General features: G+C 52.5%; 7 protein-coding genes and 1 long non-coding RNA gene across 14 annotated transcripts; 4 read left to right on the top strand and 4 right to left on the bottom strand.

Annotated features, from left to right (window-relative positions):
- Window positions 1-40,883: 40,883 nt before the first annotated feature.
- ZNF683 (zinc finger protein 683) lies at window positions 40,884-53,325 on the top strand (the record flags this gene model as incomplete). Its single annotated transcript, XM_084609677.1, has 6 exons — window positions 40,884-41,054; window positions 44,808-44,927; window positions 47,456-47,696; window positions 49,066-50,069; window positions 51,143-51,271; window positions 51,747-53,325. The coding sequence occupies 6 exons, from the start codon at window positions 40,884-40,886 to the stop codon at window positions 52,251-52,253; spliced, it is 2,172 nt and encodes a 723-aa protein (XP_084465803.1). The 3' UTR covers window positions 52,254-53,325.
- A 10,057-nt stretch (window positions 53,326-63,382) lies between these two features.
- On the top strand, window positions 63,383-96,135 carry CRYBG2 (crystallin beta-gamma domain containing 2; the record flags this gene model as incomplete). Its single annotated transcript, XM_084652264.1, has 22 exons — window positions 63,383-63,627; window positions 64,871-64,958; window positions 69,799-70,991; window positions 78,706-81,160; window positions 83,466-83,513; window positions 83,610-83,728; window positions 85,029-85,185; window positions 85,790-85,929; window positions 86,154-86,280; window positions 86,809-86,844; window positions 87,253-87,389; window positions 87,644-87,770; window positions 88,277-88,419; window positions 88,752-88,878; window positions 89,391-89,423; window positions 89,766-89,878; window positions 90,490-90,619; window positions 90,761-90,900; window positions 92,546-92,669; window positions 93,499-93,657; window positions 94,266-94,425; window positions 94,876-96,135. 22 exons carry the CDS (start codon window positions 63,383-63,385, stop codon window positions 94,962-94,964), a joined length of 6,090 nt encoding a protein of 2,029 aa, XP_084508390.1. The 3' UTR covers window positions 94,965-96,135.
- Window positions 96,136-110,831: 14,696 nt separating this feature from the next.
- UBXN11 (UBX domain protein 11) lies at window positions 110,832-136,406 on the top strand. Of its 3 annotated transcripts, XM_084652197.1 has the most exons (15): window positions 110,832-110,895; window positions 112,097-112,182; window positions 113,965-114,002; window positions 114,729-114,839; window positions 115,265-115,365; window positions 116,222-116,276; window positions 117,860-117,936; window positions 119,427-119,541; window positions 122,516-122,733; window positions 123,027-123,104; window positions 130,680-130,800; window positions 131,854-131,957; window positions 133,020-133,090; window positions 134,305-134,451; window positions 135,272-136,406. In XM_084652197.1, the coding sequence occupies exons 2-15, from the start codon at window positions 112,124-112,126 to the stop codon at window positions 135,429-135,431; spliced, it is 1,455 nt and encodes a 484-aa protein (XP_084508323.1). In that variant the 5' UTR covers window positions 110,832-110,895; window positions 112,097-112,123; the 3' UTR covers window positions 135,432-136,406. The 3 variants fall into 3 exon arrangements, with proteins under 3 accessions (XP_084508323.1, XP_084508324.1, XP_084508325.1); XM_084652199.1 differs by lacking the exons at window positions 110,832-110,895; window positions 112,097-112,182 and adding an exon at window positions 112,955-113,016; XM_084652198.1 differs by lacking the exons at window positions 130,680-130,800; window positions 131,854-131,957; window positions 133,020-133,090; window positions 134,305-134,451; window positions 135,272-136,406 and adding an exon at window positions 124,477-125,998.
- LOC311533090 lies at window positions 126,036-135,208 on the bottom strand. 3 transcript variants are annotated; one of them, XR_014714501.1, is made up of 3 exons: window positions 134,772-135,208; window positions 127,125-128,389; window positions 126,036-126,625 (listed from the first exon to the last, which is right to left on the bottom strand). It is a non-coding gene; the product is annotated as an uncharacterized lncRNA (long non-coding RNA). The 3 variants fall into 3 exon arrangements; XR_014714502.1 differs by lacking the exon at window positions 134,772-135,208 and adding an exon at window positions 130,079-130,686; XR_014714503.1 differs by lacking the exon at window positions 134,772-135,208 and adding an exon at window positions 130,598-130,686.
- Window positions 136,407-138,389: 1,983 nt separating the features above from the next.
- Window positions 138,390-142,468, bottom strand: SH3BGRL3 (SH3 domain binding glutamate rich protein like 3). Its single transcript, XM_084652169.1, has 3 exons — window positions 142,309-142,468; window positions 140,077-140,244; window positions 138,390-139,329 (listed from the first exon to the last, which is right to left on the bottom strand). The coding sequence occupies exons 1-3, from the start codon at window positions 142,354-142,356 to the stop codon at window positions 139,264-139,266; spliced, it is 282 nt and encodes a 93-aa protein (XP_084508295.1). The 5' UTR covers window positions 142,357-142,468; the 3' UTR covers window positions 138,390-139,263.
- A 5,743-nt stretch (window positions 142,469-148,211) lies between these two features.
- On the bottom strand, window positions 148,212-167,484 carry CEP85 (centrosomal protein 85). Of its 3 annotated transcripts, none has more exons than XM_084652551.1 (14): window positions 167,394-167,484; window positions 165,335-165,407; window positions 163,712-163,864; window positions 159,950-160,677; window positions 158,293-158,426; window positions 157,322-157,439; window positions 156,708-156,893; window positions 155,161-155,313; window positions 154,751-154,905; window positions 154,008-154,128; window positions 153,469-153,519; window positions 153,271-153,378; window positions 151,719-151,944; window positions 148,212-151,113 (listed from the first exon to the last, which is right to left on the bottom strand). In XM_084652551.1, the coding sequence occupies exons 2-14, from the start codon at window positions 165,387-165,389 to the stop codon at window positions 150,950-150,952; spliced, it is 2,352 nt and encodes a 783-aa protein (XP_084508677.1). In that variant the 5' UTR covers window positions 165,390-165,407; window positions 167,394-167,484; the 3' UTR covers window positions 148,212-150,949. The 3 variants fall into 3 exon arrangements, with proteins under 3 accessions (XP_084508677.1, XP_084508678.1, XP_084508679.1); XM_084652552.1 differs by lacking the exon at window positions 167,394-167,484 and adding an exon at window positions 166,323-166,342; XM_084652553.1 differs by lacking the exon at window positions 153,271-153,378.
- A 3,663-nt stretch (window positions 167,485-171,147) lies between these two features.
- Window positions 171,148-171,747, top strand: LOC311510242 (claudin-23-like; the record flags this gene model as incomplete). The annotated part of the gene is made up of 1 exon (XM_084609767.1): window positions 171,148-171,747. One exon carries the CDS (start codon window positions 171,148-171,150, stop codon window positions 171,745-171,747), a length of 600 nt encoding a protein of 199 aa, XP_084465893.1.
- A 2,160-nt stretch (window positions 171,748-173,907) lies between these two features.
- On the bottom strand, window positions 173,908-196,519 carry CNKSR1 (connector enhancer of kinase suppressor of Ras 1). Its single transcript, XM_084652340.1, has 21 exons — window positions 196,422-196,519; window positions 195,201-195,358; window positions 194,716-194,918; window positions 193,830-193,914; window positions 189,707-189,748; window positions 189,453-189,572; window positions 189,315-189,374; window positions 188,442-188,510; window positions 186,257-186,385; window positions 185,725-185,810; window positions 183,501-183,628; window positions 182,145-182,326; window positions 181,431-181,461; window positions 179,595-179,767; window positions 178,746-178,819; window positions 178,279-178,350; window positions 177,658-177,731; window positions 176,399-176,463; window positions 176,034-176,163; window positions 175,170-175,351; window positions 173,908-175,081 (listed from the first exon to the last, which is right to left on the bottom strand). The coding sequence occupies exons 1-21, from the start codon at window positions 196,471-196,473 to the stop codon at window positions 174,872-174,874; spliced, it is 2,325 nt and encodes a 774-aa protein (XP_084508466.1). The 5' UTR covers window positions 196,474-196,519; the 3' UTR covers window positions 173,908-174,871.
- Window positions 196,520-202,113: the final 5,594 nt, after the last annotated feature.

Raw genomic sequence — 202,113 nt, 5'->3', positions numbered from 1 at the left:
GCCCCACACCTACCCTGCAGCAATGGCTCCTGTCCCGCACAGCTAGGCCTGGCTCCCTGCTGCGGGCGTTGCAGCCTGGCGTGCCGGGTTTCAGTGTCACTTGGGTTTGGCCTTGCTGCCCCTCTGTCCGGCTCACGATGGAGGGGCTGCGGGACAAATTTCAGTGAGTGGTGTCGCAGTGCCACTCAGGTTTGGGGGCTCTCTCAAATGGGGGGCCCAGGGAAAACTGTTCCCTGGGCTCCCCTCCCCAGGTGGCCCTGATGAGCGCCATATAAGAACGTAGTTAGATAGATTAGATGGCTAGAGAGGGAGGTTTGCATTGACAGTGCCCGTGATGAGCAAGTTGGTTTCTTTCACCAGATTTCACTGAACAGTGGCTGGCAGTGGGTCATGGCCGACTGGGACAGGTGTCTAACTGTAGCTAACAGCGGGGCAGGTCCCGAAAAGTAGCAAGTAGCAGGGGCTGGATCCCAGCAGGATCAGTGGCCAGGCTGTTGTCGAGCAGCGTGTAACAATAGCGTGTGTGGCTGGTGAAAAATCCCAGGTTTTGCCAAAATTGTGACTACTGTTGCTTTCACTGAAAGGTTCATTGGTAAAAAATGTGATTTTGTGTCTTTACCATCTTGCTCTGGGCCGGCCAGTGGAAAACAGCCACAAAAATGCACTCACAAACACAATGGTACATCCACAAAACCACAGATGTCTCTCAATCCATATATAAGATCAAGCAGCGTACTAATAAACAACGGCATGCCCCCTTTCAGACTCAGACACGGGTCAGAATAATATGTGATGCTTAGATCACACTTTTTATCCATATAGATCTCAAGGTCTGTATCATTAGCTGCATTTTACAGATGGGGAAACTGAGGCACAAGGTAAGGACGTGGCTTGCCCGAGGTCACCCAGCATGTGAGCGGCAGAGCTCCTGACTCCAAGGCCAGTGCACTGGACCATGCTGTCTACCGAAGACACAGCTGCCTGGTGTAGGCAGGGGTCTAAGCTGAAAAAAGCTGGGGAGGAGGCTGACAGGCAGTGGCTTGTCCTGGTTTCTCTGATGTGCCGCTCTGGTTAATTCATCTATATTCTAACCAGCCCTGCCCTCAAAAGCTGTGCATTCATGCACAAACGCTGGATTGCTCCATCCTCCCCGCCAGGTAGTTCCTGATGTTGTTCCCTTCATTACCTCCCCTGATCCCCATGCCCACTGATGACCTTTGGCTGCCAGGAGATCAATATCCGAGGCCATGGTCTCACTTCCCCATCCCATGGGAGGCCCTGAGTGACCAGTGCGCTGGTCAGTGTCTCTAATGAGCCTCGGCAGTGATTGAGGAACTGTCAGGTGGACACCTCCTCCCACCATCAGGGGAAATGGTTTGGAGTTGATGTATCGATCCGCCAGAGACACAGGTGTGTCCCCATACGGTCCTCTGGATGTGACACTCAGCCAGGAGCCCATTGCTTTACTCCCCACACCCGCCGGCTCCCAACTCAAATTCCACTTCCGCCACCTTGCAAACACTTCCTTTCTCTTCTGGTTGGCCCAAGGACCTGTTCCCACTCCGCTGATTCACCTAGGCCAGAGGCTCTCAAACTGTGGGTCACGACCCCTTTTAATAGGGTCGCCAGGGCTTGCTTAGAGTTGCTGGGGCCTGGAGCCAAAGCCGAAGCCCGAGCCCCATCACCTGGGGATGAAGCCCAAGGGCTTCAACCCTGGGCAGCAGGGCTAGATTACAGGCCCCCTGCCTGGGGCTGAAGCCCCTGGGCTTTGGTTTTGCCCCCTCCCTGGGATGGCAGGGCTCAGGCTTCGGTTCCCCCCTTCTGGAGTCGTGTGGTAATTTTTGTTGTCAGAAGGGGGTCGCAGTGCAATGAAGTTTGAGAACCCCTGACCGAGACAAGAAAAGGAGGACTTGTGGCACCTTAGAGACTAACAAATTTATTTGAGCATAAACTTATGCTCAGATAAATTGGTTAGTCTCTAAGGTGCCACAAGTCCTCCTTTTCTTTCTGCGAACACAGACTAACACGGCTGCTACTCTGACCGAGACAGCGGTTTCCTGTGGCTGTTATGAATTTTCCCTCATTCATTTGGTTTTGGAGATTCTACAGCTCCACCCCTGGCCCCGGCCGACCAGCCAGGCACGTCCTATCCTGCCGTGATCACCAGTGACCCTTCCTGGGAGACAGACTCGTTGCGATCGAAGGCAGTGTTGGTGGAGAGGGGTAGGGATGGGGGTGGGGCAGTGGCCCAAGTGGGGCCGAGAACCTGGCAACGTGGTGTAGAAATGTTACCTCTTTTCCCTTTCTTCATACCACTTCTTCATGGGTGGGACAGGCTGGGGAGGAACAAACCACACAGCCCGGATGCAGGGCCGCTCCTGACTGCGGTGCGCGCCCGTGGAATCCCACGCCTCTTGGCCAGCGAAGGAGGATTGATTGGGAGACGAGCAGGGATCGATCAGGATTTCTGTCCCAAGCGTAGCCCTGCTAACTGATAAAGGCGATCAATAGCTGGAGGAGGGATTCCTGGCAGCCCAACCTCTGCATTGGCCGCAGCAGTCCCAGGGCCTGGCTGCAAGTTCCCTGCCATTTACTCAGGCAGCTCACAGGCGCGGCTCGCAATCTTTCCTTCACCGCCCCCACCCGCGTACTCCAGCCCCCTCACAGTGACCGTGAAACCCAGGCACCGCAGAAGGGAAAATTGCTTGCAGGAGGCTTGGTGGGGGAAGCCATGTTGGAGCCGTAGGATTTCTGGTGCAGAAGCTTGAGGAACATTCAACATGGCCGCCTGCGTCAGCTCGATGGCCAGCAAAATGGTGATCCTAGCACGTGGGGGTGGGTATCCTTTCTCCTGGAGGGAGGGGAGGGGAGGGGGTACCAAGGTAGGGTGACCATATTTCCCAAAGGAAAACGGGACACCATGTGGGGCTAGCCCAAGCTCCCATTCTCCCCGCATGGGGCTGGCCCCAGCCCAGCCTCCCCGACCCCTGGCTGCCCCCCTGTGTGGGGCTGGGGCTGGCGTCGCTGCTGCTCGCCCAAACCCTGCCTCCCACCCTGCGCAGGGCTGGCATCGCCGCTCACCCCCCTGCATGTTCCTCCGCACCCCACTCTTTTGACAAAACGGGGCATTTGTCCCGTTTCCTCTTGCCCATGCCCACTTTTGCCAAAAACGTTGGGACGGCCGGGACAGGGCTTAAAAAAGGGACTGTCCCTGCCAAAAAAGGTCATATGGCCACCCTATATCTAGGTGGGAAAGCCCAGCAGGGATGGAGCATAATCATAATCCCTATTCCTCCTTGTATTATAAATACAGAATCAAGCTCCTTAGCTGGTGCAGATTGAGACCAGCCCTGCTGGGTGCACGCACATCCGTGCTTGAATCATGTCACGCAGCAAGCACTGCCTTTATTGCAGGTGCTGAGTGTCGCAGGATCAGCCTCCGGACTAGCCCTTCTGGCCTGGGATGTCCCTGCCTCACTTTCCCCATGCTAAGGGCTTCACAAGAATGTCCCCAGCCGCACTGGGCTGCTGCTGGGACTTGGTCCTCTGGCTAACTCATCGGATTAACAAAAGGTCCGTCCCTGCGTGGGGGCAGCTAAGTCCAAAACAAAATATCAAACAAAGAGTCCTCGGCTCAGTCTCCGCCCAGCCCGGCCTGGCCTGGCCCAGCGCCTCCTCCCTGAAGTTATGTCTTCCTGCTCTCTATCCAGCAGCAACTCCCAGGCTCCTTGCCTGGAGTCTGGCCTCCCTTGGCTCCTCCACAGGCCTCTGTCCTTATCTCTGTCCCAGAATGCCCAATTTAGGCACATGACCCACCTGTCTTGAGACATGACCTGTTATCACTCATCCTGCGGCCCGGGAAGGTGAGCTAAACTTGCCATGGGCTGGAGCCCACCCCTCTGGCTGCACTCTTCACCCCCAGCCTCTTGAACACAAGTGTCGTCTCATGCAAGATGACTGCCCTCCGTTTACTGCACCGCTCGGCACAACCCTGTGAGGAGGGGGATTAGCTGGCTGACAAATCTGGATGATGCTTAGTGAGGAAGTTGGTGGAGAAGGTCTGTTAGGACCATTCATGACCCCAACCAGTCCTTGCAGGTTCCCATTCATGTGACTTTTTATTATGATGATTTTATTTGTACTACAGCAGCGGCAAGAGGCCCCAATCAGGAATCAGAGCCCCATTATGCTAGGCGCTGTACAAACACATATCAGAGACAATCCTTACCCCGAAGACGTTACAATCTAGACTTGCTGTCACCAAACAAGCATAGGACTACTCCGTCTGTAACAGGCTGCCTGAAGACCCTACCTTGTCCGCACAGGATGATCCTGCTGAAAATTGTTACATATATTCTTCTGACTCACCATTGCAGATGGCTCATTGCCCCACCTGGGTATAAGAAGGTTTCTCTGGGAAGAGAGGATCTAGGGTGTGGGCTGAGCAGTCCTGAGGGAGGATCAACCCAGCCTGGAGAGTAGCTGTGCATTGTTTTATTTTGAGCTCCTTTTATGAGTAAGTCCAAACCCAAAGAAGGGATAAGTTCTGACCTGCTACTATCTGGTGATCATGTTGGAGCAGAGGGAGAAGGCCACCTGCTCACATGAGTCTACTCTGTCCAGCCTGAGATCAAAGGCACATTCTTAATACATCACCCAAGAACAGGCAATACCTTTTTGACAGAAGAAAGAGGAGTGGGGAAAGGAAAAGGTCTGCAAGGAGAAGAAATCGGGAGGAAGGCTAGTGGAGGGAGGGTGAAGTAAAGAGGGGGGGAAGAGGGAACAGAATGAACTGGGGATGCAGACCGTGTTTTGAACTGAATTCCCTCTTCTGTTCTTCCAGTCTGGATCTGCAAGTCTTTGTGTTTGTACAGGGAGCACAGGGCTGTTGTCTGAGCTGACGCTAGCGGAGGGTGTGAGTCAGGCTGCACACTAGGCCAATCCCTCTGCACTGAACGGGAGCTTTTTAGCAAGTGTGTAGGTTCTTTTGTTGCTTTAAAGCTGTTCTCTCTGTAATGCTTTCACCTTAAGAATAAAGGTGCTTGCTTAGAAAGAGCTGTGTGCTATCCTATACCTGGGGCAATGCAGTCTGGCTTGTTGGGGATATTACAGTGTAGGCAGGCAACTGTGTAGCTTAGAAAAACCTTGGTCTGGTGGGAGAGAGATGCGGGTCTCCTCCCAAGAGAGGTGATGGCTGGGAGCTGGAAATCTTTAAGTAAGTGCCCTTGGTGGGGGAAGACAGGTGCAGTTGCTCTGAATTGTGACATGTGGGCTCATCTATTCAGCTTCCACGTATGCACCCCCTTCTTGAGCCAGATATAACCCCCTCTGCGTGTTCCACTATGCAGTATACTTCCCGGGGTCTAGTACTGTAGAGCCCCCTCCCTATACAGCCAGCTGGTGAACAGATCTCTCTCCATGCAATGTCCCTCTCTAGTGAGCTGCCGTCTCCGTTCTCCCTTGGCTCGGTGGAGCAAAGTTGACATGCCTTAAATTAGAGGAACCCGAGGCCTTAAAGCTGCCCTGGCTGATGGCTGCAGAGCCAGCAGGAAAGTGGGTGTGTAGGCCGTTTGGAGGAGGAGAATTAGCACTTTGCTGCTTGGTGACTTCCACGCAGGCAGTGTTGCTGTAGCTGTGTCGGTCCCAGGATATTAGAGAGACCAGGCGGGGGAGGGAACATCTTCTATTGGGCCGACTTCTGTGGGTGAGAGAGACGAGCGGGAGACCGCTGTGTAAGCCCGACAGCTCGTCTCTCTCACCAAAAGTAGCTGGTCCAGTAAAAGATATTCCCGCCCCCACCGTGACTTCCAAGTGGCACTTTAAAGAGAGAGTGAAAGGGCCAGGGTGGAGTTTTGTTTATGTGCGGGTGGATTCTGTTTGTCCAGCAGTCCCTCTGGCCCTTGGAGGGGATTGAAATATTTCCTCTTGACCCGCTGATGCCTGCCAAGGAGATGCTAAATATCCCCTTCCTCCTATTAACTAGCTGGGATCAAACCCCGCCCTCCCCATGGCATTCCAGCTGCTGACAAGGGCAAGTGTCTGGGACAAGGTCTGTCACCTCCTTGGGATTCTGCTTTCCTCACACCCTGTGTAGCTGCAGGGAGGGAGCCAGCCCACTGCCACCCTCTTTTTAGTAACAATAACCGCAACGAGGTGGCTCATCTGTGTCGTCTCCCAGAGCCAGTCAGAAGCATTAGTACATTCCTGCAGCGCCCCTGGCAGGTGGGTTGGCACCACTAACCCTCATTATACAGCAGAGGAACCAGAGACACGGGAAAGGGAAAGTGTCTTACCCAAGGTCCCGCAGCAGGTCAGTAGCAGAGCCAGGAAGAAACCCTTGGCCTCCTGAGTCCCACACCTGTGTCTTAACAGCTGGCCCAGCCTGCTTGTTACAGCTCCCAGTCTGTGCAGCTGCTCTCCCGAGCTGAGGAAATGGAGAGCGAGGGGTTTGGGATGAGCTGCCTCGGGAGCCTCAGATTAAGGAAAGGTTTAAGGGCCCCTCATGATCTGTCTGCGAGTCAGGACTGGACAACTATACCAGAGCAAGCCAGCAGGATATTAACTCTAATTTGGACTGAGCCATAGACTTGCCATAGGCCTCAGTGCACCTGTGGCTAGCTTGCCCCGGGGCACCCGGCAGCACTCCAGCATGGCCTATTGTTTGGTTTTATTTGTATTTATATTTCTCGCGGCTCTGAGGGGCTTTGAAACAGTTTGATGGGCTTGTCCCGGGAGGCTGTTTTAACACTGGAATCCGCAGCTAGTGCGTTGGGTTTGACTGCGCGCTTTGTTTTTTACCAGCAGGGGGCACCGCTTCCCTGTAATATCACAGGGTACCCACCGCCTCCAACCAAAGGCCCTTTCTCAAGGCAGTGTAAGTGTTTCAACCTTTTTGGTTTTTGTCCTTGGCTGCTCCCACAGTGGCCAAATCCCTTCCGCTAGGTGGGGAAGACCCATTTCAGTCATCTCTAAACCATCTCTCCACCGGCGCGGGATGGCTCCCTGCCATGTACTGACCGTCCTACAGGCAGGAGGATTCAGCCCGGCAGCTATTCCTGACTCCCCACAAGAGTGGGCGGCCAGGTGCTGCTTGGGGTGGGCCAGGCTATGAGAGTAGAGGCAGGCCGAGGGGATACTGTTCAGATCTGGGTCCAGATTAGATGGAGACAAACTCTCCTGAGATGTTGGCCTCATAATGCCAGAAATCTTATCAGCGCAGTCATTCTTGTGAGATTCCCACCATCCTGAGTGGCAGCTGGGCCTGGCTGAGGGGAGATAGGCCCTTTCTGGGTTAGGGTCCAGTTCAGAGCCAGGACTGTAGGAGATGGCTTGGCTTCTTCAGGGGCCTGAATCTGCATCCCTGGAAATCCCAGGGTGGCTGAATTTGAAGCTCTGGTTCAGTCCCATATCTAGCACAGAGCGTCCCTTTGTCCCACATTCATTCTGCTCCAGGGTTAGTATGTCTCCTTTGACCAGCTACACCGTGTCCATCTTTCTTTTCTTCTGCATCAGCCAGGCCTCCCCCAAGAAATATCAAGGCCTTGAAACGCCAGAGGGAAAGGGCCTTTTATATTGACAGAGCTATTGGCAGTAAGGGAGGCAGCAAGGCCTAGTGGATAGTGCACTGGAATGGGACTTGAGTCGGGAGCCCACGTGTCTATTCCCAATTCTGCAACTGGCCTGCTGAGTGGCCTCGGGCAAGTCACTTCTCCTCTCTGTGCCTCAGTCTCCCCATCTGTAAAATGGGGATAGTGATAGTGACATGTTTTGTAAAGTGCTTTAGATCTATTGGTGGATCTGCTGTTTGTGTGTACTGCAGTAGCAACCAGTCACAGACCATGACCCCACTGTGCTAGGCACTGTACAAACACAGAATGGAAAGACGGTCCCAGTGCCAAAGAGCTTATGAGCTAAGTAAAGGTAGCCTCCCTCGGCAAACTCTGCTCTCAGATACGCTGGTGTAACCCCAAATGGACATTCCAGATTTCCATCCGTATAGCTGACGGCACCAGGGGGCTGGGTGGGAGCTGCTGCTGAGATCAGTCCTGAGTTTGGTTTGCACTTCAGCTATGTTAATAATAATAATCATGCCACCCCCATGGAGACAGCGTCTGGGGACCGGGGGGGTCTCTGTGCCCCCAGAGCAGGCCTGTACCGTGGGCTGATCTCCCAACAGCACCACACTGAGAAATTCCAGGGTCACTAGCGTTTCTCTCTTGTGCACGTGGCTGATGAGTGGTTGGGCCCAGGAGCCTTTTCTTAGAAACCCCATGGTTTTATTTTTAAACTGCTGGGGCCCTTCCTGGAAACCCCAAGAAAGAGAGAATTGAGAAAGCTTAGGGAAGGGCTGGGGGCGTTTCTGAAAGGCACCCTCGCACATCACCGCTCGCCTCGCTGGCTGCAGAGACAGTCTCACTTTCAAAGGTAACATGTTCTTTTCCTCTCCTTCCCCCCCTCGACCTGCCCTGCAGTCACTGGGGTGGGATGATGCACTTGTGTCAGCAAGAGAAACCCCGGTGAGAGAAACCACATGACCTCAGGGTGCGCTGGGCCTGAAGTGAAAGTTGAGGCTGTGTGCAAAGCCAGGCGTGCAGCCTTCTCCACACTCAGCTCTTCGCGTGGTAGGAAGCGCAACCAGAACAGAGAGCCTGTGTGACAGCAAAGGTCTTGGGGGCTCATGAAAGCACCAAGGGCTCTGGCTTTTCTGATTAAGCGTTTTGATGAACTAGTTACATGGCCCAGGGCGGGGAGCCCGAGTCCCCAATTCATCAAAGCATGCTGCACGGGTTCCCCCTTGACCTGACTTCAGCACCTGCTTAATTTAAGCCCCTGCTTAAGTGCTCCAGCTGGTTCGGCGGCCTGCCCACCGCAGCAGCCAGCGCTGGTGCTTCTAGGAAGCTGTGCCACCTCTGCGTCCCAGCGGATTGCGGAGGGCTCCGCTGCATGGCTTTCCCTCTCAGGGAGCCAGGAGCCCTGACTACGAATGGGTAACAGCCCAGGCCCCAGCCCTGCATGCTCCTCCATGCAGCAGGTGGTTCCATGGCCGGCCTGGAGCCACATCCCAACAGTGCGAGTGGATCCTGTGTCTCTAATGGGTGGGAACGAGACTTGGAGGCCAAGTTCTGAGAGGTAGGGAGAGACGGCCTGTAAGGAATCTCTGTCCGGCACCCTGACCGTATCTGATCTCTGCTGGCCCAAAGAGCAGGGCTGGGGAAGGGGCGAAGCTCCAGCTGGAAGCCCTGTATGAATAACCCAAGCTGGCTTGGAAGGTGGGGTGGGACTGGCGGTGGCCCCTGAGTCAGAATTGATACGTCTCCAGACCCTTGAAAGAACTGACCAGGGCAGGAGATGGGCTGCAAGACTATGTACCTGCCCCACCCCATGCGTTGGCTGGACAGCATCGCTATAGAGTAAGGTCATGCCTCCCCCTGCACAGGGCATGTTGCTAGGCCCTGCTGGCCTGGGAATGAGCTGCTTGGGATTTGAGCTCCTTCCTCCTAAGTGGGGACCTTCCAGGATGTGGCTGGGGCTGTCCATCTCATGCGTGAGCACCCTCTGGAAACGACTGAGAGTTTGTATTGACCCACGTGCAGCGGCCGTCAAAAAAGCGAACAGAATGTTGGGAATCATTAAGAAAGGGAGAGATAAGAAGACAGAAAATACCATATTGCCTCTATCTGAATCCAGTGTACGCCCACATCTTGAATACTGCCTGCAGATGTGGTCACCCCATCTCAAAAAAGATATATTGGAACTGGAAAAGGTTCAGAAAAGGGCAACAAAAATGATTAGAGGTATGGAATGGCTGCCGTATGAGGAGAGATTAATAAGACTGGGACTTTTCAGCTTGGAAAAGAGATGACTAAGGGGGGATATGATGGAGGTCTATAAAATCATGACTGGTGTGGAGAAAGTAAATAAGGAAGTGCATCTGAAGAAGTGGTTTTTTTTACCCACAAAAGCTTATGCCCAAATAAATCTGTTAGTCTTTAAGGTGCTACCGGACTCCTCGTTGTTTTTGTGGATATGGACTAACACAGCTACATCACTGATAAATAAGGAAGGGTTATTTACTCCTTGTCATAACACAAGAACTAGGGGTCACCAAATGAAATTAATAGGCAGCAGGTTTAAAACAAACAAAAGGAAGTATTTCTTCACACAGTCGACCTGTGGAACTCTTTGCCAGAGGATGTTGTGAAGGCCAAGACTATAAGAGGGTTCAAAAAAGAACTAGATAAATTCCAGGGGAATAGGTCCATCAGTGGCCATTAGCCAGAATGGGCAGGGATGGTGTCCCTTTCCTCTGTTTGCCAGGAGCTGGGAATGGGCGACAGGGGATGGATCACTTGATGATTACCTGTTCTGTTCATTCCCTCTGGGGCACCTGGCATGGGCCACTGTCAGAAGACAGGATACTGGGCTAGATGGACCTTTGGTCTGACCCAGTATGGCCGTTCTGATGTTCTTATGACTTGCTCCCAATTAGAGGGTAACTAATGATGCAGTTAGGCCGAAAGGCAGCACACTTCTCCTCTGGGGGAAGGCATGTTCCAGTCAGCTTGCTCCCCAATGGACTGGAGGTGGCAAGTAATGTCACTCTGATGATTAACAAACACCAGCTAATCCCCACTCAGCTGGGCCCCTCTGCCTGTGCTTTCCGGCATCTCCTTGGTTTTATTGGGTGGACTCTACTGTCAAAGTGGGACACTGCTCTGTTTTGGAACACCTGCTAGATCAGAACCCTCGCCCACCCAGCCTGTTATCCTGCCTCTGATGGTGGCCAATACCTGAACTGTGCTTGCTCAACCCCTCTGAAAATCAGGCCATTAACCAATTGTACAATGATAAACATATGGGGGCGAATTCCTTCCTGACCATTGCAGGTGCTCGAGATACACCCTGAAACATGAGAGTGGCTTGGCCTTAGCATGTGCAATTACAAATGGTCCTATCGATTTTAAGGGACCCTGATGATCATAGTCTGACCTCCTGCATCGCGCAGGCCAAAGAATTTCATTCAGTGCTTCCTGCATTGAGCCCAATAACTTGCGGTTGAATTAGAGCAGATTGGAAGAGAACCCAGTTCGATTTAAAGATGTCAGATAATGGGGAATCCACCATATCCTTGGGTAAGGTGTTGTAGCTTTGTCCTAAATTTCTCTGTAGCTTTTTAGATCCAGCTATGTTACTTGACACCATTTCTCTTTGATGAGGGACACTGTGCTTCTCACTCTGTTGTTCTTTTGCGGCTTGCACCTTATGAAGCTCTCGAGCTGCTGCCGTGGAGGGCATCCTCCTATCTTGAGCTATCTCGTTCTGGTAGGGTAGGCGTGAAATTTTGGAGAGGAGACGCTGAGGCTCTCTGCCATTTGGTTTGTCTCTCTGGAGAAAGCATCTTCTTTACCTCCTGACTTTGGTTTCTCTTCTCTACCACCTCTTGCAGCCTGACGGGGCAGGAGGAGAGATAAAAGAGTGAATGCAGGTTGCACTGAAGGTGTGAACCACAGACCAGGTAGTGCTGGAGGGCTCCGTGCAGGTTGGGCTAGGAGCTCTTTCTGCAGCTGCTGTAGCTCTCTCTAACTCACTGGGGAGCAATGTAACCCCTTCACCACTGGATGCCTGCACAGTAAGACTTGGGGATCCTCCTGCACTGTGAAAGGGAACAGGGAACGGCTGGAGGACGCAGCCACCTGCCCAGGACCCAGCAGGCCTTTATTTCAGAGACACGCACCGTGTGCCTCGGGTGCGAATGCGTGCACGAACTAGACGAGGCCTCTGCGAGTTGGTAGTGGCCAGGGTCAGTGCGTTGGAGCTCTGTGGTTGGTCCTTAGGTGTGAGAGGGACAGTCCTGGGGGAGCCAGGCCCAGGGTGTGCGGAGAGGAGCACGCAGGATTCCAATCCCCGGCGCGTTGCCAACGCAGGACGGGCGCCAGGGGCAGCGGGGGCAGTAGGAACGCCTGGCCCTGCCAAAGGCTCCAGCAGGCTCCTTGCAGCTGCTGAAAGGCTTCTGATGGGACGGTTGCCCAAAGTCAGATGCGAGCCGTCCTTCCGGTGCTCGAGCAAAGCGCTGAGTCTGTTCTCTGGCCGCGTGGGGAGCGCGGGCGGGGGAAGCACACCCGCCGCTCTCCTTTTGAAGTGGAGGAAGTGGTGAGTTCCCACTGTGGTTCAGTGCGTTTGCCTTTCTCACTGATCTCCTCGGCCCTGCTCCCCCGCCACATCCATCCCTCTCTCTGCCTCCAGCTCTTGCTTTCCCCATTAGCTCCCCAGCTTTCTCCTTGCCCTCTCGAGGTCCCGTTCCCTTTGGTGGAGAGCCCCGTGCTCTTCTCATGTAGGCATTGTCTGCACTGGTGCAACTACCAGGCTCGGCAGCTCCTTGCCTCCGCACACAGAACTGTTCCCACCCCTCCACGGCACGCCTGCACTCCTCCATTTGCTCAGAGCATATCACTCCCCAGCACAGCGCCGACACTGGCAGAAAGCGCAGGCATAAAGGCCCCAGCCTTCAGTTACTCCTCCCCCAGTGCAGCCGTCACTTCTCCCACAATTCACCTGGGCTTCCAGAAGGTCTCCCACCAGCCACTGCTTCGGGGAGCGGTGGAATTGGCACCCAGAAGGCCGTGCAACAAAGGGGAAGGGGGTGTTCTGACACTGAATGCTTTCAGATAGTGACAGTTTTCAGGCCCTACCAACCCACGCTGGATTTGAACCAGCGACTTCGAGGTGAAAAAGACACTCCAGCATTACCCAGTCCCTTGCATGGCAACAGCCTGAGCCATGTCCAAGAAAAAAGGGGAAGAACAAACCCTGTTGTTGACTCAGCAGTGTCTAAGTGAACAGTTTCCCACGAGGCACCGGCAGGTCCCATGAGACATGGCAGACCCTGTTCCTGTTTCATGCAGATAACCAAGGGAAAGGCACATGAGAAGACAAAGGTTGCAGAAGTGCCAGGCGGTTTCCATGAGATGCCTGAAGCCCTTCACTGTCCAACCTCCCTCTCACCCCTCCCCGCCCCCAGTTGCCTCTGCTAGCTCGTTTTCTCTCTTGTAGTCGTTTCCTTTCTCTTCAAATTTTCTCCTTCCTTCCTTCCTTTTTTATCGTTCCGTTGATGGCAGAGACAGAGCCCAGTTCGATCCGGGGATTTGGGATCTGGATTCGAACTTCAGCACTGACCAACATCCCCAAATCCCTCAGCCACTATCTTTAGGAACGAAAATCCCGGCTCTGAATGCCACCCAGGCTTTGGCTCTCGTTGCATCTGGCTCTCGCGTCCATAGTGGGTTGAGGTCCACTCCAAAGAGCCATGGGTTTGGGCAGAATTCAGACCCAAACTTGGTGCCGCCGGCCTTGTCTGTAGGAGAAAAGTTGTGTCTGGTTTAGATAGATTTGAAACGGATGCAACCCCCAGTTGGAGACGCATTTAGCCTGGCTTAAATCAGTCATTTACTGACATAAGCTTTAAGAGAGACTCGTAGCTAGTTTATCTTCCATCTTCCTCTACCCATCCCCCTGGCCCGTTCCTGAGCAGCAGTTGTCCCTCACTTAGTCCCGTGGCCCAGACTCTCCCAGCAGCTCCTAGAAGAGGGAGACGCTTGGTAACTATTTCAAGGGTTGAATGCCGTGTAGTGCTGGCAGAGGGTGCTGGAGTGACCCTGGGGCCCGGAGTCCTCTGCTGTACTCAGGGAAGGCAGCTGCAGAGCCAGTCTACCCTGCAGGAATGGAGCACAGAAACAGATGCCCAGAATATAAGGGCTCCATCAGGGAACCGCAAGTCCATTGCCAGCAGCTGGGACACTGTTCTGAAGGAAACGGTGGGCGGGAGTCGTTGCTGTACCGGAGATGAGCTCCGCACAGGACCGGAGAGGGGGTCCCCTGTTCTGGGACTGATGGAGGGGAGGGACTGCTTTGGTCCCTGGATCAGTGTAGAGGGGTCTTGGGGCTGCCCTAACTTGTGCCCAGCTGCCTGTGGCCCTGAGAAGCCACCCCAGCAAGTGAGAGTAGTTGATTCTCCCTTGCTTGGCACCTTGTGTCGTGATTCGCACCTGTGTTAATGTTACCTGATCAGGTAACATTTAATGCTCACTGTGCGCATGATGGCACAAAGTCCATGGCTCTGGGCTGGATCCTCAGCCGGAGGAAGCTGCATTGACTCCAAGTGACTACACCAGCTGAGGATCTGGCCCCCGGCGTCTCTTATTTGCTCTGCCCAGTGCTGACTAAATCACAAACAATAGCGACAATCGAGAGCGAGGAGCGCGGCAGGGAAGCTCTCGGTTCCTTGAAGCAGAAGCACTGAGTTTACCCTACCAGTTTCACATGTGCACACAAACAGCCGTGCAGAGCTGGGCTCCCGTCACGTCCTCAGCCTCCCCCTCAAGGAGATTCAGTGTCGTGAGGCTGTCGGGGAGGGAAAAAGCGAAGGGCTTGGCCACTGAGCTGACGTGTGTCGAAAAGCCCCTTTCTGTTTATTTTGGGCTGCACACGACCTGTTCGTCGAGGGTCTGGTTTTAACACTCCTGAAAAGGCAGCGATGGTCAGAAAAGTGAGTGGGTAAGAAAGTGGCACCTCGTTCCTCCGCAGGTCTGTTCTCTGGGTGTGTTTGAGTCACAGGCTCTCAGCTTCTCTGACACAAACAAGTTCTCGCTCCTGTTCAGGGGGGCTGGAACCATGATTACAGCGGCGGTGTTATGAGCCATTGAGTCAAACTGTAAATCCTGTATATAATGGAAACCACTTCAAGTCAGGGAGTGCTGCACCGCCCCCCATGCCCCTAGTTCCAGCACCTATGCTCCTGCTAATCCTTCAGAACCGGCACTGCTCCAGGAGTCTAGTCTGCCTTGTGCGTCAGCAGCTCCCAGCGACATTCGTACGGTGGGACCTTGATTGCCGGTGGTGACACAAGGGGGAATTAGGAGGTACCCTTATTAAACCTAGACGAGAGCAGGGGCTCTGAACTAGCCACCCCGCCTTTCCTGTACTGCTTATTGGGAGGGGGTCCTGGCTGGGTCCCCGCTAGCTGGGGTGGGGGGTGGGATGGGTGTCCTGGCTGGCTGGATCTTGCAGTGGAGCGGGGGTGGCAGTTTGGGAGCAGTTGAGAAGCCCTGCCCTAGTGTGCTCTGCAGGACTGGCCTCGTGCGCTGGGCCTGCAGCGAAGTGGTGGGCTTGGCTCAAGGTGGGGCCCCGTTTCTGTGCGCAGGAGCATGGGAAAGGAACACGAAAGAGGGAACAGCACCTGTCTCACCCCTCGGCCCTGGCAGATTGCTCCTCAGCTCCACCTGCCCCTTTCTCTCCCTCCATTTCTTTATTTCTCTCTCTCTCTGCCTCGTGAGGGCCCTCCAGGGTGTCACAGGCCGCTGCACCCTTACCATCCCCTTGGGTGCACTGCAGCACATGGGACCAAAGCAGGGATGGATTAACTCACAGCTCAGATGGCCATGGCCTGGGCCAGTGCCCATCTGTACGTTCCCCGAGATTGAAGGCGGCCCTGTGTCCCTGATCACCTGGGGCCTGATGCAAAGCCCATATGGGAGTCCTTCTGCTTTGGATCAGGCCCTTGGGTACGGTGTCCAGTGGACTAAGTTCAGTGCCTTCTGGCACAGCCCCGAGATTGAAGGCGGCCCTGTGTCCCTGATCACCTGGGGCCTGATGCAAAGCCCATATGGGAGTCCTTCTGCTTTGGATCAGGCCCTTGGGTACGGTGTCCAGTGGACTAAGTTCAGTGCCTTCTGGCACAGCCTCATTTATAGCGTGTCTCCACTGTACACCCCTTTGGGCGGCGTGTCGGGTACGTTCACTGCACCCTCACCCCCCAGCAGTGTAGATGGGGAGCCACTGCTTCAGTGAGTAGGGTAAAGACACGCCTGAACCCTTGGCTGTGTACCCTACAGAGCTCTCTACGTGCCTGTGAACCTTGTGGCCCCGACGGGCGGTCTGATCTCTGAATCCCTGCTCATGCGACCGGGGTGCTATAAACTCAGGGGCATGACTCACCCTTTGGGGAAGTTTGGCTCCAAACTGAACATTTTCTCTGGCTTCTGGGTGTGGAAAGAGCAGACTGCAAACCCAGAGTCCAATCACCCTAGGATCTGAGGGCGTTTGAAGTCAAGATGCCACTGCTATGGCTTGGGCCCACTTTTAGTTATGAATGAGCCCTGAGGAGACCTTTAGCTCTTCAGTGTAGACAGTACACTCTCTTCCATTCCTGATGGCCTGCCAAGGAAATTGGGCTTATGACCTTTTTTGTTTGGTTGTTTTTTGCTATGATGGATAAAGAAAGCCAGACAGGGGTTTTTTTTCTCCTGTTTGTCTTTGCCTTCTCTGTTTTTGCAAACACTCTCCATTGGCAGACCAGAGAAGTAGACTGGGAACTTGCACTGTTCTTAATTGTAGACACAGGTGTCCTCACATTGTCACAAGGAGAATTTTCCTCCCCGCAATTTGGCCGGTGTATTGAGTTAGATAGGTAGTAACCAAACCGATGAGAACAGAGGCTTTTAAATGGTCTGTCTGAAATCTCCTCCCTCTCAGTTGTCAGGGTTTTTCTGTTTGTGACTTCAGAACACTACCAGTCCTCTAGAGAGTCTTCCACGAAAAACATGGCAGACAAGACTTGAATGGTTAAGGTAAAAAACAAGTGGTGGGCAGGCAGGCGGGGGGAACCTTTCAAGGAGGAAAAGGGCACAACTCTTGTTTGTTTTCCTGTGCAGATCACCTTTAAGGATAAGTTGCGGGGTGAAAACTAGGGATGGATGTATCCGTTTGGGTATCATAGCTGCGATTTATCAGCTGGGGTAAATCAGTGTAGAAACAGAGCGGGCCAATTTAAATCAGCTGGTCCAACGTGCCTCCCGATTCACTTTTGCCTAATACCAACCCTGAATCAAAGCAACTCTGAGGTTAACAAATGTAAAGTTTGCTGACCAGGTGTCACCCAGTTGAGAAGGGTGTCGTTTCCGAGCTAAAGGGGATTACGGCAGACAATGCCTCCTGTCTTCACAGATTCTTTTGCTTTGGCGGTTGTGGGATTCGCAGCCAGCAGGAACACGGTGGCGGCTATCAAAATTGCTCTCCATGAATCCCGGCTTCCCAATTCAAGTTCCTGCTGCAGATTAACATGGCCTAATCAGAGCGCAAAGAGCAGGGCGCTGGCCTCCAATGGAATCGAGGGGCATGCCACCTTTGCTGGGGATTTGGATAATGAAACGGGGGCCCTAACGAGATCTACAAGGACCCCACATGGCCTGGATAACCCAGAAACCTGCTCAGCCATGAAATCGGCAGCTGTTGTTTTCAATTCAGAGGGTTTATGTAACCTTTAGACCAGAGCCAGGCTGACTCCAAGCTCCGCTCGCTCCCCGTTGACCCTCTCCTGTTCATTGTCAGAGTGCTCTGCTGTCTGTCGGTCGCATTCTGGGGAGCGAGGGCTCAGTGGGGAGGGGTAGTTCAGCAGGTGCCAAATGTTTTAATGATGCATTTAAAAAAAATCCAGATAAAAACTCCCCCCCCCCACCGACAGAACTGGGAACGTGTCCTGCAGAGAATCAGAAAGGCCTGTCAGATGTCACCCCAAAAGCGGGGAAAGCAAGACAGCGGGCGAGTCAAACTATGGCCTCATCAGCCTTCAGATTGTACAAACCTGCCTCCCTTCCCATCGTTCCCCTGGGCATTGCTCAGTGCATAGGAAGCCGAGATCGGTCAGGATCTCTGTTGGCTTCGTTAGCACCTTATTGCTGGGAGAGCCTGGCTAAGGGCAAAGTATCATACATTCGCCCATGCTAAAAGTTAATGGAGTCTGTCTCTGCAACTCCTGGCCTTGGATTCCCCCCACCCTCCCATCTCCCCTTGAACCTTGCACCCCCAGAGGGATAACAGCATTGCCCTACCTCCCTGGGGGTTGAGAGAATACATATATCAAGGACTAAGAGGCAGTGAGAGACTACAGTGGTGGAGGCCAGATGAGTACCAGAGCTAGGCAGAAAGAAGGGGCAGGGAAGGATAGCTCAGTGGTTTGAGCCTTGGCCTACTAAATCCAGGGTTGTGAGTTCAATCCTTGAGGGGGCCATTTAGGGATCTGGGGAAAAAATTGCAGATTGGCCCTGCTTTGAGCAGGGGGTGGACTTGATGACCTCCTGAGGTCCCTTCCAACCCTGATATTCTATGATTCAAACCTTAAACGAAGCTCAGTTTGCATTTTGTTCTCGGTTTGGGGCGAAGTGCTGGGTTGGTTCCTATTTGATGCAAATCAGTTTGTCCATACCCAGCAGAGACCTGGCTTCCAAAAAGGGCTGATTTCTTGCTACTTGCTGGGTTTTCCTCTTGCAGCCCTGGCAGGCCAGTCCGTCAAAGCCGCACATTTAGCTTGAACCTGTTCAGAGAAAGGAAGTGGCCTCACATCAAAAGCAGCTGATTAAAAATAATCAGGAGGGAGTAGGTTAGAAAGTTGACCACAGGGTGACAGCAGCGGGGGACACACGCTTCTTCTGTGAATTTAAGTTTGGAGCAGGAAGTGTCAGGCCGAGGAAGGGAGCTGGGGTGGTGAGCTCTGTCCACCCCTTCCAAAGGGACATCCCACGTGCCCTTTGCCATCGCTCTGTTGGTCTCTCAAGGGTCGCTCAGTGGTACAAAGCAGGTCTCCTTGTGACATCAGAAACAAGTTCCTGAGCCCCAAGTTGTTCTCCTGGTTTTGGAGGAAAGGAACTTGCCAGGTGCTCAGGGGGCTCTAGGACGGGTAAGTGGCAATTGAGAAATGTGAGGCACGGTGTTATGGCACAAATCTAACTGTCCAAAGAGATGTCTCTAGAGCCTCGATTCCTTGTAAATGTGGGCTCCCCAGCATTCACTGAAAGAGCTCGTAAACAGCCCTTTGATTTTTGATTACGGAGAGAGGGTCTCGACGCTCCCCACTCAGTAGCTGACTCGACAATAATGGCTGCAAGGCTATGTCAGAGTGAAATCTTTTACTAATGTCCCTGGACAATCGCAAAGTGATCAGTTTCAGCTTCTGATTCATTTCTGGCAGAGTTGTCCTAGGCATCTCCATGGTGTGTTCCATTGTGAGGATCTCAAAGCACTGATGTATTCAGCTGCACATCTCCCCTTCCCTGTGACATAGGCCGGGGTTGAGTTGGATCAGTTCAGTGAGCTGTTGACTTTTTCCTGGAAGCTGGCATCTTGTGCCCCAGAGGCTGGCACTCTCTTCACACCCACACACACACCCATCTTGTGTGGCTCAGCAATAAGGGCAGAATTTTCCCTTTTGTGATTTGTTCTCTGAGAAAGGGGGATTTTTTTGCAAGCTCAGTTGTGTGTCTGACTGGATGTGCAATTGCAAAAGAGGCCTTTAAACCCACCTCATTTGCATGTGAAAAATAACATCAGCCTCTCGTGGATGTTAGGGATGGTGTTGCGCATGCAGTTGAATATAGCTCAACAATACCCCCTTGTCTGTTTGTGCTATTTAACAGGATCTAGCAGCTGCTGTACCTAAGAAGAAAATCAATAGCAGGCAAAAGCCCTAATTGCACTGATGCTGAGACCAAAATGTTAATTACAGTGAGAGAAACAGTTTCCCCCACCTCCAGTTCCCCCCCTTAACTCCTCACAGCTGTTAAGAACAGTGGGCCTGACTCTGCTCTCATATATGCTGGTATGAATCAGGAGTAATACTACTAGAGGTACTGGGGTTGCAATGGTGTAAAAGAGCCAGACCCCTCCATTGCCTTGCACTTCACACCTCTGCAAAGGGGGTGCATGACGCTGCCCTTGTGACCTGCACTTTGCACGCCCTTTGCACTGGTATAAATGACAATGCAGGGCAAAAGGCAGGTAGTGGTCAGACCTGGTGTTTTGTGTCTTGGATGACACAAAGATTGAGGAAGGGGTAAATAATGAAGAGGACCGGTCCTGATACAGAGCGATCTGGATTGCTTGGCAAACCGGATACAAGAAAACAATATGCGCTTTAATACAGGTAAATGTATACATTGAGGAACAGATGTCAGCCATATGTACAGAATGGGGTACTGTATCCTGGGAAGCAGTGACTGAATAAGATTTGGGGGGCAGCTGACCATGAGTTCCCAGTGTGACGCTGTGTCCAAAAGGGCTAATGCAGTCATTGGATCCATAAACTGAGGAATCTTGAACAGGTTGGAGAGGTGATTTTATCAAGGAGCTCAATCTATTTAGCTTAACCAAGAGAAGGTTAAGGGGTGACTTGATCACAGTTTGTAATCAAGGGGTGACTTGATCACAATACCTGCACGGGGAACAAATATTTGATAATGGCTCTTCAGTCTAGCAGAGAAAGATCTAACAGGATCCAATGGCTGGAAGTTGACTTTAGACAGATCCAGACTGGAAATGAGGCGTAAAATTTTAACTATGAGGGTAATTAACCATTGGAACAACTCACCCAGGGTCGTGGGGGATTCTCCATCACCGATCATTTTAAAATCCAGATTGGATGTTTTTCTAAAAGATCCGCTGTAGGAATTATTGTGGCACAGGTCTATGGCCCGTGTTACACAGGGGTAGGGGGGGTCAGATTAGTCATCCTGTCTGGCCTTGGAATTCATGGAGTTATGCCGGGGATCAGAATGGGGCCCGGTGTCATTTGTCAGGCGTACACCTGGGAGGCACTTGCTCCAGTGGAAGAATTTGAGGGCCACCAGGAAGCCCAAAGTCATATTGATTCATTTTAAATGCCCTTCCCTGCCATTCTAATGATACCTGGGATCATGGAAAGGGAGAGAGTTTCAAAGTGTCAATGTACTTTTCATCATCTCTTCTGTTTATTTGCATCATGCTCTTCACTTGGTCGGAGAGTGAAACTAGACCCGCTTAAGTCGGGTTTGTGGCTGCTTTGTTTTGCTGGAGCTGTGCAAATCCCCCGTGGAGGAACTAGTGACTCTGATCTAGTTCCAAGTCAGATTCCCTCTCTGGGTTGAGTGGCCCTGCCCTAGGGCGGTTGTGCTTGGGTTGTCAGCATTACATGGGGTCAGTGAGAACCCAGCCCCGCTGCCAAATAGCTTTAATTGCTGTTGAAATCCTGAGGTTATTTCTCTCCATTGAAGCTTTGTGCAGCCGCCGAGCAAGGTGGGTGGTGCAAATCTAGCACCAGTGAGTGACTGAAACCAACCATCCTCTCGGGAGGCCTGTGTGAAATGGTCTCCACACTGGACAGGTGCTTGCATCACAATGCCGCGTTGCTGCCCCCTCCCGGCTGTCTCAGGAGGGTGGCCAGGGGCTGACTGGGCTGTAGAAGAAAAACGACCTTCTCTCGTAGAGGTGCTCAGAAGTGGGACGCGCTGGTGGGGCAGAGGGTGGGGCTGCCCTGTTCTGTGGCCCACGCAGCGCCTGGGATTTTCAGAAATGTTTAGTGGACGTAGGCCCAGAGCCTCAGAGGTGTTTAGACTTGTACCTTCCATTGAAATCAATGGGACTTAGGTGCCTCAATGCCTTGGAGGATCGGGGTCATAGGCACCCAACCCCCATTGACATTCAACCCCCCTCGATTCCTTTTAAAATCCCAGCCAGAATGCTGCAAATTGAGGAAATACGGAGTCTCCTGATCCTGTTGCTTACCTGGCAGAGCTCCATGCAGCTGTGTGGATGGCCACCAGCTGGGGGTCTGGCCCTGCTTTGTCAACCCAGTCTGCTAGAATGGATCCCTCTGCAACATGGATCCGGCAGGCAAGGGGGCAGCAGCCTTTGAGCCGCGTAAAAATAAACCTGGCTTCCTCTTTCGCTGACGTTCAGTACATGCGATGAGAACTTTTGCAGGATGATTTCCAAACCTCGGCCCTTCGGGAGGAGACCAGAGCCTGGCTTGCTGCTCTTCGGTGAATCAGAGTCAGTTAGGCACATGAAGGCAGTGAGTAAGCGAGGCCTTGCACAGCTCGCACGCTGGGCTGGGTTGAAAATGCAATTGTGCTCTCCAGGGGCTCGTCTTGGCCTTCAGGCCCTCTGGTTTAGGGGAGAAACGACTGGGTGCTAGGAAAAATGCAAGTGCGGCCGGGCCCCCAGCTAGATGTGCCCGGGCTGCTGTTCTGCATGTGCAAGGATGGGCATGTCATCACCGCCTGCGCTTACCCTGAGGCGGGGGCAGCAGGCAGCGCCGTGCATAAATATTTCCTTTCCCCACCGCTGAGCCTCAGTGCACAAGCAAAATGGCTGCTATGGCTTAGGGACTGGGCTGAGGTGACTGGACAACCCCAGCGAAGACTCAGTAATATCTAGCAAACGTCTCGCACTCTTACTTCCCTTCCCGTCGCTGAAATGCAGCCACTTCTGGGGTGGGGAGAGGTCGATCCTGTTTTGATGCCACTGCAGCTGATGGGGCCAGAAGCCCCCTGCCTTGGCACACCCTAGGAGGATCCCTGTTCTCATGCCTTGAGGCCTCCCCAGCTAGTGGGATTCCCCCCCTCATCCCCCATCACCACACCTCCGGCTGTGGGGCAGCTGGAGTGTGGAGGATCTGCAATGTCAGGCTTGAGAGGGTTCTCCCCCTCTCCCCAGTGCTGCCTGGTGTCAGTCATTCTGATCCCAGAGGGGCTGCAGGGTGAGGCAGTTCCATGGTATTAAAGGTGCAGGGAATTATAAGATGTTCAGAATACTTAAGAAATCATTTTAAATGTGGGATAAGCCCAGTCCCTGATTGAAATCCCTGCTTAACAGAGGGTGGCAGGCTCTGTTTGGTAGCAGCAAGTTTGGCAAAGCTCAGGGAAAGAGAAGCATAATGAGCCAGCTGCTTGGCTAATGGGCCGAGTGGGAGATTTATCCAGGGCTAGAGGCCAAATCCCAACATGTCCATCTCATGCAGGTGCCAGCTACTAAATGCTCCCCTGGGAGCAGCAGGTAAATGCCTGGGGCCGGATCCTGCCATCTGTGCTTGGAGAACACCCCTGCACTGCTGCGTACAGTACGATGATGATGATCTCACAGCATCCTAGGTGCTTCCCAGATCCTGATCCCAGGAGCTTGCAGCCGAAGTATAGGACAAGCCGCAGTTGGCTAGTGCAACAAACCAGAGGGAGGGTGGGGGGAAGGACAGGAAGAGGATTTCCAAGGCGCTCAGCTCCCATTGGGTCGGACTGGTGCACCTGGCTCCTGGCTCCCTTAGGCTGCTTTGGAAATCCCATCGTGCGGAGGCCATGTGGTCTGGTGGATCAGCTGTGTGTGCTCCCAGGGAATGAGAACTTGTCCTTTAAACCGCACGTCCCTACCCCATTTCCAGTTGTCAATGCTCTTGGAAGCTGGGGTGTCCCCCCCATGTGTTTCTATAGTGCCTAGTGCGATGGGGCCCCGATCCTGAGTGGGGCCCATGGGTGTTGCTACTATAATATACAAGATAAATGGTAATATGAAAAAAGAGAAGATCCTTCTGTAGCTCTCAGCTATTGACTGGGTTTTAACATTGACCCAGACCTTGTCCCTAAACCCATATGGCTTTATTTATCTTTAAACACCCCCCTAAAGTGCTAGCCAAATGACCCCCTTTCCGGGACCACCTAATGCCTTCTCTCCTCATCTCCCTCTGCCCAGGGAATGACAGCCCCATTCATTCTGGGGGGGGAGTTGCTGGAGTGAGGATTACATGGTAGTGCCCTTGGTGGGTAAGACTGGTCCTGGAGTATAGAAGAGTCACCATCTCTAGCCTCCATCTAGAGGGACTGATCCTGCAAGGTGCTGAGCACCTTCAGCTCCCATTAAAATCAATGGGAATTTTGCCAGTGGGAGCAGATGCAAGGAATTTCCCCAAGCATTCAAAAGCCTTGGGGACCTGTAATGAGAAGAAGGTCTCTCTTTATTATTATTCTACTCTGACGGGCCCAAATCCACCTGGAAAATGCTCCCTCCAGGAACTCCTCCCCACGACCCCTTTTCCATTGTTCATTCCGCCCCTTCGCTCATACAGTGCAATTAAACCCATTAGCATAACCAGCCCTAATAAGAGTGCGGTGGTGGGGCACTGCCAGACAGCCTCTCCCTGCATGGCCGCACCTGCCAGCAATCCAGGATGCGGATTACAACCAGTGAGGAATGTGTGTAAATGCCCAGCCTCTCTCCCAGCTCAGCCAGAGGCCGTGACCCTGGTGCCAGCTGCACTGGCTTAATATTTCCATCCCTCTGGGGTTGGCACATGTGGCGGTTTTGAATCCGGGCTCATCTGGCGAAGGCCCTTAGCTGACCGGGGAAATTCCTGAATGGGGAAACTAAGCCAAATCCTTCCACATCTCTGTATGTGGAGACTCTGAGGCTGCCTGTTTAATCTACTGTGCCCAGCAGCAAGGGATCTAAGCAATGCTATGTACCAGGGGCACGTCAATGTGCATCCAGACAGGAGGTGCTCAGCTCTGCAGCAAGGCTCCCTCGTCCGGCACCAGCTGCATTTCCATTAACATTGGGAGGTTTCTCTTGAATTAGGGGTCAGAAAGAATAATCCAAGCAGCACAGCAGCTCCCTGTTCTTTATTCTGATGGGAAATTCCATCCAGGCCTGAGCCACACACAGATTTTGTACAAGCATAACGACGTCAGTTACTGGTGAGCTTTTTTGCTGACCAAGTTTTACCAGTGCAGCCCTAGTCTGGAGGCAGTTATGCTGGTATGAAGTGCCTTGTGGTGGTACAGCTTAGTTCTGTTACTGATGTAGACACCTTCAGATCAGTTAACTACATCCACGCTTAAGGGGTTGTTTTGCTTTAACTATACCAGTGTAGGAAAATGTTTTTGTAAACAAGGCCTTCCTTTATGCTGCCCCCACATTTTCCATTTGCTGCATATTTTGCATTGACAGGGTCTAACTGAATTGCAGCTGTCGGGGAGGGCAGCTCGGTACGGAATAGTGGGGGGTGGGCTTTGCATCAGGAAAGGCATGGAAGGCAGTTTGGGATTGTAGGATAGACATATTAGCTGGAATTTCACATCCAGCATTGAAATAGTTAACCATATTGCCATTTCAATGGCCATCTTTAGGTTTCAGAGTTGACGTTCCGTTGAGCTGAATGGGGCGGTTCATAGCAGACCTGTTGTTTCAGGCTGTCAGCAGACTTGTGCAGCTGCAGCAATTGCAGCCAGGTCACTTTTTCAGGTTATCTTTACAGGCTTCTGGGCCAGACACTTCATTTTTACTGAGGTGAAAGCTGAGATTCTGGAGCACAAACGTGTCCCCAGGGGTGGCTTCCACAGCAAGTCTCGGGTAAACTCTACCTGCATCCTCAAATGGCATGTACCTGGCATACTCCTCGAATTCCCCCCCACGGTGCACGTGCACCCCCCTGTATTGTGAGGGAGTGATGAGAAAGGATGACTTTAAGGCTCAGAGGCCCCCAAAATTCTGACTGCCACCCTCCTTGTAGATACTTCTCTCTCTCTCTCCACATGCCCTACAACTGGAAATAATTAAAGTCTGCAAACCCTGGGATGAGAGTCATTATATATGTGCAAAGCAAGTGCCATTAAGCCTCACAACATCCCTGGGAGAGGGGATTAAGTATTAGGGGGAAACTGAGGCAGAGAGGGGCAAAATGACTCCGCCACAGCCACACAGGGAGCCAGCAGAGATGGGAATAGATCCCAGGAGTCTTTATGCCCGGTCATCTCCGCTAGTCCCTCCCTCTTTATGGCCCATGTGCTCTGGGAGAAAAAGCAGCTCTAGTGGGGAGCAGTGATCTGGGTACAGCCTGGGATGGGGCAACCCGCTCTGGCTCAGCCTGCACCCATGCTTCCTGCGTCCCCAGTGACTCACCCTGGGCACTCTGCGTCTCGCCCCATGGATACATCTCCTCTCTGGAGCCATCAAGCCTCCGAGCTCTCACTTGCTCTGTTTTGCTGAGGAATTATGCTAGAGAAGCAGCCCCAGCAGGGGGGAAGAGCACGTCTGAGTCGCTGCCCCCCACTCTTGTCCCGCTGCCCGGATTGATTCCTTCTTTGTTCCTGATACAAAGCGGCTAATTGGTTTTAATGTGGCATTAGCAGAGATACTGTATTCTCCTTCTCCAGGGGCGTCTGTTTCACTGGGGGCAGGAAGGGGGTGAGCTCCAGCTGGATTAGTGCCTGATGGCATAAATGGAAGGTGATTACGGGGGAAGGATTGGGTTATGGATTATCGAGGATTAAGGTCAGTGGACCGAGGGTAAAATTATAGGTGAAGAATCTAATCTGCAGGTCCCCAGGAGGAAGAGGGAGTAGGATGGGGAAGGGAGCGACACAGACGATAGGAGGGGAAAGGAGAAGGGTGATCGTAAGGACCTTTCCCAGGCCAGCCTGGCTATTGTCCCGTCCCACAAGAGCAGAGCCTTGGGGAGCCAAACTGCCCCCTGGATAGGTGCCCCTCACGTTGCCCCGCCCTGAGGAGCCAGGCTGGGGTGAATGCAGAAGAGGTTCCAAACTTCTTCCCCCAGAAAAATAAAATCCGTTTCCCCTAATCCCAGGTCTCAAGAGGCTCCTGGCAGCCACTTTCATGCACCCCTAGCCACGTGCTTTGGGGGTGACGTGTGCTTTCAGCAATCGGAGAGAGACTCAGCTGCCAGGCCAGTGAACATGCCCCGGCCTCTCCCTCTCTAGCCCTGGGCTGCCAGGGGAAGCAGGAGTTGCACACACAAGCTGCTCTGATGCTGTGGCTTCTGCCCTAGTCATTCCCATGTGCCCTCTGGTACCGCGGTGCTTCCGACTGCCATCTGTAGTGTAAACTGAATAAGGACGGCGGTGGCTTTGGGTGGAAACCACATGGATGAGCCCCTGCTTCGAGATCCCAGCTCTGCCGAGCGTCAGGCATGGCGTGTGACACTCACACACACACACACCCCCGCCCGCCCCGTGCCTCACGCACTCCCGCTGCCCAGCCAGAATGTGGCACATTCAGCTATGCTCCGGGCAAGCAGGAGAGTTTGGGCTGCCACTCAGTTTGGCTACTGCCCGGGGGCTGCTCTCCGCTCCCCGAGCGGTTCCTCGCCATGCGGCACAGCAGCAAGGCGGAGGTCAGTGCCCCAGGTGGGGTGGGGTAGGGCTATTGTGGGGGAAGAGGGACCCTGGAGCTATTGGGATGGATCTCTTGGAGGAATAGGGGGCAGGGCCCAGACAAACTCTTGTCGGGGCAGGGAGACAGGAGCCATTGGAGAAGAAACATTTTAAAATGAATCCTGAGATGCTCTGGCTTGTGTTATGCTGGCGGTCAGACAAGGGGGGTCGCACGAATTCACGTGACTCCAGGCACTGGGACTCTAAGAAAAACACCAAATCTCATGAGACTTGCGATCCCATTGTGAGATTTGGCCACACGTTCTATGGATCTGGGCCTGGCAGAGGGGTAGTCCAGGGCTGCTGCTGGCAGAGGAAATGTGGATCTCCAGTGACTTCTGCATTTTGCCTGACTGGAAAGAAGAACCTGCCTGTTACTGTGTCACTGAGGCAGCTGGTGTTAGTCACCTTCCGAAATTAACCACGGGTCCATGTGAGCTGCTGCCCAGCTTTGCATTTCCCATCACAACCGCTCTGTCACTGGACGCTGAGTGTGCCTAGCAATGGGAAAATACAAACCTCAACTCCCGAGGGCAGGGCAGGGGGTACCACGGCTCCGGAATGAATCAGAATGTTTCTGCTCGCTGCTGTGACGCAGAGCAGGTAACGTGGGGAGGGGGGCAGGGTGAGTATGTGTGCGTGGGGGGGGGGTGAGCGTGCATGTGATCCTGTGCTGGTAAGGTGGGGAGTGTGATTGTGATGGGATGAGCGTGCAACGCGGGTGTGGAGGAGCTGCGGCTTTTCTCATCTCTCCAGCTGGGAATTTCCTGCCTGTCCCGGTGACACTGGGCAGCTCAGGGCAAGGCTGAAGTGGCGCATCATTAACTGTGCGGCGACACAGACTCCTGAGGCTTAGAATGACCCCCCCACCCCGCCCCCTTTCCATCGTATTTGGACCCAGGCCGCTGGGCCCAGAACTCTCTGATTCACTCGCTGTCCCAGCTCTCTGAAGCGTCGAGGGGGGAAGATCGCTCCCCCATCCTCCCTGGCCAAGATACCGAGGGCTTTGGTTAAGACAGGCCCCGTACAGCCTTAATTTGCCCCTGTTTCTCTTCCAGTTTGTCTGGGGCCAGGAGGGGCCCATGGGGCTGGAGGCAGAGAGGGAAGGAGTGAAAGGGGGTTCTCATCAAAATGAGTCGGGGCGGGGAGGGGTATAGAACAGGGGAACTGCCAGACTGACTCCAAGCCGGGGGCCAGAGACCGTTCTGCTCCCAGGCAGTATTTCCTCCTGGCCCCGAAAAGTTAGGCCTGGCCTTGGCTAAGGTTTCGAGGCAGGATGCTAGAGCCAACACTTCGTAAAGCTTAGGCTTCAGCCATACCAGCTTTGTACCCCTTAAAGTGAAACTCGTCTTGCCTTGCCTAGGGGCTTGGCAGTTTTTAACACCATCTAACACCATGCCTTGAAATAAACTCTAGTTCAGACAAGGGATGTTTCATCAGAAGGAAACCTGCCCGGGGGGGTGGGGTGGGGGCTCTTTCTTCCAGAACTGCCCTCTGTACAGCTTCTTCTACCTTCCTCTGGAGCAGCCGGGACTGGCGCATTTGGAGACAGGACACCGGACAGGTGCACTTGGGAGAGAGAGCTGCGCTGGGGAACCACACCATCAAACTCCCTGAAATACAGGTCTGCAGAGCACTGAATCCCACCTCTCTGAGTATCAGGGCTAAGAGCCCCCCAGCGATCCATGGATGGGCTGGAACATTCTGAAGAGGTGAAGGGACTTTCCAAGAACAGACAACAAGCCCCATAAGTCACTTGTGCCCAGAACTAGTGCCACATCCTCTCTTCCCCTGAAGTCTCTGGAGTCATTTCCTGAACCACACTGCATCCTTCCTTCCCTTGAGCCCTCCCTCCCCGCCCTGGGGTAGTTGCCCAGAATCAGCCACACCCTCTCTGTTCTAGGCAGCAGCTTCTTTAGTTTCTGTCCAGAGTTCCTTGGAATTGTGCCTTTCTCCCATCTGCCCAGGGTTCCCTGGCCTCCGGGAACAGCCTTCCCCAGAGAATGTGTCTCACTCATTGGTACAAGGCTGGTTCTTCTGAGGCTTCCCATGGGATGATGATAACCTAGGGGCAAGTTCTTCCTTTCTAAATGGCTCTGGGTGTTGGACAAGCCAAACCGGTGATGTTATTCAGGGCCAAGTCCTCAGTTGGTGTAAATCAGGCATGCACCATTGGCTTCAGTGCTGATATACACCATTTGAGGATCTGGTCCTTAATGTGGAGTCATAGAATCGTAGGACTGCAAGGGACCTCGAGAGGTCATCTAGTCCAGTCCCCTGCATGCAAGGCAGGAGTATTAGACCATCCCTGACAGGTGTTTGTCCAACCTTCTCTTAAAAATCTCCAATGATGGAGACTCCGCAACCTCCCTAGGCAATTTATTCCAGTGCTTAACCACCCTGACGATTAGGACATTTTTCCTTATGTCCAACCTAACCTGCCCTCCCCGGCGTCCGGCTGCAGGATTCCAGAGTGGTAGGCAGCTTGGAGGAAGCAGAGTTAAGAAGGGGGTTAGACACAGATCCCATGGGTGTTAACGCATGCGTCCCAGTCTCCTTTATGCTGTGATGGATCATTGGTGTCTCATGCTCTGTTGCCCGCTTTAGCCCAGTCCTTTGGCTTTGGCGAGAGTTATTGGACCCATTTGTCAGATGTGGGTGCTGAAGCACAGAGCGGTTGAGGCCTACAAATGTCCAAGTTGGGTGCCTAAAGCTAGGCCCATAAATCCACTTTCAGCTACCAAAATAAGTGATTTCTAGAGAAGAGGCGTACTCGATATTCCCACTGAAGCCAATGGGAGCTAGAGCTGCTTAAGATCTGTGATGTTCAGGCCAGCCAGGTATGACACCGAGACCCCTTGGCAAAGGTCCCCTGTTCTTTGTTCGTCTCCGACCTGACAAACTCACTTCATCACATACATTGCTCCCAGGCTGTTTAGCCATAAAGGGTAACATGTGAGGTCTCTATTGAAAGCTGGTAACTTATCAAGGTTCATAATCGTGGTGTGATATTAAGGCATAAAGTGACTATACTGAAGTTGATGCCCTTATGCTCTTAAAGTTAAGAGGAGTCACCAGGGAGAACTACAACTTGGTGATGCCCTCTTCATGCAGGAGGGAGTGGCCACCTCTCCCTCGTTAGCCAGTGATGTCATGCAAGGTTCAATTGTTTACTGTTGCCCCATTGCAGAAAAGTCAATGCAAAACCAACAACTGCAAACAATAGAAACCAAGTGGAGGTCAAAAGGAAGAAATATTACAACAGACAGGGTCCCCCGGTCGATGAGTAAAGACTGTTTCAGTAGAACACACAGTGGGGAGCGGCCCTCTGCAGCCATTCCCTGAGGAGACATCTCATGGAAGGGGGGCTGTTTTCATGACAGTTTGGATCCTGGTTCCCGTGAAGCCAGCCAGCTTTGCAACAGACTGAATGCCGGCGGGGGTGGAGGGTGGGAGAGGACTCCCACTTTATTAGCTAGGAAAGGGAACTTTTAATCAATGTCAGCCTTAGTTTGGGTTGCACGACTTTGTTTTGTATTGGAACCGTTTGTTTCCATCACTCTCTCCTGTTTCTAATTAAATCTTTATTCTGAAATAAGCCTATTATTGGTTTGTTATAAATGCTCACCTGTGTGAGGCAGGAGCAGGGGTTTAAAGTAAAACGGGGGTACCCGGCTCCTTTGGGGGCACAGGATTTCTGTGAGTAGCCAGTGTCGGGGGCTGGATGTCACAGGGGAGCGCTTCCAAGGGACTCGGGGATTGGGGTGCTCCTCTTGCTCACCTGCAAGGCAAAGAGAGGGCTGGCTGAGCCTGGAGGGGAGCGCTCGAGGGGCTGACGGGCTGGTGGCATTAGGGAGAGGAGCCCAGCACAGAATGGACTAGGGAGAAGTGATTCCTAGCTGGTGGTCCTTTCCCCCACTGGGTGAGGAAGGTTCCCAAGCGCAGGCTAGATTGTGGGTGCAGTAGGAAAGAGCGGAGATCCTTTCCCTGGGCTTTGTTTATCAGAGAACCCAGTTGTCACCTCCTCCTCCCTTGTGGTGCAGCTGATGCAGAGGTTGCTTTGACTCGCCTCTCCAAATTTAGCAAGAGCCCCTGAACGAGAGACACTTCCTGTCAATGAACTCGCTTCAAGCAAAGCCGCTGAATCATAACATTAAAGAGAATCCCCAGAGGCTGGGGCACTCTCGCCTTCTCTCATCCTCTGGAATCCGGGTTAAGGAGCAGCTGCCCAGGCCAGGTAGGCAATGGCCCTTCTCCTGGGGTCTCTCTTGCTCTTTTCTCTGCCCACCTTGCTTTCCTTCCTTCACTCTCTGCCTCTGTTTCCCTTGCCAAATCCCCTGTTGAGAGCCTCCTCTCCTGGTGCTGTTACCTGCTTCTTGTCCAAACCGCCCCAAGGCAGAGCAGCCTTGGGATGCTCACCTTTGGCATTGATTATTCGGGATGCAAAGTTCGGATCTGGATCAGAACTTTCCCAAAGCCTAGGGGCTGTGCAGATTCAGGATTTTGAACTGGCCAGTTAAAAAAAGAAGAAGAAGGACCAGGTGCACAATTCAGCCTTGGGTCAGAGCTGCCTTGAAGTTTGAGGGTGTTACCATCCCTCTGGCTGTTTGTTCAGACCCATCCCTATACGAAGCCAAAATACCTTTCTCCTAGAAACCAGAGAAGGTTGCTAAGAGACACCCGTGTGATTTCCTAGCATATCACTTAAAAACTCAAGCTCTTCAAAGCAAGGAAACAAACAGCTAAGGACATCATAAATCTTAACTCTTGCCTCATAATAGCTGAAGATACGATCATTTTCTCACGTATAAAGACATGCGTATTTCACTGCAACACAACAACCTTATCTCTGATCTGTGAATTGTTTGTGGATTTTATATGTATTATTCTTGTTATCTAGAGTTCAGTAAATAAGTGTTTTCTTTTACAAGATACTGTTACATGGGAAATATTGTCAACTCATAAGTGTATCCACTGACAGAAGAATGTTTTGGTCAATTACATATAATTGATGACTCTTGAGACTGCAGTTATCCAATAGATGCTCTTAAAAATGTTCATTCCAGTTCTAGAGATGTTACCATTTCTATCTGTAAAAAGAAAAGGAGTACTTGTGGCACCTTAGAGACTAACAAATTTATTTGAGCATAAGCTTCCGTGAGCTACAGCTCACTTCATCGGATGCAATGTGTTCCTCATGTTCAGCATAGGGAATATTGCTGGAACTGAGAATATAGTTAAACCCAGAACGACCTTTTTAAGTGTACTCTATTACATAGGGTAATAGGAAAGTATAGAACATTATCCATTTTGGATATTTGTGGGGTTGCATCTGGGGCTGATCAATATGTATTGTTTATGTATCCATATTGGGATGTCATTTTGATGTTTCGTTTTCAGAAATATTTTGTGTCGTGTTAAGTTTGGGATTACTTGTGAAAGAGCTGTATTTATGCTGGACCAGAGTTGAAACTCATGAGTTGTGATGAAATATGCATTAATTTATATTTGTTTTATTTGTTACATGGGCAGGGGAAGATTTCTTATGCCCCTGACTATTTATTTCCTTTCCCTTTAAACGCTTAGATTTTGTAAATGTGCACCAATGGGATCGGTAACGACGTTGCTGTCACTTGGCAACCTGGCCTGGATTTTGAAACAAAGTTTTTGGTTTTGGAATTTCTTAAGTTTTTCAATTTTTTTTACTACATCTTCCATTTTTGGTGAGCGTGGAGGTGAATGAAGACAGAATTTGAAACATTTGTAATTAATAACACCCAGGGTTCACCAGATTAAAGGGAGGGAGTGGTCCTGGCTAAATTAAGAATGGCTCCCACCTGGATCATTCCATGCACGCTTGATACAATACGCACATTCCCTGCATAGCAGAAGAACTTGTTGCAGGATTGGGACCTATCTCAACCACAGATATGTATTGAGCACAACCTGCCTTCACTCCCAGGCTAGGTCCTAAATTAAAACACTTACCGGTCCAGTGATGTCAGTTAGGGGGGTGATGTTTTTATACTGGCAAAAGCCCTTGTATAGACACAATTTCATCAAAAGAGTGCTTTTGCCAGGATAAGCTGTGTCTCCACTTGGAGGATTTGTCAGTATAATGGTATCAGCATAATATACTGGTGTAGACCAGGCCTTCATGTTGTAAAGAAGTGCTCACCTGTTATGGCAAATTCAGCTCCAACCCAAGCCTAGACCCTATATTCTGAAGCCAATGCCCAACTCACCAGGCTTCAATGTGTCTCAGCAAGCCGAGAAGGGTGGCCATTAAGAATGCTGAGCATGGCCCTGCTGCTTCCAGACTGCGCGTGAGCCGATAACATCGGCTCTGCTGCCTGCAGGACCAGAGTTCTGCTCCCAGGTTTGCTGTATACTCTCTATATGACCTTTAGGAAGTCGCTTACTCTCTGTTCATCAAATACCCCCCATGGACCCATGCTCACCCCCTCCCTAGGCTCAGGGGTGTTTGGCAGATCGAGGGACACAAGAAAATATCGGTCACCACCTTCAACAAAGGCCATTCCAAGTCATTTTGTCCACAAATTATTAGTCGAATGAATAAAAAAATTCAGAAAACATTGTAGTTCCCATGAGTCTCAGCCCTCACTGTTTGCAAGGCTGAAGGAATTTCTGGGTCTGGGGAATTACAAGGATTCCTGGGCTCTATTCCTGGATCCAATCTAATCTAATCTGTATATCTAAGAGGGCATTTATTTGCCCCTCATCACCACAGTATCCCAATGACTGACTGTGTGGCCTTGGATATGTCACATCACCTCTCTGTGCCTCAGTTGACCCACCAGTGAAATGGCTCTAACGATCCTTTCCAAGCTTGCAGTGTTGATGTGAAGCTTAACCAACTCATTTAGGTAAAGTGCTTTGGGATGCTTAGATGGAAGCAGCCCAGCGTTGCTTTTATTCACTGTCACAGCCACTGGGCAGGAACTCTGGGCTCACATCCGTCTATGGCCCAGTTTTCCCAGTGCATTTTCCATCTTCCCCAGGCAGCTTGTGTATCTGTTTAATGTCCGAGCTCCCTTGGCACAGCTGTGGCTCTGTGTGGCATGAACATCAGGGCATGAGATCCTGCCCCTTGGCCTCACCTGGGCCTGGTTTCCTTTGCTCCTGGTATTGCAGATGAGACTCTCCACCTTCCTAGCCCAGGAGGAACCAATCCCAAATAGGAGCAGAGCTGACAAACCAACCAGCTACGTCACAGCTTCTGAGGCCTCTTGCTACAGCTGGCAGCTCAGAGGAAACTGTTCTTTCAAAGTGATGCTCTGAACTTCAGAGACTGCCCCATGGCGGAGGGAATTTCCTGTTCTGTAGCAGCAGCTGTTGGGTGGGGTGGGGGACCTGGGAGGAGACCCTTCTGCCAACCTTTTTGAAGGTGGGTGCTTCAACTAGGCGCCAGTGGCTTGATCTGAAGAGGTGCTGAGCGCCCACGACTCCCACCGACTTCACTGGAGTCAGTTTGGATTGAGACCCCTCGGATGCACCTCCTTGGATGCTGGCCCTGGTGGACTCCTCTCCTTCCTTGGCATTTAGACCCGTGAGATACACGTGGGCGTCCTCGGCCGTCTTCTAGCAGAGCGACATCCATTCAGCGTCTCTAATCTCCCCGTAGAAGGCAAACTTCCCAGCTCCCTGCTACTTGTCACTCGAGGCACTGGAGGAGAAGAGAAAAGGAGCCCAGCCCAGCCTTCCCCAGGACGGTGAGGTCTGCCGGCTTGAGCCTGCTGGTGTGAAGTGCCCCCCAGCTCCCCCCCGTCCCTACCGTGCTGGAGTTTGCTCCTTCTTGACAAGCAGCTGGGGAAATATTTCCTCCCAGTCCCCGCCCCACACCAAATCTTTGGAAATCTTCCTGCAGGGGGTGTCCAAAGCAGCCAGAGCCGCTCAGGGCTAAATCCTGTGCAGTGTCATGGCACGCTCTTCTCTGGGCACCGGGCCACTGAGGCCTCAGCATTGTGCATGCTCCAGCCCTTGTACAAAAGGCCATTGAATGAAATTCTGCCATGTCCTTTGCTCATCTATGCATTGCAAATAGCCGGCTGCTTCCTCATAGCTTGTGCTCCCAACACACTACCCTTCAGTGACCCCTGCTGGCAGAAGCTGGGTTTGCACTAGCTGCGAACTGCCCTCTAGCCAGTGCTCCTGTCCCAGTCCCTGCAGTGACTCCTGCTGGCAGAGGCTAGAATTGCACTTCCTTTGAGCTTCCAAACAGCTGTTGCTCATGCACCCCACACAGGGCCAGAGCCTTGGTGTGTGTAAAGCAGCACAGAAGTTGCTCCATTGACTTACACCCACCAAAGCCTGGCCCATATTTGTAGTGTTTGTGAAATGCATGAAAACAAATTCAATACCCTAGTGACGTGAAACGACTGAAAGGCTCTGAATGACTCTGGTGTTGGCCACATCAAAGGAGTGGGGTCGATGGCGGTTTGCTGAAGTCCTGGGGTGAGGTGTGTCTCTCTCTCTTGCACACAAACAGCGATGTTCTATGGGTTGTTACAAAGGCTGTTTGCAGGAGCGTTAGTGACCTGCTGTCCTTAGTGGGTGTGCGCCAGGGCTGGGCTGGCTGTTTGTGGTTTGGTGAAGAACTGTGACAGGAAGCTGCCTGCCAAACAAATCAATGGACTTTCTTTCACTGTATTGATGGGCTCTTCCAAACCTGCATGGACGGGCCAGCTGCTGGGTTGTGCTGTCGAATGAGTCTGGAGGTGCAGGTTCACTTCTGTGCTCCAGTCCTGGGTCGCTGTTTGCAGCTTTCTGTGGAGGTGGTTGACTTCTGGAATACCCCTGTTCTAGATCTCAGTGGTCACTTTGTCATGGAGGTGCTTGCCTACTGGGTTACCTGGATCTCTGCACTCAGACTGTTAGGGAGATGTTTGTATACGGGGTAGCCCAGTGCTGGATCTCAGCAGCTGAATTGCTGGGGAGGCTTGCTGGGGTACCTGGATCGCTGCACTCAGCTTGCCATGGAGGTGCATGCATGCTGGGTATTGTCATATTGCTGGGTTGCACTTTGGAAAATTTCACTGCAGAACCCAGCCGAGATCATGAAAAGTGATGGCTAATTCAATCAATCAATCAACCAAACCAAGAAACCTAATAAACCCCAGCATTTCACCATGGCAGCCGTGTGAGACCCTGTTGTGTGGTATCTATGGGGAGATCCGGCCAGGTGGAATCTCTTTTGCCATGATAACGGGGACTCGTGAAGACCTCCCTCACACTCACAAACTCACCCTCATGGATGTAACTACAGCCTTGGGAAAAGACTTGCATCTTTCACAGCTTGGAGCCAGTTCATTGATAGGAAAGGCCAAATCTGAGGTCCCACAGAGCAGGCCAGGTGCCCCCTCAGCATGGATCTTTCCTGATCCCCTCCCCCTGCTGCCCCCATCCACTAAACTGGTCCATGCAGAGGTCAAGGCCACCTCGGCGCCCCCCCCCCCCCTTTTTGGGACTCCTCCTGGTACTTTTTGCATCCTAACAGGAGGGCTACCAAATCCTCCATCTGGACTCTCTTTTTTTGGCAGGGGTGAAAGAAGGGCCATCTCCCTGCATGCTATTGGCTAATCCCCTGTAATCCCCATCACGTGACGCCCCGGGATAGCTTGTGTTCCACAGGCAGGTTGTCAGAATGAGGGCTGCTGTCTGTGATCTTGCTGAAGGAGCTGCTCACCCCAATGCTGGGGGTCTGAGAGCAGAGTGCACCAGCCAGGGCCCAAAGAGATGGGGAAGGACCTCTGAGGCGGGAGGCTGGGGGGCATGGCAAGGTCGGCGAGGGCTGCCCGCAGCTGTGCTGGGTGGAGGAGGAGGTGATCCCAGGTAAGTGCCACTTTCCAGCCTGGGTCTGAGACTTGGAGCCAGCTCTGCAGTCAGGCATCCCAGCCAAGTGAGCAGCAGGACCGAAGTCCTGAGTTCCCATCTCTGCCTTCCTGCTGGGATGCTGGATCTGACAGTCCTTGGCGTGCAGGGCCAGGACACGCTTGGAGGTGCGCCCTTGGCTCGGCAGACCTCTTGGTCTGACAGAGGTGCTTTGCTCCTTGAGGGCGTGCTCCCAGCGAGGCTGATTGGGAAGGGGATGCGGGAGGGACGAGGGCACTCTGGGCTGTGAGTCCACCTCAGTTTGAGAGATGAATCCTGTTGTGACTCTGCCTCGAGGCTGGCGACAGGCATGTCCTAGAAATGAATTAAACCCGACTTTCAGCAGCATTTCCTGGGGGCTCTTGCTGCCCATCTGTCTGTTTGGCTGCAGCCCTCTAGTGCCCGCTGTCCTCTATGAGATTCAGTTGTTGAGGCATGCCAACCGGCTACTGTACCTCCTCCCGTCAATGGGACTCCGTCACGTGCCAGCCAGCATGGAGGGTTCCCAGGGAGACACAGGCACTGGTGGGGAAGTCAGGGCCAGGCTAGCAAAGCTGTATGTGCATCAAAGACAGCCACGTTGTGGAAGAAACGCAGCCTTCCCTCTTAGGTTGGCTGCAGCAAGTCAGAGACAGTCTTTATTCTCAAGCAATTGCAAGGAGGAGAGAGTGCACATTGAAAGGGATTAAGTCCCCGGTACTGCTCTGCATCTGATCATGCCGCACAGGAACCTTATCGGGGGTGGCAAACTAAGTCCCCAGTACCACTCTGCATCTGATCATGCCGCACAGTCAACAAGTGGGATGGCGTAAGCCCAAAGGGACAGATGGCAACACGAGCAGTCCTCCTCCGATACCCCAATACAGATTTCAAAAGGTCTCTTACCTCTATTGTGGCGCCATGGGGTTGGAAGGGGAACGGTCCGCAGCAGCCACCGCTGTCTCAGCAGGCGTTGCCATCCGCGTCACGGCACCAAATTGTGGAAGTAGGAAGAGGCAAAAAGAGGCTTTGAGGGCAGCCCTCTTAGTTTGTTAGAGACAGAGCAACAGTCAGGCTAACACAGAACCATAATAAAGCGAGATTTGTAGAGACAGGACTGGTGAAATGTATGGGAAACTGCAAGCAAAGCTGTTTTTTAACCTTGCCTTGAGATAACAATGGAATGTAATTGTTAGGAGAAATGCTGAAAACAAATAAGATATCAGAAAGAAAAATGTATAAACAAGGCACAGCTTTGTTTACTGAAAAGGTAAAAATTTTGCTGTATATTGTTTTGTATTTTGAAGATTTGCATAAGGACAGACACCCTGTCCAAAACTGTTGCCTTCCTTCTTGCAATTGCCAGAAAGTAAAATTGTCTCTGACTTGTTGCAAACAACCTAAGAGTGAAGACTGAGTTTTCTTCCACAGGGTGAAAGGAGACCCAGCTAGCCCCATCCCCACTCCCTAATGCCCTGGGATCCTGCCGGGGACAAAGATTTGGGATCATTGTAAGAGCACAGCTAGGATTCCACATCCAGCTCCGGGCACATTGGGATAGGAAAGAGGCCGGTAAAATGAACCAGCTTCGGAGAAGAGGCACAAAAGTGACAAAGGGGGAGGAGAGGTTAATTTATCTGGAAAGATTAAATGAGCTAAAGGCTCAGTTCTGCTCCCGGTTACAATCAATTGACTTTGGCAGCCCCAGGATCTGTTAGAGACAATGGGCTTGCCCCAAAGGTGTGGATCGACACTGATCTGGCTGTTTCGGAGCAACTTTCCTTAGGAATTTTCCCCATCTGCCCCTTATTCTGAGTACTCCACTTAGCTTGGTACAGCAAGTTTGGACACGCTTATTTTGGCCTAGAAGGGATCCAGGTTGACCTAGTCTAATGCAGTTTGTCACTTGGCATTGCCTGAATTGACGTGAGATGCTTTTACCTGCAATAAGAGCGTCCACTTCCAAACTCACTCCAAAATAATGAAATCAGTTTTATTTCCCCCTGGGGTTATTTCAAAGGCCTGGCAAGAAGATAGATCGCCTGGAAAGCGCAGAGCTAGTTCCAAGTTCCCAACACTGATGCCTGGGCCGGATTTTCAGAAGAGCCCAGCCTCAGTGGGCCTTCTTTTGGTGCCTAAACCTGGCCCTTGCATGTGCATGATGTGAGAGACAATCACCGTCTCGGATCTGAGCCCGGAGAACAAGGAGGTATAACTGGGAGAATTGAGGTGGACTGTCAGACAGGACTTCCCGATAGTGTGTGGAATAGCCGCCCAAGGGAAGCGGGGAAGCCTCAGAGCTGCAGACAATTATAACCAGACTGGATACAGCAGAAGAAAATTCACTGTATGGACCAGTCCTGCCCTGGCTGGAGGGATGGATCTGAGGAGTTCATTTTTATGAGAAAATACTCCCCCTCCCTCCTGCCCTGCCGGAGACTCCACTCCTCTGGCCCCGCTCCCTTTTTTGAAAAAAATTTTTTTTTTAAATTTGCCCAGTGCAGAACTGACGATGTTCTGCGCGCTTGGTGTAAGCTGGACAGCTAGAAAAGCAGACATGGCAGCTGTGTCATGCCAACCCCGGGACGGGTTCTGCGCCCGTCGGTGGTTAACCTGTCATTGGTGCTCCCTGCCACTGCTTCTGTTTTCAGACCCCCTAGTCCTGGGGGCTAATGCTCCTGTCCAGTGTCTGCCTGTCACGTGGTGTGTTAGCCATGCAGGCCGTCAGCTGTGAGACCTCCTGGTGGGTCAGTGACCCGCTGGCACTGGGGTACTTTCAAGTGTCCTTTGCAACCTTTTTAGGCCAAGACTTGTGACAGTGCAGGGGACAAAAGCATCAGTCCAAGCAAATTTGTCTCCAGGGATGGACACGGGATAGAGAGAGGGATGGATGACGGACTGTGCCCAAGTCCTGGAACTGCCGTTGCAGATTCTTTGGGCCTGATTCTCCGTTGCCTATGCAGTCATACCCCCGGGGCAAAAAGAGCGCAGAGGGGCTGGAAAAAGTCTGCCAGCTCAGAGTGGGATCAGGTCTTTTGTGTTTTCTTCCTGCTGCACTAGGGTGACCAGATGTCCCAAATTTATAGGGACAGTCCTGATTTTGGGGTATTTTTCTTATATAGGCTCCTATTACCCCCCACCCCCTGTCCCGATTTTTCACATTTGCTGTCTGGTCACCGTATGCTGCACAGCACAAACTGCCCTTCCTGGGCAGATCTGCTTTAAGTTCCAGTGACTACTGCAGACCGCCCCTAGCTGGCGCTAACGAGCCCCTGGCTGGAGATCTCAGTTCGTGTTTCCTTTGTGACCATCGGCCCTAGGAGTGAAGGGGAAGATCTAAAAAGAAGGGAACACACAGGGGTGTAGAGCTCCTTAGGGGCAGGGATGTTGGAGGTGGAAAAATCCATCCTATGTTACCATAGATCACTGAGCTGGTTCCCTTCGGCTGCATCTGCCCTTAAGCGACCACACTTGGCCTGAGCCACAAAGACCCATCCAGTAGCAACAGTCCCACCCCGGTTAATTTAGCAGTGGGTGAGGATCCTGCATAGCCCAGCAGCCTCTCCATCGCAGACCCCTGTGTGGTCCCTGGGGATCCCTGAGCTTGGTTCCTTGGAGATGACTCGGTCACTGGCAGGTTAGGCTGGTTAAGTGTGTAATTTGGATGGAGAACTTGATTCTGATCTGACCTCCACTAGATTTACACCCGTGTATCTCCTTTGCTGTTAGGGGAGTTACTCCTGACTTACACCCAGAGATTCCGGCTTTTTGCATTCGGGTCCAGATGTAGGGTGTGACGTGTGAGCTCCCTGTCTAGCTTCCTGATGAGTCTGATCCGAGCCCCCAGGGACAGTGACCCCCCCCCCCCCAGCCAGTTACTGCATGGCCCCAGCCCCTGTGCCAGGTGCTGTGAGTGAGCAGTTTGCTCTTGTCCTCCTTGTGCCAGGCTCCCCCATGCTGCGGCCAGACTGAGAGGGAAGCGAGCGAGCGGCGATGAAGGGGGAGCGCCGAGCCATGCTGCACTGGCGGGAGGCAGATTTCCAGGAACGATGCACCTACATCGTGAAGGACCAGCCGTGTGAAATGCTCACGCGCCCTGACTTCCCTCGCGCACAAGCCTCCTTACCCCGAAACTTGGCCTTCCAGCACAACAGCAGCCACAAGGTGAGTTGCAGACACCAAGGGCTCGGCTTTTCCTGGGAGCCCTGGCCAAGGCAAGAGGCAATGGGACAAAAGGAGGGGCTTTGAGGTGCCCCCTCACCAACCCCAGGGAGGGGGCGTCAGACCATTGCTCTAGGCCAGTGGTTCCTAAACTTGTTCCCCCACTTGTGCGGGGAAAGCCCCTGGCGGGCCGGGCCAGTTTGTTTACCTGCCGCGTCCGCAGGTTCGGCTGATTGCGGCTCCCAATGGCCGTGGTTCAGGCCAATGGGAGCTGCTGGAAGCGGCGTGGGCCGAGGGACGTGCAAGACACTTGTGCACATTCTCACATACGTACGCACCCCTCCGTGAATGTACACGTGGATCTGTTAGTGAACACGCGACTGTGCAAACACACCTGCTCGTGCTCATATACATGCATGTGAACATACTAATATGCGCACATGCTAACGTGCAGACACAAGCGTGTGCATGCTCACATGTATACACCCCTGTGCTCATGCTCACACGCATGCACATACCTGTGTGCACACCTAACACCGACAGACTACAGTCACCAGCGGGCGGGATCGAACACGCTCCTCACTTGCAATCTGCCACTCATGCTTATCGCACACCATCAGCGGGGGCACACCAGCAGGCCTGCACACAGACGGGGCCGGCGTTCACGCTCCCGTCTTGCTGCTTCCTGCGGGGTGAAATGAAAGCAGCCGGGGCTGGGCGGGTGCGGTGACAGCCAAAGGAGCCTGAGCCTCCAGGGTGTGACTGCAAGGGAGGAAGCTCCCAGGCAGGCCCCGCGAGGGCTGTATCTGCCTGTGGTATTCACCAAGTGACAGCCTCTGGGCTCGGCTTCCTCCCATCAAAGCAGGAGAGCGAGACACGCAGCCACGAAGGCATTAACCTTCCCCTCCCTCCCAGCCCTCTCCTCCCTGCAGCCTGGCCTTGTCGGGGCAGGTGCCCAGCTGGTGGAGTGAGGGTGGAGGGCACATTCCCTTCTGACAGGGAGCCCTGCCTGGCTGCGGCCTGTGCCCAGAGCCCTAGGCCTGTCGCCGCTGGCTGTGTACCACACGTCGTGGTGGGGTGGCATGCCATGGCGGTGGGCAGCCTGGTGATGTCTCACAGGCTCCCTGGCTCTGACTCTCAGCGTTAACCTTCTGCCTTCACCCAGGAAGTGCCCTGAGAACTTGCCTCCTTGTCTTTCTCTGTCCCCACAAAGGCCCAGGGGCAAGTGGAGGCCCTGGCAGCTAGCAAACCAGGGGCGCCCTGATTGCATCCCCCGCCCCCAGGGTGTGAGCACTAGACCCTGCTGCCATTCCGAGGGAGCCGGAGGTGGCAGATTTCCAGGTGCCGAGCACCAGCCCAGTGGCTAGGCCATGCCCAGAGCTAGGGACAGCCAGAGTAGGGGCTGGGGGTGGGGAGGGGCTTCTCCTGACTTGTGTGCAGGTGGGAACATGGGCTGGGTGGCTGCTCTTGGGGCGGGGGTGGGGGTGAGCACAGAGCAAACCCTTCGCTGGGATTCCCGCTCCCCGCACCGTGCCAAGCTTTCCACCCTCCTGTAGAGGGGATGCTTTCTAGCCCCATCTACCAGCAGGAAATGTGAGTGTGTGTGAGGGGGCAGTGGCGAGGCGGGGGCTGCTGTTGGGAAGGAAGGAAATGCAGAGGAGGAACGGTGAGTCGAGGGGGGAGCAAGGCGTTCAGAGGGGCTGGGAAGGGCAACAAGCAAAGGAAGTGGAAGCGAGGGAGCAGGGACATTCCCAGCAGCTGGGTCAGGCTGGGGTTTTCCTGCGGTGTCAGGCTGTCCCGGGTGGAAGGGGTGAGCTAACCCTGCCTGGCACGGGGATCCGAGCAAGGAAAGGCTGGGGTTTTCCTGGGCCTCCCGCGGGAGAAAGGCCCCGGTGTATTACACCAGACTTGCTGTCGCAGCTGGAACAGGAGGTGCATTGATGTGCCTGGCTGGGAGAGGTTCTGGGGGGCCCCTCCCCTGGGCCGGAGTTCCTCTGCCACCTGGTGATAGCCCTGGGCATGCCAAGCCAAGCCGAGGGGAGCCTCACGCAACTTGGTCCCAATCCAGTCAAGGGCAAAATTACCCTGGAGTGAACTGGGGCAGGCCCAGCATCAGCCTCTTCTGGGACCCTCCCTCCTGCCTGGGCAGGTGCCCCTCCCTCCTTGCAACCCTGCTCACCCTGTGCAGATGAGCAAAGCCCACATGGGCTGTGGGCGCTGCTGGCTGCCCAGCTAAATGGAGGTGCCTGACCAAGCTTGGCCGTCCCATTGTGCAGAGAGCACGTGGCGGGAGGGGGAGGGAGCTGAGGGGTGGGTAGGGAAAGAAGGGGCAATGAGCCACGGTGGCAAGCGGGGGTAAAATATTAGCCAGACCCCTGCTGGTCCCCCACCCCATGCCTGCCCCCACTCCTCTCCTGCCTCCAGCCGCCGGCTCAGCCTGCTCCGTGGGAACCCGCCAGGGGAGCGCTCTGATTAACACATATGCCTGCTCCCCTTCCCAGCTCTCGTGTGTTGGGAGGGTTGCGGGGGGGTGGGGGAGGGACAGAGTCCTGCAGGATCGGGAGGAGGAGGAGGAGGAGGAGGAAGGGGCGGGATGGGGGATGGGGGATGGGGAAGCAGAGCAGAAGACGCACTTCCCTCCTGTACAATTTCCCTCCAGTGTAGAGGAAATCCCCCCAGTTCTGTGCACCCAAGGGCAGCCCAGGAGAGGGCGGAGGGAACAGGGCTGAGGATGAGGGGTGCCAGGCAGGGATGAGCGAGAGGGAGGGTGCGGCAGAGGCAGGGGATTCGACTCCCACGCTGCCCCTTTGCTAGGGTGGAGGGGCGGCTTTCCCCACCCCAGCTGCCTTTGCAGGCTCCACGTGCAAGGACGCTGCGTTTGCTGGCAGCTGATGCTGAGGCCACGAGCGCCTGCCCTCATCCAGTGGGAGGAGGCAGAGAAGGGTGCCAAGCGGCCAGATCCCAGTCCAAACCCCTCGCAGTGCGGGCCTGCGGGCAGCTGGAATTTCTCCTCGCCCCTTCGCACCGGCAGAGTTTGCATCCAGCCCTGCAGGTCACCAGCCTTTGGGCCAGGGGGAGGCCAGACCCGGCGTGTTCCAGCCCAGGCCCGTCTCTGGGTCTGCTGGAAGAGACACGCTGCTCCGTGTGCAGCGTCTGTCCTTGTGGCAGGACTGAAGGTATCTCTGGGTGTGGCAAGGCTGGAGTGTTTTGGGGAGGCTCCGGGGTTCTTTGAGAGGCTCCGGCCCCAGGAAGGGGCAGCAGGAGCCAGTTCCTAACACTCTGATGGGAATCGGAAAAACTTTCATTCACAGTCTAACTCGGTTTATCTGTGCTGCTCTCCCCCTCAATGAAGGGTCTGCCTAATCCCGTTTAGGGATTAGCGTGTCAGGGGCCTGGGCTAATTAACGCCAGACTGATCCCACGGACAGTGCTGTCCATCACCTGTTTGCTCCGCCACCAAAATCTGGTCTCCCCAGCTGGGTTGCATTGACGGTGACAGCGAGGCCTGCCACAGGGGAGCGGGGAGGTGGCGGGGGGCCTTGGGCTGCAGTGGTGGGAGGGTGCATGGGGCGTACGGCATGGAGGAAGGGGAATGGCTGTGTGTGCAGGGGGGGCGTAGTTTTGGGGTATATGTGTGTGTCAGGAGTGCTGTCAAGATTCGGGATCCAAGGAGGCTGCTGGGATGTTCCCTGGAGCCTGTTCCCAGGCGTGGGAGGAGGGCTGGCCGGTGCTGACTGCATGCTCGTGCCCCTGCAGGTGGTGGCGGTGCTGAGCCGAGAGTACATCCCGGCGGGCACGTGCTTCGGGCCGCTGGTCGGGGAGGTCTACACCAAAGAGAACGTGCCAAAGAACGCAGACAGGAAGCACTTCTGGAGAGTGAGTAACGGCTCCCTCCTAGGCCAGCTGGGAGGGTGACGGGATTGGTGTGTTCTCCCCAGCCCCAGGGGCCGTCCCCTCCCGAGGGCTTTCACCCATTGCGCAGGGCTATCTGTGCAGCCTTCCTCCCAGACATATCTCTGCTCCTGGCAGCCAGCCAGAGCGGGCGGCTTCCTGCGGGGGTGGAAGGCTGCTCTAACAGCCAGCTACCAAGGGTGCCCGGGGCGGAGACAAGCAGCACCTTCCCTAGAAGGCTTGGGTCACCAGCACTATGAGACAACCTGCTTCTGCCAGGCCCTCTGCTCCTCCTGAGCCCTGCTCAGCTCCACTGGCCCCAACCTGCCCCATTGACCAAGTTGTCTGGCAGCAGGCGAGCTCAGTGGGCACGAGGCCATCAGGGTGCCAGTACCTGGGAGACAGTCACTGGCATCTTCCCAGAGCTGGACGCAGCATGGGCCGGCCTCTGGCGCAGTCTTTGGAGGACACTTGAATCAGGGAATCTCCTTGTGGGAAGGTTTTGCTGTCTCCAGAGCACTCTGCCTCCATCCCCAGTCTGGTCCCCCAGCGCCATAGCCGGACCTTTGGGGGCACTGCCTTCCACTCGTGTAGCCATATAGGGTTTGGGTGGCTGGGGTCGCACGGGATCTCATGGCTGCCAGGGAGGAGTCCAGGGACTCTCCGGCATTGCCAGAAGCAGTGTCTCCGCGAGTGGGTGCTGTATCGATGCCCCAGCATGCCGATGGGCAGATGGTGTGGCTGGGGAGAGAGTCCTAATGGGAGAATGCGTCACATCTGAGTGTCCTGACCAGAGCCCCTCACCTGTCCAGGGCCTGGAGTCCACCCGGGGGCTGCCGGTTAAGGATGTGTCTGCAGCTCCAGCCCCCACACCCGAGCTAGCTTTAATGTAGCTACCTCTGGTTTCGGAGCGTGGAGCCGCTGCCGGGTGGGCTTCAGCGGCAGTACAAGCCCCGGGTGGTTGCTTGCGGGGCCAGCCTGTGCTGACGTACATGCTGCCGTAGCTTCACCGCTCCAGCCCCTGAGCTAGCTAGGTTAAAGCTAGCTCGGGAATGTCTGCCCGACCTGCGGTCATGCCCTGGGCCCACAACAGCGACGTACTTGGAATGATCATTTGCTCTTTTATTGCACCTTCCTCCAAAGCACTTTACATACGTCAGAGAATTAAGTCTCTCAGCCCCCTGTGCAAGGTGGCTCAGTATGGCTACCCCTCCTTTACAGATGGGGAAACTGAGGCATGGAGCAAGAAAGTGAGGCAACTCTGGCAGGTACAGCAACAGAACTCAGGAAGGGAGGCCCGCCCCTGCTCCCTGTCCTGTGCTCTCACCATTAGACAACCCTGCCCTGGGTTATTTACACAGAGTAACCCGTGCCCGGGGAAGGGGGAGAGGAGGGGAACTTCTGCTGGTCGAACTGCAAGTGAAAGCCCCTTTCTGCATTCCCCGTTTGTGCTGGGAATTTCAGGTGGCCGACAGCATGCCCCAGTGCTTGCTGGGGAGTGTTTTGGTTTGGGGGCTTTTTTTTTGCTTTTTTTTTGCTTTGGTTCATTTTTCTTGTTTCTTAAAAGGAAATAATCCCATGGCTGCTCGCCAGCCAGTGTTTAGCCCTCCGGCCTTTGTCAGCTCTTCCTGCTCTTCAAAGCACCGGGCGGCTCTGAGCTGTTTGCCTCCCGGAGCGACAAGGGGAATGGACCAGCCCTTTCTGGGCCCCTGTCCAGTTCCTCCTGCCGGGAGGCAGAACCAAGTTAGGGGCCAAAAAACACCGCAGAGGCGAAGGTCGCGGCTGCTGAGTTTGAAACCAAAACTCTCCCCGCGTGGGGTGATGTCAGCAGGGGCTGGGATAAAGCTCCTCTTGTGCCCAGTGCTCTGGTAGTGACTCATGAGAACCCCACAGGGTGAGTGTGACAGGCAGAGAGAGAGAGATCACAGACGGGCTGTAAGTGTCGCAGGTACTTGGGACCTCGTCGCTCTCAGCAGCTGCTCACGGCGCAGACGCTCCATGGCTGAGGTGCTCAGAACATTGGTTCTTCCAGCCTTTTCGAGCTGGACCCATTTGGACGGAGGGTAACATTGCCTCTGGGGCTGACCCCTGGCAGGGAGCGGTTGGCTTTGTGAAAGCGAAAGGAACAGCTGTGTGCCGGTGCATGGAACTCGTGGATGGGGAGAGTCCGGACTCCTGGGTTCTATTCCTGACTCTGGGAGAGAGCTCGCTCCGGTGGACTCAACTTGCAGCTGAGAGCCAGGACTCCTGGGTTCTCTTCCATGCGGACCCGACACGGGGCAAGTCACTTCCCTCCTCTCTACCTCAGCATCCCGTGTCTGTTAAAGGGGGATAACAAAACTGGGTGACCAAGTACCCATCACCATCAGTGACCAACCTAGTGGGCACAACCCTGGAGGCCCCAGAGGCAGCGTAAACCTCCTGCCAGATGCACCGGCAGGGGATGCTCGTTTTGCTAAGCGCCCCCAGCTCTGTGGCTAACCAGACTGTCTCTTCCCTTCTGCCTCCTACAGATTTACGCCCCGTGGGGCGAGCTTCACCATTTCATCGACGCCCATGACCCACGCCGCAGTAACTGGATGCGCTACGTCAACCCCACCCCTGACGCCCCGGCCCAGAACCTGGTGGCCTGCCAGAACGGTCTGGAGATTTACTTCTACACCCTGAAGCCCATCGTGACGGGGGCCGAGCTCCTGGTGTGGTACAGCCACGAGTTTGCTGAGTGCTTGCAGTGCCCGCTGCCGGGGGAGCTCGGTGAGGAGCGTCTGGGGCGGGGTCTGAGGGTGGCTGGCGTGCCTCCATGTCTGAGATGTTACAGCGGACCCAGAGAGAGTCTGGCTGTAATGGGGAGAGAGGGGGAGTCATGCCAGGGGGCTGTGCCCCGAAGGAGGGGGTGGCATGTGGGGTTGTGCACGTGTGTCTGCCATCCTGCACGTGTCTGGGTTTGCACAGAACGCCTGCCAGTTGAGCCAGGCCCATGGATCGCGGATACTCTGCTCTGGAGCTCAGCTGATCACAGGCTGCCTGGCCCGTCCCCAGAAGCAGTAGCTCACTGGGGCAGTGACTGGGTGCCAGCCCAACCCTGAGCCTTGAGTGTGGGTGGCTGTGGAGGTGAGCTCCAGGTGCCAGCTGATCCCCTGTGAAATAGGGGAGGGACATCAAGTGCAGGTGAGTTTCCTGCAAAGTGGCAGGGAGTAGGGGCAGGTCTGGTCCCCCAGGTGATGGAGTGGCTCTGAGGCAGGGGAGCAGGCCAGATTGAAGGGCACAGGCTCCCAGCCCGGCTTTCCTCTCCGTGCGTGAGCACAGCTGCTTCCAGGGAAACGGACAACCTTCGCTGAACTGACGTGGATCTTCCAATTGGGGTTCATGGTTCAGCCTGAGTCTGGGCCAGTTCAATCCTTATTTCACGCAAACTGACCCGTCCATCTCTAGTAATCTAGAAAAGGAGGACTTGTGGCACCTTAGAGACTAACCAATTTATTTGAGCATAAGCTTTTGTGAGCTACAGCTTCATCAGATGCAAGTGAGCTGTAGCTCACGAAAGCTTATGCTCAAATAAATTGGCTAGTCTCTAAGGTGCCACAAGTCCTCCTTTTCTTTTTGCGAATACAGACTAACATGGCTGTTACTCTGAAATCTAGGAATCTAGTAATCTCTGTCCATCTCTAGTCATCGGCCTCGCTCCAGGCCAGATGAGGAGCTGTCCCGAAAAGTGAATTTAGCGCTGGTGAAAGGCATGGGGGTGCAGCTGGTCCCACGAGGGTGGAAATCTCACCCACAACCCGAGGTCTTGCGAGATCACCCTTGGTGATGATGGGATTTCCACCAGATGGACACAACCACCTGAGAACAGGACCTGTGTTCTGTCTACTATACGGCAGGCCTGGCTGCAGGGCCCTGCGGGCTTGTCTGCATTTAACGTGTCTTAGGTGCTTGGAGCCTGGGATGGGAGCCTAGGACAGGATATGAATAAACAGCCAGGTGAATCACTAGTCACTCACAGTGCCTGGATGGAACACCCGGGGTAGGGTGGGGGTGGGATTACCCTGCCAATGACACTTCCTGGTAAAGCCGGGACCCGGAACGTGCGTGGTAACACGTGTGCTTGCTTCTTTCTCTCCAGAGCACGATGGTCTCTGGAAATCCACCACAGAGGCCCCCGCCATGCCAGGGCCTCAGCCACCACAGGGGGGCTCTGCCGCCAATCCAAACCCCACAGCGAAGCACTCACAGAGCAAGGAGGCGGAAGAGGGCGATGAAGATGAGAGCGTTGACGTGGAAGCGCTGGACAGGGGCGTGCCGCCGAGCCCAGCAGGATGCCGACCCGTGGTGCTGAGCGGGCAGCTCCCCCAGGAAGTCAAGCCGTGGCCCCTGGGGCGTAGCCCTTTCCCCAGTGCCCCTGGCAAGGAAGGGGCACCCGAGAAGCCCAGCCAAAGAGCCACAAGCCTCAGGAACCAGGCAGTCCTCGGCTTCTGCCCGTACGGCCCAACTACCTCGCTGTGCAAGGAGCTGCAGGGCTGCCTTCGCAGCCTCTACCCCTCCTGCCCCCTGTATCTGCCGACGGGCCACCTGCCCCAGCCGTATCTTCACGCCTGCAGCACCATCCCTGCCCACTCCCCCCGGTTTGTGCTGCCCCCCCAAGCCATGCCTTTCCTGCCAGCGCTGCCCCTGAGCAGGGCCGGGGTGGTCCCTCCCTTGGGGTTGCTGTCGCAGGATCCGCAGGTCTACGCCCATGCCCGGGGAGATGGGACATCTCCATACCCAGGCCTCTACGCAACTGTCTTGCCTCATGAAAAACAGGAAGCCCATGAGCTCCGGAAGCCACAGGATGTTTTAATCGCCCTCCAAAGCGGGGCTTTCTCCTTTCCAGGCTTGGACAATGGACCAAAGCAGTATTTGTCCCCTGCCGGGGACACCTCATATACCTCTGAAGTTCAGCAACAGAAACCTACCTCCCTGCTTGCCCACCCACTGGAGGCCATCAATCTCAGCATGCCAAAGTTCTGCCCGCCATCCGGCCGCTTGGGTACCACGCCCGTGCCCTACCCTCTGAAGAAGCAGAACGGCAAGATCAAATACGAGTGCAACATCTGCGCCAAGAGCTTCGGGCAGCTCTCCAACCTCAAGGTACCAAAAAGCCACCTTGGGCCAGTCTCTCACCTTCCTCCATCAGCAGCAGCCTTGCCCCTCCCAGCCCACATCAGTGTGGTCCTGCTAGCTTCTTCCGAGGCAGCATGGTCTAGTGGCTAGGGCACTGGGCTGAGAGTCTGGAGACCCAGGTTGTATTCCTGACTCTACCCACTGTGCGACCTTGGGCCAGTCATGTCCCTGCTCTGTGCCTCAGTTTTCTCCATCTGTCAAATGGGTATAATGATACCGACTCACCTCTGCTTTGAGCACTATGGATGAAAAGTATCTCCTCATTTGGTAAATACCCTCCCGTGCCTCTTCCTTAATCAGTCAGTCTCCATCCTTCTCAGCAGCCTTCAATGTCACGTCTCACCCACCTCCTAGGTCTCCCAGTCACAAATCATTATGGCTGAAGATGTTCCATTATGTTAATAGCCGGACACTGGGCTACCCGGGATTGTGCTTCGTGGGTGGGCTTTGGTCGCAAGCTGATCAGGGGTGGGATCTGGGAGGACATCACTAGAGTCCCCTCTGACATCTTTGCTCTTCCTCTGTATTATCTCAGCAGCTTGGGGCATGTCCCCTGTCCTGGATCCAGCACATGGATCACATTGCAGGAGGATTTTCCCAGCCTCTCTCTCTCATTAGCACTGCACAGCCCAGATGGGGAAAGCCAGGATGTTCCCCGTCTAGCCCCAAAGGTTCCAGGCAGGAGGGAAGAGCCAGCCCAGGAGAGGGCCCCCATCCTGGCCAGCAAGAGACATGCAGGCTCCCCCATTATCCCTGCTCATCCATCCCTCAGATGAGGAGAGCCCAACTCAGAGGGACAATCGCCTCTCGGAGCAAGTGGCTCCATCGCCTAATGGAAATGTCTCTCGCTTCTCTCCCTCAATCCCTCGCTTTTCTCAAACCCCTGACCTCCGACCATGCTCTTACTCCTGCACTTTCCCATCTTTCTTTCTTTCTTTCTTTCTTTCTTTCTTTCTTTCTTTCTTTCTTTCTTTCTTTCTTTCTTTCTTTCTTTCTTTCTTTCTTTCCCCACCCTGCCCCGCCCCCTGTGCTCCCTGCAGGTCCATCTGAGGGTGCACAGCGGCGAGAGACCCTTCCAGTGCCACATCTGCAAGAAGTGTTTCACGCAGCTGGCTCACCTGCAGAAGCACCACCTGGTGCATACGGGCGAGAAACCTCACAAATGCCTGGTAGGTGACGCTCCCTCCTTCCCCCTGCTAAAGGCTGCGGTGCTGGGAAAGGGGCCTCAGGGCCCATCTGAGCCCATGCCGGCGTGGGGGCGGTTGACTCTGAGGTCTGAGAGTGTGGGGCATTGTCCATTGGGCAGCCTGTTGGAATGGTGTTGAAGGCGGGGCAATGGCATCAATATGGGGGGCAGAGACCCAGCGAGGCCTCGGTTGCTGGGCAGCAGGAGGGTGGATAACGGTTGCCGGGGGGACGAGGAATCAGCTGGACACTGAGCCCAAGGCACAGGGACAGGAGGGCCCTGAGTAGGCACAGGACCAAATTCTGCCCTGGGCTGAGTGAGCCCAGCTCCACGGACGGGCCTGGAGTCGCCCCCCGCGAGGCTGATCCTCGCCGCAGGCCCGGGGGCAGGCCGGGGGGGGCGGGGGGCTGAGCCGGGGGGCCGGCCGGCAGGTCTGAGACGCGTCCGCCCCTACGCAGGTCTGCCACAAGCGCTTCAGCAGCACCAGCAACCTCAAGACCCACCTGCGGCTGCACTCGGGCGAGCGGCCCTACCGGTGCCCCCGGTGCCAGGGCCGCTTCACCCAGCACGCCCACCTCAAGCTGCACAAGCGGCTGCACGCGCGTGAGCGCCCGCACCGCTGCCCCGGCTGCCCCGAGGCCTACACCCACCCCTTCGGCCTGGCGCTGCACCGCCGCGGCTGCTGCCCGCCGGCCCCCGGCGCGGCCGGCCCCCCCGCCCAGCTCGGCCGCTTCGACGCCCTGATCGGCCGCCTCGACTTCAGCCTGGACGCCGAGCGCCTGCAGGGGCAAAGGGCTCCCGGGCCCCTGGAGGATCTCACCCGCAGGGAGATGGAGACCGGCAGGCCTGGGCAGCCCCCCAGGGACAAGGGCCCCTGCTCGCCGGGCCTCCGCAAACAGCTGCCGCCCCTGCCCCACTGCAGTGTCTCCGTCAAGCAGGAAGACTTCCCGTTGCAGCCGGCCTGAGCCGCTCGCTCGGCTGGGACTGGGCCGGACCCCATGCCCACTGCGGGGCCTTGGCTAGCTGTGGTCAGGGCTAGCTCAGCGGTTTGAGCGTTGGCTGGCTAAACCCAGGGTTGTGAGTTCAATCCTTGAGGGGGCCATGTAGGGATCTGGGCCAAAAAAAAAAAAAATTGGGGATCGGTCCTGCTTTGAGCAGAGGGGTTGGACTAGGTGACCTCCTGAGGGCCCTTCCAACTCTGATATTCTGATTCTGTGGCCCCTCTGGGCAAGGGCTAGGCAAAAGACCAAGCCCTTACAGACCCCTATGGGCTCTGTATCTTCCCCTCTGGGTCCCACACCAGCCCTGGGTGCCAGGGGCTGGGCTGGGGTACAGCAGCCTGGGATTTTGATTGGGGCCATGGATGTGTCCGCAGGGTGAAGCGGGTGCCAGGGAGCTGTGGGTATCGCCTCCCGCTCTGCAGACAGGGCTAGGAGGGGGCTTTGTTTCTCGCACTGGCCTCCCCAGTCTCAGGACTGAGCGGGGGGGCTGACACCTGGGCTTTACATGAGCTCCAGCCCCGTAGCAGCGCCCTCAGCCTAGGGGCCTGCAGGGATCCAGGGAAAGCCCTTCCTTGGGTTCCCTCTCCAGGCCGCAGGTAAGGTGCAGGTCAAGACCCACAACCTGTCCCAGAACTCCGGGAGCTGCCTGGTCTGTGTTATCTCTGTGAATGGCCCAAACCTCCCCTTTAAAAGTGATGCCACCCTGCTCACCAGGAGGCTAGGCCAGGGTGGCAGGAACCCCGGGCTGGCCAAGAACCAGCTGCGGTCAGCTCCGCCATCCCATTGGGACCTGATTTCCTTCAGCACCACAGTGACTTCCGGGCCCCAGGCCCTGTAGAGAGATACCAAAAACTGGGATCTGCCAAGCCCTTCCCAGCTCCTGCAGCCTCCTCTCCTGACCTCCAGTGTCACATCACGGGAATCTGTGATGAACCCTCGAAGTGCCACATCTGGTCCTGCTCACAGCCCCTGAGGGCACCATCCAAGCCACACGAAGGTACAAAACCAAGGGACTCCTTTCTCTGGGGTCTATGGAATGAGCTTTAACCTCTCGGGGGGGGGGGGGAGGGGGGAGGACGTGGTATAGGAGCAAGACTTCGTCCCTGTCTATACAAAGCTTTAATCTCTCCAGTGCCCCTCGTGTGGGGTCAGGGAGCTGCACTCAGTACAAGCCAGGGGCCCCAGCCTGGCCTATGGAAAGAGCTTTAACTTCTCCTGTTGCCCCCCCCGCCCCGCAATCTCGGGCTGTGCCACCCTCCCTAGTCTGTGACCTTCTCAGGTATCCCCGCTGGGGCCGCCGCCCTCACATTCGACTTGCCCTTCCTTTTTTATTTATTTCTCGGCTGGCTGCAGCCCTGGCCAGGGCCTTTGTGTATTCCTTGGGCACTTTGCTGGCGTAGAGCGCTGAAATGGAGGGAGTGAGAAAGTGGGGCCAGCGGGGGCTGATCCTGGTGGCAGGAAGACGGCCCCTGGGGCGGGGGGACATTTAGGCCATGCCCAACCTTCTACCCCCGTTAGCTGCTCGATCTCTGTCTAGGGCAGTGCCCCTGGGACATCTGCCCAGCCCTAGGGAAACGCTTAGTGGTAGGATGGCCCCGCCAGCCCAGAACACCCCATGGGACACCCCACTGCTTTCCTGCTCCCCACTTACCGGTCTGTCCCCTCACCCTATAGCTCCTTCACATCCTTTCCCCAGCATCCTCGATGGCCGGCAGCCTGCCTGCCTGCTTCACGTTAGACCCCCCCCTACTCTTCACTCCTGTATCCCCTTTGCGTTCTGCCCTCTGCCTCTGCACCTCCTTGCACCCTTTGTCCTCTATATCCCTCCTAGCTGCAGGCCCAGCCCTCCACTCCTTGGCTCCTCGTACCCACTGAGCTCCCTCCATACCCTGCAAGCCAGGGCGAGTCACATAACACTCTGGAGCCGGCAGACAGACCCCCACCGACCCCCACCTCAGGTGCCACAGCGGAAACGTCTGCTGATCGGAAAAGCCTGGTAACATGGAAGGGGCCAGGGCCGGGGGTTGTGATTCCAATGTGTATAGTCAATAAAACTTTCTGCCTTTGTACTTTGACAAATTTCTCTGAGGAACAAACCTGTTTTCTGGGGCCTTTTGGTTTCCATGTGTCTGTTTAGAGGCCTCGGTTACCGAAGGAGGAGGCTCTGGGGAGCTGTATTTCCACAGGGGATGCCTGAGCTCTCTTCAGGCCAGCGGTCCCCTCCTCCAACATCCCCAACCACTCAATAGATCAATAGATTCTTCACAGCCCCGGGTGCTCAAGGCACAGCCACTGGGCAATAATACAGCCCATCAGGCTATATATGGTCCGTGGGCACCCCTTCAATTTCAATACAGACGTGTGGCCTGCATGGATGACAGCCTCCAGCATGCCACGTGGCATGGCAGGCTAACAGCAATCAAACATCCTTCAGAGTACCAGCTGTTTTCTGCAGGGGTCAGGAAGGAATCTACTTTTAGCTGGCATACAGCATTGCCTGGTTACCAGGTGCATTCTGGTTTATATTCCACCCCCTTCCTCTAAAGAACTGGATTGTGGCTGCTGCCAGGGACAGGATACTGGTTAAGGTGGACCGATGTTCTGACCTGCTATAGCAAGCAGTCCATGATGGAGGGGTTGGAAGAGGGACCTGGGTTGGGACCCAGATCTCCTGGGTTCCTTTCTTGGTTATGCCATTGAGTGACCTTGGGCCAGTCTCTTTACCTCTCTGTGCCTTGATTTTTCCACCAGTAATATGGGCATAATGTAATAGACTGGTTAGTGTCCCTGTGCACGACTGCCCTTTGCTGGCTGGGGTCAAACCTGCTCAACTGTGTATCATAGACCCTATACTGCTGACAACTACTGGGGATTCTTCTTTAGCTCCAATGACTGGGGCTTGTGCTTTTAGAGCAGGAGGATCTGGATTCTGACCTCAGAGCTGATGTGAATTTCCTGGTTGCCCATGGATTAGTTACAATGCTCACCTGCGTCAAAAGGGTGGGGTTAATCAATGGGTATCTGTTTGTGAAGGGCTTTTGGGGCCTGAGATGGGGGGCCTTGTGAACAGCTCTCGGAAGTGTTTCCAGAACCAGTGAGCAAACCAAGTGGGGAGGCGAGGGGTCTTGCGTGCGGTTGTGACGAGGGAGGTTGCCACTCAAGTCCAAGGGGAAGTGCTCTGCGCATGACCTGGCTTCCTGTTTCCTCATCAAGCCTGGGAAACAGCAGGGTTCCCCATTGCGGCCCAGGGAAGAGAGTTCTTCCTGCCCAGCTGGTACGAGCACATCACCTGCGAGATGGTGCCAAGGAATCAGCCATGTGACTGGCTGCTCCTGGGCTGGGCAGGGAGCTGGCTGTGAACCCCAGAGCCAAGCCTCATGCTCACCCCTAGGACCTGCAACAAAGCTGTCACCATGACACCAGCTCCCACATACTTGTCTATCCCAGGGGGCTCTGTAGGGAGCAGGGCAAAAAGCTCTGGTTGTGTGTGCGGGACGTGTCGCAGCAGGGGACGCTGTAGGGAATGGGGCGGAAGAGGTGGCTTTGGGGGAGCTCACACCTATTCTAGTCCCAGCCTCAGGCTCCAACCAAAGCAGGAGGTTCCTAATGGGGGATGAAACGTTTTTTCCCGTGGGTCCCCCTGTGAAGTGGAGGTGGCTTCCTGCACGGTCTGCACCCCTTTGTAGAAAGACACGTCCCCCTACTGGCATCTCTCTCCTGGAGGCAGCTCTCGCCATCCGGCAGCTGTTGTCGAAAGAGTCTTGTGAGTGTGTGACTCATGCTTCGCTGACTTCCCCCCCACGACCCACCCCAGACCCGGCTGAGGGGGAAGATGCCGCGTGCAGGGCTGGGCTGGTCTCTCAGCCCCTCTGCCTGTCACTTCAACAGGAAGAGCTGAAGGAAGCTGCAGGCTCGAGCGCTCGCCTTTGCTACGCTCTGAGAAATCCCCTCATTTACCAGCAGGCCTGGTGACTAATCCCCACCGCATGGCGCACAGGGTGGGCGGGCAGGCAGGTACCCAGCTGTGTAAGGACAGGGCCTGGGCCTTCCTAGAACTCACTCAAGGCGGCTTTGATTAACCCATCGTTCCCCAGTGACAGTACGAAGTGCTCAGGGTAGTGGCCATATTATGGGCCCGATCCTGCCCTTTTGAAACCAACAGGAGTTTTGCCGTGGACTTCGACAGGAGCAGGATCCAGGCCTGTGTCCTCTCTTGTGGCCCAGTCCTGTGGGGTGAAGAGCCTTTTCCGGAAGGTGCTGGCGTACCCTCAGATTTCCTTGGGAGCTGAGGTTGCTCAGCACCTTTCAGGATCAGGCCCAAAGGAAGGGTGGTCTTGTGGTTAAGCCAGAGGCCTCAGAGACAGGACATCTGGGTTTAGTTCCTGTGTCGCCTTGGGCAAGTCATGTCACTGCCCCATGCCTCAGTTTCCCCACCTCTAAAATGGGGATAGTGAGAGGTAGACAAGCCATTTATTTACCTTTGGTCTAGCCAGAAGCTGGTCTGGAGGGATTGGTCCAACTTCAGTGTCAGAGACCTGAGAGAGGTCACTACTGTCCTCTCAGGTTAAGAAGAGTGTGACTTCCCTACCTGATATACCCCTCCCTGTGTCACAGAGCTGGGGCTGGAAGTGGGGACTGCAGGCCAGGCTGGTGGGGCTCCTTCCCTAGCTGAGCCACAGAGCTGGGCTCATGAGGCTCCTCCAAGCTGCCTGTTCAGTGGGGAAAGGCCCCTGATTCCCCCTCCTGCCCGGGGCGGGGTGCGGGGGGGTGACTTTCGGGTGCAGCGTGCTGAGAGATTTGCCTGCTCGGCCAGCTGCCCGCCAGCTGCTTATGTGAAAACTCCGCAGAGAGCTGAGCAGAGTCTTTCGAGGAACAAGCTTCCTCCTGAGATGAAGAAGAAACCAGCGAGGCTGGGAGAAGGGAAAGGCACCTGGCCAGGCTCCATGCATCCTCAGCTCAGCTTCAGCAGCAGCTGAGATGTGTCGGCCCAGGGGAGCTAGCATCTCAAACACGAGGGGGGGTTTGCCTCCTAAAAACGGCTCTCAGGAAAGAGCACAAGGGATGGGGCTGAAATGGAAGCCGTACTTCAGTTTAACGCTTTACCTTTCAAAGGCTTGAACTGTTTTTTCTCCTTTTCGGTATCTTTAATCAAAGGTTAGAAGGATTGTTCATGCTGTGGAGGAAAGAGCCTTCACTCTCAGGTTGGAAGCAACAAAATCAAAGACAGCTTTATTTGACAGGGTTCAGAGTAGCAGCCGTGTTAGTCTGTATCCGCACAAAGAAAAGGAGGACTTGTGGCACTTTAGAGGCTAACCAATTTATTTGAGCATAAGCTTTCCTGAGCTACAGCCCACTTCATCGAGCGATTGCAAGGGAAGAATACAGCTGACAGAGAGCATCGCTGCCTCAGTTTCTCCGAAATACAAGCAGTATCACACAAGCATTTACACTCTTTTGTGGCCTGCATTAATTGAAAACATCTACATTTTGTTTATATTATGTCCTGTCTAATCCAGCATTTTCTCACTTTCACTTCTTAAAACATCATTATCTCAAGGCTAGGTCACACTGACTGTGCGCTGCTGTTTTCCCACTCGCTTCTGACGTGAGTCCTGCTTCTACAGGTCCCGTGATATTAGGCTAAGACGTGGCATAACCGTTGCTCTGTTTCTAACAAATTAAAAATGGCGGCACTTAAACCCTCTCTTTCTTTCCTGTTTCCACAATGCCGTGTCTGCCGGGGGGCTGAGCAGGCAAAGGGCTCTGTCTACCGAGCCCCGGACCTTGTTTAACGGGTAATGTTGGATGGTGACTGGGTTAGGTGGACAGCTTTAGCCCGTTTATTTCATCTAAATTAATACATCATCCTGCAACTCCCCTTCCTTCAGCCCGCAGCTGGAGTGCCCCCTGGTGGGTGAACTTCAGACATGATCTGGTGGAGCAGAGTTCAGCTTTGAGTTCCCAGGCCCCCTGGATTAGTCAGGGTGGCAGCATGGGGATTGAAGCGGGGAGCCCACAGTCAGCACATAGCTCATTGCTTAGCATTTCACGACAAGACTGGGCTTGAAGGACATTCCCCTGGTGCCTCCTTGTGGTTCACGTGAGAACCTCTGGGTCCAGCCTTTGGGGTGTATCCGCAAGGCTTGGGACCTGGGGGCAGTGCGGTTCAGATTCAGAACCAGGGCTGGCATTAGGGGGTAGCAAGCAGGGCAATTGCCTGGGGCCCCACGCCGTAGGGGCCCTCTCAAAGCTACATTGCTCAGGCTTCGGCTGCAGCCCTGGGGGTTTCAGTGGAGTTGCCAGGCGTCTGGTTTTTGACCGGAACGCCCGGTCGAAAAGGGACCCTGGTGGCTCTAGTCGGGTCAGTCTGGTCAGCAGTGGCCCAGGGCTAAGGCCCCAGAGCCAGCTCTGCAGCTCCCATTGGCTGGGAACCACGGCCAATGGGAGCAGCGGGAGTGGCACCTGCGGGTGCGAGGGCAGCGCATGGAGTCTCCCTGGCTGCCCATGCGCCTAGGGGCCACAGGGACCTGGCGACCACTTCCTGGGAGCCGTGGTAAGCACCGCCGGGATCCTGCACTCCCTCCCACACCCCAACCCTCTGCCCCAGCCCGGAGTCCCCTCCTGTACCCAAACTTCCTCCTGGAGCCCGCACTCTTCACCCCCTCCTGCACCCCAACCTCCTGCCCCAGCCCTGAGCCCCCTCCTGCACCCCAAACCCCTTATCCCCGGCCCCACCCCAGAGCCAGCACCCCCAGCTGGAGCCCCCACCCCTCCTGCACCCCAACCCCCAGTCCCCTCCTGCACCCCAAACCCCTCATCCTTGGCCCCACCCCAGAGCCCACACCCCCAGCCAGAGCCCTCACTCCCCCTCCCTCACCCAACCCCCCCTCGTCCCAGCCCAGTGAAAGTGAGTGAGGGTGGGGGAGATCAAGTGACAGAGGGAGGGGAGATGGAGTGAGCGGGGGTGGGGCCTCAGAGCAGGGGCAGGGCAGGATGTTCAGTTTTGTGCCATTAGAAAGTTGGCAACCCTAGGTTTCAGCCCCATGAGGTGGGGCTTCAGCTTTCTGTCCTGAGCCCCAGCCAGTCTAACGCTTGCCCTGCTTGGCGGCCCCCTGAAACCTGCTTGCAGCCCCCCGGGGGAGCCCCGGACCTCTGGTTGAGAGCCACTGGTCTGGAGAGAGAGGTTGCCAGCCTCCAGGTAGAGCCGCTGGAATAAAGTGAGACCACAGGACAAAGCTCACTTCAGAGCCCAGCCAGCACTGGTGATAGCCCATGCCAATGTGCCCATAGTCAAGTGGGGGTTAACTGGGTTAATCACAGTATTATGGGTTGGAGCCATGTCCGCCTCTCCCTTACTTCCCGTTTGGTTAGCAGGGTTTCCCACTCCCACGCTCTGTTGGGTTGGAGTCCAGAGCAGCGGCGAGTTCCCAGCCTGCAGTCCTGGGAGCGTCTCTGTCCCTTTAGAAAGCTGCTCGGTCTGGTGGGCGTCACATCTGCCCCCAGCACACACTGGCTCCCATTTTACAATCCCTGCACTGGCCCTGATTCACTTCCCATTATTTCACGTGGCTTTGGGTGCCCGCACCCTGCTGGCCGGCCCCATCCCCAGGGACTTCTCATGCCTGATTTCCCCAGGCTCGGGGGAAGGCGATCCCCCCCGCTGGTCCTTCACTTTTACCCTCGGCCCAGCTCTGAGAGCTTTGGGCTGGCACTGGCCACCCCATCTGTGCTGGTGCGGGGAAGGGTTTTCTAAAGCACCCTGGTCGCTCTCCGTTGCAGAAGCTCCGGGGATTTTCAGTGCTTTAGAAAACGCTGCCCGTTGTGCTTGTCTCATGTGGCTCTAGTGACCTGACTGCAAACACTGCGATGCCCTTGTACTGCCCCCGGGTACAGCAGAGCCCCGGGGGGATCTGGCTCTGAGGGGCAGGAGGCAGCCTGGTTTTGAAAGTCCCAAGCAGTAGCGCTCCCAGCGCCTCCCTCAGGGGCCCGTCCCCAGCCTAATTCAGCCCCTGTTGAGTCCTGCCTTTGGGGTGTATCTCCCAGCCCCTGCCTGGCCTCCTGATGTTTCCTGGCTCCCTCCCGCTCTCCGCTGGACTCTCAGACCCCCTTTTCAGGCTGCTGGGACAGAATTCAGGGACCCCGAGAGGGACTCAGTGACAGACTGAGGCTGCGGCTCACAAGCCCCACCCCAGGACTTGCAGCAGGGATGAGTCCGGATAGGTTAGCAAGGCTCTGGGTGGGTCAGCGGACCGGCACTGACCTACAGGGTCTTTCCCATCTGAAGGTTGCTGAAGGTGACTCGGGTCAATAGTGCCAGGCCAGCCTGGTGGCTGCGGTGACAGGCCAATGGCCTGTGTGAAATGTTTGGGGCGTCTCACACCAGGTGTCCACATCTCAAATCCCCACCCCCATTCTCAACTGGCACTGACTGGCCCCCTTGTGGGCAGACCCACTGAGTGGGTCTCGGAGACTGAGCTCCCCTCTAGGTCCTAGATGGGGTCCCTCTAATGCAGGGCTGAAGCACACTGGCCAAGAGAGGAGGCAGTTTTTTGGTGCAGGGACCATGTGTCTCTTGGTTCTGTGTTTGTACAGCACCTATCCCAATGGAGTCCTGGGGCAGGAGCGGGGCTCTTGGGCATGACTGCAGTACACATCAGACATCATAATATTAATACCCAGAGGATTCAGGTTTCCAGGACTCTCAGCCTGGTGCATTCATTCCCTGGTGCTGCCTCTGCGAGGGGATGTTGGGATGCTTTGGCATGAAAGACATGACCAGCATTCAGGGCTGGATTAAGCCATGGGCCCCATAGGCCTCTGCCTGGGACTAAAGTCACTGCTGCTGCCCAAAGCTCAGCTTTCATTTGTAAAAGAATTACGTTTCCGGCCCTCGTGGGGGCCAAGAAAAACTTGAAGCTGCACCATGAATACAACCAGTGCAGTGGCGGCTTCCTGAGTCTGCAGAGAGCCTGAACCAAGAGCTCTGAGAAGGCTGAGCTGCACCAGCCATCTCAATGGGCTGTTTGCTACCAGACCCACTGCTCTGGGAGGGGGCCCTCACTGTTGTCACCCTGCAGGGGTGAAGATGGCAGGGCCCCGGTGTGCTATGCAGAGTCTTCAGCTCCGGTGGGTGGGAGCTTAAACCTCCACCTTTAGGGCAGACCCCAGCCTGCCGGAATGCAGGGAGCAAGAGGGCAGGGGTGGGAAAGCCCAGCCTACCCACATGGAGTGGTAATAAATTCCCCACCAGCTCGGCCAGTGGCCCTTGTGTGGGGTGTCCCTAGGGGGACCCATGTGATAGGGCTCAAAGTAACAGCCCTGGTAACGGGTCCCTCTGCTTGGGCTCCACAGACTTTCCAGGGCCTTGCTCCCACTCTCACTGGGGCAGAGCTATGGCAATGGGGTGGGGTCCACTAGAGGGGCCACCTGGGCCTGTTAGCTTTCATTTTCTGGGGCGCCCGTGCTGCCAGTCCCCCCCTGTTTTTGAGATCCAATGGTTGGGACCCATGGGGTAAGTTCCACATAGTAGTGCCCTCCATACAACAGCATCACCTTGGGGTGCGACCTTCTCCAGTGCCATGTGCTAAGGAGGCCTGGGCTGGGTTTCAGCCCCTGGATGGGAGACCCACCTGGCAGCAGACACTGAAGTTGGTGAGTCTGTTTCCAGTGAGTCAGTGCTGAGCCAGCACCCCGTCTTCCATGAGTGGGAGTGGTGCTGCTGGGGGAGCCATCTTTCAACTGAGAGCCCTGGCCTTGGGTTTGCATAGCTATGGTCATTAAAGATCCCAGGCACTTTTTGCCTGCGTGGAGATATTAACCCCATTGTTGTGGCTAAATTCCAACTCAGGGAACTGCAATCTGCAGCCCGAAATCCCCCTAGGATTTGCAAAGGATACAGCATTCCTCCTCACTTCCTGTCCTAAACTGTTGTGCAGTGTTGCTGTATGTAGCAAAACAGCTGCTGTGCTCCACCCCAGAGGTGGCTGCATTACAACGTTGGATGAAGTGATCCGTATATAAAGTGCTTTAGGATCCTTTAGGTAAATATATCAATGTAAGTTATTAATTATTATTAACAATGCCCAAAAGACCCCTTCCCAGACTTTTATCTAGGGCACAACCTCCCCATGAGGGGGAATATGGAGAGACAGTGGACTGAAGATTTGTTATAAGGCTCTGCCACTTCATAACAGATAGGCTCTTTGGAGGATACGGCTAGTGGGGCTGGGAGCCAGGAGCGCCAGGGTTCCCTTGCCCCCACTCAGGTACTGCGTCTCAGACTAGACTTGGGAAGTCACCCCAAAATCTGGGAAATGGGGGTAATGATCAAATTTAGCCCCCTTCCCCTCCTGATAACGCAGGGGAAGGGGGCTCCTTAGAGGGGTCTCCTCTACCCAAGTGAGGGATGTAAAAGATCCATGAGAGCACCCACTCGATCTCCCCTGGCCTGCTTAGTAGAGATGGGCCTGATCCAGCCCCTCAGCCTTTGGAGAGGCTGGATCGGCCTCCGAAAGGTGGAAGCCTGCCTCACTGTTTGTTGTTTTCTGAGTCAGTGCCTAGGTGAGACTTTCCCCTCGGACCCGGGCTGCTGAGATCTGCCTTGTTTGTTCTCTAAACAAACACACAGCAGGTAGGATCCTTTCCCGGAGCTACTGAGTCTCAAATCCCAGCCCCACACCTGCCACACACCGTCTGAGGCCTGGGCTGGGCACTTTCCCACTTTCCCTGGGCGGTTACGCTGAACACCTGTCTCCAGGCTGCGGTCGCGCTCATGTGACCGGGCTCGAGTTCCCAATGCCAGGTAACAGCCCCGGTAACCAGGCCCTCCGCCTGGGCCCCACAGTCCTCCCGGGGCCGCTCTAGCCGTGCTCCCAGCTGGGCACGGCTGGATCTGTCAGCACTGCCGCAGCAGGAGTTACTCCCCGCTCCCTCCCCAGCACACACACCCGGATTCTCCCAGGTGGGTCGCATGCCGGCTCCTGGCTAAGAAAAGGAGGGAGCAAGAGGAGGCTTGTCTGTCCCTGCCGGCTGGGTGCGTGGGGAGCGGTGCTCCCAGCTCCACCCTCCACTGGCCTCTAGCCCTCCGGTTGCTAATGTCTCTCAGGGCCGAGGACCAGGCGGGCTCCCCGCAGCGGGACCCCCCCAGAGCCAAGAAAGGGGGCATCAGGAGGCGGCTCGCCCAGCTCTTCTCCAGAAGTGAGATCAGCCTGACAGAGCTGCAGAGGAAGGAGGGCAGCTGGGATGGCCCCAGCGCCCCAGGAGCTGCCAGCCACCAGGATGGGAAAGGGAAGGGCAGGAGGAAAGAGAAGAGGAGCACGTTGCAGGGGTCCTTGCAGAGGTGAGCCCCCCCGGAGGCGGGCAATGGGTGAGCTGCAGCTTCTGGCTGCGGGAGAAGGGGTGTGCTAGCTTGGGCCTGGGGACGACTGCACGCCCCTCAGTGCGACGGGTGGGTTTGTGTGTGCACGTGAGTGACTGTAACAGGCATGTGTGTATAGGTGTGTTTTCACATGTGCCTGACAAGGCGTGTTGCATCTGGTGGGCACGTCTCTCCATGTGCATGTTGTGATTGTGGCGGGCACAGGGCTAGGCGTGTGTGCGGACTAGGGGCATGTTCCGCGTTCAGCTGTGAACGTTTATCCCCCTCACACGCTCCCCACCCAGGGATGTGCTGAGCTGTGGCCGTACAGATTGGGCCTCCTTTGCTCTTGGGGTGTTTATAGGAGCCCTTTTGGGAAGCAGTCCCGCTGCTGAGTCAGCCTGGGGAGGTTTGATAGGAGACTAGGATCTGGGTCTGTCTTTCATTCCCAGCCCATAAGGAAGCGGGAGCAGCCCCTAGGCTGGCACGCTTGAGGAAGGGGGCTGAATTCTTGTCCGTGTCGCCTTTGTGTGAACAGGTCGCTATCTGGCCTGCTAGGCCCTTTCCTAATGGGTCCAAGCTTGTAGTCACCGTGTCCAGACCACATACAACCTGGTGGTTTCAGAATCTAATCAGTGCTTGGAGTAACGTAACCCATCCAGTCAATACACACCCCAGCAGTCAATACATCCTGTCCACGTGCATCTCACAGTCAGGGTATCTGGTCCATACACAAGGGATACAGTCCCGCTGCCTGGTCCATATACACCTTCATTCAGCATGATCTTTTTTGCAGTATCTGGTCTGTACATAGCTTGAATCCATGGTGCTTGGTCCATGTGAACCTCAAAGTCAAGGTGTCCAGCCTATACCCCTCAGAATGGGCTGTAGATTCAGGAGGCCAACACCCAGGCCAAACAAGATGCATTCCTGTCCTACCCGATGGGATGGGGAAGTGGGCAGCAAAGTCCCTCCAGATAGAGTCGAGGGAGCCTGTGCTCATAGACTGGAGGGTTCTGCCTTCTGAGAGAAACGTTGGTTCTTCTCATGATGGTCTGAGATCGTTGGGAGACAACTGAAAAGCCCAGGTACTCCCCTTTTTCCACCTGGAGCGGGGTCTGAGCCAGGCAGTTTGGATTCAGCGCTTTCCCCGAGGTCAGGCAGGTTGGGCTCTGGGCCCATCACTAGCACCACTGTCTCCCATGGACTTTGCGCTTCACTCTAGGATGGCCGAGGAGGACAAGATCTCCGCTGGGGGAAGACGCAGCGAGGAGCACCCCCATCCCAGCGGGCCCCGGAAGTCATCCTCGAAGGTGAGGCCTCTCTGGCGTGAATGGCTGTGGAAAGGATAAGTGTCTGGCCTGGGGCGTGTGGGATGGCTCAGCTCCTGGGGCAGAAGGCGCTGTGGAGAGGCCTGTGAGCTTCCCCTGGGCAGAGCCAGCGGGTCACTCTCCTTCCTTTGGTAACGGATACCCAGAGGCCTGCCCGATTCTCCAACACGTGACCCCGGGGTCGCTCGGCCCTTTGTGCTGCTGGCAGCAGGGGCACTGGGCCGCTCAGAGCGCAAGGCCGTGGCCAGTCTGCTCCACTGCACATGCCTGAGGCTGGCCCGGCTGTTGAGGCTGGCCGCCCTGGCACATGTGAGGTTTAAGGAGACAGGTTCTCCAGCTGGGATGGAGTGTGGTCTAGTGGTTGAAGAGGGGACCCAGGGACTTGGGTTCTCTTCCTGGCTCTGCCACTCACCTGCTCTGGGACTTTGGACAAGTTGCTGAATCATTGTGTGCCTCAGTTTCCCCACCTGTAAATGGGGATAATTGTACTTGAAATCCCCAGAAGGAGGGATCCTGCTTTCAGAACTGCAGCCTTCTGTGCCTCTCCCATCAGAGGCCTCCTCCATCCAGGGAGGGGAGTATCCCAGAGGCTTGTCTGGCTGCTTTCCGCGGGCAAGGGTCTGTGCTGGTACAGTGAGGCTTGTGGGCGTGGGGCATCACTGATTAATGATATTTTGCACTTCAAGAGAGACAGATGCTCCAGGCTCGCAAAGCGCATCACAAACGTTAATGAGTGATGCCCCAGACCCGTCCCCATGGAGGTGGGGCAGTCTCGTTTCCCCGGTGACAGATGGGGAAACTAAAGCACAGGGATGGGAAATTGCCAGGATCAGTGACCCTGGGGGACAGATTCTCTCCAGCCTCGAGGTGTCAGTTATTGTTATTGGGTGGTGTTTCACACTCGCTCTCCACAGGAGCAAATTGGTGACACAAGGCGCAAAGCAGGGGAGAATCAGGAACAGAACCCAGCAGTCCTGGCTCCCCAACCATCCCTTACTCTAGTTACCAAACCCCCTGGGGATTCACCATAGCTTTGCTGTGGGTGCCTTTCTCCCTTCCTGCTGATCTCACTGACTTCTGCAGAAGCAGCAGGCTGAGGGCCATTTCCTGTGGGGCGAGGGTTCCCTCTCTTGGGAGCTCAGGAGTACTACAGGACAATCAGAGCAATGCCTTGGAATTTCCTGAGGGGCAGCCGTGTTAGTCTGTATCAGCAAAAAAAAACAAGGAGTCCTTGTGGCACCTTGGGGACTAACACATTTATTTGGGCATAAGCTTTCATGGGCTAAATCCCACTTCATCGGATGCATGCAGTGGAAAATACAGGAGGAAGATATATATATATATATATATATATATACAGACCTAAAAGTCACAATTCTTCAACAAAAAAACTTCAAAAACAGACTCCAACGAGAAACTGCAGAACTGGAATTAATTTGCAAACTGGACACCATTAAATTAGGCTTGAATAAAGACTGGGAGTGGATGGGTCATTACACAAAGTAAAACTATTTCCCCATGCTAATTTTCTCCCTACCGTTACTCACACCTTCTTGTCAACTGTTGGAAATGGGCCATCCTGGTTATCACTACAAACGTTTTTTTTCTCCTGCTGATAATAGCCCACCTTAATTGATTAGTCTCATTAGAGTTGGTATGGCAACACCCATTTTTCATCTTCTCTGTGTATATATATCTTCCTACTGTATTTTCCACTGCATGCATCTGATGAAGTGGGTTTTAGCCCACGAAAGCTTATGCCCAAATAAATTTGTTAGTCTCCAAGGTGCCACAAGTACTCCTCGTTCTTTTTGGAATTTCCTGTTTCCCATGTAATTCTGTCCATGCTTTGACCCGGCTAGCATTTTAAAGCCATAAACAGGGAGGTCTGGGGGGAAACACATGGGCCCATCACTAAACCCCACTGAAAGCCATTGGGCTGGGACAGCTTTGGGGAGGGACGAGCTCCCCTAATTGGGGAAAGCATATGCGCATCTATATATTTTCTCCAGCTCTCTCTGTCTGTGTTTCCCTCTGTCTCTCACCTGTCTGTCCATCCATCATGGTAAATAATATCTGCAAGACACCTAGCCTGGCGCCGCGGCAGGAACTGAGCATGTGCGATCTAGGCTGTGCTTTGCAGGGACATGGCTGTAAGAGGATGGGATTTTTCCCATCATTTAATGGGGCCCCCAAATCCCCCACCATGATGTTCCTTCTGTGGGTGTTTGTGATGCTAGGGCAAGCAGATGAGCAGAAACCATCAGGGGAAGATTTGAATTGGAAGTAGTTTGGTAACTGAGGCTGGTTTGGAGTACAGTTAGAGAGTGGAGCCAGTACTGCTAATCACAAGTGGCCAAAAACCATAAGTCAGCCCCGCAGAATCATGAGATGGGCTTAAACTCTCATGAGATTTTTAAAAACCAATAAATGATGGGTTCTTTTTATGGGCCTTCTGTCTGTGCTTAAGGGCTTTTCTCAGCAATCATGAGGGCTAGGCACTTACTTTCGTTTTAATGGAAGTTGAGAGTCTCGTGTGATCACCTGACTCCAGGAACTGGGGCTTTAAGAAAACCACGAAATGTCACAAGCTTCATGATAAAATTGTGAGAGTGGGCAACACTCTATGGCAGTCATTGATTGTATCTACAACCTGGTCTGTTCCCATGGCAAACATCCTGAGGCCTCCTCTAGAAACACACCCGCTCTGGGGTTCCTGCACGTTTCTCCTCCGCTCCCTGCGTTCCGTCAGAGCAGGGATCTGCGACTCCAGAGAAGAATTTGCTCAGGGACGGTGCAGGGATCCCCAAACTTCAGCAGAGACGCTGCTACCCCAGCCCGTTCATCAGAGCTGAGGGGCGTTGGTGGGGAGTTTGCGCAGAGCCTGGCTCTAGAGCCCATCAGCCCAGTGAACGCCTAGGAACGTTACAGGGCAGAAAACAACCCAGTATCTATTAAAGGAGAGAAACCTGCCCCAATCCCGGTCCCTGCTCTGGGCTGCGCGAGTCACTCCTGGTGTTAGCACCATTCTCGTTGGAAGCTGTCCATGGGGTGGGTGAGGGAACGTGTGAAAGTGGGGGATCTAATCTCCCCAGGTGTCTGTGGAACAGGTGTGCTCCACTGGCCTGTGTCTAATAGCTTCAGCTCCTTCCTGCTGCACCAGTGACTCCGGAGGGTGGAGCCCCTTTGGCTGTTTGCTCAGCGCCTTGCCCCAGGGGAAGGCTGGAGCTACGTCCTAGCCTGGCTCAGCTGGGGCAAGTGGGACCACTAGCTGCTTGGTACGGTGTAGGGGCCAATGGGGATTATGTAAGGCTGGTGCTCGCTCTGCTGCTACATGTCAGATCCCTTCTGCTGCCAGCCTGCACGTCCCCAGAGACAGGGACACAGGGGCTACCTCCTATCTGCTGGATCAGGAGCCCAGGCCTCCCGCATTAGCCCAGGGACTGAGATCTCCTCTAGTGAGCAGGATTTACTATAATCCAGCGACACAGAGACTTGGACCTGGTCCAGTGACACAGGGACCAGCGCCTTAGTTGCTGAGTCAGAGGTTAGGACTTTCCCTGTGAGTTGGGCTGGGATCTCGTTCAGTGACTAGGAGCTCCCATAGTCCAGGGACATGGAGTCCCTGACCTAACCCAGTGGGACAGGGGACAGGCCTTGTTGAGTGACAGGAGCACAAAGATCTCCTAGAGCGTGGGGTCTACTCCACTCCCCCAGCAACTGGGAGAAGGGCTTTCTCTTAGGAACCCTCCCACCTCTTGTGCGGCACCGCTGATCTGCACGGGAGCTGCCGAAACTGACAGCCAGAGACAAAATGAGGGGCGCTGGCCAACCTCCTGGATCCCCTCCCCTGCGGGGCCTGAGTTCTTGTTCATTTCTTGGAGTTGCCTTGATTCTGTGGGAGCAAGGGAAGGACACTCTGATCCTGCCCCTGCTGGACCAGCTGTCTCCTGGGCTCACACTTTCCACTTCCCTCCTTTACCAGCTGGAGAATCTGGCTGAGATGCAGGTCTGCCCGCCTGCCCCTGTTAACAGAGATCCCCATGTGGGAGCCGTCTCTGCACAGGGATCACGATGCACTGTTGAAGAAGACCCACAGGCAGGAGCTGGCAAGCCCCAGGCACTGTGGAAATGCAGTTATCTGGGAGAAGGTGGCTCAGGAGATGGGTTCTGGGTTCTGGATCTTCTCTCACTTGCCGGTTCCAGGCCAGCCAGAAACCAGATCTCATCCCCATAGATGTGAAGCAAATGGGAAGGCAGCGGGAGTGTGAGTCCAGTGCGCTGTGACAAAGCGACATCACAACTAGCTCTTGTGTTGTTGACTCAGCAGAGGCTAAGGGTTGAACGAGCCGTGGAGACGGGGCAGGCCTGCCTGGATCAGCGCTAAGTTGCCCAGGCAGGGCCGGGTGAGGTCTACTCCACTCCCCCACTGCCCTGCCGATGCCCGTGCTGCCCCTGTCCGGCGGATAGGCGCCCTGCAGGGCTGGGATGCCAGCACTAGGATGCTGGAGCGTATCTGGAGTTTCCCCCATTGCTCCGATCAAACCCAGCAGCGTGGACGTGAATCAGTTCTAGAACCAGGGGCGCTTGGGCGACACCAAGCGTTTGCAAGGGGTGCGGGGACACACGCAGAATTCCAGCCTCCAGGCCAGTCGTGTGCAGGATCCTGCCCTTGTGAGCCTTGGCGCAGGGCAGGGGCTCTCGCTGGTGCTCCTGCTAGCCAGCACCTCCGTGCTGCTGTGTGGGGATGGAGCACACTAGTGGCTGCTTACTGCCTCCTGCCTGTGCACCCGCTCCTGATTCCCTCTCCTTCCCCCCACAGCTGCATGCTCTCAGCTACTCGGAGTCCGACCTCTGGAGGAACGGCCTCCTGCGGACGTTTGGGACCCTGCCCTGGCGGAGGCGGCAAAGCAGCCATCTGGAGCTCTCAGGCACCGGCGCTGGTGGTACGGGACACCTGGGGAGCTCACTGGGCAAGCCCTGGCCTTTCGGGCGGCTACAGAGACCAGCGGTCGGCAGTGATTTGGATATGGCAGGCCGGCTTGACCTGTGCTCTGCTGGGAACCTGGCCAGAGAGCAAGAGACTGCAGAGCCATCTGCTTGGCCCAGGGACACAGGGAACTCGAAGCCAGCCATACCCAGCCAGGTGGAAATCTTCACATCCTTTGACTCTCTGCTGGGCAAAGAAGATGGGAGTTCCTGGGGAGGGTCTGTTTCCATCAGCAGCTCCTCTCTGGACTTCCCCACCAGCCCTGAGACGCAGGAGGAAGACTACAAGCTTCCAGCTGCCCAGGAGGAACCCAGCAGAGCCTCAGAGCTTCTGACAGAGTGGGCTGAAAGAGTTTTCCAAGAGTATTTAGACTCAGGGACCTTCCGCCCTAAGGTGGCGGGACAGCCAGACCATGTGAGCCATGGCCACAGAGAATCCATCTCTGAACCAGAGACTTGTCCATTCACCAGCCCTGCCTATAATCGGATCAGCAGGACAGAGGACCCTGCAATAGGCAGGGAGAACCCGGAATGGCCTCTGGAGAATATCCGTGGGGTTGAACCCGCCCCTGCCAAGAGGCCTGCGAAGATCCGCTACGAGGTAATGATCACTCTGACCAAGGAGCAGGAAGAGGGTGCGAAGAGCGGAGCAGAGGATCGGCCTAGGGTCTGTGGGAATGGACCGGGTTCTCACGGAGCTGCGAAGTCACCTGGGGAGGCAGGAGTTTCTCAGGGGATTGCTGAGTTGCAGAAAATGGATGAGCAATGTCATGGGGAACCAGCCAGACCGGCTCTCCAGCTGGCAGCACACAAGGAATTCCAAACCTTCACGCGGCAAAGGGAGGGTACTGTTGGGGTGACCGGGCAGGTCCGCCCAGTCCCAGGGTGCCTGGTGACACCTCTGCAAGGATCAGAGCCCAGCCCCAGGCAGAGACGGGACGGGCAGGAACAGAGCCTGTGCCACGGCAGGGACCTCTCGGCAGCAGAGGGGAGAGCCGTCCGCGTGGCAGGAGCCCCGGCCAGCAGGTACGTGAGGAAACAGGTTTTGAAAGGAACCTGGGCCAGCCCAGGTCGGCAAGAACTGGGGAGGGAGGCATGTCTCCGCAGAATGGAGCCAGAGTGTCTCTGTGCCCCACACTGGGAGCTGTATCCATCCTTGGCACCTGAGCTCTCTCCACCTCTGCCTAACTCATTTTCCCTGAGCAGCTGGGAAGGGACCCAACAAGAGGAACCTCTGGCCGGGTTCGCAGAGGGCCGGTGTGCCCACTGACGTAATGCGGGGGATGGGGACTCAGCCCTGCTGAGAACCAAGCCACTCATTCATAAAAACAGTGAAAAGGGCTCCCCGAGTTCTGGGCCTGTATAAATCCTGGTGGGATGGGGGTCGGATCTGGGGGCCTCAGCTCTAAAAATGCAGGGCCAGATTCAGCTCCCAGTTCCATGGGTGTCAATGCAGAGTGAGCGCGAAGGCAGTGGAGTTACACTAGATTGACTCCTGGGGCTGGAGAGCAGAATTCAACCTGCCTGAGGCATCAAGAAACAACCTGGATTACAAATATATATATAGATATATATATGGCTACATTCCAACCCGGGGATCCAGCCCCCCGTTCAGCTGATGAACCCTCCTGTCCCAGTCATGCTCCTTTTGGGAGGGGGGCTTTCCCCAGGGGTTTGCAAGCCTGTTCACCCCAAATGCTTTTAACAGCCGGGAGTGTTGGCATCCGGGATGAGTCTGGGTCACGCTGCCGGAGGGTTTCGGTCCGAGTCTGAGGCTATTTTAAATATTGTCGTGACTTTGTGGCTGAGATGGAATCAACCAGCCAGCACTTCTGCCAAGCAGGAGGGGGGGAAAAATTGGAGCCAGTTATTGAGATTAACCAGCCTTGCCCGAATTCTTAATGCAGTCTCTCTGGCAGCAAACCCTCTGGCCCAAGTCCTTTCAGGCAGCATGGATCATGACCTTTTTTTTTGCATTAAAGACCACAGGGCGCTGGCTGCAGATTGGATTTCCATTAGGCTCCACTGGGCAGCCAGCCCATCATTGTGTGTCCAGATGTCTGGGGTTGTTACCTGAGCAGCTCAGTCTTTCTGCGTGCAGACGTGTATTTTGTAGGAACAAGGGAGTCACAGGAGTTTGCTGTTGTTGAAAACATGGCTCCATCAATGGACTATTGGGGTTCAGGCCAGGGGAAGCCCCCAAAGGTAGACAACAAAGTCATGAAATGTCAGCTGACCAGAAACAGGCAGAAGACAGCTGGGGCTCTTCCTCGAGGTCACCGGTTCAAAGCCAGCCCCAGTAAGTGGTGGCTGGAACTTGTTACCTCTGATGCCTGTCCAGTGGCCTGGGTGACATGAGTCTGCAGGTCCATTTCAACTGATGCTGATTGGCACAGCTGAAGTCGCGATTTATTGTTGTGTGTGTCCAGTGGCTTTGGAACAGTTTGTACAGTGGGGGGTGCTGAGAGCCACTGACCAAAACTGTAAACCCTGGATATGATGGAAACTACTTCAAGCCAGGGGGCGCTGCTACACCCCAGCAGCCCTAGTTCTAGCACCCTTGGGTGCAGCTCTAGGGTGCATGGTATTTCGGGGCCCTTTACACAGTTTGGATTAGGAGCATTTAACTATCCACATTGGGAATCATAACGATAAGGCCAGAATTAAGGCCAGAAGGAACCATCATGGTCATAGTCTGACTTCCTGGACATCACAGGACACAGACCCTCACCCACCCACTCCTGTAATAGACCCCTAACCTCTGACTGACTTACCAAAGTCCTCAAATTATGGTTTAAAGACTTCAATACCTAGCTCGTATGTAGCACTTTTCATCAGTGGACTTCAAAGCCCTTTATGAAGGAGGTCAGTAAATGCATCTCATGGTACTGCAGCTTTAAAGGGTAGACTCGGAGAAACTAAGTCAGTCGGTTAAATGCCAGGGCTCTCAGTCGGTCCAGTAAAAGCTACTACCTCACCCACCAGGGTTCTTCGTGATCACAGTCAGCAGGAGGGCTGGACACAAAGATGCACCTTGCAACCTCTTCTAAATGTCACCAGGTCCGGGATGAGCCATATTTCTGGCGGGAATGAATTCCAGAAGCCAGAGGCTGCTGCTGAGAATTCCCAACCTCTGACTCCTTCCTGGGACAGACAGCCCGAGTTTTCCAATGGTGGGGTGAGTCAGGGGGGAGAGTCAGTTTCTTAGGTAACCTGGGCTTGTGTCATTTTGGGCCCTGTAACCAGCACCTTCCCTTTCACCAGGAAGTGGAGCACCGCTGTGATGCGCTCACGCCAGCTCATTTTGCTCGGCAGGTGGCAAGACGTTTTCTGCAGTAGCCAAAGCTTCCAGGTGGCCTTTGAGGTAGAGCTGGTGGTCCGTTCTGAAGGGGACCATGATGAGGCCTGCATCCCGAAGGAAGCAATGTGCCAGCCCTTGACCAACTGTGGGGGAAAGAAAGTGTCTCTGGCCACTGAAGCAATCTGGGCATCTAGGGGCAGTGGCAGGCACCTGCCAAACCCCAGAGATTGGGAGCCACCTCAGCAATAGACAGGGAGATGCCTGCATCTGAGGGAGTGGCCACAGGCTTAACCAGCTGCTCAGTGCTTCCTTTGCAAGCCAGCATCAGCTCCATCTTATCTGTTTGATGCTTGCCTCCAGGGACCCATCTCAGCCAGACTCTGGGCGAGCAGACAGAGAGCTCCGTCGGGGGCCAGCTGGAGATCAGTGCGCCATCAGCACGGTGATGGCTCTGTAGCCCATCCTGCCTCACGATTGCCCCAAGCAGTTTTCTGTAATCACTAAACAAAGACTACAGGACTCCAGAGCTGGGAGTCCCTTTGAGATGGGACAATCTGGCGGTGCCACACTTTGGGTCCCTGTGGACAGGAGTGAATGGAACTGGTTTAAAGTGATACTGTCCAGACCTGCCAGGTCCCCTACTGGAGTTTTCAGAAGTGGAAGGCTTGTCTAGTGGTTAAGGCACTAGTGTAGGGCTCGGGAAACCAGTGTTCAGTTCTCTGCCACAGTCTTCCTGTGTGTGACCCTGGGCAAGTCACTTAGCCTATGTGTGCCTCAGTTCCCCATCTATACATTGGGGATAATAGCACTGCCCTGCTTCACAGGGGTGAGTGAAGATAAATACATTAAAGATTGTGAGGTGCTCAGATACTAGAAGAATAGGGGCCTTAGGCAAAGTTAGCAGCACCTCATGGGTGACGTGGTCGAAGGTCACTGCTCTACTGGTATGAGCCAGGCCACATGGCTTCTGTCCATTGCTGTGAGGAGATTAACCCCATTCCCATGCCTTAGTCTGGGCTGGAGGCTGATTGCCCAGGGTCCAAAGAATCTGATGATGCCAGCCTCAGCTGCGGGTTGTGGGTGGCAATCTGGCCCTGAGATCTTTTGGAAATCTGGCACAGGGAACTGAGATTTGTCTGTAGCTTTCTACTGAGGCAGCCCAGCAGACAAGGATTGTTCTGGGTTGAAAAGCCATCCAAATAGTTAAAGAGCTCAGGCTAAAACTGTGTTTGCTTAGAGCAGGGAAGGAACACCTTAAAGTCACCTGCCAACATGCAGGTGCTGCGTAGTTAGGGGGTCACCCAAACTGCATTTGGTCAGGTTACTGTAACTTCAGTATTCAGATGCTAATGGCCTGGGATCTCCTATGTGAATCGCAGGAGCTTCATTAAGAATCTTTATTAAAAACCTAATTGCAGCAGCAAATTCAAGTGCTCCGGCTTCTCGGGACGTGACTCACGCCCACACTCCAGTACGTGTCTGTCTGAATGCTGGACTTGCACCGATACAAATTACCCCCTCCGAAAGAGGAGGCTGGGGGAGGTGCTACATGTTAGTATGGCTTAGTGGACAGAGCATTGGAATGGCACTCTGCCACCAACTGACTTGGGTGACCTTGAGGAAGTCACTTTGCTGCCTTGTGCCTCAGTTTCCGCATCTGTAAAATGAGGATAGTGACACTGAGCTCCTTTGCCAAGTGCTTCGAAATCTACAGATGAAAAGTGCAAGATACAAGCTAGGTTTTATTATTAGTTCTTTTTACACACAACATTGAAACTCAGTCAGACTCCCATATCAATTTAGCTTCAATTGATTGCTTAGGCCTGATCTACAGACCGGTTTTGTACGGTTACGGGGGTGAATTTTTACTGATACACTGGTACAACTGGTTTCAGAGTAACAGCCGTGTTAGTCTGTATTCGCAAAAAGAACAGGAGGACTTGTGGCACCTTAGAGACTAACCAATTTATTTGAGCATAAGCTTTCGTGAGCTACAGCTCACTTCATCGGATGCATACTGTGGAAAATACAGAAGATGTTCTTATACATACAAACCATGAAAAAATGGGTGTTTACCACTACAAAAGGTTTTCTCTCCCCCCACAAACCCACTCTCCTGCTGGTAATAGCTTATCTAAAGTGATCACTCTCCTTACAATGTGTATGATAATCAAGATGGGCCATTTCCAGCACAAATCCAGGGTTTAACAAGAATGTCTGAGGAAGGGGGGGGGGGAGGAAAAAACAAGGGGAAATAGGTTACCTTGCATAATGACTTAGCCACTCCCAGTCTCTATTCAAGCCTAAGTTAATTGTATCCAATTTGCAAATGAATTCCAATTCAACAGTTTTCTCGCTGGAGTCTGGTTTTGAAGTTTTTCTGTTGTAATATCGCAACTTTCATATCTTTAATTGTGTGACCAGAGAGATTGAAGTGTTCTCCGACTGGTTTATCAATGTTATCATTCTTGACATCTGATTTGTGTCCATTTATTCTTAAAGCTGGTGGCTGAACTTTGTGACTTTGTCCTTACTCATAACTATTTCACATTTGGGGACAATGTATACCTTCAAACCAGCAGCACTGCTATGGGTACCCGCATGGCCCCACAGTATGCCAACATTTTTATGGCTGACTTAGAACAACGCTTCCTCAGCTCTCATCCCCTAACGCCCCTACTCTACTTGTGCTATATTGATGACATCTTCATCATCTGGACCCATAGAAAAGAAGCCCTTGAGGAATTCCACCATGATTTCAACAATTTCCATCCCACCATCAACCTCAGCCTGGTCCAGTCCACACAAGAGATCCACTTCCTGGACACTACAGTGCTAATAAACGATGGTCACATAAACACCACCCTATACCGGAAACCTACTGGCTGCTATTCCTACCTACATGCCTCCAGCTTTCACCCTGACCACACCACACGATCCATTGTCTACAGCCAAGCTCTGCGATACAACCGCATTTGCTCCAACCCCTCAGACCGAGACAAACACCTACAAGATCTCTATCAAGCATTCTTACAACTACAATACCCACCTGCGGAAGGGAAGAAACAGATTGATAAAGCCAGAAGAGTTCCCAGGAGTCACCTACTACAGGATAGGCCTAACAAAGAAAATAACAGAACGCCACTAGCCGTCACCTTCAGCCCCCAACTAAAACCCCTCCAACGCATTATTAAGGATCTACAACCTATCCTGAAGGATGACCCAACACTCTCACAAATCTTGGGAGACAGGCCAGTCTTTGCCTACAGACAGCCCCGCAACCTGAAGCGAATGCTCACCAGCAACCACACACCACACAACAGAACCACTAACCCAGGAACCTATCCTTGCAACAAAGCCCGTTGCCAACTGTGCCCACATATCTATTCAGGGGACACCATCACAGGGCCTAATCACATCAGCCACACTATCAGAGGCTCGTTCACCTGCACATCTACCAATGTGATATATGCCATCATGTGCCAGCAATGCCCCTCTGCCATGAACATTGGTCAAACTGGACAGTCTCTACGTAAAAGAATAAATGGACACAAATCAGATGTCAAGAATTATAACATTCATAAACCAGTCGGAGAACACTTCAATCTCTCTGGTCACGCGATTACAGACATGAAAGTTGCGATATTACAACAGAAAAACTTCAAAACCAGTACTCCTTGTGGTATAACTAGGACAATTATAAGCCCCTTTATATCTGTGTCCAGTCTAGGGGACAGTTGTAGCTCTTTAACGATCCCAGTGTTGCTAAAGCAGTACAATTTGTATGTGTGGACAAGGCCGTACGGACTTATATTAACAGATATCAGGGCCTCTTCGACCGATTTTACAGCATCAGTTTCTAAGCGACTTAGGTAAATCAGCGCAAGTGCGGGGCGTAGACAAGGCCTTGGAGAAGGGTGAATATGAAAAGGAGACCTGCCTAGAAGGTAAACCAAAGTGGTAGTAAGCCAGAGCTGATCAGAGAGCCACAGAGTCTGAGATCCTAATGAGGAGGGGCTGTCAGAAGGGGGGCGGGGACAGGCACATGCTGATTGTCAGACAGTAGGACTTTGCTGTGTGGGCCCTGTCCCGCGCTGAGTCATGCAGGAGGTTCCTGATTGGGATGCCTTGTCAGCTGCTTATTTGTAAACTGAACCATGTAATACAACTATTCTGGGGGAGCTACGCTCCATAAGAACAGAGTCTCCCCAACAGATGACAGCGCTTAGCTAGGAGGACGTTGTCTTTGCAATGGGCAGGCGGGAGGAACGTCTAATCTTGTCGTTCACTCTTCCTGCACGTCCATAAAGTGCCATGGACTTAACGGGGCCGAGAGCTTAGCAAGATTCAATGTGGGATCAGCTATTTATGTGGCTAGCCGTGCAAATGACAGCAAATGTTTTGGAAGAGATGGGCGTACACCAATCTCTGAGTATTAGAGAACGGGGTTAGACAGAATGTGTGTGTTACTGTGGGGTTCTTCTTACACCTTTCTCGGAAACATCTGGTGCCACCACTGTCAGAGACAGGACCATGGGCTAGCTAGACCTCGGGTCTGATCCAGTCTGGCGATGCCTATGTAAAGAGATCCCTCTGCTGCCAAGGAATACTAGCAAAGGGACTCACCTGTCGACTTCCTCAGGAGTTTGCCGTGAATAAATGCTGAGTTTGGCCCAATATTAATGAAAATGTTTCCCTTCCTCTTGAGGAATCTACAGCTGGAACTCCCAGGAAGCCAGTCCTTTCCCAGGGGAGATAAGAGAACAGAGGAAAGGCAGCTCCACTCCTGCTTCCTCAGGGGGAGGGGAGTATCCTGGCTGGTTGGTTTCTGGCTCCTTTGTTTGCAGAGTTGCTGGCTTGGCTTGGCCCAGACACCCAGGTGACTCATCCTGAAAACTTCAGGCACCAGGTAGGGCAGGCCAGGCTGGCTCTGTTCCACCCTCCCACAGGAAATGCTGGTTGAATGTTTTCCAGCTGGTTTTTACAGGTGTCACTCAGCACCTTGGTTCTGGAACAACATGACTGGTCTGATGTTTGGCTGGCTCCTAGGGCGACTGCTCCTCCAGTGGGAGGCAGTGATGTCTGATGGACCCCACCTGATTTCCACTGTGGCCCAGCCTGATGTACAAACTCTCACTGCATAACAGGCTATGACCCAGGTTCTGGGGTGTGATCCATCCCCCAGAGCCGGAGGGGTTGGTGGGGGAAGCCGCGGTAGCCTCTTACTACAGGCTCATTGGGGGGGGCGGGGGGGCGGGGCTGATCTGAGGTTAGTTAATTAAAGGGGGAGGAACTCGGTTCGGGTTGTGATTTCTACAAGATGGTAGCTGCTCAGTGCAGGTGCAGTGCCAGTGAGTGAGAACAGAGCCAAAGCAGAGAGCTCTGGGCCTTGCCCAAGCACTGACAGCTTCTTGTGTCTCTTCTCTCCTCCCCTTGTAGCTCCCCCAGCTCCTCTGGGCCGTGCAGAGATCGCCCGGGGGCGGCAGGCGAGGAGGCTCAATCAGAGGGAGGCCGTGACGCTGGGACGGGCCTAGACGAGATGAAGAAGGTTGGCGGTAGCTCCCACGCCCATCACCCCAAGCCAGGAGAGTCCACCCGGAGCACCTGGTTCAGCTGGAAGAAAGCACCTGCTGATCAGCCCGAGGAAGAGGCCAAGCCCGGCTTCCGCAAGGTCTCTTTGCTGTCACGGAGGTTAGAGGCTGCTGCCAGCCCCTCCCGGGTGTCGATGCTGCTGGAGGCCTGGGAGAAGGGAACAATAGGCAGGGAATCTTCAGACTTGCCTTCTCCAACAGACGGCAGCTGCTCCCCATCTCCCGGCCTGCGGCAGGATTTCTCTGAACACACGCCCGTGTTCTCACAAATCTATTCTCCAGTTCAAAGGGAGACGAGGCCGACTGAAAGGGGAAAGCAGGCTGCTGATAGCACTGCACTCACTGAATCCCAGAGAGATGGCCACCTGCCCGGCGCTGTCAGCACCACTGCATCCACTGGACCTCCAAGAGAAAGCCACTTGCCCGGTGCAAATGGCATCACTACACTTATTGGGTCCCCAAAAGAAAGCCACATGCCCAGTGCAGGTGGTTTCACTACACCTGTTGGGTCCCCGAGAGAAAGCCACGGGCCCAGTGCTGTTGGCACCAATACGCCCATTGGGTCCCCAAGAGAAAGCCACGAGCCCAGTGAAATTGGCACCAATACGCCCATTGGGTCCCCAGGAGAAAGCCACGGGCCCCGTGCTGTTGGCATCACTACTGTAACCAGTTCCCAAAAGCAATGGCACATCCCAAATGCTGGCAGCATTACTGTATTTAGATCCGAAAGGGAAATCCTCATGCTCAAAGCTGGAAGCACTGTTGAGTTTAGATCTGGAAGAGAAGTCACTGGGCCTAACGTGGAGAGCACCAGCATAAGCGAATTCGCACGAGGGAGCAGGCAGTGTGCTGGTGGAAGCCAGATGGCCCTTGGTGAGGCTGCTGGTAGCTCTGCAGCTGGCTTGCAGGGAGAAAGCCGCATGACTCAAGCCGGCGGCGCCGATGTGACTGAATCCAAAGGAGACAGGGGCATGCTGGGCGCCTTTAGCACCAGCATAAATGCACCCCAGAGGCAGAACAGTCCCTTCGCTGTGAGCGGATCTGAAACGGACGGCAGCCTGCCAGGTCCGGGCGGCGCGGCCTCAGCTGGGTCAGCAATGGAAAGCGGCATGCCAAGCACTGCGGATGCCGTGTTAGCTGCACCCGGGACAGAGAGCACGTCTAATGCTGCTGGCTCGCCTGGACATAGCGCCCAAGGAGACAGTGGCAATCCAGAACCTTTAGCTGGCGTGCAGCTGTTGGCCTCCCAGGCTAAGGTCAGGGGTGAGGGGGATGAACCAGCATGGAGCTCCGAGGGATCTGCACAAGAGTCCAACATTTCATCTGAAGAGACCAAGGCCTCCCCTGAAGCCTTGAGCCACGCCCAGCCAACGGGGAGTCCCCAGGAGACAGCAGAAGAGGACCCCGACCTGTCTGTGGACATGGAACTTTTGGTGGACACCCTCCGTAGCATGGAGCCCTCCGAAATCCGAAAGCCTCCCAAGATCTCCCGGCCATCGCGCTCTTCCTCGCGTGGAAAATACGTTACCCTGCCGCCCATTGACGAGCATCACATTGCTCCCAAGTCCCAGGTTCCCCTCCCGGAGGCCCTCAGCAAGCTCTTTGGTCGGACAGAACAGAAGCATCTGGAGGAGAATGGACCAAAATGGGAGAACGTGGATCCCGAGGAGGAGGAGGAGATAGAGAACCCGTATCTCAGTAAGGTTGATAAGCCACAGGCCGAAGAGGAGACCAGGAAAGTTTACCCCTGGGAAAACATGTCAACTGAAATAGAGGAGAAGACGCTGTCCCTCCTGGGGAAGTTGAGGCAGCCCCCAGGGGACGAGAAGGCTTCCAGGAATCAAAGCATCCTTTTCAATGCTAACATCCTCAAAGGCGCCTCCCTGCTGACAGATCTCCGGGAGCAGAAGGCCATCCCCACGGAAGACAAGCCCTACTCCCGCTTGGACAGCAGCCTCCTCTACAGGCGGTACATCTCCTCCGTGACGCCCCCGCTCAAAGCTCTGGAGAAGGAGCGAGAAGGAAGGAGCTCACCCACGCCAATTGACCTGGCTCTGCTAAATGCCAGAGAGCAGGGCTGGATGCCACCCAATGGACCACAGTTGAAACCCTGTGAACAGCTGACCTCTGAGCCTTCCCCCGCTGGAGTCCAAGTCTCTCTGGACCCTCAGAAGGCACCAGGCATAGACAAAAGCACTGGCCAGATTCCTTTGCTCTTCATGGAGGCTGAGCAGAAAAATACTCCTCCCCTGTTGCTGGGTCACCCTGCAGCTGGGGTGAGTAAATCCACACTACGCAGTCAGGTGAGTCTCAAGAGCTCTGAGCAGGAAGCCAGCTCAGCTTGTCCTCACCCCCGTCCCAATAATGCCATGCCCTTGAGTGCCTCGTCTGGTGGTAGGGGAATCAAAACTCACCGGGGGTTCTGCACCCTAGAAACTCCCTCAGTCCCACTGTGCTGCTCTGACCCTGCAGCTTGTGCTCCACCGCTGATGGGGAAAAGCTACAAAGAAACTGGTGGGACCTGCATTCCCAAAGCAGAGCATTGATAATCATTGTGAACAGTGCCAATAACATCATCAGTTATGGGTCAGCTCAGGAGGTCCTTACTCAGGCAAAACTCCCCGTGAGTAAGGACAGCAGGGTTTGGCCTTTGTAATATTTGTGATTGGTGTGAAGTCGGTCTTTGGAGGGAGGGGGGAAGCTTTGTGGTGTTGGTGGGGGTGGGGTTAGCTGACGTGAGCTGGGTGAGGGAGGGGGGAGGTTCCACTCTGGCAGACCCCAGGACCTGCACCCCTCTGGAGCCCTGGGGAGAACGCAGAGCAACGGGGAGAATGGGAGGCAGGGGTGCAGACACCCATCAGGATGAGGCTCTGAGGCGTGGGCAGAACTGACGCTGTCGTCATGACGCACACAGGGTCACCCAGCTGGGTATGAGCCACTCTGGGACGGACAGAAGGGCCGATTCTGATACCCCCTCCTCAAACTGTGCAGCACCTTGCTCCACGAGTAGCTCCATTGCCTTCTGCTCGTGGAGTAAGGTAAGTCGTGGAATCTGGAGTGTCCCGGAGAGAGACTGGTACAGCAGCTGGTATAGGGGCAAGTGAGAGATGATCTGATATGATTGGATGATAGATCTGGAGAGCTGGATTATATTGGATGAGAGATCGATGGGAGTGTTTGGGATTAGGTAGATAGATTAGATAGATGGCTATGCACAGGGAATGCATACATAGGGACTAGATAGATGAGAATGGGGATGTTTAGATAGAGGGCTGTGTATAAGGGATAGACAGACCGAGGTGTATGGGGTTGGATAGACAGAGGGCTGTGTATAAGGGATAGACAGACAGAGGTGTATGGGGTTGGATAGACAGAGGGCTGTGTATAAGGGATAGACAGACAGAGGTCTATGGGGTTGGATAGATAGAGGGCTGTGTATAAGGGATAGACAGACAGAGGTGTATGGGGTTGGATAGACAGAGGGCTGTGTATAAGGGATAGACAGACAGAGGTGTATGGGGTTGGATAGACAGAGGGCTGTGTATAAGGGATAGACAGACAGAGGTGTATGGGGTTGGATAGACAGAGGGCTGTGTATAAGGGATAGACAGACCGAGGTGTATGGGGTTGGATAGACAGAGGGCTGTGTATAAGGGATAGACAGACAGAGGTGTATGGGGTTGGATAGACAGAGGGCTGTGTATAAGGGATAGACAGACCGAGGTGTATGGGGTTGGATAGACAGAGGGCTGTGTATAAGGGATAGACAGACAGAGGTGTATGGGGTTGGATAGACAGAGGGCTGTGTATAAGGGATAGACAGACAGAGGTGTATGGGGTTGGATAGACAGAGGGCTGTGTATAAGGGATAGACAGACAGAGGTGTATGGGGTTGGATAGACAGAGGGCTGTGTATAAGGGATAGACAGACAGAGGTGTATGGGGTTGGATAGACAGAGGGCTGTGTATAAGGGATAGACAGACAGAGGTGTATGGGGTTGGATAGACAGAGGGCTGTGTATAAGGGATAGACAGACAGAGGTGTATGGGGTTGGATAGACAGAGGGCTGTGTATAAGGGATAGACAGACAGAGGTGTATGGGGTTGGATAGACAGAGGGCTGTGTATAAGGGATAGACAGACAGAGGTGTATGGGGTTGGATAGACAGAGGGCTGTGTATAAGGGATAGACAGACAGAGGTGTATGGGGTTGGATAGACAGAGGGCTGTGTATAAGGGATAGACAGACAGAGGTCTATGGGGTTGGATAGATAGAGGGTTGAGTATAAAGGAAAAACAGACAGAGGTGTATGGGGTTGGATAGATGGAAAGCTCTGTATGAGAGAGAGAGCTAGCTAGCTGGATGTGTCTGAGGATAGCTAGAGAGACCGCCATGTAGGACAGGGGCTGGATAGCTGGAGAGAAGTGGGTGAGGTAACTGATGAACAGAGATGATGGGATGCCAGGTGTGTGGAAGGAAGGAATCTTGGGGCAGACGAGAGAAGACGAGATGGGACCGAGGGAGCCTTCTCGAAGTGCGCGGCTCTTTCCAGAGGACGTGCCATTTGCTTCCGCTTCTTATCCTGTTATCCTTTTCTTTTTTTCCAGGAAGAGGCAAAGAACCCCCCCACGAAGCTCAACGGGAGACCTGGGAAGGTACTGATGCTGTAGGCAGGGCTGGGGTGGGGGCGTCGGCCCGGCGCAGGGGCAGGGCAGGCAGTTGAGGCTAGCGGTGGTGTCATTTCTCTCCAGATCATTCTGTTCTCCGAGTCGGGCTTCGCGGGCCAGAAGAGGGAGATCTGGGGCGATGTCGCTGACGCTACGTCCTGGGAGCTCTCCCACACCATCTCCATCCGGGTGGTCCGAGGGGGGTAAGCGTACCGCCGGCTGCTCTGCTACCGTAAGGTTGCCTGCAATGGCACGTGGCCCATCTGCGACTGCTAGTAGCAAACACCTCGAATGGCCAGAGATGGGACGCTAGATGGGGAGGGCTCTGAGTTACTACACAGAATTCTTTCCCAGGTGTCTGGCTGGTGGGGGGGTCGGGATCAAACTGGTTGCCGTCTTTGGGATCAAGAAGGAATTTTCTCCCAGATCAGATTGGCTGAGACCCCTGGGGGTTTTCACCTTCCTCTGCAGCATGGGCCATGGGTCGCTTGCTGGTTTGAACTCGAGTAACTGGTGGATTCTCAGTAACTTGAATCAAGCTCTGAGGACTTCAGGAACTCGACCAGCGGCTAGGGACCTACTACAGGAATGGGTGGGGGAGGTTCTGTTGCCTGCCATAAGCAGGTCAGACTAGATGATCCCGATGGTGCCCCCAGCCTTAGCGTCTATGAGTCTGTGACCCGTAGGAAGCTGCCCAGCTCAGCTTGCATGAGAACCCCAATCCCCACATTCGGGCAACTCTCCAGCACTGGAGAGGGAGGTTAAGGCACTGAGCTGGGACTCAGGAGATGAGGGCTCCATTCCCGGCTCCGCCACTGGTTCCCAGTGAGGTCTTGGGCAAGAAATCTCTATGCCTTGTTTCACCAGTGCGGAGAATAATCCTTCCTGTCTCCTACCTTTGTTGGCTGGGTCTATTTAGATTGTGAGCTCCTTGGGGCAGGGAGCGCACAGCACTGAACATGTCTCGGCCCTAATCTTGGTGGTTAGAAACTAGTGCCCTGGTCACTGATAAAATGCCCTCGCAGCCAAAGACTAAATCCAGGGCTCTGGTCACTCTCTGGAAACCCCATGACGGGGGGACTTTAAACAGTGGCTCAGCTTGGGCTTGCACTGATCCCTCTGATTATTATCCAGGTTCTACTATTCTGCTGGGAATTTAACAGTCTCTTGATTATCAGCTCACTGTTTAATCGGGTCTCCTTGGTTATTCCCCTGGTTTGCTCCCCGCTGTGTGTTGACCCCGGCTTACTGTCCAAGGCCCTGATGCTGCAAAGTCATCCTCATGGGTAAGACCCTTTATCCTACACAGAGACCCACTGACACCGCTGGGACACCACATGAGCACTAGGGTTCCCTTTGCCCGGTCGGGGTCCCAGTGGGCAGGCAAGCGGTGCTGGACTCCCAAGTCGGGCACAGGGTCAGAGGCTCTGCTGGCAGGCAGCACGGTTACCCTGCAGTGCTCTCAGTGCAAGACCCCCCTCCCATGCGCTTTGCTCCCTCCAGCTGGGTGATGTACGAGAAGCCGCGATTCCACGGGCGGAAGTGTGTGCTGGCCGAGGGGGATGTGGAGATCAATAATCCATGGACAGCCTATCGGAAAGACGGGGAGGTGCCTGAGAACGCGCCCTTCCGCATCGGCTCCTTCAAGAGGGTGGTGAGGGTAAGTGCGGGACCCCATTGAGGCTGCTCTCCGGGTGGGTTTGATCCTCTTGGAAAACGCTTCCCCTCCTCCAAAGCAATGGGATGTTCAGTAGAGTTGGGCCCAAACCGTAGACCCAACGCCCGTGAAGTTTGTGGCGCAGGCCCAGCAGAAGGGCATGCATGGCAGCTGGAGTGGGAGCAGAGTGCGAGGGAGGGCTATGCACTAGGGCAGTGCCAATGGAAGTGGAATGATGAGATCGTTGGCCATGGAAGCGTTTGTTGGAGGAGGTCAACATAGACAATGATGAGGCCAATAATAAGAGTAACGTCAGAGATGGAGCCCTGGATTTTTTTACAAGGCAGATTCTTGGAATCTCTAGGGCTTTTGGGTCCATTTGGAAGAGAATCTAAAATGTCATCGAACTCCTTCTCCACAACCTGAGAAAAAGCCCTTGATGGAAGTTGATCTTAACTTGTTTTTTGGGATCTAAATTAGTGAAGCAGCTGGCATTTGATTGGAGGCCGGGATAGGTTTCCCTGGGGTGGTTCTTAGCACAAGCTCGGGGAGAGATGAAGAGTACTTTAGTCCCTGCTGGCTAGCAGGCTGCTGTCTCCTGTTGCAGGATTATCGGATCCCCGAGATCAGTTTGTTTACTGAGGAGAATGGAGAAGGCACAAAAGTGAGGTTCACGGATTCCTCAGAAGACACCCGGATCTGTGGCCAGCCCTTGAAGGCCTCTTCCATCATTGTCCACTCTGGCCTGTAAGACATGCATACTGTGATGCTGGGATCTGGGGGTGGGGGTTCCTCTCTTCCTGCTTTGGCTTCCCAGTGCGACACAGGGAATTGCAGGGGAGACGTAAACCAGAGAAGGAGCCCGATCCAATGACCTTTGAAGTCAGTGGAAAGACTCACATTTTGTTCATAGAGCAATGGGTCAGGCCCATGGCTTGTCCATATCTAATTGTTTTCTCGCTGTCCTCCAGGTGGCTGATTTACTCCAGACCCTTCTTTGATGACGACCCCTATGTTTTGGAACCTGGCGGGTATCCCAATTTAAAAGCCTGGGGTGCGAAGGACCCTTCCGTCTGCTCTATGCATCCTATTAAACTGGTGAGTGCTTGGCACTGGTGCCTCCCACCCTCCCATTGGGGGGTGCTACCAGCTAATCACTCTGTCCCTTCTCAGATAGAATGGTGCAAAAGTAGTGACTGGTTTCTCACAAAATGTTAGACAGCCTTGTATCAGGATCAAGCATATCTTATAAAAGATGGCGACCACCGTTGGCATTTGAACCTCCCCTGACGGAGATGGTTTGTCCTGAGCTGCGTTTTTGGAAAGGTGTCTGGGACCTAGTGAAATGGCCAGTGCACTGTGGAGACTGGAACGAAGCAGGAACACTCTGAATCCCCAGGGCTGCACATGGCAGGTGTCTCATCAAGCCAGAAGACAAGCTGAAGCTCACACACAGCCCCATCCTTCCTTACAAGACTATAAATCAGCCTGATTTGACTTCAGTAGCTTTTGAGCCCCAAGCCCTTAGCTTGTCTGGTTTGAGCCTTGCATCTGTGGCCTGCTTCACTCTCTTGCTCTCTGCCGGGCAATTCTCTGAGCTCTCATTCTGGTTTCCTCTTGTTTCAGGGCTGCCCTGCTGTAGAGAAACCTGGGGAGCCCAAGGTAAGAGAGGAAGGGACTTGCTGAGCCAGGGCCCTAAAACTGATCAGGTGAAAGGATCAGTTCGCAAAGGGAAGGGTGTCCAGAGTGCTCACAGCTGCTGTGGAACCAGCCACTCCCATCAGGAGGTGCTGTTGGGGATCACTCCAAGAGATGGGCTGAGGGACTGCTCACAACCCACTCCCAGCTGTTGCTAGGAGGAGTGACTATAGAGCATGGTGTCAGAAGACTGGCTGTGGCAGTGCTCCCGCAACTCCAGCCTCTTCCAGTAGGGGGCGCTGTAGGGAATGGGGCAGGAGCACTGGCTGTGGGGGAGTTCCCAGCTACTCCAGTCCCGACCTACCCCTGCAGGAGTCACTAGGTCTGGATCTGAGGTTCCACAATCGCCATGTGATTCCTGTGTCTCTCCAGGCAGTGATCTATGAGAAGGCATGTTTCCAGGGCCACAGCTGCGAAGTGAACCGAGACATCTATGCTCTGAAGAAGCAGGAGAACAGCCAGGGCCCTGTGATGTCCACAATGGGGTCTCTGCGCATCCTGGGGGGCTGGTGAGTGTATGGAGGAACTGCAGAGACCAGAGGGTGAGATTGTCGTCATTGCAAAGTGCTCTGGTGGCCAAAGTCCAAGGTGAAGGAGACCGGGGTCTCCAAGCCCAGGAGCTGTTCTGGGTGAGGTGCCCCCATACACAAAGGGGAAAGGAGTGCCCCTAGCAATAGGAGAAGCATCTCAATAGCCTGGGGGTGAATGTGGGCCCAGAAGGTGCGTGACGGAACTGACTGCTTGTCTGTCTCCGTTCCCTCAGCTGGGTCGGCTACGAGAAGGAGGGGTTCCGGGGCCACCAGTATCTGCTGGAGGAAGGCGAATACCATGACTGGACACAGTGGGGCGGCTACAACGACGAGCTGGTGTCCTTACGGCTGATCCGGACGGTGAGAGGAGCAAGCTGCGGGGCCGGCAGGGTGTTTGACAGCAGACGGCTGGATTGCCACCTCCTTTACCCACGCCAGCCTGGGCAGGGCCGGCTCTCCCACACTGCCCGCCCACATGCCTCAGCCGAAGTCAGAGTGCCAGGGGAGTTCAGCGCCTTTATCTATCCAGCCCTTGCCCTCTCTGAGACCACTGTCCAGAAGGGTGCCAAGCAGTGCCAGTAGCTTTTGTGCTGTGGACACCTGTCCCAGTGGGACTCAGAAGACCCACCAAACTCATTACACACACGGCACCAGCCGGTAACAACGGTTCAGGCTGGATTTGAACCGGTGACTTAGTGGTTATCCTATTCTCCATCACCTGCCGCATCCAGCACCACTAGGGACCCAGGTTGTGTTTGTGGAGGGAGCCTGCCGTGGCCCAGTGGCACCCACCGCCAAGCAGTGACACACCGAGGAGGGAGTCAGGCAGACAGACAGACTGAGAGAGAGTTCCCCTCTTCCCACAGGACTTCTCAGACCCGGCGCTGGTGCTCTTTGAGGCCAAGGACTTCCAGGATGGGCCCAGTGTGGAGCTAAGCGAAGCGCTGCCCGACGTGGAGCTGGCCAGCTATGGAATCACAACCCAGTCCATCCACGTGCTGAGTGGAGTGTGAGAGCCCTGGGGAAGGGCGGGGTGAGGCTGCACTGTGGGCTGCGGGTGCGGGGGCGGCGGGGACAGTGCTGTATCAGGGAACAAGGGAGACAGCTTCAATATAGAAGAGGGGAAAGGAGTTTAGGGTCTTGGCAAATCCAGTGCTGGGTAACTTAGTGACCAGCAGGAACATTTGTGCTAAGGACTGGGGTAGGAATCCACATGCTTCAGGGCTGATCACCACTGGGGTAAGGAAGTAATACTCCCCCACGTGCAACACTGCATGATTGGCAGGGTGCATTGAGAGCTGGATGGGTGTCTAAGTCACCCTGTTCCATTTCTCTGGCCAGGTGGGTGGCCTATGAGAACACGAACTTCTCAGGCGAGCAGTACATCCTGGAGAAAGGAGTGTATCGGAACTGCGAAGACTGGGGAGCCAGTGACAGCCGGATCTCCTCAGTGCAACCTGTCCTCCAGGTGAGGGAGCCCTGTGTCTCCCCATACACCTGCCCCCTGTGAGGGAGCCCACATCACCCCAATTGCCTGCCCCTCTGGGCAAAAGAGTCGCACCCTGCCTTGCCCTTGCCCTTGCCCTGTGGCCAAGGGGTGTTAAAAAAAGAAGTCCTTCAATCGGTGTTCTTTGGGCTTGATTCTCTGTTGCCATCCGCCTTCCTGCTGTACAGGGAGTGCCAGCCAGGGGAGATGGCCCCGGGGCAATACACCCAGTGCAGGGAGTATTGACCCTCCCGTGCTTGGTGTGGGGACAAAGTTGCTCCAAATCGGGGCCCTTTGCTCTGCAGCACACCATGGGAAGCCCCCTTGGGGCGTGAAGGGAACTGGTGTGGGGCATGTGCTCCTGGTGCAGGTGGTGGGAGATGTTAATGGGCGTTGCTGAGGCCCCATCTGAGTGCAGTGCTCACCGCTGTGGGGTATTAGCCCCTGGCGCAGGCGGGGTGAGACAGTAACAGGTGTGGCTTGTTTTCTTCCAGGTCAGGGAGCACAGTCTGCATATTGTCTCCAGGGTAAGAGGTGGGATCCTGTGGAGTGGGGTTGTAATTTGTCTCTCTCCTTTCTGACAGGCCCATCCCCTGGGGTCTGGGTGCCTCTGGTAATGGGATGTCATTGGGAGCGGATGCTGGTTTGGTGGGGGTGTTAAGATCACTGTGGCCTCTGCCAGCTCGGTGCTGGGTTGGACGCACAAGCTTGAGCTGCTGGGGGATGCTGCCTCGCGAGGTGCCACGAGCTGCCTGCTGGAGAAGTCGCATGTATCCGTCCCTGGGTCCCATCTCCATTAACACTCCCCCAGCCCCGACCCCGTGCCCTGCTGGCCCAGTTCATTCAGTTTCACTCCTGGGTTTCTCCAGATCCAGCTGTTCTCAGATCCCAATTACCTCAGTGATCACATCTCCTTTGAGGACGATCAGGTGTCCCTGCCGGAGGCCTTCACTCCCCAGTCCTGCAGGGTCCACGGAGGCAGGTAACGCGTCCATCAGGCCAGCCAGAGCTGCCGCACATGCTCTGAGCCACGTGCCATATTTACTAAGCAGGGGCTGCTGAGCTGGCGTTGAAATGCTGGCAGCCGCACGAACCTCCCAGAGCTCTGACGGGGTGATTGGGAACATGGGAGATCATGCCAGGAACCCCTAGGGGCTGTGCCCCAGCAGGCTCTTTGGGGAGTTGAAGAGCAGGGTCTTCAGTTCTGGATTTGTGGGGATGGGCCCTGTGTGTTTGGCAAGTGGGCTGGGAAGCACATGAGCTCTTGAGGGTTGGGGTGGGGAGGATCTGGACGGGAGTTGCAGGGGACTGCCAGGTCCCAGGAGGAAGGACCTGGGGGCTGGTAGGTTCAGGAGGAAGGCAGGTGTCTTGCAGGTTTGATAGAGGCATGGCAGGGCTGTGTGCTGGGGAAGAGGTGGGGAGGAGGGGGTGAGGTTCCCTGTGTTTGGAGGGGGCTGCAGGGAGTTCCTCTCACTGGTACATAAGTGTGGAGGAGGGTTTGGGAAGAGCCCAGGGAGCCTGCACCCCAGTCCCCTGCCTGCCCCAAAGGCCCCTGGGGTCAGAATCATTCCTGTGGGTGCATCTCACTTCCAGCTGGATTCTCTATGACGGCTGGGAGTTCAAGGGGGAACAGCACGTTCTATCGGACGGCGAGTATCCGACGCTCACCGCCATGGGCTGCGTCTCATCCACGGTCACCCGGTCGCTGAAGAAGGTCCCAATTGTAAGTATTTCAAATCCCAATGCTGCCTCCTCATCCCCCTTAGCAGTTTCTTGGCTTTGCCTGTGTATCGCCATGTGTATCCTCCCTGCCTGCCCCATCCTGCCCCTTCGCTGCTTCCATCTCTTTCCCCTTTTCCTGCAGTTTTTCTCGGAGCCCTCGATCTTCCTGCATGGGCTGGAGCGTTTCGAAGGGAAGGAGATAGAGCTGACCAGCGAAGTGCGGAGCCTGCAGGCTGAGGGCTTCAATAACCACGTGCTGTCTGTGCGCGTGAAAGGCGGGATGTAAGTGAACGAACTTCCCCCGGCATACACCAAGAATAGGGGCCAGCGACCTCCCAGGGGCCCCCTCTGACATCCAGAAATAGTGATCCATCTGGATAAACCAGGAAGAGTGCCCAGCAGTGACCTTCTGCCCACTGGGTGTGCATCCATCACAACCAGCAGTACCGTACCCCACAACACGTCCTGAGTACTGCTCAGTCGTGACCCACCTCGGATTTCCGTCACCCCACAGCAATAGGGAACGGTAGCCACCTTTCTGTGATGCCTGACACGTACCCAGGACAGTGACCGATAGTGATTCTCTTTGGACCCGTGTCACATAGAGGGAAGTATCCAGATGCTGAGGGAACCACTCCACACGACGCTCAGAGCCGCGGGGAAAGCCCTGCCTCCCTCCTGACGGCTGTGACCAGCTCCTGAGCCCTGGACAGTCAGACCCAACCTGTGCCAGAGCCCAGCCCACAGCTGACACTATGAGCCTGGTCACCGCTGCCCCAGGCCAGCCAGGCTGGGGAAGCCTCTCCCAGGTCTCCCCTTCACAATGTGCTGTGGGAAAGGACTCAGCACCCCCTCTGTGGCTCCTCCCCAGAGCCAGAACCCGCACAGACCCGTTCTGTTTGCTTCTCCCCATCTGACCCCACTGGGATGCCAGCCAATCAGACCGTCAGCTACGCAGGTGTGTTTTGGCTCTGCCCCCGGGCTGGCAGGAAGCCAGGCTGTGCAGCTTCCAGGCCCAAATAACAGGTTGACAAACACTCCCAGGTGGCTCAGCCCTGCCCCAGTTGTGGAAGAACATGAAGGTTAAAGAATAACTTGAAACACACAAGCCTGGACATTTCCCCAGGTAACACCCTCTGGGTGTTAACTCAGAGCAGGCTGGCCTTGAATTAAAGGTGGGATGAAATATTCCTGGAGACCCCTTTTCAAACAAGCTTAGCTCCCAGAGGCCGGGTGCTGAGTGCAGATTTTGCTGCTGTCAATCCGTGCATTTAGTTATAGAAAAATAGCTCGTAATAGGGAAGTTGAGCTTCTTGCCCCAGGTCACACACCGATCTCGTAATTGGACCCAGGAGCCCTGATTTCTAATCCCCTCCTGTAACAGTTAGACCGTGCTCCCTCTAAGAGCTGGGGAGAAAAACCAAGAGTCCTGACTCCGAGTCCCTTGCTATCCACGCTGCTTCCCAATCGAGCATAGAGTTTGGTGGGGTCTCTAGAGCAGTGGTTCTCAAACTGTGGGTCGGGACCCCAAAGTGGGTCGCAACTCTGTTTTAATGGGGTCGCCAGGGCTGGCTTAGACTTGCTGGGGCCTGGGGCTGAAGCTGAAGCCTGAGCCCCACCGCCCAGGGCTGAGCCTGAGCCCGAGGGCACCCTGGGTGTCAGGGCTCAGGATACAGGCTCCTTGCCCAGAGCTGAAGCCCTTGGGCTTCGGCTTTGGCACCCCTGCTCGGGGTAGCAGGGCTCAGGCTTCGGCCCCCTCTCCTGGGGTGGTGCAGTCATTTCTGTTGTCAGAAGGGGATCGTGGTTCAATTAAGTTTGAGAACCCCTGCACTAGGGCGACACCCCTCCGGGCCTGTGCACTCTTTGGAGCATTCTTCCGCACGGGGAAGGTAACAGAATGTCTTTGCTCCCTCTCCCCTCCCCCCAGATGGGTGCTGTGTGAACACAGCAACTTCCGAGGCCGCCAGTGGCTGCTGGACTCTACAGAGATCACCAACTGGCTGACCTACAGCGGGCTTCAGCACATAGGCTCCCTCTACCCCATCAGGCAGGTGAGTGCTGGGCACCAAACTTCCCTTACTGCTATACGTGCTGGAAGCAGGGGAAAACTGACAGGGAGTCCCCTGCTCTTTCCTAGCCCACCTTCTCAACGGGGGAGTAACAGAAGTGATGCTAACAGCCATGTGTCACCAGCACAACCCACCCTGTTCCTACTGAGCTGACAACTTTGCCAGAGGGCTGTTCCCTCTCTGTTTGGGCCAGGAGCCCAGGGGACTGAAAGCATGTGCTTAGATTACTGGGAGTGCATGAAGATGTCCTGGGATTTACTGGGACACAGTGGGAATTCAGTGGGGTTTGCTGGAGATTCCGAGTTACACTCAGTGGATAGAGCTGGTATAGGAAGGCTTGGCCAAGGGTACATCTACACTCGAGCTGGAGTAGACGGATGTGCACTAGTCTGGGGATTTGATCAGCTGGTGCTGAGGACATCTGGAGCTGCAAGAGGAAGGGACGGGGCAATACACTTATTCTATATGGTGTATGCCATGGTCAGAACTTCATAGCAACTGCAGGAATAAAACTCAGCTCTTCCTGCTCCTAAAGCCGAGCACTTTCCCCCTCGATCTAAAGGAGGATTTCCATTAGCTGTTAGTAGTATGGAGCTTATGACACATTTTGGAGCAGTTCTGATTCAATCCAGTAGAGGGCAGTGGTGCACAGGGCCACTAGCCGGCTTCTCCTTACACTAGCCAGCTCTTTATACTCACTTATGAACAGACCCAAGCCATGTAATTGCTGCTCTGTACCAGAAGGAGGGTGGCCATTGTGAGTGATGCTGTGAAATGGGGCAGCAGAAGCTCATGGTTTGTCTCCTTCCAGAGACGGATCTACTTCCGGATAAAAAACGCGGAGCTGCAGTTCTTCCTCTCTGTCCCAGATGACGTTGAGGACATGAAAGCAGGACGCGTGGTGGTCTCGGACCTGAGTGACCAGAGCAGCTCCATCTGGTACTACGAGGAGGGGCTCATCAAAAACCAGGTCAGGACTGGCCCCTGCGTGTGGGTGACTGGAGACTCGGGGGGGGACTCATGGGGATGTCACCAGCCCTGGATTGCATGGGTCATAGGCTGCTTGAGATGGGCCCAAAGCAGAACCCCAGATCCACACCCCACGACCCAGGTTCAATCTCCAGGTTCAATCCCTGCTGCATGCGCATACAGCTGTGAGTGGTTACCGTGGCAACCTTGTTAATTTCTCAACTATTCCCCCACCCGAACCGCCAGAGCTGGAGGGATTGTTTGGGGCTGGTCCCCCTGGATCATGGCTCCCCAGGGAGGTGTGTTGCAATGGATCCATGCCAGGCAGGACTCACACCTGCGTACTCAGTTTCTGGGGTTACTCCCCAGCCCATTGGGGTGTGGGGCAGCCAGCAGAGAGCAGTGTGTGCCACTGGAAAAAGGCTCCCCCAGCACTGACGTCCCCCCTTCATCGGTTCCTCACTTGATATCGCAGGGAGGAATGTCCCTGGCACTTTGCACTGGACTTTACCTGTCCCTTACGGCCATGGCAAGTCTGAGCTTGGAAGGCCTGAGCTGGGCATGGGAGGTAGCAGAGGGGCTGACTGGTTTGGCTGTTGCCGGTTTCAGGTTGCCCCCACCATGAGCCTGCAGGTGATTGGTCTGGCCGGGAAAGGCGCCAAGGTGGTGCTGTGGGCTGAGAGCCGAGTTCCCCGCCAGACCTGGAGAATCGATTCTTTTGGGCGGATCTGTAGCCAGATGTTTGAGGACATGATCCTGGATGTGAAAGGTGAGGCTTGGGCCTGCCCACCGTCTGAATTCAGGGGGGGAAGGAGGGCACTTTCTCAGGTCCTCAATTCCACTCCCAAAATCTCTGGGCTTTGGCTGTGGCAGAGACAGCCCTGCCCAATGGGGATGGATCATTTCAGTGCCACGAAGGTTTTTGGGTGGAAAATTGTTTCTTCGAAAGGCGGGGCAGAGCGGGAAAACCCGTGGCTTTTTACTTCCCCATTGGAGACTGGTCAGAGGAGAGGCTACATGGCCGAGTGGCAGAGCCCAAGGGGCAAAATAAGGGCACTAAGCTACCAAAGAGGCGATTTCTCAGCTCCTGTAAATAGTGACTAAAAGCACTGGGTCCTAGCTGGGAGATTGGCAGGGGGTGGAGGAGAGGGCGGGGAAGAGGGAGAGAGAAAATACCTCCTATCTTTTCCCCATCAGACTCTCCCCTCTCTCCATGCAGGGGGCAGATTGTATGACCGAGATCACGCCATCCTCTGGGACGTGGCTGAGGAAAGATCCACGCAGATCTGGGACATACAAGTGCTCTAAGAGCTTACATTCAGGCCTGGATCCTGTTGGAGGTGCCACCAAGTGCCCCCAGCTCTTCCCACGGTCTTTCTGGGTTATCAGGGTTCCTTGCAAACTGGTTCAGGGGTGCTGCTACCAGAAAGTATCCCCTGCCCTGGAATGGAGCCTGGACAGGCACATGTCTCTGCAGCCTCTCCTCTGCCCGCTGGCCATTCTAGGGTTGTGACTACTCCAGTTCAACCCTTCGTCAATTCCAGGGATTGCCTGGGAGTGGAGGTGGCACTGGCTGTCCTGTTTCAGCATTCAGGGGCTCATCAGGACCTACCTGAACTATAGTGAATCACCTGTGAAGTGCCATGTGGTACCCGTGTGCACACGTGAGTGCCGTGCAATGGGCCATTTGGTGCCGAACCGGTTCTGGTGTGGCTGATTTGGGCTGTACGCCAAAGACTGAAACACAGACTCCTGCCCTGTCATGGCTTCCTAAGCCCCTGTATTTATGTGTGTGTCAGATACGATCCCTTTTCTAACACCAGCTCTCCGACTGGGTGCTCGGTTTGTATCACCAGTCGCACGCTAACACACTCGTTGAGCTGGTCTCTGAGATGCTGCTCAATGGATGGACGTGAGACACTACGGCAGGGGTTCTCAAACTGGGGGTTATTACTTGGGGGGGTCGCGAGCTGTCAGCCTCCATCCCAAACCCCGCTTCGCCTTCAGCATTTATAATAGTGTTAAATATAAAAAGATGTGTTTTTTAATTTATAAGGGGGGTTGCACTCAGATGCTAGCTGTGTGAAAGGGGTCACCAATACAAAAGTTTGAGAACCACTGCACTTGGGCCTTTCACACAAGGGAGGGATCACTGCACACACAACCAGCTGCACACCTTAACAACATGGGAGCAGCCGCCGCGCACGCCCTCTTGTGTCCAGAGTGGCAATTGCAGGGTACATCATTTGTTGCATTTCCAGCTAGCATCCATCACTGGGGAGTATTTCCTAGCTGAGCATCTTAAAGCACTTTATAAACATTAATGAACTAAGCCTCACCATCCCCTATGGGGTTAGTAGCTCCCAATTTACATTTGGGGCAACTGAGCTGTACAGAGGTGAAATGTCTTCCCCAAGGTCCCACAACAGACAGAGCTAGGAATAAAAATCTGCTTTCCTGCTCCTATGCTGAGCACTAACCAGTGCTTCCAGGGTGCTGTTTATTAGCCTGCATGTGCTCTCCTCTGAACACTGTTTATTAAGTGTAGAGAATAAGCCCACCTGTCAATAAGGCGTCTGTGTGTCATATGAAGCTCTGAGGAAGTCTCAGATTTTGCTCAGGGTGACGCCTCTCTGTCCCATTCAGTAGTTCTGGCCGAGCTCCTTGAATGACCCTAGTCTCTTCAGTGACTTGGCTGTTGCCCGGCACTTGTTTAGTTGCCGTCCCCACATCAGGTGATATTGATTCGCCCTCTAGCATGTCACGTAGTAGAACCTCACAGCAGATCTCTGATGAAGCTTCGACCTCCAACCCACAACAGGCTGCAGTGCAGTCTCCTTCACCGTCATTGGAGTAGCATCTTCATTCAGCTGGTCTGCACCGAAACCTGCATCACCAGCCTTAGACATTGAGCCTGACTGCTACAACCTTCACTGACTCCAACTTCAGTCTCCCTGGACCTGTGCAATTCCTGAATGTACTGTCCCAACTTCAGGTGCGGATCTGTGGCTTTCGCTGCTCAAGACTGCACTTGTATTATACAAACACACACTCTCTCTTTCATATACATTCATGCTCTGGGCCACACAAAGCACTAGAAAAGGCCCGCAGAGCACAATCCTGCAGTAACCAGGAGAGAGATGGACTGCATGGGGTGGGGGAGGGTCTTTTCCACCTTTAATTTCTATGCTTGTATAAAATTTCACTTTATCTATAACAATAATACTGATACCTAGCTCTTCTATAGTGCTTTTCATCAGTAGATCTCAAAGCACTTTATAAAGGAGGGCAGTAGCAGTATCCCCATTTTACTTTACGATCAGAAACAGAGCAGACAAGCACGGTGGAAGGGAAAGTATTACACGCAGTCGCATGAGTACGTTTCCCCCCTGCCCCCAGAGATGGGTAGAGTTTATTCTTAGGGCAATGGATGCTTGTTGAGTTAATAAATAAACGCTCATTCTTGGGTTAGAAGAACACCGAAAAGAAAGCAGCAGCTTTTAAGACAAAGTGTAGGGCTACAATCCTGGATGGGCTGGGTTGTAGAATAATCCTCTCCTGCCCTGTTTTATTGTATTAATGCAGAATTCTCACCTCCATCATCAGCATTATTACCACTAGAGGTGAGCCAAATCCACCCTTCCTGACTCCTATTGGAGCTGGAGCTCTGGGCTGTTCCACATCTGGACCCAGATCTGAATTTTGGGGCTGAATTCTGCTCTAGCTACACTCGTACATTTCCTGATCACTCTCCAAGCTAACCCGTTCTAGGACAGGTCTATTTGCAGAGTTGCACCAGTCTAAGTAAAGATGTGATTTTTAAACTGACTTCGTTCAAAGGCTGTGTGGACACTCATTTCGTTTTAACCAGGCCTCCTTTGGTTTAGCTTAAATCGATCAGGGTGAGATCAAAATAAGCCACTTGCCAACTGAAATAAGAGTGTCTACACAGCCTTTTGCACCAGCTTCACAGTATCGGGGTAAAATCACAGCTGAAGTTAAAAGAAAAGGAGGACTTGTGGCACCTTAGAGACTAACAAATTTAGCTGAAGTTAAGGCACCTGGCTCGTGGAGACAAGCCCTTGATGTGTAGTTTCTTTATGGCTGCTGTACTCCCTCGTGACCTCTAGAGGCCACTCTTTGTTCACTAAGCATGTTGTGCAATAGTGCTGTGGATCTGGGGGGCGACAGGAAAGAGGTGTGCACAGCACAGTGTGGGTGCTATGGGGCTGGGAAGGGAGTTTCATTTGTTAGCTGCAATATTGCCCCTGTGCAGTCCCTACGAGCCAGACCCTCAGCTGGTGTAAATCAGCGTAGCTCAGTACAGCTGTGCTGATTTACACCAGTCGAAGGTCTGGCCCTAAACTCTGAGGCATGTGAATGGACTTGAGTGCACAGCCCAGCACCAAGCTGAACAGCAGAAGCCATTTAAATCCCTGAGATGATGAGCTAACAGGTTCTTAAATGCCGGCTTCCCTGTTTCGCTGTAGATGGGTGGCCTCATCTTGCGAGGAGCTCGGACTCTCAACGGTCAGTGAGGTGATCCTGGGTCACTGTTCAGTCCCTAGCTTATGCTAGATTTCAAGTGAGCTGTGAATTGATTTTAATAGTTTGGAGACTCAACGGGTCATCAAGCTTCTCTCTGGTGTGCGGGCCTCAGCCCATCCTCTGCAAGTGCAAACACAGCGCCCCAGACACCTGGCATATGGTGAGGGGGGGCCTCTCCTAACCACACGCCATATGCTAATACCAGAGGGATCCACATGATAGGAGGACCTAGGCAGATACAGCGTCAGCCCAAACGCAGTGCTCCGGGCTCCTAGGGCAGGGATCTTGGCCTCCTTGTGCACCCAAACCCGCAGCAACTAAACTGGGTGTGTGTGTGTGTGTGTGGAAATACTTTTAAAACGCCCATGGTTGGTGTGGGGTAAAGTTGGCCTTGATGAATGGCTTGAGAACATTACCCCCCCCCTCGCCCCCCAGTGTGCTGAGCCCTGGGATGAGAGAGCCATTGTTACACTTTGCAGCCAGGAAACCCCAGTCTATTTTAGTGGCCTGAGGCCGCTCAAGCTGTGTTGCAACTTTTCACACACTGCTTGTATGCAGTCCTTACATAGGAAACGCTGTATTTAGGAGGGCAGTGGGTGTCAGCACCATCCTCTTGCAAACTAAAGATGAGCCCACGCTGCAGACGGCTGATGGAAAGCCAGGGCTGAACTGTTCTCACAGACAGGGGTGTTTGGAGCTGGGTTTGTTTCGGGCCCGCCTGTAAGGCAGGCAGCGTCCCATTCCATGTTTCTGCAGTCCAGGCAGGGATTTAGAGATGTTTTACGTACAAAACTTATACTGCTTTAATTAAACTACTGTACCTTGAAAGGCTCTCTTTTGGCCACGTCTAGGTGAGAAAGTTGTGCTGGTTTCCCTAAAGGTATGGGTTGAAACCGATTCGCTGAACTGGGACAGCCCCTGGGCGGACACACTTCTTCCACTGAAAAGTGTGGCTTGTTTTGGCTTAGCGTACATTGATTTGGAATCAAATTTAAGCTAAACCACAATAAGTCATTCTTAAACCAGTTTAGCGAGGTACACACAGGGATGGAGGGAAGCAGATGAACTAAACATTAGGCAGAGTTGCCTAACAGATGAAAGCACGGGCCTTGGACAGAGGAGCTAGGGAGTATTAATGTGATACAGGTTGTGTGTAGACAAGCTTTGAATGTTTCCTTAGCCCACCGGTCCAACGTCCCTTTCCCCTCTCATGTGATCTTCAGTCTAAGTTGCTTTTTCAGTGTTCTCTATTCCAAAGGGCCGGGAGAGGAGCAACAATGTGCCGAGCCCTGGTCTTCACACAAGGGCACACAAGTTTAACTAAAGGTGTGATTTTAAACCAGTTTAGTTACATGAGTACAAGCCCTGTGTGGATAATTCATTTAAGTCTGGCTTGTATTGCTCTAGCATGCACCAGTAAAGGTACAGGTGTAACTAAGCCGCTCTACCCAGCTTTAAACTGATATGTGTGGCCGTATAAGGGGTTGTCTGTGCTTAACTAGCTTGGTTTTGAAACTGATTTTAAGTAGATTGGCGCAAGGTTATGTGTAGATAAGGTTTTAGCCTCTCTGTCTGGGTTTGCACTGTCACCATGTCCAGAGGGTATTTATGTGAGGGTGAAATGGGCAACTGAAGAACGCTCAGGCCAAATTCATACCTGCTGTAATTTCACTGAACTCAGAGTGACCTCAGCTACATCTCTGGCCCTGTGTGTCTAGAGCAGTGGTTTTCAAACTGGGGTACGCAGACTCCTAGGGGTACACGAGTTCTCGTCAGGGGGTATGTGAGAAAAATCCTGTAATGGTGGACAATGCATTTTATTTCGTAAGATTTAGCAATCTAACCATAGGAATAGTACGACCCTATCTCAGGTAGGGGTATGTGGGGTATGACATTATTTGGAAAGGGGAACTCAGCCTAAAAGTTTAAAAACAACTGGTCTAGAGGAATTTGATTCAGCTTTGATTCAAAAGAAGATGATGACACACACTCGGCATTAAAAAGCTTGTCTTTCATTTTATTAGGTTGAGCTGGCTGCCACTCTGCAGGGATCAGAAAGACCTCAAAGCATTTATATTGACATTAATTTCTCAAAGCATCAGAACATGTCTTCATGGAATGGGGATTGCTGCCCACTGCTGGGTGGGATGTCTCAGCACCAGGAGTTGATCTCTGTCTTCCAGTGGCTAGTCCTCGGGAACTTCAGATTAGTGCAATACATACACAAGCATGCAACAAAACACTCTTGTTGCAATCTCTGTCTCTTTGGAGAGGCCCATTCTGCACAGGAGCTGGTCAATCAATGGCAAGGCTCCTCAGGTGTTGCGGTGAGACATGCATCTGCCTATCCAATGCGATTCTAATGGGAAGCTCCATGCAAAGCTGGACTCTGCTGCCGGGATTCCATCGCAGTTGGTGGAATGAATGGCTCTGATGGGAAACAAGGAAAGAAGCCGATGGCTGCGAAGAAAAGGGCGCAGTGGGTGTGTTGCGGGAAGACTTCAGCTGGAGCCATAATGCTGGCTGGGTTACGCGGATTGGCAGGCTGCAGCAGGGTTGGCAGGCTCAGCATAGATTGGCAGGCTCAGCAGAGAGGCTGAGATGGTGGCAGGCAGAAGGCAGCGTTGACATCTCTCTGGGGAGTGAAGTGCAGGGGGCTCATTTTGCTTGGAGGAGGTAAACTGCTGCCAAGGCAGACACCAGCAAAAGAGAAGGTGGCACACAGCAGGGTGTGCCCAGGCTCTGTCTGGGATTTTCCTGGTTCGGTTTACTTGTCACAGTGGGTGTTCCCTGGAAGAGCAATCAGAAAGGCTATTAGAGTAAGGCAGTGGCCCTGTGTCATTCCCAGGCAGTCCCATGCTGAATAGCTGTGAGGATACTGGGCCTTCCTCATTCAGATCAAGATATTGTGACAAAGCTCTGTCCTTGCCTCCATGGGTCCCGTGTTTCCTGGAGGATTTTGCTAGCCTCAGAGGCTCACTGTGACCCTCCACGTAGCCCTTCTCTCTCTAGAGACAAGGGCCACAGTCTACTGAGCCATTTTCATCATAAGCCAGCGAGGGAGGTGAGGAGAAGTTATCCTTCCTTGCACAGTTTCTGTTGTCTCCCAGTCTCAGTGATTAATCAGGGGGCAAAGGTCGGAGGGGGAGCCCGGGCCCACCCTCTACTCCGGGCTCCAGCCCAGGGACCCTAATAGCATCAACTATGGTAGCTGACCTTTTAGAAACATGACATGTACAATTCCCCCACAGCAGCCCTCACTTTCTCAAGCTCCACTTCACCCTTACCTCAGGGTCTCCTTCCTTGTGCCTGATATGGTGTGTACTACTCAGCCTCTCCAACAGCACAACTTCCTCCCACAGCTCCTGACATGCACACCCACCTGACTAACTGGGAGGCTTTTAACTAGTTTCAGCCAGCCCCTGATTGGCTTCAGGTGTCCCAATCAACGTAGCCTTCTCCCTGCCTTCTGGAAAGTTCTTCATTGGCCCCAGGTGTCTTAATTGACCTGGAGCAGCTGCCATTTCACTTATCCTGGTACCATGGATTTGTTTAGCCTGGAGCTAATATATCTATCTCCCACTACTTTTCCATAGCCATCTGGCCTTGCCCCGTCACAATATGAATGTGGGATTTGCCATAATGGCTCTAACCGATTGGTCCTCATAACCCAGTATCCCGCCTCTGGCCCTGAGCAGTGCCTGACACTTCAGAGAAAGGGATAAAGAACCTTAACAAACCTGAGCAATTGTGCAATGCTGCATAGGCAGTGGTGGGAGCTCCTTCCTGACCCCACCGGGCAACCAGCTTACGTCTTGAAGCATGAGTCTCGTTTATCCTGATCTCACCTTGCACGTGTTATTAATGGTCATAACAGCATCCGTACCATTTTAAAAGCCAGCCTCAGGTTGTGACTCTGGGACATCATGTAGCAGAGACATACAGTTCCCTTGGTGAGGGATGTAGTCTGAGGCTGCGGGCAGAGTACCACCGTTCTCAGGTCCCACCCTTCCCTAAGGGACAGTGTTAAAGAATCCTCAGTATCTCCCTCTCCTCATTCTGCTGCTTTACAATCTGTAAGCAATCAGTCCTCACCATAGGTACATAAGTGTCATTATCCCTGTTTCACAGAGGATGGAATTAAGGCACACAGGGGAAGTGACGTTCTCAATGCTACCAAGTGTCTGTGAGGGGCTCAGAACTCCCCCCATTCTAGCCATGTGCTCAGTCTAAGTCATGCTGCCTAGACCCACCCTGCTCTCTCTGCGGCTAGAACGTGTCCCAGCAGAATTCTAGTTGGGCCAGTTTGGCTCGAGAAGCGTCCTCTGTCCCAACCAGCAGAGCAGATATCTTGTTGAGGACCTGCAAGCCTCCAACACTGTGCAGCCAAGACCTCAAGGCTGTGGTTTCCAGTGCATAAAACAATTCCAGCCCTGAAACCAGCTTCCTGTTATGTAGCAGTTCTCCTTTTGCACACCCACAGTGCGCCTGACTGCAGAGGAAATCCAGAGAGAAGCAAGAGAGGTCATCAACAGACAGAGAAGAGCAAACTAGAGAAAGGAGAAATAGGAGAGACCTGCTGGATCACTCAGGAGCTTTGCCCCATCTACTCTGCAGCGATTCGGTTGTAGGAACTTCTACCACTTCCCTGTCAGACCAGCCCACTACATGGGAGCCTCGCTTATCTTTTCTGAGACAGTTTCTCCTTTTTGTTACGTTGTTGTAAACCTGGAGCAAGTCATTGGGCACCCTCTCTGGAGCCCCTCTAGATTTTCACCAATGCAACTGGAAAATAATTTAGTTCTTTCTTCATTTTGTCCCATTATTTGTATGTATTATTCTCTGTAGGTTCTTATTCCATGCATGCCTGAGCGCCTCCTAGCAGTACAGTGAGTGACATGATTACCATCTGTCACGTGGTGTTTGTTCTCGTATCTCGTCTAGCGAAACACTCTTGGAAAGTGGGGGAGGCGGTGGACGAGGAACCCATGTACCTGCCACCCAGAGGTCAGGGGGAACTCCGGCAACAGCAATGGCTGTGGAACTAGACCATGACATGGGAAGAGACCCAGTGATCATAAAAAAGCAGGGCTGGAAGAGACCTTAGGAGGCCATCTAGTTCAGCTCCCCCTGCTCCCACCTCACTGAGGCAGGCTGGGAATGATGAGCTCAGCTGCAGGGAAAATATCACACCGAGAGGAACCCGAGCACGGGGAAAACAGTGGGAAAGGAAGGGCCTGCTTTTTCCAAGGAGGAACATCAAAACTACCTGACTCTATCAGACTAGGGGCAATTTAGCCAAGGCTCTAACAGTGGCCAGTCCCAGCTGCTTCAGAGGAAGGTGCAAGAAACCCTGCCGTAGGCAGGTCGTCCATAGAGAAAGTTTCTTCTGAACCCCCATTAGTTAATGGCTGACTTATGTCCTGGAGTATGAACTCTATTTCTCTTAGGTACTCATCTGGTCCCACTACTGGAGAGCCTAGCATAGGGGTGGGCAAACTTTTTGGCCCGAGGGCCACATCGGGGAATAGAAATTGTGTGGCAGGCCATGAATGCTCACAAAATTGGGGTTGAGATGCGGGAGGGAGTATGGGCTCTGGGGTGAGGCTGGGGATGAGGAGTTTGGGGTGTAGGAGGGTGCTCCGGGCTGGGACTGAGGGGTTCGGAGGACGGGAGGGAGATCATGGCTGAGGCAGGGGTGCAGGAAGGGGTGCAGGTTCCGGCTGGGGGTTTGGAGAGCGGGAGGGGGATCACAGCTGGGGCAGGGGGTTGGGGAGAGGCTCGAGGGTTGCAGGCTCCGAGCAGCGCTTAGCTCACGCGGCTCCCGGAATCAGTGCCATGTCCCTTCTCTGGCTACCATTGGAGTGCACAGGAGCCGGAGCGGGACCATTCCGCGGCTTCCAGGAGCCACGTGCGGCCCCCGACCCAGTGCCCCGGCTGGAGTGGGACTGAGCTGCATGATGCAGCCCCTGACCCAGCGCCCCGACCAGAGTGGGGCAGAGCCGCGTGGTCCGGCCCCCAACCCAACTGTCACGAAGTCCCCGGGCGATGCTCTGGAACTGCTCCCCAGGAAGCCAGTCAGGACTCTGGGGAAGTCTCCTTTCTGTGAGCACCCTGTCTTCAGGACACACAGCTCACACAGCTTCCACCTTCCTGGGTCTGACCTCGGAGCATTCGGCATCCTCTGCCCCTCCGTGTGCTTCCCACAGCGAGTCCGCCCAGGCGGGCTCCTGGGGAAGCTAGAAGATCCTGCCTCCCAACTCCGCAGTCAGACGTGACTCTCAGCCAGCCAGTAAAACAGAAGGTTTATTAGACGACAGGAACATGGTCTAAAACAGAGCTTGTAGGTGCAGAGAACAGGACCCCTCAGCTGGGTCCATTTTGGGGGGCAGTGAGCCAGACAACCACGTCTGCACTTCACTCCATGTCCCCAGCCAGCCCCAAACTGACTCACTCTCCAGCCCCCACTCCTCTGGGCTTTGTCCCTTTCCCGGGCCAGGAGGGCACCTGATTCCTTTGTTCCCCAACCCTTTAGCTCTCACCTTGCAGGAGGAAAGAGCCAGGCCATCAGTTGCCAGGAAACAGGGTGTTGGCCATTCTCTGTGTCCAGATCCCTGCACAAACCTGCCCTCTAGGGCTCTGCAACGATCATACACCCTTATCCCACCACCTAGATACTTAAGAACTGCATAGGGGAAACTGAGGCACCCCTACACTATTCAGAGGAAACATTAAGAACAGTCCCGCTTCGTCACACCAGCGCCCCAGCTGGAGTGCTGGAGCAGGGCCGAGCCGCATGCTGTGGCTTGCGAGCTGTAGTTTGCCCTCCCCGACCTACTTGCATAGACAATAAGACTCCAATCCCGCAATTTACAAAGGGTGGGTGGAGGCTTGCACCCGCACGGAGGGATGGCTCAGTGGTTTGAGCATTGGCCTGCTAAACCCAGGGTTATGAGTTCAATCCTTGCGGGGGCCATGTAGGGATCTGAGGCAAAAATTGAGGATTGGTCCTGCTTTGAGCAGGGGGTTGGACAAGATGATCTCCTGAGGTCCCTTCCAACTCTGATATTCCATGAAGTCAGCGGGGCTCTGGGAGGCTGCAGGGATCTGTCAACGTGCAAAAAATTACAGGATTGGGGGGGCCTTAGACGAAATGAGCAGCTGAGCCCAAATCTGTATTATTATTTTTGATTAGTCACTGTCTACACCTGCAAATACAGGGATTTGCATTGCAGCCTGTTGATTTATTCAGTTTATCCACTGCCTAGTCACCCCTCTAGGCACCTCTCAGCATTTTAAACTGATCGTTAAATATCTCACATGGAGCCATACAGTATTTCATTTGAAATTTCCACTAATTCAAATACCATTGAAAGATTCTCCCACCAAAGAAAAACACCGATCCTTTTATTCAGCTGTAACATGAGCCCCTGCTCAGCCCCTCTGCCTATAAACCCCCAACCTCCTTAACAGCCTACCAGAAGACATGGGCTTCACGGCATGCCTGAAAAATTAATAGATCCGGGCTCTGGGAGGTCACAGTTTAACTTAGTTACGAATGATCTGGAGAAGGGGTTGAGCAAGGAGGTGGCAAAATTGATGGGTGACATGGAGGGTGGGCCACCCTATCTCTAGAAAGATACGTGAACAGAGTGGGTCTAGAGACCGGAGACAAAAATTACTTAGATAGCTGGAAAGACCTCCCTCCTTGTGAGGAGAGATTGAAAGGCCTGGGATTGTTTAGTTTACAGATGCAGGGGGCCGGCAAAGGGAGAGATTGGGGATTGATATGGGGATAAAAGCACCTCACTGGGGTGTTGTGAGGATAAATACGTTAAAGATGGTGACAGGTTTCAGAGTAGCAGCCGTGTTAGTCTGTATTCGCAAAAAGAAAAGGAGGACTTGTGGCACCTTAGAGACTAACAAATTTATCTGAGCATAAGCTTTTGTGAGCTACAGCTCATTTCATCGGATGATTCATCAGATGATTCACTTCAAAGATGATGAGACACTCAGATGCTACGGTAATGAGGGACAGAGACATACCATAGATAAATGATTATTTGTACCGCACCTAGCACAATGGGCAAAGCATTAAGTGCTATGGTAAGACAAATAATAAGTAACATCTATGGGTGGGGTTGGAAGGAGAGAAATTAAGATATAAACAATACTGGTAAATAAAATGTCTTTTTAAAACTCATGTGATGCTCATATACTATGGGGGTGAGCATGGTGTAAAAACCAGATTGAATTAGATTAAGGTAAAACATAGATTAAAAAGATAAAATAAAATAGGATGACAGAGACAAATGGACACGGGTCAGTTGCCCCAGCACCCAGCCCCATTTAGCTGATCAGGGCTCAGCTGACCCAATTATGGTTTTGGTGGAATTTGGTCTCCACCTGAACCATTTGGGCTGGTCTTACCGTTTCAGCAGAGGTTAAAGTCATCAAGAGAAGAGCAGTGACAAGCAGGACAGTCTTCATGTTAAACCTCTATGAGTGAGATGCAACGTGTGCAAGGAAGCGTCCTCTTCTGCCCACACCAGAACAGAAACAGAAGCTTTAAGTTTGCCTGTTGAGAAGCAGAGAGCTCTCACCAATCAAACCCCTTGCAGCCTCCCTGACATGCCTTACTTGGGCTGCTGTTCAGAGTGGATTTACCGTTACAATGTTTAAAATTTAAAACATTTATTTTCTGATCATGACACCCCCAATATCCCCCCCTTCCCAAAACCAGGATAGTAGCATTAATAAAATCACAGCTTCTCAGCATGGGCAATTCATCAACCAAAATTAAAACTAGCCATGGGGTTCATGTACCAGTGGCTCAAGCGGACATTCCGAACTTGCACATCTGGATTTGGAGAGGTGACTGGCAGCTAGTTGGGTTTGTTTCTGTGGAGCGTGGTGGTGGTGCTTATCAGGGGGCTGGTTAAGAGGCTTTGGGCATCTGGAGGGCTTGGGTTGACTCTCTTGCAGATATGCCAAACCCTTGAAAAAACCGCAGAAATTGGGCTAGTTTTCGGTTTGTAGCTTTTTGCTTGTTTGGCCTGTAGCTTGTTGTAGCTTGTTGCTTCTTTTTTCTGATCGGCTCCCAGCAAGCAGAGGCAAGGGACGGCAAGCCAGGGATAAGGGGGGAAGAGAGTTGGGGTGCACAGTGGGCCTACCACAGTCCCAGATTGCACGCTGTGGGGATCTAGACACATAGAGTGTTGGGGTTCTTAGGGATTGGCTTGTTTTGGCCTTGTTTTGAAATGGGATTAGCTTGATTTTTGGCTTATTATGAAAGTCAGGGTGCTTATTTACTGCGTGAAAGTTGGTAACTGTGCTCTCTTGATACTGCAAGAAGGAGCAACAGAAGAGTTTCGCATCTGGGACGGGGGTTCTGCAGGGATCCCAGATCACAAGGCTCTTCAGGCCAGTTTGTCAGTCTTTTCTTTTCCCTACATTTCAGGAAGTGCATGGTTCCCAAAGCACAGGGCCACATGGGGCTGACAATGGCTTGGAGAGGATGGGGGTGAATCTACACTTAAGTGTTGATTCCCCCACTCTCATGCTCAAATTTTTCTAGAAACCTCAAAACCTTCAAAACTGCCACCTATCTCCTAGGCCTCAGGTGACAAAATGAGAGTTTTGCCGTTTTCTCCTAAAATCATAAATCAGCTCAGGCTCACTGGGATGTTTGCAAACATCAGCCAAACTTTCAGCTAAACTGGCCTGAATTTCCGGTTTGTTAACTAAGCCTCTTATTTTTCAACCGAAAAGTAGAAATAGATTCAACTGGAAAATTCAGATCCAAACTGCGACCCCACAACGTTCAGTGGTGCTTTGATCTGGGGTGAGGGATAGTTCAGCCCCATCTCTCTTAAAAACATTTAAAAGTATATTTTGAAGCTTGCTCATGACGAAAAGCATTTCCTAACTCATGAATTTGGACTGTTGTACTGAGCTACAGGTACCACGGGAAGGAGCATCATTATCTAGAAAGATGACAGATGAGATTAGACAGAGCATAATAACATTTCCTTTTAAATGTCAGTAATATCTATTCAAAGCCAATAAGCTTCATCCTGAGTTTACACCAGTTTCACCAGTTTTACACCAGGGTAACTCCACTGACTTAGGTGGATTTACTCCCGAGTCACACTTGTCCAAGAAAGAAGAATTAGGCCCAGCCTGTTTTGTGCCTTTTTAAGGCAGCTTGAAAAAAGTAACTGACCAAAATATTTCAGATAAAACGCACCCACTGGATTTCTTTGTGCGTATGGCAGGTTTCAGAGTAGCAGCCGTGTTAGTCTGTATTCGCAAAAAGAAAAGGAGGACTTGTGGCACCTTAGAGACTAACCAATTTATTAGAGCATAAGCTTTCGTGAGCTACAGCTCACTTCATCAGATGCATATCGTGGAAACTGCAGCAGACTTTATATATACACAGAGAATATGAACCAATACCTCCTCCCACCCCACTGTCCTGCTGGTGGGGTTTGGGGGGGTGGAGGGTGAGAAAACCTGGATTTGTGCTGGAAATGGCCCACCTGATGATCACTTTAGATAAGCTATTACCAGCAGGACAGTGGGGTGGGAGGAGGTATTGGTTCATATTCTCTGTGTATATATAAAGTCTGCTGCAGTTTCCACGATATGCATCTGATGAAGTGAGCTGTAGCTCACGAAAGCTTATGCTCTAATAAATTGGTTAGTCTCTAAGGTGCCACAAGTCCTCCTTTTCTTTTTGTGCGTATGAAATGTATCAGATTCTGGAAAGGGAAAGATTTAACATACAATATCTGAAAGAAACAGAAAATGCAGAAGCTAGTGCTTTAGCTGTTTTAGATCTTTGTTGACGGTTTCCGTCAGCAGAAGAGTTGAAATGAAAGTCTGTTGGTGGAGGTTACCAGACCGTGAAAGGGTAATTCTCAGCACATGTTTCAAATTCAGCAGGCCAGATCCTGAGCTGTTGTCAGTTGTTGGCATAGCTTCAATGGAAGATCTTTTCCCAAAAAATACGTCAGAGAAGGGTTCCCCAGAAATGGCATGATGACAACCAAACAGCTGTCTTGGATATTTCAAAGATTTTGTTTATAGAAAAAAGAAAAGGAGCACTTGTGGCACCTTAGAGACTAACAAATTTATTTGAGCATAAGCTTTCGTGAGCTACAGCTCACTTCATCGGATGCATCCCTTTTCTTTTTGTGAATACAGACGAACACGGCTGCTACTCTGAAACCTTTGTTTATAGAGTTTTTCAAATGTTACACAGACAAAACAAGCTGTGTGGATCAGAGAAGGAACACAGGAAGAAAGAAACAGTCAAAAAAAAAAAAGTGAGAGGGAGAAAAAACTATGAAAATACAACTAAAAAGGTATCTTCATGACCCTCACGGATCTGTTTGTGGATAAGGGAGGGAGTGCAAATCCATTGACATAAACCTTGAATGATCAGTTCATAAAGTTGAAAACTGTCAGCAGTGGGGTTTTTTTAACAGATTCTAAAAAAGAATAATTTCTAAGTTAAAGCTCATGAGTAAAATCTGACACTTACTGGTGGGAGATGTGGGGAAATGGAACAATAGCAACAAAAAAGCATTGCCAACCCCTACATTCATAAATCATGAGTCAGGCCACCCAAAATCATGAGACTGACTTAAAAATCATGGGAGTTTTAGAACAATAAATTTTGCATCCTTTTTATTTGCATTCTGGTTTTGTAGCTTTTTAGGGTTCATCTTTTCTCCACAATCACGAGGGCTGGAATCTCTGTATTTTGTTTAACAAAATTGTGAGACTTTCAAGAACACTGCAAGAGTTGGCAATTCTTAATGCTTAAAGCACAGGACCAGACCAGAGGTGATCTGGGTTCTGGTGTGCGGCATGACCTTGGGCAAGTTGCTTTCCCTCTGTGTGCCTCAGAGTTATCATCTGTACTGTGGGGAAAGTATTGCTTCCCTGGGGTGGGTTGTGAAGATTAACCCTCTGACATACCTGAGGCTCAGAAAAGCCTATACACAGAACAGCATGCAGCTGTCCCATGAGCCATCCTGTGGGCACAGGGTGAGTGTCGAGCTGGGGAGGAATGCCTGCTGGAGCAGTGCGTCTCCTAGGATGGCACACAGACTCATAGGACCTCAGGGTTGGAAGAGACCTCAGGAGGTCATCTCGTCCAACCCCCTGCTCAAAGCAGGGCCAATCCCCAATTTTTGCCCCCGATCCCTAAACGGCCCCCTCAAGGATTGAGCTCACAACCCTGGGTTTAGCAGGCCAATGCTCAAACCACTGAGCTATCCCTCCCCCCCCCCTGCAGTACACAGGGCGACGAGGGAATTAGCCAGGAGCCCGGGGCCGGCTGTGGGGGGGTCACAGCAGGCTCACAAGTGGGGGCCCTGCCACAGTCCTTGGGCATGGGGATCCCTGGGCTTGGCCCCATTAACATGGGCGGGGGGGGGGGGTTAATGCCTCCTCCATGCCCCTATATCCCATCAGGGGGAGGCGTCAATGCCCTGCCCCTCTCCCCAGCTCAGACCCATGAGCATGGCCGGGGGGGTTTGCAGGACACCCGAGCGTTGCATGCTGGGACTAGTGGTCGACCCACGGGACTTTCGCGGAGCCAATCATCTGGCCCGGCCGTAACCGGGGCAACCGCGGCAAACAAGATGGCGTCGCGTGGGCCGAGCCCGACGGGGGGAGAGTGAGTCCGTTAAAAGCCCGCGCCCCTCGGGGCTGGGAGCCGCGGGGGGGAGGCTCCTCAGGCCGGGCTGGGCCGACCACGGCGGCTCCGCGGGGCCCTCAGTGCGGGGGGGCCGCGACGACGGGCCCAGGGATGCCCAAAGCCGTTGGGTTGCGTGGTGACGCCTTATGAGGCCATTGGGTGGCACGTTGTGAGGTCACCGTGTTGCGCGGGGACGCCGCCTGAAGTCATCGCCTTGCACGGTGGCCGTTGGTGATGTCATAGTGATGTCATAGCCTTGCATGAGGATCTCCCCCTCCCCCTCCCCCCCCCCCGGCCGGGCATTGCGCTGTGGTGACTTGTGAAGTTGTCGCGGTGTGCACTGATGACGTGCGGGGGGCTTGACCCGGTGAGCTGACTTATTGAGGCACAATCAGTACGCCCGCGCTGGTGCGGTGACGGAAGGTCACGATGCTTGAGTTGGTCCCTCCACAGCAACCCCAGGGAAAGTGGCAGCCTTCGCCTGAGGGCTGCACCCAGCTGGCATGAAATGGAGCAGATTGTGGGGCAGATTGTGAAGCAGATTGTGGTTTTTCACCTGGAGGCTGCAGCCGGTGTGAAGACCACAGGGCCCACAATGAAGTGCTTGACGTCATTTCTATGGGTCTGTCTAAGCAGCAAAGAAAAACCTGCCACTGGCCAGCCAACTTGGGCTTGCAGGGCTGTTTCATTGCTGTGTAGATTTCTGGACTTGGGCTGGAGCCTGGGCTGTACGACCCTGCGGGGCGGGAGGGTCCCAGAGCTCGGCCTCCAGCCTGAGGTCATAAGTCTACACAGCAATGAAAAAGCCCCGCAGCCCCATCTTCATGAGCCAGAGTCAACTGGTACAGGCCAGCAGCGGGTTTTTCTTTGCTGTGTAGACATATCCTATGGGACCCCACAGGCAAAAGAGACCCCAGCATGAAATGCACCTTTTGCTCCAAGCAGCATGGCTGGACCTGAATCCTCTGCGAGGCTCCCTGCTCTGTATGAAAGACGAAGGGTCAGGCTTTTAACTCCGTGGTCTGCCCTAAGACCAACCTGCTCTGAGGGAAACCTCTACAATGTGTGATGATAAAATACATCCTGGGGTCATCAGTGTGCCTCAATCTTGTGTTCCAAGGCATTTCACTCTCAGTTTCATCTTGCAGCCTGGAATTGTAACACTGTCTTTGTTCCCTAGGATCTAGAGCTGTCTAAGGTATAAACCATGAGTTCTCCTCTTTCCTCCCTGGGGAAGCACCGCAGAGTCCCGCTGCAGAGTCCAGGGTAAATGAGACATGAGGACTCTTCCTTGCGTTGTCTTGTTGCCATCTTTGCTTATTTGTGAAATTTTGATATCAGCTGCTTCTCCTAACACTATAATCAAGGCATAAATGACAAATGCCTCAAGACCAGCAAACTCTCACCCCACACTATATACTTCACAGCTGTGTATGCTGCCTGGTATAAACTGGGAGGGTTCTTCTTTGGTCTTGATCTTTCAAGATGCTGGGTCCCTTCAGCTCCCATTGAAGTCAGTAGGATTTAAGGGTGGTCAGAACCACATTCTGCAGTCACTCAGCACCTTGCAGAATTGGGCCCTAAAAACCAGTATTTTGCCATCCCAAATCCAGCTGTGAGCCACCGTTCCATGGTAGGGCCCTATATGAATCAGAATAGTCTGTGCAGTTATACTAGCAAGAATAACCTTGCTGGAGCTCTTGGTTCTATGGCAGGGGTGGGCAAACTATGGCCCATGGGATTGCCAGCCCTGGCTAAGGCAGGCTCCCTGCCTGCCCTGGCCCTGTGCTGCTCCCAAAAGCGGCCAGCACCATGTCCCTGCAGCCCCTGGGAGAGGGGAGTGGGAGCAGAGGGCTCTCTGTGCTGCCCTCGCTTGCAGGCACCGCCCTCCACAGCTCCCATTGGCCAAGAACGGGGAACTGCAACCAATGAGAGCTTTGGGGGAGGTTCGCACAGGCAGGGGCCGCGTGTGGAGCCCCCCGCGCCCAGGGGCCGCTGGGACGTGGTGCCGGCCGCTTCCAGGAGTGGCGCGGGGCCAGGGCAGGCAGGGAACCTGCCTTAGCCCTGCTGTGCACCACTGCCTCCACAGAGCCGCTCAAGGTAAGTGGCGCCGGGCTGGAGCCCGCACTCAGAACCCCTCCTGCACCCCTGCCCTGAGCCCCCTCCTGCAGCCATCCTGCACCCCAACCCCTTGCCCTGAGCCTCCTCCTGCACACTGCACCCCCTCCCATACCCCACACTTCCTCCCACATCCCAAACCCCTGACTTGAGCCCCATGCCACACCCCTCCTGCACCGCAACCCCCTGCCCTGAGCCCCCTGTTGTGCCCTGAGCCCCCTCCTGCATCGCAACCCCCTGTCCAGAGCCCCCTCCTGCACTCCGCACCCCCTCCTGCACCCCAATCCCCTGCCCGGAGCCCCCTCTCCCACCCCTCCTGCACCCCAACCCCCTGCCCTGAGCCCTCTCCCGCACTCCACACCCCTCCCTGCACCCCAACCCCCTGCTCTGAGCTCCCTTCCGCACTCTGCACCCCCTCCTGCAGACCGCACTCCTTCCCACACCTCAACCCCCTGCCCCAGCCCTACATTCATGGCCCTGCATGCAATTTCCCCACCCAGATGTGGCCCTTGGGCCAAAAAGTTTGCCCACCCCTGTTCTATGGCCTTGTGGTGCAAGCTGATCCCTAGCTGGGATCAGGAGGAATATTGTACAATTCTGCATAGCACGGTTGACCAGGTTTGTTGTTTGTCTTTCTTTTGCTTGTCCCTGGTGCAAAGCAGCTAAAGTTAGTTGTGGCTTCCTGTGATCTCAATTGCTGCTAGGCTGCTCTGAATTTGTTGTTTGTGTGTGAGCTCACTCAGCACACAAAGGAAGAGGGGGCTTGTTTGATTTGTTTCTGTGTAGTGAACTGGTGAGAAAGTATAGGTGGTTGCATTTTAAGAACATTTTTGATGTAATTTAGAAGTCTGTTATCCCTCAAACAAATTACCCAGCCGATAATTAATCTGTCTGCTGTTTGTTTTCTGTATTCCCTATTCTTATGTGCAGGAAAAGGACAGTGCCATTTAAACTGAGTGCTTACAATGGTGAGTAAGGCCTTTCTCTTCCCTTTATGCGTCTTTTGCATTAAAGTGTTATGTGCTTAGTTCATTTTCTTGTCCTTGGTTTCTCTCTCCTTCCCACATCTGTCTTATATCAGATTAGTAGAAATTAGTTTTCCCATCCCCAGGATTCGTTGGAACATGGTTAACTCTCTAAAATAATTTACAGTTCCAAATCAAGCTGCTTCCCTCATTTGTCCATGCTGTCACCTACGCTCAGAACACCCTCCCTAATGCAGAGCAAATTGCGTCTTCCAAATCCCTCTTTGAAACTCCCTTCTTCTGTGAGGCTCACAGACACTAATCCTGGACAGTATTATGCTGTCGTCACCATTGTTCTAATGCGCAAACAGTCCCACCACTCACCTCTCTCACCCTCAGAAAAACATACTCTAAATTAGCACCATGGTCTGCTTCCCAGTATAGTTGTGTGTCCGATCATTGTCTGTCTGTTTAAAGTGTAAGCTCCTCAAGTTATGGACTGTATTGTCCTTTGAGTGTCATACTGTGCCGAGCACGCTCTTGAAGCTTAGTAATCATCACTTCGGAAGCCTTTGCGTGGGCGAGTGGGATTGTGCAACACCCTTTCCCCAACCCTCTCCTTCCCTGATGATACACCCCAGCATTATCCTCACAAGATTTTGGTGAGGCATCATCTAAAATGTGGACCTGGCCCAGTCTCTAATGCTTCTTTGCCTCTTTGATTCACAGAGGATGAAGCTGCGCTACTGAATGACATCCTGTCTCCTAGAACAAAGTTTCCAGTGCAAGACATTTCCCCTTCCTGCTCAAAGGGAACAGCAACAAAAACAAGTACCCATGGTAATGTCTCTGAAAGGACATTTGCTGCTGAGCCAGACACAGTGCTGGCATCAGGGTCGATAACCTTAATGGTCCATAGATGGTGCTTGATAAGTGAATCCAGCTACAGAGTCTGGTGCTCATTTCACATCCCTGAACACTTACTTACCCAGTGTGCCAGTTGGTGATCGAGGGATGCATGCACAGTGTCTGCTGCAAGGTCCATATCTACCTCTGTTACTTTGGCCAGGGACTTGCAGGATTTATACATGGTGCCCACAGGACATCCATTCATGCTGTCTGCGAGGGCTAATCCAGGATTCCTGCACTATGCTTTCAGCCCATGTAATGTGGCACTGGATGATCATAAGGGTTCCCCTTGGTCAATTTAAAATTATAATTCTGAAGGTGCTTTTTTGGGTGATGTGTTGTACTTGTGCTTATAGGGGCAGCTCCGACTGACATGGAGCTCATGTCCTCCATGATGCAAAAAATTGCTTTGTTGGAACAAAAAGCAAAGAGCCAAGCACAAGAAATCCAGCTGAAGGTAAAAATGCCAGCCTCATTTGGGCCCTGTCTGAACAGTTCTAGTTTGGGCTAAAATGGTGTAATTATTCTTTAGACAAGGCAACTGCTAGGCCTGTATCTTACTAATTACAGAAACCACCCACTATAGAGGCCCAGTTGCTGTTACCACACTGCAGTAAGGAACAGTCCCTGTAGTGATCCTAGGAAAAAATGAGCCCTAACACCTAATGTCATTGACTCTTCTGCTTTGGATGTTTCTTTTCTTCCTTCCATTTTATAATGTTTGAGTTGATAAGGCCAGAGGTCTCACTGAAGCAGACACACCCGATAGAAATGGGAATGGATAGTACCCTGTTGGTGTTATAGACACTTTAGGGTAAATAGTGTTTCTAGTGGCTAGAAGATCAGGACTCCTGAGTTCTAACCCCAGATTTGCCATGTACTTACTACTGACTTAACTTTGAGCCACACCCTCAGTGGGGGTAAGAAAGCATGAGCGCAACCTGCATAACTGGCCTGTGTGCGAGAGGAGGAGCAACGATCATGGGGTCACTACTCCCATCTCATGCAGGTGGGCAATGGATGGGCAGGCAGGGTGACTTGGTCCCTAGCCTACTTCTGGGACTGCGCAGTTATGTGCTATTCCCTTACTCGGGGCCTGTGGTAACTCCACAGTCCAGCCCTATGTGATCTTGGGACAGGCCGCACCCTTTCTAGACCTTACTTTGCCCATCCATAAAACAAGTGTAGTTAACCTACCTGGCTTCTGGGAGCAGAGTGGCTAAATCAGTCGGTATGTGAAAAGTGCTTTGAGATCCTCAGAGGAAAGGAACCAAGTGCAATCATTATTTTTGCCTTTTTTCTTGGATCTTCAGGCTAGAAAGGTTGCTGAACTTGAGAAGCAGGTGAAGATCCTTCAGAAAGGAAAAGGTAAGTTGTTCTGTTCTTGGCAACCTCCTGTTTCCTGTGTGTGGCTTACATTCTCTTCAGGTGCGTTTACACTACCCACGTTATAGTGAGGCTGCTGCAGCGCCAAACGAGGGGTGGTAGCTTTTTCACTGTGCGTGCGGCTCCTGGCGATAAAGCACTGTCTCTACTGGCACTTTTAAGCCTAAAACTTTTGTCACTCGGGAGGGGGGTGTTTTTTCACACCCCTGAACGACTGAAGTTTTAGAACTGAAAGTGGCAGTGTAGACACAGCCTTAGGCTCAGACCGTGCTCTTTTCCAATACTGGGAGGTGCTGCTGTGGACCTCAATACAGTCCTTTCCTTGGGGAAGCCCAGTTCCAGTACCCCGCCAAGGACAACTGTGAATTACAAACTCACTGCTTCATTTGCCAGCAGGTTTTCAGTTCATGCATACACCTGCTGACTTTTAAGCTGCTGGTTTCTGGTGCAGCGCTCAGATGCCACAGTGACCTGCTTTCACTATGGTAAAGTGTTCCCACAAGACTGAGAACCTGAGCAGAAGATGGCCACGTAACCACTTGGTGTGTAGTAGTGGTCAGAAGAAACAAGGCTGGGAAGAGAGCAAACAAACCAGCGTTCAGATTTAAGCCGATTGAAGAAATAGGCCTTTTCCCAGCTAAATAAATCAAAAAGGCCTCTTACAGCCAAGGTTTACTGTGTGACTCAAAGGACTCTCACAGCCAAAGTTTCCCCTTGTCCCACATGTGATCTAGTTCCAAATTTCATCCAGCCTTGAGTGAATCTCTCCCTACAGTTGACTTCCCTCAAAGTCCCTTGGAATTCAGTAGTTCCCTCAAGCTGAGCCCTGACACATTGGGTGGGATCAACAAAGGTACTTAGGTGCTTAAACTCCAGATGTGGGTGCCTTCATTTGGGGTTTATGTGCCTAAGTCATGGTTTTGCTCCACTGTAATTCACAAAATTCCTGATGAACCCTGTAGGGGCCTAAACTCACTCGGCACCTAAGTTTTTCAGAGTAAAAGTTCCCTAGGCGTCTGTGTTCCTGCCTATGGGCATGTGTACTGCTGCCTTCCCCCAGTCACTTTGATGATTTCTTTACTCAGGGAGTAGGGTGTATCCACCTTGTCAAACTACAGACAGGGTTCATATACCCCATCATGTGGTGGTCACTCTATTCAGCACAGCAGAGTAGATCCAAATTCACCGGGTTGCTGACTTTTGAATAGATTCATAGATATGAACTGGGTAAGTCAAGTCACGCCCACTGTATTACTGCAAACAGCACCATTTACACATGAGCTCCTTCTGTGCAGCATAGAAGCTCACCAGTGTTGCCCATAAATAACTGCCAAATGTGTCTTTTCATCCATCCACATCTTTTTGGAGGTGATCCTGGTTGAACAGTCAGGGGACAGTGGGCAAAGAGTTGTGTTTTCAGCTTCTGTGCCTTGCCGACTCAAGTGCAGTTATTTATAGACGGGGCTGAGGATCCTTGTACTCCCTGACACTGATTATCTCAGCTCTTGTCTGAAGCTTTTTAGAGCAAAAATAAAACACCTCAGGTCTCTGTCTTTCCTCTGCAGATTCCCCAAAGTCAAGCGGAATAGAGGAACTGGAGGTGAAGTGTCTTCAGCTGCAGAATCAGGTCTGGGAAATGGAGGTGAGATTCATGGATGGACCCCCCTGGCCTCACCCTGTGCTCCCCTGGAATTGGCTTCCTGTTCCTTCAGTCCATAAATGTTTGGTTCTTACTAAGCTGCCAGTTTCAATATCACTGCCTGTTATTACAGCCTCTGTACAGAAGGAACAGGTTAAATGGAAGATGAGGGACATTCCCTAATCCCCTTCCCACTCCTTTTCCTTTCTCCCCTTTTGAATCTGTTTTGATATATGATGTAACACTCAATAATAATTAGCAGCTTGCTAATCGTAGCACCGCTCATTCTGAAGAAGCCCAGGGAATTGTACATAGATTCTTAGACTGTAAGGCCAGAAGGGACCATTAGATCATCTACTCTTTCTGACCTCCTGTAAACCATCAGCCATTACATTTTACCCAGTTATTCGTGTAAGGAGCTCAATAATTTGTTTAGCTAAAGCATATCTTGCAGAAAGATATCTAGTCTTGATCTGAAGACATCAAGAGTTGGAGAATCCATCACCCTGGGGAGCACTTCACTCACCTGTGATATGCAGTCATCTCTAGGGTGGAACACAGTAGCCTTTGAACAGCTCACAGCAACACTACACAAGATTGTAGGACAGAAAGTGAAGAATTATTTATCCAAATTGCAGTGTGGGGAACATTTATTAATACTATTACTACTTTGCATTTTAACTCATTTCATCCAAAAATCCCAAATCTGCTCTATTACTATCCCCATTTTACAGACAGGAAAGCTGTGTCACAGAGAGTCAGTGGCTCTTGATACATGCTCAGCTGTTTGATATGGAACCACAAGACTTTTCTCTATAATACAAAATTGATGTCTGACTGAAACTTTAACCTGGTGATTAGAGCAGAGAACTGGGAGTCAGGACTTCTGGGTTCTTCTTCCAGTGCTGCCACTAATTTCACTGTGTGGCCTTGAACAAGTTTTCTAACCTCTCTGTCGTTCAGTTTTCCAGTGTGTAAAATGCGGGTAGTTGTCCTGACTTAACTCACATTTAGTTGTGGGGTTTAAAAAATTAATGTTTGTGATGTACTTTGAGATCCTTGGGAGATAGTGCTAAGTAAATATAGCACATCATTATTATTGACACCTGGCTAGATTGCATGCATTTTTAATAGTGTTTATATGCAAACACTTATGCCTCCTCCTTTTGATCTGTATGGCTTTAGTTTTGTTTCAGTCCCTTCTTTTGCTGTTCCAAGTTAACTGGCTGACTCAGTAGAACTGAAAACTCTTTGCAGTGATCAAAGACATGATAGACTGAGTACTGAATGATTGATCACTGTGGATAGATTCATACAACTTTTGGAGTCCATGACATGCTACTCTTCCTGCCCAGTGAGTTTTCTCACCCCCGCACCTTATAACAAGGTCAAACTTGTTCAAGGCAACACTCATTTTACAGCTCCCATTCCTGGCCTTTGATAGTCCCATGCTTCTCAAGCTAGTTCATCCTCTTCTCATCTTCCCCATGCAGCGGTTTCTGAATGATTATGGATTGATTTGGGTTGGAGAGAGGAATGAACAGCTGGAAGAGTTGAAATCATTGAAGAAGCAGGAAAATCTGCCATCAAGGGGTCTCTGGAAACCAGGTAAAGCAGCAATGCCCTTTGCTGAGGCAGACAGCCTGCCCCTCATGGGGTATTTAAAAAAGGCATAATATTCTCCAGATTGGAAAAACAGATAATTTGGGATTTATTAATCAATCAGATTCATGGCACGATAGGCCTTTGTGACTCCCCTTGAACTGCTTCATCGTGCCAAGACTTGTGCAGAGAGCTCTTAGCCCGTAGGTCATTCATTCAATTCTTATTATTTACGTAACATCTTAGCTGGGTGTGACCCTGGAAAGATGCACCTTTCTATCTGAAATGCCTGGTCCAAAAACCTGTTCGATTCATGTGTTTGACTTTTTAGTTTGTGTTTAGAGATGAATTTTTAGTGCCCTTTATATAAACTTTATTAACATCTCTGGACACAACGGAGGAGGTTTTCAAAGGCGCTAATGAGAGATAGGTACCTAACACCCTTTGACTTCAGTCACCTAACTGCCCTTTGAAAACCTCCCCTCTATTATCTGTAGAACAGGCACTATGTGGGCAGTAGCAGGTCAGGCTTCCCCCTTACTGCACTCCCCTCCCAATATGCTTCAACTCTAACCCGGAGAGACCTCCCCTAGGTCTAAGAGGGGAGGTTGGTGTCAATGACATCCAGCCTTTGGCTTCTCTGCTGAGGCTGTTGAGAAGGGGGCATGGGCGGTGGGTATCATAGGCTGGAGGAGGCTGAGCCTCCCCAAACAGCCAGGAGTGTCCCCACCCATGCTCTGCCCCCAGGCCCCCTCCTGCCAGTTCCTCTGTCCCGGTGCTGTAGCCCTGGCTCAGGTTGGGGCTGGGGCTGTGCTTCCCACATGGTGCTCCAGGGCTGGGGACACTAGCCTGGGACAGGGGCCGGGGGCTGCAGTGGGGGGAGGAGGGGCTCTGGTGGGGGGCACAAGAGGGGACTTCGGCCGGAAGGGGCAGAGCTGAGGGCTAGCCAACCTTAGCCAGCGGTTCACACGCTGCCCATGGAAGGGGGCCTATTAGGAATGATGGCTTCTGGGATCTGAACCCCCAAATCAACCCCTTTGCTTTAGGGAAAGACAAAAAACGGTCGTGTGGGATTTTCCAAAGCTTGTAAGTGTCGTAGGTGCACAGGTATCATTGCAAATCAGTGGGACTGGAAAATCCTACCCTTAAATGACAGAAAATGCAGTGAGGGGAAGGATTTTGTATGGCCAGAGCACAGTGTGGAAACAGCTTACAGCAGAGGTGAAGATACCCAGTGAAAATTAGTACAGCTTGATGCGGGGATGAAAGGGTCTAATGTTTTACAGATAGCTCTGGATGCAGGTTGGGTACAGGGCCGTCCTTACCCATATGCAAAGTACACAGCTGCGTAGGGCACCAGGAAATTTTGGGCAGGAAGTGGAGCGACTCGGCCCCAACCTGCTCCGCGCCGCCAGCAAGTGCTGGGAGGCGGTTCCCCCCTGGCCCCCAAGCCTGCTCCTCCCCCCAGTCTGGAGGCCCCGTCTGGAGGCCACATGCACACACACCCTGTGGGGGGCTGTGTAGGGCACCAAAATGGCTAGGGATGGCCCTGGTTGGGTATGATAGGTCCCACAGACTTTCAAATGCTAAGGTTCTTCCCTGTTATGATTTCCTCATGATGATCCTGGGGTCTACATCCTAACCCATTTCAGTAGAAAGAAGACTTGCAATATAACACAAGCAGCACCAGGAACATAGTTTAGTAACTGCGGATATTTTATAAAGCCCATTTCTTTTGTGGAGCTAATGGGTCAGCTATCAGGAAGAAAATCTTCAGAAGCAGTCCCCACACTTTGAATGTTTGGAGCCTGATTCCAGTCTGAGGCAACGCAGACATGAAATGGGTGTGAGATCAAAATCTGGCCCTTTCTGTATGTATTAGGTGCATTGATTTGCCCCGATTGCCTGACCCCATCAAAGCACACTATTGTTCTCTTCCTCCAGCAGCCACGTGAGTGGTTTTGTTGGGAGCAGGTTGCATTGTGTTGAATCCTATAGTATTTAGTGATGGCTTTCTGATAAGTGGCAAGAGAGAATTATGAGAATATACTTGGGACTTGTAGCAGCCTCACCTTCAGAGTGCTGTGAAAAGCCCCCGCTACTTAACTTTCATAACTCCTTGAAGTAGGTAAGGGAGATGATCTCTGAATAGCAGTGGGCGTAAAGCACAGAGGCTAGCGTGTCAGTTCACTTGGCCTTACTTGCAGATTGATGCATTTACAGAGATTGTTTCCGCTTATTGATGCCATTTTTATCCTTTGAAGGATGTGTCAAAAGCAGAATTGAAAATATCAGAGGCCTCATCCCAGTCAACATCTCTGCGCTCACTTCCTCTTCTCATATACTTCTCCCACTGTCATCTGCACATCTCTCCTGCTCTACCCCATAAACCTGGCATCCCTTTCTGAAGCACCCAAAAGACCTCCCTCTCCCCAATAATCCACCAGCAGGAGAAGGGATTGTCTAGAAAGAGCAATTTGCCTGAGATCAGTCAGTCAGCTGGTGTCCCATCTGTGTTCCCTGCAGCAGCCTGTGCTGAAGTTAACTGCTGGTCTAACCTAGGTTGTAAGCTCTTTGGGACAGGCACCTCACCTCCCTCTTTGTATTGTACAGCACCAAGCAAGGAACGATGCTAAGTACATTATAACCATCAAAATAATCAGGGCCTCCAAGGAGTGCAGGCTGTGGTATTGGCTGATGATGCAGTTTCATAAGTTGATAACAAGGGGACTGGTTCTCCACTGTGGTGTTATATACACCTGTGCAGTGTGGAAGCGAAACACTGCCATTCTGATGTGATAGCATTTCACACTCCCTTCCCAAAGGAGTAAATGACACAAAGTGGAGGCAGGCGGGAGCCAGGCCCAAAATGGTAGGGTTTGGGCAGCACCTTTAACATGCCCATGCAGGGAGACGTGTGGATTCAACACTCCTGTCTGCAGGCTCCTCCCTGACGATAACTCTGTTTTCCTTGCTGCAGGTCACTCAACTGTTTCCAACTACCCAATCGATTTTGATTTAATTTTTGAAAACCTGAAAGATTTAAACGTGCTGGCTGGGGAAGGTGTGTCTCAAATCGAACGTACAGCAGGAGGTGCGAGACTGAGGCAGCCCCAATCGATATCCCTCACTTTTTATCAGAATGGGATAGTCATGTTCAACGGACCCTTCCGGTCGTATGAGGAGCCGTCCACGCAGGTATGGACCAATTCCTGGAGGAAGTCAAGTTATTGCCATCTAACTATTCCCTCAGCAAAGGCTGAGGGTGGGAGTGGGGAAAGGCTGAGGCTTGTGGGGGTCACTCTAGTCCCATCTGCCCCCCACAGGGCTTCGTGAGGAATGATGGTTGTTAGAGGATCTGCCAGTCTTTCCCAGTCAGAGATCCTGTGGTGCCTTTGTAGGTCTCCAGGTCTGATGCAGGTGGAATGTATCAGCAGCAAGGTACTATGGAGTCTGAGGCCTGATTTTTAAGCATTCATGCTTTGTTTCAGCAATGTCTTCAGGATATCATGGATGGCTATTTTCCCTCAGAGCTACAGACGCGCTACCCGGATGGTGTTCCTTTTCAGGTAAGCAATGCAAAGCCCCTGCCATCTTCCTTTTAGGAGAAATCCCTCTCTCCATGCAAACTGCTTCTATCGTATTGTTTGCACCACTCTGCAGGCCTTTCTCAACACGAAAAGCAGTTTGATGTTTCTAAACCCAGCCCACGTGCAGCTAGACTTTTGAGGTGGGGCATGCACCTGCTACAGCCGTTACAGGAAAGGGCTAGGCCTTTGTGCACTAGAACTGAACGGTTTGTCTGCTTCAATTAATCATGGGTTAGAAAGAGACAGTGAGGGCAAAATTTCTGAGTCACTAGAAAGCAGTCAAAGGCGGGAGGTGTGACGGGTTGAACCCCCTGGGGTGTCACTTGGTGTGCTGGGACACCACTGAGTCAAACTATTCTGCCAGCCTGGGCCCCTTTTTACCTGGTCTTGCTGGACTGGGCTCCCCAGCCTTTTCCAGCCAAGCGCACAGGCAGGGCCACACCCAGCTGCACAGAAAGACAGAGATCTGCACTGAGAAGGCTCAGCTTACGGGGCTTGCCACAGCACCCACATGTCTACCCCCACTCCTTTTGGAGTACAAACCGAAAATTATATAAAATTCACCTCTTCCCTCAATGTGGAGGAGGGTGTATACAACTTCTTGCCCCCCCCCAGTTATTAGTCACATAAACTGGGTTGTATTATAAACCAGAAATAAATGTATTAGCTATAAAAGGTGTATTTTAAGTAGTTAAGGAGGTAGCAGACAGAACAAGGCAGATTACTAAGAAAATAAAACACAGCACACAAACTAAGCTTAATACACTAAAGAAACTGGTTATATGTAAGTTCTCACCCTAAATGTGGTTCTAATAATCTTCACAGGTCAGACACCCTTGCAACCAGGGTCCAGTTCTTTCCCCCAGTTCAGTCTTAGGGTACATCTACAGTACGAAATTATTTCGAAATTATTCTGTTCGAATGTTTGGAAGCTATTTTTATACGTTCGCTCTTCTGTGTCCCCACTAAAGTGCGTGAATTCGGTGGAGTGCGTCCACAGTACCAAGGCTAGCATCGAATGTTGGAGCGGTGCATTGTGGGTAGCTATCCCACAGTTCCCGCAGTCCCCGCCGCCCATTGGAATTCTGGGTTAAGCTCCCAGTGCATGATGGGGCAAAAACATTCTTGTGGGTGTTTCTGGGTTTGTGTCGTCAGTCGCTCCTCCCTTCGTGAAAGCTACGGCAGACAATCGTTTCACCCCTTTTTGGTGTGCAGACGCCATACTGCTTTCAGCAGACGGTGCACCGCTGCTTTCCTGCTACTATGAATCCACCTCTCATTTTCTCTCATCTTCCTATGTAATCTCTACTATCTACTCTTTCTCTTCCTCATCGAACGCTTCCGCCGCCAGCTCTGCTCTCCCACTATTGTCGCGCTTCCGAGCTTCTCCATGTTGTCTGTCCTGGCCCCCGGCTCCGTAAAAGCTACAGAAGACAACCATTTCCTGCCTTTTTTCGGCTGCCGTGAACGGAACAGCACCTCTTCCGCTGCCACTCTGCTCTCCTACGTTTCGCGCCCTTTTTCCAGGATTACCCGTGCAGGCGCCATAGCCATGGAGCTTGATCAGATCTCTGCTGCAGTTTTGACCATTGTAAATACCTCGCACATTATCCATCAGTATGTGCAGTACTTGCAAAACCGGGCAAGGAAGCAACGACAGCGCGATTATGGTAGTGATGAGGACATGGACACAGACGTTCCTAGAAGCACGGCATGTGGCAATTGGAAGATCATGGTGGTATTGGGCCAGGTGCATGCCATGGAATGCTGATTCTGGGCACGGGAAACGAGCACAGACTGGTGGGACCGCATAGTGTTGCAGGTATGGGATGATTCCCAGGGGCTGAGAAACTTTCGTATGCGTAGGGCCACTTTTGTGGAACTTTGTGACTTGCTGTCCTCTGCCCTGAAGCGCAAAGACACCAAAATGAGAGCAGCCCTCACAGTTGAGAAGCGAGTGGCCATAGCTCTGTGGAAGCTTGCAATGCCTGACAGCTACCGGTCAGTCAGGAATCGGTTTGGAGTGGGCAAATCTACTGTGGGGGCTGCTGTGCTGCAAGTAGCCAATGCAGTCATTGACCAGCTGCTATCAAGGGTAGTGACTTTGGGAAATGTGCAGACCATTGTGGATGGCTTTAATGCGCTGGGGTTCTCTAACTGCAGCGGGGCGACAGATGGAACGCATATCGCTATCTTGGCCCCGGAACACCGGGGCGGCCAGTACATAAAGCTCAGGGGGTACTTTTCCATGATGCTGCAAGCAGTGGTGGATCACAAGGGACGTTTCACTGACATCAATGTGGGATGGCCGGGAAAGGTGCATGACACTCGCATCTTTAGGAACTCTGGTCTGTTTGAACAGCTGCAGGAAGGAACTTACTTCCCAGACCAGAAAATTACTGTTGGAGATGTTGAAATGCCTACAGTTATCCTCGGGGACCCAGCCTACCCCTTAATGCCAGCCTCATGAAGCCATACACAAGCACCCTGGACAGTAGTTAGGAGCAGTTCAACTATAGGCTAAGCAAGTGCAGAATGGTGGTAGAATGTGCATTTGGACGTTTGAAAGTGCACTGGTGCAGTTTACTGACTCGGTTAGATCTCAGCACAACCAATATTCCAATTGTAATTGCTGCTTGTTGTGTGCTCCACAGTATCTGTGAGAGTAAGGGGGAGACATTTATGGCGGGGTTGGAGGTTGAGGCCACTCGTCTGGTGGCCAGTTTCTCACAGCCAGACAACAGGGCGATTAGAAGAGAGCAGCAGGGCGCGCTGTCCATCAGAGAAGCTTTGAAAGCCAGTTTCATGACTGGCCAGGGCACAGGGAGACAGTTGTGTTTGTTTCTCTTAGTTACCCGCCCCCTATATATATGAAAGGAAATAAAGTCACAATTGTTTAAAAAACATTCTTTATTATTTGTTGCACAAAACATTGAGAGAAATCAGAAGCTAGACAGGGGAGGGGTGGGATATTGGGTTAGGGGGATGGAGGAGGAGGAGGAGGGAAGGACAAGTCCAGAAACCAAATAAAAATGTAGGATATGCCCGCTTTCTGCTGCTTGTGCAATCCTCTGGGGTTGACGGTGCGGGTCCCCGTAGCCTCCCCACCGGTGTTCTTGGGCGTCTGGGTGAGGAGGCTATAGAACTTGGGGAGGAGGGAGGGCGGTTATACAGGGGCTGCAGCGGCAGTCTGTAGTCTTTCTGTCTTTCCCGCATTAGATCCACCAGACAGCGGAGCATGTCAGTTTGCTCCACCATGAGCTTGACCATAGCATCCTGCCTGCTCTCATCGCGCACGTCCCTCCTCTCTTCGTATTCACGTAACACTCTACGCGACTCCACAATTGTTTGCCTCCATGCATTCAGCTGGGCCCTATCAGTGCGGGAGGACTGCATGAGCTCCGCAAACATGTCGTCCCGAATTCGTTTTTTCCACCTTCTAATCTGGAACAGCCTCTGGGATGGAGTAGATAGGGGCCACGTTGAAACATTTGCATCTGCTGCGGGAGGAGAAAAAGGGAGGGTAGTATTTTAAAAGAGACATTTTAGAGAACAAAGGGGACACTCTTTCTCAGTGAAACAGGCAATTCATAGTACACAGCACATGTTCTTTCTGTACAAGGTCTCATTTTGCCTCTTATACCGAAGTGCCTGCCGCTTTGGTGTGAATAAGCCCCCACATGCAGCCGGGCAACAGAATTCAGCTTGCAGGCAGCCATGGTAAGCCCTAGGGGCACGTGGGGTTCTGCTTCTTCCGCATTCATTTCAGTGTTTTCAAACTGCTGGGCCCCCTTTACCCTAGCAAGCAATGCCTGGTGGGTTTGCATATAAAAGGAGGGCCTGCAGGCTCTCTGGGATGATCGCTTCACACAACCCTCTCCCCCCCACACCGCGTGGCTCTGAGCAGGGATGAGCCCTTTAAACTAAATGCAAACAGCCCAGTGCAGCTGGGTTTCCCCCTACCCCTCACTGTGTGGCTCTGATCAAGCTCTCACTCACCAGAAGTGCCTTCTCCCGGATCACGGTCCGGGAGCATGCCTTGGGAATGGGGGGAGGCTATTGGCTCCAGCATTAAGAACAGTTCCTGGCTAGGGGGGGAAACAGATTCCCCATTTGCCGTCTGTGCACTGTCCTCCTCTTCCTCCAAAAACTCATCCTCCTCGCTCCGTGCTACTCCCCCCTTGCAAGTGTCCACGGTCAGTGGTGGGGTAGTGGTGGCATCCCCCCCATAACTGCATGCAGCTCATGGTAGAAGCGGCATGTATGGGGCTGTGACCCAGAGCGTCCTTTCGCCTCCAGGCTTTTTGGTATACTTGCCTGAGCTCCTTGATTTTTGTACGACACTGCTCTGTGTCCCTGGAGTAGCCTCTTTCCGTTATGGCCCTGGAGACTTTAGCGTACGTATTTGCGTTTCTTTTTTTGGAACGTAGTTCTGCCATAACAGATTCATCTCCCCAAAATGCAATGAGATCCAGTACCTCCCGTTCGGACCATGCTGGAGCTCGTCTGCGAATCCAGGACTGCATCGTCGCCTGTGATGGTGGACTGTGCTGATGGTCGCCTGAGATGGTGGACTGTGCTGATGGTCGCCTGTGCTGATGGTGACCAAACAGGAAATTCAAAAGTTCCTGGGGCTTTTACTGCCTACCTGGCTAGTGCATCAGAGTTGAGAGTGTTGTCCAGAGCGGTCACAAGGGAGCATTCTGGGATAGCTCCCGGAAGCCAATAATGTAGAATTGCATCCACAGTACCTGTAACCCGGAACTGCGATCTCGATTTTAGCGCTACTCCACTTGCCGAGGTTGAGTACAGAAATCGGATTAAAGAGCCCTTTAAATCGAAAAAACTGGTTTGGTCGTGTGGATGGATTCAGTTTTATTTCGAAGTAACTTGGCTAATTGTGAAATAACCGCGTACTGTAGACCAGGCCTAAGTTGTTTCCAGCAGTCATCTTGGGTGGGATAGCAGGGGAGAACTGAGGACCTGGATTACCTCACTCCCCACCCTTAAATAGGATTTGCATAAAGCAGGAATCCTTTGTTTCCTAGTTTGACACTCCTCCCACACACCAGCTTCTTGTGGAAAAGTACAGAATTCAAGATGGGTTCCAGTATCAGGTGACATGGTCACATGCCTCTGTAGGGCTCTTGTAGCCATTCTTCACAGGCTGACCCACAGATTCACAGGAAGGCCATCCGCCCGGTTTGGCTTTTCCATTGTTCTACCTGAAGTGTTAGCAGTGGGCGTCACTCAAAGTAGCTTAGCTGAAATACAGATACATAGTCAAAATTCCTAATTTCAGATACAGAAATGATGTATGCCTACAAATAGGATAATCGCTGTTAGGGGGCTTATTCCTTCACCCACTTACTTCCCTGGTCCTTCTCGCATGAACAGAGAGCAACAATACCCGAAGTCCAAAGGTGCAAACAATTCGATGTTTATTGGGGTGAACTTCCAGCAAGCATGATTCCAGTTTCCTTCCTTAGTATCCTCCTTCCCAGCTCTGACACCACAGAGCCTTACACCTGTGTCCCTGTTCCCATTCCTACCCTTAGCCAAACATGATTCCAACTTCCTTACTCCCATTCCCTGTTCCCATTTCCCCCTTTAGCAAAACATGATTCCAATTTTCTTACCCCCATTCCCTGTTCCCATCTCCCTCACCCGCATGCCCACCCCCACCCCCCTACTTCCTGATTGACTGCAGACTATATAGTAAAACTTGAGTTCTGCTTTGCTATACCTTAACCAATCATTTTCCTGAAATTTAACTAACCAATCCTAACATATTGTAACATGATTATGTAACCAATTATATCCCACCACCTCAATTAGTTTACACCCAGCAAAATTAATTATACAGCAGACAGAAACAATCACAGAACCAGACAGAGATTATACAGACAAACAAAGCAAAGTGGGAACTATAATGTCAAAACAATACAGAAGTGAGGATTCCACATCGCAGCTATTGATAAGTGAGTTCTTGCCAGACAGGATGCTATCAAACTAAGTTTCCTTTTACATTTTCTAGGCACTTCCCTTTCTCTGGAGGTGATAGGCACTATCGGGACAGGATTGTATTCCTAACAGCCCAATAGCACCTTATTTCAATGTGACTAGTTTGGAATGTGAGGATGTGACCATTCACTTCCCAGTTTATGGCTGCCTCTGTTGCTTAGCCAAAGGCCTTAGCCTAAGAACTGGGCCTCAGACTGTCACAGTAAGAGAAGGCCCTTACACTGGCAGACAGTGGTTTTGATTCTTTCTTTTATACCTCTATAACTAGCCAAGTGATAAGAATACACCTAAATTCTTAGAGTATAGGCCTTTACAGACAGACCTGAATATCTATATCCTAACAATCGCATTCAGTAAATCGTAACCTTTCCAATGATACCTCACATGAGCCATCTTGCATAACGTATATCTCAGCTATGTCATATTCATATCATAAGCATATTTTCATAAAGAATATGGAATGACACGTCAGCGGAGGCAGCTGCAGAGGATATTATAATCCAGACCTTCACATATAAAATTAGGAACACACATCCCATGGAGCTGTATGTGCTCAGCCCCCCTGGGAAATCAGGCCACTTCCGTGTAGGTGCCTAACTTTAGACACCCGCTTTGAAAATGTTGGGCCTGCCACTGTGGGGGTTAGAGAGTCATGGGGGAATGGAAGATGCCCAGTGGGGACTTAGAGTACATCTACGCTGCAGTAAAACACCTGCGGCTGGCCTGTGTCCGCTCACTTGGGCTCGCAGGCCTCGGGTTGTGGTGCAGACATTCAGGCTTGGGCTGAAGCCTTAGCTCTGGGACCCTCCCCCCTCACATGGTCCTAGAGCCTGGGCCCCAGGCCAAGTCCAAACAGCTACACAGCAATTGTATAGCCCTGCAGCCTGAGGCCGATGAGCCACAGGGGTTTTATTGCAGTGTGGACGTACCCAAAGTGGCCTTGTGCTTCTCTGACAGTTATGTTTTGCTGAACTGGGTGGAACTGGGGACCATGGGGGGGCTGAATATGGTGCTTTTGCTTCTTTGGGTTCAGAGAGACATCTGGTGGTCCTGGCTGCTTGCACATCCCTTCTTCTGTTAGCACAGATCAAGGCAAACGCCTGGGTGAGCCTATCGATAAAAAATAATACTTTACAATTTCACATCACCTTTTATCTGAGGATCAATTTTCATAGATGGGAAAACTGAGGCACAAAGCAGAATCAAATCACTGTACAAATGTATGCAAGGCTGGAGTGATCATCTGTCTTAGGGTCTGGATGTGATATTGAACTGCTAACTAGAAGGGTTTTAGACTTGAAGGGACACAGGTGTGGGTTTATTTTTCTGGAGGGTCTAAAAGGATCTGCAGACAGCTTCCTTTATAGGGGTTCTATGTTAGAACCACCCTCAGGAGGAATTAACTGTCTCTGTTAGTTGTTTGTTCTTGTTTTGTTCTTGCTGCTTACCCTTTAGTGTGCTCTGATGCAGTGAGAGCTGGGTCCTGGAGGCAGACAGGCTTGCTAATGACAGCTAGAGTTAATTTAACAGGTAACTGACAGAAGAGACGTTTTCTTTCGGGAGAGGCAGCTACCAGAGAACTTTCCTGGCCAGGGGCAGGTAGTTGGCCATTTGAAGTCAACTGAGGTAAAGGAAACCAGTGAGATCCCAGGTGAGTCTTTTGCCATTCCCACTAATCCCTGGAGATCCCCTACTTAGCCCCAAAAGAGAGAATAAATAAAGCCCTGGTGAAGCCTGGCAACAGGCATCCAGTTACTCAGGAGTTAATTCTGAGAGTCTCTGAGTTGCATGGTGACGTTCTGAGAGGAGTGTTATGTGTGTGCTTCCACGTACTGCTGCAGGAGCTGAGAGCTGCCCCAACAGTCAGTTTCACGGAGATCACAGCAGCAAACAGTCCTGAGACTTGCCATTCATAAAATACCACAGTTTGGGCAGTTTTCCCAGACTGTGCATGAAACCCACCCACTTTCTGCATGAAACCCAGAGCTCATTCTCAGCAGAGGTCTTTCCAACATCGCCCACTTGAGACATTCAGAAGAATAGCGTGGGTGACGGCCTTCAGGGACTGGGCCTTCAAACAAACAATTGTTCTATTGCAAGTTACTTATTTAAGTGGACATCTTCCCCCCTCAAGATGCCAACCTCGTCTTCTCCATCTCCGATATGTCACAGCACATCTCCAAGCCCTGGGGGAAAGACATATTATTTAGGACGATCTCACAGGTCCCTTGTTTTCCTTCTGCATTCCAGAAATCTGCTCCAACAGTTGCCAAAAATGACTCTCTCAGACTGAAAATTAAACTGCTCTAGCTAGATCTTGGAAGATCTGGTGACATATGTTCTGACATGTAGTTGTATAGTGGGAGTAGTCATGGTTATGGTTATGTATGTTCCTGGACAGCCATATATGGCAATATATAATAATCTATGCATATGCATTTCCCATCAGCAATTGTATATCGCCCTGTTATTTATTAGCTGTGAAGAGCTGCTCATATACTGTGGAATTTGGATCACATGCCTTATGGGTGATTCTAATAACACATTCCCAAAAGGGAACTGTCCAAAGTGTAATTCTGATGAGCCCAAGACGTGGAACATTTTAGTATTCGTTTAATTGCTTGGTGTGATGTGATACATATAGGATTCCCCTTCCTGCTTCCCCTCCCTGTCTCTCCCCCCTGTTCCCCCCCTCTCGTGGCAGGTCCCAAGCTCTCACCGGAGCAGTTTCTGAACAAACTTCCAAAATCCTTGATCCGGGAGGGACAAGTGATTGATATCCGAGGGCCAATCAAAGAAACTCTGCAGGTATGACAGAGCCCCTGCATGCACTGAGTCTTAATGGCTAGGTTATGCTTAAAATTAAGGTTGACCTAACTATATCTCTTAGGGGTGTGAAAAACACCTCTGAGCTCAGAAGTTAAGCTGATCTCACCCCTGGCGTAGACACAGTTTGGTCAATGGAAGAACACGGCTTGGGCAGTGGATTACCTACAGTGATGGGGAAAACTCTTTCCGTCGCTGTAGGAAGGGTCTACACTATGATGCTACGAGTGGAATAGCTACAGTGCTGTAGTGGAGCTGCTGGTAGTATAGACGTTTTCTGAGTCTGCAGTTACGCTGGCGTGAATCAACAGTAACTCTACGGAAGCTAACAACCTTACGTAGGTGCAAATAGAATCAGAACTGGGCCCTTTCTCTTGAAAAATCTTCAACCTCCTGAAAAGACTCCAGCAGAAAGCATGAGATGTATTTTCACCAGGCCCTTTCATCCCTTTCTGGAACTGTATCGTTTCTACCTGAGGGGGGGGGGGGGGAATCATTCGTAACCCATGTGATGATTGAGTAAACATTTCAGTGAAGTTACTGTCTCGGGTGTTCGATCTAGATCCTGTCATTTTGCTTGAAGGGGAGCAAGTAGTTTCCTCAGATCAGTGTAATTATGATAATTAAACTTGGTGTCCATACAGAACATTTAGAAGGAAATAGACCAATCTAGCTTTATTGGATTAAAACGGACGAATCAATTAATGGGGGAGTTAGTTGTTAGATTAGAAGAAGCCCCAGCCAGCACCAGGACCAGGCCAGGCAGATTTTTTAAAAATAAATAGTTTAACTAGGTACAAAGTGTAGAAGCCATATTGACCATTTGCTGGAGAAACCTGCCTGCCTGGTGCTGTGCAAGCCTGCTGCATCCTGTTGGGAGCAGCAGGGGAGAGGGAGCATGGAGAAGCCATTGGCCTTGTAGCTGGTGGGCTCAGGAGGAGGGCACATTCTCCACCTGTGGTCAGAAAACAGGGGACTAGCCCCCATGTATTAATCCAGGAAAGCTGGGCCAATAGTATCTGAGGTTTCCCTGGTTGGTTTCAGGGCTCTGATGGGACAAGTAGCAATGAAGTGATCCTAGTGGAGACGCCCAGCCTTGCAGCAATGAAGGAGAGGTAAAGGGCAGTGGTTCCCTCAGCAAATGCACGGTCAGTCTCTCCTGTCCATCCACTAGCCATCAGAGGCAACCTGCAAAGATTTGTTTTAATGGTTTTTCCCATTTTTGCTGCTTTCTGATGGATAAAGAGGGCCTGGAAAGGGAGGGTTCGTTTGTGTGGTTTAAAGCAAAAATTCAAGAGTTTTTTCTGCTTGGTTTTTACTTCAGAAATAGCAGGAAGGCCAGGTTTGATCTTTCCTAGTTTTGGGAGGTGTCTGAGATTTTTATGATGAATCCCGACATCGTCAGCAAAGGCTTCCTTTATTCAAAATGTTAGCTAGCCCTTGGTATTAAAAGGGTGTTCACAAGAACAAGCAAAACCCAAGGAGTTTGAACCAGTCTGGCTATAAATTCTTCCTTCTCTCAATTTTCACCCTCTGAATGGGAAAGTGCCTCCAGAGAAGAGATGAGCAAATGGGGTCACCATTTCACTAGTTCTCCCATAGTCAGCGAGTCTTCCAGGCTAGACAAGACTTAATTTCTAATGTCACCATAAACCAAGCAGAACTTTGTATTTAAAAAGGCAAATAAACAACCCTACCAAGCAGCCTTGATCCAGAATAAGGAACAAAAAAAGAGCACCAGCTTATCTCAGAAAGTGAAAGAGCAGCCTTGCATGATCAGATAGGCTACAACCTCTCCCTCAGGCAAAGGGGTAGGCGGTTGGGGCTGTTTTTCTACATTCAGCTATTTCAAAGGCATGTAGCACTTTGTAAGCCATTTTGGCCTATTTGCCCACAAGCAATCAGGGTTCAGGGAACTGCTAAGGGTATGTCTACACTGCAGAGCTGAAGCTGCAGCGCTGTAAGGTCTCCCGTATAGCCGCTCTATGCCGACAGGAGGGAGCTCTCCCATCCGTATAATTAAACCACCCCCAACATGCGGCGGGAGAGCGTCTCCCACCACCACCATAGCACTGTCCACACCAGCGCTTCTGTCTGTGACACTTACATCAGTCAGGGGGATTTTTTTTTCACACCCCAGACCGACAGTAGTTTTACCAGCTAGTGTAGACATTTCCGTAGATTTTTAAGGTACCGTTCTCTATTCCAGCACCTCCCTTTTCCCTTTGGCTCTCTCCTGATGCCCTATCCAGCCTAGGCCACTTAGCATTGCCTGATCAGTCTCTGTAAAATTGCTGTTTCTTGTCTAACCGGCTTTTATGGCTGTCAGGTTGCAGGCAGACGAACAGGACCAGCCTCCAGCCCCCAACATCTCCACTCTCCGAATAAAATCTGAGAATGGGGAGCAGACATACATTGTAAAAATGCTCTTCACAGAGACCATAGGAGACCTGCGCCGGCACCTCACCCAGAGCAGGTAGGTATAGGGAGAGGAAAGAGGGGTTTTTGCAAGCCAGGTCAACAACTCCACCCCACTGAGTCAGGCCACAGCAAAAACTGGGCCAGTGGCATTTCCAGATCCTGCTTGATCCCTGGAATTGAGCCGCCTGAAGAATACTCTACAGTGTAAGTCCAGCAGGTACAGGATCACAGGGCCTCTGCCTGCCAGATGCTGAGCCCCCTCAGCATACAGTGATGTTAGTGGGGGTTGAAGGTGCTTGTCACACTCAGCACCTCCAAAGCGGAATCAGGATCAGGCCCATGGTTTGGGAATTGTGTAGAGATTTCAAATCCTACCTCCTGCAGGGAGCGGACATCTCCATAGTCTTCCATGTTTCTGGCTCTTCTATTTCAGTAGGTCCCAACTCATCCTTACCTCCTGCAGTGTCGTTGTTGCCTCTGCTCCCCACGCCCACTCCTCAGCAACCCTCACCTTGACTGTTGCCATGCCCTTCTCACAATCCACTTCAAAACTGCCCTGGTTCTTAACATCCTGGAAGCAACTCTGGCCTACCAGAGGCACCTTCCGTCTTCTGTCCCTGCTCCCTTTACAGGACGTAGCCCTGCCTGGCCTAAGCTTTGTGTGCCTGGTGATCTGTAAGAGCTTTCCCCGCTGTAGCTGTTGCTGTCTGGAACAGCCTTCTACGGGCTGGGCTTTCCATCTCAGCTGGAAACACCTCTGTTCCTCATTCAATGCTCTAGCCTTCTGCTCTTGTGTAACCCTGCAACTAGCTTATTCCCAGCTGCTTTGTGGAAGGAACATGGCTCACAGGAAAGATTGTACTGTTCTTTCCTAGGGGTGGAGAATCACAGCTGTATGAGATCATCAGCACCTTTCCCCAGAGAGTGTATGCTGACAACTTCATGACCCTGCAGGAGTGTGGACTGATTCCCAACGCCTCCCTTCTGCTACGGGAAAAGATCCCTTCAGCCAAGGAGGGACAGGGCCACAGATAGTTTAACAGCTTCAGATGAGCCAGCTGGCCTTGCAACTGCTACTTCACATGAAGCAATTTGCTTTCCTCCACCAACATCTCCTTCTCCATCAGGCTCTGTGCTAAGGCAAGAGGACAATCAGATAAGCTACAACCTCTCCCTTACTCAAGGGGGACGGAGGGTGCGGTTATCTTTCCAGATTCAGTTGAACTTCATTGTTACCTGGGCCTACCACCTCCTGTAGGCAAAGCAAGTGGGAGAAATAGCCCTGGAGATCTAGCTCCTCTCTGCACTATGGGTGAGAGAACTGTAGTGACTCAAGGCTACACACCCTGCCAGTCTGGATCCTACTAGCCTCTGGGGGCTGCCTTTAGAGGCCTGCTGGGCCTGTGGCCTCATCACATGGCAGCCTACCTGTGTAAATATTATCCTGGGGGACTTGTATCCAAGCTAGGTTTCTCACCACCGTTGCTGAAGGTCACATGATCTTTTTGCCCCTGAGAGGCTGCAGTGAGTTCACTTCAACACCTGTGCCTTCATCTGCAGGTCCCTTATGTCTACACTGCAATAAAAAAACTGGCACCACTCTCAGAGCCCACATCTGTTGAGCTGGGCTCAGGATGGGGGGCTACAACTAGCAGCATAGATGATCAAGTGTAGTCTGGAGCTGGAGCACTGAGACCCACCCTGCTTGCAGAGTTTCAGAGCCCAGACTCCAGCCCAAGCCTGAATGTCTACACTGCAATCTTTAGCCGGTGAGCCTGAGTCTGCTGAGCCAGGCCAGACATGGCCATACCATGGTCTTTTATTACAGAGTAGACAGAGCCTTCAAGAACTAAGTTTATATATAGTATAGGTGAAATGCTGTGAGGGCCCTCCCAGCTAGGTTACAGTCCCGTTTCCACATGCATCTGCGCTCTTCATTAGGGCTAGATTCCAATCTCACACTGTTGTACAAATGGGCTTAACTATTAAAGTCAATAGGGTTAAACTGGACTGAGTGGAATCAGGCTGAGTCCTTTGCAGGGCTGAGACACAGCCAGAGCCACTCCAGCGAGGAGGTGCCAATACTTTCATTTCCTCTACATGAAACATTTCTTCCTTTAAACAGACCCCAAGTGTCCAGTGTTAACAGCCTCCCAGTCTGTATGGCTGAGCCTGGTCACCATAGTGCCAACCATCTCTGCCTTCCCATGAGAGACATACTCCCCCCATTTCTGTCCTGTGCGAGGGCCCAGTTCTCAGGCTTTGTACCGTGTTGTCATTTATCCCCTGGGCAAAGTACTATCAAATCAGCTGAGTGGTGCTGTGCTTTCCACTTTGCACACGTGGAAATGATCTGGCAAGTACAAGATGGGAGGATTCCAGGCCTTGAGAGTTAAGGACCCAAGCCCCCTTCTGCATCAGCCTATTTCACTGCAGGACAGAGTACGATCTCTGTGACTAGCTTAGGCACATAGGATTCAGCTAATAAAGAACATACCTCATCTTTTCCTATGAAGGGCTATGAAGGGAGGGAGCCTTAAGCCATGTTCCTATTCCAGCCTCACCCCCTCCTGTCCCGCAAAGCCTTCAACCCAGTCACTGTGAGAACATGACAAATCTCCAGCTTATTTGTGGCTGAAGATGCTGCACCCTTTGTGCAATGCAGAGAGCCCTTGGGCACCTTCCCCTTTTACTAGGCTCTCCCGAGCACTCTCCTGTGTTCAAACACTTTTAAGCTGTGCAGTTCTTTAGCCACAGTTTCTCATCCGTCAACTTTCACTTGAGTGTTTAGGGAAGTGCTAAGCTGGGGCGGACAAACGTTTTGACCCGAGGGCCACATTGGGTTTCCAAAATTGTATGGAAAGCCAGTTAGGGGAGGCTGTGCCTCCCCAAACAGCCAGGCGTAGCCCAGCCCCTGCCCCCGCCCCCATCCCCTGACAGCCCCCCCAGGACCCCTGCCCCATCCACCCCTCCCTATCCCCTGACTTTCCCCAGACTCCCACCCCTGACTGCCCCCCACCACCCCATCCAACCCCTTCTCTCATTCCTGACTGCCCCCCACCCCAGACCCCTGTCCCATCCAACCACCCCTGCTCCTGACTGCCCTCTGCTGTCCCATTCAACCCCCCGTTCCCCGCCCTGACCCTTATCCACACCCCCACCCCCGACCACCACCCTGAACTCCCCTGCCCCATTGCTGCGCTGTCTGGAGCGCCAGCTGTGCGACCCAGAGCACCAGGGCAGGCAGCCGTGCCGGCTGGCTGGAGCCAGTCATGCCCCCGTGCAGCACAGAGCATCAGGTCAGACCGCAGCTCTGCAGCCGCACTGCCTGGCAAGAGCTCACTGCCAGAGCATCGCGCCGATGGCGCAGTGAGCTGAGGCTGTGGGGGAGGGGGAACAGCAGAGGAGGGGCCAGGGGCTAGCCTCAGGGGCCGGGCAGGACGGTCCCACAGGCCAGATGTGGCCCGTGGGCCATAGTTTGCTCACCTCTGTGCTAAGCCTTGGTCAGACAACAATGCATTAGAAAGGTAAAAGGATGGCGCCAGAGAATCCTGCATCAAAACCCCTCCTCTCAGATGCACTCATCCCAGCTCACCAGCTGATTTCTTGCATGGTCCTGACCTACAGGAAGTTCAGTGAGTGGATGGAAACAGGTCTTCTCCCCGCTGCATAGATAGGAAGGATCCCCTTTTAAGGTCTTTGCTCATCTACTTAGACAAGTGTTCTCCTCACTAGCAGCTTGCCACCCTCCATGCCATGTACATTTCACTTGTGTTTAGAGGGGGACTGGGACCAATTCTGGAATAGACTCCAGAATTGTAAAGGCATTCATGTAAGTTCTTTAAGCTGGCGTTCTAGAGTCAAGATCTTTGTGCCAGGCCATAGCAATGAGCATAACTGACTAAGCTCCTCTGAATTGGTAAGGAGGATGATGCCCAATCTAGCATCAAAATACAGAAACCAATTTAAAAAAACCACACCAAAGCCAGCAAGAAAGGCTTAGTAGCATTTAATAGCATCTCAGAAGACAATAGTGGTTAGAAAGATGCTTTTTGGCAGGAAAACAAAATGCACTTGGTCCAGGTTGCAGAAAGGCAGCTCAAAAAGGAAAGACAGGAAGGCTGGAGCGTCAGACATTCTGGAACAACCCCTGAGCCCTAGGGGCTCCTAAAGGGAGCTTTCACATCACATCAGTACAGGAATGTGCTAATGGAACTGTATGGGTCCCCTAATAGCAGATCTGCCCTCACCACCCACCCCCTCCGAGCCTCTTCCAGAGAGCTCTGCACTCTACTGAAGTCGTTTTATTTGTTTCATCCTCCCCACTCTGGCTGATGAGGGAATTCAAACCCTATCCTTGTGCAATGCTTCTGCACTGAGTTTAAACAGCAAACCGCCCTCAGGTGCCAGCATTTCTACGCTCAGAATGAGGAAGAAAGCACAAGCTGCTGTGTTTACACAGCCCCGCAGCTGGTGATAGGGTGAAAGAGGAAGCACACACCCTTCCCTTCTAAAGCACAAGACTCATTCAGAGGAGAGGGGCGCAGGAATAGCTAGGCTTTCCAACGGCCTTACTTCAGGTGACCTCCTTTCTATAGAGGCACTGGCAGCTGCATTGTGAGCACGGCCCGGCTGGGTTGGAAGAAATGTGCAGTGACATCAGAGCTGCGTTGGACCCCTGTCAGACAATATCGGGGTGAGGGAGGAAGCAGGCAGCTGCAAAGGGGAGAGGTTTTGGTCATGGGGTTCCCTGCGGCAGGAGATAGATCATGAGGCCGGGATGGCACTGAGGGCCTAGGAGTTAAGGTGATCAGAGAGGCAGTTGGTGGGGAATGCAGAGTTAAAGTCCAGGGTGGGAAAGGAATGCTCAGGCTAACTTCAGGAACTCCTGCAGGGTGTTCTGTTCCACAGCCTCCACAAACAACTCGTAGTCCTGCAGGTAGAAAATGCAACAAAACTAGCTCAGAACAGGGACGGAAACAAAACCAGGGGCACACAGCTCAGGCGGGGACCCCTGCTCCACAGCAGCCAGGTGCACAAACAGAACAAGTGCTGGGAGGGAGAAAGTCACAGCTCAGTGGCCTTTCCCGTCAGGTTCAGGGCAAGCAAATATAGTGGCTTCCACTCGGTACCCAGCAGAACCAGCTTCACCTCACAAACTCCTATAGAATTTGTTGCGCAATCGCAAATGCATTGGCAGTTTTCAGAACGGACAACTGCAGCCAAAGGTGCGATGACAGGGCAATACGTAGAAGGCTTCCACAATGCAGTGGTAAGGTTCAGCAATCATAGAATATCAGGGTTGGAAGGGACCTCAGGAGGTCATCTAGTCCAACCCCCTGCTCAAAGCAGGACCGATCCCCAACTAAATCATCCCAGCCAGGGGTTTGCCAAGCCTGACCTTAAAAACTTCTAAGGAAGGAGATTCTCCCACCTAATGCCAGGTCCCCTTAGGACAGTCGCACAATGCCGTTTGCGTGTTAGCCTTCTCTCCTGCTCCATGTGGCCTTTAAACTTAAAGGACAAGGGCCTGTAGCGCCATGTCCAGACACCTCTCCCCAGAGAAAGCCTTTCAAATGCCCTTCGTCATTTGCACACCCGGGCTGGGAGATCAAGGTCAATACCAAACCCCTGGGTTCTGAGGTCCCGAGAGCCCAGCCACCTGGATTCTGAGCCTTACCCCACAGTAATGGTCTCCGTTGAATATCTGGGGTGGAATGGCTTTAGGATTGCCTGACCTGGTCCTCATTTCCTCCCTCAGGGCATTATCCTGGGAGATATCCACCAGTTCATACTTGATATTTTTCCCATCCAGGATCCTGGTCACTTCACTCTGCTGGGACTTGATCTGAAACACAGATTGAGAAGGCAGGTTACACTTTCCCCTGTGGCTGAATTTGGGATTCGGCCACTGTCAGGCTAAAGGTTCGAAGAGTTTTAAGTTTCCAGAAACACATACACAAACCAGGTGTGTGCAGAACAGGGACTCGGGACAGGAATCACGAGTCACAGCTGGGTATGGACCAAGTCCCACAGGAAATAGGGCGTGTTGGGGAGAAGTCAGTCACCGCTGGACAGGAATGGCGAAGACAGAGCCCTATTGGGAGTGGCGGGGGCGGGGGTGTGTGAATGAATCCCAGCTGGAGAGACACCTGGCCCAGGGCGAATTAGTGAGTTTGGGAGGAGAGAAGCACAGCTGTGTCAGGGAGAAGGACCCAGCCCCAGGAGGAATTAGTGCATATAATGGGGTTGCAGAGATCACAGCTGGATCAGGTAAAAGGACCCAGCCCCATGGGGAACCACAGCAGAATATGGGGGAGGGAACCAGCCCCATAAGGTGTATAATGGGGTGAGGTGGGGTGCAGCATTTATAGCAGGATCCAGGAGATGGACATGGCCCCATGGGAAGTTTGGGTGCATAATGGGGGGTGCAGTGATCATCACAGGATGTGGAAGGAAAGGGGGGATTAGGGTGTATAATAGAGAAGGACAGCGATCACAGCAGGATTTGGGACAGGTGCAAGGATCATGGCAGGATCTGGGAGATGGACCCGGCCCCAGAGGGAATTAGGATGCGGGGTGTGGCAATCACAGCAGAATGTGGGAAGGGGGTTAGGGTGTACAATGGGAGGGTGCAGAGTTGGGATTGTATTATGGGGGATGCAGATATCACAGGGGGATGGGGGGGGTTAGGGTGTACAATGGGAGGGGTGCAGCCATTACAGGGGGATGGGGGGGTTAGGGTGTACAATGGGGAGTGTGCAGAGTTGGGGTGTATTATGGGGGGGAGTTAGGCTGTATGATGGGTGGGTGTGGCAATTACAGTGGGATGTGGGGAGGGGGTTTCGGTTTACAATGGGGGGTGCGGAGTTAGGGTGTATGACGGGGGATGCAGACATCATAGCAGGATGGGGGGGTTGCAATGGGGGGGTGTAGAGTTGGGGTGTATGATGGGGGATGCAGATATCCCAGTGGGGTGTGCACGGGTTGAGTTTACAATGGGAGGGTGCAGAGTTGGGGGTCTATGATGGGGGGTGCAGATATCACAGTGTGGGGGCGCTAGGGTGTACAATGTGGGGTGTAGAGTTGGGGTCTATGATGGAAGGTGCAGATATCACAGCGGGATGGGGGGTTGGGTTTACAATGGGGGGGTGCAGAGTTGGGGTCTATGATGGGGGTGCAGATATCACAGCGAGATGGGGGGTTGGGTTTATAATGGGGGGGTGCAGAGTTGGGGTCTATGGTGGGGGGTGCAGATATCACAGCGGGATGGGGGGTTGGGTTTACAATGGGGGGGTGCAGAATTGGGGTCTATGATGGGGGTGCAGATATCACAGCGGGATGGGGGGTTGGGTTTATAATGGAGGGGTGCAGAGTTGGGGTCTATGGTGGGGGGTGCAGATATCACAGCGGGATGGGGGGTTGGGTTTACAATGGGGGGTGCGGAGTTGGGGTCTATGATGGGGGTGCAGATATCACAGCAGGATGGGGGGTTGGGTTTACAATGGGGGGGTGCAGAGTTGGGGTCTATGATGGGGGTACAGATATCACAGCGGGGGGCGCTAGGGTGTACAATGGGGGGTGCAGAGATGGGGTCTATGGTGGGGGGTGCAGATATCACAGCGGGGGGCGCTAGGGTGTACAATGGGGGGTGCGGAGTTGGGGTCTATGATGGGGGTGCAGATATCACAGCGGGATGGGGGGTTGGGTTTACAATGGGGGGGTGCAGAGTTGGGGTCTATGATGGGGGGCGGGAGGAGAGCGGAGCGGTCCCGTCCCCCGGAACAAAAGCAGGACCGTGGCCGCTCCAGGGGAAGGGGAAGGTGCCGCAGCCCCGCCCCGCGAGCCCGTCGAGCCGAGGGGCCGGGCAGCCCGTGGGGAGGCGGCGCCGCCGGCCCCGGGCCCCGCTCACCTCCCTGGAGCCGGTCACCGAGGTGCTGTAGACTCGAAGGCCGGACATGGTGCCGGACGCGCGGCCGCTCCCTCCCCGCGTCTCCGCTCCGCCGCTGGAAGCTGCCTCCGCCCAGCGTGTGACTGCGGGGCGCCGATGGGGCGGGCGGCGGCTTTTCCCCGCCCCCGGGCGGCCGGCCCCCGCCCCGGCGCAGGATCCAGCGGAGGGGCCCCGCGGGGCCGGGCCGGGGTGGGCAGAGGCCCCCGCCCCGGCGCAGGATCCAGCGGAGGGGCCCCGCGGGGCCGGGCCGGGGTGGGCAGAGGCCCCCGCCCCGGCGCAGGATCCAGCGGAGGGGCCCCGCGGGGCCGGGCCGGGGTGGGCAGAGGCCCCCGCCCCGGCGCAGGATCCAGCGGAGGGGCCCCGCGGGGCCGGGCCGGGGTGGGCAGAGGCCCCCGCCCCGGCGCAGGATCCAGCGGAGGGGCCCCGCGGGGCCGGGCCGGGGTGGGCAGAGGCCCCCGCCCTCCCGAGGCTGGTGTGGGTTCCCTGTGCGCGGCGCCCAGTTCCAGCGTCCCGAGCCAAAATCCTGTAGGCGGGGGTCTGTGTCGGGTGCAAATGTTTACAGCCAGGGGTGTCAGCCACTGAATGGGACCGACTGGGGTCCACGTCTAAAGGACTTGCTCCCTGTGAGTGGGGTTCTGAGTGTGGACATGGCAAAGTAAGCCCTCCTTCCCCCCGGGTGCTGCGTCCCTGTGACCATCCCCTTTCTGAAGACTCACAGAAAGGAGGGTCTGGCAAGGACTTGAGGGGTCATCTAATCCATCTCCCCCCTGCTGAGACGGGAGCAAGCCCACCTAGACCATCCCAGACAGGTCTTGGTCTAACCTGTTCTTAAAAACCTCCAATGGCAGAGATTCCACAACCTCCTGGTAACCTAGTCCAGTACTTAACTCGCCTTTCAAAAGTATTTTCTAATATTTAACCGCGAGCTCCCTTGCTGTAGATGGAGCTGGTTACTTCTCATCCTTGTGCTCACCATCCTCTTTCTAACAGCCCTTAATGTATCTGAAGATGTAGCAGGTCCCTGCCCAGTTTTTTTAACCTGTCCTCGTAGATCAGGTTTACTGAACCTTTTATCATGTTTGTTACTCTCCTCTGGACTCTCTCCCATTTGTCCCCAGCTTTCTTAAAGTGCAGCACCCCGAACTGGACACAGTACGCTAGACGAGGCTTCACCCATGCCCCGTGGCAAGTGATAATTATCTCCTATGGCTGACATGCAACACTCCTGTTAATACACCCCAGAACGCTATTTGCCTTTTCTGTAACTGTATCACCTTGTTGGCTCATAATAATTTGTGATCCACTGTAATCCCAGATCCTTTTCTGCGCTAGCACGAGCTAGCTAGAAAACTCCCCGTTTTCTAGTTGTGCATTTGGTTTTTCCTTTGTAAGTAACATACTTTGCGCTTGTCTTTACTGAATTTTATCTTGTGAAATCCAGACCAATTCTCCAATCTGTCAAGGTCATTTTTGAATGTCCTTCAAAAGTACTTGCAACACCTCCCGGTTTGGCCTCATCTGCAAATTTTATGTATGTGCTCTCCACTCCATTAGCCAAGTCATTAATGAAGCGGACCAGCCTCTGAACACGAGCTCCCAGGGCGATCCTGCGGCAACAAGAGCTAACGTAATCCTAGGGGGTATAAACAAGAAAAATGAATAGGAGCAGGGAGGTGATTTTGCCTCTGTTTAAGGCCCTGGTGAGGTGGATTCTGCATCTAGTTCTGGTGTCTAGGTTTTAAAAAGGATGTTGAAACATTAGAGAGGGCACAGAGAAGAGCTCCAAAAATGAGTCAAAGGCTGACAAAAATGCCTTCCCCGTGAAGAGCTCAAGCTGTTTAGCTTATCAAAAAGAACGCCGAGATGGGACTTGACTACGGTGTACAGATACCTTCAAGGGGAGAAACTAGTGGGCATTAAAGGGCTCTTTAAGCTAGTTGAGAAAGGCAGACCAAGAACCAATGGCTGGAATTCAAATTTTGTAAAAAGTGCCTAATGTTTTAACAGTGAAGTTGATTAACCATTGGCCAAGGGAAGTGGCGGATGCTGCTCCTTGTACTGTCTTCAAATCAAGAGTGGATGCCATTCTAGATGTGTTTTAGTCAAACAAGTTATTACTGGGCTCAGCACGCAGGTAACTGGATGAAATTCTATAGTGGTATAGAGGAAGTCAGGCTACGTGATCCAGTGGTTCCCTCTGAATCTGTGAAACCCTTTTACTGGCTCTTCTACACATACACCTTTATCAAGGTTTCCCCCTCCCCATGGGAATTTGGTGCAGTAGTTGCTTCCATCAAGATTACAGACCACAAAAACCTCCTTGTGGGGAGAGAGACGGCACCAAAATATGCAGCACGTCTATGCAGAAATTCATGAAGAAACTTCCTTTCTGTGCAAAAGCAATACAAATCCTTATGGCTGCTTAAATCTAGGGGTCACCTATGAGCAACAATCGCTCAATTAATATTTTTGTTATGGCAACTTCTCTTACAAGTTCAGAGTCAAAGTGAACAAGGGCAAAGGATCACATCAACTGAATGCCCGTTGTTTCATTCACGGGGACTCTTCCTCACCACACGTGTAGCTAAGTCCGAGCACTGAAAGATTCAAAAATTTGACCCTCGGCTATTTCCGTCGGAGATTTCTGTGCACAACAAGTAATTTGGAAGAAAAAAAGATGCATTTTGGTGGATGCATCTCAAAGTGGCAATCTGCGTCTTTTCAAATACCATTCACGGACTATTCAGACAACAAAGAAATGCCCCTACCCAGAAAAGCTGCCCTCTCTATAGAACTTTTCCATGTAACTTGAGTATAGCATTAATATTTAAAATGTTTCAAATATTGATTAGTTCAATAGAAGTCATCAAAATTATTTGCGTAAACAGAAGAGTTTATTAAAGCAAATGTGTTGTCATTCTAGGTACAAGGCTGTTGGGATACCATACAACCCTGGGAACCATTTGATAGGTTTCCATAAGCTTGGTCAAAGTGAGAGCTGGCCTTCGGTGATGAAAGTTTGGAATTAAAAGAAGACCGGAGGGGGAGATATTGTAGCCACAGGTAGAATTCTCCAGATTCCACTGAAGTGCCCAAAGCCATGCTGCTGTTATATGAGTATCCCAGCAGCACTAAAGACACCAGCTAGTTTAACTTAGGCTTGGTCTATGCTACAAACTTATGGCGCCATAACTGTTCTCAAGAATGTGGAAAATCCATGTGACTGAGCACAGAATCATCGAATATCAGGATTGGAAGGGACCTCAGGAGGTCATCTAGTCCAACCTCCTGCTCAAAGCAGGACCAACTCCAACTAAATCATCCCAGCCAGGGCTTTGTCAAACCAGGTCTTAAAAACCTCTAAGGATGGAGATTCCACCACCCCCCTAGGCTTGACAAAGCCCTGGCTGGGATGATTTAACTGGGAATTGGTCCTGCTTTGAGCAGGGGGTTAGACTAGATGACCTTCTGGGGTCCCTTCCAACCCTGATATTCTATGATTCTAATGTAGTTAAACTGATCTAACCCCGTGTAGACAGAGCCAGGTCAACGGAAGGGCTTCTCCTGCCAACATAAGTATTCCACCTCCCTGAGAGGCAGTAGCTACCCCACTGTAGGTAGTATCTTCACTAAGCCCTGCAGGGACACAGGTGCCTGGAAGTGTAGCGTTGTAGTATTCCTTCCAACAGTTAGTAAGCACTCTAGTGGTGCACACGGTTTTCTGCAAAGCCCTCAGAAACCACTCAGAGCAGCAGAACTAGGCCTTACATGTTTGCAGCCCGCCACCAGACATGGATTATTTCAGAGCCAACTGTGCCCTCCATCATCGTTTTTGTTGTGCAGCGAGTAAAGGACACAACTCGAATCATAACACATTTTTATATCGAAAACACATTTAGCCCTTTTTTCCTGTTCTTAATTCATCTAACGCCACAGCAACGTTCCGACAGATTTCTTCCTGTGTAGCTATCCCATAATTCCTGTGGAAACACTGCAGCTGGATTTGCAACAACTTGGCTGGATATTGCTTTGTGCTGATTTTTACATGCATATTGTATGTTTACTACCAAGGAAAACAAAATAAAAATGGGGGTAATATAGGTCAGACCAGAAATAGAGGCTCACACCTCTGGGAGCCGCATCTCTTCATCTCAAAACAACTGCCACAGCAATGTGTCATTTGGGGGCGAACTGAGACGTCAGCTACAGCCAGTCACAACCCAGCTCCTTATCAGAGAATCAAGCCCACTGTGGAAGCGGGATGAGGTGTCACAGTGTAGTGCGCAAAAAGGAAGCTTCGGGTCAGGATGTGGCATGTCCTAGCTCTTTCAGCAGTCTGGCCATTGCAGGGATGGGGCACTGGGTGATCTGAGACCTATTTGGTCACATACCACCAGTCAAAACCCAGTTCCTTGATTAAGGAGTTACTAATTTAAATTTGTAATCACATGGCAAGATTAATTTATTACATTTTTTGAAATTTTATCTCACTCTGAAGTAATTTTAGCGTTCGAATAGGGAACGGGGAGCCACAGGGAACCTAGAAGAAGGCACCAACTTGTGCCTTCAGCACAGATCACTTGCTCAGTTAGCGCTCACCCTCCCCAAATCCCTATAACCTCCTCTGCTATCCACCATTCCCAATGCTTGTCAAGGGAAAGTATCCTTGAGAGCAACACTGCTTAGCCTAGCCCGTGGGAGGCAGAGGCCCCCAGCTTCAGCTTTCTGTTGTAATCACTCAACGAGGCTCCCTTTAAGGAGTACAGCATTCTGGCCTCATGCCCTGCCCTACATGAAGGTAGCGGGCATCCTGCTATCACAGAAGTGGGCAAACTACAGCCCACGGGACCCTCCTGCCCAGCCCCTGAGCTCCTGGTCTGGGAGGCTAGGCCCTAGCACTTCCCCTGCTGTTCCCCCTCCCCGGGCACCGGTGCACTGCTTTGGGCGGGGGGGCTGCAAGCTCCTGGGGCACTGCTGCTGCAGAGCCCGGCCTGACCTGGTGCTGGCTCCAGCCGGGCGGCACGGCTGTAGTGCCGCCAGCCACCGGTGCTCCAGGCAGTGTGGTAAGAGGCCAGGGGGTTGAATAGAGGGCAGGGCAGTCAGAGGGCAGGGAACAGGGGGGTGGATGGGGCAGGGGTCCCGGGGGGGCGGATGGGGCGAGAAGCAGGGCTGGGATAGGGGGCAGGGGCTGGGCTACACCTGGCTGTTTGGGGAGGCACAGCCTCCCCTAACCCACCCTCCATACAATTTCTGAAACCCGATGCGGCCCTCGGGCCAAAACGTTTGCCCGCCCCTGTACTATCACCTCACGGCAAAGCTACTGGCATGCACATCTGAGCACTCAGGGGATGCCATTACCTAGCTCCGAATGCCCCAGAAAGGAGGTAGCAAGCGCTGCAGTACTTTAAGGAAAAATACTCGCAGTTCCCATCAAACTCTGCCCTCCTGGAAGCATGTGATGAAAAGGAAGGCACAGTTCTGTGCCCAGTCTGAGCTGCTATTTGGATCTTAAAGGCTTCGTGGTCAGCTTGTACTTCCCTGTACAAACAGAGTAGGAACTTTTTATTTTTTTTTAAAGTCTTCTGCAACATGTGTGCAGTGAAAAATCCTAGGGCTTGATTCATCCCTGCATGGCAGTGAAACTCCCACTGATTTCAGTAGAGCAACTCTAGTTGCAAGTGGAGTGACACCCTGATGAAGCAGACAGACTATGGGGCTTGATTTGGAAGTCGCAGTGTATAGCCAGGAAGGAAGTAGTTTCTGTTTGACAAAGCACAAGCGTAATTAGGAACAATGCAGAGTTTTATGAAATACTATCAAATCCCACCTCCCTCTGCCACACCTTTGAGAAGGAAAGCCGTACACCGAATTGCTCTGCTCAACAGGAACAAAGCAGCTTTATTTTATAACCAAAATACTCAGTACCATAAACTGCGTAAGACAAATATTCATATAAATATACCTGTGCTTAACTGTACAAGGAAACACCAGGCAGAAGTCAACTATTTAAACACATCCTGCGTAAGCAATGAGACAAACCACACTACATGGTTATTTTGGATACCAGGGTCTCGGGCGCTCTGTGAAGAGCCACCAAAACTGGTGGATACCTGCTATAACCAAAGTTACTTTAATAAAAAGGTATGCAAAGAACTTTTTTTTTTTAAATACAAACTTTTGCAAAAGGATTAAAATGAACCCCCCCCCACCCCTCTCACCGGCACAGTAATATGCTACCAGAGTGCCATGACACATAGGAGCCTATCACCTCTTTCCCCAAGGACAGAAATGCAGCGCCCTGCTCTGTATCAGCTTAAATACATAAGGGTTTCATTTCTTAAGACCTAGATTCTGGTTTTGCACCATAACTCTGTGGGTGCCACTGGGGACATGTAGATATCTCCTCTCTTCCTCCCTGCATGTTTTTTGTGGGTATAAATGGAAAGGTGGGTGAGGCTGCTTTAAAAGTAAGGTGCTAAATGCAGGTTCCCTGGCAGGCTAACAGCATCTTTGTTAAACAACATGGTCACCAAGGTTTCCAGTTACCCAGCAACACTCATGTTTGGTGCTGCTAGCCCCGGCATGCCCATAGTATTTCTCAATAGTCTGGGCAACTGACTTCAAGAAATTGTCTTGGCCCACTGTCTAAGTAACTCAGCAAGGGAGCTGGCTGGAGGCAACACCTGTGGAGAGATGCCATGATCCATATTACGCTACCAGGCACCACACCAGATGCTCCAGGAAGGACAGAGTAGCTGCACAGCAGGGAATACACCAGCTAACAAGCCATCCATCAGATACTTTTTGATCTTAGTCATGGGTAGCCTATTAGCCAGGTGGTTTCCAGAACATACATTGTGGTGGCCAGATTTCAAAAACAGATTTTACTGGTCTCAATGAAATCCGACAAAAGAGCACCAGGAACAGCATCTTCACAGAACTGGGGATCAGCCCCAAAGGAAGGCTGCAAGCCTACAACAACCAAATGTTAACGTATGTCAGCAGGGTTTTCATCTGACTGAACTGACTTCTTAGCTTCTGAACCAAGAGTAAAATGACAGCCAGCGGGTTTCATCATTAGCCCCATGGTGCTTTCCCAGCTAAGCCGACATTTAGTACTTCAGAGTCACCCCTAAGGTTGAGAGCTGACAAAATGTGAGAATGGAAAAGAATTTTCATTTGCGTATTTTGACATCAGATTAAGGTCTGTCTTCACTACACTCACAGGGTGCGGTTGCAGCTCACGTACCCTAAACCAAGCAAGCTTTAATCTAGTTAGTTCAGGAACTGGAGCAATAAATCTGTGACAAGCGCACACGGAATCCTGGGTAATTGCTTGCAGATCCAGCGCCACCCTGCTGCGATTTCACCGCTCTGGTACTGAGCGAGCTTTAATCTAGTGGGTGTGTCTACGTGAGCCGCAATGACTCCCTGTGACTGCACTGCAGACATATAAGGGGGTCACCCTCCTGCAGGACTTTTGGGAAAACCCTGTGCAGATCCCAGACAGCAGAACGTTGATCATACCTCATGCAAAGATTCCTAATGTAGTATGGTCACTTCCCCCACTGAACTTCTACGGGAGGCTGCAAGGGTGTTTGCGCAAGAACATGCTGCAGGCCTGCAAAGGCTCTCTGCTGCTTGCAGGGAGCTGACCTCCCAGGCAGAGTGTATATATGCCCAAGGCTGCTGCAGGATTGGTTTATGGCTATAAAGGCAGTTAGGAGAAAGACCAGTTCCCCCATCCCACCAGCAGATCCATTAGGGATGAAGTTAAGTAGGCAGGAAATTTCTCTAGAGGATTAAGGCACTTCAGTAGCAATCCACTTGCTACTCTCCACATTCAGATCCCCGTTAAAGGGATAAAATCCTAAGGCCTCATCAAGACTAGCATTTTCAGAACCCAATTTTAGCATCACCTTTTTTCCAGCCTGTTGGCTACTGAAAGGCTTCAGTTGCCTATACCTGAGCAATGCAGACTTGGTTACCCGAATGACCACACACTATTTATCCGGGCCAGAACCATGTACATGGTTGTTGCAGGTAAGCCTGTAACCGTGTACTTCTAGGTACAATTGAATAGTGCTAGTGGTTTAGCAGCTTGTCTATGAACTCCACAGACTTCCTCTGAACCCTTCTGTGCAGTCAGTAAGGCCAGAATATTCAGAAGGAATCTACTTGGTTTGTTCATTACCAGAAAGGACAGAGGCCATGGCATCCACTTCCTTCTCATGTCAGTTTGAATCCTTGTGTTTCCATGTTCAGTATTTGACATTCTTGGAAGATAACTAGTAACTCACCCACCAGATCAAATCAGAGACTTCACCAAATCCAGCGTAACACCTTCCAAAGGATCAAAGTCGCTGCAATGTCTGACGAACACCAAAGACCCTGAATAGTTCCAGTTAGCCAGTCAGCATCTAAATGACCTTGCATCAGAATCCCTGATTTCCTCTTGTGGATAAGCACCTGCATCTTGTACCTAAGCATGGAGATGGTAAGGTGCTTGATTGTTTTTTCCATTCCATGGGCTCTAATCTCCTCAGGTTTTCAGGTGTTCATTTCCAGTTGTTCCAATGCTATCCTGGGGAGAGCTTATCCATCACTGCGTGATGCAGTTATCCCCCATATCCTGAGCATATCTGTCAGATATTGCAGTCCGTAAGTCCTCGATCTCTTTGTGAAGCTGCTTCACCTCCATCAGTTTCTTTGCAAGCACGTCTGCGTTCAGCAAGTCATCCTTCTCCTTAACTGAAGATTGCACAACTGTATAGTTAGCAAATGAAATCACATCAGACATACAGTTCTGAACAGGAGTCCTGCATTAGTGAATACATCACTTTTCACCAGACAAATTATCCACAGTACATGGCATTATTTAACACCCAACAGATACGTACAGGGAATTCAAATCTTTAAAGCCTGTGAATCAGAGGTCTGAATAGAACGACAGAGCATAGAGAAAGGCAGGTTTCTTTTAAGCCTTTTCAGTGTTCTGAAACCCAGGAGGAGAACATTCTATCTAGAGTATAAATCAGACATCCCCAAACTGTGGGGCACCCCCCCAAGGGGGACATGGAGGAATGTTCGGGTGGTGGGGGCTGGGCTCGGGCCAGCCCCCATGGGGGGCAGGGAAGGAGTGCCACCCAGCCCTATTCTGCCCCTGGCCCCCGCCAGAACTCCGCTCCCAGCCCCACCCCGCAGAGCCACAGCCCTGCTTTCTGCCCCAGCTCAGGGGGAGCGTGACCCTGAAAAAAGTTTGGGGACCACTGATATAAACTAATTATTCTGTTTCACCCAGCCCATGAACCAAAGCCCCCCCGCCCCCCCTGACTCCGAGATTCCATCACTCTAGTCCCTTGTGTACTTACAGTGAATGCCCAGGAGCAGGGAAAGGTTGGGATCCTTGCCCTGCGCTCTTTGAGTCACAATGCTGTAGACAGACTGCAAATCCTGTAGGCAGCTGGCCAGTTCACTGTGTAACTCATGGGCGAGATGAGCTGTCCCAGCAGGAAGCAGTTGGTTCATCTCTACCTGCTGGAGGTGCTCCTGTAGGGTCAAATTCTTCTCAATCAGATCCTGATTCTGCACTGAAAGCTGAAGAAACAAAGTAACATTAGCTAAGTCTTAACTATGTCAGATAAGACAGCTGATTCTAATGGCCCCTCAGTGTGGAGCAGGCATTACAGACTTTCGTTGCATTAAAATGTTTGGGTACTGTCCAGAATCTATTCTCTGAATCAGGATGTTTTCTTTTCACAGGAATGGAAATTTGTGTCTTGCCAGCAGAGGGATATACTTTTAGCAGTGTAGATACTGGTGGTGGTGGTGACCAAAAGGGTGGGTTTATATTAAGAATGGCCTCTGGATTCAAACCCAACTAGAACAGTTTAAAGTCAAATGTTGGGCCTGACCACCACAACACGAGGGTTTCTTAAATAGGAGCCAGCTTCTCTCAAAAGGTAAAAATATAAAAATCAACAGGACAGGAAGCGCCTTATCCCACTATCTCCCTGGCGGCCTCAGTCTGGATAATAATGCAGAGGCTTCCAAGGGATGCCTGTGCTCTTTCTCCCTTCTCTTCGCCCAACTCGATGCAGGCTGAATTCTCCCTCAGGAGACACACTCAGTGCTTGGGTCACGTTCAGGCGACAGATGGAATTCAACCTAGACTCTTTCATTCATGGCTCATGAGGCTCTGGCACAGGGGTCGGCAACCTGCGGCAGGCATGCCAAAGGCGGCACACAAGCTGATTTTTAGTGGCACTCTGCTACCAGCCAGGGTCCCAGCTGCCAGCCCCGCTCAGCCTGCTGCCTGCCTGGATGGATGGAACCAAGGGCCGGCAGCAGGCTGAGTGGGGCCGGCGACCAGGACCCCACCTGGCATGGGCCAGTGGACGGAACCCCAGACCGGCAGTGGGCTGAGCAGCTCAGCCCGCTGCCGGCCCGGGGTCCCAGCCGCCAACCCCTGTAAATGTAAAATGTATTACTGGCACGCAAAACCTTAAATTACAGTAAATAAATGAAGAATTGGCACTCCACTTCTCAAAGTGCCGACCCCTGCTCTGGTACATAGTTGTGGTGAATAAGACTTCTTTACCGCACCCTGGTGGCCAAGTCAGTAACTACAACTACAATCCACACAGCTGGGAGCTAGGGAGACAAGCTGCTGCATGGGTGCCACACATAGCCAGATCTCGGGCATTACAAAAGCAACACCTGGGTGGAGAGAGGGATGAAAGAGAAATTATGGTTCTAAAATAGAGACAAGGGAACCCCTTTCTGGAGCACTGTCAGGGCAGCTAGCAGACTCTGACAAGGTGCAGTGAAGGAGGAACCAGCAACGGCACGTTAAATCCCCCGCTACAAGACAGTTTATTGTTCATTCAGCTACTGTGTTCATACACAAACTCCAGTTCTAACCTCTTTCACTGCAGTGCGCAGCTGCTGCAGTGCGTTTTCTCTTTGCATTGCTTCCTCCTTCAGAGCCTGACTTGTCCCCTCTTCCTGAGACACCTGTTCTTCCAGGCTCTGGAGCAGACCCAGGGAGAGAAGTTAGTCCAACATATCTTATAATCGATGCTCGAGAGTTCCCAGACCTTCAGCATTCACACCTCTCACCTTTATTCGGGAAGACAACTGCTCCATCTTCTTCTGCTGTTTGTCCACAATCTGAAATCAAAAGCAGTTGCGTCTAAGAGATGAACATGCCCAAACTTACTCAGTAATACCACTTGGGATTTGCCCTACAAATCCGTTTTTAATCACTTTAAATTACAGCCTGGTTTGTGAAGTGCTTTCAGATTCCCTGGTGGAAGGCGCTAATAGGAATAGCAATTATGTACTGAGACTGGAGAGGCTGCATTCTTGGGGTTTCCCCTCCCCACTTGCTTCCTTTTCTGGATTCTTCAGTTTCTCGTCACTTTGATGTTTAAGCGAACACTACAGAATTGTACAGTTATTGCACCAAGAATGGCTATTAGACCCCTCCAGGCTTGGCATGCTGAGAATGGCTAGCGCTTGTATAAGTTCGTAAGAGTTTGAATGTTAAACTTGAACCCCTGTTTTAACGCCTGATGTGGAACAGTCGAAGGAAGGAGACAAATCTGAGTTAGTGTGGGGTAGTCTCACCCATGTCTGAGTTGTATATTCAGAGTTACCTTCCTGAGACAATCACAGTCTTTCTGCAGAGAATCATTTTCTGATTTCTGTTTCTCCACCTCCTGGACAGGTGACCCTCTGCCTGCACTCTTCACACATTGCTGAATCCTATCCTGCAAGCTGAGATAAACAGCTCATCAAAGGAACTGGCAAATGTAAGAAATTTCAACACAATTTGGCAGTGGTTCTCTTAAAAGAGACAACAGGAGAAACGGACATCTTCTGCCACAGAATGGATACAGAAGGGAAAAGCTTTTTCCACTGCCCTGTCAATGTTCTTCCATGTGACTTGAAGTGATTTACTTCTAAGGAATAGGGGGGGGAGATCAGCCCCCATGACCCAGTCAACTGTTGCCCTCTTTGCTGAGGCTGTCACAATGGGATGCTCAATTGTAGCATGTGTGATATAGACACACATTCAATGGCAACTGGTCCAAGTCCACAAGCTAGTTTCACATAGCTCCATGAATATGAACCAAGGGATCTGGAGCAGAAAGGCTTCATGCATTTCCCTGAGCCATACCTCTGCTTTGGAACAGCCGGAAGTTATGGTAATTCAATTTTATCTAGTAGTTACATTTGAGCACAATATCCAGAGACTCAATACAAGCCCAGTTCATAACTACGCTGCAGTAGAAAGATGCACTCTCGTGTATTCCACTTCTCTGTTCTCAGGATTCTAGAGCTACTGGCCTTCGCTACTAGGCAGAGGTCCGGTTCACTGTCATCTTTGGAGCTTTACCTGTGCACAGTGGAAAGCAACTCCAGTTCTTTGCGTTTTTGTGTTTCTAGCTGCATCTCCTGCTCTCTGCAGGCAGCCCGGACATCTCCAAGCTCTCTTTTCAGCGCTGTCACGGTTTCCTGCAGAGCAGAACTCTTCAGTTCTGATTCCTTTAACTGGAACAGAGAACATTGCTCAGCACTAACAAGTCTACAGATCCTCTGCCATACGCCATATTAGGGCTACCCTAGCAGTTGACAGGGACTTCTACTATTGATGTGGCAATTTACAGCCATAGCTCAGAACATTTCCCTTTCAGAGGGACAGATTGCAATTCTACTCAGCCTAGTGTATGCATAACCGGCAGCAGTAAATTGTGGCATCCAGGCTAATGCCTCAAACGCAACACTATACAGAGGATGTCATTTTACCTGCTGATTCTGTTTCTGATGATCCTCTAGTGTTGGCAGATCAGCCAGGTAGCGCTCCAGGGTCTCAATTCTCTGCTGTCTCTCCCGGTTTTGCTCAGACTCCTTTTGGCATTTCTTTTTCAGACTGTTAATATGTTTGTCTCTTCCCTTTATCTGCATGAAGAGACATTTGAAGGTTTGATTTGCTTAGGTTATAATTTCCATGTGTGTGCGTGTGTGTGTCTCTCTCTCTCTCCAGCTTGTCTATCAAAGCATTTTTGCAGCACCCATCACCAAGATATCAAACTGCTTTATCTCAGCAGCTTTTCTTTTCACTGGTATCTGAAAAATAACTTCATCCATTGGAAGTTATATGCTAGGTATCTGGTCAGCACAGAAGCTCCTAAGCTGCCCTCTGTAACTGCAGGTTTTTATTTTTGCTGGTGAGCCCAAGCAAGGAGCGGTTTCTGTACTCAAAGGAAGGATGAGCAAATACTCTTGGAATTTAAAAAAGTTACCAAGTGCCACACACACATTTATAAGAGGCTGCACACAATTAAAAATACGGTTAAAATTCTGAAATATAAAAATAATTAAAGCCGAGCAATGTGATGTCATTAAATACACACAATTTAACACAGCCCTCAGACTCTTCGCAAGTTGCAAATAAGGGTCTTAGTGTTGCAATGTGTGGGTGCTCCTGTTTTATACCTACCTCTGAGCCCTCTGCAAATAATCAGAGGAACTTGAGAAAATGCGAGCCCAATAGTTTCCCTGAACCCACTCACCACAAACTGCAGATTTACGTATCATTTGTTTTTAGAACTGTAAAAATAGGATCACTACATTACAGGGAACAAGGACTAATAGGGCTGAGAAGAGTGTCTCCAAATGGAGCACTCTTACTAGTACCAGGCAAGAATGGAACAGGCAGTTCTACTCAGGGTGTGACATTTATATAACAGAATGCCCAAGAAAAATAAGTAATGGCTTAGCCTCAAAACACAACATTTTATTAATTAAGCCAAGAATCATTCCTCATTGAATAGACAGTTTCAGCGTGTTTAAGTACTGAGTGTGATCCATGTGACACAGAAACGTGGATCCATAAGTCAGACTTTACCTCGAGCAAGGGAAGGACTTATGTCAAGAGAGGGAGTCCAACCTATTTATTGTACTAACCCTTACATTCGCTTCACAATAAAGCCTTAATTATATTGATTACTAATGATGATTTGCTAATTATAATTAAGAGTGGGTCTAGACAAGTCACTGATGTTACAGTGATACATACTGAAGAAAATTAAAGGGCAAAAGAAACTCCAGAGGTTTTTCTTTGCTTCTTTTTGAAAGCAAGTTGCTCACAACTACAGCCTGATAGTGGCTGAGGTTTCTCTTTGCTTGGGGGCTGCAAGAGAAGAGAGCAGTCCCAATGGCTCCACGTAACAAGTGGTGGTGCCAGGAATGGCTCCTCGAGCCAATGCCCATCACTGTGCCAACTCCCCCCTGGAGAAAAAAAATAAATAAAAAAAGGCATTGCCTCAGTTCTAGAGCACCGACAGTCATACCCTCTCCTCTTGTTTCTTCAATTCCTCTACATGCTTCTGCACGGTCTCCTTCAGCGTCTCCTGAATCAGTTTCACATCCACCTCGGAAGCAGCCAGCTTCTTCTCCAGTTCAATCTTTTCCTTACTGAGGGATTCGGTCTTCTCAGTAAACTGTGCTCGCAGGAACGAGTTCTCCCGCTGCAGCTCCTGCCAACAAAGACACCCAGCAACCAGCGTAAGGGTTCCCATTGTCCACTAAACCCACCTGTTAAACGTAACAGACCTATTCTCCAGAACAGCAGTTACAACGCTGATGCATTATCCACCCTTCACCGCTCCCAAAGATCTTCACAGCACCTCTTATGCACCTGCAGTATCAGCTCGCACACCGCTTGGCTGGTGCTGTTAGCCACCGGCATCAATAGCGTGACCACTGCAGTTTGTTCAGAAATCGAAGGATCTAAATGTCAAGAGCCACAGAAAAACCCAGATGGATTGGCACCAGCACACACCAGGAATGGACTTTTACCTTGTCCACCCCTCCTACGTGGAAAGGACCCGCTAAAACAAGCACACTGCAGCCAGTGGGTTTAGTGCATGCTATTTTCAATGGACTTCTTGCTGTTCCTACTTACCTGCATTCTCAACATGCAAATATCTCCATAGGGGGCAGCAGACCTAAGAAGAGCACTGTGAACCTGCAGCTCACTCTCACGCACCTTCTGCTCCAACTGGGAGATGTGCTGCCTCTGCCTGCCCAAAAACAAAAGACAGATCAGACAATACATCCTTCTCAAACGTACCCCTTAGTTGTTGCTCTAGCCAAGAGGACAATACGCTCTGCCAGCTATGTAAACCCAGTACCGTCAAAAACACACAGCTCCTCAGTCACTGCCCTACATCGTGACAAAAAACGCAGCTACATATTTTAAAAATAGCCTGCACAGGAATAGCAATTTTTAAAGACTTGAAAGCGTTTGTCAAAAACATGCTTGTTTTTAGCATTAAAAATTTGAGGTCTCATCTGCCCTGCAAGTCTCTATGGTGACTGGAGAATTTACTGGTGAAATTGCATATGTCAGAAGAGTTAAGCTGAGCAAATGACAGGGGTAGGGATTTTTAGTCCAAATGTTTAAAACTTCATGTGTGTTAACACCTGACATCAACAGTCAATAAGCACTTTGGAGACAGGACAGATTTGTTAAAGATTCACCAGCCCAAAATAAACATCCCCGAGATCCCAAAGAGCAAAACGAGGAAGAGCAGACGTGGCATTCCAAATGTTTCTCATGTAAACAAACAGGAGAACACAGTTTAAAAGCTTTTAGCTCTTCTTTCTCCGTCACAAAGCAGGAAAAAAGCACAAACGCAGTTTTTAAAAATCCTTTGCAGATCCTCTAAGTTAGCCAATGCTGCTAAGGAATCACCTGTCTCACTTCCTCACTATTTGCTTCCATGGGAATCACTCTGAAATCTCATGGAAGAAAAGGGCATTTCTTCAGATGTTTTCTTACAATTACTATGTTATTTGTTAGTTTCAATAAAAACCCACAGGATCTAGCATTTGTGTTTTTTTCTTACTGCTCTCTCCTGAAATACTTCCTACCTGTCAATGAGGATCTCTTTTTCCTTAAGTAGATTCTCACTGGTGTTCAGGATACTGACCCACTGGGCTGGATCAGAGGAATGCAGTGAAGTAGCATACATTGAAGGTTGGTGGCAAGCAGCTCCATTTTGTAACTGGGAAAAAAAAAAAAAAAAGAGAATAGGAAGGAGTGGCTTAAGTTTCACAGAAGGTAACAGCAACATTGCTGAGGCTATTTTTGTGCACTGTGTGCTCATCTGGCACGCGAGCAAGCAGAAAGTTCATCTGGTACGGAGCTATTTCAGCCTGTGTCTGGGCTCTGGGAACAAGTCATTTTGGCTGAGCTTGGGCAATGAGTTTATTGAATAATTTTAGACCACTGTGCTGTCTCATTGGAAGCCATTCGTTTCTAATATTGCTACCCACCAACTGCTCACTAAACAAAATTGCTCCCCTCCAGTGAAAGACTGATATTTTCATAAAAATCTACTTAAAATTGTTCCAAAAGTCTAGATACGGAGCGAGGTTAGTCTGCTAGTTGAAATACTGATATCCACCATCTTCTATCTACATACGTTTCCCCTGTACTTTCCGTTGGAAAGGGTAATCACCACCTGATTTAAACTATTGTGTAGCATTGCTGTGTTACGTTACATCGGGGTGGGGAATCTACAGGCCAAATCCGGACTGCTGCTTCATTCCATCCGGCCCACAGCAAGTGTCCACAATGCAGGCTGGAAGTCCTGAGCCTCAGTGCCCCTCTGCAGGGCTGGAGCCACAAGCGCTAGCTCGCTGGGTTGCCAGAAGTCCGGTCAGCTCCACGCAGCTCCCGGCATGTCTCTGCAGCCCATAGGAGCAGGGGCAATTAGGGAAGCTCTGCGCACTGCCCCCACCCCCAATGCCAGCTCCGCAGCTCCCATTGGCTGGGAACCGCAGCCAATGGGAGCTGCGGGGGTGGCGCCTGTGGGCAGCAGGCACCACACAGAGCCCCCTGGCTCCTCCGCCTAGGGGCCAGAATGGAGCCGCCTGAAGTGAGCACCACCTGGCTGGAGTCTGTACCCCGAACCCACTGCCCCAGGTCGGAACCCCCTCCTGCACCCTAACTTCCTCGTAGACTCTGCGCCCCCACTGCAAACCTCTTGGCCCCAGCCTGGAGCCCACTCCTGCACTCCCAGCCAGAGCACTCACCTCCTCCCACACCCCAACCCTCTACCCCACCCTGGAGCCCCCTCCTGGCACCCTGAATGCCTCATTTCTGGTCCCACCCGGGAGCCTAGGGGAAGCCCCGAGCCTCTGCGCCCTTCCCTGTCCTCCCAAAGGGCTGGAGCCACAAGCGCCGGCTTGCCCCCTGCAGGGGGGAAGCCCCAAGCCTCCGCACTCCCCCATGGGGCTGTGTGTGTGGCATGCCAATGATTTTTTCTGTGGGTCAGTGGCCCGATAGAAAAAAGGTTCCCCACCCCTGCGTTACATGGTTGCCGCATTTCAGTGATGTGAGGAATGACACATGTATATGTAGATAGTTTTGAGATAATTTGTATAAAAATGTGTAATAGAAGCATGAGACATTCCCCCCATTACTGCATTAGTCAGGAATTGTGGTTACATTACATATAACTGCAAGAGAGGTGGAGAGGGAAGGAGAAAGCGATTTCAAAGAGTTGTTTTTTTAAATTTCTACCTGCATCTGTTCTACTTGCAACCGTATGTTGTCCAGCTGCTGCCTCCAAGCACTGAGCTCACAGACCCTCTGATGTGGATGCGAAGTGCAAGGCTCCTGCCTCCACACCCGAGACTGCGCCGCTGTTGGTTTCAAAAAGACATTATTGGACTGAAATCCTAATGGCACCAGTCTGCTCCCAGTGGGCCAAGTACCACCTCGTGGCTCACAGGCTTCACTGGCTCCTGCTGCTGGTTTAGTCTCTGGCAGCACTTTGTAAGGCTCCTTTCCTCTGTAGGTGGAAATCAAGCTTGGATCCTGGAACTTGTGGGCAGGGTCAGCGTACAGCGTATCCAGCAAAACAGACTGATTAAGGGTAGGCTCAATGGCAGGAGTGTCAAATTTTCGAGTGTCTTCCGCTCTCAGGTGATCCGAAATGGGAAACCAGGACTGCTCAAAACCATTTTCCTCAGAAGTCCCGTAGAGATGCAAGAGATCCATGGGCAGCACTTGAGAGGATTTCACAGCAGTAAGATCTCCACTTCTTGTCAGCCCTACATTTTCAGTGGACGATCTTGGTACCGCTGGTTTTGATGAAACTGGTGCATTCTGCAAAGAGCTTGGCTCACCTGTTGAGTAGAGTGTGGAGTGTGAAGTATCCAATGTAGAAGGCATGACATGGGCTGTAGGGATGGTCACTTGGGTTTTGATGGGCTGAAACGAGGAACTGCTACTGGAATTGCAAAATTCTAGGGAAAGGATTTTTGAGAGTTAGAATTAAAGCAACACTTTTCAATTAAAAGACAATTGCCACCTTTTCTTATCCTGCTAGGAACATTTCCTATGGTCGAGGGGCTGGGGGAGATCATACACAGTAGCAGTGCAAGGGCACATTTGCACATTGCTTTTTCCTTTATTAAAAGTTCCAGGAGCCCCATGATATTTATGGGGCCGGAGTAAACTGTAAAAGTGCAACAACTGCTATCATTCATCCTAAATCATTACATTTTGGCATTAAAATTCTGTAATCAAAACTTATTGATAAACTTATCTGTCTAGTCACTTATAAATAAATCCGGAAATTGAGTAAAAAGGCTGAAACTTACTCAAGAACTGAAAACTGAGGCCTTGATTACATTCTGCTCATCCCACAGCACAGCGACTCTGCACTGTAACCAAAAGCAATAGGAGCCTTTGCTAAGCCCATGATAAGCTGCAAAAATAGCTGAACACACATCACAGAGCACTTGACCTTAGAACTCCCCTGGTACATGGCAACAAAATCAGCCGTTCCTAGAACTAAAAGTAACGGCTCTGTCCCACAGTCACAGGAAATGGGACAAAGCAGAGCACACAAGAGTGCAGATCCGTCATCTCACGCAGCCACCAAACCTGATTACATGGAAGTCTGAAGTTATTCTTAGTAACTCTCAGGTTTCAATAGAGCAACAACAGGAGCTCAACTGGGCAAACACCAAAGAGCCTTCTTTTCCAATGTGTAGATTTTTCCTCTTCCCCATATATTCGGGCACCAATGCACTAATTTCATGTTTCCTCAGGCTAGCCTGTTTTCTCAATGCATTGGCATAAGGCCCATCCCGACGTGCTATTTCTCCAGCCCAGTTTTGGGACAGCGAGCTCGCATTCCCACATGTTTTTAACATCAGAGTGTTCTTATGAGAAGGAACGAAGTCACAATTTTAAAGTAACTGGAATGAGGAACTATGCAGGACCCTGTCAAATGTCTCAAGCTACATAAAAATTGTTAATATGAAGGATCATCTCTCAACGTTAACAAACGGGGCGGGAAGAATCCCTGCAGGTATCATCTCCCCCTAGGACTCCTTCAAAAGAGGAAACAGCCCTCCAAATAGACAAAAATACATGTTTCAAACAGACTGAGGAGAGTCGGTGCCGATTTCTTCACTCAAGTCCCCTAAACTTAGATTGTAGCATCCTGGTCAGGAGCTATTGAGTTCTATCCATGAGCAATGGAATCCACTGGAAATGAATCAGTCCCTTGAAGTGTGGGAATGGTCACCACAGTCAGTAGCATCTTATAACAAGTGCACTGATTTTAAAAGTCAAAATATGATTCTAACAATTATCAGTAATGCAAGCTTAATCAGAGCTCTTCAGAGAAGGGACATTGTCTTGCTGTATGTTTGTGGTGTTATCGACAACAACACCCAACTTTGAGTGCAGCTGGAAATTTTCTTGTGCTGAGAAAGACTAGAGGGGGAACCTCAAGGTGCAGGCATACAATACTTTGAAAAAATTATTTAGGAACACCTAGATTTTGAATCTTGCATTGTTAGAAAATATGGCAAGTTTCAAATGGTACCATACACCTGAGGAAGAATGGGGAAGTGAACAAGAAGTGTTCCTTCTAAGGAGCAATACAAGTAAACCCTCCTTATTTGTGACTGAAAGGCGCTTTAGGTTAACAAGCAATGTCCTACGCCAGTGGTTCTCAACCTTTCCAGGCTACTGTACCCCTTGCAGGAGTCTGATTTGTCTTGCATGCCCCAAGTTTCACCTCCACTTAAAAACTATCTGCTTACAAAATCAGACATAAAAAATACAAATGTATCACAGCACACTATTACTGAAAAATTGCTTACTTTTTCATTCTGTCTGTATGAAATTTTAGTTTGTACTGACTTCGCTAGTGCTTTTTATGTTGCCTAGTTTTACAACAGGCTAAGATCCAAATGTGTTGATGTATCCCCTGGAAGAGCTCTGCATAACCCTGATTGAGAACCACTGTCCTACGCAAGCCTCATTACTGCCTCAGACCAAACATACACAAGAGTTTGTCTCATCTAGCACGAGGTAAGGTGCAGTTTCCTATACTGCTGTAGAGTACATTACTTGCACACAATTAAAAAAGCCAACATGATGCGGTGGAAGTGTAGAAGCCTGAATTCAAGCAACAGAAGGACAAGAAGTGGATCCACACATAGTTATAAGTCAATGACCACAGTTTCTCTCCCCCGCTAAAAAGCAAAAATATGATTATTTCCCATTGATATCAGTGTCAGTTCCCCATGCGCTTAAAGTCATGGCCTTCTTGGGAAGCTTTGTGCTGCAAGGAGAACTCCAAACTAACAATCCCCTGATTAGGACTGGATACAATATGAAAAGTGACCTTGAAGAATGCATCTCACTACACAATCAAAATAGTCAAGTCTAGGTATCATTGAGAACTATTACACAAAAATTCCCTTGTTCTGTTTGCAGCTCAAGTCAAAGTATACCAACATATACCAGTCTCTATCCAGTTTAATAAATTGACCATAATTCATACAAAATACAGGTAAAGAGAAATATTGAGGAAATAGTTTTGTCAGGGAAATTGTGTAGAGTGAGATCCTCACACACACTATTGGAAAGTACATTAATATGAACCAGAGGCTGAAGATCAGTAGCTCTTTGTGCATTTTAAAGATTATTAATCTACCTCTGCCAAAAGTCATTTTAATTGACAAACTTGTAACTACAGTTGAAGCTAGAAATTGTAATGCAGTTTGGCTAATCACCTTTCAAGCTTTAGGTAAGATAATGAGTCTCTCAACCAATATAGGTTTGTTTACATTTTAGGTTATAAAACTAATGGCTAAGTGTATAATATTCTCATTACAGAATATGTCCTCTTCCCCTCTGTTTCATAATGCTAGGGCTGTTTTTGTATCAGGAGGTTCTTGACGCTTGGTTTATGTTGTAAGAAGAACTAGAAAAAATTCGGCAGTTTTACTGCAACGATCAGACATTCAGACTCACCCTCTGTGCTGTCTGAGCAGGAAGTCCCGATTGCTGTATCCCCACTGTCAGCCATACTTAAACAGTGACCAAAACGACTCTGGAACTTCACAGACAGAGTTGGGGTTTTCCAGTCGGTCTCCAAAGAACAGCTCTTTTGACCTGTATTAGAGTCTGGAAAAGAGTCACACCATGGGCATATAATTCAGAGCACTACCTATCAGTATTACACCAAGAGTGTGTTCCCCAAAGATCAACCTTTAGAACCTACACTGAGGGGAAAATATCCCCAGCCTGGTCCACCTGCTCAGAGATATTTGCCAGTGAAGGAGACCGAAAGGCAATAAATGAAGATGACTTTGCAGCTGATTTCAAAGAAATAAAGCTTCAGACGGCGAATGGAAGAGACTTATTAAACCCATCCTTGCCCTTGCTGGGGTGAACGGAGGAAATATTAGAAATTAATTTTACCAAGGAGACCAACAAGCCAATTTAATTTATCAAATGGAATTTGAACTTTTGGTTACAAAATAATTCTTCCAATTTAATTCAAATTCATTAAAAAAAAGTGAATCTCTCCAGAATGATTAGCAAGTCAATTTCTTGAGAATCAGCATTAAGCTGTAGTCACACATTTCCGCACTGTGTGGATATTAATTGTTCTTTGTTTGATTGCTCTGAAATACTGCTGCTTGAGAAATCTCTTTCCTAATGGCAAATCTTCTCGTAACAGGCACAGAGGACTTAAAGCAAGTCAGCAAGAGATGAAAGGACACCACTATGGAAGATAAGAATGCAATGCATCTCTCACCGGTATCACTGTGCATGTGCTCTGACGCAGCAGAGTGACAGTGTTTGCATACAGAGATAATACTAAAAAAAAACAAAAACAAGGAGTACTTGTGGCATCTTAGAGACTAAAACTGATTTAGGCATAAGCTTTTGTGGGCTAAAACCCACTACATCAGATGCATGCAGTGGAAAATACAGTAGAAAGATATATATACACAGAGAACATGAAAAAATGTTTTTCCAATTCCCCCCCCACTGTTACTCACACCTTCTTGTCAACTGTTTGAAATGGGCCATCCTGATTATCACTACAAAAGGGTTTTTTTCTCCTGCTCATAATAGCCCACGTTAATTAGTCTTGTTACAGTTGGTATGGCAACACTCATTTTTTCATGTTCTGTGTATATATATCTTCCTACTGTATTTTCCACTGCATGCATCCAATGAAGTGGGTTTTAGCCCACGAAAGCTTATGCCCAAATAAATTTGTTAGTCTCTAAGGTGCCACAAGTACTCCTCGGTTTTTTTTTGCTGATAGAGACTAACACGGCTACCACTCTGAAACCAGAGATAATATTGGTGATGGTAAAGATGCATTGCAATATTATCATATTATGAACTCCTCCTTTGCTGGATTTTAAGAGAGGTTGGTTGTATGTGTGACGATCTGTCCCTGGACACTCATGCAATTGTTTTGCAGACACAGGATACTAACAGATCAAGTAAATGTTTTAAGATTTTATTTTTAATAAAAAACTTTTGGTAAATAAGCCACCTCCTGGGTTTCCTAAGGAATCTCCTACAAGGATATGGAAGGAGTATGACTTAAGGAAAACAATTCACAATTCAAACCTGTTGGACTGGTGTGCTGGAACCTCAGGTCTGGGCATTTCTCGAGAGTGGCCATCACAGCTAGTCCAGTCAACTATAAAATTAAAGAAATAGAACCATATTTTAAATCAGCGTAATCCAATCCATTTTTGCCACTGGCCAAGCAAGAAGGATACAAAGCCTGCACTGACATAAATACTACAGCTACTCTTCACTAAAGGAAACATTTCTCTTCATTACATTTCACATTTAATTAGCACCTCCCTTCCAGGGCAGCGCTACTTTTCCAGTAGTGAACAGCAGTTAACACTTCAAGAAGGGCAATTAGTCTGGATTACCACACTTTTCAGAAATGGAAAATGTTCTGGTTTGTAACACTTTTAAAGTGCTCAGCATAAAACCTGGCCATATGTTATACTATCTTAGCTATTTATAGGGCATCAGCCACCATCATATCCAGGTATTCATTCTATAATTATTCAAAATTTCCTTTTACAAACCTCAGCACTTGGCCAGTTCATTTCTGCCCTCCAAAGATTACTTCATACAACTACACCCAGAAACCTGGTCAGTCAGTCATAAGTGATGTTACACCATCAGCTATGATCATTGCTCTATCCAGAGCTTTGGTTGACTTTATTGTATATGAAACCATCTCAAACATATGAACCTCCTGCCCAGAGTACACCTATAATATCTAGCACTTGCAAACGCCTTAATTATCAAATGCAAGCTCTCAGTTCCTTCAATCCTGTGAAATACTAACTGCCTATTATCCTGTTCGTGCAGGCCCCACTTTAATGAAGTATATTTTGCCATCCAAAGTCCTCATGGAAAATATTTCTATTTTGAAAACAAAGAGCTAATGATTTGGCACGAGTCACATGGTGAGACAGTAGGGAATGCAATGAGATATGGGGAGAAGAAAAGAAGTGGAGTTCCAGTTTGAGCAAAGAGAAACAAAACTTGGCCGGATAGCTCAAGTTAATGATTATGTGCAGGGCCCTACCAAACTCAAGGTCCATTCTGGTCCAATTTCACAGTCATAGGATTTGAAAATTAGTCAATTTCATCTTTTCAACTGATATTTCACAGTGTTGTGAAACCATGGGGGTCCTGACCCAAAAGGGGGTCATGGAGGGGTCACAAATCTGTTGTGTGTGTGTGTGTGTGGGGGGGTCATGGGCTTGCTACCCTCACTTCTGCGCTGTCAGCGGCCCCAGAACGTCCCACAGCCAGCTCCCAGAAATGGAGATGGGGCTGATCTCCTCTGTGCTGCTGGGAACACCCCAGCTGGGGGCTCCTAGCTATGAGTTGGGGCTGGGCTGGGACAGGACTTGCTCTTCCCCTGCACAGCTGCTCTGGGAGCAAGGCAGGTGATCAGACCCACCTCAGGGAATCCCCCCCTCCGGCAGGGCACTCCCAGCAGCACAGGGGAGATCAGACCTATCTCCACTTCTGGCAATCTCTTGCAGCTGCAGGAAGCCCTGGGGCTGCTACCCAGGCCAGGTACCCAGAAGTGGGTCTGATCCCCCCTCTCCCCCCGACAGTGGCTATGCAGGGGGAAAGTACATCCATCCCCTCTGGGCTGGGGGGGGGGCGGGATGCAGAGTAGCTGGAGACGTGGTAGGAGCCCCGGCTGGGACACCCCAGCCCTGCCCTCCAATTTCACAGAGGAAGTCTGGTTTCACGGTCTGTGACACGTGGCGGGAGGGGGGGCGCTGAGTGGCGGGGGGGGGGGCAGGATGCGAGGGCAGGATGCGAGGGCAGGGCGGCTAGGAGCTGACCCAAGGCGCGGGGGTGTCTGGGGACCCGAGGGACCTGGGCGCCCGTGGGGGGAGGAGAGGGACGGGTCGGAGGGCTGGGGGGGGGGCGGTGTGTACCCGCTGGAGTGGGGCAATGGGGGAGGGGAGAGCGGCAGGACCGGGGGTATATCTGGGGGCAGGGGCTTAGCGGGGCCGCGGAGGGTCAGAGCCGGGGGGTCCCGCGTCGGGCTGCGCCCCCAGGCCGAGGACCGGCGGGAGGCCGTTGCCGGGCGGACGGGGGAGGGAGAACAGAGGGACTTTACCCGCCCCCTCACCTGGCTCCACTCGGCTCTCGAGCTCCCCCCGCCTCCTCACTCTCTCGCGACGCAGGCGCGCGCGGAGCCGGCGACCGTTACAGCCGTGCCGGGGGGGGGGGGGGAGTGGGCACCACGCTAGCGAGCCACGCCCCCGCGCTGCGCCGCGCCTATCCGGAGCGACGGGTGCGCCTCGTGCCCCCCGCCATTGGCTCGCAGTGATCCGATCCCGGCCGAAGAGACACGAGCTCCGCCTTCCGGCTGAATAGAGGCAGCGCATCAGGGAGAAATGTCTGCCACCGGGACCCGTAAGGAGAGGAGGCGGGGCCTAGGGCTGTGACGCGATTGCCCCGCCCCCTTTCCAGCCCTCGCCTCCCAGCCCCTAGCCCGCCCCTGATCCGTCCCCTCTCAAATCCCAGGTCCCGCCCCCAGCCTCTGCCCCTCCCCCCTCAGTACCCTCCCCCGCCCCACATGGCATTGCCTGGGCTAGCCCAGCCCCTGCCCTGCCCCCTGCCCTGGGGGCCTTGCCCAGCTGCAGGCCCAGCTGCAGATTTTGCACCCGGTGTTGGCGGCTCCTCAACATCTGTTCCCAGCCCTCCTGCCCTGGCCCCCCAACCCCCCTCCCCCGACGTAGAACATCTGCACTGCTCGGTCCGCATCGCCCAGTGCAGGGGTGGGTCCCCCGGTCGTGCCGTGCACCCCAGGGCTCCTCTGCACTCGAACCGCTACCGCAGTGCCGCTGCGTGACCACCCCCCGCGTCCACGGGAGCGGGTCTCCAGGCCGGAGGGCGACCAGACAGCGAGTGTGAAAAATCCAGACGGGGGTGGGGGGTAATAGGAGCCTATATAAGAAAAAGACCCAAAATTTGGGACTGTCCCTATAAAATTGGGACATCTGGTCACCCTACCCGTCTGTCCCCGGAGAGGCCATACCTCGTCTATTGACCTAGTGCTGTCTACACCATGGCTCTGGTCAGCTTAACTACAGCGCTCAGGGGTGTGGACTTTTCACACCGCTGAGCGATGCAGCTGGGTCGACCTCACGTTTTAGTGTAGAGGAGGCCTATATCTCTACAAATACACTGGAGATAGCTGCACTGGAGAGCTACACTGGACCCCCCTGAGCCCGATTAGGGCCTGTGGGCACTACCCAGTACAATTAACCAATACCAATTATATGTTTCAGAGTAGCAGCCGTGTTAGTCTGTATTCGCAAAAAAGAAAAGGAGGACTTGTGGCACCTTAGAGACTAACCAATACTCCTTTTCTTTTCTGAGAATACAGACTAACACGGCTGCTACTCTGAAACATATAATTGGTATTGGTTAATTGTACTGGGTACAGCCCAAAGGCCCTAATTGGGCTCAGGGGGGTCCAGTGTAGCTCTCCAGTGCAGCTATCTCCAGTGTATTTGTAGACATATAGGCCTCGTCTACCTAAAACGTGAGGTCGACCCAGCTGCATCGCTCAGCGGTGTGAAAAGTCCACACCCCTGAGCGCTGTAGTTAAGCTGACCAGAGCCATGGTGTAGACAGCACTAGGTCAATAGACGAGGTATGGCCTCTCTGGGGACAGACGGGTAGGGTGACCAGATGTCCCGATTTTATAGGGACAGTCCCAAATTTTGGGTCTTTTTCTTATATAGGCTCCTATTACCCCCCACCCCCGTCTGGATTTTTCACACTTGCTGTCTGGTCGCCCTCCAGACCGGAGACCCGCTCCTGTGGTCTCTAAGGTGCCACAAGTACTCCTTTTCTTTTTTGCCAATACCAATTATATGTTATCCTGAGAAAGAAACTGTAACCTTGTTAATAACCCCATTACAGCAAGCTGGTGGACTCGCCTGAGATGAATAGCCAGCCCCTGGAGCATGCTTCTGTTCCAGAGCCCTAAGGACCGGAGCAGTTTCATAGCTAACAAAATTAACCATAGAAATGTAGGGCTGCAAGGGATTTTTAGAGGTCATCAAGTCCAGCCTCCTGCAGTGGGGCAGGACTAAGCCAGCCTAGCCCACCACCCTGACAGGCGGATGCACAGCTATAGTTTGCTTTACCCTTAGCACTAAGCACCGTTTTTTAAAAGGCCATTTAGGCACCTAACTACCATTGCAGTAGTTGTACCGAACAGCAGGCCAACCCCATATGACAAAATACTTCAGTGACCTGTCAGCATTCCTTGGGCTTCAATGACACCACTCCCACCTTGAAGGTAACTGATCAAACAAGCTCCCACCCCTGAGAACTTTCTCCCACGGTGATGTTCAAGAAACAGAAAAGTGGGAGTGCTTGGAGTCCTTTTTGTAACCTATGCAGGTGTTGCTGGCTGAAAGGGGCTATAGCAGGGCAAAGTATTTCTACCAAGCAAACCTGTATAGGGAGTGGAGGAAAGCTCGAAGCATTTTCAGCTACCAACTGTGAGAAAGATGCCAGAGTTGTTATGTAGGTTTAGAGCTGCTATTTATGCCACAGAGCACCAGTTGGGGGGTGGGGGGGGGGGATGCTACCCTCTGCTCAGCATGCCTTTCCACACCTGGCAGCATTTGAGAAGTAGAAATATGGACACTTGGGAAGACAAACATTGGCACCTTGCTCCTTTAAATACATCAGGCTAGAAGAGCAGAGTGTGGGGAAAAGGTCCATAGCAGAGACAGGACTAGAACCCACCTGGGCTATTCCCTTTCTTTTGCACCAACCACTGGATCCCCTGGCCCAACTTCTGTCACGTGGGGCAAATCTAGAGTAACGGCCGTGACCTCTCTGGAGTTATGCTAGGTTCATGCTGGGGTAACTGAGAAAGAATGTTAGCCCACTGCCTAGACACAGTGTAAAGTGCAGTGTGTGCAGTATATTGTGTACAGCACAGTGCACATGATGGAGGCACCCGGCATCTTTAATAAGGCATGTTTCCATGGCAATGAGAACCTGGAGCCTGCAGCCGCCAATTCACTTGCAGCTGCACAGCGATCCTAGTCTCCCCGCCCGCCATGTCCCTCAGTCTTCCAGAGCTCCCCTTCCTGTACACTCCCAGCCAAGCCGACCCACCCAAAGCCCCTGTCCCACCCACCCAAGCTCTCCCAGGTCCCCTTTCCCCAAGACCCATCCTCCACCCAGACACATACCCTCTTGCACAATGCAAATGCTGGTGTTCATCACCCTTCTCCATTTCTCTCTCACACCCTTCCCCCACCCCAATCCTCCAACCTCTTTGCCCTTCATGAAGCTATTGGGCCAAGTTCAGCCCTGGTACAGGCAGAGGCGTCATGTTGGGGCTGATGCGATCCAAGCAGCATAAACGGTCTAACAGAAGGCACTCTCCCCGCAGTTACCTCGGGTGGGGGTCAATAGAGCATTGCTCACTGGGGCCCCTTCCTGGTGCATATTCATGATTAGAGCCTTTTGTTATGTCTGGCCACGATCTAGGGCCAGAGCGGAACGCGGGGCAATGTTAATGTGTAACATGGGGGCATGGGGGGGGTCACTTAACGTTTAATCAACAGGCTTGAAATGTTAGGAAGGAAACGTGTTCACGACAGAGGATTTACAAAGTCAAGGTGATGTGGACAGTAGAACCATAACCAACATCTTCACCCGGGTTCCAGCAGCCTCCAGCCCGGCCTGAGAGCACCCTGGAGACGAGCGACGACTTTCTCCTTTCCGCTCCGTGCATCCCAGAAAACGCCTTCCCGATTGCACAGCGTCTCTGCCCGACTCTTCATCCCAGCCCGAGGGAGCCCCCTTGAAGAGGCTAAGAGACCTGGGCTCTTTCTCATCAGACCATGGCAACTGGCTCCGTGGCCCTTGGACTGGTGCTGGCTCCCATGGGATGGGTCTTGCTGCTGGCAGCCACGGTGACCCCGCAGTGGAGAGAATTCTCCAGGCGGCCCGGCTTCCCACGGGACATTTCCTTCAGCGATGGTCTGTGGGAAAGCTGCGTGGAGGTGATCGGTGTGCCGGGCAGGGCGTGCCAACCCATCCTCCAGGAGACTGCCATCTCCTGGCCCATGCAGATGCTGAGAGCACTCACTGTCATCTCAGTGCTTACAGGGATCCTGAGCTACTCTCTAGCCCATGTGGGGGTACGCTGGTGGACAGACCAGCCCAACCCCAAGCTTACGGGAACTGCTGGACTCCTGCTGGTTCTCTCTGGAGCCATGTATCTATGCGCCACATCTTACATGGCTTACGAAGTCCTAGAGAACATGGCCAACCCCCAGGCCCCCGCAGGGGACAAGTTCCGGCTCGGGACCTGTCTCTACCTTGGCTGGAGCGGCGGAGTAGCTGAGATCGTGGCTGGCATCTGTCTGGCTGTCAATTTCCAAAGGAAGGAGGAAAGCAGCTCAGGGAATGTGGCGGCTCCTTATCAGGTGGATTACTGAGGGGGGGCTACCAGGAAGCTGGAAGAGGAAACTGAGGGGGTTGGGGACTGTTCTCTGGGGGATTACAACTGTCTTTTCCTTGTGCACTGAGTCCATGTGGGTCTCCTGCTGTAGCCGCTTGAGCATGACTGTGCCTTTACCCTGCTGCGCTAGGATCAAGCTGCACATCTTCAGCCCCGCAGGACTGGCATTGCTGGTAACAGGATTATACAGGCTGGCCAGGCAGGGAAAATCAACACCCTCAATCAAGCTGATTTTAAAGATGGGCTGATGATCGTCTCCCTAATGAGGTGTCTCAGGGGCCGTGCCAACTTTGGGGTTTTACTAGCCTGTAGATTTGTCTCCCTGATGCTACTTGAAAACTGCCCCCCCCCACAACCAGGGGGAAGGGGCTGAGGGAGGGTGCAGCAGAAGGGGAGTGCACACTTCCAGCTGTGTCACATCTGTAAGGGGCAGGGGAAGCACAGTGAGGGCAGCTTTGGGGGGAGCTGGGGTGTAGAACTGGCAGTGGGGGCTGACCCAGAGGTAATCCAGCCGAAGCAAATTGATAAGGGAGGAGCATAGCTGGCAGCAGAGTCGGGACTCTCCAAGCACAGATTTGATAGGGGTGGGATGGTGCCTGCTGCTGCTGGTGGAGGGTGGGAAGGAGGCATGCAAATGCTTCTGGTCCTCAAGCAGAGGCCAGCGGTGTTCAGCTGCTCTCCCTGGGCCCGGCCCTAGCTAGACTCTGCTCTGGTCTGAGGCCCTGGAAGTGCTCAGGTAACACAACACATGATGACATCACCCACCTCCAGAGCACCCTAGCATAGTCCCTCTCTTTGAGGGTCATCTTATTTCCTCTTGAGAGGGGCTGAATATCCCTCCAGGCAGGAGAGGCCAGCCCCTGAAGCGAGATGAAAGCAAGGAAAGAGGGGTAGAGAGAGACTATTGCACAGAGGGGTTTGGGATCCTGTCTCTGTGGAGCCAGCTACTCCCTGCATTGTAGAGACAGGCTGCTATTCCAAAACTTAAAATCTAAGAAAAGGAGGCAAAGCTGGACCTGTCATCAACGCAGTTTTATTCATGGCTTAAGAAAACCAACCTTGCCTGGTTCAGGCAACCCCTGTCTATTCCAGCTATAAGTGGCCAGATGCAGAGAGGTTAAGGATGGAACAGAGAAGTGGTTGGATCATACATAAAATCGAACCTCTGCTGTATATAAATCTGGCAGGGTAGAGTGCTTAGAAAAAGAAAACCGCTTTGACAATAGAAAAATAGAACAATGGCTGCTTTCCTTTCTCAGAAGCTCGCAAGGGATGGAGGGATCTTCCCCATCCCAACAGGAACAAGCCCAGAGCCTAGCTGAGACTGGAGTTACCGAATTAGAGCGAGGTGGCGAGCAAGGGAACAGCTTAATGCCCTGGTGAGCCAGTTCCGGCTGTCCGGAAAGCTGGGGCAGCAGAACCAAGCAGCGAGGGTGGTAACTTTAGGGTGAAGGCACGCTCAGGCAACAAAGCCTATTGAAAGCAAGAGGAAGACTCTCCCTGAGCTTCCAAGTGGACTCCAGTCCTGGCAGCTGCTGAAGATAATGAGATGACGGAGGCTCAACCGTCTCCTGCCCTAAGCAACCAAGGAAATGCCTGTTAGAGGCAGCTTCTGGTTCACATGTAGGGGGACAGGGTGGGTGCATTTCAGTAGCTCAAACCTGGGTCCCTGTAAGAGTTGAGGTTAGCTAGAACAGGCCCTGAACTGATTTGCCAGCAAAGGAAAGGGACTTGGGCTCAGGCACTTGATTAACAAAAAATAAAAATGGCAAAGTTAAAATACTAGAACACAGCTGGATCTTTTACTTCAAATTACTGGCAGGGCTGTAGCGAGCCAGCTGCTGTCAGCCTGTCGACGCTGTGTCAGGAGTGAGCCTCCCAGCCCGTCTCCTCAGACTTGTCTACACAGCTGTTTTTACAGCACTAGCCCTCTGCGGCTCAGGCTGGTGCTTGGGCTCTGACAACTGGGGGATGAAGGGGAAGCAATGTTAAAGTGACATCTACACAGCTCATTTTAGAGCCGTAACGGGAACCCTGACAGCACACGTCTCGGGGGGGGGGGAGAAGGGGGGATGTCGGCTCTCTTTCCAATGCATGGTAGACTGGTCCAGGATGTTTAAACAGAACAAAGCAGAGCTCACTCAACAGCAAACACATCCCTCGCCTTCGAGGGGAGCTGGATCAGATCTTTATTCGGGCTCAGACTGCCAGCCTACATCTGTAACAAGGCCTTGCAGCAGGGGAGCTCAAAGAGCTTTGGCCACATGAATAAATGAAAGTATACAGCAGCTTTGTGAGGCAGATCTGTCTTATCCCCTTTTACATATAGGGAAACTAAGGCAATCGCCCAAGGTCACACTTGGAGTTAGTAGCAGAGCACAGAATGGCACTTAAAGAGTCTGACTCTGTCCACTCACAAATACTGTTACACAGAATTATTTGTACATATATGAAAACCAGCCTTTCTTTATCAAATGAATATTTACCGCCACAAGCAGAGCCAGAGGGGGCCAGGCAGCACTTCTCTGATCCTTCTATCCATAAAAGATCTTCCATCACACGGGCTCTTGGTTCTGATCGGGCTCTGGATGGATGTCGAGTGATGAGAAATGCCAAGGCATCAACATGTTGAATATCCCAGTCTCAGAATTATACCCAGAGGGACTGTTCTGGCCTCACAGAGCTGGGGTCAGTTAGTCAGTGAAGTATATGGATGCAGATTAATTAAACATCACTGGGAAATGGAAACAGCAGTTCTTTTAAAACAAGCAATTCTCTTTAGACCCAACCGAGGATCCATTCCGAGAATTCCTCCCTCAGTCCTTGGAATTACAAGGCTTTGTCAAAAGTGGTTCCCTACATAAAATCCTGCTCTAAGGTGTCTTAAACGGGGTTTTTAAAATGCATCCCACTTTCCAGTTACATTGACGCACTGCGTGTTGTGAGCAAGCAGCATTCCTCCTTGCTCTCAGAGCACCATGTTTCTTCATGGGACGAGATGACAGGACTCTCTCTCTGGAATGAGAGGAGGACGTGTTATTCCCTGCAGTGAGGTTCATGAAGGGAACGTTATTGCCCGGGATCTGCCTTATTTCCATGTGTTACGGCCTCGCACCGGCAGCTTCCTGTGGACTGGATTCAGCGCCAAGTTCTGCTTCTAGACCTTCAGCCTGGCCTGGCTGGTGCACCCACCACTGGTGGATTTCCTGGTATAACTCCTGATGCTCTTCTTTCCAGTGTCTGAATTTCTCCGAGGTCAGTTCCGAGTCGTTCAGGAGCTGATTGAGGATCTGGAGCTCAGCCAACTTCGCCTGCAAAAGGAAAAGAACATTCCCCACGGCTCAGTGCTTGTGCGTCAGAGGGCATTACACGGCGAGGGGGCTTGAACGTTTCACCTACTTTGAGCGTGCTTTGCAGAGCCCGGACCAGGTGAACCCTCTCGTTGATCTGGGGGTTTTTGTTGCGCTTGATGAAGGATTTGCGGTACTGCTCGTGGGTCACGAGCTGGCACGTGCCGATGAGAGACACCCCGCCTTGCTTCAGACACTTAATTAGGGACTCCAGTTCTTCGCCAGGGGAGTCTGCATAAGGCGGGGGGAGGAAGGGGGCGGGGGAAGAGAGCCACAGCAGATAGAGTTAGAGTGGGGCTGGAACAGCCTCTGTGCCAGGGTGATGGACTTGTGGGGAGCAGGTGATGCCTGCTGCGAGGATGGCCCCAAGCAGATCAGGCTTCAGCATGACAGCCCGTTCAGGACCCTGGTTCTCCGTGGTCAAGAGGGTTATAAGAACGTCCACAGATGGCGCTGGAGAAATATGACATTCCCCAGACACAGCGGCTAGCTCATGGAACGGCATGTTGGTGCCACAACAGGATCTATGGCCCTTTGGACATTCTGACACCAATTGTACGGGGACACACCAGACCAGATCCTGGGGGAAGGCTGAACAGAAAGGGGATGGGTGGGGTGTCCATAGGAGATTCTCCACAACAAAGGAGAAGCCCTGACAACCCCTCCCCCGCCCTCCATTCAGCACCCTCCCGCCGACCTGCCCCAGAAAGGACCCACTTGTGTAACACCCCCCACCCACCCCCCGCCCCCGCCCCCCGGAGCCCGCTCTGCTTGAGCGAAAGAACCAACTTTGTGAGCAGAGTCTGCCGTGGGTTCACTAACTGCTTTACCTGGATCAGTCACCAGGGGGCCACACTGAGCACAGGTGACGCACAGCGGCCCTAAATCCAGGCTTGATCTCACTAGCACTTACCCAGGGGCGAGCAGGGCCTGCTACTGCCAGGGACGGGGCTCCCCACTGGGCCGGTGGAGTCAGGGCTCCCCATTGCAGCACTGGGCTGGGCTCTCTCCAGCGTGGTGAGCAGCTCCCTTCTCCTTGGCAGCTGGGGAAGAACATTTCTGTTTAAAGACCCGCCCCGCCCCCCAACAGCAAGGAAGGTTGGGAAGAGCCACCGTCCTCTCGCCCTTTGCCGAGCCGCGTTTGACACCCGCGACGCAGCCCCGCCCGCCAGCATCCGCAAAGGGAGGGCCAACAGCTGATCCCATGTCCCATCACACAGGGCCAGGGCTCTCCCCGGCTGGACGGTAGAGTCCACCCCCGTCCCCGGTGACGCTCACCAGATCAGAGCCTGGCTTGGGAGAGTCGTCGTCAAGATCCTCAGCTTCCGTCTCACTGTAGCAGTCTGGCGGGAGACGCGCAGAGGGGACTGTCAGCGGGAAAGCCTGGACCAGCCACCACCCTTTGCTCCTGCCCAGCACAAGCTGCCCTTCTCCAGCGCCTTCTATCCAAGGATCTCACCGCACTTTAGCGAGAAGAAGGGGCCCAGCCTGCCAGCTGGGGATGATCCCCACGGAGTGGGAAGGTGGGGCAAGGCCTCTTGGTCCCCAAGCTGGCCATCTAACCATTAGGCCGCACTGCGTCTTGTCACCCAACATCGCTCCAGCCCTGCTGCCCCTTGTTGACTGGAGGATTCATGGCTCAGCAATAGGATTCTCGTCTTCACCCCCTCCCCACCGTAAGGTGCAGCAAGCTGCTCCCAGGCCAGGAAAGGAAAGACTGGAAGCTGGAACAGAGCCTGGCTCGCCCACATCTTTGGATTCTTGGTCTCAAAGCGGGGAGGAGTGGGGGGTGCCAGCAGTCAATGCAGAGCAGGACCCTTTCCCCCGACCCCTGTACCCCAAACTCACCACCTTTTTCAGGGGTGTCCCTCTTTAGTCTCAAAGGTCCTACCCTGCACACAAAGTTGGGGTCCCCCACAAAGTTGGGGTCCCCTCGCTTTTGTCAAAAGGCCCATGAATCAGCAATCACTGCACAGAGTCCCAATGCCACATTGCAGGTCTCCCACGCGAATCACTCTTGTCTGATCCTCCTTTCGGATCTCGGTCACCGTGTATTTGGGCCTTCACCAGCTGAGCACAGAACTCTGGAGAAGAGACCAGACCCTAGGGTGCCACAGGGCCCACGCTGACCCCCAAGCCAGAGGCAGTGAGGACTGACTGGTCTCCAAGATCCAAGAGCTTTGGTTCCCCACCAGTACTTAAAATGTCTGTGTGCACCCGTGCCGGGCGGGGAATAGTGGGGGTTACAAACCCAGCCAATTGAAAACAGAGCAGTGTCCTGAGGGGTGCACTTTAAGCATTGTCTTCCCGAAGCAGCTGCTCCCAGATTACGAGAGAGACCCTCCGCCCCACACACGCTTCAGACCACTTGCAGCACTGCTGCCCCCACCCAGCTCACGTAGATACGGGAGTGGAGCCCACTGGAGTCAGGAGGATTCTGGGAGGGGCTCATCCAGTCACCCTGTAGGGACATGGCATGTAATAGCTGGTTCACATGTGGGGTTCCAGCCCTGTTCAGCAAGGTGCCTGGTTCCTACCTTCTTCTCTATGTGGGAGCGATTCCTGGGCCAGCTTGTATTTGGTTTTTGCGGTGATCAAACCACTCACCCACCTGGGAAGACAAACAGATCACGGACAGTCACCAAAGAGACCCCCTCCCAGGTTCCCAGGCACTTCCCCTTCCATCACATGCACCCCCTCACGTGTGGCGAAAGCCATCTCAGACCAATGCGTCTCCAGCCTTTTCCTTCTGCAACCCGTTGGGAATGAGAGATCTGTGGCCCTCTTCCACAGGCCCTCTTCCACAGCCACCTCCCTTCCCGGCAGCCCAAACCCTCCAAAGCATGGTCCCCACAGCATTTTAGTCTGTGGCCCATTGGGGCGGGTTCCACAAATCACAGCCTGAGAACCACGGCCCTCACTGAATCGTACCGGCCATTTGGACACAGCCTCCAGTGACCACAGGAACTGTGGATTCAGGCTGGTTCAGTCCCTCCCAAGAATGCTGGAGTTTAACTGCATCCGGGTATTTTAACAAGCAAGGAGAGGGGTTTTGTGGCCAGTCATGGTTTGCATGGATCACCGCAGGGTGTTTACTTAGCGATGTCAAATTCATGCAGGGACAGCCTGGCCTGCCCCAACCCGGCCCGGCTGCTTACATGCTCAGATCAGCCAGAGTCTCTGCTGCGAAGACGAAAGGTTTGTACTTCTCATGGCAGAGCTGGAAGACACTGAAAGAAGAACAAGAATGCGGCTGCATTTTCCACAAATTCCTCCCGTATTAGCGGGCAGCTGTAACTACCCCCTAGTTAAGAGTGAAACAGGTGTCCCATTCTTAGCCCCATTTCCAGCTGCTGGGAGGGGGCTGCTTGTTTCCCCTACAGCACTGTTACTCAGCGCCTCCTGCTGGAGAGGCGGGGACTGGAGCAGCTGGGAGCTTCTCCCCACACAGAGCTCCTGCACTGTTGCGTACGGCTAATCGGCTTGGCACCAAGCGCTCCGACGGATGTGCTGCCCTACGGAGAGCGCTCCCACGCCACCCGTGCTTCAGGGTCCTCCTCTCCCAGGTTAAATTCGCCCTCCTCTCCCGAAGCTGAGGTCTCTGCTCAGCATCTCCCGTACTCACTATTTCTTCTTCTGCTCCCGGGTGCTTTCCAGGTCGTAGGTCGACACATTGATCAGGCCTACGGCTTTCTCGTCCTGGGCGGTGAAACAAGGGGCACGTCACACACAGGGGGCTTTGCTGCCGTTGGCATTTAGAAGCAAGATTCATTTGGTTTTGGGGCATCATGTGGGACTCTGTGGCCAGGAGAGCCACTGTACCAAGAAGGTAAATCAACGTCATGCTGTCCTTGGGTATTATAACAATAAAGAATAATCCCCAGGCTCTTCTTATCTGGCCTTTCAGTACATAGACCTGAATGCGCTTTCCAGAAGGGATCAGGCTTCTCCTTAGAAATGGGGTTGGTGGAGTCAGAGAGTGGGGAAAAAGCCCACAAAGCTGGTGCAGGATCCACCTTCTTCCAGCCCTCTCTGTGGGGCTGTTACACCCACCCACCCCTCTTACAGATCACCTCTGAATTTGGCTCACTGAGTTATCGGAGCGTAGAGGAGTCTCATTTGGGGACATGCACCAACTGGGCCAGGAGAGAAGGTGCCGCTAATGGGAGGGAGAGGCACAGAAATCTCTCCCCCCTTCTCTGAACTTCTGATTCCTCGGCACACCTGCAAAGACTCCCTAACCCAACAGTGGCTGGGCTGACCTAGGCCTGGGGCAGTCCAATAGGCTCTGAGCATAGCGAACTCTAACTTGTCTCACTTTACACGGTCCCTGTAGATTTGTCTCAGGATCTCTGGAGTCCAGCAGCCAACACCCTCTTCCCTCCCGCCCTAAGCCCCCTGAGGACACGGCACCTCTGTATACCCCCCGACCTGCCCCTTTCCACTAATCCCCAGCGTTGAGGGACACACTCACACTGGGCTGGTTGTACCAGTAGAGAATGTGGCCCTTCAGCACAAACCAGCAGCGTTTCCATTTCTGGGACATGAATCCCACGTGGTCTTTCTTCTTCAGGAGCCAGCCGTCGCAGTCCACCTTGCCCAGCTCCCGACAGGACACCCGCCGGCGGCTCAGCCTGGTAGCCACTCCTGCAAGGAAGGAGGAGAGGGGGGCAGTGGGAGTGAGGCACAGCGAGGGGAGCTCTCTCCAAAAGAGGAGCCACCCGCTTCCCATGAATCCTGCCCCAGCCCTGCCCCGACAGCAGTCTCATAGTGGCTTCTCTGCAAGGCTCCCCCACCCCCTGCACCCTCTCACCGCTAGGGGATAGCAGAGACACAGAGGAGCCCTGTAGGGCAGTGGGGAAAGTCCCATGCTTTTTGGTGCAGGACAATGGTGAGCCTGGGCCCTAGCTGCTCCCGCCCGTAAATGCGCCGGCCATTCATCCCAGTCTGCCTCTGGTCACAAAGGAAATAAGCTTGGTGGTTCTCAGCCAAGCCCCTGGAGGGACTCTCTCCATCCCCCAAAACCACTATGGACTATACCAGCTGGCAGCCAGCTGCAAGGAGATGGGGAAGGAGCTGCACTGGCGGGGGAGGAGAGGGGACTGGAACAGCACAGCCGGCCGGCACTAGGCCTGGCTCGGCCCAGTGCTGAGCCCCTTGCTTCCGCGGCAGAAGCTCACCAAGGAGCAGAGGACGGAGGGAGGAAGGGTGGGGCGGGGAAGAGAAAGGATCAGAGCAGGTTCTCCCAGCCCCAGGCTCAGAACAGAAACACCCGGATTCTGCTCCGCAGCCAAGAGAAGCGGCACCAGACGGACACCACTTCTGCAGCCCCAAGCACCATGTCTAGCCCTTCCTTCCGGGGCTCTGCAGCCTGAGTGCGTTCTGCATCTCGCGGCCAAGCTGCACAGAACGCCGGGTAGTCACATCCCACGGGACCCCTCTTCCCTCTGGGCTGTGTGGCCAAGCAGGGCCAGCCTTAGGGAAATCGCACCCTGGGCAAATGTGCATTTTGGTGCCCTCCCCCCCATTGCCCCTGGCCCTCAAGGGCTTCCCGGGATCCCCACTCTCCCTTCACTCCTAACCCCTGCACTGTGTCCCCTTCACCCCTAACACTCCTGCATCCCCCTTCCGGCGCTCCCCTGCTGGACTGCTGCTCCTCTGCCCCATGCACCCCTAGGGGGCTGGGGGGGGCGGAGGGAGCGAGGAGAGACAGCGTGCGTGCATGGCGCCTGAGTGAGTAGGAGCGTGCTGTCTCTTTAAGAAAGCCCTCAGGATCAGGAGCCTGAAGGCTTGTTCAGACACAGGCAGCTGCCCGACCCAGAGAGGCAGCAGCATGGACAGATTCCCCCCCCCCCCCGTCCTGTCACCCCAGCTCAGTGCAGACCGGGTTCATGGGTGGGGGGAGGGGGACACCCCGACATCAGCCTCGCCCCCATCTCTCTGCACAGCAAACAGGACACTCCCAGTGCCGAGCAGCAGGAGGGAGGAGGGGCAGCCCTGATCAGGAGGAGTCACCTGGCTGGTTGTCCAACTGCCCCCCTGCAGCTCAGGTCCCCCCCGCCCCCTCCAGACGCTGCTGCTCACCCGGTCAGCCCCCGGGACTCAGGCAAACCCTGCGCACGGCACCCTCCTTGGCGGGCTGCCCTGGGCCACCGGCCCTGTGGCCAAGTTAATGTGCAACCTAAGAATGCGCCTTGGGCCTGGGGAAAAACAATCCTTTGTGAAAGGGGAGGAAATGCTCCAATCCCCTGGTTAACTCAAAATGCTCAAGATTGTCAAACCCACAGGGGGACGGGAGGAGGCCACTCACCTTTCTGCCTGGAGCAACTCTTGGTGCTGCTCTGAAAGGGATGGAGAGGACACAGATACATGTGGTTACAAAGATCCTGGCCATGCAAGCAACTCACTAGGCTTTTGGGAGGCAGACGATAAAGTGCAGGAGACGCCGTTGTCTATGGCACTGGCCTGCCAGTGGAGAGCAGACAATGCACTCGCTGGCTGGCCGTTGTATGCGGGAAACGGCTGGGTGATCATAGCTTTCTTGCTTAGAGCACCCGGGGCTATAGCTGGTTCAGCATGCAGCTGCCTGCCCACCAGGTGACATTAACTGCAGGGTAGGGTATACTCCCAATGACTTCATTGGGAACAGAAGTAGGCCAGCCCTGAGCACATTTGAAAATCCCAATCATTTTTAAGGATGAAGATGAGGGTCCTGTTAAGTTATTTGCCTCAGACATCCTGCAGCAGTGAGTTCCACAAGTTCACCACACACAAAGTTAAAGATTTTTTCCCTCTCATCTCAGTTTTATATTTGTTGCCTTTTAAATTTCTAATGGAGTTCCTTCTGGTCTAACAGGGGAGGAACATTAGGAGCCCATGTGGCCTTCTCAACCCCATCCATGTTTATCTTAGTCGTGTGTGCTGCATTAGTGCCTAGAGGCCTCAGCCACCTCAGGCCCAGGGGGTTGTCACTGTACAGACACACAGGAAGAGACTGGCCTAGGCTCGTTCGCTCTCCTCTCACCTTGTTTGGAAGAGCGGGAGATTCTGGTCCCCGACTTCTGCTCCCAATTCCGTTCTCTGGGGACTCCTTAGATCCGAGTTCCAAGGTGCTGGGTCTGGCTGGAGCGACAGCAATGGGGGAGCTGCGCCCTTCAAATCCTGCCCCCAAAGCTTGGATCTCCAACGTAGGGGCTGCTGAAGCGCCTGCAAAGATCAAACTGGTCAGGGGGACTCCAACACCTCTGAGCCACATAGCAATTTGTATTTCACTCGCACGGAGAGGTCAGACAGCTGGTTAAAAATTTAGGGCCAGATCCCCAGCTGGCCCCACTAAAGCCTCTATTCTGTAACATGAGCGCCATTCCAGTTGCTCAAGCCCTGAGGTTTGCAAGGGGCCTACCCTTTAAGGCTTGAAGCGCAGTATCGTCCATGCCACATTTTACCCGAACACTGTAGTCTCAACTCACTTCCCCCACCCCATGGCCATGTAAACCAAACAAGCTCTGTGGGGAAGCTGGCCCTCCAGAACCAATGTTACCACATGCTCTGCATGTGCCCTACATGGAGCACCTTTGCACATATCACACAATGGATAATCTCTCAGGAGATCTCCGGGAATCTTAGTTGATGAAAGTTTCAGAAGAGCCCTGCAAGGAGGGTACTATCAGTATTGTTTTACACATGGGAAACTGAGGCACAGCATTGTTAAGGGACTTGCTTAAAGTTGCACAGTGAGTCAGCACCCAAGCCAGGAAGAGACGCCGGATACCCAGGCCTCCGCTCCAAGCAGTCGGCAGCACTCTTTAGACCTGCCCTGACTCCAGTTGGCTTGGTCCCTTTCCTGACTTACTTATATCACAGTAGCACAAAGAGGATCAGATAGGGCCTCAAATGTGCACGGCGCTGTACGGGAGGCAGACAGAGTGTCCGGGGCGGGCGCCATTTATAACAGGAGTCCCAGTCACAGGTGCTGACATTTTTCCTTGGTGGGTGCTCCATCCCCGCTCTGGCCCGAGGCCCTGCCCCCTCTCCATCCCTTCCCCCACGGCGCCCCTTCCCTCCCCCAGCACCTTCTGCCAGCTGCTCCCTGCTCTGCTGGCAGCACTGGGGCCCTGCCGAACAGCTGTGGCTGGTGGGTGCTGAGGACCCCCTATTCCCCCCCCCACCCCACGGGTGCTCAAGCCCCAGAGCACCCACGGAGTCGGCACCTATGGTCCCAGTGTTGCTCTGCACAGGGCACAGGACTCTCAGCCAAGTATCTGCCCACAATCCAGTCCCACTAACCTGCAACAAGCAGAGCTCGCACCAGTGTGGAAAGCCTTTCAGAGGAGGGCTTGCTGCTTTCCACAGGATGCAGAGGGCATCTGCTCTCTCCTACCTTCAGTGGGGAGTTGCCGTAGGAAGTCCCTGGTCTCCTCTCTGGGGTGGCTTGAGACAAACTCCTCCTCTTCGTCAGTGGCGAGATCCAGCGCAGAGTCCAGCCCCGATTCCAACCCGGCGATCACGCTTCAGGAGAGGAGAAACCTTTAGCTAGCACTTGACAGCAAACCAACCCTGTGGTATGTTTGCTATTCAGCAGGATCGCGCCACCCTGCAAGCCCCAACGGTGTGTGGGTGGGAGCGTTTCATCAGAGTTCAGTTCAGCAAAGCAATGCCGGTCGGTGCTGGTCACGTGGGCCGTTTTTACCTTTGGCACCATACGTGCGATCTAGGAGCTGATGCTGCATCATTTTCCTCTCCCACACAAAATGTTACTTAATGGAAAAGTCAGTGGGGCAAAACAAGTGCGAGGCTCCAGATAAAAACATAAAATAAATAAATAAATACTGCCTAGATCTTCTGTGGTGCTTTTCAGCCCTAGATCTCCAAGCACTTCATAAATTATCCCCATTTTCCAGATGGGGAAACTGAGGGACAGACTTTTTTTTTTTTTTTTTAAATTTAAAGTGATTTGTCCAAGGTCACCTGGCAGGCCAGCAGCCAAGCCAGGAATAAAATTCAAGTCTCCGGAGTTGAAGTCCAGGGCCCTATCCATGAGGCAAACACTGCCTAGCAAGGCCACAACACCCCTGTGAGGAAGGGACATCTCCTCCTCCTTTTCCAGATGGGGAAACTGAGGCATGGAGGTGCTGTGACTTGTTCAGGTCACACAGCAAATTATGACAGAACTGGGAATGGAACCCAGAGTCCCAACTCCCAGTGTCTGATCCAAAAGCTCGACCACATTTCCTCCCTGGAAACAGGAACCTTTGCATTTGGGGAAGGATGGGATGCGGAGGAGAGAGGAGGGTTGTTTTAATCGTTTCAACCTCCCCACCCCTTCCCACAGAAGATCCTTAAGGAAACAAATAGTTTTGCTTATTAATTCACAACAACATTACAAATTTCCCTGGCATGCGAGCCTGAAAACAGGAACCTTGCTCTGGTGACGGTGATCTTATCAGATCTACCCTCTACCTGAGCAAACCTACAGAAGCAGGGTCTTTGACTTACACCACCGACCGAGAAAAGGTTGGAAGAATTGAGCCTGTTTAGTCTAGAGAAGAGAAGGCTGACAGGGGACAAGATAACAGACTTCAAACACCTACAAGGTTGTGATAAACAGGACTGTGATCAATTGTTTTCCTGAGTCCACTGAGAGTAGGACAAGAAGTAATTGGCTTTGGTTTGCAGCCGGGGAGATTTAGGATTTTTAGGTTAGATATTAGGAAAAGCTTTCTACCTTGGAGGGTGGTGAAGCACTGGAACAGGTTACCTAGGGAGGTTGTGGGAGCCCCATCATCAGAGGCTTTTAAGAACAGGTCAGACAAACACATGTCAAGAATAGTCTAGGACAGGGGTTCTCAGGACAAATTTTTTGATGGCCCAGAGTGCAGCCCCCAACTCTTGCTGGTGGCCACTCTCACACTTTTTCCTAAAATACTTAATTAGCTTTAGGAGAAACAAAGAAAGAGGCACTTAGACACGTCCAAATCATCATACCTGATTTCTGCTAGCCAATAAGTCTGTTGTGAAAAGTGAAATTAACAAACATACAGGTATCACTTTTCACAGCAGATTAAGCCCTGGATGAGGGGCTGCGGGAGGCAGCAGGGGGCCAGAGCCTGGGACTGGAGCCCAAAGCCGCCCTGCCAGTGCCTGCCAGCCCACCACCCCAGGGCTGAAGCCAAAAGCCTGAGCACCACCGCCCCAGGGAAGGTGGGGAACTCACCGGCTGCCTGCTCCTCCAGCATTGTGCCCCAAGTGTCTCCAGAGGAGGGCAGGGCGCAACCCTGGCTGGCCGCCCCAGCAGATAACACCAGGGCGGTGCATCCAGGAGCAACAGGGAGAGGGAGGGGCTATTACCCCCCCCCCCCCCATGGCTGCAAGAAAAGCCCCTAGTGGTCACATCTGAGAGATGCTGATTCTAGGTTTACTGACTTCTGCCTCAGCACAGGGGGCTCGACTAGACCTCTGAGGTCCCTGCCCGCCCCACCTTTCTGTGATGAACAGACAATGACTCGTCACTCCTCCCAACACAGCCACAGGGCAGAGCCGCTAGAGAGGCCTAGGGAAAGATTAGCAACAGGAAGTCACTTTGGATTAAGGTTCTGGGCTCTTACCTGGAAGGCAGGGAGACCAAGCTTACTGGAGAGTCATTGCTTTCCAAGCCAGGAGATTCTGCAGCACCCAAGAAGCTGCCAGGTGCCTATAAAACAGTCAGCGAATTTCCATCCTGCGCACCCCTAGAGCTCAATAGACACACAGCAGAGCGGGGTCACCACACTAGTGCTCTTCTGTGTTGCTGGGACAAAGCCTTCAGCACTGAGTCAGAGGAAACTCGGGGCACTTCACAAAAGCATTGACCCAAGATAGGGCCTGGAATGAAAGGGTAGCTGCAGAACTGCTAAGCCCCAGGAAGGAGCCTCCAGCCAGCACAATGAGGCACGCTGGGTGGGGATGGGAGCTGGTGCCCCCTCCAAAAAGACAGCAATGCAGCAACAGCTAGCCCTGGGGACCAGGCAGAGAGGGCCCTGCGATCCACCTCCGAATGCCCAGCACCACTGGGTTCCTAGCCGGTCACTGCCTATCCAGCACAGCAAGTAAAGGTTCAGTCCTCATGCTGGGGGTGTGGGGGTACCGGGTCGGGCTCACCTGATGGCACGGAGACCTGGGGGAACACGGGGACCCCACAGAGGTTAGTGGAATCTTCTTCAGCACCAACGTCACCTGGTTTGGCTTTTCAAGTATTTTCTTTACCAGATTCACTCGAGTCCAACCCACCTACACATGGGATTAGCAGGTCAGTGCTCATCGCCAGCACAGGCCGAATCACACTGAATGGGCTGTTTGAAACAGGCAACTCTGCAAGTCATTCTACTCTGTTACATGGGCTCTGTCAGCTGGTGAGGCCATCAGTTTGATCTCGTGTCTGGTAACTATTACTCTGGACCACGAGCACCACGAGCCACTGGATTTCAGAAAGGGGATGTTTCTCTCCCTAGGCACCTGGTACAAGCAGTGGTCAGGGTTTAGACACCTGCATCTATTACAGCTCCATGGTGCAGACAAGGGAATCTATAGTCGTGTGATTCAGCAACCACGCACTTCACAAGACATCCAGCTAGCCAGCAGCAATCCCACCATGCCCACCAGGGATTCCAAACGACGTGACAACCCAGTTAAACGCCTGGCCATCAAAGCAGTTTCGTAAGCTAGTCATCCATGCCCTTCTCATTTCACTGTCCATTTCCGCAGCACCACCGGCCAAGTCAGAGACATTCAGCTAATAGCCTGCAGCCAGCCAGCCGGTCCTCCCTGTCAGAGGGTCAGCAGGAGGGCCGGCTGAAAATTCTCCATGAAAACTGGTTTTCAATGGAACAATTTTTTCCATTTTTCTAAGTATCTGATTTCTGTGGAAATTGATTTTATTGTTGCTGCAAACCTGAATGCCCATAAAGAGGTTCAGGTTTTGTTCAAATACTGAAACATTTTTCATTTTGGATAGATCTTTTGTGGTGCCTCATGGGAGCTGTAGTCCAGCTGCTTCATGTCCCCAGTCTCCTCTATCTGCTGGGCTTTCCAGCCTGACTATATATCCCATGCTGCATCACAGCCAGAGATGCTGTCATGCACCATCTGCTTTCCCCAAGAGGTGAGACTGGTGCATCATGGGAGATATAGTCCAACTAGGGAGCCCAGGTATAGAGGAGATGGGAGCATGAGCACTCAAATGACAACTCCCAGGGGGTACCGCAGCACCATTGCTGAACCCAGTTGTTTCAGATTTTGATTTTTTGCTGAAAAGTCAACTTTTCTACCCACAGGAAAAGACCCGTTTTCTGACCAGCTCAAGCAGACAGTCACCCACCTAACCAGATGCTTCACGGTCAAATGGAGAGAACGATTCTGACCCCACTCAAGTGGGCAGTAGAGATTTACGAGGCTAAATTAACTGATGTTTGTAAGCGTGGAGAGCTCAGCCAAGTGCTGGGTGTTGGCCTCTCCCAGCACTGAGCCTGAAACCCTCCTTTCCTCCCCCTCTCTCATCTGGTTTCAGTCTGTTGAGCATGTGGTTTGCCAGAGAGTCAGGGTAGAAACACTGGGTTCCTTACAGCGATTCTACCTGTTTCCTGGGTGTGCCCAAGCACTTGTGTTTAGAATGGAGGAGGGGGAGGGGGAAGTCAGGCTTTGGTGGCATTTGCTTCTCCTCCATGCAGCATGTGAGTCAGAGAGCGAAGAGGGGATGGAGGAAAGAAAAAAAAGCTAGCACCAGGCTTTCTAATAAAGGAAACTAGCCATTCTAGCATCCCAGTGGCATCTGACTCCTACAGTCAAGAGGGTCCAGGGCAATTAAGTGGGAACCAACCAGTCTTAGTAAACATGAGTAGGGATATGTTGCATTGTCATCCAAGGACCTCAGAGCCTTTTATAAAGGGGGAGCCAGCACGATCCCCTTGCCAGGAGGGGGTCCGCGAGGCCCAGAGTTGAAGTGAGTTTTAGCCTGATCCCTTCGGGGCTGGGATCACACCTTCCATTGGGAAAGAGTCTCGCACGTGGGGAGCCCCACCAGACTCAGAGAGAATGAACATGACTTGCCAAAGGTGACACAGCGAGTCAGGACTAGAACCCAAAGCCCCCCACTCTAACCAGAGGCCAGGCTGCACCCCCTACCGAGTGTGAGGTTCTTCCCCACTTTAACACAGATGAGGATCAGCCAGGGCAGACCATACACATCAGCCATGATTGCAGCTACACTCAGAGACCCCCTTTCCTAGTAGGATTTTGGCTGTCCCAAGAGACCAGCAAGCTAACGGAGCGAGGACAGGGACATACTTACCACCACCTGCCCGTTGACTTGAACGATCTCATCCCCCGGCAGGATCTGGCTGCAGTCGTCAGCTGGAGACTAGGAGGAGAGGCAAGGAAAAGACCCGAGCGGTGTCAGAACCGTGCTCGTTGGGAAGCGGAGACAAGCTCTCAAGCCACTTACATTGCGGCCTAATCAGAGTTAAGCAGCTCTCTGGCTGATGTAAGTCAGAGGGGCTCAGGAAAGGGGGATTAACCATTAACTCGCAGGCCTGATCTTTTGGGCGATTCCCGTTCAATCACAGGCGTGAGCGCAGGAGGACACGACTGAACCAAGGCGCCGGCTGAAGCCTTGGCCAAGGCTAGCGTGACACACGGCCACAAGGCAGCTGAGTAGGAAGGACTCAGCCAAGTCCTGTCCAGTGCAGCCCATGTCCTAGAACTGGTTCAGGAAGAGGGTTTGGTGCCTTAACAAGCCCAGGGGGTTCTGATACCCAGGGGGAAAATGGATTTTGCTCATTATGGGCCAGTGTAGGCAGGTTTAAGAAGGGGGCTATGTTGGGACACCAGTTCATAGAATCATAGAATATCAGGGTTGGAAGGGACCCCAGAAGGTCATCTAGTCCAACCCCCTGCTCAAAGCAGGACCAATTCCCAGTTAAATCATCCCAGCCAGGGCTTTGTCAAGCCTGACCTTAAAAACCTCTAAGGAAGGAGATTCTACCACCTCCCTAGGTAACGCATTCCAGTGTTTCACCACCCTCTTAGTGAAAAAGTTTTTCCTAATATCCAATCTAAACCTCCCCCACCCCCACCGCAACTTGAGCCATCTCCCTGCACCTGCAGGCTGGAAAGACCAAATCAGAAGCCATCTTCCCCCGCCCGGCCCCGACAAATCTCTCACCTTAGTGGCGGTTCCCGCTATGAAGTGGAGGCAGGAGTTAGTGGATTTGATCTCGATGCCCTGCAAAGAGGGACAGACAGAGTTTGGAAACGTCAAACGAGTCCCCAGCGTGAGCCAGTGGCGGAGGAGCGGACTCACCAGACTGTCCTCTGGCTCGGTGGGCACGAGGTCGACGCTCTCCAAGATGGCAGTCTGGTTCAGCAGGGCTGCCGGGCTGCAGCTCGAGATGTTCTCACAGATCCCCGCGAGGTGCCTGCACTGAAGGACAGCAGGAAAGACTCATTCCTCTGGAAACCCGCCAGGACCTCACGGCCTCTACAGAAGGGCAGCAGCGACCTCAAGGGTTGCGGAATACACACACACACACACGGCAGCGGCACAGCCATACTTACAATCAGCAGGATCCGGTTCTCTCTCTCAGACACTCCGCAGTCCTAGAAGAACGAGAGACACGCAATAAGTTAGGTCGATCCAGCTTTTATATGTTGTAACTCCCCGAGATTCTTCCAAGCCAGGAGCAGATCATGACGGCCCTGCTTGGGATGACGGTGGGGATCACAACACAGCCCACAGGTTCCAGGTGCTGGTGGCTCCTCTCCCAATGCCCCCGCCCTGTCCCAGAGGGTGCCGTGCCGCTGGCCTCCAGGCGAGACGTAAGGCTGTGTGGTCACGAAAGACTTCTCAGCACTGGTTTTTAAGAGCAGCAGCAGGATTAACCCCAGCATCCTGGCCCGCTTCCAGGGCAGGTTGTTGCATTCCACCAGCCTCGACTCCTCCAGCTGTCTCCAACGGAGACGCCATTCTTCACACACTCCCGTCAGTGCCGCCTGGCTCCTCCCAGACAGCGGCTGCGTGTTGCGAGAAAGCCCGTGTTTGGGGGAGGGAAAGCCTGGCCGATCACATCTAGGCCTAAGGAGCACACTGGGATCCTCGAGGACAGGCGATTGGCCCCTGCAGGTGGGCTGATGATACTCATGCTCCCAGAGACGGGTACTCTGCCAAGAGGTCATTTTAGTCTCTGCCATTTAGCCCGGATGGGGGCGGACAGCGCGCAGCCGCCCACGCAGCACCCGACTCCCCGACAATCTGGCTGGGGAGTCACTGGGCAATTGCGCTGAGCCCTCACACGACTCCGTATAGCAACGGAAAGAGGATCCAGGATCCGAGTTGCTGTCGGAGGTACTCCTCGCTCTAAGGACAGACCTTTGAGAGTCTCCTTTTGGCTTCCAGGGGCTTCGGATGAGGCCCCGAGGCCCCACCTCCAGCCTCTTCTTGGGAATTTCACTGGAAGATCAGAGTGACTAAGACAAGAGGAGATTGCTGGAGGGCAGGAGTGGGGGAAACACCCTGGAGATGGGAAATAAGAATGAACTGGTCAACCCAGGCAGCGCACGTGGCGAGAATGTGGGGCAGCCGCTGGGCTAGACACAGAGGGGTGTCTGTCCAGAGGGCAGTCGGTGTTTGGAAGGCTCCGTCCCCTCCCCAAGGGAGAAGAGTCCATTGTTATGGGATGGGGGACAGGGGGTAATGGGTGAGAGATGCCTTACTGAGGCCATTCTTGCTCAGACACAGTTACACCAACCTCTGGATCTGGGAGCAGAAAGGAATCCCCACCCCGCAGGGCACAATGGCAGGGACCTCCTGGCTTAGCATGGCAGAGGAAGGTGTGAACCACAGCAAGGTAGAGCAGGCAAGGCATTGAGCGCCCTTCTGTTGCACGGGTGGATCTTGGCTCTAACCCTAAAATATCCCAGCAGGCTCTACTTTTAGGTTATTAGTAGGGTCAGTTTCTTCCTGCCCCACAGTCCTAAACCCTCCTGCCCCTGCCCCCCCAACCCTGTCCCCTAGCACTCCACCCTCCCTCCTTCCCCCCCAGACCCCATCCCCTAGCCCTCCACCCTGTCTCCTGCCCCCCAGACCCTGTCCCCTTGCCCTCCATCCCTCTCCCACTCATTTACAAGCCATTAAGGTTTCTCTGAGTCTCCTTTTCCATCTCTCTCCATGTCACAATCTCCCCTCCCCCACCTCAGAGCTACCCGTCCCTTCCACGCTTCCAGGCCCTGTCTCCAAAGCCAGAGAAGCCCAGAGCCCATTCCTGACACGCCCTCTCCTGCGGGTGCCCCAGACTCTGCATTCCACCCTGAGCAGGCCAGGATCTTTAGGAGAATTATTAGCTCCCAGTACCTGTGGCTCAGCAGAACAGCGTCCCCTGAATCTCTGGTTCGGCCCGTTAGTCTCTCTCCTCCCTTTCGCTCAGCTGAGTCTTACGGACAACTGAGCTCCCCCCCAGCCCGGAACCTGATCTCAAAGGGTGAATCACAGGGTTATATAAAGAACAGTTCCCCACCCCCACTTTGATGTTGTTTATCTCCTTGTCCCTTCCCTGCTCACACTGGTCATTTTCTCTTTCCTTCCTTGCAGCTGACTGAGCTGTGGCAGGCCAGGGGTCCGATTGCGGATACACCCATGGCTCTCTCATCCCCTATATCCCACGTTCCCCTGGGCAGCACCTCAGAGGCACAGAGCCTTCCCTGGGCATCTCAGGGACACACGTTCCTTTGGCCAGCTGTGAATCACTGCCATAACCTTTCTATAAAGCAAGGCCATTCCCAAGATAGATACCGACGAGGGCTCAAGTGACCTGATGGCATACACCCCAGGCAAAGCGCGGTCTCTCCACTTGGCACGGATGCTCCACTTCCAGACCTCTCTCCAGGAAGCATTCACAGCATGTTTGCAACACTAAAACCTACTGTCCCTCCCTGATCCTTCCTTGATGGGCTCCCCAGGTACCCATGGACTTGCCCCTAAAGTGGGTTCTTGAAGGAAAGGCGCATGCCTAGGATTTGAACTACCAGCACTGCTGTCGGTGGGTACCTCTTCCTGCTAACCTTCTACTCTAGCTGGAGAGCCCTGCTGGGGTCCAAGAAGTTGTTAGAAGAGTCAGAACATACTTGGGATCCCATTGGGCCCTGTGGACTACAAAGGCATTGCTGGCTAGAAGGCATGCCGAGACCCGAGTCTGCTTTTACCATCTCGCAGCCTGTGAATGCAAGATGAAGGAGCACTGCAGAAGACGTGTGAACAGAGGAGAACTGGAGGATGAAGGTAGTTAACAGCACTCCTTCCTATTACCCAAATACCACCACTCCGACATACACCCCTTCAGCAGCGACTTGCTTATAGTCATGAGTCTAGTGGTTCGAGCAGGAGATGAGGAGCCAGGATTCAGGCATTTTAGTCCTGACACATTGAGCAAATCAGTTCATCTCTGTGCCTTAGTTTCCCTATCTACACATGTGGGTGACCCTGACTTATTTAATAGGGCTTCATTCATGTTTGTAAATCAGTTTGAGAACTGTAGGGAAAGGGAACTATTGAAAGGCAGGGTATGGTTATCTGTTCCATCAGCTGACAGTTTATAATCTCCAGTCAGATTCCTTCTTTTAACACTCTCCATCCTTCCACCAATATCCATTCATCTAACTCAGCTACCGCTAACCCGTCCCTGACAGAGGGGACGGCGCCCCGTGTCCGATAAAAACACTTTGGAAGGGCAAATTGTTTGCCTATGAAATGAACCAGATTTCACGGATAAAAATCATAATGCAGAAGAATATGGCTGGGTTCCTCTATAAGCGACAATCTCCAAATTGGACATTGGGCTAGTCTATCAACACAAGCGGCTTTATCCCTGAAAAATATACTATTGAACCGGTGCAAGGTTCACTTGTCTGTTCAGAAGTGGCCCAACATTTAGATGTATGGACACACTAAGAGCAACAGGAAGGTCTCCAGTACAGATTTAAATTGTAATGAAAACACACATTATTAAACAACATCTACCTAAAGCATTAGTAACCCAAACACTGCAGCAGGGGACAGCCCAAAAGTGAAATGGACTTTGAAACAAACATGAAACAGACATGAGCAATTTTCATTCTCTGAGCTGAGGGAGATGCACAGACAAAGCATGACGAGGGACAAATTAGAGGATGGGAAAGAAGCTTTAAAATCCCAGGGGCTAGTAACACAGTGGTTAAATTGACAGCATCCAGAATATTTGCTGGTCAAGCAGTGTTGCCGAGACTAAGAGAAAATGTTTTGAATTGAAATAAGAACAAATAAATAGATTCCCCAGTCCCGCTAGGAGTTCACGCTCTCTTGGGAAAGGGGGTATTTATCAGCCAAGGAGGAACATTTTGGAGGGGAGATCCTGATGAAGTTTTGGGAAACATCTCACTGATCGTTTGCTAGTGAGAAAAGTGTGTGCGGTGTGTGTGACTGTCAGTCCTTACACTGTGCCCATCACCATGGTATTTGGGCCACCCTCCTTTTCTGCCCCTCCTACTCTCACTTCCGAGGTCATGAGACACCCCGGCACGACACGAGTACTGAAGAGACGTCACCCATATCCACAGGCCCCCTGCACATCTCAGGGGTAACACACAAACATGCCAACCCTGACACAGTCTGGCTTTGGTTTCTTGGGATTTTTAAACCCTCGTTACTGACCTTCTGCAGGATCTGGGCCAGTTCTCCGCAAAGCGAGACAATGTCCCGGCTGGCTGAGTAATCATTCAGGTGAGAGAAGAGATACCTATGAGGTGCGTGAGTGAGACGGAGTCATTAGATAAACGGAGGCAGGAGAGGAGAGGGCCCAACGAGCCTCAAGTTAATTGAGGCACCGTCCTCCCCTCGGGCCAGGGGTTTAAACACAGTCTTCCAGGAGTTTACGGAGCTTTCTGAAGGGGCCCCAGTTGGCACAAACAGCCGGTGACAGAACGCAGAGCTCCTCGCCTGCAGTGGGCAGCTGCCGGGCGCCCAGTGGAACAAGCTGGGAGTCTCAGTCTTGTTCCTACCACGCAGGTGTCCACACCCCATAGAGCCACTTCTGCTGTGGGGAGGCTCAGCAAAGGAGTGAGCAGGCTGTGGAGACGAAACTCCCCTCTGGCCCCAAGAGGGGGTCCCTCCAGGGCAGAAGCACACGGGCAGAGGACCCTTGTCCAGCCACTGCCCATGATGTGCCCTTTCTCTGCACAGAAGGCTCCAGGCTGGCCTGCTGCTGTTTTCACCATCATCAAGAATAGCGTGGTCACAGCCCTCCCCTCCCCAGTCACTGAGTGGAGCCTTGGCCCTCTGTGCTAATAGACCATCCTCCTCTGGCCAGGGAGACACTGGCTGCCACGCAACCAGTCCTGACAGCACTGGTCTGGCATCCCTTTCCACCTCTGGAAAGACAGTGTATGCAAACCCCACAGAAACAGAAGGCCTGTAGCTTGCCCCCCGTGCCATTCAGCGATCCCCTTCCTTATCATGTGGGATCCCTCCTTACATGGCCCTGGCCTTCCAGTCTCTCCATGCTCTTTCCCTGGCCTCTGCAGACTGGGGAAGCAAGTACCTGCTGAGCCAGGTGAAGAGCCCCTTGGCCGCCGTGATCAGCTCAGCAATGCAGGCCAGGAGGTCCGGGGAGGGCGTCTCGATGGCCTCGCCATCATACGCGGTCACCTTCCTGCGGCTCAGGATGAGGGTCTGGGTGGTCCAAGCGACTTGCTGCAGCTTCTCCGTCAGCGTCCCCAGGCTGGTGGTCTCCAGCTCGTAGTTCTGGGGGAACAATCCAAACTAGCTCAGCAGAGGAGAGAGGAGCCAGCCCTGGAGCGGCTCAGAATGAAGACTGAGGGTGGCAGACACCCCACAACTCTGCACTGCTCCCCAAAACTGCTGGGGGGGGGAAATCCACCCATCCCCTGAATCCCAGAGCTCCCTCCCTCTGGGAAGCAAGGCCGCAGGTGAGACCTGGGAGGGAACCCTCTCACCGTCGCTCACTGCAGGCGGTGCTGGAGATCGGGAGCGGGCCTCACTCCAGATTCACAGTCGCTCACTCACCAGCACGCACAGCTGCTCCACAGCTTCCAGAATGAGCTCCTGATGGCCAACACACCTCAGGCCCAGCTCCTCCAAGCGCCGATAGGACAGCTGCAGCAAATCGTTCCCGGTCAGGGACCACGTCTCAAAGGGATACTGCTGCAGCACCTTGTCCAGGCCTGAAAGGGGCAAACGCAGTCACTACCCAGCTGCTCCCAGATTGCCCACGTCCAGACATCTGCCACCACCACCTCAGCCTGGATTTCCCCTCTGCTGACAGCTCTGCCAGGCCTTCCTGTCCGCTCGCCTTCACCACCGCCGCTCCCTCAGGGGCACAGGAACTGCCAGGCTCGATCAGAAACCACCTAGGCCAACCTTGGAGAGAGACCAGCACCCGCTGCTTCAGAGCACGGTGAAGGAACCCTCCTAACCCCAGGAGTTAGAGGCTGGCTTAAGCCCTGAAGCATGCACTTCCAGAATAGCATTAACTCGTCTAACTCCAGACATTCCTGTTATCCACCAAACACATCCAAACCCCTTTGGAGTCTTGCGGAGGTTTTGGCCTCAGACGCATCCTGTGGCAGTGAGTTCCACCATCTCGCTGCGCACTGTGGGGAAAAAATATTTCCTTGTGGCAGTTTTGAGTTTGTCCCCTTTCTGTTTCACTGATGGGCCCCTCGTCCTCGTGTCAGGAGACTGGGAGAACAGAACCTCCGGATCTACCTTCTCCCCCATCCCACCAAGTGTGTAACACCAGTTGCCTTCCCTGGCTGCCAGATCTGTTTCCTCCCTACTGGCAGGTCCCCAGAGAGCTGCATATCCACCCACCCCAGCATGTGCACCTCCCTGCATTGGACTGTATATCCTCTCCTAGGAATGCCTCTCCTCCCCCAGGGCAGGGATCCGAGCCGTGCCCAGCCATGCCATGCCCGCATGAGTCTCACCCGCCTCTGCCAGGGCCCCCCAGAAGGTTTCAGCCACTCCTGCTCCTAGCAGGTCTTGCACAGCTCCTCCTGCCAGCACAGACTCTGCCGTGGGAGCGGGCAGCCGCCTGCCCGCCCTAGGGGCTGGAGTGCACCCCCTGGCCACAGGTGCTGGAATGAGGGGTGCTACCATGCCTGCTGGCTTGAAGTGGTTTCCATCACACACAGGGTTTACAGTTTGGTTCAATGGCTCTCAGCACCCCCCACCGGACAATCTGTTCCAGCCCCTGGCCAGCCCTGAAACCTCCACCACACTCACCTCTCAGCCACTGCGCCACCTTCACAGGGCTCCAGGCACCGATGGGCTCCATGCCCAGCTCCCTTCCCGGAAAGTCTGTCCAGGGGCAGGACTCCCGGACACACCTGAGCGGAGGCAGCCGCACCAGGTAAGTCCCAGCCAGCTCTGTGGTTGGTGCAGCTGCCTGCCGCTCAGCAGGGTGAGGCCCGCCCCCCTCTGGAGGTCCCTTGCTCCCCTCCCCATGGGGAATTCCAAGCTCTTAGCAACCCAGCTCAGAACTATTGTCCAGCCTCCAACCCCCTCCAGTCTCACTGATTCAACAAGGTTACACCCAGTCCCCCCCAGGCTGCCTCCTGACTCTCTTAAAGGCACAGACCCACAGTAGGTTGTTTACCTCAGCCCTGGCCAGTGAGGGAGCGTGCCCTAGTGGGCAGAGGGCAGGACTGGGTGCCAGGAGCTCCATCTTCCATCAGAGTCCTCATCTGATCGTGGCCGAGTCACTTACACAACACCTGCTATCTTGGCTGACGTGCCTGGAACCAAAAGGAGGTCTTGTGCAGCTACAACTTGAGCTAAAGAAGCAAGGTCCCCGAGCAGGGGCTGTCACAGGTAGCCTCTGCAGATCCGGCACCTATAACACATGCTCACCACTGACATTCTGTGTCTCAGTTTCCCCACCTGTAAAATGGGAATAAGTATAGCTGGCCTACCAGCTCATCGCAGGGGAATCATGAGAGTTTAAGTCTGTAAAGTGCTTTAAGATCCTTACAGGAAATGTGTTGTAAAAGTACAAAGCATTATTACTAACAGAGTGTGGCTAAACATCACATCCTCACTCTAAATATTAAAGCAAACACCAGCCTTGATGACTGCATGTCATCCGGGAGCATGTCCTACTGGTTCATGCAGAGGCTGGCAATTAGAAACTCCTGGATTTTATACCCAGCCACTGCCCCAGTGCATGACCGTGGGCAAGTCACTTAGCCTCAGCTTCCCTCTCTGTAAAATGGATTCACCTTGGTAGATACTTGGAGAAATACAGAATCTTAGAAATGTAGGACTGGAAGGGTCCTCGACTGATCATCTAGTCCTGTCCCCTGCACTGAGGCAGGACTAAGTATCACCTAGACCATCCCTGACAGGTGTTTGTCTAACCCAGTCATACTCAGACTGAGGCTCGCAAGCTGCAGGTGGCTCTTTAATGGGTCTCCGGCGGCTCTTTGCAGCATGTGATATCAAAACACTGTGTGATTTAATTATTAACCAATCTAAGTTCTTAACCAATCAGGGGGCTTTTACTATGTTATTACCCAATTGTAGTTGATAAAATAATAACACCGAGTCAGTCATTTTGCTGTGAGAATCATATACAGTATATATAAATACTGATGAACCACGGAATTCACACTACTGTGACTCTGAGGTTTGATTATCACTGGTCTAACCGGTTCTTAAAAACCCCCAGTGACGGAGATTCCACAACCTCCCTAGGCAATTTGTTCCAGTGCTTCACCACCCTGTCGGAAAAGAAGTTTTTCCTGATGCCCCAACCTAAACCGCCCTTGCTGCAATTTAAGCCCATTGCTTCTTGTCCCGTCCTCGGTAGATAAGGAGAAAAATTCTTCACCCTTCGCTTTATAACAATCTTTTACATACATGGAGACTGTTATCATAGGTGCCATCTCCGTGGGTGCTCCGGGACTGGAGCACCTGTGGGGAAAAATTAGTGGGTGCCCCCCCACCTCTCCACCTCCTCCCCTGAGCGCGCACCTTGTCCCCGCTCCTTCCCCCTCCCTCCCAGCGCTTGCCGCTGCCAAACAGCTGTAGCAAACTCCGGGAGCGAGGAGGAGGAGCGGGAACGTGGCGCGCTCAGGGGAGGAGGCGGGGCCGGGGCGGGGATTTGGGGAAGGAGTCCAAGAGGGGCAGGGAGGGGGCGGAGTTGGGGTGGGAACTTTGGGGAAGGGGTTGGAATGAGGGCTGGGCAGGGTGGAGTCGGGGCGGGGCCGGAGGCAGAGGGGGCTCGAGCACCCACGGGCGCCATTAGAAGTTGGCGCCTATGACTGTTGTCATGTCCCCCGCCTCAGTCTTCTCTTCTCCAGACTAAACAATTTTTTCAATATTTCCATGTAGATCATGTTTTCTAGACCTTTCATAATTTGTGTTGCTCTCCTCTGCACTTTCTCCAATTTGCGCACCTCTTTCCTGAAGTGCAGTGCCCAGAGCGGGACACAAGACTCCAGCTGAGGCCTTATCAGTGCTGAGTAGAAAGGAAGCAGTACTTCGCGTGTCTTGCTCACAGCACTCCGGCTCATACAGCCCGGAATGATGTTTGCTTGTTTTGCAACAGTGTTGACTCATATTTAGTTTGTGATCCACTATAATCTCCAGATCCTTTTCTGCAGTACTCCTCCCTAGAGAGTCATTTCCCATTTTGTATCTGTGCAATTGATTACTCCGTCCCAAGTGTAATACTTTGCATTTGTCCTTATTGACGTTCAGCCTGTTTATTTCAGACCATTTCTCCAGTTTGTCAAGATCATCAAAAGACCTGTCACAAGAGTTAGCAGTGCACATCCCAGATCTTAGCAGAGTCAGTGTCCTTGTTTTCAGATCCTGTTGGATTATTGCACATCAAGGGGGTGGTGTTAACATCCACAGATATTTCCTGGACATTAATCAGGGTCTCATTTACTATCTATTTACCTTAGGGTTTTATACTGTTGCCCAACATCATAGTATCTGAGCTTCTTCCACGTAAAATCAATAGCAACTTCATGGAGTCTTTAGCATTTCTCCCTCTTTGGGGTCTAAACTCTGCTTGGGTTAGGGTTTGGTTTTTTGTGGGAGTTGGTAGGTGATCGGGACCAAAAGGGGTGTCTGAATTGTAAGTGTCACTTATGGTGGTATGCCTTTAGGGATGTATATTTAGGAAGCCACAACACTTCCTAAATATACATCCCTTAAAATGGTCAGATTCTGAGTTCACCTAATCTTCTCTGGAAGGCTTTACCCTAACCGGATCCCCTCTGACTAACAACCCCAGGAACGGCTAAGCATGATCCCTCACGTTGTTGCACACACCCTCACTACGGCTCTTCAGAAGCTGGTGAGGTCTCCAGAAAAACCGTTCTCAGTCTCTTCTCAGACTCTGCAGTTTCTTGGAGCCTCATAAATAGAGCTGGAATCCAAGTTGCTAAATACAGCTTCTCCTTCATTACACATTGCACAGTTCAACTCTCCAGGACCTCTGGAGGGGAAGCAAATAAGCGTTTCACAGAGGAGCATCTGTAATCATGCATATAAACCCTCAACATTTAGTGTTAAGTGCTTTCTAGTGAAGTCTAAGGTTTTTTGCACCAAGGTAGTTGGGCCAGTGCAAACCCTCAGAGGAGATGTGCCAGCCAGCGCAAGCCCCACTTTATATCTGTGCTACACTTCTACACCAGGGGGTTGTTTTACTTGTCCAGCCAACGCTCCACACATGGCTAGGGTCAGCTCTCTGTAGAGTTTGCAGCCGTTGCTTGTGCATTGCCTCATTTCCATCAGCCGTGCGAAAGGGGCCCAGACCTTCCCCACCAGCACAGTCCTGCTCCGAGGCAAAGCTGCTCTCATACCCTGCGGTCACTGCAGCCAGCCCCGCAACAGGCTTCCCCTGCCCCACCTGGGCACAACTATCCCCCCCGCTTCTCTTCTCAGTGCAGTAGCTGCCCAGAGCTACCTCCTCTCTTTGGTTTGCACTACAATCAGTGATAATAAAGGATTCCCCTTCTAATATAGACCTGCCTCCTCCACACCTGCTCAGTGCAGTTATCCAGGTAACAAGGTCCCAGACTTTCTGCTGGGGTTACTCATGACATCCCCTGCAACGGATTACTTTCCCCCTCCCAGTACTGCTCTCCCCTCCCCTCCTCACTATGGGAACATCAGGCATGAGGTGTCTCACGTCGGGCGTCCAAAATCAGAGGCCACTTCCGAGAACTTTGGCCCAAATCTTCCTGTCACAAAAGAAACTCGTTGCTCAAGGGACAAAAGGTCAATGAAATTCTGCCTCTAACACAAAGCTGCCATGAGGTAGCTGCTGAGAAGAGCAGGCTTGAGTTGGACAATCCCAAGGATGACCCAGACCCAAGGATCCTTGCTCAGACTTAGAGTGACCGTTCCGGATTCCCCTTTGCGGGAGACAGCTCTGACGGGCCTGGCTTGCAGACTCTTTGCTCACACTTCCAGGTCAAAACCTTGATTCTAAAGGAAACAAATGTAACCAGTTTGCTGCTGCTATTCCCTTCTCAGGAGCACTAGGGGGCCCCTGTAAGGATCCAGGAGCTGGTGCATTTTAAAATATAAGGTTATCTAAAACCAAAAACACCAGTGAGGAAAGGGGAGGTAGCCTTGTCTAGTGGTTAGGGCACTAGGCCTGGTCAGTCACGAGATATGTATTCTGTTCCTGGCACCAAAATGAATTTGGCCAACTCACCGCACTGTGCCTCAGTTTCCCCATCTATACAAGAGGGATAATGATGCTTGCCCACCTCACGTGGCGTTGTGAGGAGATGTTCATATCTGCTTGGAAAGTGTTTTGCAATCCTAGTGAAGCATGACAGCGGAGGACAAAGCACATGGTAAATTCACGCTCTAGCTAAAGTATTGGGAAAGACCTGAATCATTTCTCTGGATGTTGTTTGGTTCTGTGGAAGCAGCGCACCCTGGAGTCCAATTCTCCTAATTGCATTGGGAGTTCCAATTGAAGGGCTGCATTGACACTGTAACACTTGGACTAGCCTCCTCTCTGCAGCAAAGATTTGAAGGAGTGGTGTGTTACCTCTTTCCCAGTCCCCTGTATGCTGTGCACCCCCCCCCCCTCCAAACACACACACACACACCTACCTCGGCAGTGCACGTAGCTGCCACGTTAATCCCCCCTCCCCGGATCCTCACTGGGTTCTTTGTTCTCCCGTCCCATCAGAGGCAGGATCTCCACTGAGGAAAGCGGCGTGGTCTGAGCATAGGACTGGGTGTCAGGGCCTCTAATCCCTGCTCTGACAACGATTTCCTCTTTGACCTTGGGAAAATCACTCACCCTCTCTGTGCCTCAGTTTCCCCCTCTGTAAATGGAGATAATACTTGCCTGTTTCCCAGGCCTACAGGCTTCATCCATGTTAGGCCTGGCTGTGCCAGTCAATGACAGTCCCGAGATAATATCCACAAAATACTCAACTCTGTTCTCCATCTTCTCCCCCACCCCCACAGTACTTTCTCCCATGCAAGAACACCCCTTCTCTGTTCGGTCTTGTCAAGCCCTCTCCCACATGCACACACCCTCCCAGTGAGTTTCCTGCCCCCAGGACTGCCTCACTCCCACCCACTCACTCTGCTCTTTGCCCAGGCGGTCTCCAGATCTCTTAGTTACATGGGGGGGGGGACTTTTCCCCTTAGCAGCTCCACAGCCCCGCTCAGGGCTCTGCAGGCCAGCCTGGGAGTCCCACACAGGAAGGTCGAGTTGCCCACTTTTTCTGTTCTTTTTCCCTTTGGAAAACATTGCTGCTCTGCTGAGCGAAGGGGCAGGTCAGCTTGCGAGATGCACCAACAGAGATGACCCTGACCCTGCAAAGCCTCTCCCAGGCAAGTCGACCTTCCTCACCTGAGCTGGCCCCACTGAAGTCAGCTGAGCTCCCGAAAGGTTTTGCAAGATCTGGCTGTTGCAGCCAGCTCCAGT

The sequence above is a fragment of the Lepidochelys olivacea genome (assembly GCF_965140295.1).
Source record: "Lepidochelys olivacea isolate rLepOli2 genome assembly, chromosome: 19".
Taxonomy (NCBI): domain Eukaryota; kingdom Metazoa; phylum Chordata; order Testudines; family Cheloniidae; genus Lepidochelys; species Lepidochelys olivacea.
The sequence above is the reverse complement of the archived record's forward strand: the minus strand, read 5'-3'. Positions and strand labels throughout refer to the sequence as shown.

Bases quoted from the DNA above. Each gene is read 5' to 3' on its own strand.
- CEP85 (XM_084652551.1), bottom strand. From the start codon at position 165,389: ATGGCCACTCTCGAGAAATGCCCAGACCTGAGGTTCCAGCACACCAGT. The intron at 160,678-163,711 runs GTGAGTCTGAAT...TCCTTTCCCTAG, and splicing joins CTGCTCAGACAGCACAGAGG to AATTTTGCAATTCCAGTAGC. The intron at 153,520-154,007 runs GTAACTCTGAAT...TTTTGATTTCAG, and splicing joins ACTGTGATTGTCTCAGGAAG to ATTGTGGACAAACAGCAGAA.
- CNKSR1 (XM_084652340.1), bottom strand. From the start codon at position 196,473: ATGGAGCCCATCGGTGCCTGGAGCCCTGTGAAGGTGGCGCAGTGGCTG. The intron at 189,749-193,829 runs GTCAGTAACGAG...TCGTTCTTCTAG, and splicing joins TGGCCCAGATCCTGCAGAAG to GACTGCGGAGTGTCTGAGAG. The intron at 182,327-183,500 runs GTAGGAGAGAGC...TGATCTTTGCAG, and splicing joins ACGGCAACTCCCCACTGAAG to GCGCTTCAGCAGCCCCTACG.
- SH3BGRL3 (XM_084652169.1), bottom strand. From the start codon at position 142,356: ATGTCCGGCCTTCGAGTCTACAGCACCTCGGTGACCGGCTCCAGGGAG. The intron at 140,245-142,308 runs GTGAGCGGGGCC...TCTGTGTTTCAG, and splicing joins CGGTGACCGGCTCCAGGGAG to ATCAAGTCCCAGCAGAGTGA. The intron at 139,330-140,076 runs GTAAGGCTCAGA...TTCTACCTGCAG, and splicing joins ACGGAGACCATTACTGTGGG to GACTACGAGTTGTTTGTGGA.
- UBXN11 (XM_084652197.1), top strand. From the start codon at position 112,124: ATGAGTTCTCCTCTTTCCTCCCTGGGGAAGCACCGCAGAGTCCCGCTG. The intron at 116,277-117,859 runs GTAAGTTGTTCT...TTTCCTCTGCAG, and splicing joins GATCCTTCAGAAAGGAAAAG to ATTCCCCAAAGTCAAGCGGA. The intron at 119,542-122,515 runs GTAAAGCAGCAA...TCCTTGCTGCAG, and splicing joins AAGGGGTCTCTGGAAACCAG to GTCACTCAACTGTTTCCAAC.